Source organism: Pipistrellus kuhlii, unplaced genomic scaffold (assembly GCF_014108245.1).
Source record: "Pipistrellus kuhlii isolate mPipKuh1 unplaced genomic scaffold, mPipKuh1.p scaffold_m20_p_4, whole genome shotgun sequence".
Lineage (NCBI taxonomy): Eukaryota > Metazoa > Chordata > Mammalia > Chiroptera > Vespertilionidae > Pipistrellus > Pipistrellus kuhlii.
In genome coordinates this window covers 78,627,362-78,915,719 of record NW_023425540.1, presented here as the reverse complement: position 1 = coordinate 78,915,719, position 288,358 = coordinate 78,627,362, and the positions used below count along the sequence as shown (strand labels likewise).

At 41.9% G+C, this 288,358-nt stretch overlaps 3 protein-coding genes across 12 annotated transcripts; all 3 read right to left on the bottom strand.

Annotated features, from left to right (window-relative positions):
- Nucleotides 1-125,470: 125,470 nt before the first annotated feature.
- RPS15A (ribosomal protein S15a) lies at nt 125,471-131,556 on the bottom strand. Its single transcript, XM_036409343.2, has 5 exons — nt 131,436-131,556; nt 130,294-130,431; nt 129,690-129,769; nt 126,507-126,592; nt 125,471-125,614 (listed from the first exon to the last, which is right to left on the bottom strand). Exons 2-5 carry the CDS (start codon nt 130,424-130,426, stop codon nt 125,521-125,523), a joined length of 393 nt encoding a protein of 130 aa, XP_036265236.1. The 5' UTR covers nt 130,427-130,431; nt 131,436-131,556; the 3' UTR covers nt 125,471-125,520.
- Nucleotides 131,557-137,553: 5,997 nt separating this feature from the next.
- ARL6IP1 (ADP ribosylation factor like GTPase 6 interacting protein 1) lies at nt 137,554-146,409 on the bottom strand. 2 transcript variants are annotated; one of them, XM_036409341.2, is made up of 6 exons: nt 146,254-146,409; nt 144,428-144,561; nt 143,866-143,985; nt 139,839-139,956; nt 138,207-138,291; nt 137,554-137,810 (listed from the first exon to the last, which is right to left on the bottom strand). In XM_036409341.2, exons 1-6 carry the CDS (start codon nt 146,287-146,289, stop codon nt 137,692-137,694), a joined length of 612 nt encoding a protein of 203 aa, XP_036265234.1. In that variant the 5' UTR covers nt 146,290-146,409; the 3' UTR covers nt 137,554-137,691. The 2 variants fall into 2 exon arrangements, with proteins under 2 accessions (XP_036265234.1, XP_036265235.1); XM_036409342.2 differs by lacking the exon at nt 143,866-143,985.
- Nucleotides 146,410-149,643: 3,234 nt separating this feature from the next.
- Nucleotides 149,644-288,151, bottom strand: SMG1 (SMG1 nonsense mediated mRNA decay associated PI3K related kinase). Of its 9 annotated transcripts, XM_045571258.1 has the most exons (64): nt 288,048-288,151; nt 266,906-266,961; nt 230,057-230,114; nt 225,016-225,179; nt 223,421-223,576; nt 221,533-221,669; nt 220,321-220,379; nt 218,738-218,951; nt 216,302-216,427; nt 215,687-215,759; nt 214,694-214,791; nt 212,147-212,320; nt 210,170-210,394; nt 208,144-208,245; nt 207,150-207,419; nt 205,140-205,270; nt 204,849-205,010; nt 204,118-204,236; nt 203,580-203,667; nt 203,389-203,490; nt 202,824-202,964; nt 202,070-202,269; nt 201,074-201,270; nt 200,775-200,936; nt 199,813-199,967; nt 197,675-197,817; nt 197,334-197,535; nt 195,436-195,545; nt 194,628-194,775; nt 194,082-194,241; nt 193,213-193,333; nt 190,366-190,614; nt 189,748-190,032; nt 187,432-187,576; nt 187,184-187,322; nt 185,844-186,074; nt 185,561-185,738; nt 184,319-184,480; nt 183,580-183,797; nt 182,851-183,005; nt 180,134-180,356; nt 177,162-177,408; nt 176,532-176,761; nt 174,988-175,236; nt 174,177-174,512; nt 173,852-174,070; nt 172,879-173,069; nt 171,492-171,664; nt 171,066-171,345; nt 170,352-170,624; nt 169,895-170,129; nt 169,407-169,633; nt 167,009-167,159; nt 166,716-166,905; nt 166,088-166,557; nt 163,984-164,121; nt 161,643-161,795; nt 159,961-160,140; nt 158,885-159,112; nt 158,053-158,264; nt 157,790-157,896; nt 156,855-157,034; nt 156,668-156,774; nt 149,644-154,018 (listed from the first exon to the last, which is right to left on the bottom strand). In XM_045571258.1, exons 3-64 carry the CDS (start codon nt 230,068-230,070, stop codon nt 153,941-153,943), a joined length of 10,992 nt encoding a protein of 3,663 aa, XP_045427214.1. In that variant the 5' UTR covers nt 230,071-230,114; nt 266,906-266,961; nt 288,048-288,151; the 3' UTR covers nt 149,644-153,940. The 9 variants fall into 9 exon arrangements, with proteins under 9 accessions (XP_045427214.1, XP_045427215.1, XP_036266934.1 ...); XM_045571259.1 differs by lacking the exon at nt 230,057-230,114; XM_036411041.2 differs by lacking the exons at nt 266,906-266,961; nt 288,048-288,151 and adding an exon at nt 250,716-251,185.
- Between the last annotated feature and the right edge of the window lie 207 nt (nt 288,152-288,358).

Genomic DNA, 288,358 nt, shown 5'->3' with positions numbered 1-288,358 from the left:
CCATAACATCGTAGCTTACAACAATCAGAGTTTATTTAGCACAGGATTCTGTGGGTTGGCCATTTGAGCTGGGTATAGGTGGGCAGTTCATGTGGTCTAGGCTGAGCCTATGCCTGTACCTGCAGCCTGTACCTGGTGAGCCGCGTGCCGGCTGGTCCAGGATGACTTTAGCTAGCACATTCTGTGTCTGTCCCACTGTCCTCCAGAAGGTCCGCTCTGGCTGGTTCCCGTGGTGGTGGAAGGTTGAGTGGAAGCCTGAAAGGTCTCTGGAGGACTAGGCTCAGAACTGGCACGATGTCACTTTCATCACATTGCATTTTGGCCAAAGCAAAACAACAACAACAATAAAAACAGTCTAGCCTGGATTCAAAGGTAGGGAAATAAATTCCATCACTAAATAGGAGGAGCCACAAAGTCACATTGCAAAGAGATATATACGAGTACACAGGGAAGGGAGTAAATGTGGCCATTGTTGCAAATATTCCAAAAAACTGTAGTCTTTCCCTGGGGGGTAAGAGGAGGAGCCAGCTAAGATTAGGGATTCTATTCCTATGGAAGGAGAAGAAAATGGATATTTGGGCACAGCTTTCATTCTCTCTGAGACCAGTTTCAAAGCCCAGTTCCAAAGGCACTTCCTTATCCTGGAAGCCTTCCTTGAACCATCAAGTTCAAATTCTGACCACAAGAGATTTTTACTTGTATGTTTTATGGTTCTTGCATAACTGCCTATGGTGAGATGCTGGCCTGTTATTAACTTTGCAGGATGGTAGAAGGTGAGCTCTTAGCCATCCTCTGAAGCCACCATGAGCTTGGACACCATCTTTATCATTATTATTGATTTTTTACAGAGAGAAGAAGGGAGAGGGATAGATAGATAGATCAATGAGAAAGGAACAATATCAATCAGCTGCCTCCTGCATGCACCCCCACTGGGGATGGAGTCCACAACCCGGGCACATACGCTGACCGGGAATCGAACCAGTGACCTCTTGATTCCTGGGTAAATGCTCAACCACTGAGCCAGACAAGCCAGGCCCTTGGATACCATCTTTACCAAGGTACTAACATTTCTGTTGAAATGGTGTCTTCATTATTTCAAAGTAATGCATCTCTTATTGGAATGACAGGAGCATAGAATTGCTCCTCTTGGTTTCAGCGAACCCATGAGAGGTACAAAGAATCCATGTGACCCAACGATAATAAGTCAAATATCAACATCTGGAAGGAATCCCTTAGCATCCAGAGCGTAAACAGATATACACACTGGTCATCAGAGAGGATGTGGGAACCAGTCCATGGGTACATGGGCATTTTCCTTCTCCCTTTGCAATTCCTCCCTTCTTCGTACAACTGAAATGTAAATCCGCAGCCTAGAGTCTTCTGGTCAACAAGGTTCTTGTGTGGGAGATGGCAGCCTAAGAGGCTCCTGAGAGAGAAAGGAAAGCTTCTTCTACAAACATCTCCTGCCAGTTGCTGAGGACTGGAGAGGAGGGAGGGCGCCAGGTGACAGCACAGAACAGGACCATTAAAGGGAAAGAATCGCAAAGAAGAAGAATTCTTGTCCCCTGTCTCTGGCAGGCAATCCATGATAGGAGTCCAATGTGCATAAAGAAAACACCCAGGGAAGGAAGGACCAGGGGAAGAGAGCCTTCCTCTGATCCGAACGGGTCACTGCTGTTCAAAGCCCAGGGGAGGGCGCAAACCTGCAGGTGCTGCCACCAGGTTTGAGACTAAGCCTTGGATGCCCTGACCGGTTTGGCTCAGTGGACAGAGTGTTGGTTTACAGACTGAGGGGTCCCAGGTTTGATTCTGGTCAAGAGCATGTACCTTGGTTGCAGGTACATCCCCAGTAGGGGTTGTGCAGGAGGCAGCTGATCGATGTTTCTCTCTCATCGATGTTTCTAACACTCTATCCCTATACCTCTCCCTTCCTCTCTGTAAAAAAATCAATAAAAATATATATTTTTTTTAAAACCTGGCCTTGGAAAGCTGGAGGAGGTGTGACCACCCACCTCAGCATCCACCATCAACTCTGACCAGAAGAACAAGAGCTGTGTTCGTTGGATTATCAGTGTGTGCCAGCACCGCATTGAGCATCCACGTGCCTTAATGATCTCAACTAACCTTTCTTCACCCCGCTACAGCCATTCTGACCCCCATTCTACCGATGGACCTACTGGTGCTCAGAATTTTCCCATTTTGTCACTAAGTGGAAGACCTAGAGTTTGAAACCAGTTTCTCTGACTGCATAGGCCATACACCCTCCTGCCCTTGTATACCATAACAGAGTGAAGGAAGAAGCGTGCCAGATCCCATCATAGAATTATCTATCTCCAGGAAAGAGATTGTTGATGGACATAGTCTTTCTCATTGAGGAGCTTCTGAACTTTGGGAAAATAAGAATGCACAAATAAGAATTAAGCAATCAATGAAAAATAAAATGTATTTTCCACATCCTCAAGACAATTAAGCAACAACAATAATGATAATAAATGGAGTGATTGTCTTGTGCCTGGCACTATGCTTTCAGATGGATTATCTCACATTATCCTCTGACATAAGGATTCTTGTCCTCGTTTTTGTTAATTTTTTTTCTGAATTTCAACTCTTTTTTTATTGGGGTGACATTGGTTAATAAAATTATATAGGTTTCAAGTGTACAATTCTATGAAACATCATCTGTATATTGCTTTGTGGAACAAACTAGAAAAACAAGAACTAATAGACACAGACAACCGTATGGTGGTTACCAGAGGAAAGTGGGTTACAGGGGAGTAAAGGGTAAAGGGGGTCAAATATATGGTGATGGAAGGAGATTTAAATTTCTACTCTGTTTTGTTGTTGTTAATCCTCATCTGATTTTTAGGGAAAGTGGAAGACAGAAAGACAGAGAGAAACATCGATGTGAGAAAAACACACAGATTGTTTGCCTCCGACCAGGGCCAGGGCCTGAGGAGCCTGCAACCAAGGTATGTGCCCTTGACCAGAGTCAAACCTGTGACCCTTTGGTCTGCAGGCCAATGCTCTATCCACTGAGCCAAACCAGGTAGGGCTAAATTTCTCCTCTTGATGACTTTCTCCACTTCTTGAAATCTTAGCAATTACTTAGAAGATAGTTTAAACACCAGCTCCTGAGTAAAACTTCCTCTAATCTTAGCCCTCTAAAAACACACATAAATAAAAAACCTTCCTTTCTATTGTATTTTTATGCAACTTTTGGAGCATTTACCATTCTGCCACATTTTAGTCATTTCTATTCATATTTATCTCCTTTGGAATTAAGTTTCTTATGGATGAGATTCTGACTTGCCTATTATTCTATGTCCCTGGTGAATAACTTTCCAGGAAGAGTGATTTATACACAATGTTGCAGGTTTTGTTGCTTGTTTTCAATGGAATTAAACCCAAACAGGATATAGACAATTATACAAGAGGTTTCCACAACCTCTTATTCAGACTTAACCCAGCCTCCATTTCCCTAAGAACAAACACAGCTTTTCATTTTTTTTCCAATCCACCTTCACGGCAATCAGGGGCATCAGGGTTCCTCACTCACCAGCACTAATTGATTCTGCTGGAGTTCATGTTCCAAATGGTTAGAATACTAATTCTGGGCAAAGCTGAGTTTAATTTTTCAACTGCAGTTGACATACAAAACTATATTCTTTTCAGGTGTACAGCACAGTGGTTAGACTTTTATATAACTTAACACATTGCAGACCAGTAGTTTATTGCTAGCTTTACCCAGTGGCCAGATACGTTTCTATTGAATGAGTACAAAAAACGTTTTACAAAAATGTTAAAGGCATGCTTTAAAATTAAATACCCATTGCATTTTGAAGTTATGACATGTTCTTACAAGATAATATCTTTTTAAGTATGATACTTTGTAAAACACAGTGTAATATGAAGCAAGAATTCTCGTGACCTGTCTGAAATGTGTTAAGAAGTGATCTCCCCCAATAAGTTTAGTACCCATCTGACTCTACTTTATATCTCATGACTATCTTGTATTATAACTACCAATTTGTACTTCTTAATCCTTCCCTTTTTTGGCCCCCCTCCCCTACCCACCCTTCCTGCTCTCATCTGGCAGCCACCAGTTTGTTCTCTGTATTTATGAGTTTGATTCTGTCTTATTTTTATTTTGTTGTTGTTTTTTAAATTCCAAATATAAGTGAAATCATATGGCATTTGTCTTTCTCTGTCTGACTTCTTTCACTTAGCATAATACCCTCTGGGTCCATCCATGTTGTCAAAAATGGTAAGGTTTTATTCCCTTCTAATTTTAGAAAGGAGAAAACAGGCACAGAGAAGGTAAGTCACATGGCCAGGATCTCACAGCCCAGGAGCGGCACATCCAGGATTCAAATGCGGGTCTGAAGCCACGGAGAGTTCCTTCCTGGTCCCAAGGCGCCTCCCTACAGTCTATTGGGCAAAACGAAGACCCTTTGCCCAGCTCAGAATCCATGCAGGCATCAGGGGATGGCCAGATGCCGATTAGTGGAAACATCAGGATTCATTCATAAAGTCGGGAGAAGAGCAGTTACCTGAACAAAATCTAACTTCCATGAGGATGAAAGAAGAGGGCTTGGCCCACATTCAGGTGCCCAAGAGTGCCACTTCATCCTGTAACCACCAGAACTACGGTGGAACTATTCTTTAAAAGGAAAGAGGGCAAAGGACTCCATCCCCCAGGTGTGGGGTCTGACAGCCTGGTGTGTGAATGAGTGGGTGATGGCATGTGTCCTGGGGCAGAAGGAAATGATTGGCTGAGCAGCAGCAAGTTAAAGGAATATTAGTGGGAGACAAAGGGGTCATGTTAGTAGTTGCCCTGGTTGTAACAATCTGTGGTGAGGTGATCCTGAAGAGATGTCCGAGGCATAAGGGAACTTCGTGTCTTGTGAGTGTATCTGAGAGGATGCACACACATGTGACGGAGTTTTCAAATGAAATGGAGTAAGACACACAAGATTCGGAATAGTGCTTCACCTCTGGCCGGTGAGGCAGACTCGGGTAAATGTAAGTTACTGGTGCATTCTAGCTGGTGGATCTGGTGGTAGGTTCACAGGTGCTCACCCTATTATATATAAACAAGTAAGAGGGCAATGGATAAAGCAGTGATGATGTATACAAACCACAGAGTGTGCCTAATCCAGTGCTGGGCACCTGCTCTCCAAATAAAGTGTGGGGAAAGATTTGGAGAGACTGTGTAAAACCTCTGTCCACACACCCTTCTACCTGCAGTAAAATTTGACCTCACTCCTCGGGGTTTCTAGGGTAACCTGTGACTCTGCAAAGGAAAGCCTAGTTTTACTTTTTTAAGTATGTTTACATTGACTTTGAGAGAGGAAGAGGAAGGGGGAGGGGGAGAGAGTTAGAAACAAAGCCTCAGTGATGAGAATCATCAATCAGCTGCCCCCTGTGCACCTCCTATTGGGGATCGAATCTGCAACCCAGGCATGTGCTCTGACCAGGAAGCAAAATGGGGACCTCTTGGTTCATGCGTCAACACTCAACCACTGAGCAACACCGGCCTGGCAGAAAGCCTAATTTTATAAAGAAGTATTTCCTCCCTCCTTTTTTTCCTTCCTTCCTTCCTTCCTTCCTTCCTTCCTTCCTTCCTTCCTTCCTTCCTTCTTTGTTCCTTTCTTCTCTTTCCTTTTTTCCTCTCTTCTTCCCTTCCTCTTTCTAACCAAGTTATTCTATTGCTTTTCTCTCATCTCCTATCACTTGGACACATTTTCCATGTAGATTCACCTTCTTTTTTATGGTTACTCTGTATTCCGTTGTATGGCTGTGCTGTGATGGATCTAGCCTGTGCTATCTTAGTAGAAATGTACATTGTTCCTGGTTTGGGGTGTTTTTCCCCCTTCTAAACTGTTTTATTGTCAATATTATTTGGGACAAAAACAAGTCGCTCACTCTCTCGCAAAGACATGTCACTTCCCATTAGGGAAACCCAGTGTCTGTCCCAAAGCAAGTAATACCTGCGATATTACTCACCCTGGGCGTGGCCAGGCTGTGGCACCCTTAAAGCTTCCTCTCCTACGATCAGTGCAGATATCTGGCATTCCTCAGATCCACTTCTCCCAGAGAGTAAGGTAGATTTTTACTGCAGGTAAAAGCTGTGTGTGTGTGTGTGTGTGTGTGTGTGTGTGTGTGTGTGTACAGAGCTTTTACACAGCACCACATAAAACCTGAGAAGCGACAACCCAGAAACCATACAGAACATCTCCTAAAGGCTGTGAAAGGACATATTGCACTTGAGCTGTTATTAACACCTGATAACTCATTAAAACCAGACTAATTATCAGCAAGCAGCGGGTTCCTTTCCCACACTAAGAGCACCAGCTCCTTTCAGAAATAATGGCCGAATTAACCTCCGAGAGTCACCTGACAGCCTCCTCCTGTCACCCTGCTCGTTTTGGAGGCTAATTAGTTCTCGATTCTTCATCAGCTGCCTTGGGTAAATAAATAGCTGGGCACAGGTTTTCCTCCACCTGATGTGTAAGCCTTTTTGTAGAATATGATGACAACCGTATTGATAATAATGGTGATTGCACGTTGACCCACTTAGTGTATGCTCTGTATTTTATACAGACTGTCCCATTGAATTTTGTCAATGAGAATAGGCACAAAGAGCATAAACTCGCTGCTGGTGTCACGCAGCTAGCATAGGTGTCTAAGGGTCCGTCTGCTCCAAAGCCCCAGGTTTAGAGTGAAAAAAGGTGGACCTGACCATCAGGAGGAAACATCATAGTAAGTACTCTGCTACTGAGATGCTCCTAGACTCTGTGTATATGTTTCCATTGTCTATTACTCTGCTAAGCACATAGTAGGTGCTCAATAAAATTTTGTTACTTGGATGAAAAAAATTGGGACCTTTTAGAGATTGTCTTGTGGCTCACTGAGAGTCAGCTATAGACAAAGCATTGTGGTTTGATTGGAATATGTGGATCTGTTTTCTACTCCACCGGTGGTCAAATGCGGGAGTCAGCAGCATCAGGAAACACATGTATGCTTACACTGATCTGCTTTCTTTGCAGGCTGGCCCTTCCACAGAAGGTTGACTGGCAGATGAAAGGTTAGAACCTGAAGATATTCCATATGCCTTCCACAACATCACAGCGAGACGTCATAACAAAATACCCTCCAATCAGAAAGGACAGAAAAGAGTGTTTAACTATCCAAAAGGAAATCAACAGGAAACATGCTAATTCATGAAACTATGAAACCTAAGGCATGGCTGGTTTTATTCTGTAGTCATGTAACTACCACAAACTTTTCAGCAACATAGAAACAAAAGAAGTTATCTCAATAAGAAAAAAGTTAAATCAATCATGATATAACCATGAAATGGAATACTTTGAAGCTATTAAAAAGTATGATCAACATATATTTAAGGACAATGAAAGATGTTTTGATATTAAATGAAGTCAGTAATAAAGCAGAAGACTTAGTCCCATTTTTTCATATAGTATAAAATTCTTAAGAAAAAGAATCTGGAAGGACAGAATAGAGGAAAATGTAAACAGGTTTGTTGGAGGGAGGGGGCAGTTAATGTATTTTTATTGGTTTTAGAGAGGAAGGGAGAGGGAGAAATAGAAACATTAATGATGAAAGAGAATAATTGATCAGCTGACTCCTGCATACCCCACACTGGCGATTAAGCCCGCAACCCGGGCATGTGGCCTGACCAGGAATCAAACTGTGACCTCCTGGTTCATAGACAGACGCTCAACCACTGAGCCACACCTCCCGGGCTGTAAACAGGGTTTTATGTGTGGCAAGCATATGGGTGATTTTTTAAAATTTTACTTGGCATATCTGTGAGATTTTTAATTTTTACTTAACAAATATGCATTAATTGTTAAATTAAAACTAAATTAAACCTGTTGTAGTGATTGTGTTTATTTGACTAGAGACCTAGAGAGAACTCAGTCATGACCCAAAGCAGGCCCAGAAAAGGACATTGGAAACTGAAAGCTCAGACTGTGACAACTGCCAAAATCCATGAGCGCTTAGGTGGGAGTCAGAAATCGTTGAAACTGGTGGACCGGTTTTGAAAACTTCACTCTACCATGATTCACACTGATTCCCCCCCAAAACCCTATTATAACTAATTTTTATATGTCAAGGGAATACAAGGCACTTGTAGATATCTAAAAACATCTGATATCCAATAAAAAGTAAAAAAAAAAACATAAACCAAAAAAACAACTGTAGCCAATGTTTGCCCACAAAGTAGGTGTCATTCCAACAGCCTTGCAAAGACTGTCCTTGGTGTGCTGGCTGCCGGCTGGATGTCATGCTGTGGAAGAGGAACAGGGCAGGAAGTCAGGAGAGGTGGCCCAGCTCTGCTATGAAGCTGTGTGACCTTGGGCAAGTCCTTCCCTGTGGTCTCAGCTGCTGGATCTGTTATACCCAAGCCCTGAGAGTCTCTCCTTCAGAGATTTGACACTTGGAAACTGAGACTGGGACGTGAAACACATGAATGGCGGGACTGAAGGGGCAGACCATGGACTTCATGTGTTGCTGAGCTCCCCAGAGTGATGCTGGCATCTCCTTCCCTCACAAAGCTTTCCTTCCTCCTGCGGTATCCTCTAGGATCCTACAAACCAATGCCTGGTTTCCCTTACATTAACCAAGAGCCCATTTCTGCTGCTTAGAACCAGCCGAGCATGTGCTGCTGGGGCTCAGATGGAAGGAAGTCCTTCCTGCCCAGCGTGAAGGGAATTGGTCAGTCAGGTAAAGGTGTCTGCCCCCCGGGGAAAGGCTGCCACAGACAGCAGCTGCCCTCCTTGTGCCAAGAGGCAGGGACCCAGCAGGGCAAGCTGTCACTTTCAATGAGGATTCTCAGTCAGCCCAGCCATGCTCTCTGAGTAACCAGGCGTGAGTCCCCCTGGCGTGAGAGAGCAGAAAGACGTGACAATGAGCATGATGGGTGGTCCACTCCCCCAGCTCCCCACATCTGGATGACCATGTGTCCACCGGAAGCCACACTGTGACTATGCACCAGCCATACCCAGGGCACTGATTTCCTTCCTCTGGGACTTTTTACAGCTAGCTGCTGTTGGAATCTCTCTAACATAGTGGTTCTCAAACTGCTCCCAGCGGACGTTGGGCAATAATGTCGCAAACATTTTTGATTATCACAGCTTAGGGTGGAGTACTGCTGGCATCTGTTGGGTAGGTATCAGAAGCATTCATTTCCTATGGCTGTGGTGACCCAGTACTACAAGCACAGTGGTAGGAAACAACACAGAATTATTATCTTACAATTCTGGCGGTCAGAGGTCTAACGTGCTTTCCGGGGGCTGCGTTCCTTCTGGGGACTCTGGGGAAAACTGTTTCTCTGCATTTTCTAGCTCCTCGAAGCCACCTGCATTCCTTGGCTTGTGGCCCCTTCCTCTACCTTCAAAGGCAGCAGACATAGCATCTCCTGTTTCTTCTCCGTTTCCATCGTCATATCCCTTTCCTCCTATAGGGACCTTGTGTTTATATCACGCCCACCTGGACCACCCAGGTCAACTTCCCCATCTCAAGAACCTTAATTTAAATGATCTCTGCAAGGGTTTGGTGTAAAACCATTTGTTTTGTTTGCCACGCAAAGTAACATATTCACAGATGCTGGGCATTAGGACATGGCCATCTGTGGGAGGGCCAGTTCTCTCTCTCCCACACCAGGGATACAGCTAGGCATCCCACAGCCCTCACGACAAAGAATAATCCAATTTTAATGCCATTAGTGCAGAAACCTGCGTTCTCTGATGCCACCGCAGACAGCTCTCCCACCAGCCTTACCTAAGTACCTCTTCTTTTCTTTTTCTTTTTTTTTCTTTTTTTTCAATTTGGAAATTATGGGGGAAGCCAGTTGTGATCTTGGTACAAGGGACCAAGTTCCACTGAGTCTCCATTCCCATCTGCTTTCATTTACTAGAATATTCAATTGCCTTTTAGGAATGCAAACAGACATATCAGTGGTAATGCTTAGTAAATGCTTAAGATTATCAGTTGGGGGAGTTTGCTTTAGGCCATGAGTCATCAGCAGTAGGTAATAAAATGCAGATATTCGGCCCTGCAAATATCAATAAGCCCCATTTAAGTACCTCTTCTTAATGTGAACTACAGCAACAGATCCACTATTCCTTGTTTCGCATCAACCTAAGACACTCCCTAAATTTTAAAACAGTTGTGAAGGTTATTCGGTCAAAGTAAGTAACAGGAATCCTGTTTCCCTACTAAGTTTCAAAGCGGCAGAAAAAGATAATCATTGCTTAGCCTTGGCATGATTGCTATGACTGAGAGGGTTTAGATGTGGAAGTTACTCAGGGCAAAAGGATTGAACTCCCCAAACCTCTGTGAGGGAGAAAATGAGAAGCAACAGCAGAAAACAGCCATTACCAACCCAATCCCTCTTCCTTGCCAATTTCCTTTCTCTGCTTCCTAGAAGCAAAAGAGGAAAGTGAGCCAATGTCGGTTTTACTAGTGCATGTGCCAGGAGCCAAGCGCTGGGCTGTGCGCCTGGCATGTGCCACCCTGCTAGAGCGAACCCTGCTTCCCACTTTAACGTGAACAGACCGCGTCTCTGAGAAATTAAAATTTTGACCAGGGTTTTAAAGCCATTAAATGATGGATTGGAATTCAATCTGCATTGCTTCAAAGCCTGTAGGTCTCGAGACAAGACATTTGGTATTCCTTCCACGTGCCGCATCAGACACACATTCTACAATTTTAGTCAGGTGACAAAGACACCCCAGAGGTAAGGCAGCTTCTCTAATGAAGTAAAGCCGGGGCCCGCGAACATTTTCTTTAAAAGGGTTAATTGGTAAATGTGTTAAGCTTGGTGGGCTATATGGTCTCTGCTGCAACTGCTCAACTCTGCCATTGTTGGGCAAAAGCAGCCACGGATGATATGTAAATGAATATGGGTGTGGCGGTGTTCCAATGAAGTGTTATTTATAAAAATGGTCAATGACCAGATTTGGCCCTGCCCCCTAAGCTCTAAAACAGCCTTCATCTTTCTACTCTGTAATCAATCTCAGTCTCTCTCTCTCTCTCTCTCTCTCTCTCTCTCTCTCTCTCTCTCTCTCTCTCTCTCTCTCTCTCTCTCTCTCTCTCTTTCTTTCTCTCTCTCTCTCAATCTCTACCCCTCCCCACCACCTCTCCCCCAGTAAGGGTACAGTTCAGTAGTCTTCTTTCTGGAAAGCAGTTTAGCAACATGACCCAGCAATTCTATGTCCAGGACAAGAGGGCAAAGATAAAGACATAAAGATGTCCTCGGCACGCCCTGGCCAGGGTGGCTCAGTTGGTTGAGCATGGCCCCACGCACTGAGAGGAGGCTGGTTCGATTCCCAGCCAGAGCATATGCCTGGCTGTGGGCTCAATCCTAATAAGGAGTGTACAGGAGAGAACGGATGTTCTCATTGATGTTTCTCTCTCCCTTTCCCTTCCTCTCTCTAAAATCAATAAAAAAACATTTTTAAATGTTTTAGGTGTCTTCTGCAGCACTGTTTATAAGGGGAAATAGTCTAACTGCCCATCAGTAAAAATCATTCAACAAACCCTGCTACATGCAAATCATCACCATAGCCATTAAATGGTAAAATGTAGATTTACAGTTAGTGACATAGAAAGAAATCCAGGAGATATTTGAAAATCAGGTCACAGATATTATGTATATAGTAATCTCATTTTAATCTACATAACTTATGTACATAGGTGAGATGGTTAGTTTTATGTGTCAACCTGATTCTGCTAAAGGATGCCCAGATAGCTGGTGTAACATTACTTCTAAGGTGTTGGTGAGGGTGTATCTGGAAGTGATTAGCATCTGAATCAACAGACTGAGTGAGGAATATAGTCCTTCCTCATCCATGCAGGTGGGCATCATCCAATCCTTCAGGGGCCTGAATATAAGAAAAAGGTGGAGGAAAGGTGAATTCAACTCTCTCTGCTTGAGCTGAGAAACCCATCTTCTCTTGCCCTTGAACAGCAAGGCTCCTGATTCTTGGGCATTTGGGCTCATATCAGAACTTACAAGATCAGCCCCCTGATTCTCAGGCCTTGGGACTCAAGCTACATTACGTCACTGTCTTCCCTGGTTCTCCAGAGAGCAGATTATGGACTTTCCAACCTCCATCACCATGTGAGCCAATTCCTGTAATAAATCTCCTCCTATAAAAGCCTACTGATTCTGGTTCTCTGAAGAAGTAATACAATAGACTTATAAAAAATATTTAATGAGCCAAAACAGGTTTGGCTCAGTTGGATAAAGCAGCAGTCTGTGACCTGAAGGGTCCCAGGTTCGATTCCAGCATTGGTTATGGACGCATCCCGGTTGGGGAAGTGCAGGAGGCGGCTGGTCGATGTTTCTCTCTCATCGATGTTTCTGGTTCTCTATCCCTCTCCCTTCCTCTCTGTAAAAAAATCAATAAAACATATATTTTAAAAATATATATTTAATGATGAATGCCAGATGTTCATGATGGTTATTTCTGGATGGTGAGATTTTAACTTTTTTATTGGCTTCTTTATTAATATTTATAGCTCTAGTGCTGCCCAGTTCCACCCTGGCACATAGTAGATGCTCAGGAAACATGCTGATGAGGTGAAAAATATTACCATTGTGTGCTTAAGCTACAGCATCAGCAGTTTCATTTGTATATAAGGAAAGAATTTCTTCCGCCAGGGGTAATAAACACGGGGGAATATAATAAAAACAGTATTTTTCCTGAAGATATTTTTTAAATGGAATATGCTTATGATCTTGGAATCAGGGAGTTTTTCCTTTAGTATCTCACAAACCCAGAAGCCATAAAAAAATATTTGTTTATTACATAGAAGCTTTTTTAAAAGTCTACAAACCCAAAACCACCATAAGCAAAGTCAAAATACAAATGACAAACCAGCAAATAACGTTTGTGAAGCTTATCATAGAAAAGGGCTAATTTCCCTAAATGTATAAACTCGGTGAGAAAAAGAACAGACTAAGAGAAAAATGCACAAAAGATAAGAATGATTTAAGCAAAGAAATACAAGTGATTCTCAGACAAACAAGAAATTATTCTTCTGTGTTATTCATAATAAGAGAAATGCAAGTTAAAACCATGCTGAAATATCAATTTTCACCTATCTGACTGGCAAAATTAAAAAGAACCTAATAATCCACTGTGTTTGATGCAACTGCAGGGAAAGAGACGCTCTCAGACATTGCCGGAGGTGGGGTGCAAATTGGAACAGCCGCTCTGGAGAACATTTTGACAATATCTATGAGAAAGTACATCATTTGGCTCAACTATTCCACGTTTTGGAATTTATCCCACAGATCTATTCGCACACGAGCAAATGACATAGGCATCGGATTATCAATTGCAGCTTGTTTATAATAGCAAAAGAGTGGAAACGGCCCATCCATCCATCGGCAGGAGACTGCTTAGATGAACTATATCCACTACAAAGTGCACCTGCAGATGCAGAGGAAAGAGAAGAAGGTTCTCTGTACTGATATGGAAGGGTCACTCAGACCTGCATTTAAGAGAAAGGGAGAAGCAAATATCGGAAAACTGGACATCTTCTTTGATGATAAAAACGGAGAGGATGTATGTACGTGTATGTAGACATTCTTAAGTGGGTACACAGATGTCTAAAGTGCTTCATTTGTTTCCTCAAGGGCAGAGGGGATGGTGACCTTTCACTATTTATCCTTTTGCAAGTTTTGAAGTTCAAACTACGTGAATGTATTACCTATAATGATGATAATAATAATAAAATAAAAAAACCTGAGGGTCCATTCTACTTCAGAGTTTTCTACAAAGTATTCCCATAGTCAGAGGTGCTCTGCCCTTAACTTACACACAATCCTCCTCCTGGAAATATATTGTTTTTCTTTAAGAACTCTGTTCAAGTGTCCCTTCCTCCAGGAAGCCTTCCCTGACCAGCCCCACTTCCTCAGTGGAAAGTGAGCTATCTGTGATACCCATCACAGCACCCTGTGGCATTCGTCACAATTGGTGTCTGTTAGATATTATTTAATACCTGCCTCCCCTACTGGAGATGCCACAAGCTACTAGCGGTACCCTCGCACCGAGCTGTGCGTTGACCACATAAGACATGCTTATAACAGGCTTTCTTCCTTTGGAAGAGAGGTGTTATGGACTGAATGTTGGTGTCCCCTCAAAATTCATTTGTTGAAATCCTAACTCCCACGCGATGGTATAAGGAGGCGAAGCCTTTGGGAGGTGATACAGACAAGAGGGTGACCCCTTGTGAATGGGATTAGTGGCCTTATAAAAGGGACCCCAAAGAGCTAGCTAGCTCTCTTTCTATCGCAAGGAGAAAAGGAACACCTGCAGCCTGAAGTGGGCCCTCTCCAGAACCCGACCATGCTGGCACCCGGGTCTTAGACTTCCAGCCTCCAGAACCGTGAGAAATAAATGTTCGTTGTTTAAGACGCCCAGATTTGATTTCTTTTCCTAGCAGCCAGAGCTGACTAAGTCAGGAGGGGAGAAAAAAATAAAGGAATAATAAAAGTAATAACAACAGTAACAGTTATTACACACCTACTGTGCGCCAGGCATGGCCTAAATGCTTCACACCTATTAACACATTTAATCATCACAGTGAATGGGTCCTGTTATTAGCAGCATTTTATAGACCAGGAAACTGAGGCTCAGGGAGGCCGGGCTGCCTCGCCAAGATCATCAGGCGCATACACTCAGCCCTTGAGGGAAGGAAGGATAGGGAGAGGAGGGAAGAAGATTCTCCAAAGCAGGAAGATGGAGCAACTTACTGCCCGCTCCAGTGTGGGGCCTCACAAGGCCAGCAAACTGCCTGGTCCTTGGGAAGTTACAAGAACACCATTAACAAGAATTCTATTATAAATGGAACACTTGCAAACTGACAATGCTGGACCTCAACAAAGAGACAGCAGGCTTGAAGTATGACAGCTGTCTCGTTTAGAGGAGCAGGTAGCACGAATTGTAAATAAATACCCTATCTGATGTGGGTTAATAGGCCTCATTGAATTAATGATGATGGAATAATTACCATGGCAAGCAACAGCAGCAGGGAGGCTGGGCATTCTAATTGAGGATAATTCCTGTGCCAGACAAGATCAGAAGTTTTGATTTTAAGACTATGGAAACTTCCCTGAGATTGGAACTTTACAACTTATTATTTTAAGTCATTAGTATCTACCATGACTTGTAGGAGTTCTCTGCAAACCAACAGGAGGTTATCTGCAGGACAGAAAATATTAATAAGAGAAACAATTCAATTCAAACAAATTGAAAAACTAGTAAAGCAGAAAAGTTACGATTTCTGCCGTTCCTTCTCAAATAAGACTTGACCCTATGAAATGGGGATTACATTTGGATAATCACAACAGCAATAAAAATTATCACTTACTGAACCCTTACCTCCAGCCAGGCTCTGTTTTTTGTTTGTTTGTTTGGTTGGTTGGTTGGTTGGTTGGTTTTTTTAAAATATATTTTATTGATTTTTACAGAGAGGAAGGGAGAGGGATAGAAAGTTAGAAACATCAATGAGAGAGAAACATTGATCAGCCACCTCCTGCACACCCCACACTGGGGATGTGCCTGCAACCAAGGTACATGCCCTTGACCAGAATCAAACCTAGGACCCTTCAGGCACCAGGCCGATACTCTATCCACTGAGCCAAACCAGCTAGAACCAGGCTCTGTTGTAAGTACTCTTTATACCTTAGCCTAGTGGTCAGCAAACTCATTAATCAACAGACTTAAATATCAACAGTACAACGACTGACATTTCTTTGAGAGCCAAATTTTTTAAGCTTAAACTTCTAACACAACTTCTTCAAAATAGACTTGCTCAGGCCATGATATTTTGGGGCCAAAGAGCCGCATGTGGCTCTCGAGCCATAGTTTGCTGACCAATGCCTTAGTTCATTGAATTCCCAAAATAATTTTGTGGAGTGAGAACAAACATGTTCCCCCATTTTATGAATAAGACAACTGAATCTTATATAAAGTAAAATGACTTGTCCCAGATCACACAGCTAAGAAATTATAAAAGAGGGGTCTACAATAGAGTTAAGAAAGCAAAATTTTAGAATAATGCCCAGAAAAGAGTCATTTCTGGGAGTGGAGGTAGATTAAAGGACATATCAGAGGAATAGATATTGATGATCATGAATTTCATTCAATTTAATAAGGAGTTACTAGTTATCTGTTATAACCCCAGCACAGTGCAAGACCCCTATTATAGATAATCTATAATAGTTTTTTTCCAAAGATGCCCACAACAATAGTCTCCCATGCCACATGCTCTTATAATTTTGTGACCTTGATATTCTTCAAATTGAATGATGGAGTCTCTGATCCCTCTCTCTTGGACCTTACCAGTTGCCACAATCAATAGACTATAGCAGAAAAGATGTTATTTGACATCCAGAGACAGAGCACAAAAGGTATATGCACTTCCTCCCTGCTCTCTTAGAATGCTCATTCCTTCTTTGACCAGCCACCATATTGTGAGAAAGCACAACCAGCCCATGTGGACAGACTCCATGGAGAGGCCACCGGAGGTGTTTTAGATATGTAACTAACTAGCTGAGGTCCCAGGTAACAGTCAGCATGAAACATAAACATGTGACAAAGATGCCTTCAGATGACTCTAACCCCTAGCCGTCAAATCACTCTTAACTTTTATGTTTTCCCCACTGAGTCTCCAGACATTATTAAGCAGAAGACAGCCTTTGTACCCAGTTGAATTCTTGACTGATGGGATCATGAGAATCATAAAACTGTTGTTTATGCCACTAAATATTGGCGTGATTTTTTTTTTACATAGAAATAGTAATTGGATGAGCCTCCATAGAGTAAAATTTTAAGTGTATGAAACAGAATCTGCCCTCTGTCTAATTTCAAAACCAGATTCCCCTGACAAATTTTTTAAAATATATAAGCATATTTTTATTTATTTCAGAGAGGGGGAAAGAAATAGAAACATCAATGATGAGAGAGAATCATTCACTAACTGCCTCCTGCATGCCCTACACTAGGGTTCAAGCCACAACCCAGGCATGTGCCCTGACTGAGAACCAAACTGTGACCTCCTAGTTCATAGGTTGTTGCTCAGCCACTGAGCCACAACAGCCGGGATTCTGACAGAATTTTAATTAAAAGGCAATGTGCTTCATAATAGCCAAATGGCAGAAATAATTCAAATGTTCAACTGATGATGAACAGATAACCAAAGTGGGGTATAGCCATAATAAGGAATGAAGTACTGATACATGGTGAACCTGAAAAACATATGTTTGATGAAAGAACCCAGACACAAAGGCCATACAATGATTCCACTTATACTAAACATCCAGAGTGACCAAGTCCATAGAGATAGAAAGTAGATTAGTGGTTGCCGGAGGACGGAGGCAGGGGCAAATGAGAGTGGCTGTTTGATGGGCAAAGGGTGTCTTTTGAGGATGATGCAAATATAGCAGAATTAGGTAGTGGTAAGAGTTGACAATTCTTGTACTATTAAATATACTAAAGCCTCCAAGCTATACACTTTTAAATGATGAGCTTTCTGGGATGAATTATATCTCAATTTTTTAAAGCAATGAGCAATATGAGGAGCTTCTGTGCAACTCTAAGTATTAGGGTCAATAAGATCTGGGTTGTCATCCAGGAATTACTCGTTTCTACTTGTGTGGAACTTGGGCATAAGAAGACTCACTTTGCAGAACCACAGTCAGGATTAATTGCCTTTGTCAGAGATTGTAGCAGAAACCCTCTCAAGAGGATAAACCAACTAAGGATTTTATTAAAGGAATTGGGGATAGCTCACAGAAGCCCAGGTCACTAAGAAGAACTTGGCCTCATAAGACATGTGAATCAGGAATTAAAGTGCTATCAAAACTCAACACTGATATTCTTTCTGGCATGTGTGCAATCAATAGGGGAATTTCTTTAAAATTATTGATTCGTAGAAAATCAAGATTTTACATCAGATTTTAAAAGTAATCCATTAGAACGACTTAGTTTTTGCAAAATAACATGGTAATCCATTAGAACCACTTAGTTTTTTAAAAATAACATTTTTGTTATTTTGAATGAATCTGAATACCGAATAAGAAAGGGCTGGGTACCCTTGCAGGTAGAGTTGCAAAGTTGTTAATGAGCACCAGCTTGGAGCACACAACCACCTCCTGTGACAAATTTAGTTTCTGACCTTAGGAACACAGATGGACTTTTCTGAAACAAATATTCAAACACATATAGTTTTCTATAACACATATTTTAATCTCAAGATTATAATAAGTTAACAGTCCTAGGGACTCTTAAAACAAATGTTTTGCCTGGCTGGTGTGACTCAGTGATTAAGCATAGATCTATGAACGAGGAGGTCACAGTTCAATTCCCAGTCAGGGCACATGTCCAGGTTGTGGGCTCAAACCCCAGTGGGGGGCATAAAGGAGGCAGCTGATCAATGATTCTCTCTCATAATTGATGTTTCTATCTTGCTGTCCCTCTCCCTTCCTCTCTGAAATCAATAAAAATATTTTTTAAAGTTTTAGTTATATAGGAAAATGCTTTCCTAGTCTATCTTATCTAATAAAAGAGTAATATGCAAATTAACCACACCTCTGCTACACCCACCAGCCATGCCCACCAGCCCATCACAGTGAGTATGCAAATTAACCCCAACCAAGATGGCTGTGGCCTTCTTGCAATCCTGGACTCCACAGAGAGCAGGAGGGAGGCTTGGGTTTTCCAGGCAATGGAAGAAGCCAGCTTTCCGCCTGCCCTAGCAGGCTTAAGCCTCCACTCAAGGCTACAAAGTTTCAATTCTAGAGGTAAATAAATTCTAGATATCAGAGCCTCCGCTTGGGTCACCAGGGGGCATGGCTGGCCTGCAAACCACCACAGGCCTCTCACCAAGGCTGCTTCATGCCCCAAGGGAACCCCCACCCTGAGCTGGGACACCCTTCAGGGCAAACCAGCTGGCCCCCACCCATGCACCAGGCCTCTATTCTATCTAATAAAAGAGTGATACGCAGATTGACCATCACTCCAACACACAGTATGGCTGTCCCCATGTGGTCAAAGATCCTGCCCCCATGTGAACACAAGATGGCCACCACAAGATGGCCAGCAGGGGAGGGCAGTTGGGAGGCACCAGGCATGTAAGGAAGGGCAGTTGGGGGTGATCAATCCTGCAGGGAAGGGCAGTTAGGGTTTACCAGCCTGGCAGAGGAGGGAAGTTGGGGGCAAACAGGCTGTCAGGGGAGCAGTTAGACATCAATAAGGCTGGCATGAGAGTGGTTAGGGGATGGTCAGGCTGGCAGGCAGAAGCAGTGATGGGCAATCAGAAAGGCAGGCAGGTGAGAAGTTGGAACCTGCAATTCTCGATTGTGAGAGGAATGTCTGACTGCCCATTTAGGCCCAATCCCACCAGGCAGATGGACAGCCCTTGAGGAATCCCAGGTTGAAGAGAGTGCAGGCTGGGCTGAGGGATTCCACCACCCCACCCCTGCATGAATTTCGTGCACCAGGACTCTAATATGTATATATATATATATATATATATATATATATATATATATATATATATATATATATATATATATATATATATATATATATAAAAGCCTAAGCAACTGTCTGACTGTTCGACCATTCAGCCGGTAGCTATGATGCACAATGACCACCAGGGGGCAGATGCTCAATGCAGGAGCTGCCGAGCTGCAGAGATTTGGCAGCTGCAGTTCTCAGGTGATGCGCCTGGAACCAGAGAGGAGGGGGCCCAATTCCAGGGTGTGTCGCCCAAGACTGCCTTCTTGCAATTCGGGACTCCTTCAGGGGATGTTGGAGAACCTGTTTTCAGCCCAATCCCCGCAGGCCAGGCCACACCGGTGCGCAAATCTGTGCACGGGCCTCTAGTTTATAAATAAAATGGAAAAGAAACTGAACTCTATGCTATAGAGAGACTTTATTAAGTTCTTTGTGATAGCTGCCCTAATATTAGATGGCCTTCTTTCTCTATCAGAAGGGGTGATGCTCGGCCCTGTCTGCACATTAAAATCACTGAATAGCACTTTAAAAATACCATTGCTCTGGCCCCACCCAACAAGTCTGATCCAGGTTTAACCTGTGTGAAATAGGGACCAGCATGTTTGAGGGGCAGCCAGGGCCCCAGTGTGGCATAACTGAGTGAGTGATTGAAGGTGAGAGGAATAGGTGATGAGGACATTGACAGAAAGGGGCCAGGTCATATATGTTTCTGGTATACCACTGTGAGCATCTTAGGTTTTACTCTTAAAAAAAATGGGGAGCCCACCCAAGCTGATTGAAGCATTGTCCCATACACCAAAAGGTTGTGGTTCCATTCCTGTTCAAGGCCACATACCTAGGTTTGGGGTTTGATCACTGGTAAGTGTGTGTTCAGAAGGCAACCAATTGATGCTTCTTTTCTCACATCGATGTTTCTCTCCCTCTCCCCTTCAAAATTTAATTCCAATTATGGAAATGACTTCGAATGTTTCATGTCCCTACTCAAATTCCTAACTTATAATCCTTTTAAAAATATATTACTTTTGAGCTTACCTAATTTTATTTGTATTTACATTTTCAGACTGTACCACTGGCTTGAGGAGAAATCCCACACAGGTCATGCCCAACGTGCGTGAAATCACTTCTTTTGTTCTGACCTCATTTTATTTTTTCCCTCCTTACTTAAATGTAACCTCACTCTAGGCTTCTAGCTACACAAGATTTACTGAGATCTGCCAGGTGGCATCTGAAATTGGAAATAGAGCCAAATGACACTTCTTTCAGAAATTAGATGCATCTTCTCAGCAAAAGTAAGCCTTCCTCCTCCTTACCCATTGAAAGGGGGCAATTAAGGCTCAAGGTGAAGAATTCCATCACTATGCAGCAGAGGCCAGGCAACAGAGATGACAACTTAGGAAACAGACAACTTGCCCACAGGGGAGCCAGGCTCGTGGTATGGCCCCATTTTAGGGAGGGGTTCACAGTTTTGACAAACATCAAACCCTTTTCAGAAGAAGGTGGCACAAATATGAGAAGCTACCTTTTATTGAGCACTTACTACATTGGAGCTACTGTGTTAAGTGTTATGTGCACATTGTTCTATTGTTTTTAGAGATGAAGAAAGTGATCTCAAAAATGTTTTATAACTTGTGCAAATTCACACAATAACTGGCAGAGCAAATTCACACAGTAACTGGCAGAGCCAAGAATCCCACCAGGAACTGAGCCCTCCAGTGGCCATGAGAGTGAACTTGGATGTGGGCCCTACCCTAATGGACAGGGCTGCAGCCACGGCAAACAGCTGGATGAAAAGCTCCTGAGTTGATCATTGTTGAAGCCAGCTGAGGGGTACCTGGGAACTCATTACACTATTCTCTTGACTTTCATATCCATTTGGAATGTCCCCTAATAAATTTTTTAGGGTACTTATTTTTAAAGTCTTCTCTGTTAGCTAAACCTTCTCTTGGACCACCCTCTTCAAATGTTCTATAAGTTATACAGAGCTGACCACTTTTAAGTGCTCACAGACTTGAAATTTCATGGGTTTTATCATGCTTGCATTCTCACTTGTTTTATTTTTGTAAGTCTCAGCATAAGTGTGAAGCCATGTAATTACCATTTTTATGTAAGGCAATGCACAGACCTTCGGCCCAGTCATCTATCCATTACTAAATGGCTCCCCTACCTGAAACACAATTCTACAGAACTTCCCCAGAATTCTCCAAGGGGCCTCAACTCACCACTCAGTATAAGCAGATATCCCAGGCTTTCTCCATCCCACTGCCCTGTCACAATCCTCAATCCTCATGGCCCTCTCACTTTCTAAGATCATGTTCCTCTACTCACTTGCTTCATTTTGTCTTTCTTTATGTACCACTTCACTCCATCCTCCCCTCTAAAATGTATTCTTCATGAAACAGCAACCTTGTCTGCATGTCTATTACCAGACATGGTGTAAAATGAATGAATGGATGGTTGGATGGATGGATGGATGGATGGACAAATGAATTGATGAATGCTACAAGTACATTGTATGCATAGCTCTGTAGAGCCTGTAGTTTAGCTGGTCACCCACAGCTTGCTAAGAGGCTTATACACATTCATATAACTGTATCATAGGTTTGTAGTCTTTCTAACCACATCAGGGATTGGCTATGAAATGGGATTAAATGTTTTTCAAGCCAATGGAGCTGTATAGCCCATTGCTTTCAAAGAGAAGGTTAGGTCCCTACAAACTTTCCTGGGACACTCAAGCTCTTGGCTCACAATGCTTGGTCACAGGGAGGTCTCTGAAAATCTGAGATGATGGTACATGGGCTGCCTGTGGCCACAAAATCGGCCATCATCTAGAAGCTCACAATTCCCATCTAACTGGCTCCACGCCAGGGGTTAATCAAAGGACCAAGCTGTCCACTGAAAGTCAGAAGCAGCAATGGCCTTTTGGAAAAGAGGGGTCTTAAGATGGAGACATCACTCCAAATCCCAGTGCAACCCTCATCTCTAATAAGTTCTTGCTAGTTTAGAAATGTTGGCAGAAGCACGGAGTCCCAGGGGCTCTCTGCTTGTAGAAAAGAACCGGGCGGAATTTAGACAGCTGTTCCGTTGCCAGTAACCCCAATAAACAATGTCTGGCCAACCTAATGTGGAGTTGCTGAGGTGAGGGTTGTGCTGCTTTTCTCAGAAGTAGAAAGTCAACGGGCTTGACGGATGGCCCCATTTACGGCACCTGAAACAGAACATCCGTTAGCAGGTCGGCCGCTGTCAAATCCACCTTAACACAGGGGTGGGCAAAAGTAGGTTTACAGTTGTGAGTACCTCCCAAAGCACAGAATTTATTCCTTTTTTTTTTTTTTTTTTTTTTTTTTTTTTTTTTTTTTTTTTTTTTTTTAGATATATATAAAATTGTTTTGGTTATCTGGAATCACCAGTGCATTATGTGATGTTCTCATTGGAGGTCTCATGGCAGAAAGGGATTAAAGGCTTTCCTATTGAGTTGTTTGGTTCTTAAATCTGCAAATAAAGCAAGGGTTGCTACTCTTTTCTAACCTTTAGCTTCTATAGATTTCTGTTGAGTCAATAAGTACATGGACTAGCACTGGAAACATCTTTCCATCATGCTCACATATCCAGTTTGGGACAGCAGCCCTTTTAGCATAACGCCAATAACCCCAAGGCTGCACAAAAGCATTTGAGCACATGAGGAACTGCCTCATCTAATTTTGCTTCAGAAACCAGTACTCAAAATGTCTGGTCTGGAGATCAGTTACGCCATTGTGTCTGCATCGCCAGGCATGAGAAAATTTCTCTGGGAAACTTCTCAGAAATCCCAGGCCTGTATTCTTGTCCTCAAAACATTTTCCCACAAGCCCATCCACACCTATGGCTTGGCACCCTGGGGAAATGTCACACTCTACGGTAGTGTCAAGGGCCTCTGAAGGCAATTTATGTGACACACATAGCTTTAATATTTTATTTTGGACATTCTCCAGTTATATGCAAAGATCAAAAGAAGGCATTTCCATTTTATAGGTTGGCACCGTTTTTATGGCCATGGGGACTGCTTTGCTTGGTGGTATGGATTATAATGTGTACTTGTTTGTTCTGAAATTGTACTTTAAAAAATCTCGCATACAGAATTTATTCTTGTATTATTTATTGTTGTATTATTTATTTATATTATGACCATAGGCCTACTTTTGTCCATCCCTGTACAGCAATACAAGTGGTCTCGAAGTCTTGAAAACCACTTTACTAAAGCAATAGTTGAATAGCAGAAGCATCTTTTCCTATGGCAGCCACGAATACAATCCCACACTCCTCCGCTGAAAACCTCCACCGGTTCCCATCCCATTAGGCATGAAGTCCAGACTCCCGCCCAGACCTTGCCAGGCCCAAAGGGATTCACTCCACTCCAGCCACCGTGTCCCCACAGCAGGACTCTGAGCACTCTTTCTCTCTTCTGTCTGCACTGGCTCCCCCTCATTCAGACCTCAGGCCCTAAGTGCCCATCTTTCTCAGGCCTTCTATGGATACACCTGCTCCACACCTTTCTAGTGGCAGAATTCTTAACACATTGTGGACCAGTAGGTTATTGCTAGCTTTACCCAGTGGCCAGAAAAGTTTCTATTGACCAAGTACAAAAAAATGTTTTATAGCCCTAACCAGTTTGGCTTAGTGGATAGAGCATTGGCCTGTGGACTGAAAGGTCCCAGGTTCGATTCCAGTCAATTGTATATAATAATACAATACAGTATAATTGCATTAACTAATGTCCTCCCAATGCAATTAAAAAAAAAAAGACAAAATAAATAAAATGTTTAACTTTATTTATGTGAATTTTCCCTCAATTAAAAAAAAAGAGTAAAAAAAGGAAGGAGGCATAGTTTGCCAATCCTAGTTCTAAGCTAATCAAGCGAGAAGGGGAGGGCCGGAAGCATAGTGTCACCCTGTGGAGGGCACGCAAAGCCATCTGCAGAGCTGGGGAGGGGCGAGTGTGCAGCCTCACACTTCCTGAACCACATCCGGCACCACGGTACCACGTGGCCCGTGAAGACAGAGAAGCTTCTAGGAGGACTTGATGCCTAAATCAGGTCTGGAATGGGGGGGCGGGGGGAGAGTGTATTCTGTTCGTAGCACACACTAAGGCCAGAGTGATACGGCTTAGTTTCTCTGCAAAGCCAAAAGGCGTCCAATATGACTGTACTAAGGGGGGAGTTAGAGGGGAGGGGTAAGCTGGACAGGGGAACAAGAATCACGCCATCCGGCATGAGAAGAAGCTGGGCTGGATTCTGAGGGTAGTGGGAAGCCCATCAAGGTTTTTCAGCAATGATGTTAGAAAACCAGATTTGGTATTTTTGGAAATGTGACTCTCTGTGTGTCCAGATGATGGATTGGGAGAGAGAGATACTAGACATCAGGAAAGGTTATACAAAAAATTGAATAGTGTACAGCACACAAACAGAACGTCAAGACAATGTATCACAGAAAAGACAAGTTGGCCAATTGACGTTTTCCACAGGAGACAGACTCCTCTCTCAAATAGAAACAAGAAGCTTTTTTATTTTTCCAAAAGTCCAACAAGGACCATCATAAGGGTCCAGTTGCCAAGCTTAGAATGAGCCGAGCAAAGCAAAGCGATAGGGAAGTAAGATGTAAAATGAGAATCTATTTTCCACTTTTAACCGAGGCCAACAGATGGAAAGAAGTTTACCATTTGCCATGAATAACAACTGAAGCAGGGAACAATGTGTGTGTTGTTATGTTATTATTTGTGTTAATAATCACATCAATTGGACGACTTAAATAGAAGATTCCTTGGGGAAATAGTCTCAGGAATTCCATTATCAAAATTTCATTTGCAGCAGCACAGACCTAAATATAAGACCTGAAACAGTAAGATACATAGAAGACAACATAAATACCAAACCTATGGGCCATAGCCTTACAGAGGATTTTACGAATTTGGCCTCAAAGGCAAGAAAAGTAAAAGCAAAACTAAATGAATGCTACTGTATCCAACTAAAAAGCTTCTGCACAGCAAAAAACAAACAAAAAAACAATAAAACAAAAAAGGCAACCATCCAAATGGGAGAAGATATTCGCAAACAATACCTCCAATAAGCGGTATACAAAATATATACAAAGATCTCATACAAGTCAGCAACAACAAACGCAATCCAATTTTTTTTTAAATGGGCAGACACCTCTCCCAAGAAGACGTACAAATGGCCAACAGATAAAAGATGCTCAACCTCATTAGCTATTGGGAAAATGCAAATCAAAACCACAATGAGATATCACCCTGCACCTGTCAGAATGGCTATTACCCACAAGACAAGTGGGAGGAGTTGGGAAGGTTGTGGGGGGAAAGGAACCCTCATCTACTGCTGGCAGAAATAGAAATTGGTACAGCACTACAGAAAACAGTTCCTCAAAATATCAAGAATAGAGTTTCCACATGACCCGCCGTCCCTCTTCTGGATATCTACCCGGAAATTTTTTAAGCAATTATTTGTAAAACTATCTATCACCCCTGTGTTCATTGCAGCATTATTTGTGGTGTTCAAGCATGAAAACAAGTAAAATGCCCTTCAGTGGATGACTGGATAAAGAAGATGTGGGCCCTAGCCGGTTTGGCTCAGTGGATAGAGCGTTGGCCTGGGGACTGAAGGGTCCAGGGTTCGATCAAGGGTATGTACCTTGGTTGTGGGCACATCCCCAGTAGGGGGCGTGCAGAAGGCAGCTGATCAATGCTTCTATCTCTCTATCCCTCTCCCTTCCTCTCTGTAAAAAAACTCAATAACATTTTTTTTAAAGATGTGGTACATTGGAATATTACTCAGCCATAAGAATAGATGAAATACTGCCATTTTCGGCAACAGGAATAGAACTTGAGAATATCATAATAAGCTAAATAAGTCAGAAGAAAAAGTCAAGAACCATATGATTTTCACTTGTATGTGAGATATAAAAGCTACAAATAAACAAGATAAATATAAATTCATAGCCAGAGACAACAGTACGGTAGTCACCAGAGGGCAGAGGATTGAGGGAAGTAGAAAAGGGTAACAGGGGTCAAATATATGGTGATGAAAGGACTCAAGACTTTGGGTAGTGAGCAGGTAGTGTATTATAGAATTGCTCACTTCAATTAGCCAACGTCACCCCAATAGAGTTAATTAAAACATTTTTATTTATTTGCACCTCACAGCCTCCTTAGCATCACTAATTAATATTTTCTCTCTCTAAACAAATAAGGACGGAGCAGGATAGAAACTACAGAAATACTGCTCATCACTGGGAATGAGGGAGAGTAAACAGAATAAGAGGACTGGGGTCGCACTTGTGATTATTGTCATAACAAAATGCTTCTGAGGAGCAACTTGGCAAAATGCATCGTGCCTGGCAGAGCAATGGCTTCCAGACAATTACAAAAATAAAACAAATCTCAGGTTCAGTCACGGGTGAGAAACACTGGGGAAATGCTCATTTTGCTCCGGCCATAATTCATGGCAGGTTGCGGGGTTTTTCGCTTTGGCTTGTTAAATGCCAGCAATTGATTCTATAATGGGTCTCCTTACAGTCTTTTCAAAATCGCACTGGCGGGCACGGGATTCCTGGTGGCCCTGAGACGGTAGCTTGTAGAAACTAAAATCCTCCGATTATGGGAGATACACGTTCAAATCCTGATTCTGCCATGAAGCACATGCACGTGGCCTTGAGCACTCTGTGCCTCGGTTTCCTTATCTGTGGAATGGGGGTAATACACTGTCTAACTTACAGAATTTGAAGGGGCGATGGTTCTGAGGCAATGCCCAGCACCTGGCACACGTTTCGGTAAGTCGTAGCTGTTGTACCGTGTTCCTTTCCCAGCTCACGGAGAGAGAAGAAACACCCCCGCTGAGTCGGCCCTGCACCACGCCCCCTGGCTTTCAGTAAATCTGTGTTTGAATGTGAGTGAATATATCGTCCTGGGAACTGGCCACTCCTAATTCCACCCAGCTTCTAGAGCCATCTCTCCCTTCTTTAAATGTATCTTCTTTTTCTTTTTTCAATATCGATATATATTTTTATTGTTTGTTTTTTTTTTTACAGAGAGGGAGAGGGAAAGAGAATTAGAAACATCGATGAGAGAGAAACATCAATCAGCTGCCTCCTGCACAGCCTCTGTGGGATGTGCCTGCAACCAAGGTACATGCTTTTGACTGGAATCGAACCTGGGACCCTTCAGTCCACAGGCTGACGCTCTATCCACTGAGCCAAACTGGTTAGGGCTTAGGTGGATCTTCTTGTGTATCCATTATAAAAAGCCCTGTTTAACCGAAATATTAAGTCCTTGGAAGGGAACAGAGACGGCACAGAGCCCAGACCACTAACCTTAAGAGCCCGGGTCAGAGAGAAAGGAGGTTTCAACCATCGGCTAAATGTGGTCTAAGGAGAAATTTACAACTCTAGGTAACAGCGGTCTCTTCTGGACTCAGCAAATGTTGCCAATTATCACTAACAATGACCATAATAATTACCACTCCGCAAGTGCTTACTGTGTGTCCGATATTTGCCTGGTGTTTAAACACATTACCTCATTTAATCCTCATGGCGGTACTTCCATGTCTACATCATTACTATTCCTCGTTTTACTTTGAGGAAACTGGAAGCCTAAAGAGAAGGGATGTTCCCAGGCTACCCGATTGGGAATTCAAACACAAGGAATCTAGTTCTAAAAACCCAAGTATGTAACCACTACCCATATCATCTCCTAAGCAAATACAGGCCCTTAGACAGATGTCAGAGGAACATCCCTGGGGCTGCTGTCACCAAGGACCGCCTGTATTAAACAACAGAAATGTATTGTCTCCCAGGGCTGGAGGCTGGAAGTCTGAGATCAAGTGCCTCCTGAGGGCTGTGAGAGGACAGCGGTCCCAGCCTCTCTCCCAGCTTCTCAGGGGCCAGTGGCAATCTCCGGCGTTTCCTAACCTGTAGCTCCTGCCGTCATCTTTCCCTGGTGCAATTCCTTTGTGCATGTCTAGCTCTAAGCCTCCTGTTTTGCTGAAACCGGTTTGGTTCAGTGGATAGAGCATCGGCCTGCGGACTGGGGGGGTCCCAGGCTTGGTTCCCGTCAGGGACATGTACCTTTGTTGCAGGCACATCCCCAGTGGGGGGTGTGCAAGAGGCAGCTGATTGATGATTCTCTCTCATCAATGTTTCTAACTCTCTATCCCTCTCTCTTCCTCTCTGTAAAAAAAATTATATATATTTTTTTAAATATTAACAAATAAATAAATAAATAAATCTTCTGCTTTTATAGGGACACCAGTCATAGTCCACCGGGAGCCCGCCCCTGCTCCAGGTGGGCTCACCCTAACTAATCGCATCTGCACCAGCCCTGTCTCCAATAGCCACAGGCTGAAGTCTGGGGCTTAGGACTTCGTGGGGGGGGGGCCCACAAGCTTATTTGTGGGAACTGGTTGTTCTCGCATCTTCTGGCGCAGGGGTGTGGGGCGGGGAGCAGGGTTTCCGCACCCGCACACACGTACCGCAGGACGTAACGCTTCCTTCCAAGCCCCACGGCGCCATTTGTCCCGCATTAGGAAGGGGAGCTGAACAGGGACGCGGCGCCACAGATGTCAAGCCAAAGACAAATGCTTCCTCGGGGGCGATGACTTCCAGGGACTTCAGTGTGAGGCTCTGACAAATGGACACCTGGGGAGCAAAGGCTGAGTTTTGGGAAATCATTGATACGCCCCCCTCCCACAACACCCAGCTTCCCCCATCATTATTATTGGGGGAGAGGGGGTGGTGAAATGGAACCTCTATTGTGTGGCTTTTCAAAGCCCTGGGTGGCCCCGGAGCAGTGAATCATCTCGAAGGGAAAGCACTTCCTTCGAACCCGGGGGAAAGAGGAGCAGGCCGGTAAAAATAACTCGGGAAAGCAGATTTATGACCGACTTGAAACCTGAGCATTGCCTTTTTATATTCCTCGGGATGAACCGGTCCTGAGGCCCAATGGGGATCAGAGCCTGGGACTGAATACCAAAATGGAGCCTCTCAGCACCTCCCCAGCTCGCGCTGGCAATCTCACACAAGCCCTTCCCAGTCACTAACAGAGGCGATGTGCAAGGCGGAGTCCTTGTCCCGCAATGGACATAGGCAGGTGAACATGTGCTCCATCTTTCCACGGTTCCTTCTGAATGACCACAGCCTGCTGGGCGTGGTCCTGGGTTCTAAAAATAAATACCTTGAGGGGGCGGTTACAGATTAGGTGGGTCCCAGACTCTGAGCAATGGAATCACAGATCTACAAGTGATCTCTGGAGTCATTTATGATAACAGAAGGATGAGTGGTAACCGAGATAAAGGAAGGCATTTGTCTGGTATTTCTGTCTCGTATCATCCAATGAATTCCTCGCAGCAACCTTTCATGATGGCGTTTTCCTGGGAGCCAGTTAGGAATCTCATTCCGACCCATTCTGTAGGAACCGCAGCAGCCTCATTCCTGTCCTCCGGCCCAGCCTCACTTGTCTGCAAACCTCCAGGAGCCACCATTCGGCGTTGAGCTTCTCTCTGGATGAGGCCAAAGTTGTTCAAGGAAGAAGATACGTCCCCTACCATGGTGATGTTAACAGTCCTGAGCAGACTGCAGATGTATGAAAAGGTTATTTCCTTGGCAAAGGTCAGATCAAAAATATTTTACTAGGGCAGAGATAGGAAGTTGGCAACCCCTATAGACACTTTTGTTGGGTCTATGTTCCCCCTCCTACCCTCGTCACATCCTACTTAACTTCTTATTTTGAAAATTTTCAATCTAAAGAAAAGTTCAAATAACCGTATAAACATTCAGATATCCCTAATATACACATGCCTGTGCATGCACAAACGCACACACACACACACACACACACACACACTTTCTTTTCTAAACTATGTGACAATAACTTGAAGACAACAGAATACTCCACTCTTGGAATACCTCTGTATGAATGTCTTAATAATAAGGACATTCTCTAATATATCCACAATACCATTATCACATCTTTAAAAACAAGTAAACAATCAAACCATAGTATCATGTGATGCACAGAACATATGCAAATTTCTCCAACTGACAAAAAAAATGTATCATAAAACTGTTGGCTAGTTCATTTTTTTAAATTTGGAGACTTCGAGTAAGAATCGAGACGTTCAGTTTTCCTTGAAAAATCTGAAGATCTGACACTAAGCCTGGATTCTCACATGAAAAAAATATGAGCTAGAATCAAGTCCCCTTTAGACAAGATCTATGGCCTTCATTTCGCCACCGTCTCCGTCACTCACCATTTCACTGGCCTGTGGGAAGCTCTTGGATCCCCAGGAAGGGGCTTTCCCTGAGGTCGTGGTAGAGCAAGCTTCCTGCCAAATCTCACCCGGGCCAACCCCTCGGTCACAAACACCGAAGACTAGAATTTAAGAGGCATCTAATGTTGGTTCAAAATTTCAAACACAGTATGTCCCAAGCTGATCTTGTCCCTCTCCAGACACCCTGTCCCTCCCACAGCCTGTCCTGTCCTGAGTGGAGTAATCCTGGCTCCTGTCTCTCCCATGCAACCATAAAGAAATTACACCGGCTCCGTCTTCAGGCCAGAAGCCCTTCTCTCCACCCCTCTGCTCGCATTGTGGTATATCCCAGCTGCATGTCTCCCCTGTAGTATTACCATTGCCTCCTTTTAAAACATTAATCCCGGGGTCAAAACCTTCCCAGATCTTACTTTCTTCAGTTCAAAATCAAAGCCCTTAAATGGCCTCAACGGCTCCACAGGATCTTGCCATCCATCACCTTCCTGCTCTCTTCTCTTACCCCTCTCCCAGGCCATGCTCACTCTACTCCAGCCACACTGGCTTCTAGATAAGCCGGGTACCCCCAGGGCCCTTGCACGTACTGTTCCCTCGGCCTGTGACCCTCCTCCCCCAGATATCTCATGACTCACTCCCTCACCTCCTTCAACTCTTTGTTCCAATCTCCCAGGTACCAAAGGAAGCCTGTATGACCGTCCTGCTTAACATCACAGCCCACTCCCCACTGCCCCAAGACACTCCCAGTCCTCCTCTTACCCGACTGCACGTTTTTGCCTAGAACAGATCACTTCCTACACTGTACGTGTTTATTTATTGCCTCCCTCGCCCTGCTAGAATTTAAGAGCCAGTCTTGTTCACTGATGTACCCAAACACGTGGAAAAGCACTTGAAATGGGAATGCAAAATGGGGCAGCCCTGAGGTGGGTGCGTTGGCAGTTCCTCAACAAGCTAAGCACAGAATTACCCTATGATCCAGAAATGCCACGTCCCCCAAAATTCAAAACAGGTGCTCCAGCACATGGTGCGTGAATGTTCCCAGCAGCGCTATCCGCAGTAGCCCAAAAGATGGAGACCATCCCAATGTCCACCAATGGGTGAGTAGATGAACAAATGATGGCATACACATAAAATGGAATACTATTCGGCCACAAAAAGGAATGAAGTGTTGATACATGTTACAACGTGGATGAACCTCAAAAACATCATGCTAGCCTTGGCCGATGTGGCAGCTCAGTTGGCTGAGCATCACCCCATATACTTAAAGGTCGCCAGTTCACTTCCCAGCCGGGGCACATACCTAGGGTTGCAGGTTCAGGCCCAAGTAGGGTATATGCAGAAGGCAGCTGGTCAATCTCTCTCTCTCTCCTTCCCTCTTTCCCTCCCTCTCTCTCTCCTTTCGTCTCTCTCTGAAATAAAAAATAAAATAAAAAACATTACAAAAAGAAAACATCATGTTAAGTGTAAGAAGCCAGACATACAGTCATTCCATTTATAAGGAATATCCCAAGGAGGTATATCCACAGAGACAGAAAGCAGGTTGTTGGTTACCAGGGTTGGGGGATTGGGTTGGGAGATTGAGAAAGTAACTGTATAATGGGGATGTGTTTTAATTTGGGGTGATGAAATGTTTTGAAAATAGAAGTGGTGATTGCACAACATTGTGAATGAACTAAATGCCACTGATTTGTTCACTTTTAAATTATTCATTTTGTGTTACATGAATTTAACCTCTCCTGAAAAGAGCACCTCAAAAAATAGCCCCTGAGTAAATATTTGGTAAATGAATGTGTATGAATGACTCTGAAAACAATTCACACTAAAACATGATCCATGAAAAAGCATTTTTGGAAAATTGGGGGCCCTTTACCAACCACATTTATTTTGTTATATATTTAGGTAATCCTCATCATAGGATATTTTTTCCATGATTTTTAAATAGAGTGGCAGGGAGGGAGAGAAAGAGAAATTGAGAAAGAAACATCATTGTGAGACAGACATATCACTTGGTTGCCTCCTACATGTGCCCAGACCAGGGCTGGGAATTAAACCTGCAACCCAGGTTCGTGCCCTTTACAGGAATCAAACCCGAGACCCTTCAGTGTGTGGACTGACTCTCTATTCACCGAACCACACCGGCCAGGACTACCAACCACATTTAAATCACGCTCTTTGGGGATGAGCATTGGAGCAGGTGTCGGCCGTGGGGGTTGGGGAGGTGTCTCTGACTGTGCCTGGTGGCTGCCTCAGTTGGGTGATGGCTGCCTCACTGAGATCAGGAGACAAAGCTTTGGTCCATCCTCTCAGACGAGAAAAGTCTTTCTGCCTTGGAATTTTCAGAACCTGCTGCCTTCCTTCATAGCACAAGACATTTCTGACTGCCAGGCGGGAATACAGCCAGCGGGCGTTAGCCCCGTCTGCCTGCAGAGAGGCAGGCACATCGTCTGTCTCGATACTTCTTCACCAGCACGCGTGTGACTGGGGGCTCTCCTAGCTCTGTGTGACCCCCGCCTCAGCACCACATGAGAGAGCGTCACCACGGCGAGGAAGGGAGGCGGGAGGGCGGAGACAGGCTGCCAGACGGGCACTAAATTAAAAATAAAGCTCGCTGCCGAAACCGGTTTGGCTCAGTGGTAGAGCGTTGGTCTGCGGACTGAAGGGTCCCGGGTTCGATTCCGGTCAAGGGCATGTACCTTGGTTGCGGGCACATCCCCGGTAGGGGGTGTGCAAGAGGAGCTGGTCGATGATACTCTCTCATCGATTTTTCTAGATCTCTATCTCTCTCCCTTCCTCTCTGTAAAAAATCAATAAAATATATTTTTTTTAAAAATAATTAAAAAATAAAGCTCGCCTTATTATATTCATAATTACTGGGAAGCTGTGACATCTTATTTTAAACCCCCAGCTCCTTCCTTTTTGTCCAGAGTGCAGGCTGCCTCCTTCCGGATCCCTGTTTTGCTTTGTGGACAGTTTCTTTTTAGCATTCTGAGCATTTAACCTTGAAAAATAGTGTTGTTTTGCTGCTGCATTTCCTGATTGTTAGTCTCCAGGCATCTCCGTGGCATCTTTATAAATCTGCAGGAGCTGGTAAATATTTCTTGCCGACCGGCAGCTGGAATCTGAAAATACCAGCTCACTTTTTAGCTGTCAGGCAATTAATGTAATTCAAAGGAAATGAAAGGTATGGGCAACTGGGACTGCTTTTCATAACAGGAGGGTTCCTGGCTCAGGCTTAGAAACGTAGGAGAGAAGAATCAATAAAAGGCGAACAGAAAGGGTAGAGGAGGGCACGGAGTTCTCCAGAAGCATTTTGTTGGCACCCTGGCGGCACCGCTAATCGGTGCCAGGAGAAGCTGATAAATACTGATGGTCAACTTAGAGATGGCCTAGACCACGGCATCCACTAGCCTGTAAGGCACCTTTCTGCAACACGGGAAAAGGGGCACTGCTGGACAGGTGAACTGGAAGAGAGCGCCCCTTATGGATGGACACAGCACCACATTAGGGCACACAGCTAATCAGAGAATTGGATTTCAGCCCTCTTCTTCAAACTCATGCTGTAGCCAAAAGCCTTTGGGCAGTGCACAAACTCTATAGCTGTGTGATGCAGCCCTATCCAGATCTCTCCCCACTTCCTCATCCTTCATAATATCGGCCTCCCATTCATCCCTTCTAAGTGGAGGACCAAGTTTGTTAGCCTTGGATCCAGAGGTAAGAGGAGTGGAATTGGCTATCTATACTAATAAAAGGGTAATATGTTAATTAGACCAGGTTGACCAGACATCTCCAGGACGTCTGACTTCCTTCTGGACAAAGCCACAGTGGCATGGGTCAAGGCAGAGGCGATTAGGGGCAATCAGGCCAGCAGGGAGGCAGTTAGGGGGCAGCCAGGCCAGCAGATGAGCAGTTAAGGGGCGACCAGACTAGAGAGGGTGCAGGCCAGACTGAAAGATTCACACACACACACACACACACACACACACACGCCATGCATGAATTTCGTGCACCGGGCCTGTAGTAATTTAATATGAGGAGTGAGTCTAGAGAAGAGGAGGGAAGAGCTCCCTCGTGTGGTGATGCTGTTTCTTTTCTCAAAAAACCCTCAGCAAGCTGGAGGAGGAAAAAGTCTTTCCTTTTAGTGAAAAATAGACTAAATAGTCATTAAAGACAGGCATTTTCCCATCTAGAGAAGGGTAATGCAATCAGTGTCTGCCACCTTTCGCACACTTCTAACTGGGCAGGCAAGGTTGCACAATGTATGGCGCAGCAATCATATGCTCATCTGTGAAAATGTTGCCTTCCTTGGCTAGTGTGAACACTGCCATCTGGGGTTGTGCAATGAGTCAGCCTCGAGTCCCACATGCAGTGCATCTGAAAGGCTCAGAGAGCACACTGGCTATATATTGCAACCTACCTCCCCCCTCCCCCCCCAAAAAAAAAGCTTTCACAACCCAGTCCAGAGATAAGTATAAAATCATTAAATGTATTTTTATATGCCAGCAAACATTTAGACAACAAAAATGCCTGATTACAATGTTTTTTAAAAATCAAATATCTGGGAATAAATCTAGAAAGAGATGTAAGACTGGTACCTAAAAACCTCTAAAGAGTCACTAACAAAAATGTTTAAACACCTAAATAAGTGGAGGGATACATCATGGTCATGGATTGGAGGACTCCATACTGTAGTAATGTCAATTCTCTGCAAATTGATGACTACATTTAACCAGTTCTAATTGAATTCCCATTTGGTGGTTTTACGGAAATTGAGAAGTTGATTCTAAAAGTTATAAGTAAATACAAAAGTTCAAGACTCTAAGATGATCCTGCAGGAGAAGGGCATTTCCTACCAGGTCAAATTATTACAATGACAGGAATTAAAAGAGTTGTGTTAGCACAGGAATACATAAACAAATAAATGAAAGAGAACAGAGTCCAGGAACAGAACCATGTATCTAAAAACACTTTGTTTATGCCCTGGACAGTGCGGTTCAGTTGGCCGAGCATTGTCCCATACACTGAGAGGTTGCCAGTTTGATTCCCCATCAGGGCACATGCCTGAGTTGCATCATTAATGTTTCTCTCCCTTTCCTTCTCCCTTCCTCTCAAACTAAAATTGATAAAAATGTATTTTAATAAAATAAATGCATAAAATAAATAAAAACACTTGGTTTATGATAAAATGGCATGGTAGTAAAGAAATGTGGTGCCAAGTCAACTGCATAGCCACATGAAGAAAAAAAAAATTAAGCTTGACCTGCCTCACACCATATCCTACCTAATAAAATAGTAATATGCAAATTAACCATCACTCTGCTCCACAAGCCATGCCCACAAGCCAATCAGAATGAGTATGCAAATAAACCAAATCAAGGCGACTTCAGCCACAGAGAGCAGGAGGGAGGTGTTTCCCTGGCAACAGAGGAAGCCAAACTTTCCACCTGCCCTAGCTGGCCTAAGCCTTCACTCAAGGCTACAAAGTTTCAATTATAGGAGGTAAACAAATCCAAACAAAAATGACTGCCGACACTGAGCGAGCAGGAGGCTTGGCTCCTCTCCAGGCTACTAAGATTCAATTGTAGAAAGTAAATGTATCCCAGATACCAGGGCCTCCGCTTGGTTTGCTGGGGGGCGTGGCCGGCCTGCAAAGCATCACAGGCCCCTCGCTCAGGCCACCCTATGCCCTAAGGCAGGGGTCCTCAAACTTTTTAAAGTGGGGGCCAGATCACGGTCCCTCAGAGAGCTGGAGGGCCAGACTATATGAACTACTAATTCCTACTGTAACACCTCGGCTGCGCTCACTGCCCAAAAAACCTGGCGGGCCGGATCAGACTCCTCTGCGGGCCGCATGTGGCCCTCGGGCCGTAGTTTGAAGACCCCTGCCCTAAGGGAACCCCTACCCTGATCCAGGACACCCTTCAGGGCAAACCAGCTGGCCCCCACCCGTGCACCAGGCCTTTATCCTATCTAATAAAAGAGTAATATGCAAATTCACCATCACTCCAACATCTAATATGGCTGCCCCAATGTGGTCAAAGATCCTGCCCCCATGTGAACACAAGTTGGCCACCACAAGATGGTCAGCAGGGGAGGGCAGTTGGGAGGCACCAGGCCTGCAAGGGAGGTCAGTTGAGAGGGACCAGGCCTGCAAGGGAGGGCAGTTGGAGGTGATCAACCCTGCAGGGGATGGCAGTTAGGGGTGACCAGGAAGTTGAGGGCAAACAGGCTGGCAGGGGAGCAGTTAGACATCAATCAGGCTGCATGGGAGTGGTTAGGGGGTAATCAGGCTGGCAAGTAGAAGTGGTGAGGGGCAATCAGGAAGGCAGGAAGGCAAGCAGTTGGGAGTCAGCAGTCCTGGATTGTGAGAGGGATGTCACACTGCCCATTTAGGGCCAATCTCACCAGGCAGTCAGGAGTCCCAGATTGGAGAGAATGCAGGCTGGGCTGAGGGACAATCCTTCCCCCTGCCCCTGTGCACGAATTTTGTGCACCGGGCCTCTAGTATAAAAAATAAATGACAAATGTTTTGTAGCTCTAAATGTAAAAAGTAAAATAACTTGCTTCTAAAAAATAACATAGGAGTGTATCATTAATTTCAGGTGGGAAAATATTTCTTGAACAGGCCATAGACAGCACTTACCATAAGATGAATGAATTGAACTTTATTAAAATTAAGCACACCTAAGAATAAAAAGACACTGTTGAGAGAGTGGAAAGGTGAGCCTCATCATGGGAGAAGAACGTTGCAGCACCAATAACCGAAAATTAAATCATATCCAAAGCATAAAAGAATTTCTAAGAATCAATGCCAAAAATAATAACTATAGTAACCTTGAACAGGCAAACCTTGGAAATACTGAAAGTGTGCGCAATCCCAAACCAATGCGATAAAGTGACTAGCACAATAAAGTGAGTCACATGATATTTTTGGTTTCCCAGTGAATATAAAAATGACAGTTACACGTTGCAAGGGTCTTCAAACTACGGCCTGCGGGCCACATGCGGCCCGCAGAGGAGTCTGATCCGGCCCGCCAGGTTTTTTGGGCAGTGAGCGCAGCCGAGGTGTTATAGTAGGAATTAGTAGTTCATATAGTCCGGCCCTCCAGCTCTCTGAGGGAACGTGATCTTGCCCCCACTTTAAAAAGTTTGAGGACTCCTGCGTGTAGTCTATTGTGTATGCAATACCATTATGTCTAAAAAAAAAATGTGTATACCTTAATTTTAAAATGTGTTTTGGTTATTAATGCTACCCATCATCCAAGCCTTCAGCGAGTTGTAATCTTTTTGCTGGTGGAGGGTCTTGCCTCAATGCTGATGAAAACACAGTATCTGCCAGGCACAATACCTCGGCAAAATGAGGTATGCCTGTAGAAAAAGGATAAAAGACTTAAACAAGCACTTCATACACACAAAAATACATATGCTGAATGGCCAGATTATTATGACCACCTGACATTTGTAGGCAAATTAGCCATGCTCTGCATCGTATGGGATATGGAAGCCAAAGTCCTGTTCGAACACCTTAGCTGTCTGCAGTTACCAAGATAAAACGTCTCCAATTCGCACAGGAACACAAGGATTGGACAGTCGAGCATTGGGAAAAAGTTATGTGGTCCGATGAATTACGTTTCCAGTTGCATCATGCAGATGGCAGAGAATTTCATGGGATCATCATGAAAGCATGCACCCCACATGCATGAGTACAACCCTTCCAACTGATGGGGATAGTGTTATGGTTTGGGGCAAGTTTTCCTGGCGTGATTTGGGCCCTTTAATTCGTGTGGAACAACATCTGAATAGCACAACATACCTAAGTATCATTGCTGATCAAATTCATCCTATCATGTTGATGGCGTATCTTAATAGAGATGGCTTCTTCCAACAAGACAATGTGCCATCCCACGGTGCTCGTACTGTGCAGGAGTGGTTTCAAAAACATGAGGGAGACTTTACCTTGCTCAGGTGGTCCCCACAATCACCAGATCTCAATCCAATTGACCTTGGACTGGTGGGACGAAGTTAAAAGAGCCATCAGGCAGCTGGTTCCACAACCATCAAATCTCACAGAACTGGACAGTACTATTCATCAGGCATGGTGTCAGATTCCTCGCATCACCTTTCAACATCTCGTGGAGTCAATGCCAAGAAGAATTGTCGCACTATTGAAGGCAAAAGGTGACCCAACGAAGTACTGATGGGGTGGTCATAATAATCTGGCCACTCAGTGTATATACATATATATGAAAAAATCCATATATGCATATATACATATAGATATAGATATAAGATTCGCAAGTAGACAGATAAAAAAGATGTTCAACATTATTAGTCATTAGGTAAATACAAAATAAAATCATTAGATACCACTACATACCCACCACAATGGCTAAAATTAAAAAGACTAATAATATCATCTGTTACTGACAATGTCCACCAACTGAACTCTCAATCACTGCAAGAGGAAGTTTAAATTCACATAAACTTTAGAAAATGGTTTAGCAGATTCTACTAAGTTCTAACATATGCTTATTCTCTGAGACAGAAGTTTTACTCCAAGGTCTATTCCCCACAAAACATGTGAGTCAAAAATCAAGTGCAAAAATGTTCATAACAACACTTGTTTCCAATGTCAAACACTGGAACTAACCACAAAAATAAAGCCCTCCTGTATAATAAAACCCTAATGTGCAAATTGTCCTCTCGGGAGTTTGACGGCTCATTATGACATGTGCTGACCACCAGAGGGTGGTGCAAAATATGTCAGGTATTGGCGACTTGGTGTTGGCAGTTGGCAGCAATGGAGGCACTGCTGGCCCCAATGGGCCCTGAGGAGAGCAGGACCGTGGCGGGAGGGTAGAGCAGGTGAGCGGGCAGCGCCAGGCCAAGGTAGGTGCAAGCTGGGGCCCAATCGCCCCACAGATGGTGACCAGTGGTGGCAGCAGGGGACGGGACTGCCACCCAGCTCCCAGGTGGGATGGTGGAGCAGGTGAGGGGACGGCACCAGGCCAAAGCAGGGTGCCAGGCAGGGCTGCAGGGCTGTGAGCCTGGGGGTGCAATCTGGAGCCCGATTCCTGCAGGCCACCCCAAGGGACCCTGCCCATGCATGAATTCATGCATTAGGCCTCTAGTATATAAACAAGTGGTGATATATTCATATGATGGAATACTATACAGTAATGAAGATTAACGAACCATAACTACTTGCAATTGCATATTAATCTCACATTGCTTGATTCCATATATATATTTTTAAGTGGCAAGAACTAATCTATGATGTTGGAACTCAACATATAGAATACTTTTGTAGAGATGGGGACGAATGGTGTCTTGGAAGTGTTTATTGTTCCAGTGTGTCTTCACATTGTGATAATATAGTGAGCCATACACTTACAGCCTGTGCACTTTCCTTTAAACAAGTGATATTTCATTTAAGTTTCAAAGACAATTTTTAAACCCCATTTCAGATGTCTTATCAGATTCTTCCCAGAACACTGAGATAGTTTTAATTACTCCCTCACCTGTACTTCACACTCATTTCAATTGTTACATTCTCACAATTGTCACATTCTCACAATTGTTATATTCTCACAATCTATTACAATTTGTTTTCTTCCATGCTTTCATCCCTATCTCATTAAAATAGCAATTTTCAACCTTTTTCATCTCATGGCACACATAAACTAATTAGTAAGATTCTGTGACACAGAAAAAATATATATTATTTGCTGATCTGACCTAAAAAAATAGGAATAATTTTGATTCATTCACACGGGATGGCTACAATTGTGCTGACTGATGTCTGTTGTTGTTAATTCTCACCTGAGGATATTTTTCCATTGATTTTTAGAGAGAGAAAGACAGAGAGAACATCGATGTGAGAGAGACACACCATTGGTTGCCTTTTGCACGAATCCCAACCAGAGCCTACAACTGAGGTGTGTGCCCTTACCTGGAATCGAACCTGGTTCCCGTAAGCCTGAGCGACACTGTCCACTGAGCCAAACCCACTAGGGCACTGTTGTCATTATTTTATTTGACAATCTAAGGCAGGGATCCTCAAACTTTTTAAAGTGGGGGCCATATCACAGTCCCTCAGAGAGCTGGAGGGCCGGACTATATGAACTACTAATTCCTACTGTAACACCTCGGCTGCGCTCACTGCCCAAAAAACCTGGCGGGCCGGATCAGACTCCTCTGCGGGCTGCATGTGGCCCGCGGGCCGTAGTTTGAAGATGCCTGATCTAAGGGAAAAGAGGTCAGTGCCCCTGACTAAATAGTAAAGTAATGTACGTTTTAAGAAGTCATGGGGGCCCTAGCTGGTTTGGCTTAGTGGATAGAGCCTGGGCCTGTGGACTAAAAGGTGCCAGATTCGATTCTGGTCAAGAGCACATGCCCGGGCTGCAGGCTCAAACCCCGGTGGGGGGCATGCAGGAGGCAGCCGATCAATGATTCTCTCATCTTTGATGTTTCTATCTCTCACTCCTTCTCCCTTCCTTTCTGATTAAAAATATAACTTAAATTCTTTTTATTTTTTTTATAAACAGAAGTCATGGGGCCCTCACCAGTTTGGCACAGTGAATAGAGTGTCAGCCTACAGACTGACAAGTCTCGGGTTCCATTCTGGCCAAGGGCACATGCCTGGGTTGCGGGCTCAATCCCCCGTAAGGGTGCGCAGGAAGCAGCCAATCAATGATTCTCTCTCTTCATTGATATTTCTCTGTCTCTTCCTCTCCCTTCCTCTCTGAAATCAATAAAAATATTTTTTTTCTAAAAGTCTTGGGCACAACACTGTGCCACAGTGTACCGGTTGAAAATCACTGCACTATAAAATCCTTGAGTCAGGAGCAACAATGGGTATTTTGGGGGGTGTCTGGTTACTATCATTTGGTGGCTGTTTGGCCATTCAGCCTACATTTTCCATCTGACAGTGCTCGGGTTTTGTTTTGAGGAGCACTGTTGCTCAGCTCTTAGTCTGAGTGGCCCAAATAGGGCTTAGTTCCTGGTCTTACAGGTGGAGGAAGTAACTCAGATCCAGAACAGTCAGTGCCCAGCACCTGACCTGAACTGAGCTATTCCAACTCTATCAGTCTCAGTATTTCTTGGAGAGACCAGACCCATGATGCTCGTCTTTCCCTGAACATGAAGCTGAAGAATGGGGTTCCAGGAGCCATCCTGTAACCATGAAAAAGAGGTTATCTGAAAATGGAGCCAGCTCCGAGGAAGCAAAGTGGTGTTCAAAGGGACAAGATAGAGACTCCCACCTATATGGTAAATTGCATTTTACAGATGCATGCAATCAGTTTAGTAGAAAAGCAATAGTCTTTTCAAAACAAAGTTCTGAAATAATTGGGTAGCAATTTTCAAAAACAGTTAAATAAACCTCATGTACCTTAAAGAAAAATTAGCTTGAAATGGATCAGACACCTGAAAGTAAGACAGAAAACCATACATCTTCTAGAATAAGACATGGAAGGAATTTTTTGTAATTATGAGATTTCTTAGACATGACACCGAAAGCATGATTCAAAAAAGAAAAGAAAAAATTGAAAGCTTGAACTTCATTAACATTTTAAACTTCAAAGGACTGTCAAGGTAATGAAAATGTAAGACACAGACTGAGATAAAGTATTTGCAAAAGACGTCTGGTAAAGCATTGGCATCTAGAATATATAGAGAATTCTGAAAATTTAATAATAATAAAGCAACAATATAATTTTCATATGGTGTTATTTTATTGCCTCTGGATTCCATGTTCTTTTTCATATTTTTTACTTTTTTCAAAATATGTTCTATTATATAGTTATTTTAGTTGGGTCTATTCACTCATACTTGACCTATTAGGATTCTATCCAAGAATGAGGTTTATTTTCAAAATAAACAAAAGTAGATTTTTTAAATAGCAGAAGATAAAGAACAGACACTTAGCCAAGAGGTGATACAGAAAACAAACACATGAAATAGTGATCAGCGAATTATTTATTAAGAAAATGCAAACTAAAGCCACCTTGAGATACATCTGCATGTCTATGAGAATAGCTAAAATTAAAAAAAAATAGTGATAACAGGTATTGGTGAGTATATGGAGCAGCCAAGGCTCTCATTCACTGCTGATGAGAATGCCAACTGGTACAGCCACTATGGAAAACACCTGGTAGTGTCTCACAAAGTTAATCATGGATTTTCTGTGTGATCCAGCAATTCAACTACTAGGTATTTATCAGAAAAATGAAAACTTATATTCCTAAAAGAGCCTATGTACAAATGTTTATAGTAGTTTTATTTATAGTTACCAAAAAATGGTAACAAGCCAAATTTCCTAGAGTTGGTTAATGGGCAAATTGCTGCACATCTATCCAGTGGCCTACTTACTACTCAGTATTAAAAGGGGTGGTCTCTGATACATGCAAGAACATGGGTGCATCTCAAAGGCATGATGCTGAGTGAAAGAAGCGTCATACTCTAATATTTTATTGAAAAGGTGTTCTGGCCAAAACTGGTTTGGCTCAGTGGATAGAGCGTCAGCCTGTGGACTGAAGGGTCCCAGGTTCGATTCCGGTCAAGGGCATGTACATTGGTTGAGGGCACATCCCTGGTGGGGGGTGTGCAGGAGGCAGCTGGTCGATGTTTCTCTCTCATCGATGTTTCCAGCTTTCTATCCTTCTCCCTTCCTCTCTGTAAAAAGTTAATAAAATATATATTTTACAAAAGAAAGAAAAGGTGTTCTGAGAACAAAAGTAAAATGATAGGTTCTGAGAAGAGATTGTGTTTGTCAGAGGGAAAGGGTAACAGGAGGAACTGGTGCAAAGGGGAAAGAAGGGATTTTAGGGGGAGGGGAGATGTTCTATATACCTACTGTGGTGGTAGCTACATGACTGGATGTGTTTGCTAAAAACCCACTGAACTGTACACTAAAAGGGATAGCTTTTGCCACACATAATTATACCTCAATAACCCTAATCAAAAAATAAACAAACAAATAAAATACATTGCTTTAAGCCTGGAGTGAGATTTCTTCTTGAACATTCAGGTTATGTGAGCAAATAAACTGCCTCTTATCCTAAACCGCCTGGGTTAAGATTTTCTGTTGATTGCCTCCCAGCACTTAGATTTAATGAGGCTAAATGGTCTCCCCATAGTTCAAATTTCCCAGAAACCAGAATATTTAGTTAGAAATGGAAAGTGTGCAGTATGTGCTCCCATCCGCCCTCTCTGCCCATGATGTTCATTAACCATCACTCTTCTTTCACAGGAGGTCTTTCTGTCATTACAGGCCGATGTCCTCTGCTTCTCCCTCCCTATAACAGGTAGACTGTAGAGTCCTCTAATCCTCCCACCTCTTGCTTTTTTGTGTCCTTGTGTAATCCTCTCCCTTTGGGATGGGGCAAGATCTGTGACTTTCTTCTAATCCACAGAATATGACCAAGTTGATGGGATGTCATTTCCATAAGTAGCTTACAAGAGATTGTGACTTCCATCTTGCTGGCGGACTTTACTGCCTTCTTGGCTTGCACGCTTTGATGAAGCAAGCTGCCACACTTGAGATGCCCCCATGGCAATAGCCAACTAAGAACTGAAGTCCACAGTCCAGCAACTCCCAGGGAACTGAATCCTGCCAAGAACTGTAAGGGCTTAGAAGGGGATTCTTCCTCAGTTGAACCTTCAGATGAAACCGCAGTCCTCTCCCACACCTACTAGTAAATTATAGCTTGTGAGAGACCCTGGTGTGAGGAGGCAGCTAAGCTGTACCTGAATTCCTGATCACAAAAACTGTAAAATGATGTGTGTGTGTGTGTGTGTGTGTGTGTGTTTTAAGCTGATAAATGTGGGTATATTATTAAGCAGCAACGAATAATTAATATACTCCCTATCACAGTCTCAAAAGATGCAGGCAACTATGTAATCTCCTGGAAATACTTCTTTGTGACATTTTCTTAACTGAACACTTAACTAATAATGACTAAACCTCACTCTGCTAACCTGTCTGTGTCCACTAAGTTTTTCCCTAATTAACTGTGGACTGATTTCTTCAAATGAAAGTAAAGCATCTGTAAACACATTTTCTCTTCTTTCTGCTTGTTTCTTGATATCCTAATAAAGCAAGCTAATATCTTGGAGCAAAGTGGACAATTCTCATGCTGCAGATTAAAATTAATTGAGTCACATAGATAGATAAAATTTGACCTTTACTAAATCTCTCCCTTAAGTTCGTTTGTTAATGTAGAAAAATTGCCATCTCTTATTTATTTTTTTTTGTTTATTTACTCTCTTCACCTTTTTCATCCAGTCCCCCAAAACTCCTCCTCTCTGACAGCAGTCAGTCTGTTTTCTGTATCTATAAGTCTGTTTCTATGTTTGTTTTGCTCATTACATTGCACATATAAGGGAAATCATGTGATATTTGTCTTCCTCTGACTGGCTTATTTCAATCCAGGTCCATCCATGCTGTGGTGAAAGGTAAGAGTTCCTTTTTTATGGCCCCATAGTATTAATGTACCACAGCTTTTTTATCCACTCATCCACTAATGGGCACTTGGGCTGTTTTCAGAACTTGGCTATTGTAAATAACACTGCTATGAACAGAGGGGTACATATATTCTTTCTGGTTGATGTTTCAGGTTTCTCAGATATATTCCCAGAAGTGGAATCACTAGGTCATAAGGAATTTCCATTTTTAACTTTTTAAGGAAACTCCATACTGTTTTTTCACAGTGGCTACACCAATCTACATTTTCACCAAGAGTACATAAGGCTTCCCTTTTCTCCGAATCCTCGCCAACACTTGTTTTGTTGATTTATTGATGATAGCCATTCTGACAGGTGGACTAATTTCATTTTTTGCGCATATCTGTTCAATTTTCTTAACATCATTTATTGAATAGACTATCTTTACCCATTGTATGTCTTTGCCTCCTTTGTCAAATAATAACTGAATAAAATGGCATATATTTATTTCTGGGCTCTCTATTTTGTCCCATTGACCTATATTTCTGTCTTTATGCTGGTACTATGCAATTTGTATTGCATAATATAGTTTGCTATCAGATAGCATGATTTCTCAACTTTGTTCTTCTTTCTCAAGATTGCTGTAGCTATTTGGAGACTTTTGTGGTTTCATATAAGTTTCTGAATATTTGTTCTAGTTCTCTGAAATACACCATTGATATCTTGATAGGAATTGAGCTGAATTTATAGATTTCTTTTAGTAGTATTGACATTTTAGTAATGTTAATTCTTATCCATGAACACGGCACATATTTCCACTTATTTGTATTTTTTAATCCTCACCTGAGGATATTTTTTACCCCATTAATTTTATTTTTTTATTAAATTATTATCTGTGTACATATCTTACCATTGTCCCTCCCCCATAGATGCCCTCCCTCCCCAGAGTTTTATGTTCATTGGTTGTACTTATATGAATGTATACAAGTCCTTCAGTTGATCTCTTATCTCCCTCAGTTCTCCCTACCCTCCCTGCTGTAATTTGACAGTCTGCTTGTTGCTTTACTGTCTCTATATCTATCTTTTGGTTCATCAGTTTATAATGTTCTTTATTATCCATAAGTGAGTGAGGTCATGTGGTGTTTCTCTTTCATTGACTGGCTTATTTCACTCAGCATGATGTTCTCCAATTCCATCCAGGTTGCTGCAAATGATGAGGATTCCTTCTTTTTTATGGCAGCATAGTATTCTATTGTGTAAATGTACCATAGTTTTTTTATCCAATCATCTGCTGACAGGCCCCATTAATTTTAGAGACTGGCCGAGTCCTCACAGTCATGAAATTCCTAAACAGTGCCTCCTCCAGCGTGGAGAGGGGTGCCTCCTGGCCTTCACCTTGCCAGAGACTTGAGGTCACTTGCTTAGCCCTATGTTATTTGGCAAGTTATATTTTCTGTCTGGTTCAGGCTTTTCAAATGTAAAATGGGAATAATAAGAGGGGCATCTGGGGTCAGGTAGAGGAGAAATGAGCATGTGTGCATGAGGTGTTTAGCTGAGTGCCTGGCTCTTCTTGAAATCTCACACAGTGTTAAAATCCCCCTCCAGACCAGGAACTGTGTCTCATTCATTTCTTTATCCCCAGACCCTGCCATAGGACTTGACACTTAACACATTTTTTAAAACAAACTTCGAAGGAAGAAAAGGAAGGATGGATGCAATCCTTGGCTCAAAGATGTCCGAGTGTAAAGGGAAAGACAGATGTGTATGCAAATAACTAGATCTCAGTATGAAAAATATATAAATGAAATTGATAGATCCTCCCTTCTCCCAACTGGTGGGCAGAGTATGACGCAACCTGTGGCCTGTACGTACATGAGTACCTAACCAGCACCTTGTATGGACATGTACATTGACTAACCAATCAGCAGCTGCCAAATACCCTAAGCCCTGTTCCTATATGGACCATACATTAAGCCACCAATCAGCACGCACCGAATACACTAAGCCCCATTCCTTCCCATTCCTCCCCTCAAAAGGCGTGTTCACGGGTTGCTGTTCTCCCCTGCGAGACAGCCCAGCAGGTCTCTTTCCCCCAATAAAGCCTGTAATCCTGGTTTTCGGCTCCCAATTGATTTTCTCAGAAATGTTACAGAATCCCCTGGAATCAAAGGAGAAAGGGCCATCGGAGAAATATTGACAAAGGTGAAGCCTGGCTGAGGAGGAGGACAGACCAGGGCATTTCGGGCAAGTAGAGCGGCCCAGTTGCTGATTCCCAAGCACAGAAGGTGGTGAGCTGGAAAAAAAATAAGTAGAAGCAGCAGAAGTGTTTAAAGAACATATGTCCTTAACGTGAAAATAAGATAAAGGGATAAAGATAATGTGTTGAGAAGTACGTCTGTTTTACCTTTGCTGAATAGCATAAAAAGGCAGAGAACAAACACCAAAGAGATTATCAGGGCTTTTTGCACGCCTTGAATTAGCGGCAATCAGCACTATACAACTCGTCTTCCATTCGCTGCCTCGAGACGGCAGGAAACGTTTTCTGGACCACCTCCCCGGCATCTGCAATAAGACGCTTACAAATTCAGATTGTTTTGTTGCAAATAGCATGCCTGCTAGGAGGCATCTTTTTCTCTAGATAACTGTACATCCACCCAAATGGGCCTTTTCTGATGTTAGCACTTGAATTTGTTAATATACACTCCCTGGGGGGCGGGGAGCTCTTGTGTCCCAGAGACACAGAGTAAGAATGTAAGAATGTAAAGGCCTATTCATGTGATGTCCTCTTTTTTTTTTTTAAATATATTTTATTGATGTTTTACAGAGAGGAAGGGATAGGGATAGAGAGCTAAAAACATCAATGAGAGAAACATCCATCAGCGCCTCCTGCACAACCCCCCACTGGGGATGTGCCCACAACTAAGGTACATGCCCTTGACCGGAACCGAACCTGGGACCCCTGAGTCCACAGGCTGATGGTCTATCCACTGAGCCAAACCAGTCAGGGCTGATGTCCTCATTAAAAAAAAAATATATATATATATATATATATATATATATATATATATATATATATATAGTTTCAAAGAGGAAGAGGCAGAGAGAGATAGAGACATCAATGAAGAGAGAGAATCATCAACTGGCTGCCTCCTTCATGCTCCCTATTGGGAATCAAACCCAAAAACTAGGCATGTGCCCTGTCCCTGAATCGAACCGCGACCTCCTGGTTCATAGGTCTCCTGTTCATTGGTCTATGCTCAACCACTGAGCCACACCAGCTGGGCTGGTGTCCCTTCTAGTTTGGACATTTATCAAGTGCTTATTATGGGGCAGACATGGTATTATGTGCCTTAGATCGATTACATCACATAATCCTCACACCCTCCCTGTGAACATACAATCAGCCTGGGCTTTATCCTCAGGTGAAAGGGGAGGAAAGTGAGGGTCATAAACATGAACGCACCCAAAGGCATCCAACTATCAAGTGGCAGAGGCAGGATTTGAACCCAGGGCTGTCTGACTCCAGAGAAAGAGCCTTCAACCATGCAGCTGTGCTCCCACCTCCAGCCCCTCCGGAATACTCAGGATTCTAGAACCTTGGCCATCCTGGTAAAAGCTCCAGGCCAGACAGAACCCCAGGGCTCTGGGCACCTGGGATACACAGTTTAGAACTTCCCCCTGGAGACAGGGCTTTTGGTGCCAGCACACCAGAAGGTTTGCTTTCTCTTCCCAAGACTCAGTGCTCCTGCTCTACCATCCTCGCCACCTCCCCTTTCCACACCACCTCCCATTTCCTCTTCTCCAGTTACACTTAACAGAGGGGGCTCCCCTTCACGTTCCTACAACCAAGATTCCGCTCCTCCCAAGAACATGTTCAGTAACTTTATAGTTTTTTTGAGATGGCTATTGTGGCCCACTAGAAGCAGAGACGGAACATTCTCTAAATGGCATAATTCACTTGATCCACATAATACTAGATAGCTTTTTAAACACTCACTATGCCGAACTGTGCTTACTGATGTGTGAGAATTAGCTCATGGGAATCTCCTAACTACCACAGGCTATATGCAGGTACTCTTAAAGCACCGTTATACAGACTAAGGCACAAGTGCTTAAATAATTGGCTGCAGTCCTGCAGCAAGGAGTGAGCGGTTGTGGAGTGCTAGGGAAATGAGGGGTAAAACAGCCTACAAGGCTGATGCGGAACAGGATGGTCCCCACTGGAGCTCTTCAAGACACAAACTGGCCTTGGGGCCTCAGGCACTCTCATTTGTTGCTGGTGGGAGCCCAGTTGGCGGCCCACCCCCTTGGAGGACAATTTGGCCACAGCTATCAGAATTACAAATGCATGCACAATCTGACCCAGCAATGCCACTTCTGGACATGCGCCTCAAATGTATGTAAAATCATGCATGCCTAAGGTTACTCATCACAGTGTGTTTAGTCTAACACAGTTGGAGACAATCCAGAGTCCATTCGAGTAGACGGGTTCAATTAAGTATGGCACAGCCAATGGCAGGGTCCTCTGCAGTGGAAAATAAAGAACGAGGAAACTCTCTCTGTGATGAGATGGTAAGACCGCCAGCACATATTAGTAAATAAAAAACCATAAAAACCAAGGCCCACAGATGTGTGAAATAAGAGCTGAAATTCACACGATGGCAGTGATTACTTGCTGGGCAAAGGGACAGTGTAGGTACAGAGATGGGAGCTAGAGTTTTCACTGTAATTCTTCTACTTTTTATTTTTTTTAACCATATAAATGTATTACCTATATCCCAAAAGATAAGAGGAAATGTGTTCACCAAAGAAGGTTGTCCTGGGTTTGGCCACAAGAGCAAAGTATCTAGATCCAATATTAAAGGTACATTTGGATTTTGCAAGAGCCCTCAGCCCCCAAAACACTGGTTTGGTTGACATCTGCATCAGCTATGTTTATATTAGATTGGATGTTACACCTCTCAGCATCACACCGCCCGATCCTACAGGTGAAATGTGGGAATAAATCCTCCAAAACATGTTAGCCAATGGAACATGGCTGTGTTCTTGTTCTGCCCATCAGAGTCTTTTAACAAGCTTCACCTCCCCCTGCAAACGCCGGTGCTGCTGAAATGTAAAGGACTGCATTAATAGCAGCTACATTTAAATAATTGATGATTTGTTTGCTTAACATTCCGTTATTGCTTGATGTAAGAAGTCTCTGGTGCAAAATATTCTCTGCTAATAGCTCAAATAAAATTGATCATGTGAGGTGAGTGGTTTGCTGTGGACTTTTTTTTATCCAACACCACAGCGTCTGCCTCGCTCTTTATCGGTGGATAAGAATATTTGAGAATATATATCTGTGGCAATGTTTTTGGCCCACAGAGCCAACACCAACTATTAATAGGGAAAGAATACTTGCATCCTCCAATAAAATGAAAAAGCCTACCACTCTTTCACCCAGAAGGGTCTCAGCCCTTAGGATTATTCACAAAACAGAAATCAGAAATGAGAACATGCCATCCAGGTGAGAAATGCGGAAAGAAGTCCCCACAAACATCAAAAGGAAATGGGGTATCTGAGAGGCTATGCAGATGTTTAGGCCCTGAAGCTTGTCCTCAACCCCCTTCTCACCCACACACTCATCTGTAGGACCACCCTCAGACCTGAGCAGTGGCGGCCCTGTCCTCGCCCCTCTGTCATGTGGCATCTGGCACCGAGCACTGCCAAAGCACAACCCATGGCTCCAACACCATCCTCAGGAGTATCTACTACTGTTCAGGCCTCCGAGAAATGCTTCCCCCTGACTTTGACCTCTGTCAAAACAAAAGACAACTGTGTCTGACAGCCTCAAGGTTTCTGTGGGGCGCCAGGGCCAAAGGCAGAAGTGTTCACTGCTATAGAGTGTCGGGATGATCCCCGTGGCAGGAGCACTTAGGTAAGAGAAAAGACAAGCTAACTGACTTGTCAAATACTTCCTCTCAGATAGAATGAACGGCTTCTTGGTATGGAGCCATTTCCCCACAGGCTGATCGCCCACTTCTTGCTTCTGTTTGTGCTCCAGTTTGTGGCTCTGCACTTTTTGCAGGAATCAGGATGGCATTTGCAATAGTTGCATACTGTGGCTGAAGAAAATGCAGTATTAAACAATTCACATTACTCTTAATTTTGTGTATGCCAAAGTCTGGGCCTCACACAGGACCTATATCATCGATTCTTGATCTTGACAACTGAATGGACATAGAAAATTAGAGTCATGGATAGTTTTTAAATAGGAATATTCAATAAGATCTAATTAATATTTCACAAAATAAATTTCAACGTTATTTTTTTATATCTGGATACTTAAATTATTCATGTATACCCATAATTTGTATTTTACCTGTTAGTCTTCTTTTTAATATATTTTTATTGATTTCAGAGAGGAAGAGAAAGATGGAAACATCAATGATGAGAAAGAATTATTGTTTGGCTGTTTCCTGCCACCCCTCACCCCACTGGACTGTGCTCTGACCGGGAATAGAACAGAGACCTCCTGATTCATAGGTCAATGCTCAACCACTGAGCCACACCAGCCAAGCTACCTATTAGTTTAAATAAATAATTCTGACTACCCTAGGGAGAAATAGCTTTTTTAAAAAAATATATCAAAAATAATCTTCTAATTTTTCAGTTTTTACCTTTTCTATATTTTCTTGGTGAAACTATATCTAAATGTTGAATCCAATTAAACTTTAGTTTTAATCACTAAAATACTAATGTAAATGTTAGTAAAAATCTTGATTATAAAAAATTAGCGACTTCACTAAAATTAAGGCAAGAAAGATAAATTTTATGAAATATGTAATTTATGAATTATACATATATTTTTACTCATCTAAACACTGATAACCAGTCCACCAATAGAATATAGAAAGGAATCAATAACTTAATGAGTAGTCTTCAATATTGTGCCAACTTTCAGTCATATAAAATTCTTGCCTTTCTTTGAATTTTTAATTTTATCACGATGAAGGCTTATTTACCAAGGTGGAAGAATAGAACATATATTGGATTACATTTAAATATGTAAAAATAAAGTATGTAAGCCTCCATTTGTACTCTTAATCCATACCTTGCAAATAGCAGGTGAGGGCCTGCACATCTGGACCTGTAGCACAGCTGGGACAGAGTAACAGTTGTATCCCTGAGCACATTTCCCAAAAGTGCTCCTCTGAGGTACTATGTTGATGGAATTGTCATTAGGACTATGACAAATATTCTGGGAAGACCCTAGATATGTTTATTGAGCTTTTACTATGTGCCAGACACTGATTTAGACTCTGGGGATACAACAGTGAAGTAAACACACCTTCTGCCCTAATGGAAGGTATTTGCAAGTCAAAACCACAGTAAGATGTCACTTCATAGTCACCAGAGTGGCTATAATAGTAAAATAAAAGCGAGGCAGAGACAATAACAAATGTCGGTGAGGATATAGAGAAACACAGTGCTGGCAGGAATGTAAAATGGTGCAGCTACTTTGAAAACAGTCTGGCAGTTCCTCAAAAGGTTAAAAATAGAGATACCATGTGACCCAGCAATTACACTCCTAGGTACATATCCCAAGATAAATGAAAATATGTCTACACAAAACCTTGTACACAAATGCTTACAATAGCCAGAAAGTGGAAACAATCCAAATGTTCACCAACAGATGAATGGATAAATAAAATGAGCTACGTCCATGCCATGGAACATTATCTGGCAATAAAAAGGAATGAGGCACTGAGCATGTTCCAACGTGAATGAACTTTGAAAATACTATATACTGAGTATAAAAAGCCAATCGAACGGCCATACATCACATCATTTCAGTTACATGGAATGTCCAGGACAGAAAGCAGAGTAGGGGTTGCCTAGGGTTGGCAGATGGGTGAGAAACGGGGAGTAACTGCTAAAAGGTATTTCTTTTAGGGATTTCTTTTTAGGGATGAAACTGCTTTAAAATTGATTATAGTGATGGTTGCATGACTATAGATATTAAAAAAAAAAAAAAAAAAAAAAAAAAAAAAACCACTGGATGATATACTTTAAATGGGTAAATTGCATGCCCTGTGAATTATATCACAACACTGGAAAAAGACAAAAGCAAAAAGGCAGACACAGCCTTGGTGTGGCTCAGGGGTTCAGCGTCCACCCAGGAACCGAGAGGTTGCAGGCTCCATCCCCAGTGGGGGGAGGGGGAGTGCAGGAGGCTACCAATTGATCACGTTCCTCTCTCATGGATGTTTCTCTCTTTATCCCTCTCCCTTCCTCTCTCTACAAATCAATTTTTTTTAACCATTTTTTTTAAGGCAAGCATCAGTCAGAGAAACAAGGGCAATCAAACAGCTCTGTCTTCGTTGTGGCCTGTGCCTTCTGACTTTGTCCTCTGCCTGCCCCCCTCGCTGGCTCTCTGCCCCATGTCATCACCTCATCACCCTAGAAAGAGGTGAAATTTCGCTCTAACCTTCACCACAATGTAACAGACAATTAACTTGAAATGTGTGTGGATGAGCATTAAACCTAACCCCCACCTCATCTCCCGCAGATTAGAAAGAGCCCATGAAAATGAAATATTGTTCTCAGAAAGCCACGCCTGGAGCGCCAGCCCCCTATGGATTTCTCAGCCTGGGTGGAGTTCCTGCTATTAGTCCTCTCCTCTTTTTTTTTTTTTTTAAATATTTTATTGATATTTTACAGAGAGGAAGGGAGAGAGATAGAGAGCTAGAAACGTCGATGAGAGAGAAACATCGACCAGCTGCCTCTTGCACACCCCCTACCGGGGATGTGCCCGCAACCAAGGTACATGCCCTTGACCGGAATCGAACCCAGGACCTTTCAGTCTGCAGACTGACGCTCTACCGCTGAGCCAAACCGGTTTCAGCTAGTCCTCTCCTCTTTGTTTCTCTCTGGGTGTGGATACCAGCGTTGTCTGCCCCCATCCCCACCCCCACAGCTGATCCCCTCCAATTCCCCAAAACCTCCCTGCGTGGGGGCAGGTGGAGACTGCTCCCCTTGCCGACTCAGCAAGGACTTTGTGTGTATTACCAGGACCACGTGCCTGGATTTGATGGAAGTGGCGGCTTAAACACGTAAGCTCCTCACACAGGGTTGAATAATCACAGATAAAAACTACTTTCAAATATGGCTAGGCTCTAACGGCCAGAGGGAGCACCGCTTGCAGAAGAGCCAGGAGCTGGGCTCCGGGCGCCTAGAATGGGTGATCAGGCCTCCAGAGACCCCCAGGGACTTTCCTAGAGAAAACACTGCTGTGATCCGAGCAGCCTCTGCGCTGCTGTCTTTCCTCATCTGTCTCCCTAAGCTTCATGCCGCTTCCTTCCGCAGGGTCTCCTCGGGGACCCGGGCAGCTCTTCCCGGTGTGGCATCTTAGGTCGGTACCCCAGGCTGCCTGTCACTGCCTCGCGTGGAAATCCAGGAGGGCTTCTATTTGCCATGTTTTCTTCTAGCTGGTATTAATTTGTGTTTCTTCACTGGTGTGTGCATTTGTTGCCGGAATCCCCGCCATATATACAAGCCCCACAAAAATAGCCAAAACCCGAGCGAGGGTTATATATCAGCCACTTTAAGTCCTGCTCACATAGTAGCTCATTGAACCTTCATCATAATCATAGAAGCTAGAAACTATCATTATCCCTTTTTGTAGATGGGTAAACTAAGCCCCCAGCCTCCAACCCAGTCAACTGTCTGGCCACAGAGCTGAAAATATGTACTACCTGGCCTTTTCCAGAAAGTCTGCCAACTCCTAGTCTAGAAACTTCCCAGGACCAAATAGGACTGGGATTCTTTAGGATATCATTCACATGGTTAACATGGGATCCCATTGGAGCCATTTAACTAGGGACCATTCATTCATTCATTGACTCAACAAATATTTATTGAATACCGGCTGTGCTCCCGGCACTGAGCTAGGTGTTTTGTGTTTACAAGGATGAACAAAATTAGACAGGTTTCCTGCCCCTATGGAGCTTAGCTTCGGGCTGGGGGAGGGATGGATATTAGTACAATAATCACTTAAGTAAAATGGGAAATTCCCAGTATGATGAGACTATGAAGGAAACTCCTATGTTGCTGCGAACACTCGGCAGTGGAATTGTACCCCTCCTGGGGTGGGGTGTGCAATCCAGGAAGACGTCCCTCGGGAAGTGACCCCAGCACACAGGGCCCTGTAGGCCACTTTCCAGCAGGTGCCTTGAGTTCAGTGAGAAGGTGACACTTAACGAGGGGCCAGAATGATGAGAATGAGCCACGCAGAGGAAGGCCTTGGGAGGAGCATTGCAAATAAAGGGAGCAGTCCATGCATTATGTATCAATTCCAGAGGCAAAATGTGCCTTTACAAGGAAGAGACCTGGGTTACCTCTTCCACTCAGGGCTCCAGCGTGCGGTCCCCTTGAAGGATTCGTGGCACAATGTTTTCCCTCAACCCAGTCAAGGCTCTGAAGTGAACTTTGTGTTTAGAGGAAATATAGGGGTTGAAGAAACAAGCTGAACACCACCAAGAGGAAAGGCCAGGCAAACCCTGACGTGGGACATTCTGCAAGACACCTGATCGAGACTTCTCCATTTAAAAAGAAGAAGAATTTTAAGCCAATATCTTTTTTTTAATATATTTCCAATGATTTCAGAGAGGAAAGGAGAGGGAGAAAGATAGAAACATCAATGATGAGAGAATCATTGATCGGCTGCCTTCTGCACGCCCCCACTGGGGATCAAGCCTGCAACCTGGGCATGTGCCCTTGACTGGAATTGAACCTGAGACCTTTCAGTCCACAAGCCAACACTCTATCCACTGAGCCAAACCAGCCAGGATGCCAATATCATTTTAAAAAGAGGGTTCTCAAAAAACTAATAAATAAATAAATAAATAAATAAATAAATAAAGGATTCTCTAAGACTTTCTACATGAAGATCTCTGCAGGTGTAGGTGACCAATCCTCGCCCTTTGCTCTAGGGTAGCCAGAATTCCAGTGGTACTAGAGCAGGGATGCTGACGTGAGATCAGATTCTACCTGGGAAATGGAGACGGCTAGAGTGAGGCCACAGCTGGCGTGAGGCCACCACTGGTGGAGTCCACTTTCCCTCTGGCCCTCAACTTGGGACAGGGAGCCCAAGATTGCTACCAACTCAGTTCTTTCTAATTTAGTTTTCTCTTCCATACTCTTTACTAATGCAAATTTTTGAAGAAGATATTGCTTTGGGGAAGCTTAGAACAGCTGTAAAGATCTCTATTAACCATCTTTTATCAGCGAGATAAAGACCAGCTGTTTCACTAATTGTCCTTAACTGCTTGGGCTTGATTATTAATGAATGCCCTTGCCTTGAGTTCAAACAGCTTAATTAGCTGAAGTTAAGTGTTCCCAATAAATTTACTAACCTATGATAAGCTTTTCTTTAATAGGAAGTGTGCAGTTCTTAATTAAATAGAATAATTTACAACTCCACGTCTATTATAAGTAATGGTTGCCCAGTTACCACATTACCTAATGAGGTGATATTGAAATTTCTTCCAAAGGGGGATGGAGGGTACAGCTGCACGTGCCCTTGGACAAACCAATTTGTTGTTGGCAGCTCATCAGCCATGGGCTGTGTGGCGTCGTAGCCAGATCAGGGCACTGGCATCGGGGCGGGACTTCCTCTGCCACTCACAAGGCCCCTGCTGCCTCACCTGTACAATGAGGACCTCACTCCCTGCAGAGACCATAGGGGGTAGATTGGATAGCATTTGCAATCACTTAAAGAAGAAAAAGACAAGTTAATACCCTCTTTAAACTCCTATGGGGTCACATCTTTACAGGCAAAATTATTCCCAGTGGGACTACCGGTAACAAGCAAGCACAGAAAAAACATAATCACGAGAAAAGCATAGGTAAACCCAAATTGGAGAACTTTCTACAGAATATCTTGAGATGTCGTAAAAATAAAGACTAAGAAACTATCACAGACCAGAGGTGACTGAGGAGTCATGACAATTAAATGCAATGTGATTCCCTAAATTGGATCCTAGATCAGGGGGAAAAAAAAAAAAGAAAGAAAGAAGAAAGAGAAAGAAAGAAAGAAAGAAAGAAAGAAAGAAAGAAAGAAAGAAAGAAAGAAAGAAAGAAAGAAAGAAAGGAAGGAAGGAAGAAAGAAAGAAAGAAGGAAAGAAAGAAACAAAGAAAGAAAGAAAGAAAGGAAGAAAGAAAGAAGAAAAGAAAAAAAAACATTACTGGGGGAAATGGGGAAATTCAGGTTAAGTCTGGAGTTTAGTGAATATGTGCCAATGTCTGTTTCTGATTTGGACACTACGGTGATGTCAGATGTTAACAAAGAGGGAAACTGGAGAAGGTGGGGGAGGGGGGTAATATAAGGGAACACTCTGTACAATCCTTACAAATTTCTTTAAATTTCTTCCAAAATAAAAAATTTTAAAATATATATTTTATTGATTTTTTACAGAGAGGAAGAGAGAGGGGTAGAGAGTAAGAAACATCGACGAGAGAGAAACATCAATCAGCTGCCTACTGCACACTCTCTATTGGGTATGTGCCCACAACCAAGGTACATGCCCTTGACCAGAATCAAACCTGGGACCCTTGAGTCTGCAGGCTCATGCTCTATCCACTGAGCAAAACCAGTTAGGGCCAAAATTTAAAAAAAAAAAAAAAAAAAATTAATACTGCTTGCCTGGTGGATAAGAGGAGCTTCAATGTAGGTTTGTCCAACTGGTAAGTAAAATGCGGTAGGTATATCCACACAATGGAATATTACTCGGCCATAAAAAAGGAATGAAGCACTGACACCTGCTGCAACCTGGATGGACTTCAATCACATGCGAAGTGACAGAAGCCAGACATCACAGATCACATGCTACACAGCTGCAGTTACATGAGATGCCCAGTGACAGGGACAGAGAGGGAAATGGGGTAGGGTGCTTAAAAAGCACTAGGTTTTCTCTGAGGTGAAGACCATATTCTGGAACAAGACTGAGGGGACAGTTGCCCAAGATGGGGATTGTACTAACTGTCACCCAATTGTACATTTTAAAATGATTAAAATAGAGCTATAGGTTATGACTATTTTACCACAATAAAAAAATTAAAATAAAAAATAAGTTTGTCAAAATGAATTATGCCATTAATTAGGACAAACTTATTTTTTTTTATTTTAGACATAATTGACACAACTTTAAAGACCTTTCCTTGAGCTTTTCATTGCAAAGCCTCACTTTTTGGTACAGGAGAGTCTTGAGTACATCTCAGCAGGTCCCGACAGGGAACTGTACTTCTGTCTGGTGGGAAGGAAATGAGACTAACAGACACTGACTCCAGGCAGAGCCCATCCCAGAATTCAATCCACTTGAATTCTGAGCAAGGACTGTGCACTCTCTGGAGGTCCCTGGCTGAGCATTTAAATTTGTTTAATAACTATGCTCTGTCTAAAGGTTCTTTGTCCCCAAGGTCTCTCTTAGTTTTAGAATTTATGCCTGTTTTTCACATTTTATAAGAGTTAAGGAAAACCTTGCTCATCAGAGTACCAAGTAAGAAAAATAGTGATTCCTTCTGGTCAAGGTGACAGCACAGGTAAATGCAATACCTTCATCCTCCCAGAACACATCAAAATTACAATTAAACTAGAGAACAACCATCATTCACAGCCACCTGAGATCTAGCTGAACAGAAGCCCTACCACTAAGGATACATAGAAGAAGCCTCGTGGAGACTGGCAGGAAGGGCTGGTCCCACACACATGTCGTGCATAAAAATATGAGAGGGTTGTCTCAGCTGCAGAGGTCCCCCCTAGGAGTGAAGGGACCCAGCCCCACACCAGGCCCCCCAGACCAGAATTCCAGTGATAAGAAGTCGCCATAACTTCTGGCTGTGGAAATCAGCAGACACTTTGGCTGAGTCACATGGAAGGTGGCTGGAGTCCCAGGCAGTTCCTCTTAAAGAACCCACAGACTTACTCAGACTCAACAACCTCTGAGCCCCAGCGCAGGGGCAGCAGCTTGAAAGGGACCTGGAACATGTGGGAGAAACCAAAGTGTCTGGCCAACAGTGAGAGCTGGAGGGGAAGCTTTCAACCAGGCAGAAGTGCTGGCAGAGGCTCCTGTTCCTTTGCTGAGCCCTCCCCGCTCCCCGCCACAGAGACAGCAGGCAGGTGCCACATCTGAGTCTCCATCAATCTGGTTATCACTTTTGGCCCCCACTCTGGCTCTGGTGGTTCCCTGAAACTCTGCTTCACCCAACCTGTTGGCCCACTGTAGCTATTTCCAGGGGCTTTTCCATATGAATGGCCTGTCTTGGCTCATGCTTCAGACTTTCCTAAAATTTCTAACAAGCAGCACTTGGCCACTGTGTGCCCTGTTCCTCTCACTAACTGGCCCCAGGCCCAGCACTAGTGGCAGCCAGTCTTGGTTGGCAGCTTGGCCTATCCTGGGCACCTCCAAGCTCAGCACAAGTCACAGCTTTCTGCCGATCACTTCGTAGCTCATTCCCAGTGGCCCCCAGCAGAACCCAGGCAGCAGCTGAACTTGACCTGCACCTCCTGAGAGGTCCCAAAGCCAGCACACTGGATGGAAAGTTTAAGACCATTTTTAAAACCATTCTACCACCTCCACAAGAAACACGCTCAGGAGAGGACTCAGGGGCACCAGAGCCCAGTTGAAGTAAGTCCTGCTCTGTCAGGTGGGCCCCTGCACAACTGATCCTCCATGGTGATTGTAGCCAGCCCTTCCAGCTGGATGGCCTAGGGGCAAATCCTTCTACAGACATGCCAATAGCAATCAAGTTTCAACAACAGGAGGGAGTACACAGCCTACATGGAGGGGTGGGATTGGGGGATAACAGGAATAAAACCTGGAATGCCCAAAACAGGTGAACTGGGAGTCTGTGCCCCTGGACCCTACTACTCTAGTAAGCCCAGAAGATGTAGCAGCCCTACATAGAAACAAGCACAGGCTGCCAAAATGAGACAAAGAAACATGTTCCAAATGAAAGAACAGAATAAAAGTCAGAAAAAGCACTAAACAAAATGAAGACAAGCAATCTACTGGATGCAGAGTTCAAAACACTGATTACAAGGATGCCCAAGAAACTTAGGGGAAGAGTAGGGAGAACTTAGTGAGAACTTCAACAGCATCAAAAAGAAGATGGAAACCATTAAAAAGAACCTGTCAAAATGAAGGATACACTAACTGAAATGAAGACTAATTTACAAAGAATCAATAGTAGAGTAAATGAATCCAAGAATCAAATCCATGATTTGTAATATAGAGCAGTAAAAAACACCCAGTGAGAACAGCAAAAGAAAAAAGAATCAATCAATCAATCAACAAGGGATGTGTAAGGAGCCTCTGGGACAACTTCAACCATACCAACATTTACATCATGGGGTGCCAAAAGGAGAAGAGAGAGTAACAGAAAACTTCCCTAACCTGGTGAGGGAAATAGGCATACAAGTCCAGGCAGCGCAGAGAGTCCCAAGCAGAATGAACCCCAAAAGGACCACACCAAGACACATCATAATTAAAATATAAAAGGTTAAAGACAAAGGCAGAATCTAAAAGCAGCAAAAGCCCTGGCCAGTTTGGCTCAATGGATAGAGCATCAGCCTGCAGACTAAAGGGTTCCAGGTTCAATTCCAGTCAAGGGCACATGATCCCCACTAGGGGGTGTGCAGAAAGCAGCTGATTCATGATCCTCTCTCATCAATGATGTTTCTATCTCTCTCCCTCTCCCTTCTGCTCTGAAATCAATAAAAATATCTTATATCATAAAGAGGTAATATGCAAATTTACCAATACACACACAAGATGGCTGCCCCCATGTGGTCACAAGATGGCATCAGGGGAGGGCAGTTGGGGGCAATCTGGCCGGCAGGGGGAGGGTAGTTGAGGGCAATTGGGCTGGCAGGGGAGCAGTTAGGCATTGATCAGGCTGGCAGGGGAGTGGTTAAGGATGATCAGGCTGGCAGGGGAGTGGTTAAGGATGATCAGGCTGGCAGGCAGAAGCAATTAGGGCAATCAGACAGGCAGGCAGGTGAGCAGTTGAGAGCCAGCAGCCCTGGATTGTGGGATTGGCCTAAACCAGCAGTTAGACATCCCCTGAGGGGGTCCCAGATTGGAGAGAGTGCAGGCTGGGCTGAGGGACACACACCCCAATGCACAAATTTCATGCATTGAGCCTCTAGTATTTTATAAAAATAAATAAAAGCAGCAAGAGAAAAGCAGTTAGTTACCTACAAGGGAGCTTCCATAAGACTATCAGCTGAATTCTCAAAAGAAAGGAGTGGCAAGAAATATTCAAAGTGATGAAAACCAAGAACCTACAACCAAGATTACTCTACCCAGCAAAGCTATCATTTAGAATTAAAGGAGAACTAGCCCTAATCAGGTAGCTCAGTTAGTTGGAACATTGTCTCAATAGACCAAGGCTGTGGGTTCAGCCTCCATCCAGAACATACAAGAATCAACCAATGAATGCATAGATGGATAGAACAACAACTTCATGTTTCTCTCTTTCTCTCTAAAGTCAATAAATAAAATAGTATCACCCAGCCAGCATGGTTCAGTGGTTGAGCATCAACCTATGAACCAGGAGGTAGTGGTTCAATTCCCAGTCAGGGCATATGCCCGAGTTGCAGGCTCAATCCCCAGTGCGGGACATGCAGGAGGCAGCCGATCAACAATTCTCTTTCATCATTGATCTTTTTTATCTCTCTCTAGCCCTATCCCTTCCTCTTGAAATCAATTAAAATATATTGAAATAAATAAATAGAATCAAAAGACAGATCAAGAGCTTTCCAAGACAAGAAAAAACTAAAAGAGTTCATCATCACTAAATCAATATTATAGAAAGTGTTCAAGGTTCTTCTTGAAGAAGAAAAAAAGATTTAAAAATTATGAACAATAAAATGGTAATAAACACATAACAATTGAATCTAAAATAAATGAACAAGCAGAACAGAAACAGACTCATAGTTACAGAAAACATTTTGACAGTTATCAGATGGGAGGGGCCTTGAGGGAAGGGTGAAAAAGGTGAAGGGATTAAGAAGTACAAATTGGTAGTTACAGAGTAGTCATGGGGATGTAAAGTACAGCATAGGGAATATAGTTCATAATATTCTAATAACTATATATAGTGTCAGATGGGTACAAGATTTATCAGGGTGATCAGTTAGTAAGTTATATAATGTCTAATCACTGGTTTGTACACCTAAAATTAATATAACACTGTATGTCAAAAAATTTATTTAAAAAGAAAGAAAAATGGTGATTAGATGTTGTTATAGGTCCATAATTTCTGCATGGGTCTCAGAATATTTAGAGATTTGGTCATGCTTGAAGGGGCTCAGCTACAAATCTCTTGTAAATCCCTCTGAGATTTATCTCAAAGTGGGCAGTGACAGCTCCGGCTCCGTTTCAGGCAGAAGAGAGGGAGCAGGGAGAAAGAGACAGTGAAACCCCTTCTCATGTCTGGACTGGAGTGAATAGTGTTGCTCAAAATTCATGTCCACCCAGAACCTCAGCATTGAAAACTAGGGTCTTTGCAGATGTAAGTAGTTAAGTCAAGATGTCCTATTGGAAGAGGGTGGGCCTAAATCCAGAGGCTGGCGTCCATATAATGGAAAAGTTCAGATACAGAGGCACAGGGGAAGGCCATGTCACAGACGTTGGAGGCAGAGATCAGAGTGATGCTCTACAAGCCAAAGAGCTCAAAGGATTGTTGGCAACCCCAGAGGCTCAGAGGAGGCAAAGAAGGATCTCACCCTACAGCCTTCAGAGGGAGAATAGCCCCACCCACACCTGGATTTCCGACTTCTGGCCTCCAGAACTGGCAGGAGTAAATGTCCATTGTTTTAGGCCACCAGTTTGTGTAGTTGTAGTGGCCACAGGAAACCAATACAGGGTGTATTGATATATCCTGCGTGCCTGGCCCCAGGGTCGTGTGGCCCTGAGTAAATATACATCTCCAGTTTTGGCACAGCCCACCATAGAGGTTTTAAGCTCACATGGGTGGAATGCAAAAGAGGGGGATGCTTTAGCGACTGGGCCAAAGGGTCATACTTTGAACTTTACCATGATTGAGGAGTGTGAATTCAGTGATTCACAGACCTAAAGCCATCCAGGCAGCGTGATTTTTAAAAAATTACATTTTATTATTGCCGAAGCCGGTTTGGCTCAGTGGTAGAGCGTTGGTCTGTGGACTGAAAAGTCCCAGGTCTGATTCCGGTCAAGGGCATGTACATTGGTTGCGGGCACATCTTCGGTAGGAGGCAGCTGGTCGATGTTTCTCTCTCACCGACGTTTCTAGCTCTCTATCTCTCTCCCTTCCTCTCTGTAAATAATCAATAAAAATATATTTTAAAAAATACATTTTATTGATTTTTCTTTTTTTAATATATTTTATTGATTTTTTTACAGAGAGGAAGAGAGGATAAAGAGTTAGAAACATCGATGAGAGAGAAACATCAATCAGCTGCCTCCTGCACACACCCCCATTGGGGATGTGCCCGCAACCAAGGTACATGCCCTTGACCGGAATCGAACCCGGGACTCTTTGGTCCTCAGGCAGACGTTCTATCCACTGAGCCAAACCAGTTTCGGCTTTATTGATTTTCTTTTAATATATTTTGTATTGATTTTTTTACAGAGAGGAAGGGAGATAGATAGAGAGCTAGAAACGTCGATGAGAGAGAAACATCGACCAGCTGCCTCTTGCACACCCCCTACCAGGGATGTGCCCGCAACCAAGGCACATGCCCTGACCGGAATTGAACCTGGGACCCTTTCGTCCACAGGCAGACACTCTATCCACTGAGCCAAACCGGTTTTGCCAGGCAGCGTGATTTTAATAGTTTACCTAGAGGGACACTCGCCATTAATTAGGATAGTTATTAATGTCACTGTCTAATAGATGAAACCATATTAGACCTAGAATAATAAAAATTATTTGCTCAAAATCACATCATTATTAAAAGTATGTATCATTTGCACCTTATAATAAATTCCACCATCACGCATTTGGGCAGAGTCGTGAACATTATCATTAAAAGCTTTTGCAACCTCTTGGGAAATCCTCACAGAGACCCTGGGACAAAAATATGACAGGAAGCAGTGCCCTTAAGGCCTTGGATCTGTCTCTTGCTTCAACAGTGTTTGGACAGAACAGACCCAGGGACCCCCTCCTTCCAGCCTCTCTCCTACCTCTCATCCAGTCACCACCTTCAAACCACCTCCGAGACCAGCCAACACCGTTTGTCTTTTCCACCTTAACTCCTCATTGCCAGCAACCATGGGCTCCTCATTGCCAGCAACCATGGGCCCCCAGATTGGTCAGAATTACCCCTCCGAGGTGGAGGCTGTGGTCATCCGCGGGCCTCCCACACCCACACCTACCTCTCTCTGGGCTTCTGCTCCCGCATCCACGTGGCTCTCCAGGGCCTGGGAGAAGGAGCACGGGCTCTGGGCGTCTCTTAAAGTTGCAAAGCCCGCTGGGAGGCCGCATTCTCCTCCAGGACCAGAACATGCTGAGCCCCCCAAGGAGAGGGGGGAACTCAGGACCATGGAGGCCGCCCTGGCCTGGAGAGGAACCTGAGCCAGGCCCTGGTGGAGCTGCCGGCCCTGGTTTCCCAGCACAGACCTCAGCCCCGTGACCTCCTGAGAACCACTTCCGGGAGCAGGTGAGACTCATCGAGAAGATGGGTGACACCTGACTCACCCCGCAGGCTGCCGGCCGGCTGGTGGGCGAGTCTCTCTCCAAAAGGCTCACCCTCAAGCAGGACCAGGAGCCTCTGGAGCCCAGAGGCCTCTGAGGGGCCCTCTGCATCCCCCTGGGGTCTGGCTTTTGCCTGAGCCTCTCCCCAGACGACTAGCCATCCTTGTAGCCACCCTGAAGCCCTTCCCATGCATTGGACCAAAAAATAAAGATTTTTGCAGGGGACAGTGGTGGAGGGGAGGGAAAGAACAGGAATTTTTATCCCTGTTTCTCTAAAGAAACTGAGGGCTACTTAAGTGTTTTGTTTTCTTCTCTTTCTCTCACATCCCCAATCCTCTCTTCCTCACATCACACCACCCTCCTTCTCCCTGGAAATCCCTTTTGATAGCTTGAATAGATTTTTCCAAATGAGTCTCCGTATCCATAAAGTCACACACAAGTACTAGTATATGGATTTACAGACTCTACGCAATACATAAGCATGTATCATTCTGCCTCCTGCTTTCTCGTTCTACAATATGCCACAGAAGGCCCTCCAAGGCATCTGGTATTACTCTCATTCGTCGTATTTTAATGGCTGCACAGGATTCCATGGTGTGGGTGTGCTATGAGTTAGTCAGTCACTAACGAGCATTTGCTTGTGTCCCCTCCTTTCCAACTGCAAAGACGTGGCAATAAATATCTCTCCTCAAATGTCCTTGCATACTATGGCTTTTATTTCTCTGAGATGGAGTCCCAGGAGTGAGACCACTGGGTCAAAAGGTCTGTATTTGTCTTTTTAACTATTCTTAATAGAACCAAGCAAGAGAATAGGAATGTGGTTATCTAGAAAAGAGTTTGCAAGGGGCTTGAATGGTATTGGTGATGATCTAATTCTTAGGCTACAAGTGGGCTCACAGATGCTTATCTTATTATTTTTTAACTTACATATATGTTATTACCTATGGTTTTTTATGTATATAAAATCCTATATTATATGGGGGTGAGGTGGGGATTGGTAAGGTATGTACACATATAATACCTTAATAAAAAATGAGAAAAAAATTAAAAAATTTAAAAATAAATTTTAGCCGAAGCTGGTTTGGCTCAGTGGTAGAGCGTCGGTCTGCAGAATGAAAGGTCCCAGGTTCGATTCCGGTCAAGGGCATGTACATTGGTTGCAGGCACATCCCCAGTAGGGGGTGTGCAAGAGGCAGCTGGTCGATGTTTCTCTCTCATCGATGTTTCTAGCTCTCTATCTCTCTCCCTTCTTCTCTGTAAAAAATCAATAAAATATATATTAAAAAAATAATAATAAAATAAATTTTAAAAAGTCCTATATTATAAAAGGCTAATATGCAAATCAACTGAATAGCAGAACAACTGGTCTCTGTGATGCACACTGACCACCAGGTGGCAGACGCTCAACACAGGAGCTGCCTGCCTCCTCAGCCGCACTAAGGATGTCCAACTGATGGTATAGGCCCACTCCAAAGCAGGCCTAAGCCATCAGTTGGACATCCCCATTGTTGGACTGTAAGAGGGCGCAGTCAGGGCTGAGGGACCCCCCTTCAAGTGCATGAATTCATGCACTGGGCCTCTAGTTATTATATAATACTAGAGGCCAGTGCACAAAATTTGTGCATGGGTGGGGTCCCTAGGCCTGGCTGGCAATCAGTCAACCAGTCATAATGGTTGCTTAGGCTTTTATATTAGAGAATTTTTAACTAATCTGCATATTTTAATTTGATTAGATTTAGCCAAAAAAAAAAAAAGAAAGAAAGAAACTGGAGGAATTCTTATCTTTGCCAACAAATTAGAGAGTAATTCTTTCTGTGCCTCCTCACCAATAATAGATGTGATTGGTCTTCCCATTTCTTTCACAGCCTGAGAGCTATATCTCTTTGTTACCTTAGTTTGCACTTCTCTGACACTGGCAACTTTGATCATCTTTTCAGACCTTTGTCATCATTTGAATGAACATCCAATAAAATGGACATCCATTTGAATAGATATAAATGTCATTTTAAATTATCTATGAACCCTTTCTCATTAAGTAAAAAAGGGGAAGGCTGATACATCGTTTTGGTCTCCAAATGATCAAGCTCAGAATGTTCAAAAATCACAAACAAAAATGAATGAATATGAATGGGTTCTCTCTCATCAAAAGTTATAGATGCCATGATGACATGTGCAACCTACAGGAAGTCCCCAAATGACACTCAGGAACCCTGAGACATTAGACACAAATGTTACCTTCACATGAGAATCCAAGAGATTAACATTATGGCCACTGCCAAGGAGCAATGGACTGAATGTCTGTGTCCCCCAAAATGTGTATGTTGAAATCATAACCCCCAAGGTGAAGATGTTAGGAGATGGGAACTTTGGGGGTGATTATGTCATGAGAGTGGAGCCCTCCTGAATAAGATTAGTGTTCTGATAAGAGAACCCAGCAAACTCCCTTCTCCCTTCAGCAATGTGAGGACATGGGGAGAAGATGGCTGCCTATGAACCAGGACGTCCTCAGCAGACACCAAACTGCCAGCAACTTGATCTCGAACTTTCAGCCTCGAGCACTGTGAGAAATAAAATCCTGTTGTTTATGAGCCCCCCGGTCTGTGGCATTCTGTTACAGCAGCCGGAACTGACTGAGACACCAGATGACTGTGTCCTTTCCTGAGTGAGAGGTTACCTCTCCACCTGAGGGGGAGCTGACACCCCCTCCCGCTCAGCGGGCTGGTCTCTTCCTACACCTTTCTCCTTGTCAGTATCAACTTGCAGGGGTTGGTGCTTCTGTAAGAGCTCTGCTCTAGCCCCAGCTGGCTTGGCTCAGTAGACAGAGCGTCAGTCTGTGAACTCAAGGGCCCTGGGTTTGATTCTGGTTAAGAGCACATGCCCAGTTTGTGAACTTGATCCCCAGTAGGGGGTGTGTAGGAGGCAGCTGATCAATGATTCTTTCTCATCATTGATGTTCCTATCTTTCTCTCCCTTCCTGACTGAAATCAATCTTTTTTTTTTTTTAAAGAACTCTCCTCTGTCCCTTCCTTTTCTCACGTTCCAGCACACCATGGACAGCTCGCCAGGTCAATAGTTGGAGATCTAATTTGTTGTTAATAGCTACATAACATTCCATAGCATACATGTGCCAACTTTTATCCAGTCATTTGCTATCGATGGACATGCAGATTGTTTCCAATTTGTTTTACATCTCATTGTGACAAACAACAGTAATAAGTTTTCTTGTTTGTGTAGCTTTTTTTAATTTTAGGTCAGATTCTTCTCTCCTCCAAATATATATATTTAACCTTTTCACTATGCCTTCTTCAGCACCAGATATTATTGACTGTTGAGTTACTGTTTTGTTTTGATTTTTATAAAATCTGAGTGGTCAGTAGTGAAAAGAGAATTTCATTGTAGCAGTAGATTCTTTAGTTACCTTTCACAAAGAGATCACTTGTAATTTTACAGCTAGAATTTAATTTCTATACTTTCCCATTCCCTTTGATCAAGAGACTTATTGGATCCTTTTTTTATTTCCACCTGGGATTTAGCTATCATTAAAGAGCCAGCATTTAATTTCTAAAATTTCCAATTCCCTTTGAACAATTGACTTCTTATTATCTATAGGCAAGGAGTTCAATATGATATGGGCGATGACTGTGATTAACTAACAGTCTTCTGGAGCATTATAACATATGTAAATAAGTACAATTCATAAGATGTAAATACCCTCATGTTAGTATATACGCTGCACACATGGGATCCAGAGATGGGGAGACTTTGGTTTAGACAGAAAGGCACCGAAACCGGTTTGGCTCAATGGATAGAGTGTCAGACTGCAGACTGAAAGGTCCCCGGTTCGATTCCAGTCAAGGGCATGTACCTTGGTTGCGGGCACATCCCCAGTAAGGGGTGTGCAAGAGGCAGCTGATCGATGATTCTCTCTCATCGATGTTTCTAACTCTCTATCCCTCTCTCTTCCTCTCTGTAAAAAATCAATAAAATATATTTTAATAAATAAATAGACAGAAAGGCAACTTGAAGGAATAACATCAGAGTTAGGCATTGAGGCTCAAGTCCCATTTTGACATATGGAAATGGGTGGTAGAAAGAACTGGAGGAGGCAACCATGTATCTTTCTTTTTCCAACCCCTGGCCAGGAATATAAACAAGTAACCTTGAACTGCAAACATGCATTGACTATGGATGACTGTTGGTGAAATGTTTGTATGTGGTAACTCTCAATGAATGCATTATGCATGTCTTTATTATGTGAAATATCATTTAACTCATGGTGACAGAAAGTTAAGGCATCATGCATTTTTTGATCTAGCTATGACAGCATTACATGAAAGTAAATTTAGTGGCAATATTGAAAATATAAAAGGAAAAAGCTAAAACATGTTCCAATAAACTTCATTCATCCAACAAATAATGGGTATTTTAGGTATGGGATGAGGTAAAACGATGATGAATGTTAAGAAAGACAGCCAAGCTCCCACCCAACAGCAGGCTGATAGCTTAATGGGGAACTTGAAAAAGTTTAAAGAGCAATAAAAATAAAATTCATCACCCACCCGCCAATCTTAGTTTCTTAATGCCATGCTCTTATCAAAGGAACCAGAGCTCAGAGAAATGGCTGATTCTAGGGCTGGGTCAGGGAAAATAGAAAACACAAGATAAACTGAAGCATCTTGTGGTAATAAAAAGTAAGAAAATGCTCCGAAAAAGGACGAGAAGGGCATACCAAAGAAACACAGGAGCGATTTGAAAGCGTCTCCCATGGGCAAAGCTGGAACCATTTGAGCAACAAAATAAATATCCTTGATTGGATTATAACCCAGAGTATAAAATAAGTAACTTTTCACCATGCATGTCAACTATGTCCTCATTATTTATAGTTCACTCTGTCTTATGCCTCAGAATTTTTATTAGTGGTTAAGTCTGTCCGTTTTTGTTTTTGTTTTTGTTTTTGTTTTTAATATATTTTATTGATTTTTTACAGAGAGGAAGAGAGAGGGATAGAGAGTTAGAAACATCGGTGAGAGAGAATCATCAATCAGCTGCCTCTTGCACACACCCTACTGGGGATGTGCCCAAAACCAAGGTACATGCCCTTGACCGGAATCAAACCTGGAGAAAAGTGTTATCTTTCCTATGTTGGGTCTTCCAAGAGATGAACATAGTATGTCTCGCTGCAGTTTCACAGCACAGTCTCCTTGTTCTTAGGAGATACAGCTTGCTCTCTAGGATAGAAGGGTCTACAATTGACTCAATGGTTCAGAACAATATATATTTTTGCACATATATTTATTTACATGTGTGTGAAGAGAGTAATTGAAAAAAGTGACAAAATGTTCACAGTTATTCAAATCTAAATGATGAATGTATGGCCTCCTGTTGTACTATTCTTAGAATTTGCCCATAGCCAAGACCGGTTTGGCTCAATGGATAGAGTGTCGGCTTGGGGACTGAAGGGTCCCAGGTTCGATTCCGGTCAAGGGCATGTACCTTGGTTGCGGGCATATCCCCAGTAGGGGGTGTGCAAGAGGCAGCTGATTGATGACTCTCTCATCGATGTTTCTAACTCTCTATTTCTCTCCCTTCCTCTCTGTACAAAATCAATAAAATATATTTTTTTAAAAAAAGAAAAGAAAAGAAAAGAACTTGCCCATAAAGTTGAAGTTTTAAAATATTAAAAGTTGGGGGAAAGTGCATCTGTGTGGGCCTGCTCTTAGCAAGGAAGTCCCAGTTCACTCTCGCACTTTCTTAGCACCATCTCTTTTCCTGCAAACAGCGGAATTGGTGACAGCTACTTTTTCAGATTTTGTATTATTTTAATTCTCATCTGGCAATATGCATGCTCACTGCTCCTGGGATATCACACTTCAGCACTTTCAACAAACATGGCAGGGAACCTCAAGTCCCAAGTCATCTGGGCAGCTGTGACATCAACACAGGCCAAGTTCAGCTGGTGTGGCTCAGTGGTTGAGCATTGACCCAGGAACCACGAGGGCACTGGTTCGATTCCCAATCAGGGAACATGCCTGAGTTGCAGGCTCGATCCCCAGGTGTGCCGGAGGCAGCCAATCAACGATGTCCCTCTCTCCTTGATGTTTCTGTCTCTCTATCCCTCTCCCTTCCTCTCTCTCTCTAAAAATAAAATCAATTAAAAAAAATTAAAAAAAAAACATTTTAAAAGACCCTTGAAAACAGAGGCCGGGTTCAATACTGGGACCGAACATTATTCTCAAAGTGTAGGAGGCATTTGTTGTTTTCAGCTGACTAGCACCCACTCCTCATTGTTCTGATCACAGCACCCCGCTTTCTTTAGCGGGAACCACCTCTCCCCTCTGTGAGCAGTGTGGCCGGATTGTACATCATCATGTCATGAACCCCTCCCCACATCCAGGAGGCGGGCACCAAGTCCCTCCGTCAGACAGGTGTCCGGCCCCAGGAGGACGCTGGGGAACCCTGAGCCTAGGAGACTTGACCACACGTCTAAAGCCGACAAAGCCACGAGCCCTCCGAGGTGAAACCAGACACTCCTCTCCGAGGTCCGCTGCTTTCTCATTTAGCGAGGGCCTTTATCCCGCACGGCCCACAGCCTCCCTGTCTTTGTGAAAAATCCTCACACCGGGAAGCCCATTTGGAACTTCTTTCCTCAACGTTGGCTCTCCCCTTCGTCCTTTCCACTTCAGAGAGTTCTGCTGTCTTGACAAATGTCCAGATGGCTAGTGATACATTTCCATCTCCTTCCCACGCCTCGCAACCGATACCCTGCTTATCAGCCAGCGTGTGGTGTTTTTTTTTGTTTTTTTTTCTCAAACTTGGCTCATCCGTGCCAATCCCTGCGGGGGTTCTGTATGTGCCTGCTTGCTTGTTTTGTGGGGAGAAAAAAAGAAAAGCCTGAAGTCTTGATATTTACACCTTCAAATATTACAAAACCTGTTTATCTCCAGTCTCCCTTTTTTTTTTTAACCCTTTCCCCCTTCTTTTCCTTGTTATTCTCCTAATCTCCAACATATGGGTGTTACACAAAATAGTAGACAGGATGAAAAGAAGGGACGGAGGGCGGAGGGAGGAAGAAAGTGAGGGAAGTGGGGAAGGGGCCAAAGGAAGATTCTCACACTCTCCAATCCTTCGTAATGTAAAAACAACAATGAAAGACCACCCAGATCCATTTCCTGCATTTGGATGCCTAGGCTTTCTGCGTCACCCAACGCTTCCACACTGAACATGTTCGTGTCAGAAGGGCTTGATCGTTGTGCCACACCACTGCTCTGGGGGACGGAGGGAGCAGAGGGGCAGGGGTGCTGAGCTGTGGGCGCCCTGCCTCCTCCAAGTGAGCAGCAGGAGGTGTGGGTTTCCATATGAACCTGGGGGAGGGGAGGAGTGACCCATGCGGTTATGTCAGGGTTAGGGGGGCACCGAGTGCCAGGGCCCAAGCTCCGCTCTCTGCCCCGCCCCTAAAATCTGAGCTTACGAAGTACAGGATGGGTGGACGATGGAAAGGAAACAGCACGGGGACCAGCGGTTCCCTAGACGTTACCATCCATTTCTCTGAAGTTTGGGGCCTCAGACAGGCTTCCAACAGGGGAGGGAGGCTGCTTCGTTTCCTCCTCACTGGATATTCTCAGCCCATCCAAGACTGATGGAGGGTCCGTGCCATCTCGGAAGGCAGAAATGTGCAAGCCCTCAGGTTCCTGCTCATAAAGGAGCCAGGGAAGAGGCCGCCTGCCCTCACCAAGGCGGCCCCTCCCGTTGGTGCTCTGTAACGCCCACAGCCCGCGGTGTTCTCCGCAGCCTTCCTGTCCCCGCCAGGTTCGGGTCCTCGTGCCCACATTACTGGGGTGCTTCTCCCTACACCTGGAGTACTTATCGCTGCAGTGATTTACCTGTGGTTTGTGTTGAGCTGAGTGGGTCATGCAAGACTGTAGAAAGTGAAGTGGAATTTGAGACAGTCAATATGTATAGCATAACAGAAGGAGCACCAAGAAAAGCTGTCATACTACTTGCTACTCAGAATGTGATCGCCACAGCAGCAGCATGGGGATGACCCGGGACTTTGGAAATTCAAGCTCTCCACCCCTCACCCCCAGACCTATAGCATCAGAACCTGCATTTTAACATCATTCCTGGTGATTCGTGTGCATGTGAAATGCAGGAACTTAGAACCTGGAAGACCTTTCTCAATGAATGTGTAAGAAAATTCAGTCCCGGCATTAAACAAGCCAACTGACATGCCAGGGCTTTGCCCAATGACCCATAGGCAGGGTAAATGGAATAAAACCCGCTCCTGAGAGCTGCCACAACTTCTGATGCAAACAGGGACAGCTGAGCGTTAGTGTGCCCTCCGCTTCCATGATCGCACCCCCTTTGGTAGTCACCACCCCCTGCCACATAAGTCGCACAGGCTCTGGGGCAGTCCCATGTCACAGGTGGACAAACTGAGGTCCTCTGAAGCAAAGGGGCTCTGGTGAGGCCCAGCTTGGATCTGATCACAGACTGCCTGGTTCCAGGAAGGAGTTCCTTCTACCGCTGCTTCTGAACATCGCGATAAGGGCCGCGCTGGCGGTGTGACAGAGATAACATCTGTGTGACTTACACTTGTAAGAAAACAGATTTCTCCAGTGGGGAGTGGGGAGAAGCAGATGAGCTGACACGATGCTGGGAGCTTCAGCTCCACGAAGCATCCACCTTCACACCCATATCCTTCCTCAGACCAGGTGAGAGGATGCCAACAGGCCACCCCACTGAGACCCATAACTCTCCAGAGGAGGAGCAGCCCTCAAAAACTAGGACAGGTGCCTTCTTTGGGTGATAATGGCCTGTTTTTCTGCTCAGCGGGGTGACCGAACTCCTTCCTTCCTCTCCAAGTGAGGCCGAAAACACCACACAGATTTAGGGCTTCTTGCTGGTATAAACCAACTTGAAGGGAAAGCCCATTGTTCAGCCTTGTTTCCTCAGCTGCCTGCCCTAACCTGATTGCAGTCATTTAGACAGAAGTTCCCCTCGGAGAAGCTGAAGAGTTTTGCTTCAAGTGGTCGGCAGAGACCCTGGGCTGCTGCGGACCACGGGAGGCGGGTTAGCAGGGGTGTCTGGGTACCTGGCCCTCCAGCCCCGTTCACTCCTCCTGCCGTCATTGTCTATAAAACGCTGGGTCCTGGCAGGCTCCCATAACAGGGCCATGCGATTCTGAGAAACAGGTCAGCTGGAGCGAGGCCGGGAGCTGAGGGCATGCGTAGGAAGATCACCATTTTGTGGGCATGTCGCTGAGCACTTAGCTTGTCTGCCTCCCGGAGACATTAACTTCGTGTGGGAAGCCAGGGGAGGAGAGGAAGAAGTTGGTTTCAAGCTATCTTCACGATGAACAGGAAAGCTGAAACCCCAAGGAAAGTCTCAGCTCCATCACCTGGCACCTAAGCACTGACTAGCTGTGTTCAATGGAATGTGATACAAAAAAGAATTAATAAATATAACTTGGAAGTGTCCCTGGGCTGGCAGGACTAAGACTGGCCCATGTTCTTAGTTCTCATTGTTCCCCTCCCCACACCCTCCCCAAGATCCATGGCTTCCTATGCTGGTGTTTCAGAAATCGATAGGATCAGCAAAGCAGATGCCACTGTAGGTGTTTCAAACAAAGCAGTTAGATACAAGGGTTTCGGGAACAAATGGAAGAGCAAATAAAAAAGGGAGTCTGAGAGCAAAGGGAGGAAGGACTGATGACCAGAGACCAGAAGCGGCTGACGCCCCCAGGCTGGACCCATGAGGCTGCACCTGATGCACAGCTGGAGCTGCCGCTGCAGCCACTCCTGGGCTTATCTAAGAGGGACCCCTCCACCAGGGCTGGCCCTGACACAGGCACCCCCTCTGTCCGGGGTCCCGGAGCCTGGAGTCATTCCACTTCTCCTGCTGCTACGACTACAGAAATTTCCCTCTTTTCGCACCTTCTGATTTCCAGTCATCGCAACCCAAGAGGAAGCCAGATGGCAGAGGAGCATGGGACATGGGGTGTGGAAATTCCCAGCCCCAGCAGTACAGAGATTACAGAAGGGCAGGTGCTTACCGCCAGCACAGCTGTAGAGCTGTCCTCGGTTGACAGTGCCGCCTGGTGGCCAGCACTTGAAACAACATGACCTGCCGAAACCGGTTTGGCTCAGTGGATAGAGCAGCGTTTTTCAACCGCTGTTCCGCGGCACACTAGTGTGCCGTGAGATGTTGCCTGGTGTGCGGTAGGTGCAGACAAGACAAGAATTTTATAATTTTTCACTATTTTGTTTACTTAATATTTCATAATAAAGTAATTATAAAATACTTTCTTTGTGTTTATTTGATTCCTATTCAAGAGAATTACTTTATAGTCAATATAGGCACAGAGTTAAATTTTTTAACATTTTCTAATGGTGGTGTGCCTCGTGATTTTTTTCATGAAACAAGTGTGCCTTTGCCCGAAAAAGGTTGAAAAACACTGGGATAGAGCATTGGCCTGCAGACTGAAGGGTCCCAGGTTCAATTCCGTTCAAGGGCATGTACCTTGATTTTGGGCATATCCCCAGTAGGGAGTGTGCAGGAGGCAGCTGGTCGATGCTTCTCTCTCATCAATGGTTCTAACTCTCTATCCCTTTCCCTTCCTCTCTGGGGGAAAAAAATCAATAAAAAAAAAATATATATATATATATTTTTTTTTTTTTTTTAATTACCCACCACCTTTTTTTTCTCTCTCTCTCTTCAGGTAAAAGGAGAGATAGGTAACCTGCACTTACTCTGAGCTCAGCGTTGAATTTGGATCTGATCCACATATGTTCTGAGCCTCAGGCTGAAGGAGTGCAGCTACCCACAGTGTGCTTTTCTGTAGCGGTTTGGTTTGTAAGAGTGCAGGAAGGTGAGCCAAAGGACAATCTGAGGCATCCATTTGCATCAGATCCACAAATGTGCCATTGGCCCCGGCACGTCACAGGACCAACACTATCTAACCAGGCTGGGCTGCAAGTTAGACTATAACATGAGGGCAAAATCAAAAGGCAGATAATGATCACCCAAGGAAGAGACCTAATTTGATGTCACTGCAAACTGACCATACACACATACACACACACACACACACACACACACACACACATACACACACACAGGGCTTAAGTGGTCCAGTGTTTACTTGCAGAAAGAGCGGAGAGAGCACAGGGCCAGCGCTGTGCACTGCCTAAGTCCCCCCTGGCCAGCGGGTCCATTCCACAGCTGATGCAGCACATGCCCACTTGGAAAATGGATAAACAAAATGCATATACACGTACAATGGAATACTATACAGCAATGAACATGAGTAAACTACAAATACACGCAACATAGATGTACGTCTGGCTAGATGAAAGAAATCAACTGAAAAGACTACATATTGTATGGTTCCATTTACATGAAATGTCCAGGAACACAGTAAGTTTGGAAAGAGACACAGCCTGGAGCTGAAGATGGAAATGCAGACTGAATTCAAATGAGCACAAGGAACCTTTTGAGGTGATGAAGATTTCTAAAACTTGATTGTGCTGATGGGTGCACAACTTTTAAAATTCACTAAACACCAATCAAATGTACATTTAAATGAGAGTATTTTGATACAATTAAAGAGGACCTGGATTCAAATCCCGACTCTACCACATACTGTCCATGTCACTTAGAGTAAGTCACATCGTGAGTGATGTAACCTCTGTGAATCTCAACATTGCCATCTCTAAAATGGGGACAAAACAGAGGACTGTTTGTTGAGGGATCAGGAAGATAATGCATATTGTGCCCTCAGCACAGGGGCTGATGAGTGCCTGAGACGCTGTTATGAACTCTCCAGCACCTCATGTTTTTAGGGAAATCAACTCCACCCAAGTCCAAGATCTGATCCCATTTTTATTTAACTTATTTAATTAATAGGTGTCTAAATGCTCTTGGGAATATGTTAGTCCCTGCCTTATCACCAAATCTCTTGATACAAGAATTACTCAGAACATTTTGGGGCAGAAATAAAAGTACTTTACCTTCACCTACTTCCCACCTCCAAAGGTGGGAAATATTAGGTGAGGCTTTTCCAGAATCAGGTATGAAATGCAGGGCTCCTGACCAAATACAGGTATTTATTCTCCACTTTTTCTTAAGACAAACACACACCGGGGCTTAGCTGGTGAGAGCTGCAGGAACTGATGGGTTCTCTAAGTGAGTTGCTGGACACGCGCCAGCCTTGGCAATGAACCTTGAGGGAAGGAGCCGCCCGAGAAGTGATTCACTCCTCTGACAGCTTCCTGATGAGGCTCCAACCGGCCGGAGGGCTGGTCAATTTACAACTTCACAGAAGACTCAATAAAAGTCATAAATAAGGGGGCACGTGGGCGTGAGGGCACCGCACCGAGCCGGCAGGTCCCAGAGGGCGGAACACAAGGCCGGCAACTGCGCTGCGGCTCAAGGTTTATGGCCAGGAGGTGACGGCTGCAGACCCCGTGTGCCAAGGATGCTTGTCGTCAGGGAAACAGACTGAGCCCCGGACCAGGGCAGCCACTGCTCAGACTGCTGGTCACGGGTCTCTGGGCAGTGGGTGAGGCAAGGCTGCCTTCCCTCCTACGATAAACTGCGGTGCCTCTGAGGTTGACTACGTCTGAAGGCTCTCCAATCAACTGAGCCACACCGGCTGGGGCAACTGGATGTCTCACCTTCTGAACTGCCTCACTTGCCAGCGTTCAGTCCGCACTTGACACTGGATTCTGGGTCTTCCAATACGACAGGAAATATTTACAAAACTGATCCTGGGCTCACGGCCCCTCCTGAAATAATATGAGCTTCAAGCCGAAACCGGTGTGGTTCAGTGGATAGAGCATTGGCCTGCGGACTGAAAGGTCCCAGGTTTGATTCCAGTCAAGGGCATGTATTGTACCTTGGTTGCAGGCACATCCCCAATAGGGGGTGTGCAAGAGGCGGCTGATCGATGATTCTCTCTCACCGATGTTTCTAAGTCTCTATTCCTCTCTCTTCCTCTCCGAATCAATAAAACATATTTTTAAAAACATAAAAATTAAAAATAATAATATGAGCTTCAAGGCACTGCTGTGAGGAAGAGTTAAAAATAAACCAACCCCGACACCTGCCCAGAACATGGTGATCCTCCAAAGCTGTAGGTATTTGATTTCTCACTATCTAAACCCTCTCACATAGAGGATTTAAAACTCACACGTGTGTTGTTATTATTATTTTCATTATAATAAATCACCCAATGATTCATCACAGCTGTTAACCCCTTTTTGTGCCATACACAGTTCTAGAAGTTCTGGGGCCTTTCCCATATTTGAGGATGTAGGACTTAGATTATATGTATTTTATATACACACTGAGTGACCAGGTTATTATGATCTCTGAACGCATAATAATCTGGCCACTCAGTGTATATCCTATGTAATAAAAGGCTAATGTGCAAATTGTCCCCTCTACCAGGAGTTCAACCAGCAGGCAGGCTGACCAACTGCCCATGTCCCCTCCCCCTGGCCAGGCTGGCCAGATCCCACTCACACACAAATTCATGTACTGGGCCTCAAATATATATATATATATATATATATATATATATATACACACACACACACACACACACACACACACACACACACACAGACCCTGAGTGGCCAGATTATTATGTGTTCAGAGATCATAATAGTCTGACCACTCAGTGTATATAATATTTAGATATAGATGCTATATTTATATAGATTATATATGTTATATATACAGGGTGGGACAAAAGTAGATGTATGGTTATTTATATGGGAAATAATACAATAATTAACAAATGATAATACAACATAAACTCTGTTTCTTGTACTCACAACTGGGAACCTACTTTGCCCCACTCGGTATATGGTAAAAAGTACATGGCAAGGAGAGAACGGTGATGGGCTGTGGGTGGTCGGGAAAGTCCTCCCTGATAAAGTGAGATCTGAGCAGAGTCCTGAAGGAAGTGAGGAGTGGGCCCTGTAGTTCTCTGCGGGGGTGTGGAGGGGCATTCCAGATCATGGGAAGAGCAAGCGCAAGGCCCCGAGCTGGGAGCCACCACCGTATGCTTGAGAACTGACAGTCACCAGTGCGTGGGAGCAGAGTGTGCAGAGCAGCCAGGGGGGTAATATCAGTGCGTTAGAAGCCAGCTTCGCCGGGACTGGTTTGGCTCAATGGATAGAGCGTCGGCTTAGGGACTGAAGGGCCCCGGGTTCGATTCTGGTCAAGGGCATGTACCTTGGTTGCGGGCATATCCCCAGTAGGGGGTGTGCAAGAGGCAGCTGATCGATGACTCTCATTGACGTTTCGAACTCTCTATCTCTCTCCCTTCCACTCTGTACAAAAATCAATAAAATATATTGGGGGGGGGGGGGGGGGGAAGAAGCCAGCTCCCACAGGGCCTCCTAGGTCAAAAGAAAGAGTTTGGTTTTTGTCCCAAATGTGGTAGAAAAGCCAATGAAGGGTTTTCAGCTGAGAAAGAACAGGATCTGATTTACTCCCTTAAAGATCACTCAGGATAGCCCTGGCCGGTGTGGCTCAGTTGGTTGGAGAGTTGTCCCTTGCACTGAAAAGTTATGCTTACCTGGGTTATGGGTTCGATCCCCAGTAGGGGCGCGGATGGGAGGCAACCGGTCAATGTCTCTCCCGCTCTCCCTTCCTTTCTCTAGTGTCAATAAACATATTCTCTGGTGAGGATTTAAAAGAAAAAGAAAAAAAAAACAAGCGCTCAGGTGACTGTGTGAAGGGTGGATTTTGAAGAGGCGAGGGAGGAAGCAGGGAGAACAGCTAAGAGGCTACTGCGGTCTAGACAGGCGATGGTGGGGGCCGGGGTTAGGGCCGTGATCACAGAGAGAGGTGGGTGGATCTGGGCCATGCTGAGGAGACAGAACCACTAAAACCAATAGAGGCAGCCAAGCATTGGGAGGGTATGTGTGTGTGTGGGGGGGGGGGGGAGAAGGTGGGGGGACGGGAGGAGGGAGGAAAAGAAAAACATGGTGACTCCCGGCTCTTTGACAAGCACCCTGAGAGGAACATGGTACCTTCCACTGATCGTTAAAGGCAGAGAGAAATATTTTGGGGACAACATTATAAAATGTAAATATTATGAGTTTGGGTCACACTTGAAACCTTATCAGTCATTTACAGCTGTATATGAATAATGGCTTCTCCTAATAATTTTAGCTTTTCAGTTGCCAAGAAACTCTCATTTCTACTATATTATATACTGGAGGCCCAGTGCACGGATTTGTGCACAGGTGGGGTCCCTTGGCCTGGCCTATGGGGATCAGGCTGAAACAGGCTCTCTGACATCCCCCAAGAGGTCCCGGATTGCAAGAGGGTGCAGACCAGGCCAAGGGACCCACCAGTGCACAACTGGGGCCAGGTGAGGGACCGCTAGAGTGCTCCAGGGTGTGTCCAGCCCATCTCATCCAGTCCCAATCTGCCAGACCCCAGCAACAAGCTAACCTATCAGTTGGAGCATCTTCCCCCTGGCAGTCAGTGTCCATCATAGCAACTGGTCAAACGGTCCAGTCGGACACTTAGTATATTAGGCTTTTATTATATAGGATGGCATAGCACATAGTATATAGTATTATAGTATTATGTATTAATGTAGATGAAGGTTGCTTATAAACTGAATATATTATAGACCAGCGCTCACCAACCAATGGCTCATGGACCACCAGTGGTCCGTGAAGTCCTAAAAGTTGGCAACAACTGTCATAGACTATATTATATTACATATAGTATATATAGTAGTCTAATATCCTACTTAATAAATGTAATGTGCAAATTAACCATCACTCTGTTACACCCACAAGCCACGCCCAACAGCCAATCAGAGCAAGTATGCAAATAAATCCAACCGAAATGACTACAGCCATAGAGAGCAGGAGGGAGACTTAGGTTTCCCAGGCAACAGTGGAAGCCAAGCTTTCCACCTGCCCTTGCCAGCTGAGGCCTCCACTCAAGGCTACAAAGTTTCAATTACAGAAGGTAAACAAATCCAAACAGAAATGGCTGCCAGCCACAGAGCAAGCAGGAGGCCTGGCTCTGTTCCAGGCTACAAAGTTTCAATTGTATTATAGAAGGTAAATAAATTCCAGATACCAGGGCCTCTGCTTGAGTCACCAGGGGGGGTGGCCAGCCTACAAACCACCACAGGCCCCTCGCTCAGGCTGCCCCACACCCCAAGGGAATCCCCCACCCTGATCTGGGACACCCTTCACGGCAAACCAGCTGGCCCCCACCCATGCACCAGGCCTCTATCCTATCTAATAAAAGAGTAATATGCAGATTGTCCATTATTCCAACACACAATAGCTGTCCCATGTGGTCAAAGATCCTGCCCCCATGTGAACACAAGTTGGCCACCACAAGATGGTCAGCAGGGGAGGGCAGTTGGGAGGCACCAGGCCTGCAAGGGAGGTCAGTTGAGAGGGACCAGGCCTGCAAGGAAGGGCAGTTGGAGGCGATCAACCCTGCAGGGGAGGGCAGTTAGGGGTGACCAGGCTGGCAGAGGAGGGAAGTTGGGGGCAAACAGGCTGGCAAAGGAGCAGTTAGACATCAATCAGGCTGGCATGGGAGTGGTTAGGGGGTGATCAGGCTGACAGGCAGAAGCAGTTAGGGGCAATCAGGAAGGCAGGCAAGCAAGCAGTTGGGAGCCAGCAGTCCTGGATTGTGAGAGGGATGACCGACTGCCCATTTAGACCTGATCTGCCCATTTAGACCTGATCCCTAAATGGGCAGTCAGATATCCCTTGAGGGGTCCCAGATTGGAGAGAGTGCAGGCTGGGCTGAGGGACACCCCCACCCCAACCCCATGCACTAATTTCGTGCATCAGGCCTCTAGTCATATTATATTAGCATAGTGTCTATATTATATAGACCTATAATATATAGCATATTACATGTTGTTGTACTAGCATAATATATAATACTCAATATCCTATATAATAAAGAGCTAATATGCTAATTAGGCCAGACAGTGGAACAGCCTTCCAGAATGACCAGTGGATGGGGGGAGGAGGGAGACACGCGAGGGGCCACAGGACCACAAGGCAGCCAAAGCTGTGAAGGCCTACTCATACATGAATTTCATGCATCAAGCCTCTATTAGTATATAGTATCTATGCTATAGTGTATATTGTATGATGTATATATCATAAGTTACATAATATTATATTATATAGTATTAATATAGATTTAAATACTGTAAGTCGAAGCCAAATAGCTCAGTTGGTCAGAGTGTCATCTTGATATGCCAAGGTTGAGGGTACATACAAGAATCAACCAATGAATGCATAAATAAGTAGAACAACAAATCGATGTTTCTCCCTTCCTCTCCCTCAAAAATCAATAAATAATTTTTAAAAGAATATAAACACTATGTAGCATATACATTACATAGTAGGGATGATAAATAGGGCATACTTATATGTATTCTATATGAGTTACATATAATATAGTATAGTGAGCATTTCTTTTCTTTTTTTTAAATATATTTTTACAGAGAGGAAGGGAGAGGGAAGAGAGCTAGAAACATCCATGATGAGAGAAACATCGACCAGCTGCCTCCTGCACAACCCCTACTGGGATGTACCCACAACCAATGTACATGCCCTTGACCAGAATCGAACCTGGGATCTTTCAGTCTGCAGACCAACGCTCTATCCACTGAGCCAAACTGGTTTCAGCAGCATTTCTTATACATTAGTATTTATTATATAGTGCACATAAAATATATATAATCCTATTTAATAAAAAAGTAATATGCAAATTAACCATCACTCCAACAAGATGGCTGCCCTCATGTGGTCAAAGATGGCTGCCCCCTGTGGACACAAGATGGCTGCCACAAGATGACCAGCAGGGGAGGGCATTTGGGAGGGAACCCGCCCGCAAGGGATGGCAGTTGGGGGCGATTAAGCCTGCAAGGGAGGGCAATTAGGGGTGACCAGGCCAACAGAGGAGGGAAGTTGGAGGCGACCAGGCCTTCAGGAAAGGGCAGTTGGGAGGAACCCAAGCCTGCAGAGGAGAGCAGTTGGGAGGGACCCAGGCCTTCAGGGGAGAGCAGTTGGGGGGGACCAGGCCTGCAGGAAAGGGCAGTTAGGGGCAAACAGGCTGGCAGGGGAGCAGTTAGACACCAATCAGGCTTGCATGGGAGTGGTTAGGGGGTGATCAGGCTGGCAGGCAGAAGCGGTTAGGGACAATCAGGAAGGCAGGCGGGCGAACAGTTGGGAGCCAGCAGTCCTGGATTGTGAGAGGGATGTCTGACTGCCCGTTTAGACCCGATCCTACCAGGGCAGTCGGACATCCCTCGAGGAGTCCCAGATTGGAGAGGGTGCAGGCTGGACTGAGGGACATGTCCCCCACCCCGTGCACAAATTTCATGCACCGGGCCTCTAATAGTATATATTACCTACTATATTAATCATACAGTATGTTATATATAGATTTATTATTTACTATCCTTTAGGATTTAAAAGTCCCTCCACCGCCCCCCGGTTTCTCTCCCATGCCAAAGCAGAGAAAACCGAGCCTCAGAGAGGGGCTTACCCCTCCCAAGGCCCAGAGGCAGAGCTCTGCTGTGAGTCCCAGCCCTTTCCCAAGGAGGGTTTGATAGTAAGAAATGTTTGCTCTTGCCTATGAAATGTACATACACTTGCTATCCTGCGCTAAGAATTTCTAAATGGCATCGCATTTACTCCTCCCCACTGAAACTGCCCCAGAGGGCACATGTTTTCCAGATCGTCTTTCCACAGTTAAGAAAACTGAGGCTGAGGCTATGCTACATCAGGGAGATTGCCCCAAGCCAAGGCTGAGGAGGGAAAGGAAACCTGAGCTCTTAGCCCACCACACCGGGGCAGGGGGTGGAGGAGGCCAGATGCCAAGTGCCAGTCACAGCTGCTCAGCTGCTGGATCTCGGGGGTTGCTTCCGCTGAGTCTATGGGGAGAAATGTACATTTTTTTTCTGTGACATTTTCCTTCCAAACTCTTTGTCTGTAGTGAAAGAGACTTCCAATGTGGGTGTCAGTACATCAATTGCATTGCAAAGTTAAACCCTCTTCCTTGGGGGAGGTAGTTGGGGGGAGGGGGGGGAGTAGTGGGGAGAGAAGCCATTAAAACTGAGCCTGAAAAAGAAACGATGAGCAGGCAGGCAGCGGATTTGGAGTTGAAGCCTTCAAAGACGGAAATTACACAAATAGCAGCCTAGATTCCTAAAATGTAGATTTCTCCTATCCAGGTTCCTCAAAAGCTCCAGATGCTCAGAGGAAAATACCCCTAAATAGACATTTGTGACTTATCTTTCTCTCGTCGCCCTGCAAACTCATCCTCCTCAGCGACGCGTTTCTCTTATCTTCTTTCTCGAGTCTCCATCACATCAATTTGCCTGGAGCCTGTATCCCTCCATTTTTCATCTCTCAAAATTGCACATAGATTCCCAAGCATTGCCTGCTCCCTTCACTCGTGTATAGTTTGAGATACTGGCTAGACCGGAGAAAGAGATGAGAGGGTAAGAAGGCAGAAGGGAGAAAGAGCCTGAGTCTTGCCCACAGAGACCAGGAAAGTGAGCATTTGCTCAGGTGGGTCAGCGGGTGTGGGTTGCAGGAATTCTAAGGACTGTGCAGCAATGCCTCTTTCTAGGTGGAGAACACGGTCCACCCCTTGGAAGTGGCCCCAACAGATCTCCCCCACATATGTGACTAGAGAGCTGACATTTAATAAGTGCCTACTATGTACCAAGCACACATTTCCCTAATCCCTACAACAACCCTGACAGGAGGATTATAGTCACCTCCTTTTATAGATTAGAATAATAGAATATTGGGGGTGGGGATTGGTAAGGTATGTACACATATAATACCTTAATAAAAAATAATGATAGAATATTGTAACTACCATAATAGCAGGGATCTTGTCTCTCTTGTTTGCCCACATCAGCAGCAGAGGGCTTAGCACCTAGTAGGTGCTCAGTAAATATAATATTTGGTGAATTAGTGAATAAGGAAACTAAGACCCACAGAAGTACGACAGGTAGGAGTAGTAAAAAACAAGACATGGGAGCCCTAGCTGGTTTGGCCCAGTGGATAGAGCGTCATCCCGTGGATGGAAAGGTCCCAGGTTCTATTCCAGTCAAGGGCATGTACCTCAGTTGCAGCTTCCCCGGCCCTAGTCGGGGTGCATGCAAGAGGCAACCAATCGATGTGTCTCTCTCACATTGATGTTTCTCTCTGTCTCTCCCTCTCCCTTCCACTTCCACTTTCTCTAAAAATCAATGGAAAAATATCCTTGGGTGAAGATTAGCGGAAGGAAGGAAGGAAGGAAGGAAGGAAGGAAGGAAGGAAGGAAGGAAGAAAGAAAGAAAGAAAGAAAGAAAGAAAGAAAGAAAGAAAGAAAGAAAGAAAGAAAGAAAGAAAGAAAGAAAGAAAGAAAGAAAGAAAGGGAAGAAAGAACAAAACATTGGAGTTGGAGAGACCGGAGTGTGAGCCCAGCTCTGTCATTTACTAGCTGTGTGATCTCCACACTTCATCTACCAAATGATCCAACGACGGAGCTAGGTCCTGGAGTTCTGGTGAGGATTAGATAGGGATGGGGCATTCTGGAAGGATCTGCTTAAAGGAGTCAGTAGTCCTTATTTCTGGGCAGAGAAAGTAATAGAAATGATCCCTACAGTGACACCCATTGTTTTCGTTTCTTCCTGCTCTTCTGGTACAAAAATCCCTCCTTCCTCTGGGAAACCTACTGCTCCCTAACCTGACCAATCACAGTACTTCATTCATAACCACTGGAATTGGCTTTAAAAATCACATGTAACACACACCCAGCCAATCAAGTCTGTCCCCGAGGCTTTTCTACCTGACCACTGAGAAAAGGCCTTTCCTTTCAGTTGGATCGATGAATTGTAGGGGATTTGTCTGGCGGTGACAGTGCCCATCTTTTCCCCGTCCGGAGAAGGCCCGTTGGAGAAACGGAAGGAGTAGGATGGTATCTTGTCAGCGGAGTTGGGGCCAGGAGGCAGCCATGCCTGGCCTCGCCTTGGAATGTCCCTGTTGAATGAGCCTATCTATAATATTCTCTCCAATCACCTCAGCCAGTCTGAGGCTGATTTCTGACTCTTACAGCTACACAAGGTCTGACTTTAACACTTCTATTTTGTTCCCCTCTATTGCCTACATTTTCCACAATGAGCCTGTATCACATATAGAACATGTTTCAGATTTAAAAAAAAAAAAAAAAAAGAAAAAGAAAAGAAAGAAAGAAAGAAAGGAAAGGAAAGGAAAGGAAACCACAGATCAGCATTTGTCTGCAGGGGGCTGGCTCCTGGACACCTTTCTCTGAGGCGTGGCTGGGCCTGCCTCTGGCTCCGTGATCCCGCTGGTCCCTCTGAGGTCTCCAGGCCTGACTCACCACCTCCCACGGAAGACTTCACTCGGGAGCACTGCCAAACACACCTTTTCCATCACCTCCCCCCTGTTGGTCACTGCTTTAAAGTGATAATTAATATAAAGTTGGGTGTCTTTTTCCCTCTGGGAGAAAAAAATTATTTCACAGCAGGAAATAGAACAGAGTGGGTGGATTTAAAAAGGAGGTAAGGAAGCTTGTGCAAGTGGCATTATTATATATGATTACTGCCGGGGGAAGAGAACCTCACTCCTACTGGCTGTTAAACTGCTCATTAAGTTTGGGGCTTACCTGAACTAAATGATGAAGAAAAGCCATGCCCTCCCTCCCTCACCAACCCCATAATAGTTCCAACACTTACTCAGCCTTACTGTGTTCCCATGTTCTAAGCTCCTTCCATCTATTACATCCTCACAGCAACCCCATGAGGGGAGAATCGCTATTATGCCCATTTTACAGATGGGGAGGCTGAGTTGCAGGAAGATTGCATAACTCGCCCAAGATCCCATCGCTGGAAAGGGGGAGAGCCAAGATGCCAACCCCTGCCGTTCAGCTCCCCACGTCCACATGCTAAACCTCTCCGATAAGCCAACACCAGAGCCACATACAAAACCAAAAGTTGGTCAAATCAAATACAGTGTAAATTACTCAGCGAGGGGGAGCTAATCAACCCAGCTGTTTCTGTTTTGGTTTGGTTTTGGCTTTTATTAGATTGACTGCCCAGCTTTTGCAAACCCAGACAATCAGGAATTATCAGACAGTGTTGGGCATATAAAGCAGAGGGTTCAGACCAGCGAGCCATCCACCCAATTCAGGTCCTGGATGCACTTGCTTTGGCTGGAACCTGTTAGTGTTCAACACTGTTTAGGTGGGGCATGTGCTGCCTGATTTCCCACAGTCCCCGCCACGCCCTCGGTGTCTGACACCTGGTCCACTAGACTCACCTCCAGGAGTCTGAGTTCATGGTCTGGGATGTTAAGGAGTGCTTGGTCTCAAAAGGAAAGGGGCCCCATGGGCGTGGCTCAGCGGTTGAGCAACATCCTATGAACCAGGAGGTCACAGTTCAATTCCAGGTCATCAGGGCACATGCCTGGGTTGTGGGCTCAGTAGGGGCCGTGCAGGAGGCAGCTGACCAACGAGTCTCTCTCATCACTGATGTTTCTGTCTCTCTGCCTCTCCTTTCTTCTCTGAGATCAATAAAAATATTTTTTTTAAAGGAAAAAGGAAGGTTTATTCTGTTGGCTTCAAAAGAGCATCTGGGCGATAGTAACAGCTAAAAGGTGACGATGGCTGCAGGAGGCCGGCTCCTGTACGGAGCGCTTTCCATGCCTCCTCTCTGGGTCTCAGAGCCGTCCTGTGAGAGGTCGGTGGTGCGGAGGCCGTGAGAATGCACCTACCAGATGTGAAAGCCATTGCCCCGCCAATGGCAGCACAGAAACCAGAGTAACAGCAGCATGCATGCAGCCTTACTATGCCGCCCACCTTGCTCTAAGCTCCTTCCATATATTAAGTCCTCATAGCAACCTGGAGGACCCAGGACTCCTCTGACAGCCTCACTCAGGCCCTAATCAAGGGCCACACCCTATCTCCTCTCCCCCCTTCTTCCCCATCGAAAAGCAGAGGTTCAGACCGGCGGGCCACAGACCGGCGGGCCATCCGCCCAATCCAAGCCCCGTTCCAGCCAAAACAAGTGCATCCGGGGCCTAGATAAGGTGGATGGCCCACCGATCTGAACCCTCTGCCAATGCCTCCCCGTTGGCCCAGGACTGCCCCAGTTTTAAAACTGAAAATCTCCCATGCCGAGAACCTCCTCAGACACCCAGCAAACCGACAGCAGCTCCCTCTGGGGTCCCCATCTACCACGTAATCCTGCTTCTGTCTTCCTCTCATTACACGATCATCTTTGCTTTGGTGTCTTTCTTCTCCTTCACTGGACCACGAGTCCCCCCAGGACAGGGAGCTGGAGATGTCTGATTCCCGGCTGTGCCTGGCACCCAGCACAGGGCCTGGCAGGCAGCTGCCGTGTAATTAATATCCTCTGACAAAAGCATCAAAGCAATGACCCTCCCGGCCCCTTTCATCTGTTGCTTACAGTTTATTTGTCTCTACTGTTTGGCTGCAACGAGTGAAGATTTTTCCAGATTTCGAATCGTGTCCTTGGGCTAAATCACCAGGAATGGACTTATTGGGCCAACGAGAATGCCCGTCTTTAAGGTTTTTGACGCCCGATGCCAAACTGTTTTCCAAAAGGGTGAGACCCCTAACTCCCACTTGCCTACCTCATTCCACCTGGCCACGCCAGCACTGCCATTGGTAAGACCCTGACTATGTAGAAATATAGCTGCTTGTTGTTTTAATATGCACTTTTTTTAAATTTTCATGTCTTTTATTTCTAATTAGGCTGATCATTTCCCCATGTGCTAGGGCAGTGGTCGGCAAACTCATTAGTCAACAGAGTCAAATATCAACAGTACAACGATTGAAATTTCTTTTGAGAGCCAAATTTTTTAAACTTCTTCTAAGGCCACTTCTTCAAAATAGACTCACCCAGGCTATGATATTTTGTGGAAGAGCCACACTCCAGGGGCCAAAGAGGCGCATGTGGCTTGCGAGCCGCAGTTTGCCGACCACGGTTCTAGGGAACTCCCCCATCCTTCACCCTCCAGCAGGAGTGGACGACACACCTCTGCCCTCAAGGGGACGGTATAAAGCGGAGGTCAAAAGCCTGAGCTCCAGACGCAGACCCCCTGGGTCCATATTCCAGCTCAGTGCAGTCTCATAGAACTGTATTGCAAACCAGTTATGTCATCTTAAATGTTCCAGTTTAAAAGTGCTCTTAAAGTCCTGGCCAGTGTGGCTCAGTTGGTTGAGCTTCATCCCATGCACTGAGAGGTCACTGGTTTAGTGCCTGGTCAGGGCACATGCCTGGTTTGCGGGCTCAATCCCAGCTGGGGGTGTGCAGGAGGCAACCGATTGATGTTTCTCATTAATGTTTCTATTTCTCTCTCCCTCTCCCTTCTTCTTTCTCTCAAATCAATATATATATATGAATGTTGTTAAAATAAAATACATAGAAAAAGCATAGGCACTAAACTTACAGACCTTCATCTCAGAGGGGTCTTTATGAACTTGGCCCCAAAAGCTAAGGAAGTTAAAGCAAAATAAGTGAATGGGAGTACATCAAACTAAAAAGTTTCTGCACAGCAAAAGAAACCAGCAAGAGCCCTACCTTGTTTGGCTCAATAGATAGAGTGTCGACCTGAGGACTAAAGGGTCCCAGGTTCGATTCCAGTCAAGGGCACATGCCTGGGGTTCTCTCTCATCATTGATGTTTCTATCTCTCTCTCCCTCTTCCTTCCTCTCTGAAATTAATAAAAATATATTTTTAAAAAGAAACAAGCAACAGAATGAAAAGGCAATCAACCAAATGAGAAAAGATATTTACAAATGATACTTCCAATAAGGTGCTAATATCCAAAATATATTAAGAACTCATGCAACTCAACAACAAAAATAATTTGATGAAAAAAAATGGCACTTTTTTACACTGAAAAGACACTTTTTCCAAAAATACATACAAATGCCCTACATATGAAAAATGCTCAGCTTTATCAGCTATAAAGGAAATGCACATCAACACCACAATTAGATATCACCATAAAAATGGCTACTATCAATAAGACAAAAATAACAAGTGTGGAAAGGATGTGAGGACAAGGGAACCTTCAGACAATGTTGGTGGGAAGGTGCATTGATGCAGTCACTATGGAAAACAGTACAGAGGTCCCTCAAAAGATTAAGAATGGAGTTACCGTATGACCCAGCAAGCCCTCTTCTGGGCATCTACTTGAGGAATTTGAAAACATTCCTTCATAAAGATATATGTACCCCATGTTCATTGTAGTATTATTCACAGTGGTCCAGACATAGGAACAATCAAAGTGTACTTCTATATAAAGATTAAATAAAGAAGATGCGTATTAGATAAAGAAGATACATATATACAATGGAATACTACTCAGCCATAAAAAAGATGAAGTAAATATTGCCATTTGTGACAACACGGATGCACCTTGAGAGTATTATGCTATGTGAAATAAGTCAGGCAGAAATGACAACAACCATACCATTTACCCATGCATGGAACATGAAGCAGAAAGCAATGAACAGCCGAAGCCGGTTTGGCTCAGTGGTAGAGCGTCGGTCTGCGGACTGGAAGGTCCCAGGTTCGATTCCGGTTGGTTGTGGGCACATCCCCGGTAGGGGGTGTGCAAGAGGCAGCTGGTCAATGTTTCTCTCTCATCGACGTTTCTAGCTCTCTATCTCTCTCCCTTCCTCTCTGTAAAAACTCAATAAAATACATATATATTTTTTTTTTAAAAAGAAAGCAATGAAAAAATCAAGCAAACATAAAGCAAACTCATAGACACAGACAACAGAATGTGGTTACCAGAGGGGAAGACGGTGAAGGGAGAAAAAGAGAGAAAGGGGGTCAGATACACGGTGATGGAAGGAGACTGGCTTGGAGTGGTGAGCACACAATAGAGTACACAGACGCTGTGTTATAAAGTTTATACACCTGAAACCTATATGTCATTAACCAATGTCATCCCAGTAAATTTAATTTTAAAATAAAAAAATAAAAGTATTGTGAAAAGGTAAAATTAATGTTAATGATGTTTTGTTTGGCTTAACATTTCCAAGGCACTTTAATTTCAACATGTACAATAAAAAACTTTGTTAATGAGATATTTTCTTTTTTCTATCTGCTAAGTCTTTAAACGGGCCTGTGTATTTTATAACAGTTTCAATTTGGACATTAAAATTTCAACAGTTAAAGAGAAATGGGATCCCACTGAAACAATCAAGCTGTTTTCACGAAAAAATAATGTTACTGCTTCAGTTTCTAAATTAAACGTAAATTGGTTAAAGCTGAGTGAAATCTGAAACTCCCTTCTGCACACGCGGCCGCTGGCAGTGCCCAGCGGCTGCCTTTCGGGAGGATGGCCCTGCCGTGCGAGCACGCAGAGGCTGTGACCTGGTGCACAGTTTTAAGCTCTCTGAACCTCCCTCCTTCACCTGCAGAACAGGCCGTGGTCATTTTTGTGGGAAGAGTGAAGTCATGGGTGAAAAGTAACTGGTACCCAATAAAAGTTTTATGAATTGTGGCTATGGTTACTCTGGGACAATTTCTTATCTTTCCAAGGGAGAAGGCCCTGGTCAGAAAGATGGAGCACCCACTTGTGCCAGCCATGAACTTCAGCTGTTCCATCTCAAACTTGCCAGCAAGGCTTCATCATGGAGTTTCCACCCCCTACCTGGTCCACCCCCCTGGACTGCCTCTCCCAGGCTGATGGTCAGTCTCCCTGCAGGGGGTACGGGCGTGGCTGTCTAACAGGCACCTTCTGGGGAAATACTGCTGTGCCATTCAGTTACCTTCGAGTGGTTGAGCATCCACCTAAAAACCACAAGGTCACGATTCGATTCCCGGTTAGGGCAAATATGTGCTCAGGTTGTGGGCTCAATCCCCAGTGGGGGGCGATGGTTCTCTCTCATCATTGATGTTTCTCTCTCTCTCTCCCTCTCCCTTCCTCTCTGAAATCAATGAAGATATATTTTTTTAAAAACAGTACTCTTTTTAATTTTTTTTATTGATTTTTTACAGAGAGGAAAGGAGAGTGATAGAGAAAAACATTGATGAGAGAGAAACATTGACCAGCTGCCTCCTGCACATCCCTATTGGGGTTGTGCCCACAACCAATGTACATGCCCTTGACCAGAATCGAACCTGGGACCTTCAGTCTGCAGGCAGATGCTCTATCAACTAAGCCAAACCGGTTTGGGCTGAAGTTATTTTTTAATAAGGCTGTCTATTGGTACTTCTGCTCTCCCTCGGCCCCTCTTCCCTCCTTAAGTCCCATTCTCTCCTCCTCCCTCCCTCCCGGGCTGCTTTCCCTCCTTTGTCAGAAGATCCCAGGCTGCTTCTCCAGTGTGCTTAGAGCGCTCCAGAGCCTTGTGTCAGAGATTTTCCCACAGTGCTTTTCTCCCCATGGGGAATGGATGACAGCAGATGGCAGTTCGAACCCACTCTTAACGGGGGAGGGCTGCCTCCCACGGGCCCCTCCTAGTCTAGACTCCAGCTTCCTGAAACATGAGTAATGAGAGAAACAGGCAATGAACGCACAGAGACATCCAACTGATCTCCTCGGCTTCTAAGGTGGGCACGGAGCTCCTGCCTTGCCTGAAGGAAAGAGCTTAGATGTTGGGGTCTGGAAGCCTGGGCTCCCCATCTCAGCTTCATGGCCCTGGGCAAATTGTGTAGTCACTCTGAGTCCAATTTCTTCGTCTGTAAAATGAGCACAACGATCCCCTCCAGAGAGATCACTGTAAAGGCCGGCGAAAGCATCGCCCGGGCCTGGCCCAGCACATAGTAAGAGCTCAGTAGCAACTTGGGGGCAAGAACCACGGCTGTGAGGACCGCACCGCTCCATCCCCAAGCCAGAGCAGCACTGTAGATGCTGCACAAGCACTATATGTATATATATGTAACTATATATCTGTATATATTAATATATAAAAGCCTAATGTGCAAAGTGTCCCCTCAGGTGTTCGAACAACCAGGAGTTTGACCGCACACTATGATGTGCACTGACCACCAGGGGTGGCGCAGAATGAAGGAAGGCCCCAGCCAGCAGCTGGCAGCTGCTAGGGACCCTACCTGTGCACAAATTTTGTGCACTGGGCCTCTAGTATTTAAAATAACAATACTGAGCCACCCCTACCCTGCGACCAAAGGAAATGTGTGTTGCTGCCTACGTACCAGGGCCAGGAGGTGGGGGAGGTTGGTGAGGCACCGGGTGCAAAATTTAAGGGGGCACCAAAAAACCCAGTCATCAAGATAAACAATAGTTTGCTGCAATAGTTGAAAAAATCTAAATAAATGCAAAAATACTCATGATGAATAAAAAAATCAAAGTTTTGAATAAAGACAGGCTCAATATTGCCGATTTTTCCCTGTGCCACTGGCTGCACATGGCGCTGCTGGTGTCATCTAAGTGCTGTTCGAGGTCTAACCCATCCCATCCTTATAACAAGCCTGTGACGTAAAGTACTTCACCTGCTAACCCGCTCCATCCTCACCATAGCCCTGAGAGACTACTGTGGTCGCCCTCAGCTTTCAGGTGAGGAAAGGAGGCCGGGCAGGTGAGGGCACTTTCTCAGGTTGCTCAGCAACTATAGGACAGAGCTGAGACTGGGACCCAGGCCGTCTGAGCAGAGGCCTAGTTCCTGACCACCATCCTGGCCTGTCTGTGGCACAGCTCTGCCCACTGGACATGATAGCATCAGATCATTGCTCTAGCCAAAGCTTTGGTGATTGAGCAGAGCCCTTGCTCATTCCCATCAGAGGCACGTACCACCCTGGGCTAGCTTCTGCAGACACAGAAATGACTGCAGAGCCTGTCCTTCAGGGCAGGGCCTGCACCGTGAGTGTGTGCTGGTGCTGGGGCTGGTGATGGTGATGGTGCTGGTGCTGGTGCTGGTGATGGTGCTGGGGCTGGTGATGGTGCTGGTGATGGTGCTGGGGCTGGTGATGGAGCTGTTGCTGGTGATGGTGCTGGTGCTGGTGATGGAGCTGGTGATGGTGCTGGGGCTGGGGCTGGTGATGGTGCTTGTGCTGGTACTGGTGCTGGTGATGGTGCTGGGGCTGGTAATGGTGCTGATGCTGGTGCTGGTGATGGTGCTGTTGATGGTGCTGGTGCTGGAGCTGATACTGGTGCTGGTGCTGGTGCTGGGGCTGGGGCTGATGCTGGTGCTGGTGTGTTGGTGATGGTGCTGGTGCTGATGCAAGCACTGTTAGAGGCTGGACAAGCACTCATGAGGCTGGAGGAGGGCGGACAGACGCGGCATCGGCCAGGAGGGCACTTGAAATGCAGAGGCAGTTGCTGCCTCCCCCGCCTGGGACAGCTGACGCTCCTCTGAGAGCCGAGTGAGATGAGAACACAAGCAGCCATGTCCCACCGGACATACACGGAAGCAGCTCAAAGCGGTTTTTACCAAAGGCGCGTACCATAGGTCACTCTCCGTTCCCCCCGGGTTACCCAAACTCCTTCCTCAAGATCCCCCATGGACAGCATGATGTGATGATGAAAAGCGCTGTCAGACGCTCATGCTTTCTAAATGGGGTACGCTGGGCAAGCCACTATCTCCCTCAGCCTGCTGCTTCACCCATGAAGCAGGGATAGAGATGCCAACCTGAGAGCTGTGGGATTAAATGTAATAAATGATACAAAGTGCAGGGCAGGGCCAGGAGAGGACTAAGCACTCAGTATGTGGTAACCACTGTCATTATCTTCTTAATGGGCGCAGTGTCCATGGCCAAATGAAGCCTGTGTTGACGAAACAATCCAGCCCCTGGACACCACGGAGCAGTAAGTTCACGGAAACACTCCAGGGCAGAGACAGCACGACCTGCTCGCCGATTTGCAACTGTGATCCCGTTAGAATTCCCCGTGCCCCACCCCGGGGACCGTGGGCCATTGGTCCGCAGGGACTCAGCGTCTTTACCTTGTAAAGTCTTCCCAGGGGGTCCCATGGGCGGAGGGATGAGAACCTAAGAGGGGGAGGGAAGGGGCTACTTTGGGGAAGGGGTTCTGGCGGATGGAAGTGTGGCTGTCGCTGAGCTAGGAACTGTTACATGGGTGTTCACTCAATTCATTACTCATTCACAACCCTGCATGTTTTACGTGCCTTCCACATGCATGTCACGTTGTCTTCACTTCTTACTATGGAGAGCTGCACACAACCCTCAGTAAGCAAACCAGCACAATGCAGGTTCCTGGGCCACCACCCAGGTCCCCCACCATCAACCCACCGTCAGCCCCGCCCTGTCCACCCCACACTCCACCTACACTAGCCTTCTGAAGCCAGTGCCAGACAGGAAGTCATTCCATCTGCAAACTCTCCAGGGGGAACTGAAAAGGTAAGAGCTCTCTTTAATCCAATGGCCTGCATAAGCAACCCTGCACCCCTTTGTTTCTGCTGTATAAATACAGCCATTTCAGAGAATAAAATTGAGGCTTGATCAGAACCTTGTCTTGCCTCCATTCTTCTGCGTTCCTTGTTTGCTTCATTCTCTTAGGTGGTTCCTGCGTGCCCCAGTTGTTGCCCCACGTTGGGCGCCATTTTGTCCCGACCCACGGGGCAACAACGGGGGCACGCAGGAACCACCTAAGAGAATGAAGCAAACAAGGAACACAGAAGAATGGAGGCAAGACAAGGTTCTGATCAAGCCTCAATTTTATTCTCTGAAATGGCTGTATTTATACAGCAGAAACAAAGGGGGGCAGGGTTGCTTATGCAGAGGGGTCTTTGCATAACATTCCAAGGTGCAACATTCCAAGGCTGGGCTATCTAGGGGGGAGGATCAGGAAGGGGAAGCGGCAGGAAGATGCTAAGCGGCAGGTTAATCTTATCTTCTGGCCAAGCCCTCAGGGCACCGCATAACTTCTGCTAGAAGGAACTTAATTCTATTTCCTTAAGACTGAGTTGCTTGCCTCAACTCTGCTGGCTCCCAACAATGGCCCCTCCAACAGAACACCTAGCAACGTGAGATCTGCTTACTGTCCTCCAATGGCCAGTGTGTCCAAACGCTGCCTGTGTGCCATGCTTCCTTTAACTTTGTTTCCAGGATTTCAATTAAGATCTGCACTTGAAAAAAATAATAATAAATAAATAATAAATATATAAATAAAAAAGATCTGCACTCGGCGATGGGGGCTGGGTTGTCCTCCAGGTCTCCTATGTCAGTACTTCTCACACTTCAACATACATGTGGATTCCCTGGGGATCTGTTTAAATGCAGATTCTAGCTGAGGAGGTTTGGGGCAGAACCTGACAGTCTCCATTTCCGACTCAGACCCAGCAGGTGGTGCTCAGGCTGCGGTCCGTGGGCCACACCTGAAGTGTCAGCACGCTATCTGTAATAATAAAAGCATAATATGCAAATAGACGAAAGGGCCGAACAGCAGAACGACCGTCCAGATGACCTTCCAGACGACCACGCTATGACACACACTGGTACCAGGCCAACCGATGTGGGTGAGATGTGATTGGTCGGGGAGCCCCACTGTTGCCCCATGATTCCCTACAGAGGGAGGCCCAGGTCACTGGCCAGTGATGCTCTGGCGGGTATGCGGGGCCAGCCAACAATCACCCCCTAGAGGGAGGCCCAGGCAAGCCAAGCAATTGCACCCCATGCCTGTTTCCTGCAGAAGGAGGCAACCAGTGGTGGGGGAGGGGGCAGGACCACACAGATGGCAAGCAGTGGCCTCAGTGGGGGTGAGGGCAGCTGCCACAATTGGAAGAAAGAAAGCTCCAATCATCCCTGATCGCCAGCCAGGCCTAGGGACCCTACCTGAGGGGTTCTGGATTATGAGAGGGTGCAGGCCAGGCTGAGTGACACCCCCTGTCCATGCACGAATTTCATGCACTGGGCCTCTAGTGTTATAATAAAAGGATTTTTTTTTTTAACCACAGTCAGTGGGATTTTTTAAAAATATATTTTATTGATTTTTTTACAGAGAGGAAGAGAGAGGGATAGAGAGTTAGAAACATCGACAAGAGAGAATCATCAACCTGCTGCCTATTGCACACCCCCTGCTGGGGATGTGCCTGCAACCAAGGTACATGCCCTTGACTGGAATCGAACCTGGGACCCTTCAGTCCACAGGCCGATGCTCTCTCCACTGAGCCAAATCGGTTTCAGCAAAAGGATTTTTTTAAGCAATGTGAACATATTTGGGCAGAACCAGTGATTTGGGAAAGAAATCAGTGCTGGCTGAGAAGGGCCGTCGCCTTCCCAGGAAGTGCCATTGATAATCACACCGGCTGTGGGTGTTCAAATGCCAAAGATGATGCCTGAGCCTCCAGAACAGTCCCTGACGCCCTGGCCATCCAGGTGCTCACCAGCAGGGCCTGGCCCTCCGGGAGTCAGAGGCCTCCGTTCGGAGACCCTCGGCGCTCTGGAAGTGCACTGATTTCTTCAGCGTCTGGCAGGCGGATGGAAACACAAGCTGTCGGAATGAGGCAGTTACCTTTTCTCGCAGCTATAGGTTTAATTAAAAAGCCCCATGCTGCCAGATTCCAAGCACCCTCCACTGATCTGCGAGACCCATTGATTGCCTGGCTCTCCCCGCAGACACAGCAGAGGGAAGACTTTATCTTCCTTTAATCAGACCTGCCTCCTCAGATCCAGTCCTGACAGCTGCTCCTCGCCCGCCCGCTCTGGTCGCCCACACTCAGCCAGCCCCAGTGCAGCTGCCGGTGGCGGCCACAGCAAGATGAGGGGGTCTGTGCCTGCAGGGAACTCCCCACCTCACCAGAGAGGCGGCAGCATCATCACATGGTCAACACATACTGAGCCTGCGTTGAGTGCCAGGCCCTGTGCATTCCAATAGATTAAATTTTTCCTGTGTGTGATGATTCCCGATCTCATGTTGCCTGCACCAGGCATGTGTTCTCTGTCATAGTGCCTGTCTATTTCCTCCAAGCCCTAAGTATTGCTGAAGCACGTATTTCTTTGCCTTCTTATTCACTGTCTCGGCCCTGGATTGTAATGCCATGAGGGCAGGGATTTGCTTCTCTCATTCAGTGCAGAGTCCCCAGCATCTAACATGGGATGGTACCGCCTTAACTGGTTTGGCTCAGTGGATCGAGTGTCGCTTGCAGACTGAAGGGTCCCAGGTTCAATTCTGGTCAAGGGCATGTACCTTGGTTATAGGCACATCCCCAGTGGGAGTTGTGCAAGAGGCAGCTGATCGATGTTTCTCTCTCATCGATGTTTCTAATTCTCTATACCTCTCCCTCCCTCTCTGTAAAAAATCAATAAAATGTACTTTTTAAAAAAATAAAACAGGACAGTACCAAGTTCTCGGTAAATGTTAAGAAGGTGCGTCTGTGTTGCCCCACGTTACAGGACAGCCTTCTCCTTTAAGGCCGACAGTATGCCATTGTGTGTGTGTGTGCTCATCTTCTTTGCCCAGCCATCCATCAGGAAACACCTCGGAGTGTCCACATCGTGGCTACGGGGAACAGGGCTGCAATGAACAGGGAGTACTGACATCTCTTTAAAATCCTGATTTTGATTCTTTGAGATAAATACACAAAAATGGGGCTGCTGGACCATATAGTAGTTCTGTTTTTAATTCTTTGAAGAGTTTCCATCCTGTTTTCCATAGTGACTGCACCACTGTTACATTCTCAACAAAGGTGTACAAGGGTTCCCATTTCTCCACATCCTGGCCAAAACCTGTCAGCTGCTTGTTTGTCAGAGAGTAAATCTCACACACACACACAAATACAATTTTAAATAAATAAATGTGTGCTCAATTTTGTTTATCGCCTTTATCCCTCCCAGCAGCTCTTTGAACGCACTAGTCTTACACCATTTTACAGATGAGAAAACTGAGACTAGGGGAGGAAAAGCAGTTCACACAAATGTACCCGCACAGGAAGCTGTGGAGCAGGGCCTGAAACCCAAGTCTGTCGGACTCCAGCCCGGGCTCTTGACCTGGGGGCCACGAGCGTGTAACCTAGGGCCGGTGAACGTGGATGGGGAACAATTCTCTCCTAGTGACCCTAGAGTCTAACCAAAATGCAGCATCTCCCTCCTTTCCGAACGTAGACAACAAACTGCAGTCATGTCAGCAGCCCCCGGATGCTGTCACCAACAGTGGGAGACACTTTCATGTCCCATTACCCTGTGGCAGAAATCCTGGAATATCACTTACCCTCACCGCTGCCTTGAAATTACAGTCACAATCACACAGCTCTGGGCACACGGCGTGTGAATAGAGACCCGCCTGTGTTGGTGTGCCACAGTGTTCACTGCGCCGCAGAGTAACTGGCTGCCTGGCATAAGCCAGACAGAGGAAGAGCCAGTACCGCCGTAGCCCTTCTATGTAGAATCCAAATAAATAAGTAAATAAGTCAAACTCATAGAAACAGCCTGTGGAAAAGTGGTTGCCAGGGGCTGGGGAGGTGGGGAATAGGGAGAGGTCAGTAAGAAGGCACAAACGTTCAGCTGCAAGATGAACGAGGCCTGAGGGTCTAATGTAAAGCATGGCGGCTATGGATGGTAAACTGCACTGCAGAATGAAATTTGCTGAGAGAGAATAACTTGAATGTCCTCACCAAACAAAACGAAAGGTAAAGTGAGAGGTGACGGAGGTGTAAGTTAACCTTTCACACTGTAAACGTATATCAGTTCATCACATTGTACACTTTAAGCCACATTATAATTTTATTAGTCAGGTAGGCCTCAATGAAGATGACCATAGAGAGGGAATTGTGTATTTTTGATTGCCTTTGTAATCCTATGGATCTTATATCTAAAAACATAACTCTGAGAAGGGGCCCAGGTACCAACAATATTAAGAACCAGCCTTGGCCGGTGACTCAGTCAGCTGGAGCCTCATCTGTTCACCAAAAGGCTGGGTTTGATTCCCAGTCAGGGCACATACCCAGGCTTTAGGGCGCATATAAGAGGCAACCTATTGATGTTTCTCTCTCACATCAATGTTTCTCTCCCTCCTTTCTTCTCCCTAAACATATCCTTGGGTGAGGATTTTTTTTTTTTTTAAATAAAGATTAAGCACCATGCTCTCTGACTACCCGGCTGGAAATAGCCTGTGACTTCACATGGAGGTGCGGGTTAGAAGAAACTCTGCACAGAAAAGCAGCTGTTCTCCCAACAAGGGTGGGACGCCGAGGCCCAGCACAGGGACTGGCCTGGCAGCCACACAGGGAAGCAGGGTCTGGTTCTCAAGCAGAATCCAAGCTTTCCTGCTCCCAGCCAGTGCCTTTGCAGCTGGAACAACACTGCCACCTAGCGGCAAAAGCGTTTACACCTGCCGCAGCCCCAGCGCTGGCGGGCTCTGGTTCACCAAACTGCAGTGACTCCTGCTCACTGTTCATGCAAAACAGTCATTATCCACTCACACCCTGCTGGTGGGGATGCGAATCAGTCCAGCACCTTGAAAGGCAATTGGGCTGGTAACAATGGGGTTGTGCATCCCATTTGGCAGGCTGACTCCATCACCTAGACACACACCCATACACACATACACACACACATGTACACTGGGGACAGGGGTTCTGATACACACATACACACACACGTACACTGGGGACAGTGGTTCTGATACACACACACATGTACGCTGGGGACAGTGGTTCTCAACCCTGGATGCACATTCAAACTACCTGGGAAGCTTCTAAAATGGCCGTGCTTGCCTCCAGACCAATCAGTTAAGACTCTGGTCCCACGCCCCACAGTTCCAGTTTGACTCAGTGGTTAGAAATTCAGGCCCTAGGACTGAAGGGTCAGGAATTCCACTCCAGTCAAGGGCACATATAATACTTCGCTTGCAGGCTCAATCCCTGGCCCTGGAGGAGGCAACCAATCGATGTGTATCTCTCCCATTGATGTTTCTCTCTCTGTGTCTCTCCCCTGCCTTCCACTCTCTCTAAAAAATCGATGGGGGGAAATATCCTCAGGTGAGGATTAACAGTACACAATGTAAAAGCAGACTCTTTGGGTGTGGGGCTTTGCAGTGATTGCTGAAGCTTCCAGATGATTCTCTCTGCAGCCCAGCTGATAACCGCTGGCCTCGGGAACCTCTGCAGGTGGGCATGAGGAAAGCCCAGACAGCACACTCACTGGAGCACTGTTTGCAAGTAGAGCAAAGAAGTGGACTCGCCTAAATGTTCATCTACAAAGGAATCGGCTGAAAAGAGACAAGGACTGATGAAATGCTCCGTGGAAGCTAAGAGGAGTTAACTAGCTCTGCATGCCTATGGGCAAGGGTCAGCCTCAGAAACACACTGCTGGGTGAGAAAAATCAAGTAGCAAAATACCCGCTACAGCATGGTTCGGCTTTGGGTTTTTAAACCAATACTAAAGATGCATACAGAGGTATGCGAACGGGTTTCAAGACAGACCCTCTCAGGACAAAGCTCCCAGGCATCAAGGTCAAAGTCCTAGAGTAAAAATGAAGGCGTGGCTATATGGCAGACTTGGGAAACGGGTCTTTGAGTTGGGCTGGAGGAAGTGATGAAAGATGAAGCTGAGAAGTGGTCAGGGGCCAGATGGTAAGGAACCTCTAAGGCCATGTTAAGGATTTGGGTCTTGCCGAAACCGGTTTGGCTCAATGGATAGAGCGTCGGCTTGGGGACTGAAAGGTCCCAGGTTCGATTCCGGTCAAGGGCATGTACATTGGTTGCGGGCATATCCCTAGTAGGGGGTGTTCAGGAGGCAGCTGGTTGGTGTTTCTCTCTCATCGACGTTTCTAGCTCTCTATTCCTCTCCCTTCCTCTCAGTGGAAAAATCAATTAAAAAAAAAAAAGGATTTGGGTCTTGACCCTCAGGGAATGGGAGCCATTGAATTACGTGGAGCAGGAGACTGTCACCATCACACTCTATCCTCTTGGGTGGGATGAGGGAGAGAATAACAGAGGAAGCAGAAGCCAGGTAGGCAGACACTGTAGTCACCAGTGGGAGTGACAGGGCAGTGGAGGTGGAGAGAAGTGGACGGAGCCAAGAGATGCTTTGGAGGCAAAACTGATGGGCTGGGTGACAGATTCTATCTGAGGAGCAAGGGGCCCAAGAATATGCCCCTTTAACTAAGCAGCTTCTGGCCCTCTGGGGTCCAGGCTGGTGGCCCCACCCCAGGCCTCTATCCCTCCACATTCTTCCTGGTCCCACGCCCTCTGAATCAATAAATCTGACTCAATAAGGATCAATAAATGGCTCCAAAACACATTATCCTACATGGCACCCAATGACAATTAGGGGACGTTGTATAGACAGCACCTCGTTGAATCTAATTTCTCTGACATGGATCATCATGAATCAATTACTTCTGAGCAACTCAGCTTTAACACCTTGACACTCCACCCCGGGAACGTGCCTCCTTCTTTCCACACATACTTCCTTCTCACTGAATAAATCATGAGCATTTTGTTTATAGGAATGGGGTATTTTCATTAGTGATTCAAGAAGCAGGCCTGCTCAGCCCATTAGCAGTGAGTCACAGGCGACTTCCACAGGGACAGGACTGGGTTGAGATGAAGGGTCCCAAGCCCCAGGTATTGGTCCCAGACACTGTCCAAGCAGTGGGGTGTGCCACCATGGGTCCCAGGGACCCCCAAAGCCAGATCCTCTCAGAACAGAGCTCCCACGCATTAGCCATATTCGCCCCCGCTCTGAGGAAGGAACTCCCACCCATGTTTCCCTCACTCAGGAACAAGTACTGAGTGCCTGCTCCATGCCAGGCACAGTTCCAGAATTTCCCCCTGCCTCATGGAGTTTACATGTATGTGGAGAGACATAAACAAGAAGCAAAAATATATAGTATGACATCCTGGAGGAAATTTTAGATAAAGAAGCAGGTAGGATTGGGGAGGGGGGGGGGGTGGTAAGGTATGTGCACATATAATACCTTAATAAAAAAAAAATGAGAAAAAAGAAGAAGCAGGTAGGGACTCCCAGGAGTAGGGGAGAAAGGAGTGTGGCAAATGTCAGTAGTGCCATCAGGGACAGTCTTGTTGAGAAGGTGACCTTGGAGAGCAGCCTGGAGGCCGTGAAGGAGGAAGCCAGGAGCATGTCCGGAAAGAGCATTCAGGCAGGGGAGAGGGCGAGTGCAAGTGTCCTGGGGCGAGAGGGGTCTGGGCATTGGCCAGGCAGCAGGACTCCGTGCAGCTGGGGAGGGGGAGGGGGGAGGAGAGGGGAGGTCAGAGAGGTGACGAAGAGCCAGAGGGCAGGGTGCCTCTTAGGCCTGTGAGAAAACATGGCTTTGACTCTGAAGGAGGTGGGAAGTCCTTAGAGGTTTAAAGATAACTTTGGCTGCTGCTGCTGGTGGTGGTGGTGGTGGTGAAGGACTTCCTGGTTGTGCTGGAGTTTTTACTTATTTTCTTTCTTTTTTATTTTGTTTGTTTGTTTGTTTTATTCAGCATCTAATTTCTTCCTCTTGTACCCTGGTAGTTCCCCTGGGAGCCCCCACCTCCCATTACAAGTACCTTTGAGCTCTGACTTGCTCCAAATGGATTTTAAGACCTTTTTATAGGGAACATCCCATTCAGTGACTTCCGGCCCCACTCTGCAGAACACTGTTTCCCTTGCAAATCCTGCGTTTGTCTCTATTTTAAAAAGAAAAACCTTACCTCCTTCTGGTTTTCAGTTAAACTAGGAATTGCTGGTACTTTCCAACTTCTAACCAAAATCTGTAACTTCCTGTGGTCCTGAGTGGCCACGCCCCCTCTCCTGCCTGCCCCGCCCCCTGCCCCTCTGTACAGGCCACAGAGGGCCACCCTGACCAGGTCCTCTCTCTCTCTTTTTTTTTTTTTTTAATTAAAATATATATATTTAAAACTATGTAACAGAAAGTTATACTACATACCTGTGGAAATTGATCAGACCTAACAACATTAATACATATTACAATATAATTGCTATACTTAAAGAAAAAAATAATAATAATTTGGGGCATCTAGACAATAGAGTCCACTAATAGCCGAAACCGGTTTGGCTCAGCAGTAGAGCGTCGGCCTGCGGACTGAAGGGTCCCAGGTTTGATTCTGGTCAAGGGCATGTATAGTAGGCAGCTGGTCAATGTCTCTCTCATCGATGTTTCTAGCTCTCTATCTCTCTCCCTTTCTTTCTGTAAAAAAATCAATAAAATATTTTTTTAAAGAGTCCTCTAATTAAAGAAAAAAAGCAGATCTGTCACTAGACTTGTGATAGCAATGATTTAGACAGAACAAAATGAAGTAACATTTAATACATTCAAAGAAATTAAATGAGAGTTGAGGGCTCTCAGGAATAAAAACCGCATACAAAATGTTATCACTGTGCTAAAACTCAGGGAATTTTCTTTTTCTTCTTCCCCCCAATTCCTTTAATACCTGCAGAATTTCAGAAGGAATTCACTGGCTGGACTGAGCTATCGTCACCAGAGAAAATCCAGCCACTCACTGAAACCGGTTTGGCTCAATGGATAGAGCGTCGGCTTGGGGACTGAAAGGTCCCAGGTTCGATTCCAGTCAAGGGCATGTACCTTGGTTGCAGGCATATCCCCAGTAGGGGGTGTGCAAGAGGCAGCTGATCGATGACTCTCTCATCGATGTTTCTAACTCTCTATCTCTCTTCCTTCCTCACTGTACAAGATCAATAAAACATATTTAAAATAATAAAATAAAATAAAATAAAAAAGAAAATCCAGCCACTGTATTATAGTGGTATTTTTCCTTTTTCATGGAAGCAGGTCCTCTCATCAGCTCCTCCCTCCTCCAGTCTCAGGCCTGCATCTTCATTTGGGAATGTCCCCTGCCACTTCCTCACCCCAAGGCCAGCACCGGCTTGCGCCCCCACCCAACAAGCAGTGTTCTCCTGGTGGCACCCCCACCCCAACCCTCCCTTCTAGACTGGGTGCAGAGGGCTGGGTGAATCCTGGGCTGGAAGAACCCAACTCCGGCGTAGACACACCGGGGCTTGGATCTCAGCTCTGACCCAGTGAGCTGTGTGGCCTCCAGCAGTCACTGTACCTCTCTGAGCCTGCCCTTTCCACCACCGTGTTCCTGACTGGGTTTCCTTGTTATTATTCCAATAGGCCGTGAAAGGCCCCTTGGTGTCCCAGGTCGGAGCACAACACTTTAGATGTCTCAGGTTTTACACGCCAGGTGAGGGCAAATACATAGTCTGAAGAGCTGACAGGCTCCAGCACCTGCCTGTTACGTGAGGGGAGGAGCAGAGCCATGTTGCCATTGGGATGCTTGGTCCTCCAGCCCACTGGCCTCGGAGGCATCTGAGAAAAGGAAGAGCATCCACCAAAAGCACCCAATACACTGCAGGCAGATGCAGCAAGCCTTCCACAGGAGGCTAGAAGCTGGCCACGCAAAGGGAGGAAGGGGCATGGGCAGTGCCAGCGGGGTCAGAGTGCAGGGGGTCAGATGGCATGCACTTCCTAAGAGGTGGATCGGTTCTCAGGGCTGCAGGCACCTGCTAACCACCCCCCGTGATGTCGATGGCAGGCTCCTGACTCTGTGCTGCCTCCTGGCCTCTCCCCTGAATTGCAGACAGAGGCTGTCTCACTGGGCAACACAAACCCAACGTGGTCAAGGCCAAGTCTCTCCTCATGATGTTCCTTCTCCCCATCCTCCTCCTTTCTCATCTGGCCTCAGTCTGTGTGTTTAATCACCCCTGTGAGTTTCCAGAGCGACGCTGCCAGCTGGCACCCCAGCCTCAAAAACTCCCCAGTCCTGCAGGGGTAGGGCTGGCATAACGGACAGGGAAGGACGTGGGGCGCCTGGAGCAAAGCAGGCAGCCCGGAGGTGAGAGATGAGGGAAGGTGAGCAACTGGAGGAATGACAGGTCAGGAGTCTGAAATGTGATCCTTCTCACACCCCTCCCAAAAACCTCCTGAGAGTCTGCTAACCACACAGAGGCCTCTGTGAATAACTCTCTGTGGTTGTCATTGCTGTTAAAACTAAAACAAAGACAGTGCTATGCTGCAGGTAGGAGGTATCCCATCAGAAAATAGAGCCCTCAGGGCGGGAAAAGCCAGGAGTGAGCAGAAATCCTAGAGAGGCCTGGGACCTCCCCAGAAATGGGCTGAAGGCAGGGGCGGAGGAAGAGCCATTCACAGAAATTTCACTGAGATCAGAAGGCACAAAAAAGGCCCCCAGATGACATCTGGCTTACATTAAGAAGCAATGGGGCAGGGAATAATAATATTAGAAATAGGGTATTAACATTAGAAATGCTAGTAACAGAGGCCACTAGTGACAAGTCCAAAGGTCTTTGCAATCAGCTGAAAAAGTAGATAAAAGTAGCCTTTATATTCAATAAAAGGTAGTGCCAGTTATCAGCATATACAATACTAGTGGCCCAGTGCACAAAATTCGTACACATTAAGAGGGAATTGATTAGAAGAAATATTTTAATATTGCTATTTGCCCTTTCTCTATAATAGAAGTGTCAGAGATGAAAGAGAATTAGTAAAATATATATATAAATCTTCCTCCTGTCAGAGTCTGGGGCACACCGCGGGACCCAGAGTCAAGTCCCCGCCCACCCACGTGCACCTTGAAATCATGCAAGACCCAGACCCAGCTGGCTTCACCCTTGTCAAGTCCCGCCGGGTGGGGGGCACAGCCTCAGGACTTGGGTCAAGCCCCGCTGGGCAGGGGACGTGGCCTGAGGTCCCCCAGCCCGGTGCCAGGGCAGGGGGTGCAGCCTGAGGTCCCCCACTCCAGCCCGGCGCCATGCAGCCTCAGGTCCCTGCTGATCACTTGTTATGACTCGTTACAGGAAACCCACCTCCGCTGTGAGTGTAGCCATCTTGTGACGGTGTGACAGAGTGAGGGTCAATTTGCATGTAACCTCTTTATTATATAGGATATGTGTATATGTGTATATATTTCAGTGTGTACATGTATGTACATGTGATGTGTACCAGTGTGTGATGGATGTGTGTACGTTTATATGTATATCACATGTATTATATATATCAGTGTGCTTATATATATATATATGTGTGTGTGTGTGTGTGTGTGTGTGTGATATGAAATAAGATCCCTCCCAGGACACCTCCTGAAAGCCTCCTTAGAGCCTGTTAAACTCACAGAGGCCTAGTGAGAATCATGTGAATAATTATTTCAGTGTGTACGTGTATGTATATACGATATGTATTGGTGTGTGTATGGATGATGTGTATACATTTATATGTATGTCAGCATGCACGATATATATCCAGCATATACGTGGTGGGGCAAAAGTAGGTTTACAGTTGTTCATATGGAAAATAATATAACAATTAATAATAGTAGAATAAACTGTATTTTGCATAATCACAACTGTAAACCTACTTCTGCCCCACCCTGTCTGATACGTATCAGTAGAATAACATCTCCAACTGGTTTCCTTAGAAACATCTTCTCACTGAAATTTAGAACAGATACGAATGATCACATTCAGACCTCTGAGGTTTGGGAGGTTCCTCACAGGCCTGAGGGACTTTCCTTCAGTTTGCGCTTCACCAGGCTTGTGCTTCCCTCGGACCCAGACAGGACCCCGAGCCCTCACTCGGTAACCACAGGGTTCAGCAGGGTTTGCAGCTCCTGTGAAGGGAGGGGTGGGACTGGAGGACTGGAAGGACACACAGACTGGGTGCCAGCACCTCGGACTCACCAGGCCTGTGAGGTACGTGGTTTATTACCCCATTTTGCAGATGGGGACGCAAGCCCAATAGGCAAAGGGTTGTGCTACGTATGGATGTTGAGGGGTAAAGGAAGGTTCTAAGCTAGGGTGCCAGCCCAGTGAGGACAGGGATTGCCTGTGCCTGGCTTGTTCACTGCAGCATCCCTACAGCCTAGCACATGTACAAAAAACATTTGTTGGCTCCATGGATGGATGGATGGATTGGGTACACTACTGCTCCGTCTTCCACATCTCAGGCCAAGTCTCTGCCTCAAGTCTAGCGGCATTCCTTCCTCCTCTCTCCCTCCTTCCTGCATCCTTCTCTCCCTCCGTCCCCCGCACACCGTTCCCGCCCTTCCCAAAAAACTCATAAGCTCTCTCGGTCTCCTCTAGCGCTTTGCAACCAATATTACAGGACATTTGTGGTCGTGTGCTGCCACCTGCAGGGAGTTGTGTGGTACTGCAGAGAGGCGTCCCTCTGCCCCACGCACCTGCTTTGACTTAGATCCCAAGGAGCCATCGCAATAGTCACATATTATTCAGAAAGAGAAACTGAAGCATAAAGAGACACTTGGCAAGGATCTGGCAAAGCCCACAGTAAGTCTGAGGTGGGTTTAGTCTTAGAATTTTCTTTCAAAGGAAGAAAACACTGGGCCACGTCACGTACACTAAGCCCTGAAACACCAGGCGGATATTGCAGACGTGCAGGCAGAGCTGAGAGGCCACAATCGGAGGCAGGAGGCGCATCTGTCTAGGATTCTTATTTCACTTCAAACCCTGCAAGGTGTGTGTCAGTTAACGTTATTGCTTAAACAAGAAAAGGGGATCTCTTGAGGCAATTAGGAAACTCCCAGGAAAGACAGAAGAGCAGGAAAAAGAGGCCGTGAAAAACAGGAACCAGGATAGCACCCGAGATCCTGACAAGAGAAGCCAGGAGCTCCAAGGGTCTCAATGCCTTGCCCTGAGGTGTCTCTGGAGAAGAGCCAACCCTGCGAGGGAGAGTCTGGCTGGGACAGGCACTGCAGAAGTGTCAAATAAATGTCACCACCCAAAGCAGACATGCTGAACAACCCAAAGCAACAACGGTCCCCATTTCACAGGTGAGGCGCCTGAGTCCAAAGAAGTTTTGACAGGCTGGAGTGCCCATTGGGTTCTTGCAGTTTTCAAGGAAGAGAAACATGCTCAGGCTCAATTCAAGAAGGGGAAGACCAGTGTTAGCCACCCAGCCAGGCTCCTCCCAGAGGAGCAGCCTCAGGTTATGCAGTGGGCCTGTCCGCAGCTCTGAAACTCCATGAGACCCTCTCAGATGCCCTCCCCAGGGGATCCTAGCTCCACCATGTGACTCAGGACCCTGGGGTCTTGGCTATTCCTCTGCTGTCCCCATTCACTCGCTATCTCAGTTTCTGTTCATTCAGGGCTCCTACTCGCCATAGCTTGTATTTTAAGAAATATATACTTTATATATATATATATATATATATATATATATATATATATATATATATATATATATATATTGATTTTCCACAGAGAGGAAGGGAGAGGGATAGAGAGCTAGAAACGCCGATGAGAGAGAAACATCGACCAGCTGCCTACTGCACACCCCCTACCGGGGATGTGCCCGCAACCAATGTACATGCCCTTGACCAGAATCGAACCTGGGACCTTGCAGTCGAAGGTCTGCAGGCCGATGCTCTACCCACTGAGCAAAACCGGTTTCGGCAATATATACATTTTTAAAATGATTTCAGAGAGGAGAGAGAGAGAGAGAGAGAGAGAGAAAGAGAGAGAGAGAAAGAGAAACATTAATGATGAGAAAGAATCATCAATCGGCTGCTTCCAGCACAACCCCCACTGAGAATGGAGCCCACAACCTGGGTATGTGCTCTGACCAGGAATTGAGCCGTGACCTCCTTGTTTATGGGTTGACAAACACTGAGCCACCCTGGGCAGGCCACCATAGTTTGTATTAACGCAAGGCTTCTACTTAGAACTTTCCTTCTATCTCGCTGCTCCAGCCCCTGATACTGACACTAATCTTTTCTCCAAGTCTCATATTCAAATCCACCAAATGAAAGGGTCTAATTGTTCAGTTGGTCCCCAGTATCCTATGGGTTGGATTTCTCACATGGGGCCGCCTCAGTCCTTGACTAGCCAGATGTCTGACCTTAGGGTGGGTGTCCACTCCTTTCCAATCAGCTGTATCCTGAGCCCTAATGTGCAAAGTGGGGAACCTCGGAGTAAAGAAGCCCTCCAAAGGGGCTGTGGGTATGGCAGATATGTAGACATAATGGGCTTTTCTATAGCCATTGTACAGGTGACAGGACCAGGGTTGGAGCCTGGTTCTCTGGTTCCAAGTCTTTCCCTGAGTATACAGGCAGCCCTGCCCTATGGGATCAAGAAACAACAGCAACTAACACTGATTAACACTAGATGCTAGGCACCATTCTAGCTTCACAACAAGGGGCTCAACTCACCCCGCCACACTCCTCTTTAATTGTGCCCATTTCCAGAAAACTCATTAGAAAGAGCAAATACAAGCTCAAGATTACACTCGGAGTAAGTCGCAGAAAGTGATCTGAACCCAGGCCTGTGTGAACTTGTAAAGGAGAAGGAGAAGAAGAGACAGAGAGACTGTTATTGGTAGAAAACTATGAATTGCCTGGATTTGCACCTTCCAATATGGAAGCCAGTAATCCAATGTGATTAATGATCACTTGATATGTGGCTGGTCCAAGGACTGTTACCCCTACGAAAGAATGTGAAATATCTCATTAATGTCTTGCCTTGCTTACATCTTGAAATGATACTATTTTGGATATTTTTTAGTTAAACATATTGGGGTGACATGGGTTAATAAAACCATACAGGGTTCAAATGTACAACTTAATAAAACATCATCTGCATGCTGCATCGTATGCTCATGGATATCTTGAGTTAAATTATGAAAATTAACTTACTTCTTCCTTTTTCCTTTTCTTTTTAATTATTATTTAGAAGAGGAGAAAGGAAAGAGAGGGACAAACATCAATTGGTTGCTTCCCATACACACCCCAACCTAGGTATGTGCTCTGCCCAGGAATCGAACTAGCAACTTTTCAGTGCACAGAACAGCATTCCAAGCAGCTGAGCCACATTGGCCAGGCTCTTTTTACTTTTTAAACTGGTTTTGTTGATCTATAATTCACATACCATACAATTAACTCACTCGTTTAAAGTGTAAAACTCACTGGCTTTTCATATATTCACAAAGTTATGCAACCATCACCACATCGATTTTAGAACATTTTCATCGCCCTCAAAAGAGACCTTGGGCCCATTAGCAGTCACTTCTCATTTCCTATTTTCCCCCAGCCCTTGGCAACCACTGATCTTTCTGTCTCTATGGATTCGCCTCTTCTGGACATTTCATAGCCATGAGATCATACAATAGGTGGTCTTTTGTGACTAGCTTCATTTCATTTTATTGCCAAGTGATAGCCCATTGTATGGATGGACCACAATTGTTCATTCATTCATCAGTTGGTGACATCCGGGTTGTTTCCACATTTGACTGCTGTGGATAATGCTGCTACAAGCATTCATGGGAGACATATGTTTTCGTTTCTCTTGGTCTTTTTACTTTCCTAAATGGGGTTACCAGAAAAAATTTAACTACATACATGGCAAACATGTCTTCATTGGAGAGCACAGGCCTAGATCTTCCCCCCTGGGTCTGAAGAATGTGAAAACACACCAACCCATAAATACTCCACCACAGGGGGCCTGCTCCATGCTAACTCGGGCTCCTCCCCACCAAAGCTGACTGGCTCCCAGGATGCCTGTGGGCTAGCAGAGAGCTGAGGCAGTTTCCTTCAGTCCAGGGCCTGCCAAGAAATCTCAACAATCCCAGGATGCAACAATATAACTCATATGTGACCCGTAAAGCAGAAAAGATTTATCTGTCTTTTACAGAAAAGGTTTGCCAATTCCTGCTCTAGGCCGGCTCACAGGTGCTGCTGTCAGAATGAATGAAACTCCCCTATCACTGCACCACTCTACACATGGTTTTTGTTGTTGTTGTTTTAATATATTTTATTGATTTTTCTTACAGAGAGGAAGGGAGAGAGATAGAGAGCTAGAAACATCGATGAGAGAGAAACATCGACCAGCTGCCTCTTGCACACCCCCTACCGGGGATGTGCCCGCAACCAATGTACATGCCCTTGATCAGAACTGAACCTGGGACCTTTCAGTCCGCAGACCAATGCTCTACCGCTGAGCCAAACTGTTTTCCGCTACACATATTTTTAAAAGTACTTTTATTATTTTTCAAATATCGTGAGGCCAACAGAGCAGCAGACAATGGCCATTGACAAGACAGTTAGGAATGGCATTAGTAAGACGGCAGGGTGGGAGATGCCAGCCTTCATTCCCTGACAATAAAAACAACTATTAGGAAACTATGCACAAAGGGAAATAATTGGAAGGTTCGAGAGTCCAATTAAGAACCTACAGCCTGGCCAGCATGGCTCAGTGGTTGAGCGACAACCTGTGAACCAGGAGGTCACGGTTCAATTCCCAGTCAGGGCACATGCCTGGTTTGTGGGCTCGATCCCCAGTGTGGGATGTGCAGGAGGCAGCCAATCAATGATTCTCTCTCATCGTTGATGTTTCTCTCTCCCTCCCCCGACAGAACTGGCAGGTGGGCGTCACATCTGAATCTTCATCATCCTGGCTCAGTTTGCCACACCCTGGATTCCCTGAGACCCTGCTCCACTCAACTCTCTGGCCCACCCAAGCCGCTTCCAGGGGCTTTTCCATAGGAATGGCCTGTCTTGGCTCAGGCTTCAGACTTCCCTAAAATCTCTCCAGCAAGCAGCAGCTGGCCTCAGTGTGCCCCGTATCGCTCACTAAGTGGCCCCAGGCCCAGCACTAGTGGCAGCTGACCTTGGTTCACAGCTTGGTCTCTCCTGGGCACCTCCAAGCCCTACACAAGTGGCAGCCATCCCACTTCTGAGTTTACATCCAAAGGAAAGGAAATCAGTATCTGGGAGAGATATCTGCACTCCCATGTTCACTGCAGCCAAGATATGAAAATATTCACCATAGCCAAGGTATAAAAAATAACTTAAGTGTCCATTTGTGGGTGAATGGGTAAAGAAAATACCGTGTGTGTGTGTGTGTGTGTGTGTGTGTGTGTGTGTGTGCATTAGAATATTATCCTGCCATTTGCAACAACATGGATGAACCTGGAGAGAATTGTGTTAGGTGAATAAGCCAGACAGAGAAAGACAAACACTGCACGGTATTACTTATATTTGAACCTTAAACACACACACACACACACACACACACACACACACAAGTCAAACACATAGAAACGGAAAGTAAAGTGGTGGTTACCAGGGCCTCAGAGGTGGGGAAATGGGGAGATGTTTGTCAAAGCATACAAACTTTTGGTTATAAGATGAATAAATTCTGGGGTTCTAATGTTCAGCATGGTGATTACAGTTAATAATATTATAACCTTGACATTTCTGAGAGTAGATCTTAAGCATTTTCACACACAAAAAAAGTAATTATGGAAGGTGATGAATGTGTTAACTTGGTTGTAGGAATCCTTTCACAATGTACACATATACCAAATCACATTATACACATGATGGCATAAGAGAGGAGAGGAAGGGACAGAGAGATAGCTACCCTCAGGAAGCCTGCAGTCTGAGGGACAAATGGGACCAATTAGAAAGAAAATTAATTGAACCTACTCTGTGGGCTCCCAGACACAGCCCCTCAACAAGCCTAGTAGCAGTTCCACCTCAAGGGCAGGAGTTTTGGGGTTTCCGGGTGTTTTCATTTTTTCCTGACCAGTCCAGACTGGACCCTCTATGCCATTCTGTTACCTACATATTGTGTTTCCATGGACCCCAGGCCCAAGTTCTGCTAATGATGTGTTTTGTGTGACCATGTCTGAAGCTGATGGATAGAAGAGCAGGGAGGGAGCACAAACTCTTACCCCACAGCTGATGAGCATGAAAAATTTACTCCTGGCTTACAAGGTCAAAGTCTCCCAAGCTTCCATTTAGAAACTCCTAACCTAAGAATAAGAGAGTTTAGCCGAAACCGGTTTGGCTCAGTGGATAGAGCATCAGTCTGTGGATTGAAAGGTCCCAGGTTTGATTCCGGACGAGGGCATGTACATTGGTTGTGGGCACATCCCCGGTAGAGGGTATGCAGGAGGCAGCTGGTCGATGGTTCTCTCTCATCAACATTTCTAGCTCTCTATCCCTCTTCCTTCCGCTCTGTGGAAAATCAATAAAATAAAAAAGGGGTAAAATATTAAAAAGAAAAAATAAGAGAGTTTAACTTCTGCACAAACAGACAAGGGCAGTGGAGACAGAGGACATGAGAGCAGGATCAACTACTCGGAGAACACAGACACCCTCCACCAAGGAAAACCCCCTTTGTGAAAATAAGGATTATTGGGCTGTGAAATCTACTTAATAATTAAAAAGGAAACTTATTTTGGTTCCCAAGGAAGAAGCCAGACATTAAGTAATGCAAATTGCCATTCAGCCAGGAGTCAAATAAGCAGAAAATATGAATCACCTGATACTTCCCTGCACATAGAACTACATTCTATTTCACAGAAAGAAAACGGAGAAAATCAAAATCTCTGACACCTGGATTTTGCTCTAACAAACAGACTGCCAAAACAGGCTGGGGAGGGGGCTGCCCACGGACTCCCAGTCTCTACACCAGTGCCCCCGCAGACGGCCAGCCATATCCTGTGTGTTCCCCTGGGCACCTCGCAGATCCTTGGAGAGGCTGGCTCTTGACCAGGCAGTTACACAAATGTGTGGTCAGTGAGAGTCCAGGGGCTGAGGGACAGAGAGAGAGGTCAACTCACCTAGCTGAGTGAAGCTGGGGACTGGATCCAAACGAAGGAAGACTTGAGCAGATTTGACCTTCCACACAGCACACAGGTGTTTGCATTTGCTCTAAGTAACGATCCACGAATTTAGTGGTCGGCAAACTGAGGCAGCTCTCGCGCCACATGCCGCTCTTTGGCTCCTTAAGTGTGGCTCTTCCTCTACATACCACTTGCGGGCGCACACATACAGTGCTATTGGAACTTCGTGGCCCATGCGCAGAAGTCGGTTTTCGGCCTGGGCGAGTCTATTTTGAAGAAGTGGTTCTAACATGCCGAGCCACACTCAAGGGACCAAAGAGCCAAATATCAACAGTACAATGATTGAAATTTCTTTTGAGAGCCAAATTTCTTAAACTTCTTCTAACGCCACTTCTTCAAAATAGACTCGCCCAGGCCGTGGCATTTTGTGGAAGAGCCACACTCAAGGGGCCACAGAGCCGCATGAGGCTCGTGAGCCGCAGTTTGCCGACCACGGCTCTAAATACCTGAGCTACCTGGCCAGGGCCCCTCTGCAAATATATAAGTGCCTGGTCTTTGTTGTTGAGTTCTAAGAGTCCATTCTATATTCTGGATGCTGGATTCTAACCAGATATGTGATTTATAATATTTTCTCCCATTCTAAAGATTGTCTTCTCATTTTCTTGAGAGTGTCCTTTGATGCATAAAAGGATTAAATTTCGGTGTGGTCCAATTTATCTATTTTGTTGTTATATTGTTGCCTATGCTTAGAGTGCCATACTTAAGAATCCATAGCCATGCCAAATCCAAGATCATGACGTTTTACTCATTTTCTTCTAAGAGTTTTATAGTTTTAACCTTTAGGACTTTAATCCATTTTGAGTTATTTTTTATATATGGTATAAGGCAGTGGCCCAAATTCATTATTTTTCGTGTGAATATTCAGTTGTCCTGGCATCATTTGTTAAAGAAACTGTTCTTCCTCCATTAAATGGTCTTAGAATCCTTGTCAAAAATTAACTGACAAGGATTAACCGACATAGATGTATCAGTTCCTTTCTAGACTCTCATTCTATTCTACAGATCTATGTTTTGTCCTCACATCCATTATGGACGTTAGTATTCTTCCTGGTAGACTACAGATCTCTTAGGCTATTTGTTTTTTCTTCACTCTTTTCTCTTTCTGCTTCTCAGACTGAATAATTTCAATTGACCTGGCTTTAAGTTCTGATTCTTTCTTCTGCCTGATTTTGAATCCCTCTAGTGAATTTTTTCATTTCAGTTTTATACTCTTCAGATCCAGAATTTTTGTTCCTTTTTAAAAAATATCTATCTTATTACCCAGCCAGCATGGCTCAGTGATTGAGTGTCAATCTATGAACCAGGAATTTAGGGTTCAATTCCCAGTCAAGGCACATGCCCAGGTTGTGGGCTCAGTCCCCAGAGTAGGGTGTGACGGAGGCAGCTGATCAGTGACTCTATCTTATCACTGATGTTTCTATCTCTCTCCCTCTCCATTCTTCTCTCTAAAATCAATGAAAATATATTTTAAATGTCTCTTTATTGATATTCTCTAAATGTTGAGACAACAGTCTCTTGGTTTCCTTTAGTTCTTTGCCCGTGATTTTCTTTAGTTCTATTTAAGACAGTGTATTTAAAGTCTTCGTCAGTAGGACCAATACCTGGGCTATCTCATGTACTTTCTATTAATCTTTTTTTTTTTTTTTTTTTTGAATGGCCATACTTTTTTTCTTTGCATGGCTTGTTTTTGTTGTTGCTGTTATTGAAAACTTAATTTAGAATATGTGGTAACTCCGGAATTCAGATTTTCCTTCCTCTCCAGGTCTTGTTGTTACTGTCTATGTAGATTGCTATTGTTTGCATGTTTGGTGACTTCTTGTAAGATCCATAGTCTTTGCCACTGTAGTCCATGTTCCTTTAGCTTATTGAACAGCTGATATTTGACAGTGATCTTAAATGCTAGGAACCAACAAAAGAAATCAGAAAAAGTTTTGTTTTGTTTTGATATGAAATAATATTCTCCTGGTTGTTGCAAATTGGACCTCTGGCAGGGCACTCCTTGAACACTTAGCCAGGCTGTTGACAAGTCTGCCTTAACTTCAGTCCCTACTTGCAGAGCTTGAGGCCAGAAAAAGATGAAAGCATAGAGTCTTCTCAAACCTTTTTCTGAGTCTGTGTTTCAAGCTGGGCTTCCTTGACTTCCTGGCACACATGGGAGCTCTGAAGAGCTCTGTCTCCACACACATCGCTTCCGAACTCTTCTTTCCCGGGATTTTTGGTCTATTACTGGTTGCAAGTGTTGCCTCTCGCCCCATGCTGCTGAGGCCAGCAGCTGTGCCGATAAATCCTTTCAGCAAAAGCCACCTCAGCCTTGAAGGAAGAAATAGGGCAGAGTTGGCCTTGTCCTGGAAGGAGCCACCAGACAGGCTGACATCCACAACCACATCTTTGAGAATAAGTTCCTGGCCCTACCAACCAGCACCAGAAGACTGTGCCGCAGCATGGAATGGGAGGGATGGGAGGTTCAAATTTAAAATGCCACAGCTCTCCTACCATTAAACAGCAGTTTCTCTCTCTCTTCATCAAGTTTCCCTTGGTTATTGTAAGGTGTTTAGTGGTTTGTTTTGTTTTGTGTGTTTTTTACCAGATTCCAGACTCAAAAGCTGATTCTGACAGACTTTTGCCAGCTCATTAGCTCCCTATTCCACCATTTTTGGTTGCTCGGTACCCTTTATGCACTCTTTCTGTGGAGAGGGAAATTCTTATTTTATGAGTCTAAAGATCCTGATGGGAGGCCCAGGACTTATTTTCCCAGTCTGCCTTGCAGCCAGTAGTGCACAGCAAAGGTTGTTCTGCATCTTAGAAATACATCAAGAAACTCATTAAAGCTGAAACCAGTTTGGCTCAGTGGATAGAGCATCAGCCTGCGGACTGAAAGGCCCCAGGTTTGATTCTGGTCAAGGGCATGTATCTTAATTGTGGGCACATCCCCAATAGGGGGTGTGCAAGAGGCAGCTGATCGATGATTCTCTCTCATTGATGTTTCTAACTCTCTACCCTTCTCTCTTCTTCTGTGTAAAAAAAAATCAATAAAATATATTTTAGAAAGAAAGAGAGAGAGAGAGAGAGAGAGAGAGAGAGAGAGAGAGAGAGAGAGAGAAAGAAAGAAAGAAAGAAAGAAAGAAAGAAAGAAAGAAAGAAAGAAAGAAAGAAAGAAAGAAAGAAAGAAATTCATTAAGGAACAAGCTCTTGTCACTCAGGATCATATGCTTAGCACTGGCTCAGCATGATCTGTAATCCTAAGCCTCCCATTTCATAACTAACAGTGCTCATAACTAACAGTCCTCACTTCTTGTCCTAAAACCTCTCAACAAAAGGCAATTATATCTGAATGGCACAAAGGTGTAGCGTTTTGGCCTCTGCCAATGCTGCAGACAGACACTGCGCTTCAGAGAATTCGAAGAACTTGAGTGTGAAAACACTTAGGCAAGAGAAAGGACAAATTAACTTCTTAATTAACTTCCTCTTCTCAAGTATCATGCATGCAATAGGTTCCAGCCTAACAAGTACCATTTTGCAGCAGCACTGAGCGCCATTTTTCTGATTCTTTTCATACTCCTGATTATTGTAGCTGAGAAACATTTTGCAATTTAATTCATATCACTCTCTAATTTGTATCAAGATCTACACACAATTCTCTATATTAGCAACTACATTGACACTGAAAACTAAAATTGCAAAATCATGTCATAAAAATATTACATAAAATTAAGTTGTTTTTAAAATATTAAATTTAAAAATTTCAGCTTTAATCAATTTCATTTAAAACTTTAATATTCATTACTTATATTTGTACTCTGCCCTATAATTTTAATAAATACTTTAAGATATTTAGAAAGCAACTTTGCAATTTCCTGAATTTCAAATTTTCTTTCATTTATCCTGTATAATAAAGCTTAATCTGTTAAGTGTCCAATTGCCCAGTCATCTGTTCAAACAATCAAAGCATAATATGCTAATGATATGCTAAGGCCACTCAACTGTCCACTATGACATGCACTAACCATCAGGGAGCAGATGCACCAACTGGTAAGGTAGCTTGTTGCTGGAGTCTGGCCAATCGGGACTGAGCAAGAAAAGCAGGACATACCCTGGATTCCTCCCGTAGTCCTGGCTGGCCAACCTCCTGTGTCCCTCCCCAGTCCTGATCATGCACCAGTGGGGTCCCTCAGACTGGCCTACGCCCTCTTGAAATCCAGGACCCCTTAGTGGATGTCAGAGAGTTGATTTCTGCCCAATCCTGAAAGCCAGGCAGAGGGACCCCACTGGTGCACGAATTCGTGCACTGGGCCTTCTACACTAATAAAAGAGAAACATGCAAATTGACCATAGCTCTGCTACACCCACAAGCCACACCCACCAGCCAATCAGAAGTGAGTATAAAAATTAACCCAACAAAGATGGCAGCCAGCCACAGAGCTGGAGCAAGCAGGAGGCTAGGGTTACCCTGGCAATAGAGGAAGCCAAGCTTCCCACCCTGGCTGGCCCTGACCTCCATTCAAGGCTACAAAGTTTCAATAATAGAAGATAAATAAATCCTAAATACTTGCTTTCAGCTGGTCTTGGCTCCCACTCAAGGAGGCACTGAAGAAAAAAAAAAAAAAAAAAAAAAGGAAGGGCTTGGGTTGCTGGGGCAGGGGGTGGGGAGGGTACCAGGCCAGGATGAGATGGCAGGGGCCGTTGGGGGTAAGCAGATCAGCAGGAGGACGGTTGGGGGTGAGCAGGCCAGCAGCAGGGGGCAGTTTGGAGTGAGCAGACCAGCAGGGGTGCAGTTGAGGGTGACCAGGCCAGTGGGGAGGGGAGGTGGGGACGAACAGAACAGCGGGGGGGGGGGGGGGCAGTTGGGGGTGAGCAGGCTGGCACAAGGGGTAGTTGGGAGTGATCTGGCTGGTGTGGGGGGGCATTTGGGGGCAAGCAGGCAGAGTAGTTAGGGGCAATCAGGCAGGCAGGCAAGTGAGCAGCTGGAGCCAGCAGTCCCGGATTGTGAGAGGGATGTCCGACTGCTGGTTTGGCTTGATCCCTATAAATTGGCAGTAGGATATCCCTTGAGGGATCCCAGATTGGAGAGTGTGCAGGCCAAGTTTGAGGAACATCCCCCACCCCCTGTGCATAAATTTTATGGATCGGGCCACTAATTTCCTATAAAAACATATTCAAATTTTTGTATTCAGAAACTACATAATTGCCTTTTATTTGTCCTTTGAATCATTACTGCCAATAGAACATAGATTACGCAAACTTTTTATCACAACATATTTAATGATTTCATGAGAATAAAGGCAAGAGAAATGTTTATGGATAATAAATTTGTAATAGCTCATAAATTATAAACATTTTTATTTTTCATCCAGATACTGCTGGCTCATCAACTTTCTCTGAAATAATCCAATTCCACTTTCTTTGATATTTTGCCAACTTCAAAACCAGATTTCTTTGGGGGTTTGTTGTTATGAAGTTGTCAGGTACAAAAACATTTTATTAATCAGCTTATTAGTTTGATTTATAACTTTTAAATAAGAACAGCGCTTCTCTATTTTGCCCAGCGCTTCTCTATTTTGCCCAGCAGGAAAATTTGGAGATGTTTTGTCTCACCTTGCACCTAACGTGGGGAGGCCAAGAATGTTGCTAAACATCCTACAATGCACAGGACAGTCCCCACCCCAACAAAGAATTATCCAACCCACAATGTCAGCAGTAGCAGAGTTATTCTAGTGAGGGCAGTAGAGAAACCTCAAGCCTCCAGAAATAGCAGAGGCAAGTGCTCAGGAGCATATCAGTGACATAGGATCACAGGGGGAGTTGTGGAATCTAGACCTAGCTGGCAGCAGAGTTCTCCAATGAATGGGCCAGAGGGATAATGGAAATACAATTTCCAGTTACCAAGCCTCCAAACTAATTCCCTGGCCCTTTCTAATTGTTACCTTACATCCTTCAATAAATTAAACTAGCTAGAGTGGTTTGGGTTTCTTTACAACTAAGAACTCTACCTGATAGGGCAGGATAGGCCCAATATCCCGGCCCCCACTTGACAGGTGGTGATGAGATTGATCCTCAAGAAGTCCCAGAGGCAGAGCAGTGAGTTTAAGTCCTGTTCGTGTGCAATTGACCATAATATAGCTCAAACTAGAAAATTTGAATTCAGCTTCATTAATTTAAATTTAAACTTGGCTCAAACTTAAAAGAGGGTGTGTGTTATTCCTTGCTCACAAACTAGACATGGGAAGGGCAAGGGTATAGATGCTCCTCAGGAACAACTGGAAGCCCAAATTCAAGCACCACGAGGACCTTATCTGTCTCTCCTGTGCTGTTCATAAAACATCCCTCTCTGTCATCGCTCTAGCTGGCTTAGTCCACATGGCAATTATGACAATCAATAGACCTCAAGATTGCTATCTTAGAATTTCCACCGCTTTAAAGAGATAACCCCTCACCTCTCCCGTGGTTTGATGCAGGTGCCCCATCCAAGGACTGAATATCTGTGCCTGAGGGCTGGGAGTTTGGAGTGTTTGAGAACTGTATGGATGCAGGGAAGAGAAGAAAAATGCAAGGTAATGGAGAAAGCCACACTGAGAACAGAGGGTGTGATGGATAGTCTCCTGACATCCACTCCCTTTTACTTCTTTTTGTAACTTAAGCCGTTACTAATTTCAGAGACTGCTCTAAGCATTTGTATCAGGTTAATAACAAATCTGAATCCACGGGTGACTTCTTGCTCTTCCTACATTCCCACTGCTGGGTGGTTGTATCTCCACATGGTCACCACGGCCCCCAGGCCTGGGCTAACTGGGCAGCTATTCTCTGGCACAGAGCCCATCAACATGGCAGAAAGCTAAGTACTCACCGGGAAAGAAAGACTATTACTGCTCACACCAGCCACTAATGCTTCAGCCTGGAAGTAACACATTTACTCTCACAGCTCATTCATTGGCCAGAATTACATGGAAAGTGCATGAGCCTGGCAGGGAGAGAATCTGAGTATTTGAAGCAGCTCTACCTTAATTACCCCTGCAGCAGTTCACAATCATTATATCTAATCTTCACAACTACTACAGGAAGTATTACTATCATCCCTTTATTAAAGGCCAGTTAACTGACACAGAAACAATGTAACTGGCCCCAAATCATACAAAGACTAACGAATGAAGCCAGCATGACTCCAAAGTTCATTCTCAATCATATTTTTTATTGCCTTCCTTGGCTTAGCTTCTAGGTGGTCTTTAGCACTTCCACTGCCTATTCGACCACTTAAAACTTAAAAAGAGGAAACTAGGTGCCAAACTGTGACCTTGAACGGAATCCTGGCCACATTCCACTCTACTCCATGTTGCCCTCTCTACTGATTTTTGTGGTCTGAACACTTTTGCACTGAACAGGACTCTGTGTGGGGTGGAGGGGTGGGGGTGGGATGAAGGCATGTGACAGAGGATAGGGAATGCTGGGGGAAGGTCAATGGGGGGAAAAAGGAATTATATGTACTACTATATGTAATACTTTAAACCACATGTGTCAAACACAAGGCCCGCGGGCCAAATCCGTCCCGCCAGGCCTTGCAATGTGGCCCGCACCGCACTGTCATCACTGCACTCCACTGCGTTTCCATCACAATGACAGTTTATGACTGTTCAGTAAACCATTCGGCCCGCGATTTAGGCTGGATTTTAGATTTTGGCCCCTTCTCTGATTGAGTTCGACACCCCTACTTTAAACAATAAAAAAGAAAAAAATAGGATTCTGCTTTAAAAAGCTTGCTCTCCCACCATGTGGGTCAGAGATGACTTTAAGCCTGCAAATATCCCCTTAGATATGCTGTGGAGAGATCTGTAACAGGGTTCCTGTTGTGGAGGACTCTGATTAACAAGCTCCAACCAGGACAAAGATGTTTTTGCTCTTGTACCCACCCCTAGTGCCTGGACATGCCTAACACTAGTGAGAACAAAAATGCAAGTTAGGACATATTAAGAGCTGTTGTTTAAAAGCATTTAAAGCCCGACTTTGCCACTTTCTAGCATACCGAACAACCGACTTCACAGCTGTGCTAATTTTTCACCTGAGAAACCGGAGTCAGTAACAGTAGCCATGATATAGAATTGTTAAGATTAAATGAGATATTATAAAGCTTACTTAGTTCCATGCCTGGCATACTATATAGTAAACATTTTACAAGCAGTTATCTTAAGGAATTTATATGTTTAGGAGGAATAAAAAGTATAAAACATATTCCTTTTGAAGATTTATGGTGGAAGTGACTATTAATCTGGCTCTTAGGGACATTTCTCAGGAAAAAGTATTTCCAAGTGGGGTGAGTATAAGCAAAAACTCAGAGGTGAGGTACACAGGGTCAGGATTTAGCACTAGCTGGTATGTTTTGGGAAGCAGTGGATGAAACTGGAAAGCCAAGTGAGAATCAGATTTTGTCTTCAGTGTCAAGAGTAGAAAGTAAACTTCCGAGCCTGGGATGAAGGGAAAGTAGAGACAGGTTGCAGCCCCGCCTTGCCCGGAGGAGTACTCTTCCATCCAGCACTGCTAACCGAGGCACCGGTAACCAGGAACATGCACGTCTCCAAATGAGAACACAGCATGCCCCGACATGCTGTGTGGTCCTTGGCAGTGTTTTTGGTTGTTTTTTTTACCTTTTGAATCAAATTTCCTTCAGCCTGTTCAAAGACCCTATAGAATGTCTCTCCAGAAAAATGCATATATATTAATTTTGCATGTTTTCAGAAAGTTGTTTCCCTGACACCTATGGATGCCAGAGTCTTGGTGTGTGCTAAGGTTCCTTTTACAGACTTTAAGGGCATCCAGTGGGCCCAGATGATCAAGATGCTGTCACACCTCCAACCAACCTTAGGTCCGCAGCAGCATGTTGTGGAGGAAGGCTGAATTCCCATCGGTTAAGTACATCTGCTTGTGCCAAACTATCCTGCCAGCTGGATCCTGTCTGCGGCCCTCAAAACCTGGGTCTAGCTAGCCCCAGCCAACCAGCCCCATGTCATGTTAGAATTCTACTTTACTGAGTCTCAGAAGCATGGACTAAGGCCATCTGCCTTCTCATTAACACAAAGAACATGTTATTTAATCAACTGGTCACCCAATTTTTCCTACCATTTTTCTATCTCTAACCACATCAAAGAATTTAGGATTGATTCCCACTGTATCTTACGCCAAATGGAGACATTTTCTTGCCTATTTTAATATTCATAGTCAGTGTCCACTAAGAGGATTCTTTTAACTCAAATGTACTTATTGAGGAACCCCACCTAAGGCAGGCATCATACTAGGAACCAGAAACAAGTTAACAAAAATATGGCCCCTATCCTTACATATTAAATCAAGAGAAACAATCAACGGCTCTTTGAAGATTCTTCTGGATTCACCTGTGCTCTACAAACAACTGTATTTATGAGCATCAAGTGCTTGGGGTCCTTCCATTCAGCCTCAAACCCAGACACTGTCTCTCAATGCCTTTCTTCTAACATTTAAACAAGTGGAGCCTAAAAATGGGGTTACTTGCCACCCCTAGACATTCCTCATTTTCCAGTGGGCACTTCTTTCAGAAGTTATTGAATGCTGGCCCTGGGCTGTTTTATGTACTTTCATTTACCAACCCCATGAAAAGGGTTCTCCCTTCTGACAAGGGGACTCAGCTGTCACTTGTGGGAGAGATCACCTTCCACCAGGTCAGTGATGACTGAACATCCCACCCAGGCTGAAATAGAGTGCTCACTGAGAACTGCCTGAACCATCTCAGTCAGAAAGTAGCCCTACAAAATAGTTACTAAAATAATCCCAATGGTTACAGTGAAACCTTTTCTGGAGAAAAACAAAGTTAAAAATCAAACAGTTGTTGCACTTAACATCATGTTCTATTAGGACTACTGGATATTTTGTAATCAAGCCTACAATGTGGCAGCCATTGCTTTATTTTAGCTCCCTTGAGTAGAAGGCAATTAAGGAAAAGTAGCTGCTATCCTGTTTTATAAGGCTGAGCTGTCCCATCCATTCCACTCCCATGCCAGGCAAATATAGCTGGATAGGTGCACAGTATCTAGCTTTCTCCTTGGCCAGATCCGGTACAGGACTACCAAAATATTGAGGCTAATCCAGGCTGTCCAATATGGAACCACCAGCCGCATGTGGTTAATTAAGTGTCTCATCCCAATTAAAGTGTGCTTTAAGTGTAAATAAACGTACAATATACATGATTTCAGACTCATTTCAATTACATATTAAAATTTTAACATTCTGAACACAAAATGTTATAAAAGGGGAGTGGAGCCTTCATCTCTTTCACAGAAGCCAGCCTGCCCTCTTTATAAGCATTTCCCAGGTAAAGTGGTCCAGCAAACTCATTCACTCAACTCCAGGAATACAGTTGTGACATGTTTACAGTAAAACTAGATAAAATTTTGCAAATGCTACTGACTTGCCATCCAAATTTACTTTGAGATGGGTCTTACTCAGCGAGCTGTGGGCTCTCGCTGTCTTCCTGCCTGCTTCCTTACTAACCGCTTACATAGTTAACCAACCATGTATGTTCAGGACAGTTAACAATGCCTGAAATGAGCTAAAAACAGGAAAGGCACCACTCCTTCTAGGGTTGACATAAGACTCCAGAAAGGGACAGCTTCACCGCTCGGACCCCAACCCAGATGCAACCATCCAGGGCCAGACACCATCCTCTGCTGAGCATGAGTGTGATGGGGGCGTTATCACGAGACTTTCTTGGTCGCTTCAGGGAAACAGCATTCACCAAACAACACAAAGGCTGCACCCCGCCGCGAGAGCTCCTGCCACTCTGCTGACACGTTCAAAACGACCGAGGGAAGCACCAGAGTCCTGTGAGGCATTTTATTTCACAAATGTATTACATCCCTAGAAAAAGAATCCCAGGATTTTCCCTCCTGTGTGTTTTCGTCTTGCTTCTTCATGGTCCATGATGCCCGCTGAGGTTGTCAGTACAATGAAACTATGGAGAGTTAAAAAAAACAAAACAAAAAAAAAACACAACGGTGAGTTTTTCCTAAATAGTTCAACATAAAGCCAATTTCTGGTACAGAAAGGCACCAACATTCATCAGTGCTTAAGACATCTTCCTGTAACAGACACAAACTAACACTGCCTCCACAAGCTGGCCATGCACAGGAATGCTTCTGGAAACAAAAGACTCAGATCCAGCCCAGCTGGCATGGCTTATTGGTTGAGTATCGACCTATGAACCAGGAGTCACGGTTCATTTCTCGGTTAGGGCATATACCCAGGTTGTAGGTTTGATCCCCAGAGTGGGGCATGCAGGAGGCAATCGATCAATTGATTCTCTCTCATCATTGATATTTCTATCTCTCCCCCCTTCTCTGAAATAAAAATATTAAAAATAATAAAAGATTCAGATCCAGAGACCTCAGCCACACAGCTCTGCCCTCAGCTGAGAAACACTGAGAAACAATGCTACTAAGCTTAAATGAAAGCAAAGACTGCACTCCTTATTTTCAAAATGTCACTTTCTGCTCTCAGGTAAGAAGGCATGGAGTTTAAAGCATGTAAGTATTACTATAAACTTGATGGACTTGTTTGCGCCACTTAATAATTCGGCCATAGGAGGGAATCACATCAAACATAAACGAAAAGAGCAGACATTAATGGGGACACAAATCTGCTGTCTCTCAGCCTCAGCTCTCACATGCCTCTCAGAATCTGAATCCTAGCCCTAACACGTGTAATGTAGCTACACATGAGCCAAGTCCTTGAGTCAAACGGTTGGGAATGTAGACAATTTCTACTGCTGCAACAACAAAATTCAGCTCATCGGATTTCATCACAGCAATCCTTAGTCTTATTTTAACTGAGGAAAATTGACTCACCCAAACTGACGGGATGGAAGCAAGTTGTTCTGCCATTTTTCTAGATCTTTGAGTTGCACATCAAATCTGGGGCTGATTACTCCACACTGTAAAAACATAACATAAAACACTGTTCATACTTCAATAATAGAAAAACAGTAACACAAAACAGTATTTAAAATTGCTTAACTGTCATATAAACCAACCAACGCAAAAATTAATGGGTAACTATTCTGTACAATACTTTATATAAATGCCATTTGAAAAAAATAAAAAATTATGACTTTGCCAGCCCAGGGAGAAAAACAAAGTATTGAGAAAGTAAATAAAAGAACACAAGGCAACGCACATGGCAATGTTAGGTCACCAGTGTGCACTATCTATCCCCCCAAGGGCTGGAAGACTCGCAGAACAAATTCTTAGACACACGAAAAAAAGTCTACACTTTTTTTTTTTCATAGTAAGTCATGAATATGTAGAATCTCAAAATATGCAAAATATTAGTATTTCTTATATATATTTTGATTTCAAAGAGGAAGGGAGAGGGGAAGAGAGATAGAGACATCAATAATGAGAAAGGACCATTGATCAGCTGCTTCTTGCACGCCCCCTACTAGGGATTGAGCCCCCTATCCAGGCATGTGCCCTTGACCAGAATCTTTTTTTTTTTTTTTAATATATTTTATTGATTTTTTACAGAGAGGAAGAGAGAGATAGAGAGCTAAAGTCGATGAGGGAGAATCAACCAGCTGCCTCTTGCATACCCCCTACCGGGGATGTGCCCGTAATCAACATACATGCCCCTGACTGGAATGGAACCTGGGACCTTTCAGTCCGCAGACCGACGCTCTACCACTGAGCCAAACAGGTTTCGGCAACCGGAATCTTTCAATCCACAGGCCAATGATATCTCCACTGAGCAAAATCAGCTAGGGCAAAATATTAGAATTTTTAAGAAACAAACTCCACAGGCACTATCTTAAAATCTAAGAACACTCACTTCTCCACACCAATAAAGTACCACTAAATATTTCCGAGGCACACTATCCTACAACCCCAAGCAAACTTTTCCAAACTAATCTAATGGGAAGCAGAAAGAGCCAAACTCTTAATGCTATCCCAGATTCGTTTATTACTGAGAAAGTCCACTGTCCTACCAGTACAAGCCCTCCAAGAGCCAAAGCACAGTATTTCAAGCAATCACACACAAATCCTAAAATACAATATTTATTCTAACCTCCACTAACAAGCTACGTACATGAGTTTGCCCGTAGGCTCATACAAGATCTGACTAAATCAGCTGTGTTTAGAAAAATGGAAGCTGTAGAAAAAAAATATCTTTAATAAGAGCCCAATATGACCCCCTGCTCTGTAAATCACCAGAACTCCTAAAAATATCAATGCAGGCAAGAAATAATGTGAGAATTAATATCATCAAAGTGTAAACTCCAGGGACTAAGAAAACAGGTAGACAGTTGTGTGCACACTCTTAACAGTAAACCAAAGGAGATTATGAGGTTAGAAGAAAAGTTTTGATGGAATTCCACTTCCTCTGGTAGTGATTTGAACCCACAGAACAACGGGCTTCTCAGGCCTATGCTAGGAAATCTGCTCAAGTGCTCCTTTCATATCCTACCAGCTATGAAGTCACTTGATTGCCAAGGACAATCCCACACTGAATGGAAAAAATCCAGTTAAGAGACAGTTCTCCAACAGCGGAACACCTTTCTGAGCCTCCACTCCACAGCACCCAGGTTTTTTATTCCAGAGAAAAGTTGCTCTCCTCCAGCTAGCAGCTCACCCTTCCCTAACCAGATGAATCTTAAGAAACTGATTTTGGTTTTGCCCAGACAGCAAAGTGACAGGACCGGCATTTCAACTATCTTTTAACCAGAATCTGTCAAACTAGTATACCACAGAACAAGAATGCCACAAATGAGTTCCACTGGGGAAATGCTCTGTTCAAACTTACTTCTCAAACTATTATGTACAGTGAAATGTTCAAGGAGAATTTGGTATGCAGCATTTCTCCAATGTAAAGAGATTTGTTGTGGGTTTTTTAAAATATTTTATAGAAAGGCAATCTTCTACAGGACAGTTTTAAGTTTATGCTATAAAACCGTCTCCCACTGTTACTAAATAACTGAGACCTTAACAGAGCTCAGATCCCAGCTTCCTAACTCCTAAAAAATAGGAAAAACACTGACACACCTTCTACTTCAAGAACACACTGTGAATCTTCTCCTTCAACGACAAAGAGTGAGCTAAATCTTACTTTGGGGTTGTGGTCTAATGATTACAACTAGAATAAAACAAGACATACTTGGTTACTCTGGATACTCTTCAAATCTCTCATAAAGGCTTCATATCCAGAAATTTTCATCTAACACTAAGTATCTACCCACATATGAAGCAAGTTCACTCTACAGGGAGCAACTTTGTAAAAGAAATTTGGATAAGGAAATAACCTTACCAATCAATGACCTCTTCCTCTAACCAGGATTCAATAACTGCCACCTTCCCCCTCAATATATGTTGTTGGTCTACAGGAGTCCAGACTCCCTGCAAATCTGAAAGCTACAAATATGAACACAAAGCAGGGTAGCAGCTCAGGGACCCTGACTAGCTTACAGATTACAGACAGCTGCTCCCAAAATACCTGCAATCAGTTAAACCACAAATCAAATATTAATAGATCTACTATGTTATGCTGACAACTCAAACTGAAAGGGATAACAGACCCCAGAGTCACATACAGCAAATAGAGAAATAGTAATACTGAGAGAGCCACATTCTGTTTAAAAACCCAACACAATCACCATGAGAGGAAGGCACAAACTGTTTACACTGACAGTGACAGCATTAGTGGCCTTGGCCACCCAAGTTCAAGCCAGTGAGGTAGGCACTATAACATCCAACATTCAAATACCAGTACCACCAGTTTCACCCCAACTCTCCATCTCCCTTTAGACAGCCCACACTCAACAAACCCTAGGTCAACATTTCTACAGCAAGTGCAATCCTGGAGAACAAATGAAGTAAAATGTGACATAAAATTTAATGACTATAATAATCCCTAAAGTAAGTCTTCACCTAACTAGGTAAAACAAGCACACCACCACTATTCAGTTTCACAAGGGCAATTACGAGACAGCAACACCATGCTAGATGATTCTTCAAGGTGGAAAATACTAAAATTCTTACCTTGTTCAACCTGCCTGTGAGGTTCACAACTATTTTCCCAGCTCTGTGGTCATCAATAATTTCAAATTCGCCAATGTAACCTACAGAACATAACGGACTGCTTTACATGCCAGATATCAATTTGCGAGACCTAAATATTTACCTTCTACTCTAGTATTCCTTCTGTGTGCCTACTAGATTCTTTCCCCTCATCTCAGTTACCATTTCTCTAAGAAGTTTAGGGAAAGAGAGTGGCTCTGTATCAGAACTAATCTTTACAGCCTAAGTAATATTAAAATTCAGGGGGCAGCACCCAAAACCCAGCCTACAGTTCTTCCACATGGACTATTTCGCCTTGCCCCTTCAGACCTTCCCACTTCCCACCCTTCCCAACCCAAAAGAGCTCTTTGATGAGCTCGGGGCTCCTTTCAATGACAGATCGCAGGTGAAGGACCATTTTAACTCCCAAACACCTAGCAGAGCAAGTCACAAACTCTCCTCTCCTTTCAACGACAGTCCTAACATGCTCAGTGTTTCTTCCACAGCACCCTCCCCCGAGACAATTCCAGACACAGCCCAAGTCCACTGCCAACATCTCCCAGGTACACAACACACAGCAACTCACCATGCTTCATCATCACGGTCAGAAACCGGACGATGACTTTGGAGCACGGCCTAATGAGGACCTGGCGTTTGCCTCGCTTTTCGGCATTGTTGATACTCTTCAGAGCATCAGCCAGGACATTCATGCGCACCATTGTGGCTGTTCGGGGAAGAAAAAAACAAGAGTTTTACCGTCACTGCTAACATAACAGGCATCCAGTCACTTCACACCCTCTTTTCTGCCTCTGTCATGACGACGTTATCCTAGTTCTAAGCAGGACTGTTCCTCAGCAGAATGTCAGCTACCTGAACGAAAATATCAGACATGGTCCCTCAGTTATTCCGCATGGGAGCGACTCAACGACGTTTTCGGGACTTGTGAAATCCAGCAGCCCCTGTACTAACCTTGCTCTATAATCCCACTAACCCAATGTCAGTCTTGTCCTATTATACAAAAACAAACAAACAAAAAATACTCCTTTCCACCTAACACCCATATCTATCAAAGAGAAAGCGTCGGTCTTGGTGCCATATAACATTGTGTCAACAGCAAGTGCACACAGCGGCAAACAGTGCACGAAGGGGACTCGATCCCCGCGGGCACAAACTGCTAGTCGCTTCAACCAAGTTTTGGAAAGTTAGGATGGAATCCAAATCAAGCTTCAAGCTTCAAGCAGGCTGGTAGGGATCCAACCTGCTTCCTAAAGCTCAACGAAGTGATGGAGGGGAAACCCTCAAGCACTGAAGCTCCAGGTTAGCTCCCAGCAACCTGTCTCTCCGGCAGTGTTTCCTGCCGAGTCCTCAGCCTCACTAGCCCCCAGCGCGACCGCAGCAATGCACGGCCCCCGAGAGTTCCCGTGCCCAACCCTTCCCGCCGCCCCAGCCACTTCGGGGAGATCCCGGCGCCGCCGACCGCGCCGGGACTACCACCTCTCCGCTTCCCGCCAGCGCGGCGGCCTGCGCCCTAGAAGGCAGCTCCCGGGGACTGAGCGTGGGGCACCGAGCACGACTCTCCCCCTCCGCCTGCCCAGGCTCCTCCAGGCCCGCATCCCAGGCCCAGACACGGCCCCGCTTCCTCGCAGATCACAGAAATCCCGTCTCAGACTGCAGGATGGCGCCGATAGCCGACGGATGACCGTGGATTGCCCAGGCAGAGGTACTCACCGGCACAGACCGATGGCGGAAAGAGGACGGGAGGGGCGAGCGCACGGAGTTATGGGAAGAGGGCAGGATCTCGCGAGATTTTCAAAGCACCACCCGGGGCGGAGGGGACTGTGAAAGGAGGAGTAACGGGCGGAGCCTCCTCAGGCATGGGCAGTAGAGAGTAGATAGGATCGACCTGGTCAGGCGAGGCCATGGGTAGAGGATAGAGAGAGGTAAGGCGTTAGTGGAGGTTCTATTCCCTTCTAGCACTTAATCTGTAAAAGAAAAAGACTGACAAGGGCCTAGATATTTTATTGCAGTAACTTCACCATTTAGAATAAATTTTATTTATTTTTTTAATCAATCTTTATTGTTCGTATTATTACAAAAGTTCATTTTTTTTTCTAGAATAAATTTTAATGTTGCATATTTATAACCTGACAAGCTCAGGGGAGGCCTGCGTGGCAGTCTTGCAAACTCAGAGACCTAAATAACCACAAAAGATGGTTTGAAAATTAAATATTTAACTACAAACAGGTTATAGTGGGTGGTCATGTTCTAGGCCGATATTTTCCCAGACAAAAATCAACTGAGATCTCCTTTACTGAGCCCATTAGCTTTTTTTTTTTTTTCCTCTAAGATAACATATCTGTGAGATGTGTGGTTAACTTGCGACTTCCCTTTTTCTGGAGCCCCTGGGGCACAACCAAATGTGCTGGGCTCCAGGACAGATACCACAAATTCCTTCATTGTGGTCACATTAATTGTTCCTGCACTCACCTAAGTATGTGTCCATAATTTTACTTTTTACCAATCCCAGGGGTTCCCCGCCACTTTGCTTTATCCCACCTCCTTAATCCATCACCAATGAATTTCATGTAACCCACCTGTGTCCCTCCTTTGATTGCAATGTATAAATAGAAAAATGAAACCCGCCATTCTTCGGAGAATTATCTCAATTTATTGAGGTTCTGCTTCCCTGCATATGTCAACAGTATGACTCAAATAAGCTCACAAAATTCTTTACAGGTTTCAATGTGTGTGTTTTTTTAAATATATTTTATTGATTTTTAACAGAGAGAAAGGGAAAGAAATAGCTAGAAATGTCGATGAGAGAGAAACATCGACCAGCTGCCTCTTGCACACCCCCTATGGGGGATGTGCCCGCAACCAAGGTACATGCCCTTGACCAGAATCAAACCCGGGACCTTTCAGTCCGCAGACCGACGCTCTACCACTGAGCCAAACCGGCTTCGGCTCAATGTGGGGTTTTTTTTTATTAACAATAGTGTCTCTGGAAAGATCCACAGAAATCGGTTATTGCCTCTGGGGAGGGGCATTAGGAACTGGGATGGAAGACTTGATTTTCTCCCTATACAAGTTTGTTTTGTTATTTGAAACGTGTGTATATGTTACATTTTCAAAGCAAAAAATATTTTTTAATCGGTTGTTCCTCTTTGACTCTCCCTAAATCTTAGAAATTGTTTACTAGGGCTCCAGGCGTTTCTTGCGAGTTCTGGGGAAATTTTTGAAAGAAAGTCACAAATGTTTCTAAATAAACACAGGATTCAGAGCCAGTGGCTTTTATCTGCCTGTCTACATTGGGACAGGAACCAGTTTGTATATCTCCTATCCTCTCTGAACTTTCCCCAGATATAAACCAAGGATAATAATGATACCTGCCTTTTGAAAGTTATTATGAGGATTCCTAGCCAGTTTGGCTCAGTGGATAGAGCATTGGCCTGAGGACTGAAAGGTCAAGGGCATGTACATTGGTTGCGGGCACATCCCCTGTAGGGGGGGAGGGGGGTGCAGGAGGCAGCTGATTGATGTATCTCTCTCATCGATGTTTCTAGCTCTCTATCCCTCTCCCTTCCTTTCTGTGAAAAATTAATAAAATGTATTTTTTTTTTTTAAAAGAGCATGTACCTTGGTTGCAGACTCCTGGTCGGAGTGTGTGTGGAAGACAACCAATTGATGTGTTTCTCCCATATTGATGTTTATTTTGCCCCATCTTTTCCACTCTTACCAAAAAATCAATGGAAAAACATCCTCAGGCAAGAATTAACAACAGCAAAGAAGAAATAATCCATTAAAGAAATTAACACATGCCGAAAACGGTTTGGCTCAGTGAATAGTGTCAGCCTATGGACTGAAAGGTCAGGGGAATGTGCCTTGGTTGCGGGCACATCCCCGGTGAGGGGTGTGCAGGGGACAGCTGATCAGTGTTTCTAACTATCCCTCTCTCTTTCTCTCTGTAAAAAATCAATAAAATATATTTTTAAAAAAGAAATTAATACAAAATCTGGCAGAGAGAGTGCTTATCAACATTAGCATTCATTAGTATAAAGCTTCTAACACACCCCCACTTCTCAAATCCTAAGTGAGCCGCAGGAAAGCAAAGCTCCCAATTTGGAGATCTCAGGGATATAGAATTCTCCGGTTAATTATATATTACAAAAGGACCATTTGCTTTTTAAATGAACGTTTCCTTGAAGAACTGGTTCCCCGGCACTTACAGGCTTTGTTTGCTAAAAATGTGCAATTCACCTTGAGAGCCTTAGCAATAGCAGGGAGTGAAGGGAATAAATTCACTTTACTAAGAGCTTTATCATAAGTAGAAAAAGAGCGACATCCACTATCTCTTTATACACTTAATTCATTCATCCATTCACTTAAGTATCAGAATATCACGTACCACGTAGTGAGGGGACAAAAATATGTTTCTGCCTTAAGAGACAGCAGTCTAAATAACAGCACAATACCACACAATGTGCCATGTAGTTTGCCCATATGAAGAAGTGCTTGTTAATGCTGAGGTGGCCTGGGATGTTGCTAAAGCTTTCACAGAGGAAGTGCAATTTGATGTGTTGTGAAGTCTAACGATGTCTAATTCGTGACTGCCACTAAGTGCTTCCTGTAGATTATTGAATCCACAAAACAAATGGGGTCTTATACTGCCCCTATGATATCTATACTATTATTCCCATTTCACAAATGAGAAGACGTAGTTCAATTTTAAATTGACTCAATCTTAACTTTTTTTAGTTTTAAAAGTCAAAAAGAAAAAAAAAAAGTGGGTTTGGATCTAGGTCTACCCAACCCTAAAATGTTAGGGTGAACAGGCAGCAGATATTCTAGCTTTACAACAGCTCCAAGAATGAGGAGGGCATGGAATAAAGATGGACAAAAATCTCAGAATGGCTGGGTTGGAATTGGGAAGGGCCAGGTATAAACTACAAGTTTGTGATTTATGCTGTAGGCAAACTGAAACTTGCTGAGGGCTTCAAATAGGATTAATCACGACCTGATTGTTAAGTAACATCCGGACCTGGCTGGGTAGCTGTTGGTTAGAGTCATCTCATACACCAATAGGTTGCAGGCTCCTTTTCTGGTCAGAGCACATACCTAGTTGCAGGTTCAATCCTCAGTTGGGTGTATAAGGCAGGCAACCAATCAATGTTTCTCTCACACTGATATTTCTCTCTTCCTTCCTCTCTCTAAAGTCAATAGACATATCCTCAGGTGAGGCTAAATAAATGGCAACCGTGCGGAAGATGAACTGGCATTAAAGCACCTGTCCTAAAAACTACCAAATATATATATATTTTTTTTACAGAGAGGAAGGGAGAGGGACAGAGAGCTAGAAACGTTGATGAGAGAGAAACATCGACCAGCTGCCTCTTGCACACCCCCTACCGGGGATGTGCCCGCAACCAAGGTACGTGCCCTTGACCGGAATCGAAACCAGGACCCTTCAGTCCACAGACCGATGCTCTGCCACTGAGCCAAACCGGTTTCGGCAAAACTACCAAATCTTTACTTTTTAGCACAACTATCTCCAAATAGCCTCCTGTGGACATTTTGTGAATCTGGAATGATAAGACCACCACTGGAGGTAATGCCAAGGCAAGTGTCAAAACGGGACTTTTGCTGTGGTCAGAACTGGCACAAGCGTAGCCAGACTGGCGTGGGAAAAAAGCCAGCTAATGTGGACTGGCCAGCCTGAGATGCAATCACAGCTGCATATCTAAATACAGCATTTCCAAGTATCAGGCAGCCACCTATGGTGATTTTGTGTTGAGACTTCCGTTTGGAATTTACAATAAATCCCCAAGAGGCTCCAAACATTTTCCTTGGGGGAGGGGAGGGTGGTGGTGGTGTGGATGTAGGCCTCAGAATTTAATTTGATTGAATCTGTTCACAGGATACTCTAAGTAGACAGTGAGGTCCAATGATAAAACATCCAATTTGAGCTCTAATAAAAAAATAAAAAAGTTCCATGTACAGGTAAGTCACCCACCGCCTAGCCTACTTACTAACTCACGTACCCTGAGGTACAGAGGTGCCCATGGCAGGCCCTCCCTTGAGCCTGCATTGTTCCTGCCTGTTCGCCCAGGTTGGCCTTCTCACACATCATCTTTGGTTATCACTTATTCATTTCCTTTTGCATCCAGCACTTTGCCTGGATGTTTGCTGAATGAATAAATTTAAACCTTTTATTTTGTTCTTAAAGAGTACTTTATTGGCATGTATTGATCACGCAAGGGTAGTTCATTAGTCAGATTCATAAATCCACTCATGTAAATATTGTACTGGCTAAGGTAGAAAGAAACAGGACACAAAAAAGGGATACCAGCTTTTATTTTTCCCCTTTTCACAAAACCAAGTAGAAGAAGTAATACAGAATTAAAATCACAAAAGTAGTTGGTAGAACATGTACACACAAAACAATCCAGATAAGAGGACAGGCTTATTTACAATGAGGAAATACATGTAAATTAAGGTAGCTTGTAGTTTTCATATGAAACAAAAAACTCAAACATATGCTACATGGTTGCACTGTTGACAATATTGAAGGGGAGAAAACAACACTTATTTAGAGACAGATATACCACAAGATCCAGGTTTTACAGCATCAGTGCAATAAATTCACAGAACTATATTACAGCTAGTTAATCAGAGTTAAAGAATTTTTCCAAGTATGTCACATTTTCGGCCCTTAAAAGGTTCATTCCACAGATTTCCACTACTTTAAACATCTAGCTACTGAGAGGGAAAATAATTCTAAAACACTTTCTAAGAGTTAGAACATTGTTATAGACCTAAGGACATATATCATCTACACAAGTTTGCTCTCACCAACAGCCCTTATAATTTTTTGAGAAATATCTAGGAAAAAAAGTCAGATGCCAGTAGAATGGCACCTTCTAGACCAAATCTATGGGGACCAAGCAGCCAATATTACCATAAAATGAGAATTGAAAAATGAGTGGGAGAAAATTACTTTCTACTGACTCTTGATGAAACACAGAAAGAAGACTTTTGTCCTTTATTAGCTGGTCTTAAGAGTAAAAGTCATAGGCACGAGTCTTCATCTCTTATGTACTTTAGTTTTAGACAGCTGACAATCTGAAACTAAAAGTATGCTAAAAATCCCAAGTTCAAGCTTTTGGAAGTCTGCTACTGAAAAGCCTTTAGGACCTACTAACTTGAAAGCTAAGTGCAATGGGACAAGAGCTCTTGAACTGTCAGGCTCCCCATTACAGAGGATCAGTTGCTCAGTTTTGCACAAGGGAGAAACCAACACAAACTAGAGCATGTATTAGTTTCATTTTATTTCATGAGGATGCTTCTCCCTGGTATAGAAACAGAAATGGTCTCTTCATTGAAGTAGTAAACTTGATCTCTATATTCTTTTTTTTTTCCTTTCTTTCTTTCCCTGTTCCTTTTTTATTGTTTAAAGTATTCCATATGTCTCCTTTTTCTCCCTGGCCACCCTCAACCCCCAGCATATGCCCTCAAGTCTCTATATTCTTGAAGCTGGACATTTTTTTAAGCAGACTGGGAAGGAGCTGGTACAACCAGCTTCCTATAGCCACAGGCCACTCACTATACCTTGTATCTAGCCAAAACAAAGATCAACTTGAACAATTATCCAGAGCCATTTGTTAACTGTACTAACAATTAAAGTTCATAGCTGTATAATTTTAAAGGAAGCTGCCTATAAGTGAGAAATCAATTAACCCTGCGTGAGAAAAATCAAAACAAGTTGTATTCATGAGTTGTCCATAAGGCCAACTGCTGAGAATGCACCCAGATACACTTGACATGAAGACACTGTACAAAACCTTGTGTGGCAAATCTGAATTTCTAGTAACTAAGGGCAGAAGGCGTGAGAGCAAAGAGCTACTCTGTAACACTTCAGTATCCAGGCAATAGAAACTGTTCCCACACAATGTATACTCCATTAACCACACTGAATAAAGAAGATGCCTTACTCATTTTTCTTTTCTTTTTGCTTAAGAAGCTTGTTCATCTCTCTTTTGGCCATTCCAATGTACTTCGAAATGATTCCATGTTGGTTTAGTCCAGGAAGCAACAGTAAGAAAGTCACTTAAAAATAAACAAACAAACCAAGTTAAGGAGGCAATAATTCATTTCCTAAATGTTAATACATTATAGAGAAGGTAGTTTCCTGAACTATTAGGCATTCTACTGGGAAGAAGCAATATGAAATCCATTACTTCTATTAATAACCCAGAAACTTCGCTATCCCTCCCAACCTCAGATGACACACACTGCTCCCTTTTACCTCCTGTGCATTTCTTCCTACCTGGTCATTATGTTGTTTTAACTTCCTACAAGACCACAAACAAGGACCTGGGTTTTAGACCTTTTTCTAGACTCCCACAGTCCTTGATGAGTGCCTTAAACTTGCTGAGCACACACATTTGTCTAAGTTCGTTAGACTTCGTTGCCCAGAACGTGCCTGTGTCCTCGAAGACTTACCGATCAGGTAGGTGAGAAGAAGGTTGTGGACCTGCTGTCCCACCCAAGCAACGGCAGCAAGAGACATGATCATGGTCATGAAGTACTAATAATGAAAATAATAAGATGTGTCAACTCCTAGAAACAGACTAATAAAGTCATTTTAAAGGTTGGAAAATGATTGTTTTTATTACCACTTCTCTTTAAAAATGGTTGGTATCTATATATAGTATATAAAACTACAGAGCCTGGCTGGTGTGGCTCAGTGGTTGAGCATCGACCTAGGAACCAGGAGGTCATGGTTTGATTCCCAGGGTTGGGTTACGGGCTCAATCCCCAGTGCAGGATGGGCGTGCAAGAAGCAGCTGATCAATGATTCTCTCTCATCATTTATGTTTCTATCTCTCCCTTGCTCTCTGATATCAATAAAAACATATTAACTCTCCCCACCCCCACCTCCACACACAAACAGAAAACTCCATTACATCTGGCTTTATAGAATTTGGATCCATCATAGACCTATTGTAATTCTATATTTAAATTAAATACTTTAGAATATAAATGATACAACTTTTACAATTAGTAATTTCACATAGTAACCTTATATGAAGCTGAATTAAGAAAACAAATGCTAGCCCTGGCTAGGTACTCAGTTGGTTAGTATCATGCCGGTACTCCAAGGTTATGGGTTCAATCCCGACAGAGTACATATAAGAGTCAAGCAATGAATGCATAAATAATTGATTGGCTGCCTCCTGCACGCCTCTTACTGGGGATCAAGCCAGCAACCCGGGCATGTGCCCTTGACGAATTGAACCCGGGACATTTCAGTCCGCAGACTGATGCTCTATCCACTGAGCCAAATAAGCTAGGGCTTTTTTAAAAAATACATATTTTTGCTGGGACCGGTTTAGCTCAATGGATAGAGCGTCGGCTTGGGGACTGAAGGGACCCGGGTTCGATTCCGGTCAAGGGCATGTACCTTGGTTGCGGGCATATCCCCAGTAGGGGGTGTGCAAGAGGCAACTGATCGATGACTCTCTCTCATCGATGTTTCTAACTCTCTATCTCTCTCCCTTCCTCTCTGTACAAAATCAATAAAATATATTAAAAAAAAAATCTTAGCTATAAAAAATACATATTTTTATTGATTTCAGCAAGGAAGGAAACAGGAGAGATAGAAGCATCAATGATGAGAATCATTGATCAGCTACCCACCACATGCCCCTACTGGGGATCAAGCCCACAACCTAGGTATGTGCCCTCAACTGGAATTGAACCCAAGACCCTTCGGTCCACAGGCCGACACTCTATCCACTGAGCTAAAGTGGCCAGGGATCAATAAATAAATTTTAAAAATAGAAAATAAATGCTTTCTAAATATATGTCTCTTATTTTTTTTTCAGTATGAAAAAGAAAGACTCCACTCTACTAGAATACAAATTAAGTGTAAAATGTAATTTTAACTTGTAGTGACTCAGTCTCATACAGACATGCATTCATGAATACACTCAAAAGAAATTAAAGCAATGGATGATAAATATCAAACTATAACTATTCAAACAAAAAGGCTATCATTATATTACACTGAAGTAAAAACGACTCAACCTTAAAATTTTGCTTTACTTGAATAAGTCAAAACAAAAAAAGTACCATTTTCGGCTTTTCTTCCTTCAGTGTGAAGAGGCGTTTCCACCAGCCCACAGTTCTGCGACGAGTTTTTACTAGATTGCTGCAAATTTCATGGAATCTTTGCTGCTGCTCAGTGGTCCTAGAAAAAGAATTTCCCCTTCACTATAAGCATATCTCTATAGTAAACAGAAATACACTATCCTCTCATATTTAAAAAGCTATCTTCTAAAGAAAACCTAAATAGAAAACGATTCCTCATTACTTATAAAGGTGAAAAGTTTTTGTACCATTAAAACACCTCTGAGGAGACATATGTAAAACTTTAGAAAATTAAAAAAAAAAAACACCCACCTTGGATAGCACAGGAATAAGTTTTTATATAAACATACTTACACATGTGCATGTACAAAGTAATGGTACTCTCTGGTTCTAAAGCCACATTTGGTTAATGACAAAGAAACTACTATAGGCTGTGCAGAAATTATGGCCTATGGTGCAAATTAATTTCTCTATTCTTTATTGTTTTCCAGATCCTAGTGAATCCTAGGTTGTAGCCCAGTAGAATCCCTTTGTTTTGAGGAAGATGTAAAGTTTCTACCAAACAATTGTATTTGAGCACTTTTCAGTGAGATGATAACTACCAGCATTCACAGCATAATACTTCAACTTGGCTTCATACACTTGATGCCAGGGCAGCCACACACAACTCAAATGTAAGTTTAGTCCCACTGGGGGATAATATAATCATAAAACAGCAGTAAAAATCAAAAAGATCCTCCAAGAAAGCCCCCCCCTCCTTTAAATATATTTTATTGATTTTTACAGAGAGGAAGGGAGAGGGATAGAGTTAGAAACATAGATGAGAGAGAAACATGGATCAGCTGCCTCCTGCACACCCCCTACTGGGGATGTGCCCGCAACCAAGGTACAAGCCCTTGACCGGAATTGAAGCCAGGACCTTTCAATCAGCAGGCCAAACCAGTTTTGGCAAGAAAGCCTTTTTATTTACTATGTAAAACTGCCAGGTCAGGCTCAGTGAATAGAGCGTCAGCCCAAGGCCTGAAGGGTCCTGGCTTCAATTCTGGTCAAGGGCATGGACCTTGGCTGCAGTCTCAATCCCTGGTCAGGGCTTGTGTGGGAGGAAACCAAGCAATATCTCTCTCTCATATCAATGTTTCTCTCTTTATCTCTCCCTCTCCCTTCTACTCTAAAAATCAATGGAAAAAATCCTCAAGTGAGGATTAACAAAAACAAAACAAAAAAATTGCCATTGTACTGTCTTTATTATACAGATACAATGGCTACTATTAAAAAGCAGGTCTGCCTTGGCTGGTGTGGGTCAATGGTTAGAACATCAAAGAGTCTTGGGTTCAATTTCCTAATCAAGGGCATGTATCTTGGTTGCAGGTTCAATCCCTGGCTCTATTAGGGGCACATGCAGGAGACAATCAGTCTATGTGTATCACTCACATCTCTCTCTCTCTTCTCCCCCTTCCCTTCCTCCTCCCTCCCTCCCTCCATCCTCTCTTAAAAGCAATAGAAAACATCCTCAGGTGAGGATTAACAACAAAACAGCAGGCCCTAAGCTGGGGGATGTATTATCTTCTCTCCTCTAGCTCCCATCCCGGGAACTGCAGTAAGAGATACAGTAGGAGGATTTCTGCTGAGCCCTGGGACTTCTGGTAAACAATTTCAACCTTATGTGTTGCCCATGTTCAAGGCTGGACTGTGGTCATGCAGTAGTGTTCTTCCTTCCCTTAAAGATCAAACAATAACACTGCTCTGTTGATAAGACAGAGCCACGAACTGATTTACCATGAAACTCAGTGTTTATTTCCAAAAACTCTTCTCCCGGAATTAGGAATTAGCAGATTAAAATACCATCTGGCTGATAAAGTCAAGGTCAGAAGCTGATTTCACTTGTTAAATTTTTATACAGCACTGTTACAAACTTGCCCAAAACACAATAGTATAATTCACTACTGAATGTGAAAAACAATTAAATTCAAAGGACACTTCCTAATCTTCATCCATTCTGCTATGGGAAAACATCTTTAAATAAACATAATTATTCCATAACTTAAGCAAACTTCCTAAAAAATGTCTGAATTTTTCTCAAAAAACTCAAGGGCTTACATTTAAAATTTTTCCTTTTGCAAATTATTTAATAATTTGCTATTACTTGGGGAACAAAAAGCTAAAAGCACAAGTCGACTACTAATCAAATTAAAATAAACAACGGAGGGAGAATAGTGGCTAGGAGGAAAAAAATATATTCCAATGTCTATTTTGCTCATTATTGTGGTCAAAAGTGAGAATTGGCCCTTGCTGGTTGGCTCAGTGGATGGAGCATCGACCTGTGGACTGAAGGGTCCCAGGCTTGATTCAGGTCAAGGGTTAATTGATGATTTTTTCATCATTAATGTTTTTCTCTCTCCCTCTCCCTTCCTCTCTGAAACAAACAAACAAACAAAATACATATTTTTAAAAGTGAGAACTGCCCCGGAGGCTCTGGCACCGGGGAGGGGAGGTGCAGATAAACTCTCTCAAACACGGGAAAAAAAAGAAAAAGAAAAAAAAAAGTGAGAACTGAACATCACAGAGAGATGTTGAAATTCTTTTTTTAAAAAAAATATATTTTATTGATTTTTTACAGAGAGGGAGAGGGATAGAGTTAGAAACATCGATGAGAGAGAATCATCTATCACCTGCCTCTTGCACACCCTCTACCAGGGATATGCCCGCAACCAAGGTACATGTCTTTGACTGGAATCGAACCTGGGACCTTTCAGTCCGCAGGCTGACGCTCTATCCACTGAGCCAAACCAGTTTCGGAGAAATTCTTTAATATGATCCCTAGCCACATAGCAATATATATCTTGGGAACTCAGTGACTAATTCAAAGAATGGTATAAATGAGATTAACAGCCTACTTCGTATATACAACTTGAACCTACTCTGAAATAATTGCTAGGCATTAAGCTAACTACCACTTCACTGCCTCAACATCTCAACCTTAAACACAAGACCAATCTTAAAAATATTTCATAGCATCCAGAACAGTGCCTAACAAAAAAAGTAGACATTCAATAGTTGCTAAATGAATGGACAAAAATTTACCAGTTACTGTTTTTGTATTCATTCAAAAATAACTTGTGAAATTATATAGTACTATCTTAAATATCAATGGGAACAAATATAAAATGTCAAGATACTACTTTTACGCAAAGCTCATGAGTTCTACAATCCTTGACAAAATATTTTAATTAAAATATTTACCTAAAAAAGCCCCCTCTCACTTCAATAAAAAGGTCTTTTAAAAAATCAAACTAGCCGAAACCGTTTTTGGCTCAGTGGATAGAGCGTCAGGGACTGAAACTGAAAGGTCCCGGGTTCGATTCCGGTCAAGGACATGTACCTTGGTTGCGGGCACATCCCCAGTAAGGGGTGTGCAAGAGGCAGCTGATGGATGATTCTCATTGATGTTTCTAACTCTCCCTCTTCCTCTCTGTAAAAAATAATAATAATAATATATTTAAAAAGCCAAAATAAATGTCAGACCACAAAAGACCTATCTATCTATATAAAACTTAATATGCCAATTGACTGAACAGCAGGATGACCAGAGGAACGTCCAGTCACTATGACGCACACCGACCACCATAGGGGCATACCCCAGTGCTGCCCCCAGGACACAGGCCCCAACCAGCTGCAGTGATGGGGAGCTGTGCCAGGCCAGCCAAGGCAGGTGTGAGCTGGGGCCCTCATCACCCCACTGGTCACCCCACAGATCAGCCCTGATCGCCAGCCAGGCCTAAGGACCCACCCATGCACCAATTTCATGCACTAGGTTTCTAAATAAGTACTGGGAACTAATTATTTATATATGAATGAGCTAAAAAAAAAAAATCTTCATATAAAAACCACTAAATCTAACCTCTAGGTATCTGATGGTTAGACACTTCTCTGTGATTAGTTACAGAATACTAATCACAGCCAACAGGGTAATTTCTCAGAGATTAGAATGCCAAATTATCATGCTACTTACCATTTATTGGAGCCAAAAATTCTAGGCGCCAGGATAGGAACAAGGTAGTCAGCCAAGCACAAAAACATAACAAAACAGGAAACACCAGATAGAACAGATGGATCTAGATAATAGATATTCCTGTTTAAAAAAAAAAAAATTAATGAAGGTTAGAAAAATATGGTCCCTTTTCCTACATGAAGATGTTTATTAACTTATCCCTCTGGTTCGCACAGATGTTATTTGCCCTTTTCATTCTAATTATCTCACAAGTTGTTTTCTGGAAGCTTCATGACATGAAGGCATTATAGCTGCACTGTAAATTCCAAGAGAGTAAGGCCTCAGTGCTCTTCCATACTTTGTAGGAGTGTGAAGGGTTCTAAGGCCAAACCGTTTGAGTCTCTGATTTATTCAACTGCATTATGTTACTGAGTTCACAAAGTACTACAAATCCTAAACACTGGGCAAACTGCTCTCTTTACGGATTAGGCATTACAAAGACACTTCCAGAATGGAAGCTGTGTATTACCCGATTCCTTATTAATAACAAACACCATCTTAAGTAACTGAATAGCTCACTTACAGAAACACCAGGGAAACCACACCCATGATGGCAGGTGGAAACCAGGCTCGTTCCCATCGGAGGACTTTGTCCGCCATCAGCATCACCTCTCCCCATCCTTGCAGCTGCTCTTCCAGACTTGCAGTCTCTGCAGCCTACACACGACCAATATTTAAAGCCATCATTTACTACGCTCAACATTTCTGAGAATTAGTCCTAGAGAATTAAACTCCTCTAAGACATCAAATATATAAAACAGCTGTTAACCAAATCACTATGTGAAACAAATTAGTTTGTTTTTTTTTTAAACTACAATTTTGGTGCCAATGACAAAAATCAGTGGAGAGGGGGTGGAGAAAATCACTTAATGGTCACTTTCCAAATCAATTATAAGGTAGAGATAATTAAGACCCATTTTACATTAAAGAATTATTAACCAACTTTCCCAAAGTCATGCACTACCAAGCACAGTACCCACAGTATAAAATTAGATCTTTACATTCGATCATTTCAGGTGGTTAGTATTGATTTGCTGTTTTGTCATTTCATCGATTTAAACCCCAATTTCTAAATCCATTAGGATAGCAGCCTTTCCCTGAACAGCACTCAATAAAATTCTCAAGTAGTAGCTCTTTGTGTAATGGAATCATTTAGATGTTGACATCATTTGCACAAATAAGGAAAACTACTTTTACCAAATTATAAATGTATGTAACTTCTACAGTGCTGCTTAAACTTATGAGAACAATCTAGAATGAGCTAATGTGAAGTGGCAAAACGTTTTGTCCTTGAAGTTACACACTGCTCTGCTGGAAAGAGTATTTGAGCTCCAGTCCAGGGCCTGTCATTTCAATAGCGGTTTGAATTCTGGCAACTCTCGGCTTTGATCAATCCTCTTAAAAGGAACCTGGCAGGGGCTAACTATAGAGGGAGGGAAGGAGGTAGAGGGGTGTGTGTGTGTGTGTGTGTGTGTGTGTGTGTGTGGTCATGCATTTCGAAAACACAAATGCACACACAAACTACCCTGCAAAGTCTCTTAATCTTTTACAGCACCTGGGCTATTGGAATCAAAAGCCAAAAATTATTAAATTATTTGCTCCTTCTAGTCACTGTGGTTGTTGTGTGTGGCCTGCCTTTCCCTGGGGAAAGGAAAGGGAGAAAATGCACCGGTTCCTCTCGTTGATCACAGCGTGCCGCCCTGAGACCCACGGTGAGGGTACATGTGTCTGCCTCTGCCAACACCTCACTCCAGCCCCTTCGGACCCCAGCTCACATTCCAGACAAACGCCTGGTCCTCTCCTCCCACTGTCCTTCCAGCGGGACCCTCAATCCCCCCAACTTCTCTGCGGTGAGCTCGCTGCCACTCTGCCAGAAATTTTCAGCTCTACCAGAAAATGTTCAGTAACAGCCCTTTGACTCTCCTCCCATTGCCCAAGCATGGGGGGTGGAGGGGGAACAAAAGAACCAAGGGGCATCCTGGTGACGATCCAAGCGGAGCGAACCGACACAGCTGGGTGCTAGGCCCCAAAAGCTCTCGCCAGGCCCCTGGAGGCCCTCTCTCTGCCTGAGGCTGCACCCCAGGCTTGCCACAGCACCCCCCCCTTCTTCTTCCTCATCCCGTATTTGCGATGCCTGATGGCGCACCCTCCTCTTCCCCTTCCCCAGAGGATGTCAGGGGTCGGCAGGACCAGACACCGCCAAGCAGAAGCTACCCGAGAAGCCCGAGGCGCAGTCGTTGTGGCCGGCGCCGGGGAGGAGGGCCGGGCCGCCGCGGGGTAGAAACACGAGTCCGAAGCACCGCCGGGCCGAGCCCACCTGTTTCCCTTGTGACGGACGCCGGCACTCACCAGCAAGTTGGTGCTGCGATTATCTCCCTCGGCCATCGTCTCCCAGGTGCCGCTTCAGCGAGCCCACAGCCACCTCCGCACCAGCCTCCGTCCCGGATCCGCACGGCGACCCCGGCGCGGCGACACGCCCAGTAAACCCCTTATATAGGCCGGCGGCCTTTCCCGACATTCCCCGCGAAGCTCGCTCCTCATTGGACGAGTCGAACTCAAGCTGAGGGGGAGGCGGACCAACCGCTGCCCAGCGCTTGGCTTGAAATCGAGGTCAAAGGAGAGCGAGGCGCTGAGCAGGGCCGAGGGGGCGGGGACACCGGGCGGCCAATCAGCGCCCGGGAGGGCTGCGCTGCCCCGCGCAGGCCTGCGGGAAGCGGTTGAACGGCTCCTGCCTACGCCGGGCCGCGGTAGTGGCTCCTGGATGGGCGCCGCCGCCGGTTGACGCGGACCTTCTGCTGAACCTCAGAGCAGCTCAGGAGGCTGAGACGTATAGTTCTCGAAGAAATAAGCCGCGCAAGTGTCAGGCGGAGGAGGGCATGTTTTCCCTAACCTCGGACGATGGAGGGGCGCACTGGCCGGGCTCCTCTTCCCAACCCGGCCGGGGGCCCTGCCTTCGGGGCCCTGCCCTCTCTAGTCCTGGCGTCCGCCGCCCCGGCCAAGCCCAGGCTCAGCCCAGGCTTGTGACTCGAGACCCGTGCCCACCACTGAAGTGTTAGCTAGATCTTCCGCATTGTTCCTTCCCATTCGAAGAGGGTTTTGGCTTGGTACGGGGAGGGCAGAGGTAATCTGGTCTTGGCTTGAGAACTCGTGGAAAATGCACCGCTTTATAAAAGCCGGCTTATGGGGTCTTAGTGGGGCACTTGACCTCCCTCTTCAAAAGTGCTGATTTTGACAACCTTCTTAAGACGGAAACCTCATAAGCAGTGGGATTTAAAAAAAAAACATTTTATTGATTTTTTTACAGAGATGAAGGGAGAGGTAGAGTTAGAAACATGGATGAGAAACATCGATCAGCTGCCTCGTGCGCGCCCCCTACTGGGGATGTGCCCGCAACCAAGGTACATGCCCTTGACCGGAATCAAACCCAGGACCCTTCAATCCTTAGGATGATGCTCTATCCATTGAGCCAGACCGGTTTTGGCAGCAGTGGGATTCTTAAGCAATTTAGGAACTGGGTGAACGTTTGAGGCACTTCTACGTCTTCTCCCGGATTTCAAAATGAAGTAACAAGCGCTTTGGTTTTCATCATTCAAACAAACTCATGCCAAATGTTGATCTGGTCAGGTGTCTGTTTTAGGAAATCTTACCAAGCGTTTTGACTTACAGCTTTTTATCCTTTTATTCTGCATTACGCTATCGAATTTAAATGTTTTAAAACATGTAGATAAGTACGAGGTTCTTTTAAAAGTTCGGAGGAGGCATAAAGAAATGTGAGAGGATGTAGTGACGGAGGACAGAAAGCCAGGCGGACAGAAGCATTATGTATTGCAAGAAAGGTTAGGATCTTTGGAAATCATCTGGCTCAGATGTAAACACTCGATGGGGTGGGAGGGAAGCCTTTGTAAGGGAAAGGGACCCTAATAAAGTGCTATTTTGGGGACTGTTATTGGGTGGGAGATGGGAAATGTAGGTAAGATGCACCGAGCTGATCTAGAGAGCCCATTTTGGGAGATTTTTAAAAGCTATGAAGTTTGAGAGCAAGGCCCTCCCCTCCCTCTTCAAAAGAAAATCAGGCAATAGTCTCAATAATTATATTCAGCACCCAGTGCAACATTTTGCTAGAGGAACAGTAACACCCACTTCTAAACAAGAGGCGTTATTAGGCTTTAGAAAGTGACATTTCTAAAAAAACAAAAACAAGAAATAACCCATTTCTACTTTGGTAACTACTTCTGGTTTTCACCCATTTCCTTATGTACAACTTAAGACTCTTCAACACAACTTGTGAAATTGGGTAGGTGAAAACAATGGGAGCAGCTCAGGCAGCAACGGGTTCTTCAGGAGTATTTTGTTCCTGGAGGAGTGTGTTCCCAGAGCTATTTGCAACTTCACAGCCCATGAGCACTGCTATAAGGTCTCTCAACTTTCCAAACGGCTTAATTACAAAAACACCTACCCTTAGTGCAGCTTTGTTTTTGTACTGCAAAAACAGGATGTGATCTTTCAAAACGTGCCAGATGACTAAACAGCTAACACTACCTAGTGGCAACAAATGCAGTCTGACTTCCAGAGAATAAAACAAGCCGGACATTAAAATTTTCCTTCAGGCTTTCATATCCCAGGGAATGTTCACAACAATGATTTTAAAAAATGTTATTGATTTTTTACAGAGAGGAAGGGAGAGGGATAGTTAGAAACATCGATGAGAGAAAAACATCAGCTGCCTCCTGCACACCCCCACTGGGGATGTACCCACAACCAAGGTACATGCTCTTTTTTTTTTTTAATTTTATTTTATTGATTTTATACAGAGAGGAAGGGAGAGAGTTAGAAACATCGATGAGTCATCGATCAGCTGCCTCTTGCACACCCCCCACTGGGGATATGCCCGCAACCAAGGTACATGCCCTTGACCGGAATCGAACCCGGGACCCTCCAGTCCCCAAGCCGACATTCTATCCATTGAGCCAAACCGGTCCCGGCAAGGTACATGCTCTTGACAGGAATCGAACCTGGGACCGTTCAGTCCACAAGCTCTGTTCACTGAGGCCAAACCAGTTTCAGCTTAGTGATTTTCATTGTTGAGCCTCACCTTAAGATAATTTTCCCATTGATTTTTTTAGAGGGGGAAGACAAACATCTTGGTGAGAGAGACATCAATTGGTTTGCCTCCCGCGTGCACCGCAACCAGGGCCAGGGTACTTTGAACACACGTACGTGCCCCTGACCTAATGAAACTTGCAACCCTTCAGTCCACGGGCTGACGCTCTTACCACGGAGCCAAACCAGCTAGGCTATAGATTTGTGTTTAAATATTGACAAAATTAAGCTTAATTGTATCTTGTTAAGACCTTTCCCACTGAAGTAAAATTTCCACTGCTGTTCAAAAATACTATAGAACTTTGAAGGGCGGGAAAAAAATTAATTTCTAGAGATATTCATGCTTTAAAAGAAGCTACCTGCCTGCCTGGTGTACTCAGTGGTTGAGAATGGACCTATGAACCCGGAGGTCACCGTTCAATTCCTGGTCGGGACACATTCCCAGTTATGGGCTCGATCCCCAGTGGGGGGTGTGCAAGAGGCAGCCAACCAGTGATTCTCATCACTGATGTTTCTATTTCTTCTCCCTCTCCCTTCCTCTCTGAAATCAATATATACTATTAAGAAAAAAAGCTACCCATATTGCAAAATTAAGTTTCCTGGAAACTATTTCAACCAATAAATTCAGAGCTTAAATGCTACATCTTTTTCATTTTTATTTTTTGAAAAACAGGTATTTCATACAATCTTTGCCATGGTAACGCAAATATGCACAAAGTAGGCATGTATTTTTGTTTTCCAAACAATGCATTATGAACATTTTCAGGAAGCTGGTGTGATTTGTTCCACTTTTAATCTTAAATACAATCACAAAATTATACCCATCAGGAGGCATTACAACCTTTTGTACAGAGAAGCCACTTTAATTTATACAATGTTTACTAGGACAAGGAAGATTCAGTTAAACTCAATTGGCTCTTATAAGGGTAAAGTAAATTAACAAGTATGATGTTGCCACTGACATTACAGGTGGAGATAAGGGAAATTTAAGCCAGAAAAATAACTGAAACTGGGATATCAGGAAAAGGGGAAGAGGGAAGAAATCAGCCTGTTTTAAAGAAAGAAAACATTCTACAAGTCTGTATTTCAGAACAACATGCAATTCCTTGTTTACCGTCTTCAAAAGTAGAGCTAACTGTATGACATTTTTACATTAGCACAAACAACAGCTTTTCCTTACTAAGCCCAAATTCCCACAGAAAGTAAAAGACTCTGAACAGTTCATGTTGTACAATTAACCCTTGAACCTAGAAAGTTGCTCTAAGAGTGCATTTGCCCATCGGAAGGAAGGCATGGTGATATTGTTACCCAGGCCTAAAAAGAAAAGTGCAGCAAACCCCTAAGGGTCAAAAAACTGAATTTCCCCTTCCCCATGTTTGGGAAACCTTGTAATGCTAGTTTTTCCCCATAGGAGGAACCTAATAACGAAAATGAAAACATCTATCTTGTTTGAGTGAACTTTACTATGTCCTACCCTCCTTGATTTAAGGGAGGATTGGGGTAGTTCTAGCTTTAAATTACTGGCATTTTACGAGCTCAGGAAGAGTACAAAGGTCACTGGTTTCAAATGCATCTAATTTTATGTAAAAGGTATTTAAATGTGCTAATAGAAAAGCATTCACTGATTTTTGATGTAAGAAGAAAGGACCAACAGGCCAATTCTAGGTGTTTTTCTTTAATATGAAAAGAATTGTGAGAAAAGGACCAGCTTCTTACTGCCAAAACAAGTAAGCCCCCAGAGAAGTCACAAATATGTGGAGGAAAATAGGCCAGGAAGACTTTTCAGCTTAAAGTACTACCTATAACACCCCAGAGTTAAAAGAACCTAAGATTGCACATCAACTCTAATATTTGGCTGTACTTGCATTGCCCTGCGTGGCATTTTTTAAATGGCTCTTTCCCTAAATTTCACACATCAAGAATAACCACAAAACAATGCAGACACACCAAACATTGGACAATATTTTAAAAAACTACATACTAAACTTAGTTAATAAAGGCAAGTGTTAAGGGCAGAAGTGATGAAAGTTTTTCTTTGTATTACAAACCCTCACCCTGAATCTGGGTTTGGGCTCTTAATAAAAATAATTTAAGGAAACAGATCAAGAGCTTGATTATCAGTTCTCAAAGAAATCTTACAAATCTCAAAAACAACTCACCACAGTGTCGGACACAAAAGAATCTACTATCACCTAGAAAACTGTTAAGAACTCAGAAATACTGTTAAAACACACCAAAGAAACAGTAAAAGAGAAAAACACACTATAAAACCATTAAGCCTCCACAGCTTTGTAGAGAAATCAATATTTAGGCAATTCTAGAAAATTAAAGACAACATACTTTAATTTCCAAGGGTACTTTGAATAATAGGTGGTAGGTTATTCTGTATCCCCTGGATCAGAGAGAGAAAAAGAGGGCAGACCCCTGGTTTTCCAGAGATATTCTGTATCACTCAAGATGTATGACTTCCTAATTACAGCACTCTGAACTTTATGTTAAAAGACAATCCCCAAAATACAGCCCGGACTTCTCAGTCTGCTTTATCACCAGGGCTTTTTACTGTTGATTAACTCTCTAATTGTTGAGTTCTCTTACAGCAGTTTAAAACAGCAAGGCTACTTGCAGAATCACTTCCCAGAGGAAGCCAAACTGCAGAGATTGGGGTCTTGTCCAGGGTGCAGTAAAGAGCAGCTTTTGAAGTCATCAGTTATATCTGCCCCACAACTAAACATATATATGCCACACTATTTTCTGAGGGACTATTTTAAAATGAAAGTGATGGATAATTTACCAGAGGCACATGTTTTTGCTATAAAGCTGTTTCATTTTTGCTCACATAAGGTGCCAGGTACCTCTGAAGCCAAAAATTCACAGGTGATAAAGTTCACCTACTTCATTTATCATCTTTACCAAAGAGGAAGCAATTTTTGAATCCTACCTATAGGGACAAACTAGTATGAACTGGTTTTATCATTTTGGTGGAAATTTTCCTTGTGACAATGTTGCTGAAAAAACTGGTCAATCTTGAGGAGCAGAGGTAATCAAGTGATGAATGTAATAGCTCCCACAGCCTCTAGGAAATAAAGCAGTGTGCAAAACACAATATGGCATTATTATTCCAGATAGGTTGTTTTGAGAAAGTAAGGTTAAAAAAGAATAAAATTTGATGCACTAGGTTCCTTAATCTTGCAAGTAGACACACACGGGTATTTAAAAAATACCACCTTTCTTGCTATATCTGTTGAAGTATTAAAAAAGCACTGATATTGAAATGCAGTCTAAGGGTATTTAATTATAGATTAATGCAGCAATCAGAATACAGAAAACACCAGAGCTATGTGGAATTTTTTCTTAACACTTTATCTGAGAGGATTGGCAACTAGAAAGTGATCAGAGTTCTAATCTCTAAGATTCAGGAAAAATAGACTCAATCAAGATTTTAAACTGTATTCTTCGTGTTAATGTGATTTTAAGAATCCTAATCTGGATTTTATTTTGGATCAACAATTGAGTTTACAAAGTCAGTACTGAAATGCAATGTTCAATTTAACTTGATCACGAAATCACTATAATTAATGTATTACTAAACAGCAAACTATTAAAATTAGGCAAAAAGAAAAGTACTTTACAGACTCATTGAACTTAATAAAAGATACTGGTGGTTCTCACTTTTGCTGATGTTTTCATGTACATGTCCTAAAATACCAGGTAAACTAAAGCACTTGTAATTTACACCTTATAAATTAAAAGTATCAAATGAGAAAACTGAATTAAAAAAACATTTCACTCTACCTTGAAGAGAACATCACTTTTATTTTTAATCTGTCATCAACAATGTAAAACTCGAATAGGTATTCTATCCTGGTTTTTAAAAAGGTAAAAAGATTACATTGGTTTAGCTATGAAAGAAACTACAGCAATCACAGAAGAGGGAAAATTTGAATGACCTCCAAAAAATGCACACTATAAGCAAAGGGGAGTGTACATGAAATCAAATGTCTGTTAGATTCATTACTTTTGAATGCACAGTGACAATTCTGGAAACTGTACATGATAGAATCACAGATATGACTTAACCAGAATTACATTTTTAGTGATGATCAGACCTTCAAACAATCCTTGAATTTTTCATGTTATCAGTGGTTTTAGAGAAATTTCTGTTTATCACTCCAAATATAAGTTGTGTAACAGCATCAAGATGGAAGTATGTGAAATATAAGGATTGAGCAAAAAGTGAATTTGAAAGATGTCTAATCTACTAGATCAGGTAAAGGGGATGGGTAGGTGGTAGGGTCGGGGAGGAGGAGGATGATTGGGTATTTTTCCTTTTACTTCAGAAGTAAGTTCTTCCCCTGTAGTGTATCTGTTACATAGCTCTCCATTTTCAGTCCATTTCTGAAATTCATATCACATAGCCTTTTTGTACTTACTGGTCAACCCAACCAGTACTGTTGCCAAGCAACAAGTGTTACATGAGAATCTGAATGCATCACATCTTCCTTGGCTGTGATTTCTTTGCGGCCCCAGTTCTCTGTTTCTGAGTGGGGTTTATTTTTCCTGGTTGTACACACAGGGTCAGGTGGAATGGAGTTCCAAATCACTCTGTGCTCCGCAGCATCCCGATTTCTTTCTGCAGCTAACCTCCGGACACATTGCAGCTGTTCTGAGGCAGAAAGACAATCTCCGTGTTCAGGCGGTGAGCTTCCTTTCCTTCACCCTTGACCCTAGGGTGGCAGGCCATGGTGTTGGGCGTATCCCTGAGTGCAGCTGCCCTGCAGGATTCCCCTCCTTGCGCACCGAGATTTCCTAGGTTTCCTCAGGGTAAGCCCCCAGTTGCATCACCACCGACTGTGGTGTGGCTTTGGATGCCTGAGGCTGAGTTGATTCTGGTGGATGTCTGACCTCACTTAACCAGACTCATCTAGTGTCTTGCCATTCACACCCAGGCTGTCCAACCTTCATACAGCTGAGCCAAGTTATCTAGATTAGTTGCTTCCTTAATGACATAGTCAACCTGTAAAAATGGGCAGGACATTTAAGATATGACATGGTTCATATATGAGGAATATAAATTGTTTAATATTGTTTATAATCACACAAATTAATCACCCAAAGGAAATGTAGTTGCTGTCATGGAAAAGAGGTTAAGCAAGCGGGGCTTCCCTCATAATTACACAGCTTACAAGATGGGTGTCGGCAAAATCACAGCGCCTTGAACTTTATGAATCCTTAGATGAAAAAAGAGCCTCACTGACCCCACAGCTGCTCTTAAGCTAACATGTGTAGTCACTGGGAAAGTGCTTAGATGCTATATAAAAAGTGCCCAGCAGATTCTAGAACACAGTTGGGTGCTCAACAAATGTCCACTAATTTTGACTCAGCTAAATTTTCTTTTATTGTAAGAGATACAACCATCTCTATATCCAGAGTATCCATGAGAGTCCAATTATATAGCAAATGCTCACTATGTGGCTGAATTATAACCTATAAAAAAAAATTGTACGCAAAGAACTCTATACTTACCCCATCCATATAACCCTTATTTTCATATAAAATGAAATGACTATCAGAATAAAGAGTATAATAGTCAAGCCTTCTCTAAAAGATGAACAGAGAGCTATGATGGGACGGTCATGAGAGCATACAATGCATTAACGTAGGAGAAAATCAGAAGATAATAACTCAGAGCATTGTCCATGGTTTTTTACAAATTTGATAAATTGCTTCGAAGGAGTGACTTTTTTTTCTTTTTAATATATTTTTATTGATTTCAGAGGAGAAGGGAGAGGGAGGGAGAGACAGAAACATCAATGATGAGAGAGAATCACTGATCAGTTGCCTCCTGCACGCCCCCCACTGGAGGTTGAGCCTGCAACTGGGATGTGCCCTTGACCAGAATTGAACCTTGGGACCTTTCAGTCTGCAGGCCGACACTCGGTCCACTGAGCCAAACTGGCTAGGGCTAAAGAGTGACTCTTGACTATGAATAGTGCATGCTCAGGTACTATACAGTGATTTAACAGTGTTTAAGATTAAAAAAAACAAAAAACCTTCCCTGCTGTTAAAGTTGAATTGTGGATGCCAAAACATCCTATATAATAAAAGCCTAATTTGCTAAGTGTCCAGTCCATTCAACCAATCAAAGCGTAATGTGCTAATGATAAGCTAAGGCCACTCAGCCACTCACTATGATGTGCACTGACTACCAGGGGGCATCAGCTTCAACCAGTATGTTAGCTTGCAGCTGGGGTCAGCCAATTGGGACTGAGCAAGATGGACCTGACACGCCCTCGAGCCCTCCTGTGGTCCCTCCCTGGCCTGATCATGCACCAGTTGGGTCCTTCAGTGGGGCCTGCACCCTCTGGCAATCTGGGACTCCTTGGGGGATGCCGGAGAGCCGGTGTTGGCCTGATCCCGCAGGCCAGGCCAAGGGACCCACTGGCACATGAATTGGTGCACTGGGCCTCTAATTAGAAAATTAAGACTTTCAAGCCTCAAATTTTTTACAGAAAAATTTATATCTGTAATAGAGAATTAAGAGCACTGCCCTTGATCAAGTGATCTATCTTGTGTGAATGTGAAATTCTGAGGACACATCACTGACATAGCATTCCTGCCAAAATGGTGATCCTGAATCCAATTATAAGAAAAAAAATCAAATACAGTCATATTCTGCACAATAACTAGTCTGGACACACACAAAAAATGTCAATGTCAAAAGAAAAAGAAAAAGCTGGGGAACTATTCTAGACATTAAAAGTGACTAAAAATAGAAAAAGCATATAAAATAGAGGCTGAAGCTTTATTAGATCTTATAAGGGAGGGTGGGAATAGTCTAATGAGAGGACATTTTGGGATAACTGGAGAAATCTGAATATGGACTGAATGTTAGACAAAAGTCAATGTTATCAAGATGAAATAGCAAAATGTTATAACATCATTGTTGTTTCCTGATTTGGTAGTTATATAATTATATTGTAGCTGTAAATTACAATGTTTTATTTAGTAGACATGTTGAAGTATTTAGACATAAAGTGTTATAATGTCTATAACTATCAAATTGTTCTGAAAAACTGTGTCAGCATCCACAGACAGAAAATGTGAAGCAGACATAGGAAAACATTAACAACTGGTTTCCTAGTTCTAGGTTAAGAGTTTATGAACATCCCTACATTTCTGTAGGTCTGAAAAGTTCCAAAAGAAATAGCCGAGGGGAAAATAATTCATTTTCAAATTTCATATATAAAATGCAATAACACTACTGAGAAAATTTCAGAGTAATGACTTCAGACAAACTGATGTCCAAGAACACTTTGCACCCAAAATGCCATCCTCAGTTCATTTGAATCCTTCAGATAGTCCTCTTTAAAGTGCATATTAACTGTCTTCTGGTGGAGAGAGAGGAGGGATCAAGTCATACCTTAAACTTCTATTACAAGAGGGCTGGGGAGAAAATAAATTGCTAACAAGGTAGAGCCAGAATAAAGTGGTGAATATTTGTTAATTCCAGAGCTGTTATTTAAAAGCTTCTGAATCCTAAAAACAGATTTAAGTTTCTAATTTCTTGATGAAGCCCCAAGTATAATAATGAAGGGATCTTTAAACCTCTGCAGTTTCGGCAGCATTAAAAAGTGTAATTCAAATTTGAAAAATGGTCACCTACCTGTTCAGCAACTGACATCCTCCTATTTGGATCAACATCTCGACCCTCTAACTTGGCTTTTACTCTCTTCCACACACTGACTGCATACGAGTTTCTCTCCTGCACAGCTAAGCAGCAATGGAAACACAAGTAAGTCAAACCACCACTTCATATGAATATGTAAGGCATCGTTATTCTAAGTAATTACCTTTCCCAGTTTTAGGGTCTCTGACAGCCTTTTTAGGACTACAAGCAACACTCTTGCCAGTTCCAGGAACGGTGCTTGGTGGAGTATCTGCTGATGTAGCAAGATTTTTCTGAATCAGCTTTCTAGCATTCTGTGACATGACATCAGGCTGAGTTTTCTGGCCAGTGTTGCTTCGGACTGCTATAGAGAAAGAGTTGGTAGCTCAACTTACATGTAAATAGAAAATGGAGGGAGACAAAGAGGAGACAGCAGGGAGACACCCTCTCAATCACCAACTACAATGTACAGCCTTGAAAATAGGTGATGTTACAACCTTAAAGTCCTTATTTCTTGAAACAGTAGTAATTATTCTAAAAATAACAGCCTAAATAGCTAGACATTCAGACACAAATTTGTAGCTTTTTGTGGCATCAAAATACTGTATCTTAATTATCCAACAAGATTAATATAGAATGGTATATTTATGGCTACTAAAAAATAAAAATAAATTTGGCTACTAAGTCATTATTAAAAAAAAAAGATTTTTAATTACAGGAAAATTATCAATATTAAATCACGAAAGGCAATAAAAATCACTTCAAAGGATAACAATTTATGAGTATGTGTGTGCATACATAAAAAAAAGTCAATGAACAAACACAAAGTGGTTTTATTTCTAATTAAAACAGAAATACAAATTTCTCTAGATTTTCCTAACAAGCATATATTTCATAACCATAAAATAAATGACTAAAGGTTATTTGAACAAAAAGTATTTTAAGCTCTCATATTAACACTTTTAAAATTAAGCCAAAATTTGTTTAATTTGTGACATAGCAGAATTTAGGGAAGCCCTTTAGATACTTATGACTTACAGTATAATTAAATATCTTAGCTTCTATATACAGACTAACAGATCAAGATTCAGGTCTTTTTTTGAAGTAGGGAAGTCCTACCTGCAGCAAAAGAAGGCTGATATGTAGTAGATGATGTTGGACTTGAACATTCATTTGTTGCATCGGTGATTAAAGGTGATGCAAAACTCACTAAATTATTATAGATACTGAAATACAAAAGAAAATGGCTTACTTATGGGATGCTTTATCAGATTACTACTTATATATAAGAAGACTGAAAACAATTTAATTAAGTAAATAAAACTTAAATAAAGCCAGAGGTTTAACTTTACATTTTACATTTAGGTCAGAGGTGTCCTTACCTTTGACTTTGTGTTTTCAGTTCTTTCAAGGTGGGTGTTATTTCCTGGAGCATTTCAACATGTTCTTGACTTCGGACCTGACCCATAGCTTGGACTAATGTAAACAGCACTGTCTGAATGTTATCCTGCCATGACTTATATTCACCCAAGAACTGCCTAACACTGTTCTCATAGGGAACATCATCACCATCTGCCAGAGCAGCTTCTTCATCCTAGAATCCATTTATTAATGAGCAAGAAAAAAGGGTGTTTCAATAATTACTCTTGACAGCATCTTCTGAATAACAATACATTTTTCAAATATCAATGTGTTTAATATGCTTACTGCCATTTAAGATGCCATTTCAATAGGAATTTTATTTCTAGCACAAAATAAAAATTCCCCGTAAAAATAAATCCTAAAATTAAATGATTTATTATTTTGTAATGATGACTAATCTAGCCTTTTCTCGGAGCTCAGTTTCCTTACTATCTAAACTATGTAGGATACGAGAAAGAACAGACAATATTTCAATCATCTTGGAGGCAAACTTTGGAGTTCGGAAGTAATGGTGGGAAGAGAAATTGGAAATCTAAATATTCTGAAACGAAGTTCAAGTTTCAGCTATATAAATAAAGTATACTACTTTGGTGAATCAATTTCCTTAACATTCACTTTCTTAGTGTACAAAATCAGAGTACCTACTTAAAAAAAATAGTTAATGAAAACACAAATTAACTCAGATACAGTTGGAAGATGTGACCTAAGAAAAATTGTTTTTATGTTATATAAATAAAACAATATAATTTTATAAAAGGGAGAGTGATTATATATTAATGTTATTAGTCTTACCTTAGCCATTGCTTTCAAGAGGTGTTTGACATCTCCAAGAGGCCGATTATGGCCAGTGAGCACAGTCTTTATATTATCAACCAGATTCTGAATTGTTTCACAGACCGTTTCTATCTGTTGTTCTTTCTCTGTCTGAATTGCTCTCTGAGCAGACATATCCTGGGTCAATTGTTTGTGTGCTGACAAAAGCCATTCAGAGCTGCCAATAGGATGTTCAAGACTAGTGTCCTAAACAGAACAAGCATTGGTTTGATTTTAAGTATCAGCTGGAATAATGTAAGACTGTTCTTCATCATCATCAAAAGGCATTAGTAACTCAAGTTGAACCTAAGAACTTCAGTTGCCAAGTCATGAATTAATTACCCACAAAAAATAGTTTAAACAATGTATGAAATATAGGCTAAGATTTTTAACTTCAGCATAATCACACAGGGAATAAACAATTATTAATTAAAACATAAGACATGATCCATATCCAGGACCCAAATCACTCTTTAAAATGAAACTAGTCCTGGCTGGTGTGACTCAGTTGGTTGGAGTATCATTCACTGAAAAGTCTCAGGTTTGATCCCTGGTCAGGATACATAGAGGAAGAAACCAACTGGTTTTTCTCTCTCTTCCCCTCTTTCTAAAATAAGTAAAAAAAAACAACAACAATCTGGAACTTCCTGATACACAGCCTAAAGCCTCCCCACAAAATATAAACACCAAATTCATCAACTTGGTATTTCTGTATGTAACTCATCTGTCCAGCATTTGTCTTTCACTAGCACTGCGTGCTTGCTACCCTATTGTCAGTGCATTTGAATCATTTGCTATCCAGTATCTCTCAGAGAACCTCGATAATACTCTGAGAATGCTTTCCACTTTTTCATTCACTGTGTTATATGTATAAATAAGTTCCTTAGGGGCTAGGAACAAGACTTAACCATCATTGTATTCCCTCAAAACTTCATATATAAAGTACACATTCAAAAATTTAAATTGAGTGAATATATTGATTTTTGAGGGTTTAATACTGCCCTTATCATTTTAAGTACTAAATCTCTATACTCCCACCAAGATTCAAGACTCACCACTCTCTGTAATAAACGAAGCTCTAACTCAGAAACCGAACTGTTAAACTGTGATGCAAATGAACACATTTGCTGACACCGTTTGATTAGTTCAAATAATGCAGCATCCAGGTTTAAAGCTTCAGCAGTTCTAGTTCGTAGACTCTCAAAGTGAATGATATTGCTGCAGAGGAAAGTCACCTGTGAAGAGGCAAAAGAGGAAAGGAACCACCACAAGAAGTGGGGGGAAAGGCAATTAACGACATGAAACATTATTAATTTCCAGAACTCAGGACGAAAATAGGTTCTAAGAATGTATGAATTATGACTCTTCTGAAACATAGACCTTATCCTTATAAATCATAGTTGTAAATAAGTGTACATTTTTGGTTGTTGATAAAGTTAGGTGTAAGATGGCCCAAAGCACCTAAGTATAATTAGGTATATGTATCTCCTCTGTGATTGTTTTTACACAAAAAAATTGGTTGACATATACAAATTTTTATTTGGAATGTTCCCTGTTTCTACTCCTGTCTAACTTTACAATGAAGACCACAAAATGCCAACTAGATATTTGAAAATATGAAGTACACCTTTTAAGGTAGATAACAGTATTGTGATTGTGTTCTTAAATAGTTATTATCTTTACAGATACATACTGACATATTTACAGATAAAATTATATAATATGTGGGATTCCCATTAACAATGGGATGAGGAGGAGGAGTTAAGAAATAAGAGAAGCCCGGCTGGCGTGGCTTAGTGGTTGGGCATCGACCTATGAACCAGGAGATCATGGTTTGATTCAGGGCACATGCCCTGGTTTCTGGTTCAAGCCCCAGTGGGGGACATGGAGAAGGAATCCAATCAATGATTCTCTCTTATCATTCATGTTTCTCTCTCCCTCCCTTTCCCTTCCTCTCTGAAATTAAAAAAAAAGAAAAAAAAGAAAGAAAATTATATTGAGAAAGAGGAAATAAAATAGGTCTTAAGTAGCCTCATTTATGTGGCATAGTGCATTGAGTGTTGCCCCATGCACCAAGAGGTCTCCCGTTCAATTCCCTGTCCGGGCACATGCCCAGTTGCAAGCTTGATCCCAGTAGGGGGTGGACAAGAGACAGCCAATCAATATTTCTATATCTCCACCCCTCCATTCCTCTCTCTCTAAAATCTATAAAAACATACATTTTTTAAAAGTAGGCCTTAAATTGATAACTTTTAAATTTTGGTAATGGGTATATAAAACATTAGTCTAATTTTGAATCTGATTAAAAATTACATTAAGTTGGGTTGTTTCTTTTTTTTGTTTGTTTGTTTTGTCCTTTCTGTCTCTCCACCTCCACTGATAACAAAGTTAATCCACCACACCTGGCAGAACACTTAATCCACCACCCCAGGCAGAACAGTAGGCCATAAGACATTTTATTGCCATCTGGAAAATACAATATGTAAATCTTTAGAGCACCTTACATAAATGTGGAATTAAACCCCCTATTTTCCAACAGAGGCTGCTAGAATAAGTCCAGCCAGAAATAACTGGCTGTGAATTCAGCCTAAGGAATGTTGCCCCCACCCATAGCCTTTATTGGTCTTTCTTCCCAGAGCTTTAACTAGATACACCCCTAGTTATTTAACACTTAACTTCCAATCAGTTACATAATCTTGCAACTGAAAACAAAGATGGCATACATGAATCACAATACCTGACTTGCTCTTTGGCTCTCCTTAAGGACAAGATTTCTTCTTTCAGCTATTGTTGCTTCAAAATCTTGTAGTACAGGTGCCAATGCAGGGTTAGCACCGCCTGCCCACTTGAGTCGCTGTTCAATACTTGCTTCAAGTGCTGCTAGTTTTTCCTATAAAAGCCAAAAAGAATCTCAGTGAATATTTGACACTCTCAACTTCCTGTGTGTTGAGCGTTTTATATAAATATGAGATTCAAAACAAGCAAGAGGAGGCTTACACAATTTAGAAAACATCTTTAACAATCACCTTTGGAATTAATCTGATTTTACTGGGAGAAAGGAGTGCCTGGGGAGGGCCCAATTGAGGGAAAAAAGAAGATATCCTATATAATAAAGAGGTAATATGCAAATTGATCCTCATGCCCTCGCACAAGATAGCCACTCCATGTGGTCAAAGAAGGTTGCCACAAGATGGCCAGCAGGGGAGGGTAGTTGTGGGTGATCAGGTTGGCAGGGGAGGGCAGTTGGGGGCAATTGGGCCAGCAGGGGAGCAATTAGGCATTGATAAGGCTGGCAGGCAGGCAAGTGGTTGGGAGCCAGCAGTCCTGGATTGTGAGAGGGATGTCCTAGATTGGAGAGGGTACAGGCTGGGCTAAGGGACATCCCCCCCCCCCCCCTATAGTGCACAAATTTCACACACACACACCTGATCTACTAGTGCCTAGCATATCTACCCTGTTTCCCCAAAAATAAGACAGTGTCTTATATTAATTTTTTCTTCCAAAGTTGCGCTAGGTCTTATTTTCAGGAGATGTCTTATCTTTCCATGCGCTAGGTCTTATTTTCGGAGGATGTCTTATTTTCAGGGAAACATGGTATATATAAAGGGCCAGGGTTGTAATATCCAAAATAACTGAAGGTTTGACTGAATGCCAGGGAGGGGCGGAAGGGAGGGGGGGGGGGGGGAGAGAGGCTGATCAGTAGTGGCAGCCAAGCCTCTCTCTTCCAGAGATCAGCAGTTCAGCATGCTCACCAGCAGCCTGGGGCGGTTCCTGATTAGCCCCACCTCTATGATCAGGCCTGGAAGCCAGGCCCAGAGATGCTGACTGGCATAGAAACCGACCAATCGGAACCAACCAAGTCTGAATGAATTGCGGGGAGTCAATGGCTGCCTAGGAGGCAGGGCTTTTAACACTGACTGGCATAGAAACCAACCAATCAGAACCAAATCTGGGTGAACTGCAAGGAGCCAATGACGGTCTAGGAGGCAGAGCTTTTGAAGCTGACTGGCATAGAAACTAACCAATCAGAATCTATTCTGGGTGAACTGCAAAGGCAGAACCTAAGGTGGGAGGTGAGGAGGGCTTTTAAGGGCAACAGCTATTTGGTGTAAGTGTAAAAAAGTGATTCAATTTTTTAATGACTGGTTTGGCAGTATAGTACATATGGCTGGCTATCAGTCCAGATATAGGGATTATGTGTTTTTGTCTGCCAAGAGCATCTCTTCCTGCTGAAAAAGGCTTTCCCCCCCATTTAAGCAATCCTATCCTATATAATCTATCTAGACTAATAAAAGGGTAATATGCTAATTAGACCAGGTTGACTGGCCATTTTCCAGACGTCCAACTTCCTTCTGGACAAAGCCATGGTGGTGGGGGCCAAGGCAGTTAGGGGCAATCAGGCCGGCAGGGGAGGGCAGTTAGGGGTGATCAAGCAGGCAGGGGGCAAGGTAGGGGCAATCAGGCCAGGAGGAAGAGGGGTTAGGGCAATCAGGCAGGCATGTGGTTAGGAGCCAGTCATCCCAGATTGTGAGAAGAATGTCCGACTGCCGGCAGGGGTCCTAGATTGGAGAGGGTGCAGGCTGGGCTGAGGAATGCCCCCTCTGTGCAAGAATTTCGTGCACCTCTAGTATGTAATACTTTAAACAATAAAAATAAAAAAAAATAAAAAACCTGAAACATTTAGGATGTCTGTTTCAAAATATACCACTACTATAAAATTCAATTATCTTGGAGGGTAAGAAAAAAAAGACATAAGCTAAAAATAAAAGTGATACATGCATAACCCATGGACACAGACAATAAGGTTGTGGAGGCCTGGGATAAAGGACCGGAGCAAAATATAAGGGGTCAATGGGAGTAAAAGGGGGACATATATAATACTTTCAACAACCAAGATTTTTAAAAAGAAATAAAAAATATATATAAATGAGAAGGGAGGGCCATACTTCTGTGGCTCAGAAGCCAAGAATAAGCATATAGATCTATTAAACAACACAGCATTATTACTTCATTTCATCACAGTCTAGGTTATTCTTAAAAGTGAGATGTGCTGGAAGGAAGATCTGACAGAAACACACCTGAACTGCTGCAATGGAAGTTTCAATTTGGCTCAGAGTATGGAGTTTCTTTTTCATGCTAGTTAGGATGGCAGATCGAGGGGGAGGTGTGACTGACATGGCTTGTGGTCTGTTGATAAGGAGATCCTCATGCTGCCACTGTTCAAAGAAAAAGAAATGTAAAACGTTTAGATAAACAAGTAAGGGAGCAGTGCTGAGACTGAAAAGGAAGACAAACCCAGCTGCAGCAAAGTGGGGTGGGTAGGAAGAGTAACAGAAGAAACATTACAAAAGGACCATACCAGGTATAGAATGCCTGATAAATTTCTTGGATCAGTGATTGCAACACTGAAATAGTAATTTTGAAGATAGTTACTATTCTGTGTAAAAGACTAGTATACAGTCCCCCCACCTGGAAGATAATCTCCAGTTAAGAAGCTGAAACAGGTGTAGTGGTGGGGAGAGTTGTCCAGCATGGAGGCTAGCCAAGTGACCAAAAGAATTAATGCAACAGTAACAAAAGAAAGAATTCTCAAAACAGAGAACTAGAAGTGAGAAAAAGGAGTGGGCAACTGTTGAGAGAGGATGAAGTCATCCTGTATGTGGTAAGGGTGGCCCAAGAAGGCCCAGGGGATGTTTGGGCAACAATTTAAAAGCTATGCATTATGGCCAGAACCGGTTTGGCTCAGTGGTAGAGCGTCGATCTGCGGACGGAAAGGTCCCGGGTTCGATTCCAGTCAGAGGCGTGTACGTTGGCTGCGGGCACATCCCCAGTAGGGGGTGTGCAAGAGGCAGCTGGTCGATGTTTCTCTCATTGACGTTTCTAGCTCTCTATCTCTCTCCCTTCCTCTATGTAAAAAATCAATAAAATATATTTAAAAAAAAAAAAAAAGCTATGCATTATGCTTAGAGTTTAAATTGTGTTCAGATACAACTAAAAAAACATAAACAATATTTTACATACAGCTGTTAATTTTTAAGGGAATAAACTCCAAATGTATAAAACAATAAAAGTTTTTAGCATTACATTTTTTAGAAGTTAAAAAACATTTCAAAAACACATCCCAATGTGCTACAGAAACTGTTAATAAGTGCAATTTCTTAATTCAAATAAATTACTTTTCTTAACTTTTGAACTAAGAAAACAGCCAACAATAAAACTGCGATGAGAAGGAAATACACTGGGTTCCATGCACTGAGCTGAAACCACCAATTCCATTATTGAGAAGCAGCTTCAATATAAATGGTACAAAGTAAATACTATTTGTGTCAAAACAGATTCCAAGACAATGTAGTACACAAATATTACTCCGTGCACAACTTGTTTAAGCTATTGACAATAATGAAGACTATATTTGGAAAGAAAAAAAGGGGGGGTGTGGAGAAGTAGCTACAATTTTTATAGTGCTTGGTGTCTTAAATAGATTTTTAAAACTTTATTTTTATTGATTTGAGAGAGGAAGAAAAAGATAAAAACATCAATGATGAGATAGAATCATTGATTGGCTGCCTTCTGCATGCCCACCACTGAGGTCTGAATCCAAAACCTGGCGCCCTGACCGGGAATCAAACCGTGACATAATTAGCCATGCCAGCCAGACATGCTAAATTCAAGTTCATAAACCTGAATCCAAATCTACTTCAACCCTAAAGCCTGTTCTAGTCATACTGCCCTTAAATAAGACAAGCACAGATCTAAAAGCAATTCCCAGATGAGACAGATTTATGCACAAAGCTGTTGTCACATCAATGCATCAGGAAAATGGAAGTAACTTTAGAAAGAACCTTTAGATGTTAAACAATATAAGAGGCACAGCCATATAACAAACAAAAGCAACCATCAGAAATTATTTTTACAAATAACAATGACATAAATAATACTATCCTTTACAACACTGACAGAAAACCAATTCAAAGGACACAGCTGTAAATGCAAAATTATCTCAACTATATAAAAAAGAATTAAAAATAATTTAAAAACACCAAAATACTAAACCTGAGTTTGCTCTTGGCTGGCACAGTTCAAGAAGTTTTCTACTTTATATTGTTTTATATGAACTCCCCCCATTTTTAAAATTCCACTATTGAGGGACAACACATTATAAAAAACAAAACAAAACCCTACCTGAAACATGGCAATATGAAGCTGAACACGCTGCAGGCTTGTCTTACAAGAGGAAATACTGGTTTCCAACCTGCGCACCAAGTCATGCTTCTTCCAGGCAGTGTCGTAGGAACTTGCTAACACAGTTGCCCTGTTCATGACCAACTGAGAGAACTTTCCAACCTGGATGTTGTGCTCCACAGCTTTCTTACACAGATCATCCACAGAAACTTTGCTTTCAGCACCAAAATCCTTTGCCTCCACTTGAGCAATGATGTCCACACCGAGCGCGCTGATGAAACTGCAAAGTGTGAGTCCCAGGGCTTGGTTCGGCAGTCCAATCAAGAGGTGTCTCACAAAGTCAGCTGTGAATGCCTTTATAGGTTTTGCCATCTGGTCTTCACTAAAGCAAGAGTTTCTAAAAAGGGTTTTCACATTAACAATCTGTACAGGCCCATTGACAGCATTCTGATCTTCCAGCGAACTTGATCCTAAAAAAAAAGGAAATTGTCTAAAACTATTTCATACAATACTAAAATAAGGTAATAATGCTGCTTATTTAAAAACTTAATTAAGATTACTACATCCCACTCCCTTCCAAAAAACCACATACTAACTAAATCCAGCATGTTTAAATGTGAAATATTACCTGACAAAGTTTTAGAAAAGGTACCACAGAGCCTGAAAAACTCCTTAATTGTCTGTAGTCTTTTGAGAAAGAAAATCTCTTCTAGCACCTGCCGATGATTATCATCATCAAAAAAATTGACTTGGGTACTTCGGGCTTCCCTTATAATGTCGATTTTTCGCCAAGCTACAGGAATTTCCATCTTGTTTAACTATATAAATGAAAGGGGAAAAAAGTTAATCTCTCCACTTTTCCCACACTAAACAACTACTCTGATACATTTGCATTACTTATAAAACCAAGTCAACATTTACCTTTTCAACTAATAAGCCAAAAGCAGTCTCAACTTGGGCAAACATGCCATCAAATGCTACCAAAAGCATCTGGCCAGCTGACATTTTTGGTGTCTCATCAACTGAACCATTTCTTGGTTGGATTAATTCACCATATTGAGCATGAAGTACTCTACAGGGAAAATACAGAGAGTTAAAACCCTCAGTAAAGAGCAAGACATTTGGGGAAAACACAAATGATCAAGTCTCACAGCAGTACACAGTCTAGAAAAAGTCTTTAACAATTATTCACGCGATTAAATGTTATGTAAACCTGGATATGACAATTTTAAAAAGACCAATAAAAAACATTACAGTCTCACCTTGCACACAGAATGTGAAATAATACAAACCCCCAATATTAAAGCAAAAAAAAGGTCAAGAACCTCAAAATTCCTAAGCTGGTGTATCTAGCAAACACTGTCAAGTATGTTCACATTACTGTCACACAGTAGAGCCAACTATTGACCATAACTGAAATACCTGACATTTATCACTATTGAGCTGACATGTTTGTGCTATAACAATTATGTTCATTTTTTTCTGCATAATAAAACAACTACAAAGAAACATGAGAAAACAGAAAAATTCTGATTGCAGAACAGGAAACATTAAGAAATTATTATTTTTATGAAATAATGGCACCAAGATTAAAAAAAAACAAGTTTATGTTTTACATATACCGTATTTTTCGGACCCTAAGACGCACTTTTTTCCCCCCAGAAGTGGGGGGAAAAAGTCCCTGCGTCTTATGGTCCAAATATAGCCTACACATATACTTTTAAAAAAATTTTTACTTGCCCGGCTCTGTGTGGTCTCTGTGTGCTTGCCCGGCTCTAAAATGGTTCTAAATGCTGCTGTTTACTTTACAGGGTTGATTACATGTGTTTATGACTGTGATGTTGGGTTTTAATGCACATAAAATATTTTAGGACACTATTTGCTTCAGAATCTTTTTTTCTTCATTTCCCTTCTCTAAAAACTGGTGCGTCTTATGGTCCGAAAAATACGGTACATTTCCTGCAGTATTTAAGAATGCAAAAATATTTGCTTCAAAAAAAATTGGGGTGGTACAACTTAAATAAGATTGACCAGGTACAGATAATTATCGATGGTGGTAAGATGGGAGTTCATTATATTAGTCTCTCAACTGTCTTATATCTTTGAATTTCCCCTGAGGAAAGAAGTGTGATGGGACAATTCATTTCTACTCCCTCAATTATATTTTCTGGAATGAACATCAGAATGCCAAAGAATGAGGTCTTGAATCACTAGGAATAAAGTGGTGTGGGGCTTAGCATTGGGTATAGTGCATGGCTAGAGGTACTGCCTAATCTCTACAGATTCCAAAGTCTAATTGTTTTTTCTGGATTAAGAGCTAAGAAAATACAGTGTTCAATATCCAAAGCAAACTTATAAAATTTAAGTTAACTTACAAGTACCCTTCTGAATTAGGGTGTATACTCCATTAGCTAAGTGAACTGGCTCAAAAAATATTCACACTCCACTTTGTGCTGTGTGCTGGTATGGTGAAACTACAGCACTAGTATGAAGGTATCTGATAAAACTGCACGGAAGACTGGCCAGTGTGGCACAGAGGCTAAGCGTCAACCTATGAACCCGGAGGTTGGGGTTCAATTCCCAGTCAGGGCACATGGCCGAGTTGTAGGCACTATCCCCAATAGGGGGCGTGCAAGAGGCAGATGATGAATGATTCTCATCATTGATGTTTCTCTCTCTCTACCCCTCTCTGAAATCAATAAAAAAATTAAATTAAATTTTAAAAAAACACACAAAAATAGCATGGAACTACACACATAAAAGTGCTTATGTTATTGGTGCAATCTTTTTAAAATATATATATATTATTGATTTTTTACAGAGAGGAAGGGAGAAGGATAGAGAATTAGAAACACCGATGAGAGAGAAACTCTTATCAGCTGCCTCCTGCATACTCCCTACTGGGGATGTGTCCACAACCAAAGTACATGCCCTTGATTGGAATCGAACCTGGGACCCTTCTGTACACAGGCCGAACTCTATCCACTGAGCCAATCTGGTTAGGGCTACTGTGAAATCTTAGTAAGTTCTGGGGACTGTCCCCATGTCATCTGCATAGTGTTACTATTGTACTATAGGTATGCAAGATGCTAACATTGGAGGAGGGTTGAAGCATGCACAGGTCCTCCTTGCCCACATTTTTAAAATAACTTCCTGTGACTAAAATTATTTTCAAATAAACGGTTTTCTAAATGACATGTATATAAGCATTAATAAGTAATTATACGTATTCCAAAGTTAAAAGTAAACTTACAGTACAATAAGAGCTCAAAATGCTTATCTGGCTTCCCATCTATTTCAGAAGGAAACAAGCACTTGCCTTGCAACATCAATGTAATGAGCATGTGTTTCTTCCTCGAGCCCCATAGCTGCATTTCTTAAATAGGCTTGAAGAGATTCAACTAGAGTCTGCAGGGGAACGCCATCAGTTGTCTGTTCAATAAGACTGTCCAGTTCCTGAAGCATACTTTCTAATGTGTATTCTCCTTTCATTAAACATCTCAATGCTTCTGGAAATATGATTTGCCGGAAATTTGAATTTAATTCCTATAAATAAGTAAGAAGTATAATTTAACATTTTCTGAGTTTAGATAAGAGACACACTTAGAAACTTAATGCCATAATTAAGGAACAAACAATGCAAACGTAACTAAGTTACAGATATAAACCTCACACTGATCTTTAAGTGACTTAAACAATATTAAAAGGGGAGGAAGTCAAATTGCTTTTCTGAAGTAAAGAAATGAGAAGTACAATGTTGGACATCTGAAACAAAATTCTAAAATTTAAGCTGATATAAGTGTTCACCTGGAGTGAGGTGTATACTCCATTAGCTAAGTGAACTGCCTCCGATGCTTCCATGGGGTTCGGGATGTCTAAGTCCTGTGGCACCAGGTGGCACTGCTTCAGTAACTGAACCAGACAGGTGACGTTTCCGCTCATACTGCAGAGCTCTTCCAAGAACCAGGCTCCATCCCGAGAAGTCAGGTCCACCAGCTGCTCTCCAGCACTCGAAGCTGCACCTTCCATCATCAGGTTACGCCTAAATGTGATAAATATTTGTACAGTGAAATTGACTTAGCTACACTCACCCACGAAAAAGGATAACTCAAAATCTAAAAGGAAATAAGCAGCTGTAACACTGGGCAAGACTAATGAAAGTAAAAAAATACCTCAGGCTTTGGCCTACACAGACTCATGAAATCTCAATATGCAACAGTTTCCAAGACAACAAAATGATCTCGACATGAGGTTAGCTACTCACCTCGTGAGGGTACAAAGGGCAGAAATAATAACACTTGCTAGACTTAAAGAACCTTCTTCTCCATTCTCATGAAGGAACACTTTAATGCAACGTTCAATTTCTTTCAACTGATCTTCACAAACGGGCACAGTGACAGCTTCCTGTTTCAAGCGTTCCACTTGTCTAATAAGTCTGCTGTTTATGTCTGCTGCGTACCGCTGCAGGGTCATTTCAGTGGCGGTGATGAACTGACACACTGTTGGGGGTGGTTGAGGAGCATACTGCATTTCATATCTACATAAAGATAGAAAGAGGTGCTTGTTATCATATAACCACTCCCTGCTTATAAATACGTTTATAGTTTATTAAATACTATATATTGAATGTTACATGTGCTACTCAAACCTTGAAGAGTAGGAATCATTACTTCCATTTTACAGATTAAAAAAAAAAAGTCTCGAGAGCAAAACTAACTCCCCAAGATGACTTATTGGTAAGTGACAGAATCAATGTTTGACTTCAGCTCTCTTTACCCTGATCACATAATAAGTTAGACCCACTGTTTTGTAAGGGAAAACATGACCTCAAATCCTCTTAAAATCAAGACAAAAATGACTCCAAACAAATCCTATCAACCTTTTCTGCCAAGAAAAATTAAATACTCTGCAATTAAAGAATTGAACATTTTTTCTAAATCCAACAAGCAGTAAAGAAAATGAAATGCTATAAACTTACTTCCTGTAGAGTTCTTGACAGCGCTCTATTGTGGTGTTGCAGATGAGCTCTTCCATCCAGGTCTTCCACTGTTCAATCCGATGTTTCTGAAATATGGCCTTTGGATACTGCAGCGCCACTGTGGCATAGTGATGCAGCTGTTCCAGACAGCCTCGGAGCATTGAGCGCCTCTGCTGCAGCAGCGCGCCAACCTCTCCCTCCAGCTGCTCGCACTGACTAATCAAGTGGGCCTGGCCAGCATTCTGCAGAAAGGCTGTTGCTGGTACATAGCTTGGAGGACCTTGGAGTAAAAGTAATTAATAATCGGATTGAAACAATTTCAAATCAGCGGACACTGCAAGGGAGCACAAACCAGACCCCACACATAAAGACACAATTACAAAACTCACATGCTCACATGTGTTATCTAAACAAGTCAACTCATACCAAGGTCCATTTGTGTGCTTATCTCCTGAAGCAAACTTGCAAGTTGTGTGGCCTCTAAATTATTGAATGCAGCCTGGTAATGTGTTATCCACTGTTCAAATTCATTCAGCTTCACCTGGATTGCTTCTTGGACCGCCCTTTGCTGCGTCTGTAGTTGGGTGTGTTCAGAATACCTAATAGAAGGGGAAAAATGTTTAAATTACTTTGTTATTTCTTCTATGTACTTCCATAACTCTGATTTTGCTCATACTTGGACTGCCTTATAAGCGCCTTTTCAATCTTGAGGGCACTGTTCAAATGTTGCTTACTTCTCTGGTTTATCCTGACCCCACAGTTCTTTCCAACTATACTCTATACACATACATACATACATACATACATACACACACACACACACACACACACACACACACACACACACACTTTCTGTTGATTTCAGAGAGGAAGGGAGAGGGAAAGACAGAAACATCAATGATGAGAGAGAATCATCTATCAGCCCCAACTAGGGATTAAGCCTGCAACCTGGGTATGTGCCCTCTCCTGGAATCAAACCTGGGAACCTTCAGTCCGCAGTCCGACACTCTATCCACTGAGCCAAACCAACCAGGACTATACTCAGAATATTTTAAGCAAAATTCTACCACATCAGCAAAGTTCTGAGCTATTTAAAGGTTAAAAAAAACAAACTGATGTGCCTGGCCAGTGTGGCTCAGTGGTTGAGCACTAACCTATGAACCAGGAGGTCACAGTCCCTGGTTGCAGGCTACACCCCCCGTAGGGAGCATGTAGGGGACAGCCAATCAATAATTCTCTCTCATCATTGATATTACTCTCTCTCCCTCTTCCTTCCTAAAATCAATAATATATGTGTGTGTCTAAATATACATGTATACATATATGCATGTATACATATATATACATACACACATATATACATATGAGCTGTGTGCAGTGTCTGGAACTTGCATATTCAATACTGAGCACCTGCTCTCTGCAAGGTTCATTCACTTAGATTACTCTAATTTAATGCTTAAAAAACTCAGAGAAGTAGATGAAATCATTGTCAATGTACAAATGAATAAAGATTCATATACAAAGTGTAGAGAAAAAAGTAAAACCCAGGTTTTTCTGAAGCTCAGTTCAGTGTTCTTACCACTATGCACACTTACCCTTATCAATTATTCAAACATTTAAAAGTAAATATAATAAAGAAAAAAAATTAAGTGAATTCTTATTTATTAACACTTTGAAATTGCAATCCTTGAAAAAGCTTTTGTCATGTATGAGTAGCTGCAATAAGTCTAATTCAAGTTGACAGTATTTACACAAATATGCAAATTCTCCTTAAAGGCATATATTTGGAAATGAGTTGAACACTGTTTTAAACCTGTGTTGCAGAGTGTGAGAAGGATGATCCACTCCTTCAGCTCCTTCCAGAAACTCGATTTCTTCCAGCAGCTTGCCCTGCAGTTTTTCCACATCTGTCAATTGCTCTTGCAAGCTTAGGTATTCGTCTAAGCTGCTGTCCAGTTTGGGAAGCACGACCAGCATCTCATCCCTATTCTTAAACCAGTTCACCTGTGAAGAAATTATGGTTAGGAAGATTTTTATAGGGTCAACTATGAGACATGATGATGTCTCTCAAAGAAATCATGCTAGAAGGATATCTTGCACAAATTATTTAAATCTCAACCAAACCCTGAGGGGGTGATGGCATCACCCATATTTCACAACAATAACGAAAGTGTCCACGTTCACAAAGCCACAAAGTGAGACTCAATTCTACTATCCCATACAGTTACTGTCACATCATACAAAACAAGAGGAGCATCACGGCTAGAGGATATTAAAACCAAGAACAAAGGAAGGCTATCCAATTATAGAACACTTAAAATAGGCATTGGCAAACACATTTCAACCTTTTTGAAAAGATAGAATTTTTCACATCATTGTGTGTCTTTGTATTTTCTTTGTTTTTGTTTTTAATATTTTTTTTATTGATTTTGTACAAAGAGGAAGGGAGAGAGTAGAGAGTTAGAAACATCGATGAGAGAGAGTCATCGATCAGTTGCCTCTTACACACCCCCTACTGGGGATATGCCCGCAACCAAGGTACATGCCCTTGACCAGAATCGAACCTGGGACCCCCAGTCCCCAAGCCAACACTCTATCCATTGAGCCAAACCAGTCTCGGCTGTATTTTCTAATAAAAAGACATCACATTGCCCTGTTTCACTGCCATTTCAATGTTATACATTACAATCTTGCAAAAAAATTTAAGAAAAAGTTTTACTCAACTTTTTTATGGATATGTTAACTCTATTAACAAAAAGATAACAATGAATTATCACTGGCTTCACCTTAATTTCAGCTACTCTGGAAGAAAAGAGGCTTCGGGTGATCTCCCGTTCCATCTCTCTCTTGCTCTGCTTGCTCTCAGCCTGCTGGCCACCTCCACCATAGACAGCACCGGCGAAGCCAGCCTCGCCCCCCGCCGTCCAGTCCACCAGGGGGTCATACACAAAGGCCTCCAGCAACGTCAGCAGAGTCTCTCTGCCGCGCCGCATAATGTGTAAAACCTGTTTTCAGAAGAGTTTAAGTTTTGGCATAAGTTTCCTCATGAAAATGTAGTTCTTCATGCCACATGATTTGTTAATTTAAGAGCTATAAGAGAAAACAGCATACCTGCTCACATGAAAGCCTAAAAACACCTTCTACTCCAGTTACACCCAGTGCTGTTTCAATGTTCTGTGTCATCCGAAAAGGTACTTTCTCAGGAACACGAAGGCTTTTACCTTGAAAAGACAAATGATATTTTTGTCCTTTCACCAAAAAAAAAATTTGTCCCTCATTAATAAATGTAAAGTCCAAGTTAAATTTACCTTTTTCAAAGCAAACATTGTAATCTATGTGAACAACCTCTCCAGTTGTCATGTCTATGAGAACATTATCCAAATGTCTATCTCCAAGGCCAATTATGTACCCGACCATAGACATGACGGCAGTAGATCTGGCATAAGACTAAAGAAGGGGTGGGGAAATAAGAAAAAAGAATTAGCAAATTTCCTTCCAACATGGACCAATGCTCTAAAATTCACAAAATTCCATGGTCCTACTCCTTTGTTTCTAAATAAATAGCTAGTGCTCCTTGGGGCTGCTATGCATGGTTACAGAAGGCTCTGCACTGAGCAGCTATACACAACACGATGGTCCTCATTGGTCCTGCTTAAATGATATTGGAATGCTAGGGAGGCGGCCTAAGCCGGCAGTTGGACATACCCCAAAGGGTCCCACAGGCTGGGCTGAAGGAAACCCCCCACAGAGCATGAATGTTGTGCACCAGGACTCTTGTAACTTGTAAGATTCAAATATAGGTCTCAAACTACTAAGTCTGAAGGAAAGCAGGGAGGAAGTGGAGGGTGAGCGAGATAGACAGGACAAGACAGAAAGCAGGCAAAAGAAACAATACTGATTAAAATGAAAAACAAAAACATACTTGTGTGACTCTCCACCATTCATCAGGTGTAGTACAAGATGACCAAAGCTCTTTAGCGAGGAGATTTGGGGGGGTGGCTTCCATTAACTCTTCTAACACTGCCTTCATCACATGAAGAGGCCAATCCCGCCGGGACACATCCAGACTAAGTCCAACTGCTTTTAAGGCGGGGCCAATTTTACTGTAATAAAGTTCACTAGGACGGGGCACAATTCCAGGATTCTGAGGGGTTTGGTAGGAATCTTGGGCCTGTAAAAAAAATTATTTTAAATGATCAACTTTATTTAAATAAAGGTAAAAGATTACTTTGAATGCAAAGTAGTATTTTTAAAACTGATTTTTCTGTGGCATTTTCCACCCACCCAAGTGAGTCTCATGTACCAAAGAGCCAATTCTTCTGGACTATGCATCTTTCTTACAGTCTAATACCTTTCTCAAAATTAGGTACAACACCTACTACTATTATTACTTTATTAAAAAGTTGGTCTAGCCAAAACCGGTTTGGCTCAATGGATAGAGCGTCGGTCTGTGGACTGAAAGGTCCCAGGTTCGATTCCGGTCAAGGGCATGTACCTTGGTTGCGGGCACATCCCCGGTAGGGGGTGTGCAAGAGGCAGTTGGTCGATGTTTCTCTCTCATCGACGTTTCTAGCTCTCTATCCCTCTCTCCTCCTCTCTGTAAAAAATCAATAAAATATATTTAAAAAAAAAAAAAAAGTTGGTCTACTGTTATATTTTCTTCAAGTTCAAGTCAAGCTCAACATCCTATATACATTCTTCTTTGTAACATATAATTCTGTTTAGATTCTATCATTTATACATATATTTCATTTTCATCAGCATGACAATCAATAAAAAATTGATAGCTTATCTCTGATTCCAATATCTAAGTTACCTTTCAATAATTGTTCCGTAGCCTCCTATGCCTACTTTATAGCTTGATTCCTTTCAAATTCTTGCTCCTTCCTATACCTACCAATCATGAGGTTGATTGAGACTGTATAAAAATCCATCTTTATATCCATAGCACTTAGTATTACTGTTCCTGGCATATACTAAACACTAAGATACTTAGCTAAAATATATTCTAAATAAAATCCCTAGTCTAAATCAAAGTATAAATTTCACAGGTACAAAACAGTGACTAACTCTAAATTGTTTCTTACTATTTAATTTAAAAGAACCTGGGTCAAAGCTATCTAGTATTTACAAATTTAATTTAGAGTAAGCCTAACAAAAAGCACTTAAGATGTGAATTATCAAGTTGCTAAGTATTAACCACACTATCATCCTATCTCCCTATATTTGTCTAGAAAATTAACCCAATGTCATTATTTCTATCACAACTTTATTTTTAAAAAATGTCCCTCAAAAACACTTTCCTAGGTACCTCAAATCTGTTCCTTCTTTAACTTACAAACTTACAAAAATGCCCCAGTGCAGTAAAGCCTAGAACTATTTCACATATAACAGCAGCAACTATAATAATATAGTTGTTTAGGCACATTCAAATAAAAGGGGATGTATAGTTGAATTTTTATCAACCTTTTGTGCTTGTAAGGCAGCTTCCCGTTGTTGCCATCGTTTGTAAAGACCAAACAAGGGTGTGGCTCCATCCACCCACTGGATCAGCCCTGACCGTGTTCCTAGTGGTGTTACAGAATAGTGCCGAGCGTGGAAACGGGGTGTTTCCTGGCGATTGATTGTAGCAAACATAGTATTCACAATAGAGAGAAATTGCATTATTCTCTCATCCAGATGTAAATCCTCCAATCCTATGGAAACAAAATTAAAGCAGCTAGTGTAGGTGATCAAATGGAGTAAAGTACAATAGAACAGGTTAAAAATATACCACATTTTTATGTCCTTCTCAATTAGCAATAGCACTCAATAAATGACAGCCAAGGAGGCACACTGCGAGCTTTAGAGAACATTCAGTTTGGTCATAAGATATTAGATACTATCATTATTAGCTGCACCTCAGTTATTCTGCTTATACAAATTCATAAGCAGACAGAGTGGGACAGAAAATATTTAGTCCTCAGCACCCAACTACTTCCATTCAAAATCACTCAAGAAACAGGATACTCCTGGCTGTTTATGACATAGAAATTAACCTGAAACAACTTTCTTCTACCACACACGCACAGAAAGCATTAATAATCAAACTAATACCTTTGAAAAGATAAGGATAGCTCTTCCCATCTGATCCCAGAAAGAGAAGTTTTTTTGGCTTGGTTTTGGTAGGTAGGATTGTGATGGTTCCGCCCACACTGTGGATTGTGACAGTGTCTCTGGCTGAGACTTCTCCAGGAAGAGCAATTTCAGTGTTAGTCATGGCAGACAGCCACGGGCTGATTTCTTCAAGACGCAAGATGTAACTTGCACGTTTCTGTGCTCTCTGTTGCAAACTCAGCATTATCTACAAGATGGGAAAAACAAGTTTAAATTATCATTATGAGCCCTATTTTCTTCCACATTTAATCTGGCATAAAAGTAACCTTGAAATACCAATACAAATACCTCTTGCTCTAGTAGTTCCTACATTTAATTTGTTGTTATATGGTTGGGTATTCTAAGGAGGGAAAACACTGCTATCATGGTATGCTCTAGGTGGTTTTCACTTTGTTCAAACCCTTTCCTCCTCCAATCCAAATAAGCAATGAAAGCACAGCAGATGGAAGGAAACCACTGCTGTGATCACAAGGGCAGGTAGGCGCATTCTCTATTTCTATGCTATGTCAATGCCAAGTCAAATCAATTCAGTCCGTGCAATAGAACAAGAGATGTAGCCAGTGTTGGCTTTGGCTGTCAGATGGACACATCTTTAGGAAACAACTTGAAAAGTTGGTAACAATTCAGATCTCTGATCACCTGAAGTATGCAGAAATATACCATAACCCCTTCTAATAACTGACAGGGAATAGATCACATGAATAGTTGTGTTCCTACTTGTAGCTACCTCAATAATCAGCATCTGAATTAATGAATTGCAGGCTCTGCTTTCATGTAAAAGACTTTTAAAATCAATCCTTAGCATGTAGTTGTTCATAAAAGAAAAAAGACAACTGGAAAACTCCTAAGTGTCCAAGGACAGAACAATGGATAAACTATGCTATTTCCCCATTATAGGTCAAATTCAGTTGCACACAAAACATGAATGAATCATGATGAAAACAAAACAAAAACCCTAAGGCTATTTCAACAATAATGGAAGTAGTAAGTACAGACACATATATGGCATATAATTTCAACTATATACAGTTAAAAACAGGCAAAATAAATAATACACCATTTAGAAATGCATCAATAAACAAGAGCTACTTTTTTTAAAAGTAGAAGTCAATTAGTTAAAAATTCAGAACAGCTCAGCTGGTGTAGCTCAATGAATGAATGTAGAGCCATGAACCAAGAGGTCACAGTTAGATTCCCAGTCAGGGCATATGCCTGGGTTGCAAGCTCGATCCCCAGTAGGGGGCATAGAGGAGGCAACCAATCAATGATTCTCATTGTTGATGTTTCTATCTATCTCTGCCTCTCCCTTCCTCTCTGATATCAATAAAAACATTTTTTTTTTTTAATTCAGAATAGTGGCTGCAAAGAGGAAGATAGCATTAGGAAGGGACATCTGAGACTACTAAAAAGTATTTCTTTAGCTAATTCTGTTTTTAGCTGCACTACAGAAAAAAGTGAAGGGAGACACAGGTATTCATTTTAATTCTAAAACTACTCTTTAAAATGACAATCATCAAAAGTTTTTTTTTACTCATTTCATACATATACCCACACTCCACTTATTTTTAAAAAGCAATCCTTATGTCTCCTCCTGTGGGTTTCTTAGTTAATTAACTCAGAATGGTATTAAGAAGCAAGAAACCACTGTTGGAAAACAAAGAAACAAGGTTTGGCTAGGCCACACAAAATAAGTTCCATCTTTTATGCTGGTGTTGTCTTGTTGCTTGTAGCTATTTCCTTTCAATTTAGCAGCTTGCATTTACTAAAATTAGGTGCACTTTTTGTTTCTACACTGTACCTTTTAATAGTTTTCTCATTAGTAAGGTAAGGAAATTAGATAGAGACAATAAAAGTAAGCCATACCGAAAGAAGGGACAAAAAAAAAAAAAAAGAAAAAAAAAGAAAAAGCTACAAGTTGCCATAGCCGGTTTAGCTCAGTGGATAGAACATCAGCCCAAGGACTGAAGGGTCCCAGGTTGGATTCCAGTCAAGAGCACAACTTAGGTTGCAACTTCGATCCCCGTATGAGAGGCAACCAATCGATGTCTCATTATCTTTCCCCATTCCACTCTCTCTAAAAATCAATGGGAAAAAATTCTCGGGTAAGTGGAGAGAAGGGAGGAGAACAGAGGGGAGGGGAGGGGAAGAAAGAAGAGGGAAGGAGATGGAAGAAGCACTACAAGATAATAAATAGGCTCCCCCAACTGATAGTGCTGGAAAAGACAAAAACCAAAGAAAATATAGAATTATGGGGATCAAAACTTAAAAGGGCCGAAACCGGTTTGGCTCAGTGGTAGAGCATCGGTCTGCGGACTGAAAGGTCCCAGGTTCGATTCCGGTCAAGGGCATGTACATTGGTTGCGGGTACATCCCTGGTTGGGGGTGTGCAAGAGGCAGCTGGTCAATGTTTCTCTCTCATCGATGTTTCTAGCTCTCTATCCCTCTATCCTCCTTTCTGTAAAAAAATCAATAAAATATATTAAAAAAAAAAATTAAAAGGATTCTCAAATATTTGACTATACCAATCATCTTCAAATGGTCTACATAGAATTGGTTTTAAAAACAGTGACTTAGAAAAACTATACAGGTAAAAGATTAAATTTTTTAATCTTCAATGAGAATATCACAGGCAATCAATATTCAGCTCAAGGCCAGAGTCCTATTCTCAGCTAGTCTTTTAAATTCTTCCTTGGTGCAAACCTTTTTAGATGAAAGTCTGCCACCCTAGGCCCACTCAAAATGAAGAAAACACCTTTCTCTGTATTTCTTATAAGTAACTGGTCACAGGCTGCTTTCCACAGGCTTACAAAATCTTCTCTTGTGTGCCCAGTAAGGAAAGTCCCCTTATTTAAATTTTGTATCTCACATAGAGGACTTCCCATTTTAGAAACATGCTTGAGATTTCTCAATACCTCTTTAAATGGAATCCAGCTGCTTCCAGGTTTTGCAGGGTTCAATGGTGTCTTCAGTTTTTCTAGGGCATTTTCAATGGCATCACCATAGTTATCCTGAAACCACTTTTCATGAGGTGTTTCCGCAGGGGCCGCCGTGATGCTCCTTACATGCTCCAAAGCAAACACAATAGGCTTCATCAGAGCTGTGTGCTTCTCCCGCATGATTGCAATTTTCTCTTCTCTGACCAGGAACACAGAGTTTGATATAAATAAGGAACAATTTAAATATATCAAGTTTAAGTAAACAGTATAAAAGAATAAGAAAAAATAAAGTATTAAAATATTAGCAAAGTGTCCAGCAGATGTGGCTCAGTGGCTGAGCACTGACCCTGTAGCTAGCTAAGAGATCATGGTTTGATTCCCGATCAGGGCACAAGCGGGCTCGATCCCCAGTAGGGAGTTGTGCAGGAGGCAGCTGATCAATGTGTTCCTCTCCCATGGATGTTTCTATCCCTCTCCCTTCTTCTCTCTCTAAAAATCAATAAAAACATATTAAATATATATATATGTATATATATACACATATATATGTATGTGTATATAAATATATATATACACTACACAGCCACACACATATATGTGTATATATATATAAGAAAAATAATATCTGACATGACATTGTAACAAATCCAGCACATTAACAAAAAACTCCAGCACATAAAAGAGGCAGCTTCCCTTCGCAACAATAGGTGCTGGGAAACTGGATACCTAATTTTAAAAGAATGAAGCTGAACCCTTACCTTACACTATATGCAAACAAATAAAACAAAAGAAAACAAAACCTCAAAATGAATCAATTACCTTAAGAGCTAAGACTTTCAAAAGAAAACACAGGGAAAAGGCTTCTTGACATTGGACTTGACAATGACTTCTTGGATATGGCAGAAAGCATGGGTAAGAAAAAATAGGTAAACTGACTACATCAAAATTAAAAACTTATATGTATATCGGGCAATGGCCAGGTAGCTCAGTTGGCTAGAGAATTATCCCAATATGCCAAGGTTTGCATATTCAATTCCCAGGCAGGGTAACTACAAGAAGCAACTAATGCATAAATAGTGAAACAATAAATTGATGTTTCTCTTCCCCTTCCTCTCTTTTCTCTAAAAATTAAAAAAAGAGAAATGTAAAACAAAACAAAACAAAACAAAACAAAAAAACCACAAAACATATACATATGTCAAAAGACATTACCAAGAGAATGAAAAAATTCTTTTTTGCAAGTTATGTATTTGATGAGTGATTAATATCCAGAATATACAGAGAGCTCCTAAAACTCAACAACAAACAATCCAATTAAAAAATGGGCACAGGATCTGAAGAAGGCATTTCTTCAAAGAAGATATACAAATGGTCAACAGGCACACGAAAAGATGCTCAACATTATTAGTCATTGGGAGATGCAAACCAAAACCACAATAAGATACCACTTCACACCCATTAGGATGGCTATTATCAAAACCCAGCCAGCATGGCTCAGTGGTTGAGCGCTGATCTATGAACCAGAAGGTCATGGTTCAATTCCCGGTTGTAGGCTCCATCCCAGTGTGTGGTATGCAGGAGGCACCAATCAATGCTTTTCTCTCATCATTGATGTTGCTTTCTCTATCCTTCTCCCTCTCTGAAATCAATTAAATATATAATATTTTTAAAAAGAATAAAAACAAAAAAAAAATAACAAGTACTGCCAAGTATATGGAAAAATTGGAATTCATGTGCACTTTTGGTAGAAATATAAAATGATGCAGCCAAAGTGGAAAACAATTTGGTAATTCCTCAAATGGTTAAGCACAGAATTACCATATCACTCAGAAAACCCTCTGAATCATACACAAAATAATTCAAAATAGGGACAAAAAAAGATATCTGTATCCCAATGTTCATAGAAGCACTGTTTGTAAGAGCCTACAGGTAGGAGGATGAACAACTCAAGTGTCAACTGACAGATGAGTACATAAACAAAATGTGTCATATCCAAAAATGAAAGATTCATCCATAAAAAGAAAAAAAATCTAATATACACTACAACATGGATAAAACTTCAAAACATTATGCTAAGTGAAATAACATAGACACACAAAAGGACACACTGTATGATTACTCTTTTTTTTTTTTTTTTTTTTTTTTTGGTACCCACCCACCCCACTGTATGATTACTCTTATATGAGATACTCAGTGTAGTCAAATTCACAAAGACAGAAAGTAGAACAGGGATAACTAGGGGTCGGGGTTAGGGGTGGAGAGGAGGTACTGTTTAATGGGTACAGAGATTCTGTTTGGGATGATGAGTGAGTCCTGGAATTGGGCAGTGGTGATGATTGTACACACTGTACATAAATGTATTTAATGCTACTGAATTGTACACTTAAAACTGAAGGCAAAATTTTGTTATATATACTTTTTAAAAAAAAGGCAAACTGAACTAACAAGCAAAATAGAGAGCAGGCAGACAACTCTGGGGTGGGTCGGGAGGGGAGGAGACATGGAGGGATTGAACAAAACAAGGGAAAGAACTCATGGACACAGACAAGGGGAGGAGGTGGGTGGTGGTGGAAGAGGGCATACAGGGGGGATAAATGGTGACGGGGAAAAATTAAATCTTAAAATTTGTTTTAAATTTAAAAAAATAAAGAAAATGGCAGCTTCATTTTTGGAGTATATGTATGAAAACGTACTTGCGTAAGGTGTTGTTGTTCTGGACTCTCTTCACCTCATCTTCAAGCTGCTGGATTCGTCTCAGGACGTACATGTGTTGCTGTAACAGAACTCCCAACCAGAGCTCATCCCAGAGAACAGTGACCCTGCGCAGCTCAGCCACGAGCATCTGAACCTGTAGACACAGCACAACTTTGCAAACACTGGAAACTACAGGTTAAATGTCTTTTTGTTCATGATATAATCACAACCTTCATTAATCCTATCTAATAAAAGAGTAATATGCAAATTAACCATCATTCTGCTATACCCACAAGCCACACCCACCAGCCAATCATAGCGAGTATGCAAATTAACCCAACCAAGATGGCTGCAGCCACTGAGCCAGTAGGAGGGAGGCTTGGATTCCCCTGGTGATAGAGGAAGCCAAGCTTTCCACACACCCTGGTGGGCACAGGCCTTCCCTCAAGGGAAAAAAGTTTCAATTATAGAAGATAAATAAACAAAAATGGTGGCAGCCACAGAGCTGCAGAGAGCAGGAGGCTAGGGTTGCCCCCAGCAATAGAGGAAGCCAAGTTTCTGCACTGGGCCTCTAGTCAATAAATATTTGTAAAACCAATTTAGATTATTCTAAAAGCTTTGTTCCTCAAATATTTCCATGACAGTTTCTAATGGGTTTTGTTTACAGGTTGTGTTTTAGGGGAGAATGGTTATAATAAAAATTAATTTAAAGCATGAGTTTTCTGTACCTGTAACACCATAGTTGGATTTGCAGAGGATAGCTTATCTACAATTTTGCTGTAGCAATCCTGCATCATGGCTTGGTCTTCATTCAATCCACTTTTGGGTTCATCTTTATTACTCTCTTGAGAAGCAGGAGGGCTTCCTCCCTCACATTCAGAAACCAGCAATTCTTCTCCTTGAATATTACCAAGTAAGGTTGGAATTGAAGAAGAAAACTTATTTCCTATAATAAAATGGGAAAATAGAGGTGTTAGATGTTTTTCCCATGGGCATGTCAAGTGAGAAAAACAACTCCAGAGCACTCATTTAAATAACTAGCATTCTGTGCACTAACCTGATCAAATATCATGGATATGCTGTCTTTTTACAAACTGAGCTTTTATATTTATTAATATTTCAAGCTAACAGAAGATCAATAGGGGGAAAGTAAGAAATAAGTCTCAATAAATGAAGTGTTCTCCCAGCGAGAATCTAGAACTTGGTTTCAATTCTTATCCACTGGTTACTCAGCTCAGTGAACAATTTCCCATGCTTAATGGGTTACCGTGAGACTGAAGATAATGTGTAAAGCACATGTCCTAAGGGCCAGCACAAAGCAGTTATTCTCTCAATAAATGGCAATTATTAATTTAGAAGCTACAAATTCCATCAACTCTGAAATATAAAGTTCAAAAAATTTTACCTAACTAACGTTATTTGTAAAGTAATTTATACTCAAATTAGCAGCATTTTAATATTCCATACCTGAAGCCTGTGATTCACTACTAAGCGATATGGTACCCACTATTGCAGGATACAAGATGAGATGTGGGGAATCTTGAGCCACACGGATGAGAAGGTTACAAATACTCTGGCGTACATACACTTCAGGGTGATTTAAGCGTGAGAAAAGCTGTGGAATAATTCCTTCAGGATAAGAAGAAAGAAAGGTTTTTAAGCTATTAAAAAGGGTCAAATAGTGGATGCAAATGGATAGAGCCAAATGTGCCAACATCACTTCTAAGGGCTTCAGTTTCTCCTTGTGATAACAAAGACCTGAACACAAGTTCTTTTGTTTTTTTAATCCTCACCCAAGGATATTTTTTTCCATTAATTTTTAGAGAGTGGAAGGGAGGGAAGAGACAAACATCAATGGTTGCCTCCCATACACGCCTTGATGAGCACAAGGTATCAAGGCTGCAACCAAGTTACATGCCCTTGACCAGAATCAAACCCTTGAGTCCTCAGGCTGGTGCTCTAACTACTGAGAAAGACTGGTTAGGGTTATACATAATACCTCTTGCTTTCCCAGTGTGGTTAGGGTACAGAGCTATAATAAAAATCTAGAGCAACCCAAATTATTCTAGAGAAATGTATTTTCTGTGAGTGACTGTAAAGAAGGCAGAGATAATTTTTACAAAGGGTATATGACATTATTTTTTCAATTACAGTTTAATACTTTCAATATTGTTTTGATTTAGTTGCAGGTATACAGCACAATAGTTTAGGCAATCATATACTCTATAAAGTATTCCCAGAACCCATCTGGCACCATACATAATTATTGCAATTTTATTGATATTGACTATATATCCCCAGGACTATTTTGTAACTACCAATTTGTACTTCTAACTCCCTTTATGTATTATACCCAGGACACCCCTTTCCTCTGGCAACCACTGGTCTACTTTCTGTATCTATGTGCCTATTTCATTAATTTATTTTGTTTTTAAGATTCCACAGAGCATATAGAATGTTTTGGAACTTAATTTTAACCACTCTCTCCAAAATTCATTTTGTACATAAAAAGCTTCTGCCTTTCTGCTTTCCTTTCTTCTGAAAAGTGAGAGGGAAGTGGTAAAACAGCAGCTCAGGGTGTCATAAGAACTAATGTATCCATTCTGTAACACTGGAAATAGTAGATATAAAGAAGGAACTTCTACTTTTTTATTGCCTTTGCTATCCTACCCAGAAATAATTTTTGCTGAGACATTTTTAGACTATCACCTCTCCATGGAGCAGTAGGTGTTGTTTCCAAGCCGTGTTCTAGATATTGCCTAAGCTCGCCAGCATGCTTCACCAGCAGCCTGAGCAATCGCAAGGTGGCCATCACGATCACATCATCAGTGCTCTGCTCTACTCTGTGACTTAAATGTAGCCTTGGATCATCTTCATCTAAAGGAATCTAGGGTAAAAGACAAAAGGAAGAAATAAATAATTCAGAATACTGTTTTTGTCTATTAGGAAAAAATTGTCAAATTTTGCTAAAAGAGAAGACTGTGTGACCTACCTGACCAGCATTGAGTTTAAGGAAAGTAAAATAGGCACTGCAAGACAATTTGTATAGGCTGAAGATTCTATCCACAACTTTCCTCCACACTTTGATAACTCCTTCTGTTGCAGTTTCATCAAGTTCTGACAGCCATGGACAGCTTGATATTAACTGACGCCAGATAACATCAACCATGTCATCTTCCTCATTATCTTCACTTTCTGTTATCTGAAGTGTTATATCTTCATCCTAAATAAAAATTGGGCATAAAATGCTATTTATAATACAAATTGAAAAGAACAGTATCTGATTTTCCTGTCAAATGAAAATATTTGTTTCATTATGAAAGACCAAACTACTCCATATTTAGCATTATACAGGCTAAACATCAATATGTTTCTCCTTATGGTATATTAATGCAGCTAAGGAGATATAAGCATCTCTCAACGATTAAAGACTGATTTTTGGATTTTAAATGTTCTAAGTTACAATGTAATATTCTGCCTGCAGAAAAGGAAACAATCTGTTCAAAAGGCTGAAGGTACACAGAATAAAGTCACAATAGACCTTACTCCCTTTACAGTACTGCATGCACATGATAGGCATTGGCAGACAATGATATATGCTAAAGTCTAGGCAGGAGTGGGAAGCTTTTTCTGCCAGTGGCCATTTGGATATTTATAACATCATTCTCGGGTAACACAAAATTATTAACTTAAAAATCAGCCTGCTATATTTGGTCAAACATTTAATTAACTCATCCCCAAAGCCTTGGCAGGGCGAGACCAATGATTTTGAGGGCCTTATATGGTATGCAGGTCGGACATTCCCCAACCCAGATCTAGAGTAAGAACAGAATCAATAAAATCCAAACTTTTAAAGTTTGCAACTAAATATTTAATAGTTATAACTTTTGAAGGATAGGAGAGGTAAATCCTACAGATAATCTAGTCCACTGGTTTTCAACTCTAGCTGTATATTAAAATCACCTAATAAGCTTAAGTACACATGCACACATGTGCATACATACATTCCATCCATAATATCGGGGTGGGGTTCAGGCACCAGCATATTTCAAAAGCTGTCAAGTCTATGTTAAGATCCTAATTTCTGATCAGATCTGCATTTCAAGAGTAATCTACTTTATATAAAATGAAATTCCACTCTTTTTTAAGAGGACCCCAAGGAACTGAGTTGATTTCTCAAAAAATCAGAAAGCTATTAACTCACTTTAATCTTAAAAACCAAAAGATTTGAAATAGAACACTAAATCTATATGTAATCAACTTCAAAACGAATGAATTAGAACAGTGACCTTGACACTATTTCCCCCAAATACTGTATCATGTTTTCCTTACCTGAATCCCTGCTGGCCGACACACAGCCTGACCAAGAATAGCATATATTCTCTCTTTTTCTTCTTCAGTTATAGTGTCTGGAAGCAGATTTTGAACTTCAGATTTTTCTCTAGGCAGCAGACGAACGCCTTCTCCCTGACTATAAAAATAAACAAGTAATCGGTATTTCAGCTACCAAAACTTCAGCAGACATTTTAAACCTCTATTTTGCAATGCATTAAATAAATTACACATTTCCACATACATACCTGGCATTGTCAACCACCTTTCTGCCCCACCTATAAGCCCAACTAGCCAAGGCTGCCCAAGATTTGGCCACTTCGGGTGCCTGTACTGAAGACAGGTGATACAACTGTCCCAAAATGAAGTCAGGTTCTCCAACCCCAATATGTACTGCCATGAAGAAAAAAAATAGTGAAACCAATCAGCAATATTACATTCATAGATTCTTTCTTTTTTTTAAACAATAAAACCAGTAAGTTCCACAATACTGTAGTACATAATTTGATAAAGCATTTATTTGTATTATTTTTTAAAAGGCTAATATGTTGAGATGAACCACTCAGCTTTGCAAGTAAACTTAAATTATAACCTTGTAGCCTGGCTGGTGTTGCTCAGTGGTTGAGTGTGGACCTATGAACTAGGAGATGACGATTCTATTCCCAGTCAGGGCACAAGCCTTAGGTTGCAGGTTGCAGCTTGCAGGCTCGATCTCCAGTAGTAGGCAAAGCTGATCAATGATTCTTTCTCATAATTGATGTTTCTATCTCCCTCTCCCTTCCTCTCTTTAGAATCAATAAAAATACATATTTTTTTTGTATCTCAAATTGCTTTTTTTAAATTATTAAATTATTATCTGTGTACATATCTTACCATTACCCCCCCTCCCTTACATGCCCTCCCTCCCCAAAGTTTTGTGTCCACTGGTTGTACTTATATGCAGGTATACAAGTCCTTCGGTTGATCTCTCATCTCCCCCAGATCTCCCTACCCTCCCTGTTGTAATTTGACAGTCTGCTTGTTGCTTTACTGTCTCTACATCTATCTTTTAGAAAAGTCCTACCAAAATTATAACCCTGTAAAATATGTTTATGTCTTTCATGATGCTAAAATTGAACACCTTAAGCAGTTCAGTTCAGGTTTCAGATGTTGTAAAATGTCTTGCATTCTGTAACTAAATGGATATTTTCTTATAATTAGATTCATCTTAAACATTTTGGCAAATGAATATAAAACATGATGAGTATACAATCTCATTCAGAGATTCATGAGGTGAATATCATTTTTTTGTAAGTAAAATTACATTTATTTTCATAAAAAGAGTTCATTATACAAACAACACTTTTAGCAGATTATTAGCTGTCATTATCCACTTTAAGTGAAGTATGAAGTGTCTGCAACAGTTAATGCAAATAGTTCCATCTCTATAGACCTTCATGCAACTTTTTTATATTTCTCAACTTTCCCAAATTCTAAACAAAGAAAATATCTTTATTCCCAGTTTATTTTTATTTTTTTAAAATATATTTTTATTGAATCACTGATCGGCTGCCTTCTGCACTGGGGATCGAGCTGGCAACCACCGGCATGTGCCCTTGACCAGAATCAAACCTGGGACCCTTCGGGCCACAGGATGACACACTATCCACTGAGCAAAACCAGCCAGAACTTTATTCCAGTTTAAAAGTAAAAATACCACCTGTTTTAGTGTCATTTGCCAATGTGAAGACTTATAAAGAAATATCCCTTATGAATATCAAGGCCCTATAAAACACACATTATAAATATAAGACTGTTAAGTAATTAAGATGCTAGGCTTCACAGCAACAAAATGAGAGTACATTCTCATGTTCAGCAAAGAGGTTAATTACCTCCTTATCTATAAAAACGGGACAATGGTACTGCTCAAATGTTGAATGAATTAACTATCCTATCTGTCAGGCACCTTTCTGTTACTAACACTAGTGTCAGGATGTGAAACTTGAATCTTTCTGTAATTCCTGTACTCCACCAGTCAAGGGGATCACAAACTACTATTTCATATCTTTTTTGCTTCTACTTGTGTGACAGAAAATTTTAGTTATCTGGGACAGAATCTGACTGCCAGCAAAAACATTTAAGTTCATAAGAGCACTGTTAATGGGAAGGTGGGGAGTATGGCCTGGGGGGCAGAGTTCAATGACTTCCACAGTGGCATTAGATATTAAAGGAATGTGTTTTAGTTACTTCTAGGCAATATAACATATTAAATTTCCAGAGACACTTTTTGTGGCCAATTATAGTCAGCGTAACATTGTAAACTTTATTGATTTTAGAGAGAGAGGGAGGAAGATAGAGATAGAAACACCTATCGGCTACCTCCTGCATACCCACTACTGGGGATCAAGCACACAAACCGGGCATGTGCCCTGACCAGGAATCAAATGGGTAACCTCTTGGTTCATGGGTTGACACTCAATAACCGAGCCACACAGGCTGGACAACTAACATTGTAAAGTTTATAACAGGGGCACAATAACTTTTAACATTAATGTTTTAAAGCTAGTACGAGAAAAAAATCCTACCTGTAGATTCACTCTCAATCCGAGGATACTCTTCATCCACTGTATTAACTGATGACAGTTCTATTAGAGTGAGTACGTTTTTAGACAAAGTAGAAAGACCTGTGAAGTTCTGCTGTTGCTGAGCTCTGTAAACCTGTTTTAGCTGCCCTGAAATTTCTTTCCATTCTGCCTGGATCCATTTAGCCAGTGTCAGAATTGACTTGGCAACTGCATATTCAGCTTTGGCAGACTTGCAAAAAGATATGGCACAGGAACTCAACATTTCCATTGCGTGTGTTGACTGGCCTATAGAAAACCAAAAAACAAGCTCTTAGAAGCCTTCAAAGCAAACAAGGACATTTTGGGGTACATGAACTTTTAAAAACATGTAAATTCAGTGATAATCAATAATATCTTAAAGCGTTTTATTTTAATAACTAGTAACAAAATTACTTCTTTTAAAAGTACTAAATCACAGAGATAAGTCAATACACATAAATTCTTATTTAGGTTTCAAATGTTCTGCAACAGTTGAGGAAAAAAAAAAATCAACATTTCTGCTACTATCTAATACCATACACAATTGTGTTTCATACCATAATCATAGTTGTGTATTTAGCCTAATTCATTTTTACTCACCTGCTGTATGTAGCAATTTGGTTTTTTCAATGTCAAGTTCAGGCCCCCATTTTTCATCCACTTGACCTTGAGTTGATAGTTTTTTAAAATGCTGGACTAAATCCTGTGCAGTGGTGGTCTTTCCCAGATGAACCTCACTACACTGTGCCAGCAGTCTTGTTGCAAGTGACACATTCCCCCGTTTTCTAGCAAATTTTGCTGCTGTGAGACCTAATTCCATGAGATGGCTTCTAATTGGAATTGTTTGTTCTGGAAAGAAGAAAACATTTTATTAGTCCCTGGTGGGTCTAGTCCCAGATTTCACAGAAACACAACCAATTCTTCCCCAACTCTTGCCTACATAAATAATAAGAACTCATTTTTTTCACCTTCTTTAAATCCCCAGCAATCAGCATAGTGCTTGGCATACAATAAACTATAAACACCTGTTGAAATTAACATACATAAAAAAGTAGACAAAAGTAAAAACCATTCACTATAAGAAATTTAGCCTTTTAATTTCTAAATTTTTAAAGAACCTAGGCCAAAGGGTGGGGAATGAGGGTAAGGCTACACCTTCGCTCCTTCCTGTATAAGTACCCCCTGCCATTCTCTCCTGCAGCCCTACCTTCCTGAAGAATCCTTCTCCTCCACTACCAATCCATGCAAGTTGGTGTTCTCAGGTCCGTCCTAAGGCATTCTCCCCTTCTCACTCTACAAACTGTCCCTGAATAATAGTACCTGCTCCTGCAGCTTCTATTACAATACCAATATGATGACCCTTGAATCTTTATCCCTAGCCACACCAGACATCTCAGTTCCACTAGCTTACCAACATCTACAATGAGGTTTTTCAAAGGCATTTTAACTTAAGTGAAATCCATTTTCCATCTTCAAACCTTTTATTTCCTTCTCCTGTTTTCACTGTCTCAAGGAAAGGCACATAATCAACCTGACTACTTGAACAGGTCCGGGTAGTCATCTTAGACTTTATTTTCAACCCTGATATCACATCTACTTTTTCCTGTCCCCAGTGCTACCTCTGGCAGCAACTTCAGCCAAAATGGCACCTTTGCCTCCAGTCTTACCTTCTTCTAATCCATTCTCCAACCTGCAACTGAAGCAATCTTACACAGGGAACACTTTCCTTCCCTTCAATGGCCTCGCATTGCCCTTCTGACAAAGCCAAAACTAAATGTGGCATTTAAGGCACTGATGCTTTGCTTTCCATTCCAATCTCAACCTCATCCGAATTCATCTCTCCCTTAAGCAAACTAGGTCATCTAAGCATCTTTCATTAATACAACTATTGCATTACTGACTTTTCCTTTCCAATTTTAAAACATGTTCAATAAGGTTAGAAAAGGAGATATTTAGAGTCCTATTATATGTCATGCTCTGTGCAAGGGCTTTTATAAACCTTATCTCATCTCCTACAAATCCTTACAAAGAATTACATCAGTGCGGCACAATCACCGTAACCAAAAAAGAAAGTGACTCAGAAGTTTAATGAATTGCACTAAGGTACTCCAATTTACAAATGTTGGGCTAAAGACCCAAACCCAGGTCACACTTACCAACAATCACCCTGCAATGCAAGTGCATACCCCAGTATTAGCTTAGTTAAAATTTAGCATTCAAATTTACTTTTAATCTCAGCTACCACATTTCTAATAAAATTCGACAAATTTCTGGCAAGTTTTCCACTTTAGAGCAGTAAAGTTAAATTGCTGTCATCCCTTTAACACGATAGACTTTCTTTCTTAGAAATGACAAATTTTTCTTACTATTCTTTTGGAGTATTTAAACTTAACATTTACAGTGTATTATATCTGATAAAAAATCTATACCCAAACACATAAACAAGTCTTATGACCATTAAAAATTGACCAGATCTAAACACTTTACAGAATGTAAGATATACAATGGCCACTATGCAAATGAAAAGGTACTCAACATCATTACTCATCAGGAAAATGTAAATACCACAAGATACTACACTCTGCAGGGACTAAAATTAAATACTGACAACCCCAACAATGCAATGCCAGAGGAATGCAATATGTACAACCAGCTTATAAGAAGCTGCCAGAGGAGAAACCAAGATGGTGGCATAGGTAAACACCTAAACTGCAGCTTCGCACAACGATTTCAAAAATACAACTAAAAGACAAAATGGACATCATCCAGAACCACAGGAAAGCTGACTGACTAGAAATTCTACAACTAGAAGGAAAGAGAAAACCACAAGTAAAACAAGGAGAGGATGGCAGGGGGTACTTATAAAGGAAGGAGCTGTAAAACCCTGAGGTACGGAGACACGGGTGTGCACATAAGTGTGTGGGGAGGACGAAGCAGGGGCGGCTGAATGCCTGGCTTGTGTTCTCTAGCGGGAAGGAGATAAAAGCTCCGGACTGCGCTGAACCCTAGTTCATACTGCACTGAATACCAGAGAAAAACATAAAGGGTCAACAGATAAACAAATTGTGGTATATCCATACAATGGATTCCACTCAACAATGGGAAGGACCACGCTTATCTTGTACTATGGGTGACTCTTAAAATTAAAATACTAAGCAAGCAAGTCAGACACAAAAGAGTATATTTTATGATTCCATTTATATAAAACTTTAGGGAAGACAGGACTAGTCTATAGTGATAGAAAGCAAATCCGTGGTTGCCTGCGATGGGCAGGTGAGAGATAACTAGGAAAAGACACAAGGAAACCATTTAGAGTACATAAATGTTCTATATTTTTATTTTATTGGTGTTTACACAGGTGAGGATGTGTTAAAACTCAAAGAACTATACACTTATAATGTGTAAATTATGTCTTAATAAATCCATTTCTTAAATAAACCTAGTTACCTTTTATCTTATCCAACAACTGACTCTGGTACATGGTATATCTTAATGCCTGCATCCATGGCCTCACATCGTGCTGTTTACATGAACGCAAAGCTTCACTGAAGAGTGGAATCAGACAGTCCTGTCAGGGAAAAAACAAAACTCTTTAATGGAAACAGACTCCTTATATGTTTGTAGACTGAATTTATTTAGATCGCCATAGGACAGCTACCTCAGCTCTACTCCAGGTTTATATACATTAAACTCTACCCCTTCTTCATTGTGTCTTCTAATCATAGGAGGAAAAGATACTCTAAGAGAAAACTTTGTTTTACAAAAAAAAAATTGTTTTTCAGGATGTAAATCCAATTTATCAATATACTTATCAATAAAGTACACGGTTTTTATAAAAAATAAACAGTATATTTACTGTAAAGCAGAAGCTAAATTACAGAAACATATAAAACTATTTCTTCATAAACACATTTTCAAAGATTACTAGTATAATTCCCTTGAGAAGAGCTTATCTTTGGTTAAACTTTAACCTATCTGGGAAAAGGAGGGAGTGTCTTCATTTTAGTCAAATCTAAAATTTATATAATCTGCCCAAGGGAGATATACAGTATTTATGTACACCAACATCTTGTCCAAGAAGAAAAAGAAAAAAATTAAGCAATTAGCATCCGTAAGATTATGTATCTTAGGTTCTTCGATCTGCCTTACATACTTCTCAAATGAAGATCTGCCTAAAAATGGCATTTTAGATTTCTGTATTTGCTAGCTTGTCCAACAAAACCCACAAATGCTATTTTAAAAATTGAAAAATAGTCTTTGCTCTATATCAGTGCCTATTGATGATCCAAAGAATATCCTGGTAAAAATATACACACCTCTGTAGAAAGTCTGTTAGAAACTGTGTTCTCCAAAGCAAAAGAGCAATACAGCTGTAAGGTACTCAGAACTGGAAGAGATTGGGAGACTGTCAAAGTAGAAAGTCTCAGTGGTCCAATAGCTATACGTGAGGTTTGCTTCAAGTACTTTACCATGTTTCTGAAACAAAATATTTATTATTAATTAATTAATGAGACTTCTCAACTTGTAACCACTAAAGGGTATAAAGCAGTTTGATAAGATGCTTCCATATTGGCATCCTGAAGAGCAGGCCAATATATCATTTTACTAGCCTGCTCTTTAGTAAAATGATATAAGCAAGTCAGGGCATTTGCTTTTGGGAGGGGGGGTGTTTATATTTTATTTACTTTCAACTTCAGTATATGTTGACAAGTGGCATTATACAACTTCTACAACTAAATGAAGCTATCATGACTAGCACTGCCGTGCTCTGTTAACTGCCTCACCACACCAGAGTACATGTATTTGTTGTGAAGTATACATACATACATAATACACATTCACATCCTTAGGATTCAACTTACTCAGTGATAGACTGCCACTTCTGATCTTGTTCTAGATGGTTTAAAGCAGTTGCCAAACAAACAGAGCTTCTTAACAACTGAACTTCAATGGATTTCTGGAGTTCCCTTGGATCTGGACTCAACATGTTGGGAAGCAGTTTTTTCATATCTACATAAGTTAAACAGATTTTATTAAAAGTTAATTCACTTTTAATGTACGAGTAATAAGATATTTTGACAGTGTTAAGAATTATTATCAATTAATACTTCCTTTCATATTAGTTTCAAACAATTAAATACTACTTCTGATACCTATGAAAATTATTCTTTATATAAAATTATAATTTAGAACTCACCCAAATCAGTTCATTTCAAGGCTCAGAAATCAGTAAGTCACCTATTTATAGGGGTTAAACCTACTTTGGCAAATCTTACTGAATCTAGCAAATCAATGCTACCACACAAATTACTCAATACTATAGTACACATTATACAAAATCTTTCAGTTGTGATAAAGAACTTAATGAACCACATCAAGATGTCAAGCACAAAAAATATTTAGCTTAAACATTACTCATAATTTTTCAAGCAAAATGGCTAGATAAGTTTCAAAGTATTACTATAGCCTTTTTAAAGTTTGCTTAATTTTAATTAAACTATTTATTTGCCAAATAAACAGAACAATCCTAAATTAGCTGATTTGCATGGAACTCTGACCCAAAGTTAATATACAATAACTTCCCAGATTTCCCAGTAAAATATTCTAAAAGCCAAACATTTTGAACAACTTGTGAATTAAAATACTTAATTTTAAAATTATCTCAAATACCTATTTTTTCTTTTGATCCTCCAGCAAGTAGATTGATATTTTCTCCTGGTAACAATTCTAATTGCTCAGTACATTCAACGAATTCTCCAGACTCAAAACTGCTTAGTGATCTGTAATTAAAATATTCGTTAGCTTGTATTACACCCTATCCAGCCTATGGAACCATTAAAAAAAATTTTTAAATTCTAAAACAAAGACAGCAAAATTAACATAGCATTCTTTTAATGAAGCTCTTTCCATAGAGGCTACCATTTCATTTTTATTTTGAAGACTGACTACCATCTTAATTAGCACTAAAATTGGACTGGCAAACCGGAAAGTCACAGCTTTATTATTCAGTTTAGCATGCTCACCCCTCCATGTCGCCTTCCTCTTTTTGCATGTGCCTATTTTCACTGAGGCCCCAACAAACTGGCAGTGGGCTTCTGCAGGGCAACTTCAACATCTAGTTCTCCTCAAGCTATCACCAGACATCCTATAAGACCTCACCCATCATCTAAAGCCCAAGATGCTGAAGGTCTCTATTATTTTTATTTTACTGGTATATCCTAGTCCTACCACAATTTACTGCTGACACCCCTCCTCTCTCCCTCTACCTTTCCTACTATGTTTCACTGAACCTGTTTCTCTTCTTTTAAAGAAGTCTTCCTTTCCATCTCCTTCCCTTATCTGAAAATGATAAACCCTCTGAAACTCCCTCCTATAGCCCTGGAGCATCAATGCCAAGATGAGAGCCCTCACCTGCTAGTGCCTCACTGCTACTTTCAGATCCTTGACCCTATTCCCATTCCGATTATAGCTGCTCTCCAACCAAGATTGACTTAGTTTCTTCATCTCTTCTCTGTGAATCGCTCATCTTTTCCCGTCCCCCTCACTGCATTGCCGCCTGAATCCAGCCCTGTAAATGGACATCACTTGACTGTGCCTCCTTCCACCTTAATAAGCCCCATGCCGGGTTCAATGTAATCACCAGCTTCTCATGTGACCCGTATGGCTGATGAACTGTCAATACACTTACCCCTTCTGTCACTACAGGGTCTAAGTCTTCTCCAGTGGCAGGTTCCCCCTGTGCCCACTATACTCTACAATGCCCTCACACTTTCAGCTAATGACTGGCTCCTTAGGAAAGAAAAGGAAAAAAAGGAACAAAAACCACAAGCTTTAATTTCCTCAACCCTTACCCAACCTACCAACCACTCCCCAAACTATCTGTATCTAACTTTAACTGATTTCCTGAGGCACAAAAAAAGTGAGGTTCAGTTAATCCTTTACTCAACATTCTTTACCCTGTTTCTTTAATCTCTGCTTTCTAGTGTCTCCTCCCCCTTTGTATAAAGGAACACTTAATCTCACAAATATTTAAAATAAACAGAATATCTGTATTCTACTTCAGCCACAGCTTCTTCCTCTAGAGCACATGTGTCAAACACAAGGCCCGCGGGCCAAATCCGCCCCGCCAGGCCTTGCAATGTGGCCCGCACCGCGCTGTCATCACTGCACTCCGCTGCGTTTCCATCACAATGACAGTTTATGACTGTTCAGTAAACCATTCGGCCCGCGATTTAGGCTGGATTTTAGATTTTGGCCCCTTCTCTGATTGAGTTCGACACCCCTACTCTAGAGTTTCAAGAAAAGCTCACTACCGCTTTAGCGGGTTTGGCTCACTGGATAGAGTATCGGCCTGCAAACTATAGAGTCCCAGTTTCAATTCAGGTCAAGGGCACAGTTGCAGGTTTCCCGGTCCTGGTCGGGGTGCATGCAAGAGGCAACCATCTTGCAATAGTAAATATGACCAATTTCAACATTTTTCTGCCACAGAGGAAGCCTTTAAAGTTATCGAAAATTTGTTTAATGAGGTTAAGTATCATAATTTACAACTGGGGGAAAAAAATCCTTACTTTATGTAGTTGAAATCCGCTTTTAGGTTCAGAGAAGTACTGCTGGTACTCTTTTTCAAGTCGTGGATAGCATTCTGCCATTCCTGTACAGCAGCCCAATCAGCAATTGAAATGTAGCACTCACATGCTTTATTTCCCAAATAATTTATAACCTCAGGGGAAGAGTCAGGTGGTTTGGACAGCAAAGATTTCCTGGAGTCACCTGAAAGTATTTTATAATACATACAGAGAGATCCAGAGCAGTTATGAATATTTCAGAGTGCAGAAATTTAAAAGCATGCAATAAGATCATCAGTATAAATTATTTGATGGCTACTTTTATTTAAATGTTGACTACTCACCGTTTAGAGAATGCTTTGGGCTGGCGCTATTTCGCCCAGCATTGGCCAACGTAAGAACAGATTTGTCAAAGCTGGAGATGCAGCAATCAACCCCTGTCATAGCACACAGATGCTCCTGGTACTCCACAGAGGCCTTTTCAAACCTTCAACGCAAATTGAGTTAGCCTTATTTTTAAATTATCCACATATTCATTTCCATAAATACTGGAATGAATCATTCAATAAACTGAGCTAGATAATTAGTTGATTATTTTGCATAGGGCGTGCAAAAAATTGGATCTCTTCCTCTCAACTGAAAATAATTTGTTGTTAAATATATAAAATAAAAATAAAAAGATAGCAAAAAATAACAGAAAATACTCGGATAAATATCTGATCTAAATGTGTACAAAGGTTAATAGAAGAATAAATACAAGAAAAGAATCCATAAAGTAACAGATCTAGATAATAAGATAATAACCTGAAACTTCTGGGTATAAAAAACCCCCACTAGAAACATTAAAGCAAATTATAAGTCAAGAAATTAAATAGCATCAATAATCTTAGTGCATATTAAAATTTCACAGATCAATAAAGAAAAAAAATGACTATGAAAACTTAATCTGGGTTTTCAAAAATCACAAATGGTCAATATAACACAGGGATATGTTTTACTATTAACCATTAATAAAGCAATGTAGCCCAGGTAGTGTGGATCAGTGGTTGAGTCTACCCATGAACCATGCCTGGGTTGTGGGCTTGGATCCCAGTTAGGGGCACACAGGAAGTAGCTGATCAGTGATTCTCTCTCAGCATTGATGACTCTCTCCCTCTCTTCCTCTCTCCCTAAAAATCAATAAAAAATATTTTTTTTAATTAAAAAAATCAATTAAAAAAAAAAAAAAGGCAATGTAAAATAAAACAAATACTTTCATTGATGATGGTGAACGGGTTCTTGTTTTTCAGTGACCCTCAGTGTTCACAAAGGTTCACAATTATTCTATTGTTAGGGATTTGAATTGGAATAAACTTTTCTGAGGGTAACTTAAGAGTATGTATCATAGCCTTTCTTAGATCTATAGCCTTTCTTCTAGTAAATCAGCTTGTAGAAATGAATTCAAAGAAAATAATCACAACTATGAGCAAAGAGCTAAATGCCAAGGTATATTAAAAAGGTGTAGTAAAGCCCTAGTTGATTTGTCTCAATGAATAGAACATCAGCCTACGGACTGAAGGGTCCCAAGTTCTGTTCCAGTTAAAGACATAGGCCACAGTTGCAGCCTCAATCCCCAGTAGGGGCATGCAGGAAGCAGCCATTCAATGGTTCTTTCTCATCACTGATGTTTCCTCTCTATCCTTCTCCCTTCCTCTGTGAAATCAATAAAAAAAAATTTTATTTTTTTTAAAAAGAAGGTGTAGTAAAAAACAAACAACAGAAACAACTTTATTGCCCAATTACAGGGATGTTAAATTCAGGTATATTCACATATAAATATAACTATGACATTAAAAATCATATTGTAGAATATTTTAACATGGCAAAGTATTTTTTTAAATATTGCTCAGTGGAAAAAGCAAAACCATGTGGTTAGCAAAAACAATGCCATTTCTGTATCAAGAGGGGAGAAAATGACATGAGAAGAAAAAAAGAACAAAAAGGCATAAACACGAAAACTACAGTTAGCATTAGGAGATGGAATTATGAGTTCTTTTTTTTTCTACATTTTACAGATTTGATAAAGTTGTATCAATGTACAAAGATTATGGTACATGCTCATTTATCTAGAGAAATTGAATGAGTCTGAATATTGAGTGTACAGAGCTAATATGCAATTACTCTAGCCATGAAGGATAATTTGTACCAAACTGATGTAAAGGTTATTAATTAAGGATCAAGTTCAAAAAAATATATATAAACCAAATAATTGGAAGATCTTGTTTTAAGGAAGAATTCCTGTTAATTCACAAGTAAGAAAGACACCTAAGTTTTGCTACTAAAGAAAGACTGAAGATATGCCCTAGTAAAATGATTTATAAGCAAGCTCCAACTGCTAAAACTGATCAAAGCTGTTTTAGCATTTAAATACAATGTTAGCCAATAATACCAATGATTTAAACATAAAGAAATCCTATCACCCATTTCCTTCCATCCAACTTACCTTCCTTCAGCCTGTTGGGCCACTGAGTTAATCCAGAGAAGATTTTTCCCAACAATGGAAGATGACCAGACAGCAATTCCCTGTATTGCTTCAGGACAATGAAGTTCACACAGTGCTTCCACCACCATCATGATGGTTACTTCCAATTCATTTCCCTGAAAATGGCACTCAGAAAAATTAAACTCAGACATCAATACATTTGAAATTCAAATCTCTTCTAAATTTACAACTACTGGTCATAATCAAAACCTATTTAAGGTCAAAGGTACTTAACAATTATTTTAACAACCATGATATTACATTATTTAGGTTACAATTCTTAAAATGTAATATATAATGTAGCTACAAAAGGTGACTGACAGAACCTTAATATCACATGAATGTTAATCTTTACAAAATAAAAAGTTCCCCAATATTTAAACTATGCCACCTGTAGGAATAACACATAAAGTAAATAAAAGCCAAATTAAATGTAAACATGAATTAACAGATGATTAATTTCATGTCTCTGAATATTACCTGACGTTACCTTCATTAACAAACATTTGCTATATTTAGATCCCTCTTATTGAGCCCACTTACAACCCAGCACTTTCCCCATATATTGCAACATTATTATATATACTTTTGCATACATTACAATTTACATATACTTTTCTATGAATAATACTATTATCATTACGACTTATAAAAATTATTTCTTCTATAGACAAATTTCTTAGAATTACCTTTAATGTTCCAACCTTATGTGTAAGTAATGCATATTTTGACATGTTCTAAGTCCAAAATATGAATAAGTGACTTTGGAAGTTATTGCTTTTATGAAACATTAGATTAAAAACTTTTGAAAATGAATAAAAGTTTTCATTTATTTTACCCATGGATTAAATAATAGCAGAGGAATTAAATCCAAGTTTTTCCAATCAACAGATTTAAAATTAACTCCAAATACACCACTTTACCTGAGATAGATTTGTCTTCATTTCTGAAAGCAAGTCAAAGCCATGTCTCACTGTCACAGCAGGTTGACCTGCCAACAATCCAACCCTCATGATGGAGAGTCGAATCCGAGTCAGCCAGTCTTGGCAAGTTTGACGATTGGTATAGAAAAAAGTTCTAATGACCTGTAGAATAAAGAGAAAATAGGTTCAAATTATAGGTTCAAATATCTCAAACACACATACAACAAATATACAAGTCTACTGTGAAGTTGGCTCTGCACACACTGCTACAGAGCAACACTTAGCTCATTGAAACTAACCTTGGGAGGGGATGTTAGTGCATTAGCGCATCCCTCATATGCATTATACATTAACTTTTCCAAATTTTCCAAATACTGTAGAAGAAGAACAAGTCTAAGCTGATTGCTACTGTGGCCTTCATCATTGTCTGCAGTTGTCCACTGACTAACATCTTGATCAGGATTTAATGTGTGAGCCGCGAGACTTCTAATAATACCTAAAAGCAAAGACAACATTCCATACTGAAAATAAATCTTTAAAAAGAGAAGAAGTACTTGGAGATAATTTTACAAATTCACATTTATCAAGTTTCCTCTGTATAGCCATGATTTAAAAATAAAACTCTCAATATAAAAGAATTTATTTATTTATTTATTTTAAATATATTTTATTGATTTTGTATAGAGAGGAAGGGAGAGAGATAGAGAGTTTGAAACATCAATGAGAGAGAGTCATCGATCAGCTGCCTCTTGCACACCCCATACTGGGGATATGCCCGCAACCAAGGTACATGCCCTTGACCGGAATCGAACCCGGGACCTTCAGTCCCCAAGCCGACGCTCTATCCATTGAGCCAAACCGGTCCCGGCTAAAAGAATTTATTTTTGGGGAGAAAGTATTTTTCCCATACAAATCCTTTAAATTTTTCAAAAAATATATTTTTCTTGATTTCAGAAAGAAAGATGGAAACATTAATCATGAAAGAGAATCATTGATTGGCTGCCTCCTGCACAACCCGAACTGGGGATCGAGCCCACAAGCTGGGCTTGTGCCCTTGACCAGAATGGAACCTGGGACTCTTCAGTCCACAGGCCGACTCTCTATGCACTGAGCCAAACCAGCCAAGACAAATCCCTTAAATTTTTAAACAAAAATAGATAACCATACTGTTACCAACACAATTATTCATTGAAAGCTTATCTAACAAACATATCTAAAAAATAAACTTAAAAATTCTTAATATAAGGCTTGAAAGTATTTACATCACAATGTTTGCAAAAGAACTAGCCAATTACCTTCAATTGTCTGGAAGGTATCTTGAGCTCTGCCCAGTGGGGTTCTCAACTTAGAAAGGACAGTGAACTGTGCTGCTTCCCAAATAGCCCACTGCCAAAGGACGGCATCTGTCTTTAGAAGATTGCGGGGAATTGTTGATTGGTCACGCTTATCCAGTCTCTGGCAGCTATAGAACAATCTTTCTAACCAATTGTCCTTCCTGGGAAAAGTAGTTTCATATTTAACAGACAATGACAACTTCATTTTAATAATAATAAAAATCACAAGGGGAATGGAAGCAGGGAGCTACAATTTTTCCTATCCCAAAAAGGCAAAACTGCGAGTTTGAGAAGCATTATATCCCCCCACCCCCCTCATTCTGAGGAGGTCTGCTACAGTCAAAACAGGATGGAGGTGTGGTATGGATGGATGATTCGGATAAAAGGCTCAAAGACAATCTGGCTATCACAAACTAAAACATTAACTCCAACTAAGCATCTCCAGAATGTCTATTCCCCCAGACCCCTGCCCAAAGCACTGATGACAAGTTTAGATCAGTTAACTGGCAACCATTTCATCTCTCAATTTCAAAGGCTATTTTTTTTTTAATCTAAATGCTAATTTCAAAGCAATGGTTCCTATTGAAAACTAAAATAACCCATTTTATAATATCATTTATACCAATCCTGACATTTTCTCCTCTAAAGTAGACATAGGGCCAAGATATTTAAGTATGTTACTTTCCCCAGTTAAAGAGTCAAATAAATATCTCACCCTGTTCTATGAGAGTTCCCATACAAAATAAAACTAATAACATCAGAGAAATCTTGCGGGTGGAATGTATTACTTGGTGCTTTACTCATGTGACTTCTCAATGCCAAAGAAATTTCTTGAATTTCGGTGTGATTGTTATTGCTGTAGACAGAAAATAAAGTCACTGTCATGCAAAATGTTTTAATCAAAAGATTAGTACATACTATATAAATGGGCCATTTCCTTGCTAACTAAATTTGGAAGTAAAAAAATAAAATCGAAGCTTTAAAAAACAGAATGTTATTACAACTCTGAAATTTCTAGCTCTTAAACTTAATCAAAACAATAACTTAATCAAAACAATAACGACTGCAGTTTAGTTTTTCAAATAACTGAACTACTAAGAAACATTTTGGAACTACATGAATTACTCTACACTAAATATTGTGAGCTTCTCTCTCTTCAATCACTGAGAAGTGCCATACAAGATGTGACATTAGTTCACTAATAGGTGATTTATCTTTTCCTAAACTATATTAGGCAATAAAAACAGTGGAATGTCTTTGTCCCAACAAAACTGTAATACCTCAGGACAACATCTAAAGGAATTGACTTCAACAGCTTTCCAAATGCTTGCCGAATGCGAGTCCCACTGTGAACTAACTGAACACGGCAAACATCCACACACCTGTGAAAAAATGGAATAGATGATACAGGTGTAGCAATATTTCCAAGTCATTAGGGCTAGGGTCAAAAGATAGGATCTTTAATCCATACCTCTGTAAAAGATCATCTGGCAAAGAAGAGGACAATGCATGGAGACTGCTGCATGCTTGCAGACAGATATTCACATCTTCAACAAGAGCTATTAAAAAATTAAAAGAGTTATTTTCAGCTTGCCAAAGGAATTTCTATGCCAGTATATCATAATTTTCTGACATTAAACAAACAGTGAGTGCCTACTATGGAGTAAGCTCTGCCTGGGCCTAGAATTCTCACTGGCACTAACATTTGGGAAAATGATACTTAAGAGTGGCTAGTCTTTACCCAAATCTTTTTCTGAAGGAAATTTTAAAAGTTCATGAAGCATATAACATCACAAAAGCTTTAAAATGTGACAACCACTTAAACACCTCAAACTACTTATTTTTGACATATTAAGAATAAAGAAAAAAACAAAACAGATTATCCATCGCTCATTAAAATGGGGACTATACATTTTAGGACGTGAAAGTACTTAAGTGACTATCTTTCTCCCATTACCAATGATCCCTTTCTAAGTGTTAACAAAATTAAAAGAAGCACAGAAACTTACTGTTGGCTAAAAGGCCTTTGCAAAATTTATGAAAAGATGGAAGAGAGAATAAAGGTGCATATGTTTCAGACTTCTTCATTAAAACAGCCACTTCCAAAGCCCAAGTCATTAACAGTTTCCTGAAATACAAATGCACTGTGATTTTACATTTCAAAAGATAAACTCAATGTTAAAAATCTCCACTTCTTACATTAGTTTGCTTTGGTTTTTTAAATATCTCAAGCAATAGGAAACAATTGAAACTTTAGAAATATGTCAAAAATTGCATGCCTTTAAAAAAAATCTATATAAATATGTTTATCCATAAAACATTGGGATTCATATGATTCTTTTAAAAAAGAATAAGAAATCCCAGATTAAACACCACCACCAAATTTTAAAGTGCTTCATAATGAAGAAGTTGCTCTACCCCAACTCAAAAATCTTCATTCCTCACTCTCAAACCATGAAGTCAAATTAATAAAAAGTGCTCTCCCCAGTTTGGCTCAAGTGGATAAAGCATCAGCCTGCAGACTGAAGGGTCCTGGGTTCGATTCCCGGTCAGGGCACATGCCCAGGTTGCAGGCTCAATCCCCAGTAAGGAGCGTGCAGGAGGCAACCCATCAATGATTCTCTGTCATCATTGATGTTTCTCTCTCTCTCCCCCTCTCCTTTCCTCTCTGAAGTTGATAAAAAAATATATATATTTTTAAAAAGTTAGGAATTATTAACATTAAATATTACTCAGTTACCTTGTGTCCTGGTTAAGATTATCTTTCTTAAGCAATATTCCCAGGAGATTTAATATAATTGAGAAATGTTTTTTTGTAGCTGTAGTTACAGTACTAATCACGGCTCCATCAAACAAAGACGGGGATGATGAACTAAGACTACTAGATATAAAGTGATCGTGCCTGGAAGACAAAGTTTGGATCATCTTTAGTTAAATCAACACTTTTTTAAAAAAACAAACTATACTTTAAAGGGCCTATTTAGCCCTTTAAGTATTTTTTCTTCTTAAGAAATATTTGTACATACAGTACCTGGTACAATGAGAATACAAAGTGTAAAGCACTGCATACTGAATGGCAGGGAAGTGAACAGCCAGGTCATCGTGCACAATCATCAGATTCTTACTCAGGAGTGCAAAGACAGTTGGAGACAGCGCCCACATCTGATGATGTACAAAACAAAGTGTTTGACTTCTCCAATATGTATACCAAAGTAAATATGTCTCTATATATTATAAAATTGAAATGACATGTAAATTTGGAAACAATTTAGTACACTGAAGAAGAGGTTAGCAAACACCTTTTGTTAAGATAAGAGAGTAAATATCTTAAGATTCTGGGGGCCATATGACGCTTCTATTGCAATGTCCAACCCTTTTCTGCCAATGCAGTAAGACATACATAGACAAAACAAATGAGTGGCTGTGTTTCAATAGAACTTTCTTTACAAAAACAGGTGATTGGTGATAGTTGCATTCTGTAAATATACTATAATGCATTGACTTGTAATTTTAAAAGGGAATTGTATGGTATGTAAATTATACTTCAATAATTTTTTCTTTTTCTTTTTTCAAAGAGAAAACAATTGGTCCATGGGCTGTAGTTTACTGATCCTGGCCTTAAAAAAAAGCCCTCTGTACCCTTTAGCGTAATATTTTGGATTTCCTCAATTTTTCATATGTTGCAAATAGCAAAATGCCCTATCCACTGAGAAAAAAACATAGCCATCCTTAGTGTTTTACATGCTAAAATGCTCCATTCCACCTGACTACTCTATCCTCTTCTCCTTGTTCCCAGAGAGCAGGGCATAAACCTCCTCAAATCTGTATACAATATGAATTACATAACGATCAATTTTTCAAAGTGTAAAGAAGGGAAGAGTCTACTGCAGCCTTCCAACATAAGCCATAACTAGCAGTGAGGGGAGGAATAGCTATGGAGGGATAGAGATGAGGCAATCTGATCTAACAATATGAACAACATGCAAGTTTAAACATCCAAATCTTGATTTTCCCCTCCATTCTCTTAGAAAGCATAATCTTAGTTACATGCAATTACTCTTTATTAGAAACTAGAGGCCTGGTATAGGGTGTGTGTGTGTGTGTGTGTGTGTGTGTGTGTGTGTGTGTGTTCCTCAGCCCAGTCTGCACCCTCTCGCCTCTCACAATCCAGGATGGCTGACTCCCAACCGCTCACCTGACTACCTGCCTAATTGCCCCTAACCACTTCTGCCTACCATCCTGATCACCCCCTAACCACTCCCCTGCCACCTGGTCACCCCTAACTGCCTTCCCCTGTGGGCCTGGTAACCTCCAACTGCCCTCCTCTGCTGGCCCAGTCACTCCTAACTGTCCTCACCTGCAGGCCTGATCCCTCCCAACTGCCCTCCCCTGCTGGCCATCCTGTGTGTTGGAGTGATGGTCAATTTGCATATTACCTCTTTATTATACAGGGTTATTATATAAGATAATGTTTTTCAATCCTGCAAGGTCCACTAAGAAAAATATATAAACCGTAGCAATAATTACAAAGAAAAAACAGGGTCGCTTCACATTACTTAAAGGGAAAAAAAATGTTATTCTTTCTCTAAAGAAATAATATATGAATATTCTTAAAAAGTCTGCAGTCAAAAAATGAGACCATATGTAAGCACTGATTTTAGTAAAGAGAATAAGAAAAGTACTAGGGGAGGAAGATGCTACACACAAAAGAAATATATAAATTTGAGCTGTGGAAAATGTTGATAACTTTTCTATAAATATGTTAAAAGTAAATGGGAGAAATTCATAAAAAGGTTTTCTAAAAATAAAACAAGTATTTAGACATCTTATCAGGAGTTGTCAAGGAAAGAAAGGAAAGAGAGCTAAACATAATGGCAAGAAAATATTCCTGTTAATTTAAATTATTCAGGCATGTCCTAAATATGGCCATTTGTTCCATAGGGATTCTGTAGATGCACTGACATGACGGTACATGAAATTCATAAATATGGAATGAGAAGAGAGTTCAATTTAAATAAAGTGATTACAAGTAGAGACTCACCCCAATTAGTGAATTTTTGGCATTTCCGATTGTAGTCAGAGCACTGAGGTCAAATATAACTACAAATTTTGCATTGTCTACATTGAATACATGACTCTTAAAAGCCTCATGCTTTATTTCAGAACAGGCATCAGGAAGTTGAAGACTATGTAGCAAATTGTTTAGAGCACAAGTCATTTCTCCCAAAATTAATTTATACGCAGTCTCCAGAACAGGAATATTCTTCAGGCTGAGCACTGCTTGATAAACAGCATGGGCTGCAGCAACAACCTGAAAAAGAGAATTCAGGAAAGTAACAATTCAATGGGAAAAGTCTTCTATAATCATATAGAAAATAAATTACTATCCACACATGGTGATGAAGCAAATCAATTTAAGATTGATAAATTTACTGTAGAGAACACTAAAGATCTTAAGTTCAAAAACCCAATCTTTTGGGAAACTACACACTTTGGTAGGTTTCTTTGTAATAAGTTTTTATTATGAAGAAAGGAAATTCTAAATTAAAACTGGCCATATAAAATTTCTTAAAAGGACATTAAAACAAAACAAAACAAAAAAAAACCCACAACAGCCAATGTCAAAATACATATACAAACAGAATTCATTAAGATTGATCTCACTACATCTACTTATCAAGTCTATAGTGGTTTAGATATGGAGTCAGTTGAGAAACTAATAATGAAGTTTTATGTATAATATACACAATAGTTCTCAACAAATTTAATAAAAACTAATAAAAATCTAAAAAGAATATCTGGTCTACGGTCATACCACCCTGAACGCGCCCGATCTCGTCTAAAAAGAATATCTGGCAATCATTCATCAAGGTATATAGGACTGTAATCTATAAATACCAAGTTAAAACAATCATTATAATCACTATCTTCTAAATCAAGTATTTATCATTTCATTTATATAGTCTATAAACAAGATTAACCAAACTCTTCAATGACCTAAATTAAAAAAGAGTAATCATGAATGTATTACTTACCTCTTTTTCTTTATGATAACGTAAAAACAGTAGTTTGGATGATGGTATAAACAGTTTTTCTACAAATGATGATGGTAGTTTTGTATTTATCTGTTCAACAATCTAAGTGAATAAAATAAAAAGAAATAAGCTATCAAGTCACAAAATGATATTGAGGAACCTTAAATGCATACTGTTAAATGAAAGAAGCCAATCTGAAAAAGTTACATACTGTATGTTTCCAATTACAACACTCTGTAGAAGACAAAACCCTGGAGAAAGTAAAAATGTCAGTGGTTGTCGGGGTCTTAAGAGGCAGGAAGAGAGAAGTAGGTGGAGCACATGGGATTTTTTAGAGCAGTAAAACTATTCTATATATTATAATGGTAAATATATGGCACTATACATTTGTCAATACACTCAGAATGTACAGAGTGAATCCTAAAGTAAACTATAAAATTTAGTTAGTAAATTTTCTGTAAACCAAAACTGCTCTGAAAAATAGTCCATTTATTAAAAAAAAAAAAAACACAAAACCCACACACACCAAAATACTATATCATATATTTACTAGAGGCCTGGTGCATGAAATTCATGCACAGGGGAGGGGTGTCCCTCAGCCCAGCCTACACCCTCTCCAATCTGGGACCCCTCAAGGGACTGCCCTCTCACAATCCAGGACTGCTAGATCCCAACTGCTCTCTTGCCTGCCACTAACTGCCTGCCAGCCTGATCACCACCTAACCACTCCCATACCAGCCTGATTGATGTCTAACTGCTCCCCTGCCAGCCTGTTTGCCTCCAACTTCCCTCCTCTGCCAGCCTGGTCATCCCTAACTACCCTCCCCTGCAGGGTTGATCACCCCCAACTGCCTCCCTTGCAGGCCTGGTGCTTCCCAACTACCCTCCCCTGCTGGCCATCTTGTGACCACATAGAGACAGCCATCTTGCATATTGCTCTTTTATTAGATAGGATATCTATCTATGCTATACATTTTTTAAATATAGTTTTTATTGATTTCAGTGAGGAAGGGAGAGGGAGAGATAGAAACATCTATGAGAGAATCACTGATCAGCTGCCTCCTGCACACCCGCTATTGGGGGATTGAGCCCACAACCAGGGCATATGCCCTGACCAGGAATCAAAGAATGACTTCCTGGTTCATAACTTAATGCTCAAGCACTGAGCAACACCAGCCAGCCAATCCTATACATTAAAAATATATTTTTAAATGAATTTGAGAGAGGAAGAGAGGGAGGAATAAAGGAAGAAAGAGGGAGAAACATTAATGAGCTGTCTCCTGCATGTCCCCCTACTGGGAACTGAGGCCACAACCCAGACCTATGCCATGACCATGAGTCGAACCAGTGACCTCTCGGTTCATGGACCAATGCTCAACCAACTGAGCCATACCAACCAAGGATATATATTCTATATTTTAAATTTCAATTTACCATAAAACTTCTTTTTTACACCAACAAAGGGAAGTGTAGTTGTGGTAAACATGTTCAGCAGAGTATTATCTAGAATTTGCTTTTAAAATAATTCAATTGGGGATGTGAGGAATAGCAAGGAGGAAGGGCAAGTCAAAGGCCTAGATGAAACTAGATGAGCCATGTGCTTTTAATGAAAGAAAATGAGTAATATTAAGTATGTAGAAATTCATGATACTATTAATAATAAAAGATTGAGGGGGAATATTTATGGTTAACAATTAAAACTATAAAAGTTTCATATGGGAAACAAAACATACCAAGGTCTTTCAAAAAAACTATCAAATACCTTCTCTTATACAGTATTTATCAAGTTATTAGACAGTTTCATGTGAAGGATGATGTTTCATTTAAAAAAAAAAAAAAGGAATATATCTATACTGAGATGAGCCATCAAACACCAAAAGTAAATAGATACTAGGGGCAAAAGCAAACTAGATTATATAAATAAGACTAATGTACTCAAAAAAGCCCCCAAACAACCATATCAATTTAAATTTTGGGGCCTGAATACACCAACATATTAAAAAGCAACAAAAAAGAATTCACATACCAATGTGAGTAAATTCAAGACTGAGATGATATAATCTGTGCCACAAGTCTGGCAATTCTCCAGTTGATCTAATCCATATGTAATGACCATGTCACAATGTATAGTCATGCTAGGATCCAAGCTGCCGAGCAAAACACCAACACACTCATTAGCAGCTGTCAACACAGCCTCAGAAAAAAACACTTGATTTGCAGCCGTCACACATCTCATTACTCTGTATAGAACCTGCAATGGGGAAAACAAGCAGCTTTTTAAAAAAATTCACATGCTTCCACAGAGCAAAAAAATATTTTCTATTTAATGCAGTTTCAACTGAAAATTAACTGCCTGTCTTGTCAGTAGTCTCTTAATAGTCTAGTTCTCAGAGACTGAATAATAATAATAAAGGCATCTTTAATATAATACACAAAAATGATCTTGCCCCCAAAATTCTAAAGTACTACTGTGACAGGAAATGGAATTTGCCATCCTCTATTTCCATTCTACCGGCTTCCTATGTGCCCAATATCACTAAATGGCTTAAGTTCAGAATCTTTATAATCATGAAACACACCAGAATTTAGAACAGTAACGGTATTAACAGCATTGGAATAACCTGCCATGAGAGTAACTTTTTATAATTTAGCATCTGGGCTTTGCACAATCAATACCAACACATAGAACTCCTAGAGACTCTTAAAACTAAACATTTGAATCACCTTTAGCTTATGAAAGTTCATGTATTAATGGTCTCTTTTGAAAGAAAAGTATTCTCATTTATAGCATATAATACCTATATGAGGATTATGAAAATTGTGTAGTTTCCAATCAAAACCCCCACTATAGTTATCAATATTAATATACTAAATTTCTAACAAGAATAACTTTGGGGGGGAAGCGGGGGGAAACAATACATTGACACAAAGATCTCTCTAAAATATTTCTATAATAGTCAACAACTACTACTACACATAAGTTTTTAAAGCCTATGTATAGGTTAAAAAGGCCTAAAGGACCTTCATAAAATAGTATACTTAATATATAAATATCCTAGAATACTATGCCTTTTGTTTTATATGAGTTAACATATTTCAACATTGAAGCAGTCATCAAACAACCTCTTTGAGATAGCTACATAGAAACAAAGTCATTAAACCATTTTGATCAGGTTTAAACTATCAACATGCTGATTTTAATTATCTTCAAGATTAGTCATTTCTGCTCAAATACACAATTAACTTACCAAGAATTACAAACATAATTAAGGTCCTATTTTATCTAGCAATATATTCAACAGAAGTAATGTTCATAAAAACTAGAATTTTGTCCCAACAGTAAAATTTTAATTATTTATAATTTTTTACTGTATCACACAATTCTCCCTTCCTATTCAAGTAGAATATAATGATGTCTCTCGTCTATTATGCTGACCCACCCACCAGACATTAATACAGTGCAGCTGATATTGGGGGCTGCAGAAGTGTGGCAATCTTATAATTGCCTCAGATTTCTACACATTTTTAAGTCCTTATATATTTATATCCTTTGATGTCAGCCTATCAAGTTGTTTCATTCTGTCATGCTCACAGAAAATTATTTTTTGAGGCTTTCTCTATAGTGTGCTATTCTTAGTACATTGAAAACTAAAAGGAGACTCAATAATTTAAAAGTAAAATACTTATTAAAAGGGGGGGAAATGTAATATACATTCAAAATCAAGAAAAAATGGGATTAAGAAGGATCTCCTAACAGAAAAGTTCATGGACATTTTAAAATTCACAGTAGCTTTTGTTTTTTTTCATGGAGGGAAAGGAAGAAGTAGGAGTAGTGTAGAATATAGAAGAATTCCCAACTTTCCTGGCTATTTAAGAAAGTAGCCAAATACATACATGCTAAACAAATAAAGGGTTAATAATAGAATACCAGGTAATCAGAAGCATTTACAATACAAAACAATTTTATTCTTGAATAATACTTAGAACTCCTTAAGACACTTACATCTGTTACATATGCCTCAGTAATTGGAGGACCCCGAATTGGGCTGAAGCGTTCCCCAATGCTCCTCACCACAGTACTAAATACCCTGAGAAGAGCTGCCAGCTTTGGTAGTGACACTGAAGGGGGAGGTATGTCTTCATCCACTGATTCCCCAGAGGCCACATGGCTGAGGTCCTAGAAGTTAATTCACAGCATTCTTATTTAAGTAAGACACTTCAAATAACTTTATAATAGATTTTTATAAACAAAGAAGTATTTTGGCCTTTGAGAAGAGGAAACATGAATCTAGTTGTAAAAGTAGATTTACTTCTAATTAAATAACCCAATATTAACCTCAGTAGATTAAGGAAATAACCCCTGTTCCAATTCAGATAGGTATTGAGAAAAAATGAATTGTAGTATATATACTATAGTTTTATGTTGGTATAAACGAAGCCAAAAATTGTTGCCATTCCTAAATTATTTTTTGGTAAAATCTCATTCCAAGTATTCGAAATATTCAAATAAATAATAAGTACCCTACACTAAAATTATGCACACATGAGAAAGGCGGAAGGGGAAAAGGAGGGGAGAGAGAGGAGGAAAAGAGAGAGGAGAAGAGGTAAAAAAGTGTAATATCTGGTTTCCAGATTTATAATCTAGTTGCAGAAATAAAATATACTCAAAAAGATCAACCAAAGGACTTGTATGAATGCATATAAGCACAACAAATGGACACAAGACACTGGGGGTGGGGAGTGGGATGAGGGCATGCGACGGGGGTAGAGGAGGCGGGGGGAAGCTCAACGGGGGAAAAAGGAGATATATGTACTATTACATGTAATACTTTAAACAATAAAAAATAATAAATCCTCAAAAAAAGATATACTCAAAAGGGAAAGATTAGTAAAAAATGGAATAGAAGCAATATATCACTACTGATAATTATAGAACCACATAATGAAAGAGAACTAGATTTTATGGCTACCAAAGGGAAGAGTCTCTACAAACTAGAATAAGTGGCTTCAGAGAGGCAGATCAGCTTGAAAGGTGGGAGAGGAACGAAAGACATTCGAGGTATGGGGGGCAAAGAAACATGTGGAAATAAAATATTCCCTAGCTTTTCTCTGAAATCGGGCAAGTAGACTGGTAGCATGAAAAGTAATGAATTCTTTTCTGGCCAGCATGACTCAGTGGTTGAGTGTCAAGGTGTGAACTAGGAGATCTGTTTAATTTCTGGTTGGGGCATAAGCCTGGGTTTCAGGCTTGACCCCATGTGTAGGGCTTTGACCCCCAGGAGGCAGCCAGTCAATGATTCTCCCTCATCATTGATGTTTCTATCTCTCGCTCCTTCCCTTCATCTCTGAAATCAATTAAAAAAAATATTTTTTAAAAAATGTAGTGATTCTTATTGGCTAGAAGTAGCCAAGGTATAACAAAAATATGAAGCTAAATCTTAATGGAAGCCTTAAACACTAAACAAGAATTATTATAGATCTGAGTAGGGAAGAAACCCAGAAAGAATCAAAGGCAGGTTTAAGCCATAGCAGTAGGGCCAGGAAAGCCAAGAACCAGTAACAGAGACTTCAGCAGCACCCTTAAAACTGCTACATGCACTTGTGCAGCTACAACAGTTGGTAGAAATCAAGTCTTGTCCTCCAAAGTATGAACATGATCTCCAATCATGTAAGAGGAAAGTCTTTAAGGGTTTTTACACTTTTCAACAATTCATTTCACTTTTTTTTTTTTTTTTAATCCTCACCAGAAGATATGTCTTTACTGATTTTAGAGAAGAGAGAAAAAAAGAAACATCAATCAGTTTCTCATACACACCCCCACCAGAGGAGAACCCCCAACCCGGGTACTTGCTCAACTGGGAATCAAATTGGCGACCCTTCAGTGCACAGGTCAACGCTCCAATCAAATGAACCACACAAGCCAGGCCTCACCTTACTTTTTAAGTTTCTTTTAGTTAACAAAAAATCAGAAAGAATGAACTACAGAAAATATCTTCAGAAAGCTACCAACATTATTTCAAACTTTGCAAAATTAAGTCTACAATTTTTCTTTTAGTCTTTTCAGTAATTCTGCTGGTAACTTAAAAAAAATTCATCTAAGAAAAATAAAATATTGGCAATGGTTCTATGATTCCTGTTCAAATGTCAGATGGTCTGACTTATTTTAAAATATAGCACTTAAAGATTGTTTTGTTTTGCCGGGACCGGTTTGGCTCAATGGATAGAGCGTCGGCTTGGGGACTGAAGGGTCCCGGGTTCGATTCCGGTCAAGGGCATGTACCTTGGTTGCAGGCATATCCCCAGTAGGGGGTGTGCAGGAGGCAGCTGATCGATGACTCTCTCTCATCGATGTTTCTAACTCTCTATCTCTCTCCCTTCCTCTCTGAAAAAAAAAAAAAAAAAAAATAAAAAAAAAAAAAAAAAAAAAAAAAAGATTGTTTTGTTTTGGTAGCAATTTATTTTTTTCCTTTTTATTGAATTTACTGGGGTGACACTGGTTAATGTTTTGTTTTTAACCAAAATTTTAGGAAATAATTTTCTCTATACTCACCTCAGCATATGCCTCCATATCCTCTAGAAACTGACCAAGAAGAGTAGTAGAAAAAGCAAGATCAGCTACCCAAAATGGCTCCAGACTCTGCAACCACCCTGGGAATCATATAAGAAAGTGGAAAAATAAAAATCCAAATAAAAAATATATTTGAGAGCCTTATTTTAAAAGACATCTGGTTTTCAACTTGCCAACTCTTAAAATATGACCTATATCACAAAACCAGGACTACTATATTAAGCATTCTAAGCATGATTAACCAACATCTTTTAAATGCTGCAAAGATAAATGTTCTCCAGATTGTGTATCTCATGTCCTTTTTTTTTTTTAAGCAGATTTAATAACCATATTGTCACTATACACATGGCTTAGACGAAAATGCCACAACTTACCAACCACCAGCCTGGTTACTTATTCTAGGACCACAGCTAGCCACCAAAGGTATGCAATGATTTCTCCAGAGTAAATGTCACAGAACCAGATTCACCATCATACAATATTTTCACAAGTTTACTACACCAAATAAGCTAAGAAAAACTGTAGCACTTAGAACGGCTGAAGTATTAAGTGAGTCTTGCTAGTCATTCAAACTCAAAAAAATAATTTATCATTTATGACAATTTTCTAAATCCATTTATTTGTGTGTGTTTTAATTAAAAAAAAAAAAAAAACACAAGTCACAAATATCTAGGACCTTCCATTCTATATTTCAGGATATTACAACTATTACATCCCCCTTCTACCAGCACATGTCACAAAGGACTTAGTTAAGACCTTTCAATTTCTTACTAGAGCATTATAATCTGTAATCTTGGACTCTCCCTACCTACTACAAAGTACACAATTTCCTTTTGAAAAGCCAAATTTAGCTAACAAACAATGTTCATTTATAAAAGCCGAACTGTATCTGTGAAACAATTAATAGCTGGTCTTTGAGGGATCAGTGTTCCTTCCCACAACAATTACATAACTGGTATATGCTGCACCACTTACCAGACACCTGCTGTGTGAGCGAAGGTTTCTGAGTATGATCTATATGCCATCCAACTAATATATCAACTGTATCCTGGATGGAAACAGAGAAGGGAAACGAGCAAATTAAATTTAAGGTTTTACTACTATTCCACTTTTAGGTGATTTCAGAGTAAGTGACTATAGAAAGGACTACCTACTTGACATTGAAAGTGAAAAAGGGAGTGTCAGAAAATAGTGTTTATAAAACATTAATGCTGCACCATTCAATCCTGGATCCTTAAACATCACTTAATTATACTCAAAGGATCAGAAGCTTTGTTTTCTACTTGAGTTCCCAGGTCTTTATATATGCAATCAATCTTTTTAAAAAATATATTTTATTGATTTTTCACAGAGAGGAAGAGAGGGATAGAGAGTTAGAAACATCGATGAGAGAGAATCATTGATCAGCCCCCTCTTGCACACCCCCTACTAGGGATGTGCCCGCAACCAAGGTACATGCCCTTGACCAGAATCGAACCTGGGACCTTTCAGTCCGCAGGCCGACGCTCTATCCACTGAGCCAAACTGGTCCCAGCACATGCAATCAATCTCTTGATCTATCATCAGAAAAGAGGGAGTTGGGGTACTCACCCTAAAGTTAGTGCTGAAAATATGAGGGTAGCATCGAGCTACTAAAAGAATGCACTTAACACATTTGCAAAGTAATTCTGGTGTATCCACATTTTCAAGAATGGACTGCAGGCTGGTCATTACAAGCTAAAAAATAAAAATTGCAAACCATGAACATTCAACAAAACAAGCAAATTAGGTTCATTATTTAATAGTGTCTGTATCCAAATCTGACTATAATACCAAAGAAAATAAATTCTATAGTTTTAGCTCAAAAAAAAATTTCATTCCACTAAGATATTAGGCTGGAAACAAATACTGTTTTCTTCTCTTTGATGTCTGTTAAAATTATTTCTAAGTAACGTCTACATTATTCCTAAGTGCTCTCTTTAATTCATTGATGCGATTAAATTTCAAGTACAAAAACTAATATGTGCTTAGGAACATTTAAAAAATACAATTACTTTCTATTGTAATTAAAAAAATAGAACAGTTTATGCTTGAAAATATTAATACATATGTTTTAAACTAGAATGACTTCAAGAGATTAACATGGCCCCAACTCTTGAGTGACTTATAGGCTCATATTACCACTCCATATTTCTTTTAAATAAATATATGTCATACCACTCATAGAATATTTTGCAGCTATTTAAAGCCACTTCCCCCCCCCCAGAAATGAAAGCTTGTCTTTACAAAAGTGTTAAAAATACAGAAATGCTAGAATTAAAAAACATTTTTCAACAGCCAATGTTATATAAACTATAGACAGAATATGAACGGGTTCTAAAAATCATTGAAATATTACTGCCGAAACCGGTTTGGCTCAGTGATAGAGCGTCGGTCTGCGGACTGAAAGTTCCCGGATTCAATTCCGGTCAAGGGCATGTACCTTGGTTGCGGGCACATCCCCGGTAGGGGGTGTGCAAGAGGCAGCTGGTCGATGTTTCTCTCTCATGGACGTTTCTAGCTCTCTATCTCTCTCCCTTCCTCTCTGTAGAAAATCAATTAAACAATATATATATATAAAAAAAAATCATTGAAATATTACTAAAAAACAGTATAGCCAGAAGGTCTCATAACGTCATGCCCAGATTAATCACTAAATACAAAGAGGGGGAAAAATAAACCTTCACAATGGAAAGACCTACCGTAGTAGTCGTTACCTCAACCAGGTAAATCAAACTCTTCATCTCAGAGAAGACAACCTGAACTTATGTGCCTACTGGTGTGATGCAAGAGTAAGTATAAACTTTCTATGAAGTATTGGTGATCAAATTGTCTAAACTAAATCTAATCAGAAAGAAATAATCAGATAAGCCCAGAAAGTAGATCATTCTATAAAATAAGGGGGACAAAAAAGTACAGAGAACTTTCTGAGAAAGATTAAAGAGGCACAAACTGAACACAATGCCTGAATCTTATGTCGGGTAAGACATAAGATATAAAAGACACCTTAGAGGTAACTGTAAAAATCTGAATATTGGTTGTATTATGTAATAACATTATCATTTTGTAATATACAAGAATAGCCTTATTTTTAGGAGATACATGTCAAAGCATTATGGGGTAAATTATCAAGATATGTGTAATTTATTTTCCAATAATTCAGCAAAAAGTATTATGGGTATTATAAAAATCAAATAAATGTAGCAAAATATTAATAAGTGACAAATCTAGGTAAAGGATGTATGGGAAAAGTTCATAATATAAAAACTATATACGATAGCCTGGCCAGCAAAGCTCAGTAGTTGACTGTGGACCTATGAACCAGGAGGTTACAGTTCGATTCCCAGTCAGGGTCCATGCCCAAGTTGAGGGCTTGATCTCCATTGTGGGACGTGCAGAAAGCAACAGATCCATAATTCTCTCTCATCATTAATGTTTCTCTCTCTCTGAAATCAATAATAAACAAATAAACAAATAAATAATTAACTATACAGGATAAGCCCTTTTGGTGTTATGCTACTACAGATAATTTTTTATCTTTTCCAAAAACTTTTTTCATGATCTCTAGAATCAAGGAAAAAATGCATCCTTTAAAAAGCCAGAATAGAATCAATTTATACAATTACTTTATATTACTTGGAATAAAAATATTTGACATATTATCAAACTTAAAAAAAAGCCTAGTATGACTTGTGATGTTCAGTTTTTGTCTCCCTCAAAAAATGAGAAGCCCCTCCTATTCCACGAAGTTCCTATTTTAAAATCTGCAAATAATTCTAGTACTAAACAAATTCAAAGCAGAGAGGCGGGGGGGCTAACTTATTTTAAGGCTATCTTTAATGTGTGTCCTTTACTCAAATTCAAAGAGAGAAATTTTACTTATATCACATTTACTATCAGTAGATAGCTCTATTCTAAGGTTCCTTTTTTCAAGCCTCCCTCCATAGGACATGTATTAAAGACAATTTTCTTTCCAAGCACTTAAACACCCCCTATCCCCAATCTTACCTGCATTACAGATGAAAAGGCTTTCTTTTCTCCTACAGTCTCCAGTGCTTTGTAGGTGGCACATAAGTAGAGGAGTTTAACTTCATCTTTTGCAGATGAGCTAAATTTGCTAAAAATCCACTTGAAGATCTTCTCAGCCTCATAGCTCAGAGAAGCACAAAGAAGGCCAAGACAGCAAGCTCCTTCTTGTCTCAATTCCTGAAGCAATTTGCTACTGTGTTTATTTTAATGCAAATAAAACAAAATACACAAAAAGCTTAAGCTTTCAAGGATGACAAGAATGACACATCTTACAAAACAATGTTTAAATGATTTCTTTTTAAATTCTATTCAAACTATAGAAAAGGTTGAGATTTTACTCACTTAAATATTCTCTATTCTTTCTATCCTGCAGTACTTAAAAGCACCTTAATTAGACACTGGGCTTTCTTTTACAAATTCAATTACTTACAAACAGTAAAGAAAGACCAAAAAATACTAAAATTCATGCTTTTAATTCCATCTCAAGCTTCATTAAATGATTCACAGAAAAAGGCAGTAATAATTAGATAAAACACACTATAAATATATATACTATATAATGTTCAATATGTATGGGCTATAAAATAGGAAATTTATGTTAAATAAACTTAAAAGAATAACAACACTCATCCTATATAATAAAAACCTAATATGCTAGGTGTCCGGTCATCTGGTCAGCCATTCAACCAATCAAAGCATATTATGCTAATGATATGCTAAGGCCGCTCAACCACTTGCTGTGACGCGCATTGACCACCAAGGGGCAGATGCTCCAATCAGTAGGTTATAACGCTTACTGCTGGGGTTTGGTCGTGGAGCCCAACTGTAATCCTTCCCCTCCCCGACTGGCCAACATTCCACATCCCTCCCGTCCCAATCATGCACTGGTGGGGTCCCATGACCTAGCCTGCACCCTCTCACAATCTAGGACCCCTTGGAGGGTGTTGGAGAGCCAGTTTCAACCTGATCCCCACAGGCCAGGCCAAGGGACCCCACTAGTGCACCAATTTGGGCACCGGGCTTCTAGTTTAAGTATAATAGGTTACTGTATAAAATAAACCACCATAAAACAGTAAGGTTCATTACCTGCTGAGATAAATTTTGGGTGCTTTCCAATACTACAATTCTTTGGAAGCCACCAAATAAATGACTACATACCTTTGGAGAACCCCAGTAGCCCCATAGACTAGGTTTGAGCTGCCCAAAAAAGGAAGATCCATTTCACCTTTACTCTCTAAGCAATTTCAAAATTCTCTAGTTTACAAACATTTACTGCATTCATTCATAAATTCATTCATGCCTACATTAAGAGTTTATGTCACTCTATATATGAATCCTCAATTATTCAGTTATGGTAACAAATTTTTAAAAATTGTATTTCCTTTCAAGGATTCCATTTGTAGTCAATGGTTACTAACATATAAATACTTTAGCACAGATAAAGATGACAAGAGAACCCAATGAAACATTAAATAGATGTTCATAAACCAATGGGTTTATCGTGTTTATTTTTTAATAATTTCAAAAAATATACATTTTAATTTAACTATTATGTTACTTACCTTTCATTAAGCACATCATGTACAGCAGTCAAGATATTATCCAATTGTTTAACTAGTACCTTAAAAAAAAAAAAACATTTAAAAAAACTTCAAATTCCTGTACTATTAATAACATTGTATACTTTTTCTTGTGTCCCCTTCCAAATTATAACTGGACAACAGCTTACAGTCCCTAATTAGCATATATCAGGAATGCTGTAAATTTCCTTTCAGACTATGAAAAAAATTTATCCACATAAAACAGAGCTGCCATAACTGGTTTAGCTCAGTGGATAGAGCATTGGCCTGTAGACTCAAAGGACACAGGTTTGATTCTGGTCAAGGGCACATACCCGGTGGGAAGTGTGCAGGAGGCAGTTGATCAATGTTTCTCTCCCATTGATGTTTCTAACTCTCTATCCCTCTCTGTAAAAAAATCAATAAAATATATTTAAAAAACAAAAAAACAGAGCCATGATCATCAATGGGGGCAAAAAAAAAAAGAAAAAGAAAAAAGAAAAACCCTCAAAAGATTTAATTTACTCTGAAATACATTTTTTTAAAAAATGAATTGATGGGGATAGATGATTATATAATAAAGCAATATGGTAAAATGTTAATGACAGAATTTAGATGATGGGCATATGTTCACTATAAAATTCTTTCAATTTTCTGTATAATTTTTCATAATAAAATTTGGGGGTTGGGGGAAGCTTGCTTTATTTGATTCACGATACAATTTCTCATTAATTTTTCTCTTATTCCATATCAAATTCTTAATTTAACATTAGGAGAATTACCTGGGGTAGAGAGAAATATGTAACTGCTCCTGCATTTTGTCCTTGAGAGAGTTTTTCCATTTACTTGGTGCTGGTCACCAAACCAAACTCACCCATGAACAAAATTTGTAACCCCTACCCCAATTTCACATATGAAAAACAACAGATATTTTGTTCTGAAACACAGAAAAAAATTTCTCAAGACAACACAATACCTGTGTTAAAAGCACTTTATTGCAGAACCACTCTGGATCCAATGGTAGATAAATTACAGAATTAGGGGCATTAAATTATAGATTATCATAATCAAACCAAATTTATCTAGAATAAGAAATCCCTATTCTTGCTCCTTAGAAGCAAATCCCTTTTCTTCTTAAACCACTCCGGATAGCATTTACCTAGTTTACTATAGAAACATAAAAATTATCAACATTTCCAAACATGCTGTACTTACCAGTTTATTTTCTGGTTGCTGAATAAATTCCTTCAATTGCTTTACAGTAGTCAGTCTTCGGTCTCTGTCGTCTTCCCGGGTGATCCTCCGAAGAAGATTCGACAGTCGAGACTCATCAGAGTAAGACATCGATCGCTCTGTGAATATAAACATTTGTTATCCATTAAGTATAAGTAAGCATAGAATTATATCCCAAATATTTTAAAGTACATAAAAAATCATAGTCCGCTGGACAATGAAAGCAGGTCCCATCACACTTTTGTTCATAACTATATAAACGAAGCCCCAGCAGACAGCTGGGAACATGACAGACCCTCAGAAGATAAAAACCTCAGTAAATATCTCATTTTAGAGGATCAGCTGAGAGAGAATCAGAGAAGTGTTAAAATAAGATTAGAAGACTGGTAAGACTTTCAAGAAAGGATTTTTAAAAAGGGTTAGAAATTGTTTTCTTCAGATCTATTCCAAACTGTTTTCAACTTCCAAGTAAGGAGCATGGGTATTGTTAAAAGACTTCGATAGGTTAGGGGTAAATTCTCAACCAGGGAGAAACAGGCTATATGTTTCTATTTCTCACTTAGGTATTCCACTGGGAGGCTCAGAGCCCCTTGTTCACATTATGATCATTTTCCTAGCACAGAGTTTTGATGAATTGAAATCATGTTTCACTATTACCTACTATGTGTAAGGTATGCTGCCACTCAAAAAGTGGCAATTCAGAACCTTTCTTCCCTTTACTTTTTAATGACAAGAACAAGTGGGAATGCTTAATGTTTGACAATAAATATTCATTTAAATATTAAAATTTTCTTTTGAAGTTTTAGCTGTGCTATTTATCATAATTAACCAATGTACATTAACAAATCATGCCAAAGAGTCTGACAGTTTAATTTCTCTCTAAGGCATGAAAGAAAAACTATAATAAAAGAAACAACATATGAGACAAGAAATAAGAATTTCTGAAATTCCTAGCCCATTGAATATTTCAGTAAGAATGAATACAGAATATGTCATTAGGACACCAGACTGGAAATCTAGATTTTTATTTACAATTCTGCCAATTGCATAACTCGGAGCCTGTGAGGAGAAAGAACTAGACTAATTTAGTGTTAGAGTTACTTTCCAATTTCTTTCACACATAAATCTAAGACTTCAAACACTATTTAGAAACAGTACAACCTCTGGTTTAGCATTCTACTTCTGGAAACTTTTTTTTAAATCATTTTCAAAAGCTATATGCACAAAGATGTTCACCAAGATTCACACAACACATACATACACACACCCCAATGGAAAAGGTCATAAACTAAATGTCCAAAGAGTAACTCTTTCCAACAAAATATATAAATCAGAAATCTTGATTTCACACTCAGTCTTACCAATACAATAAATTTCTCTTAGGAAAAAAATGTTTTTTTACCTCTAATCACCTGAATTTTCAGGGTACTTTATATACATTGAGGCTTGTGTTATAAGGCAGAAATGGTTTGAGTGTATTTCACTTCTGAAAGGGTCCACTCCATGTATACCCATATCCCCCCGAGGCATTAGGATTCAAAGACGTGCGGCAATAAGAAACCCACTGTACACATTCAATAGCCACAATCATCAGGAAAACCTTTCTTTAAAATCTTACCCAGTCTTCCAACCTCATTTTAACAGAATTCTCTTCTAAAAAGTATTAAAATCTTTCTGGTAGGACTTTACTCTTAATTCATAGGAAAAGGAATGCAAAAAAATTATCACGTGCACAGGTTTTTCAACTCAGAGTAAATTAACCAATTCACACATGTGCAAGGGATTAGTACAAAATAAGGTATGTATAATAGAAGAGGAGATACAGGTCTTTGTGGAACATGTGTGTGATCCGCAGTTTGCCCAGTCTTACCCTGTGATTTCCTCATGTCTTTGATGGCTAATGCACGACTGCCATGCTGAACACTGGTGAACTCAGGGGTGGTCACATTATTAACCCTCAGCTCTTGCCCCAACGACTTCCGACCATAAGTATTTTCCCCAGATCCTCCATTGACACTGTAACCACCTAAAAACAGCAATATTTATGTTATTTAAATAAGGCTCTTTGTTTCACTCAATGAATCCTGAGAGTTCAGGATCTTATTACCTACTCTACAGTTCAACCAGCCTTTGTTTCTCTTCCTATCTCTGTGCTGCCCGCCTTGAAGGCATTTTTTTAATTTCATTTTAATATCTTCAATAGAAGATAAGAGAAATGCAAACTAAAGTCAAATTTTTGGGGCAGGAAGAGATTAACAAATGAATTTATATACATATATGTATAACCCATGGCCTGGGGAAGGGACTGGAGCGGGGTGGAGAAGGTCAAGGGGATGAGGGTGGGGGAGGGAGGGATCTATAATATTATAGATATTACTTTCAACCATAAAGATAAATTTTAAAAAACAAAAAACTTTTGGGCCCTGGCTGTTGTGGCTCAGTTAGTTGGGCATTATTTCAAGCACTGAAAGGCTGCAGGTTTGATTCCCCATCAGAGCACATGCCTGGGTTTCAGGCTTGACCCCATTTCAGGGAAATGCAGGAGGCAGCTGATTGATGTTCTGATGTTGTTGTTTTTCTCCCTCTCTACCTCTTCCTTTCTCTCTCTCTCTCTCTCCCTCTCTCTCTTTCTCTCTCTCTCTCTCTCTAAAAAATCAATAAAAATACCTAAAAACAAACAAACAAACAAAACACAAAAAACCTTTTGGGACACTCCTGGCAGGATAGCTCAGTTGTTTAAGAGTCATCCCAATATGCCAAGGTTGTGAGTTTGATCCCGGATCAGAACACATCCAAGAATCAACCAATGCCCTAGTGCCATGGTCGGCAAACTGTGGCTTGCGCAAGTCACATGTGGCTCTTTGGCCCCTTGAGTGTGGCTCTTCCACAAAATACCACAGCCTGGATGAGTCTATTTTGAAGAAGTGGCGTTAGAAGTTTAAAAAATTTGGCTCTCAAAAGAAATTTCAATCGTTGTACTGTTGATATTTGGCTCTGTTAACAAATCTATGTTTGTCTCTTTCTCCATCCTTCTCTCCCTTCCTCTCTAAATATAAATAAATAAAACAAAACACTTTGGGGAAGTCTAGAGGAAAGATGGTAGTCGACAGAGACTTCAGCCTTAGTGATACTGTATTTTTCTTTTTTGGCAAGGAAACTGCATTTCTGTATTGTATGTATTAGTGTTTTAATTTTTTAAATTTAAGGGGATAAACTTATGAAGTTTCAAAAATCTCACTGTATTTTATATAAATATATTTTTTAAACCACCTAGCTCTTAAGTCTAGGGTTTCTTTCCTTTGCACCATGGTGTGCTGCCTATTATGATCTGCTGTTTACTTTGACATTTTATTAAATATAAAATAGCTATATTTTAAGCATATTAAAGAGGTGCAGAAGGGAAAGGGGAGGGAGGATGGGTAAGTTAACAAACATGCCCCTACCAATAAGGAAATATATATATACCCTTTTCGTCATTCTGTATGTCAACATGGATTCTGGTATCATCGTGCCTTTGCCGAGACACCACAGCTGAATTCGAAGGTTGCAGTCCATAAGAGGAAGACCCACCCCTATCTCTGGATGAAGAATATTTTAAATTATCTGGGTCGGCTGATGCACTATCAGTTCTGTAAAGAGAGAAGAGTATAAGATTAGAACTTTAAACAAATATTTCAATAATCATTTTCAACCGGTGCATACTAGTGGTTCCACAAGAACTTTTACACTTGATCTTAGCCAAAAGGCCGAGAAGCGATCCACAAGAACTTTTAAAACATGCAATATCAGACTATTTAGTCAGGAATATTGACCTCTTTTCTCTTAGATGGTCAAGTAAAGAAATATGGCAACAGCCAATACAACAACAGCTGTCCAGTGTGAATAAATCAAAATTAATACCTTTTTTATTTCCCATTGATTTCTAGAGAGAGAAACATCGGTGGGAGAGAGATACATTAGTTGGTTGCCTCCTGCACACACTCATACCAGGGCTGGGAATCTGCACCAAGGTATATGTCCTTGAATGAATCGAACTTATGACCCTTCAGTCTTCAGGCCGATGCTCCAACCACTGAGCCAAACTTGTCAGGTCTATACCTTATTATTTTTTTTTAAATATATTTTATTGATATTTTACAGAGACGAAGGGAGAGAGATAGAGAGCTAGAATCGTTGATGAGAAATATCAACCAGCTACCTCTTGCACCCACCCCACCGGGAATGTGCCCACAACCAATGTACATGCCCTTAACCGGAATCGAACCTGGGACCTTTCAGTCCGCAGACCGATGCTCTACCACTGAGCCAAACCGGTTTTGGCTGCACCTTATTTTTTTATCAGATTGGTGTGCCACAGAATTTTAGTAATTAGTGTGTGCCATGAAATGAAAAAGGTTGAAAATCACTAGCCTAAGTATTAAATATTTATGTTATATAAGTCTCTCTTTTCTCCACCTTCTGTATTTTTAAACCATTACTCTTATAAATAAGCACTCTAGTGTCTAATAAGTCTCAACGGGGAAGGGTCTGTCAATGGATGAAATGCCCATTTTTAACTCCTCTACTAGCATTCTAAGGACCCATTTAGAATATGAGTAACTACAGGATTAAGATTCCCAACTTATTCTACTTTGTTCAAGACTTAACTGATTTTATCACTGAAGTCCCATGTCCTACCCTGTTTCCCCGAAAATAAGAGTGTCTTATATTAATTTTTTCTCCCAAAGTTGCGCTAGGTCTTATTTTCGGAGGATGTCTTATTTTTGTAGAAACACAGTAGGAACTCCCTTGGTCCTAGGCAAATTGGGACACTTGGTTACCCTGGTGCAGGTAGTTCTTTGGGGACAAGGCCTAAACAAAGAGGCTTTTGTCTGATTCATGTTTAGGAATATGGAAGGATTTATCTTCAGTTGCCCATTACCTTTGCCTATCTGGGAAGTGACCATGTCAATTGTAGACAGTGGCATAGAGTGATATGGCAGAAGGAGGGCCAGAATTTAGCGTTCTGAGTAGCTCTTAAATCCTGCACTTCATGGGGAGGACTCAGGACTTCCTATTAAAACTTTAGAAGATTGTGATCATGCTTTCAAGACTACTTGGTGAAAGGAAAAAAAAAGTGGGGGAGCCATATGTACTACTATTTTTAATACCTTAAACAACAACAAAAGACTATTTGGTGAGAGGAGAGTTAATCTGAAAGCATAGCTGGAAGTGGATGCCTACATTATGAACTCAGTGGAAGATGTGGCCTCTGAAAGCCAAGGTGATACCAAGGCAACCATAAGAGTAAGTGCCACCTAGAGAGGAAGAGGGAGAGAAAGGAGCAGGAGGTAAAAGAAGTAGTTCTTTCTCCCAGGGGAGATTTAATCATTGGGAAAAATTAATCTTCCCAGTTATAAAAAACAATGGCAACATATTAGGCAGTTGCAAAGTTATGTATTTTCTTTTTTTTTTTATTTCAGAGAGGAGTGGGGGTGGGGATGGGATGGGAGAAACATCAATGATGAGAATCATTGATTGGCTTGCACTACACTGGGGATCAAGCCCATAACCTGGGCATGTGCACTGACCAGGAATCGAACAGTGACCTCCTGGTTCATAGGTCGATGCTCAACCACTGAGCCATGCCAGCTGGGCCCAAAATACTTTTAAAGTACTGCCTCACAGTAACGTGGCATTCTCTCTCTCACCTGAATGTGTAACTTATTTGATAGAAAATAAATTATAGAATGACATTTGAAAGCAAGTTCAGTGGGATGGATATAAGAACACATAAGGTGCAAAGTAAGATTATTCTAATGAATTGTAATATTGAAAGCTCCACCGAAGATTCCTTAACTATAAAATATATCTATTAAAATTCTAAAAAAAATTAGAAAAATGAAAGATATCAAGAACCCAATAAAGTTAAGTTTGAAGGTTGCAGCTTATAATCCATATAAAAATCAATCATTGTCAGCTCTGGACAGGTAATTCAGTGAGTTGGTTAGAGCATCGACCTGACACACCAAGGCTGCAGGATTAATCCCCAGTGAGGCACATGCAAGAATCAACCAATGAATGCATAAATGAGCAGATCAGCAAATCCATGTTTCTCGTTCTCTCTCTCCCTTCCTATATCTCTCTAAATTTAATCAATATTTTTTTAAAAACAAATCAAGCATTATTCAAGATAATCCTAGACACTTGAATATTAGTGAGGAATACAGTTCTAGGGTAAAAATTAGTGTCCTTTTCCAAGGATCAGCTCTATGCCTCAATGTCCTCATCAGTAAAATAGGGAGCTAAGCTTGATAATTTTTCATGAACCTTTTTCTTCCAAGCATCAATCATAAAGTATCAAGACAACACTACATACCATATGGCAACATTTAAAAACGTTCATCTCCTGCTAATATTTCTTCTGAAAAGAATGGCCTTTTGGAAAATAAATCACTTTTATGATATTTACTAAAAACACCTTCTGAACTCATAATTATTTGGAAAAATTAAGGACACTGACAAGAGCAGAAGCTCAATCCCCATGACCCTAGCCCATTAATAAAAATGACTGCAGTGTTTGTAAATATGTTTAACTTAGTTATCATCCTTTCAGTGCCTTCACCCACAAAAATACTAAACATGAAACTTTGCACAGGCTCAATCAGCCAGAGACCTGATCTGTATTTCTGTGACCACTGTTAATATAGAATACAAACAATAAGTCCAATTAAACTTGGATACCTAAGTGTCACAAGTCTAAATTATTCCTAAAGGCTCTCAATTTAAAACTTGTTAAAATTCCATAACCCTAGCATACTAGAAGAACTAAGACTTCATAAGACTTCTTCAAACATATAGAGTTAATTGCTAGACAAAGTTCAGTATTTTCAACATATGGGAAATCAATGAAATTTCAAGAAAAATGTATAAGGATATTTTCTAAATATACTAAGTCTATAAGTACTTACATACTGCTAACACTAAATGGAGCATGAGGACTTCTTAAAAAACTAATGTAAAAACATTCCCCATGTAACCAAAAATAGCACATTAAATATTCACCTATAATCCATAACATAACATTAATTTAAAGGGAATTGAAAAATAAAAGAGAGCATATGGCTTTTCTAATAGGTTTTGAACTTTCTGTATGTTTGGCATCTAACTCAACCTGAAAAAGAAAACTATTAGGAAATGAATGAGTGAAGTAAAATTCTGAAACACCTAGATAAATGAGATCTACTAATATTTAAATATCTGAATTTCCTTTTCATTATGTTTATGTATCACATATATTTCTCTTGAGAGTTAAATATTTGTATTATTTCCTGGTAGCATAGCAGTAGGCTTAAAACAATAAAATACAGATCTAGAAAAAGATCTGGTCTCAAATCTCAGCTCCAGTACCGAAAAGGTACGTATGACTTTGTACAAGGTACTTAATCACCAAGCCTTGATTGTCTCTGGTTTAAAATAGAGGTAATACCCATCTAATATGGAAGGTTGTTGTGAGGCTTAAATAAGAAGATGAATTCTTAAGAAATATTCAGCTTACAGTATACATACTCTATTATCATAGTACCAAATTAACTCAAGGTTTCCAGTCTAGCAAATAATGTATAAGTAGTTCATGAACATATGAAGACAATAAAAATAAGTGCTGATGCTCAATGTATAGCAGCTTCTAAGTTCTTCATTGAAGAAATTAAGCAATCTACTCCTACCAACAAATACATTTCTGACTAATGAGTACTGATTTCAAACTAAATTGAAAAACACAACTCAAAAACAAACAAACAAACAAACAAACAAAAAACAACCACACAAGACAAAGGAGTGGCTTCCCAATTTGTTAGAAATACAGGTTTTTAAAATTCCATGAGTTATGACTCTCCACCTCCAGAATTTGTTTTTCAGAGATATAAATCAAAATATTCACTAGGGTAGAACCACTGTCTAAAAACCCCCTAATTGCCAGGTTCTTTTAATACTAAGTCATTAAAACATTTCCAACCAGAATTCAAGTTACTGGTATTCTGAACACAAAAGCACAAATGGATCAGAATTTACACAAGATCTCTATTTTATAATTTCTAGACTGCTTAGGTCTAAAAAAAAAAAAGTCAGTATCAGACTATAATCACCAACAAGAGTATCCCAGTCCAATAAACAGAAAACTGTTAAACAGAAATGAACATTTAAAATGAGGCAATCATAGAAGGCACAAAATAGGAAATGCAGATTTGAACTCAAAGAGGCAAGCATAAATGTTAAGCTAGTTATAAGAGCTGAAAAGCTATCATCTGCCAGAATTAGTATCTCAATATAGTGATAAAAGAAAATGCATCTTTTGAGACTAAGAATCCTAGAGCAAGGATCCAAAAATACCTCCATAGCCCCTTTAATACTCTAAAAATATTATAGAGAGAAAAAAAAGAAATGCATAAATTTCCCCAAAATAATTAAACTGAAGTTAAAGCCTGATGTACATGCCACACGAGAGGTAAGTTTCTAAAGCTCATACCTCAAAAATCGCATACTGTATAATATGGAGCCTTTGTGATGTTTTGCATCAAGTCAATCTGTAAGACAGTAGTTACAATATTAGTGAAGGCAGTGGGTTAAAACATTTGTTGTTCACACATGAAGCAAATATCATTCATGGATTAGGTGCTTTTAGTCAAACTATGGCCCTCTAGGTTTCATATGTTGAAGCAAAAAATTGAAATGGAAAGCCACTCTGTGCCTCAGAGGATAGAGAGGCTTAAGCGAGCAACCCCAAAAAAAGTTTAATATATAGAAAAATTTAAATGTTCCTTATAACATACAAATCACATGCAAATATTTATCACTCATTTTAGTGGTCTATTCTCAGTATATAGAAAATGTAACAAATCTGAGGAGTCATTCATTTTTGAATGACCCAAATCCTCAGAACTCAAATCAACAATCCACCATGTATTACAGGATAGTATCTCCTGGATAAATGTGGTCTTGTGGTCTAGTTCTTATAAGCATTATAAAGAATAACAGAAAAAGAAAAGAAAAAGAACCATTCTGCAAGTATGAAGCCAGGGAATTCCTTATCAGGAAGCATTTCCATAAAGCACCCTGAAATGACTTGATGCAAACACCACACCTGGTGGTACCAGGGGAATAAGCATCATATTGCTTCACGTTGTTTTTAAGTAGGCTTATTAAGGGATTTTGCTCTCATGGTGAGATCTAATTTGTAATGGGTATCAACCAGGAAATAAGACTGTACTAAAGCCAATGAGATGGGAATGCATTTGTTTTCTAAAGCAGGGGTGGGGAAGGTGCAGCTCACAGGCCATATAAGGTCCACGAAATCATTTGGTCTGGCCCTGCCACAGCAACCACAGGCGTGTCCTAAAATTCAATAAATGTAGAAGCTTCTTTTCATAGCAACATAAATTTATATTAAGTAAATGATGTTATAAATATCCAAATGGACCTTGTCAGAAAAAAGGTTCCGAACCCATCCCTGCTAAAGTAATGGTACTCAAAGACAGTGTCACTGTCACAAAGCAGTTTAGAATATGCCAAGTTTTTCATACTAACAGTTAATATCACTTGAAAATGATTTACCTTTTTTAGAAATAAATTCAAGGTTATCCCTGTGATGTCTCTTACTCACCTGGATTCAGACATGCTTTCATGAGGAATAAGAAAAAAGGTGAAACTATGCATAACCTTGGGCCTTGTGAACATCACTTTCACATTAAAAACACTATTCTAAAATGAGTCGAGGGCTAAAAATTTCATTTGGAAGGCTCAGGGATTTCATTATATGAAACTCTTCCCATAGGAGAAAATAGTTAAGTTCAAATTTAATGAAACAGAATTGAACCATCATGCCAAACTTGTAAATGAAGCATCAGTTTTACAATATTTAAAAATATTAAGTTTATATAAATTCTTGATAAAATTTCCTTAGCTCCTTAAGTATTAAGTACTATTTATAAATAGGTTCTTTGTTACCAATTTTTAAGTATTATTCAAACTCTCAATTAAGCCACTATGGACTCAAAATACAAAAATACATTTATTGTAAACTTGTAAGACTTTTTACCCTTCCCAAAGAGAGGTCTAGCCTTTACCTGGAAGGTAATCTCTGAACTCTTGGAGCGTCATACCTAATAAGAGTGTTACTGTTCACCAGAGTTTAGGGCCACACCAGAAAATGTCACTTTATGGTAAGGGATTTTAGTCACATGAATCATCTCAATCTCCAGAAGGGCTGAAGACTAAATTCAGCCATGTGGGCAGTCAATCATGGAGCCCCAATAAAAATTCTGGACACCCAAAGCTGGGGTAAATAATCCATGCTTATTGTAATGCATGTGGAAACAACTGGATGCTCCACATTTACAACTTTCCTATACTGTCCTATGCACCTATATCCTTTAGCTGTAAAAACATGTAAACCGTGAGTATAAGATTTCAATGAGTTCTTTAAGTTCTGGTGAATTACCCTACCTAAGAATAGTCTTGGGGTCCTCCCAACTCGCAACTGGTGTCAGAAATAAAGGCGGTCTTATGGATCATGCTCCCTCTAACTCTGCACCTATATTTAAAACCACTGAATGTATTTTAATCCATAATTTAAAAGACTAAATTTTGTCTTTTAATAATATCTTTAGCAAACATAAAGAACTGACTTTCAGTGCAGGAAGTCCTCATTTAACACTGTCAATAGGTTCTGCAACTTTAAGTGAAATGACATATAACAAAATCAATATTACCTAATTGATATAAGAGATAAGATCCTATGGTATCGTATGGACATTATACCAAAACATTATTCAAGGACCTGCTGTATTTTACTTCCCTTCCAAGGAATCTCATACACCCTCTTAATGGCAGACCTCTTATCAAAGTAACCAGAGGGAGAAACAAAGCAAGTTAACTCTAGGAGGTTACTACACTGGATCTTAACCTTTGCTTCCAGTCCACAATTGTCTTCAGTGAAAAGGTTGGTGAACACACCACTGCCATGTAGTTCTGACAACTGTGTCTTCAATGCTATGCACATTTTCTTACCCAGGGGGGTCTCACCTTTCCAAAACAGTTTTCAAACTTTTTGTATCTTCCTCCTTTTCCCAGCACTGTCAGTGGATGACCTTACAGATCCCTGCTTTATTAGAAAACCCCTGGTGAACAAACCATTCTATAGCATTCTCAATTAGAGCTAATAATTTTGAGCTCCTACATGTCTGGTAGGCAACTTACCAAGCAGTTTATATACATTTACTATAACCCTTAACATAATCCTATCAGTTACCATCTTACAGATGAGGTAACTATTATTCCATTACTGACCTAAAGGTGCACAGCTTGTAAATGGCAAGAGGAAGAACTCAAACTCAGGTCTAACTTTAGAGTTCTTCTACACTCAGACTGCTGCCAACTTCTTTCCAAGACATCCACAAATTCACCTACATCTGCACACTCAGCCTTTCTATAACACTTACAAAATGGAACAGGTACACCTTGTATCTACAGCAACCCTCTGGATCAGATATTTGCCCTATCTTCTCAGGTATGCCTGGGGTCTTCCCTCCCCCCCCCCTTTTTTTTTAACACGTCATCTATACTAATAAAAGGGTAACATGCAAATTGGTCACAATGCCCTCACAGTAACAATGCCCTCACAGTAACAATCGAACAGTAGGCTGCATGGGGCGACCAGGCTGGTGGTGGTGGCGGTGGGGGGGGGGGGGGGGGGATGTTTAGAGAGGGACGACCAAGTAACTGACCAGCAGGCTGTGTGGGGCAACCATGCCGGCTGGGAGGAAGCAGTTGGGGGAAACCAGGCCAATGAGGGGGCAGTTGGGAGCAATCAAGCAGGCAGGCAGAGGCAGTTAGGGGTAATCATGCTGGCGGGGGAGGAGGGGAGGGGCAATTAGGGGGATCAGACAGGTGAGCAGTTAAGAGCCAGAGGTTCCGGACTATGTAAGAGATGTCCCACGCCAGTTTCTGACCAATCTCAGGCAGTTGGACATCCCCCAAGGGGTCCAGGATTGGAGAGGGTCCAGGCTGGGCTGAGGGGACACCCCACCCCCACCCCAGTGCACGAATTTCATGCATTGGGCCTCTAATCAGCATAAAATAAGAACTCTCTAGTCTTTACTTTGTCTCTAGACTCTTCATAGACAAACCACTTGAGAAAATTTTATCTTCCTTGCCTTCACTTATTTTTCAACTATCTGTAATCAGTGTTCCACTGTCAGCACGCCACCAAAACCGTTCCTACCAAAAAGTAGGAACTTTCACTTATGATCTCTAAAATGCCATACACCCACCATGGTCAGTGACTCAGTTAATTGGACCATCATGCTATGCACTGAAAGGTTGTAGGTTTGATTCCTGGTCAAGGCACAAGCTTAGGTTGCATATTCATGGGGCACAGACAGTTGGCAGCCAATGTTGCTCTCTGACATCGACCTCCCTCTCTCTAAAAAAATCAATCAGCCAATCAATTAAAAAAAAATCCCACCCATTCTTTTCAGTTCACCTTGCTCAATGCTCCAATGATTTGCTTTAGACAACTGTCTACTCACGTCTTTCTCAATACCACTCTAAATTTTTTTTTTTAGTAACTTTAATTCCAGTGACTCTACTTTTTCCCAATCTATGTACTTTATTCCTTTTTCATTCATTTTTAACCAGGGTAGATTTCATGGTCTATCATTTCTTTTCTCATGTTTTTATTGATTTCAGAAAGGGAGAGGGAGAGATTGAAACATCAATGATGAGAGAGAATCATGGATTGGCTGCCTCATGCACACACCCTACTGGGGATCGAGCCCACAACCCAAGCATGTACCCTTGACCAGAATCGAACCTGGGACCCTTTGATCCATACGCTCTATCCACTTGAGCAAAACCAGATAGGGCTAGTCTATCATTTCTTTTTCTTTAATATATTTTATTGATTTTTTACAGAGAGGAAGAGAGAGGGAGAGTGAGAAACATCCATCAGCTGCCTCTTGCACACCCCCTACTGGGGATGTGTCCACAACCAAGGTACATGCCCTTGACCGGAATCGAACCTGGGACCTTTCAGTCCACAGGCGGAAGCTCTGTCCACTGAGCCAAACCAGTTTCAGCTAGTCTATCATTTCAATAACACTCTTGCCAATCCCCTAAACCTCCTTTAATATTTTCTTAACACCAATCTGGCAAAATCCAACCATGGATAAACCTAATTATCAATTGTCCATTATCCATCAGTAATCACATTTCCAGGTACTTCAATGTTCATCTCTTATTTGCTACATGCATCTAGAACTTCCCCATTCTCTTCAGATTCCAAAATACTGTAACTGCCTCCACACATTCTGTCTCAAACACTCACACTCGCAAACTCTCACCTGCACCCAATTCTAGAGGCCTTGATTATAACTTCATCTACTTCCATCTCTTAAGTTTCCCACCAAACTGAATCCTCTCCTTAAATATATAACTTTCCAATGTCTCTTCTTTAAAAAACACAAAAACAGCCCTAGCCAGCATACTGGAAGGTTGTGGGTTCAATCCTGGTCAAGAGCACATACCAGTGTTGCAGGTTCCATCCCCACCCCAAGTCAGGGCACATGAGAGAGGCAACTTATAAGTGTGTCTCTCTCCCACTGATGTTTCTCTCTTTCCTTTACCCCACGCCCCCTTTCCACTCTCTTAAACACACACACTTAAACACACACACACACACACACACACACACAAAACAACAACAACAACAACAACAAAACTCAGCCCTAGCTGGTTTGGCTCAGTGGATAGAGCTTCAGCCTGCGAACTGAAGGGTCCAAGGTTCGATTCCGGTCAAGAGTATGTACCTTGGCCAAAGCCGGTTTGGCTCAGTGGTAGAGAGTTGGTCTGTGGACTGAAAGGTCCCAAGTTCGATTCCAGTCAAGGGCATGTACATTGGTTGCGGGCACATCCCTGGTAGGGGGTGTGCAAGAGGCAGCTGGTCGATGTTTCTCATCGATGTTTCTAGCTCCCTATCTCTCTCTCCCTTCCTCTCTGTAAAAAATCAATAAAATATATGAAAAAAAAAAAAAAAAGGATCTACATTGGTTGTGGGCACATCCCCAGTAGGGGGTGTGCAGGAGGCAGATGATCAATGTTTCTCTCTCATTGATGTTTCTAACTCTATCCCTCTGCCTTCCTCTCTGTAAAAAATAAAATAAAATAAAATAAAAATAAATAAATAAATAAAATATATTTTAAAAAATCAATGGGAAAAATATCCTCACTCCTCAGTGAAGATTAACAAAACAAATTTTTAAACACCATAAAAAAATTCATCAATCCCACATGTCCCTCAACCAACAATCTACCTTCCCTCTCTGCAATCAAACTGTGAGTTGTCTCTATTCTCCACTCTCATTACTTCACCTCTACTAGCTCCTCCATCACTTTTGGCAAAACCATCTATGGCCTCCAAATCCAAGATATAATCCAGGCATCATCTTACTCATCCTCTCCGCAGCTTTCACGGTGCTGAACAGGGTTGAGCAGGTTGTGGCCTGCACAAAGGTGCCTTGCAGAGAGTAATGCGGTGGGAAGAATAAAAACCATTTTGAAACATTCTTACAAGATACCTATATGCTGAGATCATGATAATTTAAAGTAACTGGATTCTTCCCTTTCTTTGGCTTATGGGATGTTATACTCTTATTTCTTCCCACCTCTCTGGTCCTATTATTTCAGGAGCCTTTAAAAGTTTGCTCAGTCTCCTCTACCAATCCACTAATCTTGGAAAGCTATCATTCCGAATTGAAGGTCAGATAAGAGCTTCACAGATAAGAAAAAGCTAAAGGAGTTCATCACCACCAAACCAGTATTATATGAAATGCTGAAAGGTATTCTTTAAGAAGAGGAAGAAGAAGAAAAAGGTAAATATAAAAATTATGAACAAATATATATCTATCAACAAGTGAATCTAAAAATCAAGTGAATAAAAAATATGAACAGAACTGGTGAATATAATAGAATCAGGGGCATAGAAAGGGAGTGGACTGAAAATTCTCAGGTTGGTGGGAAGGGGAAAGGAGTGTGAGGAGTGTAGGAAGAGAATGGACAAAGATTGTACACCTATGGATGAGGACAGTGGGGGGAGGGGGAGTTTACAGGGCAGAGGGTGGGGTGGGAACCGGGTGGAGGGGAGCTATGCAGAGGGGGGGAGGACCAATTGTAATAATCTGAAAAAAGATTTATTTTTTAAAAAAGGATGAATGGGTGAACAAAAGTGGTATATCTATGCAATGGAATATTATCCTATATAATAAAAGGCTAATATGCAAATAGACTGAATGGCAGAACACCTGAACAACCTGTCACTATGACTTGCACTGACCACCAGTGGGCATGTGTGGAACATGGCAGGCATTGACTGTAGCAGATGTTGGAGCAGGTTAGTGGGGGCACCAGACCAAGGAAGGGTACCGGTTGCTGCCGCCTGCTGCAGTCCTGCCCAGCATTCACAATTGCTGCCAGCGCCGTCCTCACTCACACCCACCGATAGCTCTGGCCCCACTTGTACCCACAGCCAGTGCTGGAGTCGCTGTTTGCACCCACTTGCCAGTGCTTGGCACCAGTCTCAATCGCTCAGCACCAAAAGTGGGTGCAAGCAGCAGCTGCTGGCTCTGATCTTCCCTGAGGGCATCGGTGCAGCAGCTGCTGCTGGTACCCGCTCCTTATATCAGCCTCACTTGCACCTGCTCCTGGTATCAGCCTCAATCGCTCCATGCTGTCAGCGGTGCAAGCAGGGCCTGCACTGGTGGTGGGAACAGGGCTGTGGGCAGATAGGGGACTGGGGACTGTGGCAGGAGAGGCTAGGTGGGGGCACGGAGGATGGGCCAAGACCCGCCCCTTGCCTACTGCAGCCTCGTAGCCCACAGTTCCTTTCTAGGTGCATGAATTTGTGAACTGGGCGCCTAGTTCGACCATAAAAAGGAATAAAGTACTGATACTTGCTACAATATGGATGAACCTTGAAAAGATTATGCTAAGCAAGAGGCCAGACACAAGAGGCTATATATTGTATGATTCCTTTTATATGAAATATGTGCAACAGGCAAATCCATAGAGAAAGGAGGTTTATATTTGCTAGGGGCTGGGAAGAGGGGAAAATGCAGTGATTGTTTAATGGGTACAAGTTTCCCATTTAGAGTGATGGAAAGTTCTGAAACTAGATAGTGGTGATAGTTGCACATCATAAATGTACTCAAGAACACTAAATTATAAAATAGCAAATTTTATATTCATTTTACCACAATTTAAAGAACTTTATGATGATACTCTTGAAAAGTTAAATTATAGGGGGGAAAAGATCATTGGTTATGGCTGGGAGTAGATGTCGACTACAAAGAGGCACAAGGAAATTTTGGGGGATCATGGAAATATTCTATAACTCAGTGATTTTCAAACTTTTATAGCACACATAAGCTAATTACTGAATTTCTGCAATACACCAAAAAAATATTTTTGCCAGTCTGACAAAAAATACCCCAAAAGACATAATTTTTATTCATTCACATTAAAAGTCTATTGTAGTATTGGGCCGTTTTTTTTTGTTTGTTTTTTTTTTTAACAGTTTAAGGCAGTGGTTCTCAACCTTTCTAATGCCGTGACCCTTTAATACAGCTCCTCATGTTGTGGTGACCTCCAACCATAAAATTGTTTTCGTTGCTACTTCATAACTGTAATTTTGCTACTGTTATGAATTGTAATGTAAATATCTGTGTTTTCTGATGGTCTTAGGAAACCCTAATAGCGGTTCTCAACCTGTGGGTAGCAAAATTACAGTTATGAAGTAGCAACGAAAATAATTTTTTGGTTGGGGGTCACCACAACATGAGGAACTGTATTAAAGGGTTGAGGCATTAGAAAGGTTGAGAACCACTGGTCTAAGGGAAGAGAGGTCAGTGCCCCTGACTAATCAGGTATCTCATGTTTTAAAAATTGTGACACACCAGTTGAAAATTGCTGCTATAGCTTGATTGTAGTGGTCATGGTTACAATACTGTATAACTTTTAAAAAATATATTTATTTTTATTGATTTCAGAGAGGAAGGGAGAGGGAGAGATAGAAACATCAATGATGAGAATCACTGATTGGCTGCCCCAACTGGGGATCAAGCCTGAATCCCAGGCATGTGCCATTGACTGGAATCAAACCCGGGACCCTTCAGTCTGCAGGCTGATGTTCTATTCACTGAACCAAACTGGCCAGGGCAATACTATATATATACATCTGTTAAAACTCAAAGAACTACACAGCATATAAATTGTACCTCAAAAAACTTAACTTTAAAGGAAATACTTTTATAAAATATAAAAGTAAAAGACTTGATTTAAAATATACAAGCAGCAAACAAGAGCCAAGAAACAATGCTCAAAATCTCACTCTGGCCAGTGTTGCTGGCTGGTTAGAGCATCGACCCTCACACTGAAGGAATGATGGTTCGAGCCCCAGGCAAGGGCACTTACCTGGGTTGCAGGTTTGATCCTGGCCCCAGTCAGAGCACATGCAGGAGGCAACCAATAGATGTGTCTCTCTTCCCCCCTGTCCCACCCTCTATATATAAATCAATGGAAAAAATATCCTCGGGGAGGATTAAAATTAAAAAGTACCAAAATCTCATGATAGCTTCATATATATATATATATACTCTTATAATAATATGAAATTGATTCCTATTTGTTTAGAGAATACATGTGGGGCTTTTTTAAGTAGGTATTTCAAATTATTGCATTGGCAGAGTATACCTTTTCCATGATCCCATGGGTATATCTTCCTACACATATACTAGACTGGGACTGGGGAAAGCAACGTAGCGTTCAAGTGGCATTCTTATAAGAATTAGTTTTCAGCCGAGACCGGTTTGGCTCAATGGATAGAGCGTCAGCTTGGGGACTGAAGGGTCCCGGGTTCGATTCCGGTCAAGGGCATGTACCTTGGTTGCGGGCATATCCCCAGTAGGGGGTGTGCAAGAGGCAGCTGATCGATGACTCTTTCTCATCGATGTTTCTAACTCTCTATCTCTCTCCCTTCCTCTCTGTACAAAATGAATAAAATATATTAAAAAAAAAAAAAAAAAAAAAAAAAAGAATTAGTTTTCAGCCGAAACCGGTTTAGCTCAATGGATAGAGCGTCGGCTTGGGGACTGAAGGGTCCTGGGTTTCGATTCCGGTCAAGGGCATGTCCCCAGTAGGGGGACATATCCCCAGTAGGGGGTGTGCAAGAGGCAGATGATCGATGACTCTCTCTCATCGATGTTTCTCTCTCTCTCCCTTCCTCTCTGTAAAAAATCAATAAAATGTATTTTAAAAAAAGAATTAGTTTTCAAATTCCAATGATATAAAAAAGTTAGGAAAGGTACAAACTACCTTTTAACCTACCCTTTCTCTATTTAATTTCCTTTGTACCTGCCCTCCAATATATGTACTCACAAAGATTGTTTCCTAGGTTACAATTTCAATTGGTATCAAGTTCTTAACATGTAAATTAAAAAGTATAGAAGAAAAAAAAGGAAAGAATGATGTTAATCTATAGTCAAATTCCTCATTGGCCACTTGAAACAGGTTTTAGCCTACTGAGAGCACAGTAGAAAATGTAGAAAGAACACCACTAATATATTGGAGAGCAATTAATTGCATCTGCACCAACCTATTTTTTAAGTATGAATATGAACAATGTTACAAATGTCATATGCCATACTTAACAAAACTTAATTATGAGCTTCCACTCATATATACTCAACATAAATACCCTTTATGAAATCTTTTTTAAATTATTTGTATAGATTTTAGAAAGGGAGATGGAGAGAGAGAGAGAGAGAAACGTTTATGATGAGAGAGAATCATGGGTCAGCTGCTTCCTGCATGCCGCACACTGGGGATGAGCCTGCAACCCGGGCATGTGCTCTTCACCTTGTTCACAGGTCAATGCTCAACCACTGAGCCACACCGGCCAAGCCCTTTATGAAATTTTTATAAGTTACTACACACACAATCACTCTAGAAGAGAAAGATGAAATGTGAACTAGAGAGTGTGTACATGTGTAGATAACTCTAAAACTTTTTGAGGAAGAGATAAAAAGTTCCAACATTTGATTTAGACATCACTATAAATAGCATCTGTGTGGCACTTTAAAGGTTTTGAAAATAATGTCCCCAACTTCTCTTTAACCAGCTCTAACCCTACTTCTTAGGAAGGCAAGAATGATTTCCTCAGAGGGACAGCTGGCAATGCCAGTACAAAAGACCTTTGTATTCCCATTCTTAGCCCACTGCTATTTTCATGACATCTTAAGGTAAATATTTGTGAAGGATCTATATTAAAAATGCACACATTCTTAAAAATAAGTATACATTAAAGAGGAATTTAAAACACCCAGTTTCTGTCTTCTCCAATGCAATTCTAAGAAAACAAGCAGAAAATTTTTAAATGGACTAAAAGAGTGGGGAGAACAGCACTATTGGTGTACTTTTTATATCCTTAATAAGATTATAATAAGAACACAGGGAATGTTAGAATTATATTAACTATACAAGATAGGCCACTTTAAATAAAAGGCTTCTTTTACAAAGCTTTGTCTTATAGTCATCAACTGATAATCCTTCGCATTAATTAAGCCTAGATTATTTTTTAAATTTTTTAGAATATTGGATTTTTAAAATTTAAATTCTTTATTTTTTAAATATATTTTATTGTTTCTTACAGAGAGGAAGAGAGAGGGATAGAGAGTTAGAAACATCGATGAGAGAGAAACATCGATCAGCTGCCTCCTGCACACCCCCTATTGGGGATGTGCCAGCAACCAAGGTACATGCCCTTGAACCTGGGACCCTTCAGTCCATAGGCCGACGCTCTATCCATCAAGCCAAACTGGTTTCGGAAAATTCTTTAATTAAAGTATTACATAAGTCTCCTCTACCCAATCCCCCAACCCCACTGACCTCTCCCCAACCCCTCCCACCCTCCATTGGATGCCCTCATTCCCCTGTGTCCATTGATTATGCTCATATGCAAGCCTAAATTAATTTTTAATTTTAATATTTTCCAAAAAGGGACAAGATATCACATATTGAAATGCTATCAATATTTCAAATAATGATAGAATAACTTTTAACAGAATTCTAACTCAAACCCTTCAAAAACAATACAAACTGTGTCTTCGAATTCCTTTAAACCCAGCTAATAAATAAACACTAAATCTCAAGTTTTATAGCCCTGCTGCTGGGAAACCTGCTACATTTTTATTTTTCTACACATTTATCCAAAGAATATAAGGACAGGCAAGGAAACAACCAGTGTTAGGGGAAAAAATCCAGGATGTGTTCTCTTTCCAATTAAATATGTATTAATTCAATTGTGCCATATTATGTGATACTGATAATCTTTGGATCTTTTTATTTTTTTTAAATATATTTTTATTGATTTTTCACAGAGAGGAAGAGAGAGGGATAGAGAGTTAGAAACATCGATGTGAGAGAATCATCTATCAGCTGCCTCTTGCACACCCCCTACTGGGGATGTACCCACAACCAAGGTACATGCCCGTGACCGGAATCGAACTCGGGACCTTTCAGTCCCCAGGCCGACGCTCTATCCACCATCCACCGAGCCAAACTGGTCCCGGCATCTTTGGATCTTTTTAATCACCTAATCAGAAAACAGTCCAATTCTATAAAGATAAAGTTTTATATCTTTCCTGAAATTAATAGAATTTTCTAAATTCTGGTAAATTTCAAGAAGCCAGTGAGGGGACCAAAGTCCTGCCTTTTGGGATACTGATTTTAAACTGGTTATTAGGAAATAAAAGACCCTCCCACTTTCCTGACCAAAAGATTCAGATAGAAAAACTTGCTCCAGGAAAGAAACCTTAGCTAATTTTGAGGTAAGTATGGTAGATAGTTGGCACCAAGCAGGGGCGCCTGGTTAGCTATTGTAGATACCCCCAGTCCCACTGAAGCAAGAATTTACCTGCAGTATGTTCAGCTCTTTCTCAACTACATATAAATTGCCTTCTTCCTTTAAAATCCCATCACTAACCATCCCCTTCTCCTTTGTCCAAAAAGACATATTCACCCAATTTGCCAAACTATCTTTGAATTTTCATGCTTATGTGAATTCTCCAGGAGCACATATTGAAATTTGATTTTCTCCTGTTATTCTTTCTCTGTTAATTTGATTATCAGACCAGCTAGAATTTAGAAATTGGAAGAAAATATATTTTTTTAAGCGGCACACTATTATAGAATCTGCCATCAGGGCAATGAATCTGAATTTCCAGGGTTAGAATCAAAACAAAGAATCTGGAAGTAAAAAAGTGTTACATTTCAGACAAGACATTCCAGGGTTCATATTATCAGGAATATAAACCAAGGAGACCCTGAAGAGGATGAATAGTAGGAATCATGGATTGCTTCAAAGAACTAAATATTTCAAGATGAAAGTTAAAATTTCAAACGCACATAACACAATTTTTTTTAAATCAGAAAATTAAAATGCTAAAGAGGGCACATTTTCAATGAATAAATTTAAAAGAGGAAAAATTTAAATTTCAGTAAAAAATAAAATAAAATGTTGCCAATACTATCAAGTATGAAGGAAAAAAACTAAGCTATGTTGTTATAAAATCCAATATGTATGTACTAGTGGAGCCTTTTCACTAATCAACAGAAAAGGCATTAACATATTGGATATAGTAAAAGTAAATAATGTAAATAAAGATGTAGTAAATATTTAGTTTAACAATTTTAAAAAATCTGTAGACATACATTAGTATACAATTACCTCAAGCCACTGCAGAGCCATTAATAATTTTGGTTCTTTATTACGATAAAAAGGGTAAGGTAAAGGGAAAAAGTAGTGCCTCTCTTATATATAAACAAAGAAAAAGCATAACTTAGAAAGTTCCATACAAAAAAAAAAAAAAAATCTACAATTCTGATACCAGAAACCCCTCTGGAAAAAAAAATATTTTAAAATAATAAAAAAGTCTGTGAAATGTTTTCAACTAAACATGTAAACATGAGGTTCTAGACATACTATGATAATAATATGAATAACAACCATAACCTCCAAAGCAATAATTTCTAATAGGACTACAATTTCCTTTTTTGAAAGAATATAAAGATTAATATAAAAGAAGTAGTTTACTGTTTAGAAATCTGTTGAATCTGGAAATTTTGGATTTCAGTCATTCCCCAATCAGCAGGCATACAACTAGCAAGTTTTGTTTCCTCAAATCATTCTGATGGAAAGCCAGAAAGCTCAACTCAGCACTTAAGTTTTAAATGATTAGCTTAAAGATTCAATAGATACAGGATAAGATAATGTGTAAAAGAACTTTAAATATGAGAGCAAGGTATTTTCCCCCCAAGATGGATAAAACGTATAAATCTTAAACAACCATATTCTTTCTTCTATAAAAGATCTAGCCACCTCAGTCAACTAGAACACTGTTCCTTTGAACCTGTTCAATCAGCTTAAGTTGCTGTCCCTGGCTAACTGTGCTGCTATACAAAAACAGTTCCTTTCAAAATGCCTCCTACAGTAAGTGTTATAAACTCTACAGAAAAAACTTGCAAAATTCCATTTTCATGTATTTACTTAAGAAAACAGAAACACAAAATAGAGTGTAAACTACTTGATGCACTACTTGATGCAGAGAAGAAAGAATACTGAGGTGAAACAATTATACAAGACGCATGCACATGGGGAAGAGTACCCAGGGAAATGTTAGAGAAAGCTGATTCTTCTCACTGAGGGATGACATTTAGGCTGAGAGAGCAAGAGAGTACCGCAGGGTCAAATATACCAAGAGCAAACTGAGCAGTAGCATGAAGCAAGAACAGCACATGCAAAGGCCCTACAGTAGAAATGAGCTTGAGGAGTGCTTTAGGTAAGAAGACACAGAAGCTGGGGAGAATTGGCTCTGGCTCAACCCTTAGGGACTTAAACTGGAGAACATGAGATCAATCATTGAAGTGATAAACAGTTAGCTTTCATTATAGATCTGTCCAAGATCAGAAATGAGAGGGATCACTTGGGGCAGAGGTAGCAGGGTAGGAGTGTTAAGGGTTATATTGCTGAGAGTATTAAAAAACAAAAACTAATAAGAGTAGGTATGTAGAGGATGAAGAAAGGTAAAGGAATCTGTAGCTCACAGGAATAAAATTGGCCAAGCAGAGTTTTGTGTTTTTAGAACACAAATGCCTGAAAAGGTTTCATCGGCAGATCCATCACCTAAAACCAATTTTACAGACATCATTAAGTTGGTGATAAATTGTAAAATAATATTCAATGACTTTTCTACAAAAAGTACCACTTTAGAGACCATCCTCAAATCAAATCCAGATAACAAGACTGGAAATTCCCATATATTGGGTTGAATAATTTTGTCTGAATTAAAATCATGAATTATGAACAGAATATTGAGGTCCTTAAGCAGTGTCTTGTCCAGACTGTTCTAATTACTTCTACTTCAGTGTCAGAGCAACCTCCCATTAATTTTAATCTTCCTAAATTACACCACTTTCCCGCCAGTAGAATGTCAATGGTTTCCTAAAGTCATCCCAAATAAACTACAATTCAAAGGCCTACAATCCAGCTCCAAACCAACTTTTTTTTTTTAAATATATTTTATTGATTTTTTACAGAGAGGAAAAGAGAGATAGAGAGCTAGAAATGTCGATGAGAGAGAAACATTGACCAGCTGCCTCTTGCACACACCCCACCGGGGATGTGCTCGCAACCAACGTACATGCCCCTGATCAGAATCGAACCTGGGACCTTTCAGTCCGCAGACCGACACTCTACCACTGAGCCAAACCGGTTTCGGTCAAACCAACTCTTGAGCTTTATCTTTTACTAGAGGCCCAGTGCATGAAATTTGTGCACAGGGTGGGGTGTGTCCCTCAGCCCAACTTGCACCCTCTCCAATCTGGAACCCCTCGAGGATGTACAGGTAGGATCAGGCCTAAATGGGCAGTCTGACATCTCTCTCACAATCCAGGACAGCTGGATCCCAACTGCTCACTTGCCTGCCTTCTTATTGCCCCTAACCACTTCTGCCTGCCAGCCTAATCACCCCCTAACCACTCCCCTGCCAGCCTGGTCACCCCTAACTTCCCTCCTCTGCAGGCCTGGTCACCCCTAACTGCCCTCCCCTGCAGGCTTGATTGTCCCCAACTGCCCTCCCTTGCAGGCCTGGTCCCTCCCAACTGCCCTCCTCTGCTGGTCTGATCACCCACAACTGCCCTTCCTTGCAGACCTGGTTCCACCCAACTGTCCTCCCCTGCTGGCTATCTTATGTCCACATGGAAGCAGCCATTTTGTGTGTTAGAGTGATGGTCAATTTGCATGCTATTCTTTGATTAGATAGGATAGAGGCCTGGTACATGGGTGAGGGCCGGCTGATTTGTACTGAAGGGTGTCCTGGATCAGGGCGTGGCATGGCCTGGGTGAGGGGCCTGTGGTGGTTTGCAGACTGGCCACACACCCCCAGTGACCTAAGCTGAGGCCCTGGATCTGGGATTTATTTATCTTCTATAACTGAAACTTTGTAGGCTTGAGTAGAGCCAAGCCTCCTGCACTCTCTGTGGCCACAGCCATCTTGGTTGGGTTAATTTGCATGCTACTGATTGGCTAAGGGGGTGGCTTGTGGTGTGGCAGAGGTAGTCAATTTGCATATTATTCTTTTATTATATAGGATTTGTATCACTCCTCACAAACACACCATCCTAAACTACAATAGAAATGTTTTAGGAAGGACAACTTAGATTTTTCCATCTCCTTACTTTCGTTCACGCGCGTGTGTGTGTGTGTGTGTGTGTGTGTGTGTGTGTGTGTGTAAGATTCCAACCCCCCCACCAGAGATTAAAAATGGCGGCTGAGGAGGTGGATGCTGCACAGACATGCTCTCAGCAACAAGATGGAATTACAACTGAAATATGGAAAGGCTTCCTTCCTGAATAATCAACAGAAAACTCACAGGAGAACCCTGATACCCAAGGACCAAAGGTGGAGACTGCACAGAGACTGGTAGGAGGGGCCGAGGGGTGAAAGGGCTAGTGGGGCCCCACCACAGACAGCAACCTCAGCTGTCGGCAGGGGGGAGAAGGTGGGGGCACCGAGAACTCTGTGATCTAAAGATTCCTACCCCCTCAATACACACACAGACCATTTACTGTCAAAATACTGTTTCCCCGAAAATAAGGCATCTTCCAAAAATAAGACCTAGCGCATGGAAAGATAAGACATCCCCTGAAAATAAGACCTAGCACAACTTTGGGAGAAAAAATTAATATAAGACACTGTCTTATTTTCGGGGAAACAGGATAGTAGAGATCAATTTCATGGCCCCACTGCTTCCCTACCCCCCCACTCACTCCAGGTTTTAAAATCTGTTAATCACATATAGAAATAATTATATCAATAATTATCACAATTAATATCCATATAATGCTTTACCTTTTACCAACTCCTTTCTTATCTGCTATCCTAACATACTAAGTTTCAATTTAAACATATAATTGCCAATTATTTAATAAGGAATATATTTTATTTTATAATGAAAAAAATATATTTCCCCCCAAAATTAAACACTCATACACAATTATCTGAAAAATCTTAGTGTGCTTGGAAACCTGTGGTACAAAATTGGCAATCATTAAATTATATTAAAACTATATAGTTATAAAATACATAACTTTTTCCCTTATATAATTTATTATATTATGTCTCTATGGATATTAGACAGTACAGTCTCATAAAAGGCTGAATAGACAGCTCTGACTTCTAAAATCCAACTTCTCACAATGTCAGATATACTGGTTTCTGGCTTTTCTATCTTCACAGATTCTTCCTTGTCTTTTGGTCTGTGACAATGGAGAATAAAAGTATTTGTACTTTTTTTAAAAAAAATATATTTTATTGATTTTACACAGAGAGGAATTGAGAGGGACAGAGAGTCAGAAACGTCAATGAGAGAGAAACATCGACCAATTGCCTCTTGCACACCCCCCACTGGGGATGTGCCCGCAACCAAGGTACATGCCCTTGACCGGAATCGAACCCGGGACCTTTCAGTCCGTAGGCCAACGCTCTATCCACTGAGCCAAACCAGTCCCGGCAGTATTTGTACTTTTGAGAACTTTAATCTTTCTAGGTTTTACCAAAAATTGAAGATATTTTTAATATACAGTTACATCCTTTTAGAATTATGAAAGATCTTAAGTCTGGGCACTGTAAGGCACCTAATATCTGTTAAACGAATCAAGCCCTAAGATTTCCAAGTATAGAAATAAAATACATTTTCCATTGACCTGCATGCTTCCTCCTGTTGGACTAATCTATATTTGACTTCAATGTCAAAATAATCATGAAATTTAGAATATTAAAATGTACAATAACTAATTACACATTTAATTTTAAAAACAAAAACTCTGATCTCTATCTTAATTGGTACTAGATTACTTCCCTAAATAAAGTGAATGGAAAGCTTTGGCTAGCAGCTATGATTAAAAAAACAAGTATTTGCCTAATCACTCTTGAGAGTGCAGTGAATGGAAAGGAAGACTATAGTGGTAGATACATGCTTTTTGCTGACGGTATGCTTCAAGCAAAGGTGAGCTTGCTCTGATCCCCTATGACACTAGTCTCTTCAGCCATCTGGAACACTTCCGGTCAATATGTGTGAAGTAGCTGTGTGACCATGATTGACTCAACAGTCGGTTTCCAGACTAACTGACAAAAGCCTGTATCTAGGGAAATAGAACCAAATGAAGCAAAGAAGGAATGATACAGAAAGGCAAAGAATCTTTTAAAAAACCAAAGTGACTCAGATGAACCACAGGAATCTGCTTGCATTTGAAGATGTTTAGAAAAATAAGCCCTGGCCCAGTAGCTCAGTTGGTGAGAGTGTCATCCTGATATACCAAGGTTGTGGGTTCGAACTCCAGGGAGGGCACACAAAAGAAGCAACCAATGAATGCTTAAATAAGTGGAACAACAAACTGATAAATTGATGTCTTTCTCTCTGCCTCTAAAATCAATAAATAAAAAAATAAAATATATTTACTTAAAAAATAAAACCCCATGGAGGATCAAGCTCCATTCTGTCAGTGAACTGTAGACTGTCACTTTTCCTTAAGTGTGGACAGAACAACCTCAAAGTTAACTTATGAAAATTTATGACCTGGCAAACATCTGAGGTGACCATGCAAATAAAGCTACAGTGTACTGTCCATAGTTCTCTGTTCCCTGCTCTACATAAAATGTCAAGTGTTTCCAACATCTAACTAACTGTTACTCTGTGTAATCAAGCATATCTCATAGTATCTGTCCACCTAGGCATAAGTTCTGAGAATTTATTATAGAGCATAGCTTGAAAGCAAGCATACATTGCCTTGCCCCGCCCACCCTAATCCACACATCCAGGAAATAAAAGAAAATATGGAAATATTAATAATCCATGTACATAGTTCATAACTGTATAAGTTATTCTGCTTCATATTGGTCAAATAAAAGTCAGCTGACCCCAGCAGGTGGCTGCAATGCTGATCATCCATTTATTTAGAATTACAAGCTACAATTTTTTCTTTTCCAAAAGCTCTAGGACTCTTTGACAAGGGCATTTTATATAGTCCTCTAAAGGGATATTACATTATTTTATATATCCTAATCACAATATTGAAAAATAATGAAAAATCCATTGTCAAAGAGCTCTCAAGCATCCAATTTTATCATCTACAATAATTCCTTAGATGCAAAAAAAATCACACATTTCAGTGAAAGTATAAAACAACTAAGAATGTTAACTACAGATAAAAATACTTAAGCTAGTCAACTGATTTTATTTAAAGCACTCACAAACCCTCCCTGACTATACTTTTCAATTTTTTTTAAACTACGTAGCATCTCAATTCCAGATTCAGAAATGGACTTTTAAATTCATCTAGTTATATTCATCAGTTCTCAACAGACACCCAATTTGGTAAGGCATATTAAGTGGGATAAGATGCATACCACCTATTAGCCAAAAGATTTTCATTTTTCTATCAAGTCTTAAAATGTTACACACTAACATCTTACTCAGTTCTTTCCAAACACTGTTGGAATTAACATCAGGAAGCAAAAGTTATCCCAATAATAACCTGGGTATCTTACATGTTCCTGGACAATCATAATGTAAGTGTGCTTCAAAATAGGAAAGCTCCATGAATCAACTAATCCTTAAATATTGCATACACTTGGGGAAATTCTAGGCACCAGGTTAAATTCTAAGTACTAGTCTCTGAATATCACAAGCACTTATTCAATAAGAGATGTAAAAAACCAATCGGTCCTAAATTAACTAAATTAAGCACAACTGCCCATTAATCAGATTAATCAGAAAGACGCCACATTAAGCTGATGCTCCTGTTTAATATATTCAATATCGACTAGGCCCCAAAGCGAGCAAACCCTCCGCACATGAGGAAATCCTCTCCTCCTCTGGGTGAGTCAGGTGTGGATTGCTCTCCACCAAAACTTCATTTCCCAGGACCAGAATTGGTGGGCCCTCGTTATTAGCGCACTCCCAGCCTCGTCTCATGCCCCACAACTACCCTCCCTGCCTGAAGTCAGACGAAAGCCTCGTTGAGTTGGGTGGTGTTTCTTAAATTATTAACACGTGGAAGGGTGGGGGGGGGAAGTTGTCACCGAAGAGATCACAATTAAGCAGGTCTTTCCTATGGGCGCCGAGAGGGCGAGGGACCAAGGAAGTAGGAATTACAGAGAGAGGGTCCTGGACTCTCAGGGTCCTCCAACTCTAATCCCAAAACTGGGGGGAGAAGATGGTAACTAAAAATGTGTCCCCACCACCAGGCCCCTTGACACCCAACTCCTAGGCCGGTGCCTCCGCCGGGCGCGCAGGGTCTGGGCTCCGGCCCGGGGAGAGGAGAGGCATGGAGGCCTGGCCTCCCCGCGGCCTTCCTCCCGGAGCCGAGCCGGGGCGGGAGGGGGACCCAGGAAGCCGCGCCCGGCTCCCGGTGGGGGTGGAGGGCCTAGGCCGCGCCTCCCGGCCCGGCAGCCTCAGGCCTCGGCGCCCGAGGCGGGCCCAGGGGTCGCGGCGGCGGCGGGCGGCGCGGCGCTCACCTACCTGGGTTGCCAGTCATTCCAGCTCCGCGGGTACCTGGTGCCGCCGCCGCTGCTCAGCCGAGACCCTGGGGCTCTGCGGCTCATTACCTTCCCCGACACGACATGGCCAGGCGCCGCCGCCCGAAGAAGCGCCAGTCGCCGCCCGAACTGATCGCTGCCGAGACTCCGCTCCGGCCCGGGGAGGAGGAGGAAGCCGGGGAAGAGGAGGCGGCGGAGGGCGGGGGAGGCAGGCGGCCGTTCCGGGTTCCGCCTGAGCCCACAGCGCAGGAGGAGGAGGAGGAGGAGGAGGAGGGAGCGGCGCGGTGAGCGGGAGGCGGAGGAAGGGGAGGCGACGTCTCTTCCAGGCCCGCGCGCGGCCCGCGACGCCGGGACCCGAGAGGAGGAGGACGGCGAGGAGGAGGCGGTGGCGGCAGCTCCTCACGCTCACACAGACACAGCTTCCCCGCCTCCCGACTCCGCCCGCCGCTGCCGCACGGCATGCTGGGAGCGGGAGGCGGGGCCGGCGCCCGCCCAGCCAGGGCGCGGGGGCGGGGCCTGGAGAGCGGGGCGGGGCCTGGGGGCGGGGCTAGAGGACCGCCCTCCCGCGCTCGGGACGCGCCCCTTCATTCCCCGCGAACCAAGCCAAGGTCCCTGGGCCCTCAGCTCGGGCTCCTGGGAGAGGGGATGTCTACCACCACCCCTGCACTCACACCCTCCCAGCTCGCCCCAGAAGGCACCTGACCCTCGAGAGCCGGACTGTCAGCGGTAAACAAGAATCCAATCCAAGACCTGGAGTGCCCGTGCGCGCGCTCACCTTCCCCACCCACCCTGTCTGGTGAAAAGTGAAAATAAAAAAGGGCGTGGATATCCACCTAGCCAACCCCCACCTGACACCTTGACCATTTATTTCTTCAATTGTTAGGCACTAATCTAAATGGAGGGAGAAAGGGGAGCAACCACCAGCCCCTGTCCTCACAACATGAACTGTGCTTGGGAATCACTTGCCCACCTTCGCCACCAGAGTTTGGCTAAACTCTCCCTCCCCAGACCCTCCCACAGTCTCCCCAAAAGACTTTCTTTACTAAAGCACCTAATGCACCCTGTGGTTGCAGATTCAGAGAGTAAAGGTGGAGTAAAGATTCACGTCCATCCTTACTTCCCCATGTAATTTTTGTCATACCCTATATAAGCAGTTGGCTTAGGGGGTGCTGCAGGGCAGATTTTTGTGGATGACCTCCTGCTCTCCCATACTGCCTGCAGTATTGGAATAAATACTAATATATGATTTTTTTTTTTTTAAGATTCACATCAAACAGGTAACTGGGGAGTTACCTTTGGAAGAATAAATAGTCAAAGGGTCTTAACCTTATCTGTCCAGAGGATCTTAACCTATAGTTTTATGCTGCAAGAAAAAGTCTTTGTGTGGTTTAAAATTATTACCAAAAGTACTTGAAGATTATGAGTTGTTGGGAGGTCTCCACATTTCAATTTGCTTATCCCCCTAACCCCTCACTAAACTATGATTCTACCAATTCTAAAGGATGGAAAGTTAGATTTTCAAATGAGCCCTCTCTCCCCATACCCATCTCCTCATTCAGGGGGAAAGAAACTGCTGCTCTGAACTAGAGCTGATATCTGACTCAATGCAGAAATTCCCACTAGGTCAGACCCAAACATAGTCATCCACATGTGTAAAAAAAAAAAAAAATGTAATAATACACCCAAGAGGGATATGTCCCACAGGTACACACTCCAGCCTAAAATTTGCCCTACTACCTCCACATTTGCCCACTTCCTTCTTGCTAAGGGGAGGATATGAAGAAGGTCCTATTAGTTGTAAAAAAAAAAAAAAAAAAAAAAAAAAAAAAAAAAAAGGTCCTACCAGAAGTATCCTTTCTTCCTGATTTGTTATTTCCTCTTCCTGGTTCTTCTATGAAGAGAAAAAGTCCCTCCTGAATCGTCCCAAGATTAGGGTTTCCTCATTAGTACGGTCCTCTCTGGGAGACTCTTATTCCTGTCACAAGGTATTTGGGTTTTGTATGTTTGTGGTTAATGTTTCATTACATAAGCAATAAGGAATATATTATCCTCAAGTATGGTTTAAGTGTACAGTCTAGTCATGATTTATTCTTTCATTCAACATTCAGCCAAATTCACTGAGCATTTGTTAACCAAGTAGTTGGGAACATGGACAGTGGTCAAGACTTAATCCCTGTCCTCAAAAGAACTCTGGAAGTAAGGCTCAGAAAGATAGGTTTATTACAAGAAATGAATATTTAGTTTTGCCCTCTCTCCACCAACCTGCAAGTCTGTCTTGCATTCTGACTACAATGTCCCCCTCTCCCAAAGCCTTTTCTTAATTTTAAATTCCAAATGTCCTTGGACCTGTTTTCCTCAGATCCTTTACTTTTTATGCACCAGCTGAGTAGATGCTTCCCTCCTCTTTGGGACTCACAGACCCATGAGCAAATAGCTGATGTGGCCGATAAAGCTTGTATATACTTCCTTAAATAGTTGATTGCAGTAATGATACAGGGTACAAATATGTCAATTACCCATGTTCTAAAATGATTTGAAGCAGAATAACTAGAACCTTAGACCTGAGAAAAATTCCAGGAGTCTTCTAACCTTTCCAAATTATAAAACAACAGCAGAGTAATTTGAGGAAGGACTCTGGGTTCAAATTCCAAGCCCTTCACTTAAACACTGAGGAAGTGTCAGCAACCTCCCACCTCTCACAGTGCCCCAGTTTTTCATCTGTAAAATGGAGATAACAGTACTGTCAATCTCTTAAGGATTAATAGACGTATTGCCCGTAAAGTTCTTTGCATAGTGCCTGCCACACAATAAGCATTCAATAAATGATAGCTAAATATCAGATCTACAATTTCTGTGAAATACATGGTTATTTGGATAATATTTGACCAATGAAGGAAGGGGGGGGGGAGTCACTGGCAGGTTGCTCAAACAATTGCTTCTTATTTATCATTGCTTTTTTGTACTTCTCCCACAGAAATCATTAAAAACACTCAGTGTTGGCAAAGGGATGGTATAAGGACAACGAAGATAGGTGTCATTTGGCACAACTTCCTGGAAAGCAATTTAACAGCGTGTATCCAAAGACTTAAAATTGTTAATACCCTTTCCCCCACTAATTCCACCTCTGGGAATCTACCCTAAGAAAATTTACCACACTGCAGCCAGAGTGATTTTCTTAAAATAAAAATCAGATCATGTTGCCATCCTACTTTAAACCCATCAATGGCTTTCCATTCTTCTCAGAGTAAAATTCAGACTTGTCACTACCAAGAGCCTACAAGAGCCTATGAAAGCTGGTACCTTTTACATTGAAAATATTCCACAGCAGCTCATATCCAGATCAGGATCTTAAAGGTGGGTCTCAATTTTATCTTCACTATGCCTAGGCTGCACCCCAGACCACTCACATCAGAATCTCTCTGGGTGGGCCCAGGCATCAGTATTTTTTAAGATTTCCACAGGGGATTATACTGTGCAGCCAAGGTTTAGAAATACCACTGAAAATGATATCCATGCCTCCCCCAACCTCAAATCCAAGCAAGTGTGGGTCACAAAGAAAATTCTAAACCATTGAGAGAGAAAAAAAGTCAAAAGCCCAGTTTTTCCTATGGTAACAACTACTTGGATACTTTAAAATGTATATATCAAATATGATCAAGTCTCAAATCTTAAAAAAAAATCCCCCCCCCCCCCATTTCTTTTGGTGGTTCTGCTTCACTGGTTTCATTAGCACTTTCTACTCTACTCCATAGGGACCACTTTTCTGTTCCTGAAACACACCAAGCCAGAGCCTCTGGGCTTTAGCACTTGCTGTTCCCTCTGCCTGAAATGCCTTTCCTACTTTTTTTTCCATCGGAGTTGTGTTGACTGCCAACAAAAAGTCAGCCAGATATTCCTTCAGCAAAAAAGGATTAGATTGCAATCCAGCATGCTTAGCTATAGCAAGCCATATTCAAGTCCTGGGAAACCAAAGGAGAAGTGGTTCTTGAATAGAGGGGAAGAGGAAGTTGCTGGCGCGGTGCTGTTATAACCAGAGTTCTTCCTGTAGTGCTTTTGAAACCATCATGGGTGTGTGAGCTCCTCCTCCAAGACCTCCCAATTCCTGTCCAGGTTGAAGTCTTTGTCATTCATTTTGACTGGGTGAAAGCGAGTGAAGTTCTTCTGGTGCCAAATTCAAGGAGGCACTCACAGGATTGTGTGTGTGTGCCAACCCTTTCTCACCCTGCTTCTGGCAGCTTTCCATGGCTCATCTTAATTCTTCTAAGAGGTTTTTCCCAGACCTTCCAGCCTCAAAAAGCTGGCCAGTACCCTTTCCAGGTACTCTGCTACACGCCCTACTCCTTTCATTGGTAACACTCACCGCCATCTGCAAGTACAAGGTCCCCCCCACTCCATTTATCTGTCACACCCTTAGGAAATGAGCTCTGTCTGTGAAAGCAAAGTCCACACCTGTCCCACCTCTATCCTTTCGATCCCCAGTATATAGCACAGCAACCTGACCCAGAGGAGGCACACAAACACCACTGTTAATGGGAGGAATGAAATGGGAATGAGTGGAAATATAGACTAAGGTTAATACAAACGTGTTAATCTCCGTTTTACTTATTAATAGGAAAAAAAAAAAAAAAAAAAAAAAAAAAGGTCCAGCAATAGGAAACTATTTAGGAGATAGTACAGTCATAGTTAGAATTTTATGCAACCATTAAAAGTTATATGTATGGCCGAAACCGGTTTGGCTCAGTGGTAGAGCGTCAGTCTGCGGACTGAAAGGTCCCAGGTTCGATTCCGGTCAAGGACATGTACATGAGTTGCGGGCACATCCCCGATAGGAGGTGTGCAAGAGACAGCTGGTCGATGTTTGTCTCTCATCGACGTTTCTAGCTCTCTATCCCTCTCTCCTCCTCTCTGTAAAAAATCAATAAAATATATATTTTTTAAAAAGTTATATGTATGAAGAAGTTTTAATGAAATCAGGGAAATATGTTAATTTATTAAAAAGAAAAGCATGAGATTTAGAAATGAACGTGTGCTAGTACCTCAATTGAGTTAAAAATGGGGGAAGTTTCATAGGAAAAAGGTTTGGAAGAAAATATATTAAATTTACCTAATATTGGTGTCATGTGATAAGTGGGATCATGGGTGACCTTTTTTTTCTGATTATTGCTAGTTTTCTAATACAGAAGTAGTAGTTATAAAAAAAAAAAATCAACTAAAGTTAGGCATTCAGTATATGTGTGTTGAATGAATGGACAAAGAATGAATACTCACAGGGTGTGGCACTGACCCACATAGACCAATGAAATAAACTTTGGTCAAGGCATTGAGTCTTAACTCCAATAATAGTGACTAACTCTAGCTAATATTTATTGAGCATTTACTAATGCCAAGCAGTGAGCCAAATGATCTGTGTGGGCTACTTCATGGAATTCTCCAAAACCACACTCGGAGCTAGTTGTCTCTGATGCCAGGAGGAGCTGAGCAGCCTGCCCAAGGTCACCTGCTGGTCGTAGGCAATGACTGTCGCAGGCAGGGACAGAAGGACATTTGGTCCCGACCTCACTTTCATCAAAGGTCTCAGGATTTAGACCTTTGACATTATTGCCTAATGAGGTTATACAGAGTCCCAGGGGCACGGTGACAGGAAAGAAGTCTGGATTTTAAAAATTGTTTCTCCCTTATTGGCCCACACACCTGTAGAGGCTCTGCATGAACATTTCATAATAAAGATATTATTACCTGGTGAGTAGATCCTTATATTGCATTGTGGTTTACCCCCCTTGTGTTAAAAATTCTCAATTATAAAAAGGAAAGTTCTTAAAATATACCATCCATGTTGTGCCCTGTCTGCTATTTCTTACAATTTTAACATACTCAGAGCCTCAAACGCTGCGAGTTGACTTGAGCCTTTCTTAACTTCTGGAAGACTCTGGCACCCAGAGTCCTAACCACCGGGATTTTCCTGGATAGATATTTCAAATTTCCTAGATAAATATTCAAATTTATATCCTGATAAACAAAAGATAAGGTTCTCTCTTTTGTTCCCTTTAATCTCCAGACCTGGCACAGGATTAACCCCAGTTAGCATGGAGGAACTTCTCCCTCCAGCAGGAGATCTTAGTCCAAGAGTGACTGTAACACACAATCTTAAAAGCAGATCCACATGAGAGAGACATTACAGTAGATTTAAGAAGGAAAACAGCAGTCCTCTTGTTCCTGCTCCCAGATAGGAAATGGTGGTCACAGTCAGCCTCCCTTGGCGAGGGCTATTTTTATAGCCAGTTTTCAAGCTGGTGCTGGAGGAATTTGGCTGGGAAACCTCATGACACATTTGAAACCTCCACTCAGGCTGCTTCAGCTGGAGGCAAGGGCCAAGCTTCTATGAATCAGGACACCAGACGTGCTGCCCAATGGCTCACACATTCTCCGAACAATAAATAGGAGGGTGATGATGCTCAAAGCTATTTGAGACTTATAACGTGGAGAAAAAGAGGAGTGAGAGTTCCACAGGGTTGGCCGCGGTGGTGCCCATGGATTTGCGTGGCAGTTCTAAAGGAGCCACCTCCTTTGTTTCCCAAGATTAAAGCTATACCAGGGATATCTGTAAGTAAAAATACAGATTATGTAAATGACAGTTCCAACAGCAAGTCATTGCCAGGTATTTTTGTTGTTATATTGATTTCAGAGAGGAAGGGAGAGGGATAGAGAGATAGAAACATCAGTGATGAGAGAGAATCATTGATCAGCTGCCTCCTGCACGCTCCTTACTGGAGATCAAGCCCACAACCTGGGCATATGCCCTTGGCAAGAATCAAACCTGAGACCCTCCAGTCTGCAGGCCGATGCTCTATCCACTGAGTCAAACCAGCTAGGGCTATCGTCATTTTTTAACACATACATATCTCTTTCCTTTACCTAGCAAATGTCTTTATGAAGAGTTGAATTTTATGGGACAGACTTTTTACTTTTTAAAAAAAATAAATAAATGTTTTACTTTAATTTACTGATTTGAGAGGAAGAGAGAGAAAGAAGGGGTGGGACAGAGGGAGGGAGAGAAACATAGATTTGTTGTTCCACTTATTTATGCATTCATTGGTTGATTCTTATATGTGCCATGACCAGGGATCGAACCCGAAACCTTGGTGTATCAGGGAGATACTCTAACCAACTGAGCTACCCAGTTAGAGCCAGACTTTGTACTTTGAATGCTAACTGACAAGCATTGTTTGGCCAGAGAGAGTGCATCTTCCTTTCTGTCTGACTTTTATAAAGCAATATAGCTTTGGTTTTTAACTCGTTTCTTAAAAATATTATTTTTCATTCAATATTATTTTGTACTAGAGGCCCGATGCACGAAATTCATGCAAGGGACTTGGCTGTAGCTGGGGGCCTCTGCCACCTCTGCAGCCTCTGCCTCAGCCCCCGCCCGCTGCAGCTTTGTCCAAAAGGAAGGATCTCTGGCCTAATTAGCATATTACCCTTTTATTATTATAGATTAGTTTCATATGGGGCAACCATAGTGGTGGTTAGACAGTCATAGACTTTACAGTGTTCTGATATTGCCAGTACCCACCTGGCACTATACATAGTTATTACAACACTAGAGGCCTGGTGCACAAAAATTTGTGCATTCGGGAGTCAGGGGGTCCCTCAGTCCAGCCTGTGCCCTCTCACAGTCCAGGAGCCCTCAGGGGATGTCTGACTGACAGCTAGGTCCGCTCTCCATAGGAAGTGGGTCTGACCTGCAATCAGGCCTCCCTCTGAAGGAGGCGCCCGAGTGGGCCAGTCAGGGGATGGCACCAGCTGGCGAGCACCCCTCTGCCACTGCTGGTCACTGTCTCTCCCCCCACACACACACCCACATCGCAGTCCCCTACCTCTGCCCGCTGGCACCCACCTTGACTGGCCTGGCACTGCCTGCTCCCGGCCCTCCTCCCCCCAACGTCCTTCTCCCATTCTGAAGATTTTCATATTAAGCTTTTATTTTGTAGGATTACTGTCTATATTCACTATGCTGTCCTTTATGTCCTTGTGACTACTTTAAGTTATGGCTTCTAGTGTCTTTCCCTGGGTTCTTACCCAACTCCAGCTCCTTGAACATCTTGCTGGAAGTCAGGGCCCTCCAGGATTGGGCGGGAGAGAAAAGACATTAATGTGTGGTGGGGTGGGAAGAGGAAGTATGCATAGGAAAGTTAAAGCCAGGTGAAGGACGGGGGTGCCTTCAGTATTTGCTGTCACTACTTGGACGTCACCCAAGTAGTGACAGCATGATGATGATGATAATGATGATACAATAGCTAACATTTACCAGTCTCTTGTTACCAGCCTGGCATGGTGCTAAGGGGCTTTACATAACTACCTCATTATTAATTGAATCCTCAAACTGACCACATAAAATTGGTTGCTCCTCTTATTCCTATTGTACAGATGATGAAGTGGAGGCTTACAGAGGACACAACTAGCCCAAGGTGACATAACCAGGAGATAACAGAGCTGAAGTTTAAACGCACATGCAGTTGTCTTGCCTGTCTCCATGCCGCCCCTATAATTTAGCCAACAATCAACTTCATCTATCCAATGTTATGAGTTGCCCATGTTCTTTCTTTCTTTTTCTTTTCTTTTTTCTTTTCTTTTACTATATTTTATTGATTTTTTTACAGAGAGGAAGAAAAAGAGAGAGTTAGAAACATCGATGAGAGAGAATCATTGATCAGCTGCCTCTTGCACACCCCCTACTGGGGATGTGCCTGCAACCAAGGCACATGCCCTTGACCAGAATTGAACCTGGGACCCTTCAGTCAGCAGGCTGACGCTCTATCCACTGAGCCAAACCAGTTTCGGCTAGCCCATATTCTTAAGCAAGCAGGTGTCACAAGTGTAATGCATTACAGTTAAAGAGTTAAAGAGCCCACCAAGTAAGAGAAGGATAAATATGTCCCTCCAGAGCTTCTTGCTGAATTAGAAACGTTCGCCCTCTTTGGTGATCTGCTGTATGTCATAACTAAAATGGTCCCTTTGTCCCATGCCAAGGAGGCACATAAAGGCTTATTCTGGAAGGTCTTTTATGCTAAAATTCTTTGAAGGTCACAACGCTTGGCGTGGTGTTTGAACCACCCTCCAGGCTTGCCACCTCTAGGGGGACCCTCCCCGCTGGGCCCTGAAAGAAGCTTCGCAGGAAAAGATTTGAGGTGCCTTTTGGACGCAGGGGAAGCAGATGGCCGAGTATGACATCACCTCAGGCCAGGGAAACAGAAATATGGAAATAATGGGATTGTAGAGAAATAACAGCCTAATCTCCAAATCATCAGCAAGTGTTTGGACTTGGAAGTGAAAAGGCAACCCACGGAAGAGAGAAAATATTTGCCAATCATATGCCTGAAAAGGGAGGGGTTAATATCGAGCATATACAGAGAACAGTGTTTATTCACGGCAAATACCAGGATGGAAGAGAACTAGTGAATGTCAAAACCTGGCCTTGTGCTGCCCAATTGAAAAGCAGATACCACCTTTTTCACCGTTTTGTTAAAATAATAATGATTACTTACCGAAAATTTTAGTTATATTTAATGTATATTTTAATTTCTAACCACCACCATTCCTCAAACTCTGGGTGGAGAATATTATCAAATCTTCATTTTCACATAGGAAGAAATGGCACACAGGAAATTTAGCAAGTAACTTGCCCCAGGCCACCCATCTGGTAAGTGGCAGAAACTGGTTTTGAACCTTGGGTTTCTGATATCAAAGTGACCCCCTACCTGAAAACCACCTGAGGGGCATATGAGGAGGAACATTTTTCTGACCATCCTTTCATGTACCGAACTTATGAACATCAAAGGACACTATCAATAAGTGAAAAGGCAACCCACGGAAGAGAGAAAATATTTGCAAATCATATACCTGAAAAGGGGTTAATATCGAGCATATACAAAGAACTCTTACAATTCAACAACAACAAAACAAACAGCTCAATTGAAAAATGGGCAAAAGCCCAGCCAATGTGGCTCAGCGGTTGAGAATTAACCCATGAACCGAGAGGTCCCCAGTTCAATTCCCAATCAGGGAACATGCCTGGGTTGTGGGCTCCATCCTCAGTGGGGAGCGTACAGGAGGCAGCCGATCAATGTTTCTTTCTCATTGGAGTTTCTATCTCTCTATCCCTCTCTCTTCCTCTCTCTTTAAAGTCAATAAAAACACGTTTTTTGTTTTTTTTAATGAGCAAATGACTTGGAATAGATATTTCTCCAAAGAAGATACACAAATGTACAATAAGCACATGAAAAGATGCTTAGCATTACCAATCATTTGGAAAATGCAAATAAAAATCACAATAAGATACCACTTTATATGCATTAGAACAGCTATTATAAATAAACAGAAAAAAAGTGTGGAGCAATTAGAATCCTTGTGCATTCAGGTAGGCATGTAAATTGTATAGACACTATGGAAGTTCCTCAAAAAGTTAAAAAATAGAATTACCATATGATTTAGAATTCTACTTCTGGATTAAAAGAATTGAAAGCAAGGACTCCAGCAGATATTTATACCCATGTTCATAACAGCATTATTCAAAGCCCAAAGATGGAAGCAACCAAAATATCCAAAAATGGATGGATGGATAAACAAAACGTGACATACCGTATATTCTGGCGTATAAGAAGACCCCCTAATTTTACAGTTAAAACATAGGTTTAGGCCTATATTCTCTGTATAAGACTACCCCCCACTTCCGAGGCAACACCAGTTCTTTTTTTAATAGACCGCCTCTCTGACTCTGGCCAGTCTGAGCAGGCTTTTTTTCATTTCAAAAGTCGTCTTATACGCCGGGAAATACGGTACCCATAAAATGGGATATTACACAGCCTTAAAAAGGAAGGACATTCTGAGATATGTTATACTATGAACCTTGAGGCTATTGTGCTAAGTGAAATAAGTCATATAATAAAAAACAAATACTGTGTGATTCCACTTTTATGAGGAACCTAGAGTAGTCAAATTCATAGAGTCTAAGTAGAACAGTGGTTGCCAGGGCCTGGGAGGAGGGGAGTTATTGTTTAACTGGTACAGAGTTTCAATGTGAGGGGAGGACAAGGTTATGGAGATAGATGGTCGTGATAGTAGCACAACCCGTGAAAGTGCTTAGTGCCACTGAACTGTATACATAAATGGTAAATTTTATATTATATATATTGTGTCACAATGGGAAAAATGGTAAAGGGAGAGACAGTACAAGTCATAGGAGCAATTACTATTCTCTGCTTAATAACTTTGCCTTCCTAATGATAACAGGAAACAATAACAATGTCTTTTATTTAACAATATCATTAATAATTTAAACTATTATTTTCAAGTAATGCATTAATATTTTTTCTTACATGCTATTTATAGAGATAATTTTTAGATTAAAAAATATTGCTAATACAAGTTTGTTCACAGAATAGAGTTTGGAAAAACTGCTGCAAACCTCATCAACTATGTTAAAACTTTATGAACAAGAGTTGTCGTTTAGACTGACATATTCCCATATGGTAGGTACTAGCCACTGTGGCTACTGAGCACCTGAAGTGTTGTTGGTTCCATCAAGAGATGCTGCAATAAAATATACACCAACTGTCAGACTTATTACCAAAAATCTATTCATTAATACATTTTTAGTATTTGGATATATTGAGTTAAATAAAATATATTATTAAAAATCAATGTCACCTGTTTCTCCTTGTGTACGTGATGCCTACATTTTATCTGGGCGGCTCCAGAGGTATAAGCTGTTCCTTAGGCACTGGCAGCTCACTAGCAGTCTCTGCTGACTGTTATGATTCAGGGTCTCCTTATAAGACCTAACCTTCTGAAACCCGTTTGGCTCAGTGGATAGAGTGTTAGCCTGTGGACTGAGAGGTCCCAGGTTTGATTCCTGTCAACTCTTCCATAAAATTTATCTTTACCTTTATACCTAAACTCCCCCTTTTCTAACCCTATAGAATTAACTTAACCACTCACTTAAGGCATGTAAGTGTATCAAGTCTTAATTCCCCAAGCAAACCAATGTAGGTCGTTTGTAAGAAGTCTCTGATTTGGTGTGAAGAAACTCACAATAAACATCCTATACATTCTGTCTAGTCTACCCCCACAACTGATATCAATAATCAATCACAGCACTATGCCCATGACAGAACTTAGGAATCAATCATAGCATATTTTTCCTCCAAGCCCATTGAAGGTCTTATTATCAATTTCAATACAGAGCTCTAGGCAGCTATTACCCATTGATCAAAGTTGCCATGAGACAAGAAAACAAAACAAAACCTATTTGCCATCCCTTTAACATAATCACTTAGTGGGTAGGATTGACCGAGTAAATTTAGCAAAGAGGCACAAGTTTAAATTTTTCTCTCTGCATTACAGGCTATGTAACAACAAAATAAGGCTGATAAGTAGACTTTATCAATAATGTGTCCAAGTATGTTATTATTGCCTGATATCAGGTATATGGGCAATTCCATGTTTCTAATGAAGACTAGGCATGTTGGGTAATGCCATTATATATTAAGGCAGGGTCTCCAAGAGTGAGTTTCAAGGAAGACTGGTTCTTTAGGATATTAATAAATATTCAATAAAAAATGGATTTTCTATTAAAATAAATGAGAAACATTAGGTTTATAAAAAGTTAAAATGATTTATTGTTACTCTCTAAAAAAGGGATCTAGTGTGCTCCCCAATTTTTTCAACACAGAGTCCCATTTTCATATCTGCTTCCCAATTTTTTCAACATAGAGTCCCATTTTCATATCTTAAGGAGCTATGTTCTAAGAAACATATTTTAGTAAATACTGTCCCAAAGATTAATACTTGTTTTATTTTTTAAAATGGGGAGAAGGGTATATTGATGCTAGAATCATCATAGTCTTTCCTTTATTTTCAAATTTATTTCTTCAAACCCAGGCATTTATTGCCATCGATTATCTAATGCTAACAAGTGAGTGATGAATCATTATAATTATGTAGAGTGAAAGGCAACTCTGCCATGGCCTGATCCAGCTCCCTGAGTTTGCTAGTGAGGAAATTGAGGCTCGAGGAGATTAAGCATCTTGCCCAAAGTCACCAAGCGTATCAATGCCTAAGATATTGGAAGGCTGAACAAAAGTTAAAACATGAAGTGGCTCACCTCCATAATCTCCTGCCCCTAGACTGCCCTCATCTATCATTTGTTTACTTGCAAGAGAACATGATATTTTGCAGGAGGGCTGTAAGTACGGAGGAGAGATTTATTACAGCAGAAAGCAGTGCTGCCTTGGAGCGCTCTCAGCTTTCCCAAGGATCCAAAATAACAGTGGCCTAAATAAGATAAAAGTTTATTTCTCTCACAAATAGAAGTCCAGAAGCAAGTAACCCAGGACGGCTATGGCCATTCTGCTCCATGAAGTCCTCAGAGGTCCAGGCTCCTCCTGTCTTGTGCTCTGCTGTGCACAGCCTCTATTTCCAAGGTTACCTCATGACCTTAGATGGCTGCTCCAGCTCCAGCCATCACACCACATTCCCGAAGGCAGAATGAATGGGGGGAGGCAAAGGGTATATGCCAATTATCTTTTAAGGGTGATTCTTAGAAGCTGCCATATTATACTTCTGTTTCTATTGCATTGGCCAGAACTTAGCATGTAGCCATAAGGGGGATTGGCCTATTTTGCACTCAGCTAAAAATAAGAAAATAAGAGGTTCCTTTTTTTTTTTTTTTTTTTTTTTTTTTAAGGAAAGAGGGAGAACTAGAAGTCTTTGCCAGAGAGAGAATGCACGTGGTGAGAAGCCATATAATGCCATGAAATATTGGTGCCTAAGTACACAAGCTACTTGAGGGATTAGATGTGGGGTGTAATGGGAATAAGAAAAAAATAAGACGATTTCCCAGGATTTGACCTGAGCAACCAGTGTATGGCAGTGTCATTCACTGATCTAGGAAAGGCTTTAAAAGAGTCCAATTTGGGTCAAGAGTTCTGTTTTGACCATGTTAAGTCCAAGGCGTGGATGAGGGATCTGAGTAGAGATGCCAACCTGAGAGCTGAATAGATAAGAATGTGGCCTAAAGATGTAAACTTGAGAGTCATCAACCTAAAGATGGTACTTGAAAGGTAAGTATGAAAACAAAGTCAGAGGTAATTGGCTCAAGGAAAAGGAATGTGTTTTTCAGTGCAATTAGTCATATTAAAAACCCTAAAATCATCCATTTTAAAGGCCTTTGAACTTCCACAGAAGCCCCCTGCAGGATCACCAAGTATGCAACTCTTGATCTTGGTCTTCAAAATAAACCTGCCTTGGAATCTCAAGCACCACTCACAACAAGCAAAAAGCTTTGTAACATCATTTGTCAAGGAGGAAAAAAAAAAAAAAAGAACCCAAAAGAATTCTTCAGTTCTACTTGCCTCCTCATCAGTGCTGCTTTTTTATTTTTATTTTTATTTTTATTTATTTATTTTTTAAAATATCTTTTGATTTTTTTACAGAGAGGAAGGGAGGACAGAGAGTCAGAAACATTGATGAGAGAGAAACATCAATCAGCTGCCTCCTGCACACCCCCCACTGGGGATGTGCCCACAAACAAGTTACATGCCCTTGACCAGAATCGAACCCTGGACCCTTCAGTATGCAGACTGATGCTCTATCCACTGAGCCAAACTGGCTAGGGCTGCTTTTTTATTTTTAAGAAATTGCAATTGTGCAACATTTAGACCATCCTTTAGTTTACATAGGCTTTTCCAGATTTGCCTTGGGGAAGTAACCAACGGATGCCATCTCCATGGGAAACAAACTCTGAGGCATATGCTTTGAGAATACAACCTGCTTGCTGCTTAAACGTTATACATCCCCATTGCAGGATTGTAATCAGACCCAACCCCTACCTCCAAAGAGTTTATAATCTGTACTAATAATAGAATATGCAAATTTTCTAGGACATCGTCACAGTAACAGTAATGACTGAACAGCAGGCTGCGTGGGTGCCCAGGCCAGTGGGGGGATAGGGGGAGAGGGGCGGGCAGTTGGGGGCGACCAGACGGGCAAGGGGCGTAGTTAGGGACAACCAGGCCAGCATGGGGGTAGTTGGGGGTGACCAGGCTGGTAGGGAAGGCAGTAAGGAGCAGCCAGCGCAGTGGGAAGGTGGCAGTTAGGGGTGACCAAGCTGGCAGAGGACGGCAGGGGGCAACCAGGCCAGCGGGGTGGGGGGGGCAGTAAGGGGCGACCAGGCCAGCAGGAGGGGGCGGCTATAGGGAGTGATCAGGCTGGTAGGCAGTTAGGGGTGATCAGGCAGGTAGGCAGGTCAGCAGTTAGGAGCCAGCAGTACTGGATTGTGAGAGGGATGTCAAACTGCTGAGATTGGGCCTAAAATGGCAATTGGACATCCCCTGAGGGGTCCAGGATTAGAGAGGGTGCAGACTGGGCTGAGAAGACTCCCTCCCACCATGCACAAATTTCATGCACTGAGCCTCTAGTATAATAATAAAAGCAGTAGTGCTGGATATTATTATTTATTGAGCACTTACTATATGCCTGGTACTTTATAGGCAGAATTCTGATCTTCACATAGGCTTGATGGAAGGTAGTATTCTTCCCAATTTCACAGATGAAACTACCAAAAATCAGAAAGATTATATGTCTTGGTAAAGAATCAGATCTGCCTTTCCTTAAACTTTTCTACAAGTCCAAATTTTTCAGGAAGCCTTGTTATTTATTGAGGCGTCTCACTTAGCTCCTTGTTCACCTAAGAGTAGAGACTCCATCTCATTCTTTAAAGGAAAATACTTTTATTGATTTCAAAGAGGAAGAAGGAGGTAGAAACATCAATGATGAGAGAGAATCACCAATCGGCTGCTTACTGCACACTCACTGGGTACTGAACCCTGATCGGGAACCAAAGAACCGTTACCTCCTGGTTCATACACTGAGCAACACGGGCCAGACTGTCCCCTTCCCTTCTTCTTCTTCTTCTTCTTCTTCTTCTTCTTCTTCTTCTTCTTCTTCTTCTTCTTCTTCTTTTTTTTATCAACTATGGTTTCTGGTTTATAATGGGCACTCAAATATTTACTAAAAGAATAAACTGGAGACACAGAGATGACTACACAAAAAGCAACAGATTCATTAAGGGGTAGAATTCAAATTCTAAAAGAGTCCTGGACATCACTTAGTCATTACCTGGCTGGCCCCAGGTGAACTATGGCCTCAGGAGTGTTTTGTCCGGTTTCCAAATTCTGCAAAAAATACAAAAAGTTGTATTACTTTTCAACATTCAAAACTTGTGAAATTACAAACAAAAATCCTGATTTTCTTTTTTCTTCTTTCCTTGGCATCTGGCAACACTTGGACCCACATTCCCAAGGTTGACAGGGAGAGCAGAATAGGGGCTGCCCTGAATCCTTTTATAGTTCCTCCCTGGCTCCTACAGGCATTTGAATTTGCAACCTCAACTGTCACTTACAGAAGTGAGAACACTGAGGCCCGGCCCAGCAAGGTGACGTGCCACCTGGGGTCCAGGTGCTCTCACGCCCAGCAGTGGCCCTTACCTCACACCCCTGCACAGGCATCCTGAAAGTCCTACTTGTCAGGACTACACCTACACACACATGTACAGAGATGAGTGTGGAGCCACATCTCATTCTCAGTATGAGGAAAAAGACACACGATGGGGATGGGTTCATTTTTTATTTTTTTTTAAAAAAAAGGTCTTGTCAGTTAAACAAATCCCAAAGGCAATAAAGGTTCTATTTTCTTTGTCACAAAGTCGGCCTCTTCTAATCTGAGGCTACTTTCACTTCCTTAAGAAGAGAGTATGCTCAAGTTAACATGTATTCCAATTCTGAGATAGCCTTGGTTTCACTTTCTAAACCACCGGGAAGTGATCTGGTGAGAAATGAATGAAGGAGGGTGGAGCAGGCGGAGAATAAGAAACAGCTGGCTTATCGGAGGCCTCCTGGGAGCAGCTATCAGACAATGTGGTAATTAACATGGTGAACAGAACTGTCCAGAATATACCCAAACGTGAATGAAAGTGTCTCCTCCTCCCTTACTCATCTGTACCTCCCTCCCCGAAGAGTTGCTCACTGAATTTAATTCCTCTTCCTCAGTATTCTCCCTTCCCCCAGCCAGAGCCTCCATTGATGGAAAGAGCGGGAGAATCACCAGAAAACCAGGAAAACGAAAGCAGCAACCTCTGAACCCGGTTCAGTGAATCATTGATCTGTAAGCCAGAACGTTTTCAGACACATGCTTCAGCTTGCGGGTTTTTGTGTGTGTGGGTGTGTGTGTGTGTGTGTGTGTATGTGTGTTGTACCCAGGCCAGGGCTGGTCACATGTTACTGTGCTTATGAGTCCCTGGGGATCGTGCTCACATGCAGACAGATTCTGCAGGTCTGAGCGGGGGCCTGAGGTTCCGCATTTCTAACAAGCCCCAGAGGATGCTGGTCTGCGGATCCAGAGACCGCACTCTGAGTAGCCAGGCCCCAGAGCAAAGCACTGGATCTCCAACGTGCCTGCCCCTCTGCGTCACGAGGAGCTCTTTAAGAACTACTGATACCTGGGACTCACCGCCAGACTCTGAAGTCTGGGCACTGGGATTTTTCAAAGCTTCCCAGGAAATGCCAGTAATAAATACAGTTTGAGAAGCACCAGAGCAGCCGAAGCTCAGTTGATTGATCACCGTCCTGTGCACCGAAAGGCTGCCTGTTTGATTCCCGGTCAGGGCACTTAGCTCGATTGCCTTTCAATGCCCCATGTGGGCGCATGTGTAAAGCAACTGATCTCTCTCTCCTCTCTCTTTCTCTCCCCCCTCCTCTGTCTAAGCATGTCCTCAGGTGAATAAAAAAAAAAAAAAAAAAGTTGTTTAGAGCATGGTTCTGAAACTGTAGTGTACATTGGAGTTACCTGCATAGTCTGTTAAAACTCACACATTATGCCCTAGCCAGTTTGGCTCAGTGGATAGAGCATCGGCCTACAGACTGAAGAGTCCTGGGTTCGAGTCCAATCAAAGATACACTCCCAGGTTGTGGGCTTGATCCCCAGTAAGGGGCATGCAGGAGCAGATAATCAATGATTCTCTCTTATTGATATTTCTATATCTATCTCCTTCTCCCTTCCTCTCTGAAATCAATAAAAATATATTAAAAAACAAACAGGCAATCCCTCCCTCCCCCCCCAAAAAACAACAACACACAGATTGCTGTGCCCCACCTGCCAGGGTTTCAGTTGGTCTGTGCACGGCCTGAGAATTTGCATTCCAACCAGCTGTGCTGAGGCTGTTGGTCTAGGGGTCAGGTTTGGAGAAGTGCTGCCAGCAGACTAATGAAGAGAATCCATGCAGACTGCAGCTGTCACCATGGGGAGGCACTGCTTTTCACTTAAGCATGAACTGTCAGTGCAAAGAAGCTATGTTGGCTGTCCTCCTGCCACCTGGAGAGGACTGCCCACCACCAACAGCCAGCCGGTGGCCCCTGCATTATGCCATAAGACTTGCCAGCTCTGCACCTGTCCACGCTATGTGGACAACCCCCTTTGCCATAGTTCAGGACAGTGGTAGCTCCTCTAACAATAGAGGGTGATGGCCTTGTCCTCAGAGAAGTGGTGCTGATGGGAGGGTGAATGTCTGCAGTGGGCAAGCTGGAGAAGCATCCATCTACCCTTGCTTCATGAAAAGCCCATGGTTCCATCCACAGAGATGGTTTACTACACGGGTCCCTAGGCAAAGGCTGGAAAAGCTTCACTGTAACCACAGGGACGCTGAGATATGATAAGAGTGAGAAGTCTCTCATGGGGGCCAGATGGAAGAATCAGAATTGTCCCTAAACACACACACACACACTGAGCTCTTTACTCCAGAGTTATTTTCTGAATCAGTGTGATCTTTTCTCCAGCTTTTAATTCATGTTTTACATTAAAAATAAGCGAAGAGCATGCAACAGATTGACAACTAAGCTTCAAGATGAACCACAGGTGAGGACCAGCAGATCTTTTTAAATATCTGTTGTTATCTTCCCCAAAGAAAATTTCTTTATTTACCTATTTATTTTCTTTCAGGGACATTTTCTTTTTCTTTTTTTAAAATATATTTTATTGATTTTTTTTTTTTACAGAGAGAAAGAGGGATAGAGAGTTAGAAACATTGATGAGAGAGTCATCGATCAGCTGCCTCTTGCACAACCCCTACTGGGGATGTGCCCGCAATCAAGGTACATGCCCTTGACAGGAATCGAACCTAGGACCTGTCAGTCTGCAGGCTGACGCTCTATCCACTGAGCCAAACCAGTTTCGGCAGAAACATTGATCAGCCACCTCCTGCACACCCCCACTGGGACATGCCTGCAACCAAGATATGTGCCCTTGACCGGAATAGAACCGGGGACCTTTCAGTCCACACGCAGGCCGACGTTCTATCCACTGAGCCAAACCGGCTTTGGCATTCAGGGACATTTTCATAATCAGTGGTCTGAGTTAAACTGCACCTAAAAAACAAAAAAGAACCTCTAGACAGTTTGGCTCAAGGGATAGAGCGTCGGCCTGTGGACTGAAGAATTCTGGGTTCTATTGCAGTCAGGAGCACATGCCCAAGTTTTACGCTCAATCCCCAATGGGGGGATGTGTAGGAGGCAGCCGATCAAATGCTTCTCTCTCATCATTGATGTTTCTATCTCTTTCTCCCTCTCCTTTCCTCTGTGAAATCAATAAAGTTATATAGTTTTAAAAATAATATAATTTAATGTACAACATTGTATAAATTTGAGGTCTATAACATGTTAATTCGTATATTCATCTTTTATTATAATATGATGGCCACTGTAGTGATAATTAGTACCTCTATCACACATGTGTCAAACACAAGGCCCGCGGGCCAAATCCGTCCCGCCAGGCCTTGCAATGTGGCCCGCACCGCGCTGTCATCACTGCACTCCGCTGCGTTTCCATCACAATGACAGTTTATGACTGTTCAGTAAACCATTCGGCCCGCGATTTAGGCTGGATTTTAGATTTTGGCCCCTTCTCTGATTGAGTTCGACACCCCTACTCTATCATGTCACATAATTACCATTTCTTTTTAGTAATTGGAATTCAGATCTAGTCTCTAACAAGTTTGATGATTATAATACAATATTGTTGTCTCTATTCACTACAGTCGCATTAGGTCTCTAGCACGTATTCCCTGTTTGTTAGAAGTTTGGTTAATCCTTAGAAGACAATAACCCCAGAGATATGGGAAGGAAAGTGCCATTATTAAGCACCTACTGTGTCTCAGGGATGCCACAACCCTCTTGTGTTCATTAGATCAGGAATTCAGTAGAAAGCTCTGTTATCACTGGGAAGTATAGCTGTCTGGATATTTTTGGAAAAATACACTTTTAAGCAAAATAGCCTACTCAGATAAAGCATTCTCGCAGAGCAAAGGATGCAGACATTAAAGAAGCATGAAGAGCCGGGAATGTATGTGGGCCATTAAGCCATAGAAATTTTCTGGGCCTCACATGGTAGCCATTAAGCCTCCTGCAGAGAGCTGGTTATGTAATGACACCACAAAGTTTTAGCAATTGTTTTTAATGGGTTCCCAGGCCTATGGCGCTTCCAGGAAGGGTTGGTGAGTGGTAAGGCTAATTTTTGCCTGCTGGCAGAGACTGTATATTTTTGTTTTGTTTTGTTATACGTAAACCATAAATTATATAGCAAAATAAAGACATGAATGAGGCGAGGGACTAATTCTCCCTCTTCCCCTTCTTCCTAAAACTGTATCAAACATTGGCCTTGCTGAAACCAGTTTGGCTCAGTGGATAGAGCATCAGCCTGTGGACTGAAAGGTCCCAGGTTCGATTCAGTCAGGGGCATGTACCTTAGTTGTGGGCACATACCCAGTGGTGGTGGTGGGGGTGGGGGGCGGTGGCAGGAGGATGCAAGAGGCAGCTGATCGATGATTCTCTCTCATTGATGTTTCTGAGTCTCTGTCCTTCTCTCTTCCTCTCTATAAAAAAAATCAGTTAAAAAACAAAAAACAAAACAAAACAAAAACATTGGCCTTGAGCTAGGCAGGCATGGCTCAATGGTTGAGCTTCGACCCAGGAACCAAGAGATCACTGGTTCAATTTCCGGCCAGGGCACATGCACAGTGGCAGGCTCAATCCCCAGTGGGGAGCATGCAGGAGGCAGCCGATCAATGATGTTTCTCTATCAACGATGTTTCTACCTCTCTCCCTCTCCCTTCCCCCTTTAAAAAAAAAATCAATAAGAACACATTAAAAACATAAACCAAACATTGGTCTTGAAAAGGACCATGTTAATTCATTTAATAGGCACATGTTGGAACCTCCTACATGGTCGGCACTGGGTTTACAGTGGTGAACACAATACCCATAACCCCTGTCCTCAAAGAGCTCCCGGGCCTGCAGAAGAGAGAATATGAGCAAATATACAACTGTGTGCTACATATTGAGACTCCTTGCTTTGTTGTAGAGATACAACCCCTAATTGTATGTGTAAGAGAAAAAGAAGAGATCATTTATATTGGAAGTCCAGGGAAAGTGACTTTAGCAGGACCCTAGCGGGTGAGGAGTTGGTGAGAGGAAGGACATTTCAGCTAGAAGTGAAAGGGACAGAGAGTTAGAAACATTGATGAGAAGAAACATTGATCAGCGGCCTCCCGCACCCTCCCACCTCCAACTGGGGATGTGCCTGCAACCAAGGCACATGCCTTGACGGGAATCGAACCTGGGACCCTTGAGTCCGCAGGCAGATGCTCTGCCCACTGAGCCAAACTGGTTAGGGCCCTCCCCCTTCTTTTTGTCCCACCCATGCCTTTAGCTGAATAGATGAGGCCCACTCACATTAGAGAGGGCAATCTACTTTACTCAGTCTACTGATTCAAACACCTAGAAGCATGTTTAACTAGATATCTGGGCATCTTGTGGCCCAGCCAAGTTGACATGAAACTAACCATCATGGAGGATGACAGCTAGAAGAAGCAAGAGAGGAAGGCAGGGATGTGTGGTTTGTACTGAGTCCGCTTGGTTACATTGGAAATGTTCCCTAGAATCCTCTTTCCTGTTGGATTGGCAGGAAGAGGCAAGGGCAGCAGCAGCCATCGCTGAAGATCATCCTGGTCAGACATAGGTGGACAGATGCAGATGCCTTCAGGTTGCACCTGTGCTTGCTCTCCTCTGCTCTCCATCCAGCTCTTTGCCTGACTGTTGACCCTGTTGACCAACAGTGGCCCCTGTCCCACTACTAGATGCTTTGTGGCAGGGACTACCAGATACTTTGTGCCACATGAAGGCACAGCTTGCCATAGAGCCTCTCCTTGGCCAAATGTTATGTTGGTGGCCAAATATGCTTGGTTGGTCAGATGGACTGGCTAATGCCTCCTTGGGTCCTTCAGCTTCCCTCTGAGACTGTCCATTCTCCAGCTCTTCCTACAGCTCTGAAAGATCTAATTCCTACAATAATCTCATCTTATAACCCATAATATTTCTTCATTGAACTTTGGCTGATACAGTGGACCACACTATGTAGGTCAAGTGGAAGGTCAGGGGACGCTATTGAAGACTCTAAACCAGGGATTTGATCTATATCCACGGTGAGGCTCCTACGTATACCACCAGGGTTCAAGACACCCCCTCCACCACATATTCTGAACAGGGCAGGGCACTGGGCAGAAAAAAATGCCATCAGACCATTTCCCAAATCTGCCCCAGGTTCTGGGCACATTCCTACCTCACAGGCAAGCAGTCATGACGAGTTTGCTCCTCGGTTGGACAGGAGGAGGTGTTGCTTGTATCTGACAGGTAGGATTAATGAGTAAAAGACTGCAGTCCTTTGTGGCGGTGTTTATATGCAAAAGCTTTGGCTCAGGCACAGGAACAGGTTAAATGAGTTGACTCCTGGACCCAGAGCAGCTGGAAATCTGCCCTCCTTCAGGGTGTATGTGCACAGCTCCAGCTGAAGGAGGCAGTTGTGGCTATGATTCAGAATCGGCAAGGGCTTTAAAAATGTACTGTCGCTCCACTGCAGGCCATTTCAATCCGATTTCTATTCGTGTTTTTTTTTTAAGCATGAAAAATGATTCCCCAAAGTAGACAGGGGGCTCATGGGCCATACCTGATACTGTTTTGATGGACGGTATATTTCTTCCAGAAATTTGAATCCAAAGCTAATATTGAACCAGGGAGATTGTAAATGGAAACCTGAGCTTCTACTTTCTCTTTCCTGACAACCTGGAAGGATTGGCAATCCCGGGCCCACATTCTTATGTGGCAACAACAGTCAAGAGCTGAGCAGTCGCTTCCCTGAGGGAGCCCTGGGCTCTTCTATTGTATTTAGCCACAGTCTCCACTAACCCCTAATGTTTGCCCAGCCTTTTTCACTCATTTTATTATCTGCCTATCCATGGAAGACATTGGATTTGGGGGCCTCACAGGGTCCAAAGAAGGGGTCATCAAATGATAGCACGCTGCCTGTTTTTGTATGCCTTGCAAGCTAGGAATCATTTTTACATTTTGAAATTGCTGGAAGAAAAAGTGAAAGAATAATGTTTTGTGACACTTGAAAAATTAGGTAGATTTCAGTGCCCATATTGAAACAGGGGTCATGACCATGCTTCTTGTTTATGAATTGTCTGTGGTGCTTTCGTACTATAATACAAGGGCAAAGTTGAGTAGTTACAACAGAGACTGCATGGCCAGCAAAGCCCCAAATATTTGCTAACTGGACCTTTACAAAACAAGTTTATCAACTAAGACAATAGGATTTAGAGCTGAAGAAGGGTTTGAACCCCAGATCCATTATCAACCACCAGAGAGCATTAAGGCAAATTGTGTCACCTCTCTATAAAACGCAAGGGACTGTGATGATGCAAATTAAGTGACTATGTATGGCCCATAGCCTAGTGCCTAGATAGTGCTGAATACATTGTACCTGATGGCAGAGTGAGACCAAAAATCAGTCTTTTTGAAATTGATAGTGGTTTTCAGTGAATAATATAAAAAGAACTAGGACTCTTTAACTATCTCTTTGTAATAATTCAGGTTGAATTATTATTCTACATTAGATACCTTCTAAATGCGAAAACTGTAATACTTATCAAATACAAAATCACCTTTTTACTTATCATTAATTATTGTCTTTAGCATCCATAATATTTAGAGAGTGAACTGTCCAAATTGAGTGAAAGCTGTCCTTCCTAGGATATCACTTTATGTTATATATTTGAAGTTTGTTCATTATCCAGGAGCTGATATTCTCATTAAAAAATAAATTTTTGCCCAGCCGGTGTGGCTCAGTGGTTGAGCGTTAGCTCATGAGCCAGGAGGTCACCGTTCAGTTCCCAGTCAGGGCGCATGCTGGGGTCGCAGGCTTGGCCCCCGTAGAGGGTGTGCAGTTGGCAGCTGATTGATGATTCTCTTTCATCATTGATGTTTCTATCTCTCGCTCCCTTTCTCTCTCTGAAATCAATAAAAAAAAAATTTCTTTTTTCATTTCCTCTGATTAATCAAAGTTGGCCAAACAAGAGACTTGACTAGAAATATTTTAATCTGATTAAAACATCAGAACTTATCATGCACTTAAAATACACATAACATATAATGGACCATTTTAAAGTGTCCAATTGTGTGGCACTAAGTATATCCACAACGTTGAACAGCCATAATCACCATCCAGTTCCAGACTTTTTTCATCACCCAAAAAGAAAGCTGGTACCCACTAAGCAGTACTCTCCATTTCCTTTTTCTTGCGTCCCTGCCACCGCTAATATGCTTTCTCTTTCTATGAGTTTGCCTATTCTGACTATTTCATTTCAGTGGAATCATACAACATGGGGCCTTGCATGCCTGGCTTCTTTCACTACGCATCACATTTATTTTTTTTTAAAGCAGGACTTTATTATTTTTAAAAATATATATTTTATTGATTTTTTAGAGGAAGAGAGAGGGATGGAGAGTTAGAAACATCGATGAGAAAGAATCATCAATCAGCTGCCTCTTGCACACCCCCTACTGGGGATGTGCCTGCAACCAAGGTACATGCCCTTGACCAGAATAGAACTTGGGACCTTTCAGTCCGCAGGCTGATGCTCTATCCACTGAGCCAAACTGGTTTTGGCTAAGCACCACATTTTTAAGGTTCATCTATGTTGTGTTGTGGCTGAATAATATTTAATTGTATGGATAGGCCATACTTTTGTTTTGTTTTTTTCATTCACCTGTTGACAGACATTTGGGGCTATTGTGAATAGTGCTGTGATGAACATTCAGGTGATGACTTTGTTTGAAAACCTGTCAGAGCTCTAACATCAAAAGCCTTTCAGACAGTGCTAAGTCTCCTTGAAAAACATGAACCAGTTGATAGTACAGACTGAGACCTGGATGGAAGTTTCTTCTTTCTTTCTTTCTTTCTTTCTTTCTTTCTTTCTTTTTTCTTTTTTTCTTTCTTCTTCTTTCTCTCTTCTCTCTCTCTCTCTCTCTCTCTTCTCTCTCTTCCTCCTCTCTATTTTCTCTCTCTTTTCTCTCTCTCCTCTCCCTCCCTCCCTCCCTCCCTCCCCTCCCCCCCCCTATCTCTCTATATCTATCTTTATTTCTTTCTTTTCTTTCTTTTCTTTCTTTCTTTTTTCTTCTTTCTTTCTTCTTTCTTCTTTCTTCCTTCCTTCCTTCTTGATAATGCACTTGCTTGCTTGCTTAGTGCCTTACCTCCTTGAATGCAAGCGCCATGAGGACCAGGGCTGTATCTGGTATGGTCACTGCTGCACCTTGAGAGCCTGAATGCACAGCTAGGCAATGGCCTGAGCTCACATAAAAACAGAATTCTGACCCGCTATCCACGTCAACCAGCCCAGGAAACCATCCCATTGTCCACAGGAACCAACCAGGGAGCCATGCTGCTCTCTCTACGCCAGACTTAGAGGAAGTCAGACCACTGTCTCTAATAACCAGCCTGGAAGCCAAACAATAACCCCTGTGACAATCAGCTCCAAATGGCCAGAAACTCAGCGCCAGCCAGAGAAAGCCAAATGCTCGCTGCTAACGAGTCACCTAGGATGCCCCACTTCTAGTCAGGCGCCTGCAGGAACCCCATGCCGACAGCCCCAATCAGGGCACACGCGGAGCCTTCCTTTCTTCCATTATGAAACTTTCCCACTCCTCTGCTGGCTTTTGAGCTGCTGCCAAAACACAAATGATGGTGGCTGAGTCCTTGCTATAGCAACCTCTGAATCAATGGCTTCTATTCGTTCTCCTTTGCGATAGCCTTTGTCTGTCTCTACAGCCTCCATCCTCTGGGCAGGCCTGGCACACAGAAGAGTCTGCACAGTCACCGTCTATGATGTGAGCACACATTGCTGAGGAGGGTCCAGCGCACTCTCTTCAGTCCCCTGCCAGGACACGCAAGCCCACAGCACACTCTTGGGTCTTATCACAGCCCCATCCTCTCTCTAACTCCACTCCTGCCACACGGCAGCCAGCTCACCGTCTCTACCTGGACAGCCGCGGGTCCCTGTGCTACGGTGGGTAGGTAGATAGTTAGGTATTAACAGAAGAGAAGGGAGAAAACTGGCTAAGCCTGATTAAGTCAGGAAACAAGCCTGATTAAGTCAGGAAACTACTGTTTCACAGAAACTCCAGGGACTAGCCAGAACCAACCCGCCAAATGGATTAACGTCCAAGTAGCAGGAAAGACCGGCTTTCCAATCACCCCGGGAAACGACTGACCAGTTCTCCCAGATTACCGGGAAGGAGAGGGAAGGGTAAACAGCTAGGGGGAAATTTCTCTGCTGAGGCATGCGCAGTAGAAGCCTTGATGGCTCAGGGGAGGTCCTTTTACTATCAGTGCATGGCCTGGGAGCAAAAATGGTGGCCATAAAAAGGAGGAGAAACCTAGAAAAGGGATTGGATAGGGGGAGCCACCTGCCTAGCCCAAGGAAGATCCAGGAAAGAGATTTGATAGCCTGAAAGGAAGCTTACGTTTGCCCAAACCCAAGGAAATAGAATCAAAGCTTAACAAAGGCCCAATTCTCTTCAGCAGCCAATCAGGCTGAAGCTCAATGCCTATCGCAGGCTGCATGGGAACAGAGATGGTGGACTACTGGAACCTCGGATGCTGGGCTGATGGCACAGTAGCGCTGGGTCCTGGCTCTCCCCCTGGGCTTGGTGGGGACAAGTGCGCGCCTGTGGCCCCAGAGGCTGGACTTCTTCTTCTTCTTCAAAAATATATTTTATTGATTTTTTACAGAGAGGAAGGGAGAGGGATAGAGAGTTAGAAACATCAATGAGAGAGAATCATCGATCAGCTGCCTCTTGCACACACACACTCCCCCCCCACCCCGCCACTGGGGATGTGCCCGCAACCAAGGTACATGCCCTTGACAGAATTGAACCTGGGACCTTTGAGTCCACAGGCTGATGCTCTATCCACTGAGCCAAACCGGTTTCGGAGAGACTGGACTTCTTCTGCAGTGAGGTAGCTGAGCCACCTGCACATGGATGAGACATTGCCTAAGCCCTTTCCTTGTCTTGCTCCAATATCTTGCCACCATGCCTCCAATCCTCATCTGGTGTATCCCCAAAATGCATTTCCTGCGATGCTGTGGAAGAATCCTATTAGCTCTGGCAACACCTGGAACTCAACCTGTCCCAGACTACTGGTCACCTCCTCCCTTCCTCTTGCAGCTCTCTGCCTGGTTTCCTCACCCAGGATCCCCACCGAGTGCCCCAGCTGGAATGCGGGAGTCAGCCTACCTCCCCCCTGTGGTAGGCAGTTACCCTGTTTCCCCGAAAATAAGACAGTGTCTTATATTAATTTTTGCTCCCAAAGATGCACTAGGTCTTATTTTCAGGGGATGTCTTATATTTCCATGAAGAAGAATACAGTACACATTTATTGTTAAATGAAAATAAAGGAAATTTATTATCTGTATACGATACAGTAGTATGGTAGCTGTCAACACAAACCAGACAAACTGTGAATCCTACAATATCAAGAACTTACTCATTTATTCAATGACAATCATGTCATCATCTTCTGGAACATCATTATAACAATCCAATTTTTGAATTTCCTGATGAATTTCTTGTGACTCCATTTCTTTCAGAATCAGTGGACCAAATCTCTCATGTTTAGCAATAGCACTGTCTTTAAATGAGTACTTCTTGTCAAGGTAGCCTGCTCGCGGTGCATTTGCAATGCAACTGTCAGTGATTTTCTCCCATGAATTCTTCACCCAAGTCACAACTTCTTGCAGTTTAGGTTTCACAAAGTTTCTATGCTGATTTCTCTCCATTCTATTTTCAATATAGTCATTAATTTCCATGCGCAAATTGTCTTTGAATGGCTTGTTTATTGCAATATCAAGAGTCTGGAGATAGGTCGTCATTCCTGTGGGAATTATTATCTGATCTATTTTTCTTTCATGAAGAAATGTCTTCATGTCTTTAGCACAGTGAGTGCTGGCTGCATCCCAGACTAGCAGACCTCTTTGGCTACCTCGCATAACAAGCGGCAGCATTAAATTGACCCACTTCCTTATAACTGATTGTGTGGCCCAGGTTTTTTCAGTTTCAAGAATAAAAATGGCCAAAAACACGTTTAATCTTTTCCTTCTTGCCCTTAGAAATGATTAAAGGTGGGATTTTAGTACCATCCAGACGAATTGCCAAAATACAGGAAACACGTACACTTTCGTAAGCAGTGGAGGGAATGTACACTAAGGAGGCACCCCGCTGTTCAATTGTTGTTTGAAATGATTGGCCCATAAATACTGCAGTTTCATCCATAGCAATCATGTTGGAAAGATTGTATTTAGAGAAGTCAGCATCATCAATAAAGGACTTGAATGCAAGTGCTCACTTAATAACTTGAGTATCTTCCAACCTAAACAATGTTGTAGATCTTCTTAAAGACAGTTCACTTTGCTGAAGGAAATTATCCAGCCAGTGTTGTGATGCTTTGAAGTCTTCGGGGGCTATGTCAAACTGTGGTGCCACTGCAAGGGCAAATTCTTGAATTGGAACCCTATTCACAACCAAAGCCTTTGCTCTCCTGTCAACAACCCATTCACAGATCAGGTCTTCCAGCTCGGAAAATAATGATTGCCAATCTGATCCACACTTGCGCTTTTTAGCATTTCCCTTGTCCACTTGTTCAATGAGGTTACCATACTCTGCTCACCATTTTCAGACCAATCGGATACTCAACATCTTCTCTTTGCAGAAAGCAGTAAGATTTTGGCCCTAAGAGTCTTCCATGATTCCTTTCTTGTACTCCACGGAGTAGCTTTTTCTTTCTGCGCTCATTTCTAGGGGTAAAAAAAAGGAATTGGGATATCAAGGTAGAGGGAGGGGGATCACTTAAAATGACACAGGGGGAATCAGAGGGGAGAATCAAAATGGCACAGGAGAATCAGAGGGGGGATTACCATTTTAGTAACCCCTTTTGATCCTCCTGTGTCATTTTGATTGCCACCAGATCCTCCTGTGTCATTTTAAGTGATCCCCCTCCCCCCACCCCTGTGCCACTGAACATCTTCACCAAACATCCCCCCTACCCCTTTATCAGACATTTACCCCCTGGGGCCTGCCTGGGGACTGTTCACTGGGCTTGCTGGGGCCTGGATCTGGGCTGGAGCAGGGTCTGCCACTGACTGAGAACCTTTAGTCATCATGAGGGCGGCTGCGAGCTTCAGGTAGTGTCACCAGAGACAGACCAGCACTCAGCACCTTCGCCGTGTCCTGTCCGCTCTAATCCTCCTGTTCTTCTACATGCATCTGTGAAAGTCTCCTCCTCTCTCCCGCCCCGCTCTCACTGCTCACTCCGACCTCCGCTCCACCTCCCACACCAGTGACGTCAGGACTCCGCGTAATGTCACTGGTTGCTAGACGCCAGTCAGGGCCGCCCTAGCTACCAGTTTATGGTAAATTAATTTTCATTCTGAGACAGAGCCTGGGGGGGAGGGGCTTATTTTCGGGGGGATGCCTTGTATTTCACTCAGAAGGAAACCTGTAAGTAGGTCTTATTTTCGGAGGATGTTTTATTTTCTGGGAAACACGGTAGACAGAATGAGCAGAGCAAGGACCATGGGCCAGGTACAGAAGGCAATCAGGTGGAAAGCCCCAGGTGCCTAGCAATAGACAGTCAACTAACTGTAGGGTGGGACCTCGCCTCCAGGGTGACTTTCCTTTGGGCCCCGGGCCTTTCCTCCCTAAGAGATAACATCTGTGCCTCAGGAGCATTTCAGCTCCAGGCCCAGATGAGCAACCAGCCATGGCTGAAGTAAGGACCAGCGACATTGAATAATGACCTCCTGCCCTGGCCACAGCCAATCAACCAGTGAAAGGAAACACCTGGGAAACTGCTGAATATTCTATTGAGATCTTCCCCCCGGGGACCTCCCCTAAAATTTCCATCCTTAAAATCCTTAGGTTGGAGGACCCAGTGTGCTCTCCCTCCCCGGAACACCCCCCACCCCCATCCCCTGCCTTCTGCCTTTCCCTTTTTCCTCTCCCCCAGTGCCCACCTCCACACGTTACCATGAGCTTCCCAAGCTCCAGGGCCCTTCCTTTACCTCCATAACTTGTTTCCTAAGCCCATTTCTTCCAGGAATTACTTCTACTAGTACCTCTGTAATTTACCAAATAAATGTTCTCTTAGTTTGGGTCTCGCTCTGAATTCTTTCCTAGCCAGAACCCAAGTACCAAGGCTGCTGAACCCAGGTTTGGTCTGACCCTACTCGTCAGATACCGGGTACCACCTACAACACTCCCCCTCATCTGCCCCAACCTGTAATCCAGCAGTCAGTCCTTTTGGTTCTATTCCAGAATGCTCGGTGAATCCACCCTCTCATCCTGCTCCATTCCTAGGTCAGGCCTTCATTGTAGCAACAACCCAGAACTGGTCTAACTGCCTTTAGTCTGGCCACCGAAGCAGCTGGGGGACATGTCCCTAAACACCCCATTTCTGACTGGGAGGCCTCCCTGCCTAACAGCCTCTTTCGGTTACGGTCAGGATAGAGCCCAAATTTAAGAAGCTTTCTACAATATCCCAGACCTGTTCCCGGCCCATCTCTCCAGCTTTAACTCTAGTGCAGCCTACATCCTAACCTTGAGCACTCAGTGGCACTCCCTGCCTTCTTCCTGGTCCCTCCCTGCCCTCTCTCTGCCAGGCACACCTCCCTTCTTCCCTCCCTCCCCTCCTCTACTTGGCAGGTGGCTTCTCTTCTTCAAACCTCAGGAGACACTGCCTAGGTTGTGGAGCCTCCTGGCTGCTGCCACATACCCTCCTGAAAAACATGAACTAGTCCAGTGGTCGGCAAACTCATTAGTCAACAGAGCCAAATGTCAACAGTACAACGATTGAAATTCCTTTTGAAAGCCAAATTTTTTAAACTTCGTCTAACACCACTTCTTCAAAACAGACTCACTCAGGCCATTGTATTTTGTGGAAGAGCCACACTCAAGGGGCCAAAGAGCCGCATGTGGCTTGCGAGCCGCAGTTTGCCAACCACGACCTAGTTGATGGTACAGGAAAAGACTGGGACCTGGGTGGCTGCTGAAGAGAGAGCGTTGGGCCGTTGATGCTGTGGGCTCATTACATCAGGATGAGATTTGTTGGTTAGCGCCCTCCCTCCCTGCCATCATGTAAATCCCCGGAGGACAGGAGTTTTACTTTTTAACCATTGTCATCTCAGACCCAAACGTAATGTCTGGCACTTGGCAGAAATAAAAATGTCAATATCTGTTGAGCAAATAAATATTTGCTAAAGAAAAAAGCTACACCAGGGCCGAAACCGGTTTGGCTCAGTGGTAGAGCATTGGTCTGCGGACTGAAAGGTCCCAGGTTCGATTCCGGTCAAGGGCATGTACATTGGTTGCGGGCACCTCCCCGGTAGGGGGTGTGCAAGAGGCAGCTGGTCGATGTTTCTCTCTCATCGATGTTTCTAGCTCTCTTCCTCCTCTCTGTAAAATATCAATTATATATATATATATATATATATATATATATATATATATATATATATATATATATATAGCTACACCAGGACAGGATTTCCCAGCACAGTTAGGGCCAGTAGTGAAACAGGGAAACCCTCCTCCCCAATTGCCTCCTCTGAGACAATGAAGAAACAAAAACTTTATTAAGCTTCCTTTCACGCTTTTTGTTGCCTAGGCTTTACCCCCTATTGTTATGTTCTCAATTTCATTTGTAATAATGGACCCATCAAACTTGTTTTTTAATAAATGTTAGAAATATGGAGGATATGAACAATTACATAACTTTTTTTTAGTAGTTTATAGTAGTTCTGCCTTTTTATTTTTTATAGATGTTTTTTAAAGGAAATATTTATTTATTTAGTTAGTTAGTTTTCATTAATTTCAGAGAGGAAGAGATAGGATGAGAGAGAATCACTGACTGACTGCCTCCTGCACACACACACTCCCACCCCACTGGGAATCGAGCCTGCATGTGCCCTTGACTGGAATTGAACCTGGGATCCTTCAGTCCACAGGCCAATGCTCTATCCACTGAGCAAAACTGGGTAGGGCTAATTTTATTTTTAAATCTTTATTGTTGAGAGTACTACAGATGTCCCCCTTTTTTTCTCCCCATTTCCCCCCTCCACCTGGTTCCCGCCCTACCCTAGCCTTCACCACCCCATTGTCTGTGTCCATAAGCAATGCATTTATGCATATAAATTCTTTGGTTAATCTCTTTCCACCCAGCCCTGCTTCCCTTGTGAACAATTTATTCCTAGATACTTAGTGTGCATCTTGTAGGACTAAAGACATTCTCCTGCACAATCTCCAGTTCATTATCACACCTGAGGAAATTCACAATGATTCTATACTGTTGCCTAATGTGCAGTCCACATTCATATTTCAGAATGTCTTTCATGACTGCTTTGTTTTCTCATACCAGGATGCCAATAAAACTCATGTTTGTCCCTAACTGGTTTGGCTCAGTGGATAGACAGTTGGCCTGCGGACTCAAGGGTCCCAGGTTCGATTCCGGTCACAGGCATGTACCTTGGTTGCAGGCACATCCCTAGTAGTGGGTGTGCAGGAGGCAGCTGATCGATGTTTCTCTCTCATTGATGTTTCTAACTCTCTATCCCTCACCCTTCCTCTCTGTAAAAAATCAATATAATATGAAAATCCAAAAAACAAAAACTCATGTTTGGCATGTATAGTTGTCTCTTTTTATTCAGAACAGGACTCTCATCTTTTTCTATCTTTTTATTGGGGGGTGGGGAAATTAACTTTTTTAAAAATTATGCAAAATATACCTAACATCTCTAAGAGTTCATTCAGTTCATTGGTATCAAGTACATTCACATTGTTGTTCAATCATCAGTACCACTCATCTCCAGAACTTTTTCATCTTACACAACTAAAACCCCTTATCCATTATACAATAATAATTCCCTATTTCTTTTCTGCCCAGCCCCTGGCAACCACCACCTTCAAACTCATCAAGATGTATACATTAAATATGTAGTTTTTTTATATGTTAAAAAGTCCATGTCATATACTTTCTGAATGACATAGACTTTTTAAAAATATATATATTTTTTATGGATTTCAGAGAGGAAGGAAGAGGGAAAGAGAGATAGAAACATCAATGATGAGAGACGGAGGCATGTGCCCTGTCCAGAAATCAAACCCAGGACCCTTTCAGCCCGCAGGCTGATGCTCTACTCACTGAGCAAAACTGGTTAGAGCTGACATGGACTTAAAAAAAAACACACATATAAAAAGATGTACATATTTATTGTATACATCTTGATGAGTTTGAAGGAGGCAGCTGATCGATGTTTCTCTCTCATTGATGTTTCATATGTAGTAACTGGTTAGGGCTACTTCTGAATCATATACTCCTGTGAAATTGTCACCATAAATAGTGCTGTAAACATAACCATCACCTTAAAAGTTTCTTCCCTCCCTCTTTGTTTGTATGTGACAAGAATATTTAACCTAAGATCCACCCTCTGAACAAAATTTTAAGAATACAATACAGTACCATTAACGAGGTACTACATGCACTATACAGCAGATATCCAGGACTTACTAATCTTGCATAACTGAAACTATATACCCTTTAACTAACACCTCTGGGTTCCCCCTTCATACAGCCCCTGGAAATCACCATTTCACCCTCTACTTCTATGAGTCTGAGTGTCTTAGCTTCCTGATATAAGAATATAAGAGAGACCATGTTGTATTTGTTCTTCTTGTCTGGCTTGCTTCACTTGACACAATGTCCTCCAAGTTCATATGTGTTGTAGACTTAATATCAATCCTTTTAAAACTCTTCCATAAAGTAGAAGAAGAGGGAACATTTCCTAAACTCATTTTATGAGCCTGGCATCACTCTGACACCATCACTCTGGACAAAGACACTATAAGAAAAGTCAACTATAAGCCAATATCAATGAATATAGGTGTAAAAGCCCTCAAAATACAAGCAAACCAAATTCAGTAACACATTAAAAGGATCACCTGGCTGATGTGGCTCAGTGGTTGAGCATCAACCTATGAATCAGGAAGTCATGGTTCGATTCCCGGTCAGGGCACATGCATGGGTTGCAGGCTTGATCCTCAGTGGGGGGAGTGTAGGAGGCAGCTGATCAATGATTTTCTTTCTTTATTGATGTTTCTCTCTCTCTCTCTTTTCTCCCTTTCTCTCTGAAATCAATAAAAGTATATTTAAAAAAAAATTCACTATCAACACAGTGAAAAGGCAATTCACAGAATGGGAGAATATATTTATGAAGCAAATATCTAATAAGGGATTAATATGTAGAATATATGGAGAACTCCTAAAACTGAACAATAAAACAACCCAATTAAAAAATGGACAAAGGCCTGGGTGGTGGTGTGATTCAGTGGTTGATTGATGACCCAGGAACCAAAGAATCAAGGTTCAATTTTGGGTCAAGGCATGCATCCAGGTTGCTGGCTTGGTCCCCAGTAGAGGGCGTGCAGAAGGCAGCCAATCAATGATTTTTTCTCATTACTGATGTTTCTATCTCCAAATTCCTCTCCTTTCTTCTATCTCTAAAAATCAATAAAAACATAATGGACAAAGGACTTGGATAGAGATTTCTCCAAAGACGATATACACTTGATGATAAGCACATGAAAAGATGCTAATGCTCAACATTACTAATCACTAGGGAAATGCAAATCAAAACCATAATGAGATATGACCTCACACTCATTAGAACGCCTGTTATAAAATAAAACCCAACCCCATACCAGAAAACAGCAAGTGTTGGTGGGATTGAGGAGAAATTGTTACACTTGTTCATGGAAGATGGCAGGTGAAATGGAGCAGCTATATACAGTAGTTTCTCAAAAATTAAAGACAAAATTACCATATGATGCAGAAATTCTACTTCTGAAATTCATTTTAAAAATATATATTTTAATGATTTTTTTTAAATAAAGAGAAACATCAATCAGCTGCTTCCTGTACACTCCCTACTGGGGATGTGCCCGCAACCAAGGTACATGCCCTTGACCGGAATCGAACCTAGGACACTTCAGTCCACAGGCCGACGCTCTATCCACTGAGCCAAACCGGTTAGGGCTACTTCTGAAATTCTAAATTTCAAAATTTTCAGAAGAATTGAAAGCAGGGTCTCTAACATGTTTTGCACACCCATATTCATAGCAGTATGATTCACAACAGTGAAAACATGGATGCAGCCCAAGTTTCTATCCACGGATGAATGGATGAACATAATATAGCATGATACATAGAAGGTAATATTATTTAGCAGAAAAAAGAAAGTAAATTCTGATTCACGTGACAAGATAAATGGGCATTTAACTCGGTATGCTAAGTGAAATGTCAGACACACACAACAAAAAAACAAATGCTATATAAGTTCAGTAATATGACAACTTATTGTAGTCAAAGTCATCGGGACAGAAAGATTGGTGGCTGCCAGGGGATGTGAAATGGAGATTTATTTAATGGGGATGGGCTTTCAGTTTTGTAAGATGAAACATCTAGAGTCAGATGGTGGTGATGGTTGTACAATAATATGAATGCACTAATGTACTGACCTACAGACTTAAAAGTGGTTAAAGCGATACATTTTTAAAAATATATATTTTATTGATTTTTTTACAGAGAGGAAGGGATAGGGATAGAGAGCTAGAAACATTAATGAAAGAGAAACATCGACCAGCTGCCTCCTGCACACCCTCTACCGGGGATGTGCCCACAACCAATGTACATGCCCTTGACCGGAATCGAACCCGGAACCTTTCAGTCCGCAGACCGACGCTCCATCCACTGAGCCAAATCAGTTTTGGCAAAGTGATACATTTTTATGTTATAAATATTTCCCCATAATTAGAAAAAGACAATAACAAGTGTTGGGAAGGCTGTGGAGAAGCTGAAACCTTCGGACGCCGCTGGCGAGGCTGTGAAATGGAACAGCCAGTTTAGGACCAGTCTGAAAGTTCTTCCAGTGGTTAAACATGGAGTTACCATTTGCCCCAGCAAATCCACTTCCAGGTACATGCCCAAGAGAAACGCAAACATATGTCCACATAAAAAAACTTGGACACTATTGTTTATAACAGCATTATTTGTAATAGTCAAAAAAGGGATGCAACAGGAATGTCCTTCAATGATGAATAAACAAAATGTGATGGATCCATACAATGGCATACCACTTACCCACAAGAAAGAGTGAAGTGCTAGTTACACTACAACACAGATGCATTTTGAAAATATCATGCTAAGTGGTAGAAGCCAGACACAAAGAAGTCACAGAATATTTGATTCCATGTATGTGACATGTATGATATGTTCAGAGGAGCCAAACCTACAGACACAAAGTAGGTTAAGTGGTTGCCAGGCACTGGCAAAGGGGGCTGTGGGGAATGACTACCAATGGGGGCGATGTTTGTTTGGGTGTCGTGAAAACATTCTGAATTAGACAGTGGTGATGGAGGCACATCTTTGTGACTACACTAAAAACCAGAGAACTATGCATTTAAAAATGGTAAACTTAAGCATGTGAATTATATATCAATTAAAAAATTTTTTTTGTATTGATTTAAAAAAATATATTTTATTGATTTTTCACAGAGAGGAAGGGAGAGGGATAGAGAGTTAGAAACATCGATGAGAGAGAAACATCGATCAGCTGTCTCCTGCACACCCCCTAATGGGGATGTGCCTGCAACCCAGGTACATGCCCCTGACTGGAATCCAACCTGGGACCCTTCAGTCCGCAGGCCGACGCTCTATCCACTGAGCCAAACCAGTTTGGCTATATGTCAGTTTTTGAAACCACAAAAAGACTCACCTGGAGATCTTGATAAAATGCAGGTTCTGAGTCCGTAGGTCTAGAGTAGAAGCCCGAGAATGTGCATTTCTAACCGGCTCCCAGCTCATGCTGACAGAGCTGGGCCATCCTAGGCCGCAAGTCTAGGCTGCAGCCTGCTCATGACTGAGCTGGGCAGCTTACACAACACGGAGCTCTGCCCCCTGAGCTCCCGGAAGGCGGCTGCCCAAGAACAGGACCCTGAAGCCAAGTGCACTTTAGCCCCCGTCACTGAGTGGAAAACAGTCACTGTAATGGGACAGTGTCATGAGACCCGGGTGTCTGTTATGAAA

Bases quoted from the DNA above. Each gene is read 5' to 3' on its own strand.
- RPS15A (XM_036409343.2), bottom strand. From the start codon at position 130,426: ATGGTGCGCATGAATGTCCTGGCTGATGCTCTGAAGAGTATCAACAAT. The intron at 126,593-129,689 runs GTAAGAATTTTA...ATGTTTTTACAG, and splicing joins TCACAGGCAGGTTGAACAAG to TGTGGAGTAATCAGCCCCAG. The intron at 125,615-126,506 runs GTGAGTCAATTT...AACTCTCCATAG, and splicing joins CTTCCATCCCGTCAGTTTGG to TTTCATTGTACTGACAACCT.
- ARL6IP1 (XM_036409341.2), bottom strand. From the start codon at position 146,289: ATGGCCGAGGGAGATAATCGCAGCACCAACTTGCTG. The intron at 139,957-143,865 runs GTAAGTAGCATG...TTCTTTTTCTAG, and splicing joins ATTTTTGGCTCCAATAAATG to GACCACTGAGCAGCAGCAAA. The intron at 138,292-139,838 runs GTACTTTTTTTG...TTTCATTATTAG, and splicing joins AGGAAGAAAAGCCGAAAATG to TACTTCATGACCATGATCAT.
- SMG1 (XM_036411039.2), bottom strand. From the start codon at position 250,798: ATGAGCCGCAGAGCCCCAGGGTCTCGGCTGAGCAGCGGCGGCGGCACC. The intron at 207,420-208,143 runs GTAAGTAATACA...TCTCTTTTTCAG, and splicing joins GTTATCATAAAGAAAAAGAG to GTTGTTGCTGCAGCCCATGC. The intron at 167,160-169,406 runs GCAAGTGCTTGT...TTTTCCCTGTAG, and splicing joins CATTACATTGATGTTGCAAG to AGTACTTCATGCTCAATATG.